We start from the raw sequence: 288358 nt of genomic DNA on the forward strand, positions 1-288358 counted from the left end.
CCTGTGGCGGTAAGGTCATGATCGGTGAGCACTAATTGGAAGATCCCTATGAGTGGGCGTCACCCAACACGGATGGGAGCGCTCGGGAGAGGTGGCCATTGGCCCCTCAACGGGGAGGCGGTCCCTTCTAAGGATGGGTCGCCGAAAGTAAAGGAAAGGCGGTCAAGGCCCCTTCCTGTGTAGGAGGGGTTACAGCCCCCTCCTGGGGAATTTCCCGGGGCCAGTGACGTCTGCGACGGCAGATGTGGTAAGTTGTGCGGGATTTGGGGGGGGGTCTACGCTACCTTCTAGATACTTCACACGAGTCCTCGAACGACCTTTAAGTGGCGTCGAGTTTTATTGGTGCCCCCGTCAAGTCAAAGGGAAATTGGTAGTTGCACTTGAGGTACGCCTCAGTGCTGTCGCCCCTCACAAGTGGGGGGGGGTATTTGTGGTTAGGGATCTTGACACCGGTTACGACCTTGCCGTTGGCCCTTAAACGTTAGGATGTACAATTTCATAATTTCAAGTAAATGTTTGTAGGATGTTAGTTCGGCTAGGAGAACCTCTGTATTAGAGAATCTGTTAAGGTTAGCCAACATCGCAATGTGGTAATGAAATTGTACATAATATAAAAATGTTGATTTAATGTTTTAATTTTGTTTTAATAAATACGGCCGGGAGGGTCACTCCCTCCCTCTTCCAAAAACTTCAAGAACTGTTTCCGGTTTCCCTCCTTTGGGGATTGTGTTGAGAGGGGGTGGCGGGTATCTCAGCCATATGGAAAGGGGCGACCACTCGGTCCCCCCGCACGTATGGCAGAGTACCACGATCCCCCCGGGAAGCCATCTTGGGCGGGAGGCGTGTCTCGGCTGGTATGCCCGAAGCGGCGTAGCCGGGGCGCGCCTTTTCCCGCCCTAGAGTGGGCTGGCCTAGACACTGACGCAGCTGGCCACGCCCTCGGGGCAGGTAGGGGCGGGTTCACGCCCGCCCTGAAGACGGATAAAAGGAGAAGCAAGATCCGAAGGCATCCTCTTGTTCCTGTGCTCTGAAGCTGCACCTCCTCGCTGCATGTGAGCTCGAGACGGAACGAAGAGCCAATTTTGACCCACCCACCAGCCCCTGAAGACAGCAAGTGGTTTTGAATAAAGTTGTTGGATAACTCTGATTTTCGTTTACAGGTTGCGGTATTATCGTGATAATTTGGAGTATGTAATAAAGAATGGTCGATTTGTGTTACGTTTCGCAAATAAAGTAATTCTGCTTTAGTATTTATTGGTAAGCATGCCTTTAATAAAAGTGTAGTTGCTACTGTCTTTTTTAGTTTGGTAATTTAGTTAGCATTGTCGTATTTATTTTGGTCGGGCGGTAAGGTCATGATCGGTGAGCACTAATTGGAAGATCCCTATGAGTGGGCGTCACCCAACACGGATGGGAGCGCTCGGGAGAGGTGGCCATTGGCCCCTCAACGGGGAGGCGGTCCCTTCTAAGGATGGGTCGCCGAAAGTAAAGGAAAGGCGGTCAAGGCCCCTTCCTGTGTAGGAGGGGTTACAGCCCCCTCCTGGGGAATTTCCCGGGGCCAGTGACGTCTGCGACGGCAGATGTGGTAAGTTGTGCGGGATTTGGGGGGGGGGGTCTACGCTACCTTCTAGATACCTCACACGAGTCCTCGAACGACCTTTAAGTGGCGTCGAGTTTTATTGGTGCCCCCGTCAAGTCAAAGGGAAATTGGTAGTTGCACTTGAGGTACGCCTCAGTGCTGTCGCCCCTCACAAGTGGGGGGGGGTATTTGTGGTTAGGGATCTTGACACCGGTTACGACCTTGCCGTTGGCCCTTAAACGTTAGGATGTACAATTTCATAATTTCAAGTAAATGTTTGTAGGATGTTAGTTCGGCTAGGAGAACCTCTGTATTAGAGAATCTGTTAAGGTTAGCCAACATCGCAATGTGGTAATGAAATTGTACATAATATAAAAATGTTGATTTAATGTTTTAATTTTGTTTTAATAAATACGGCCGGGAGGGTCACTCCCTCCCTCTTCCAAAAACTTCAAGAACTGTTTCCGGTTTCCCTCCTTTGGGGATTGTGTTGAGAGGGGGTGGCGGGTATCTCAGCCATATAGACATTCTTTCTTTCACAGAAAACAAGAAAAACATGAGTCTGTGGAGGAATATGTCTCAGCTTTAAAAAAGTTGGCTGCAAAGTGTAAGTTCGCACAATTACAGGAAGATTTAATCAGGGATCAGGTGGTCATGTATGCAAAAAACAGAAGTTTGCAAGATAAATTGTGGGTGGAGGGTGATAAGTGTTTGAAGGCCATTATTGCCATGGTAAAAAAAGCAGAGCTTTCTGAAAGGTGTGCAAAGGTCACTCTTTCTCAAGACAAAAAAAGTTCTGATGAGGTAGTTGGTAAAATTACTGAAAAGAAAGCTGGGTTTAAAAGCAACAAAAGTTAAAAATTTGAAAAGAAAAGAACAAATTTTCCTGACAAAAAAAATAATGAAGGTCAGAAAAAATTTAGTACTATGATTTGTTACAGATGTGGCAGTTATTCTCACTCTGCTACGTATGATAGATGCCCTGCTAAAGCTGCAAAATGTATTGAATGTGGATTGGTTGGCCATTTTTCTAGGGTTTGTAATCGTAAAAGCAAGAAACCTTCTAAAGGTAAAGTTGCTTATGTACAAGACTCTTCCTCCTAATCCTCAAGTGACACGGATTTGCAAGTGAATTTGGTTCAATTGAAGAAGGTTGTACTGAATATCACTGGCGATGTTTCTTCCAAACCGTTGTGTTACATTTCGTTGGGAGGGGTTATGATACAATTGGCCACTGATTCTGGGTCACCTTTTACAATTGTGTCTCAGCATGTTTGGAGGAATAAATTTGTCAACAGCATTGGAGAATGGTTAGAACCAAATGACATTGCAGCTGAAGGTTATACTGGTAAAAGCATACCAATGTTTGGTTTTAGAACTTTGATTTTCCGCTTCAAGGAAAGACAATGCACTGGTAAACTGTACATTTCTGAGGAAGGGCCATCAGTTTTGGGATGGAAGGAATAGAAGTTGTTAGATATAATTCTTAATCCCAATAGCAAGGAGCAAGTTCTGGTTTCTTGTGAAAGTGTAGATACTAAGAAGTGGGTCTTACAGGAGTTTCCGGAGGTATTTGAGAGTCGCATGGGTAAATTAAAAGGTTTCACGCATCAAATTCGCTTGAAGGAGGGGGCATGTCCTAAAGTTCATAAGGCTAGGAACATCCCTTTCATTGTCAGGGATGAAGTCAAAGAGGAGTTAGACAAAATGCTTGCCAACAAAGTTATTGAGCCTATAGAAGCTGCTGAATGTGTTTCTCCATTGGTCGTAGCCCGTAAGTCCTATGGTAAAGCCTGTTTATGTGTGTATCTTAGGTATCTGAACGATAACATTTTGGTTGACCAGTTTCCATTGCCCAGAATAGATGAAATGCTTGCCTTGACACGGGGTGCAAGATGGTTCTCAACGTTGGACCTTTCTGCGGCATATCATCAGGTGGTACTGGACAAAAATAGCAGGCAGTTTACTTCTTTTTGTACACCCTTCGGGTGTTCTAGATTTAGACAAATGCCTTTTGGATTGGCATCGGCTGCGGCCGTTTTTCAAAGGCTTATGTCTAATCTATTTGGCCATATCAAAGAGGTTGTTTTTTTTCAAGACGACATCTTGATAATGGGGAAGGACAAATCCCAGCATGATGCTTTATTAAGAGAGGTTTTGTCTATTCTAAAGAGCAATGGTTTGGTAGCTGAGGGTACCAAATGTAAGTTCTCAGAAAGATCGGTCACATACTTAGGCCATGAAATTGGAGGTGATGGTATTAAACCTAAAAGTTCCTTAGTGGAAGCTATTCTTAATGCCCCTGCTCCCAAATCAAAGGATGATTTGCGTTCATTCTTGGGTTTGGCTGAATTTTATGCGAAATTTGTTTGTAATTTCTCGCAGAAGACTTATGAGATGCGGTTGCCAATAAAAAATAAGGTTCCTTTTCTTTGGAATGAGGGCTGTCAGAAATCTTTTGATTGCATCAAGAATGCAATTGCGAATGCACCTGCACTGCAGGGTTTAAATCCTCGTGCAGAGAATATTGTCACAACTGATGCCAGCGAAACAGGTTTGGGTGGTGTTTTATCTCAGAAAATGGTGATGAAGTGGTCATTGCACTCGCATCCCGCTCGTTGTCTCCTGCTGAGGCAAAGTATTCAGTAATAGAGCAGGAGACTTTAGCGTGTGTATGGGCCATGGAACATTTTAGGAAGTTCGTATGGAGAAAGAAATTTTTACTGAGATCAGACCACAAACCATTAACAAAATTGCTTATCACGGAAGGTTTGTCTAAAGCATCTGCGAGGATTGCAAGAATGTCAATGAGAATTAAGGATTTTGTTTATAATGTGCAATATGTTCCTGGAGCTAAAAATGTAATTGCAGATTTCCTCAGCAGGCTGCCTTTGCCTCTCAAAGAGGTGGATCCTGATCCTAGGAATGATATGTGTGTAGCTGCTGTCTTTACTGATACCCCGGGTTTATCTAAGGATAAGTGGGATGAGGAGAACGTGAAGGATGAACTTCTACAAACGGTGAAAGACAGGGTCATTCATGGTTGGAGTAAAGGTTGTAAGTTGGATCCTAAATTGAGACCTTTTTGGGAGGTCCTTGACAAATTAAGTGTTGATGGTGCATTTTTGTGCAGAGCTGCGTAAATTGTGCCTCCTTTTGGCATTAAAGACAGTGTTATAGCTTTGGGTCATGAGGGTCATCAAGGTGTTTCTCGCACCAAGAGGAATATTAAAATTTTGTACTGGTGGCCCAGAGTGGACTTGGATATTGAAAGACATGTTCGTGATTGTATCCTGTGTGAGAGTGCAGACAAGTCACAGAAGACTCTTAATCCGCCTATGTCTTCGTTAGGTTGTCCAAATTTACCTTGGGAGCATGCTGCGTTGGATATAATGGGTCCTGTTGTTTGGCAAGATGGCGTTTCAAAGTACATCTTGGTTCTTGTCGATTTATTTTCAAGGTGGATTGAAGTGGAAGTAGTTACTAGTGTTAACACACAAGTGGTTATCGATTTTTTGGACAAGTGTTTTTTAAGGGAAGGTTTTCCTGTTTCAATTTTAACCGATAATGGTGTGCAGTTTCGGTCCGAACTTATGAAGAAGTTTTTGTGTTATACAGGGATTGAGCAAAGGTTTACTGCCCTGTATCATCCTAGAGGGAATTCTGTAGTGGAAAGAATGAACAGAGTTTTGAAAGGTCTTCTACAATTGGCCAAGAAGGGGAATAAGAATTGGGATGATGAGCTTAAATTGATTTGGTCGTATAGAGTCACTGTTCATGATACTGTTGGTGAGAGTCCTTTTGGATTGATGAGAGGTAGGTTTCCTCATTGTAGGTTGAATCCAGGGTGGATTGGCAAAAGTAAGAAGTATGAATGGGATCCTGATCATGTTAAACAAGCCATCATTAAATCTCAAGATAAGAATAAATTGTACTTTGACACGAAACATGGTACCAGAGAGGTGAGTGTCAAAGTTGAACAATGTGTTAGAGTTAAGTCGAGTAGGAAGTCTAGAGTCTACATTTTCCAGCCCAAGGGTTATCACCAAAGTTATGAGGAATACAGTTGAATTAGATGATGGTACTATACATCATTTAAGTCGAATTGCTTTGTCTGGTAAGTCTGGTGTTGTAAAGAAGGATACCCTTGCTAAGGAAAGAAACTACTGGTGGTTGGAAGTTTTGCCGAATTTGGAGAAAGGGGATCAGTCTGGAGCTTCTGTTGACAGTCAAAGGCAAGATCTGATTCCTGTGGAGGGTCCTGTAGAGCCCCATCCTGTAGATCCTCACTCTGTACTTGGTGAAAGGTTGGTGGATTCTTCCTCTAGTGTTTTGAGAGATGACAGCCATGCTAGTAGTGATTTTCACCATGTTGGTTCTCAAGTTCTTTTACCAACAGAGGGATCTACATTCGAGGAAGGTATGGTTGATTCAGAGTGTGAAGTGGTTAACAAATCCACTAGGGGTGGGAGACGTATTGTCACTCCTAAGAAGTTTCAGGATTACGTCTGTTTCTGATTTTTATTGTGTTAAGTTTCCTTTTTGGTTCTTTATATTTTCGGTAGTAAAAAATGATTAAGAAAGGGGGATGTGTAGTAATGGCTTATTCCTTTGTGGAATTCTGAGTAGGAATATTGTACATATAATCGTAGAATGCTTACTGTGGAATGTTGTATATGTAATTACTGTGCCTGTTACCTTATGGAATGTTGTTATTCAAATGCTTGAGGAGTCAGCTCTTGTATGAGCTGCTTGTTTCCTTTGTTCCTATTTCTTCCTTGTTAATTAAACCGGAACTTTAACTGAGCTCGCCTACTTCCATCCTTGGATAATACTACAAGCTGCTAACATGAATGTGTAGTAGCTCATTGAACCAAACGTAGACAAAAAAAAATGAAGAGGTTACGACTCAATATTGCCTTTTTACATACCCCAGGCCCTCAGGCCTCGTCTCATAGTGACATAATTTAGTATGAGGTAAGATTCTGCCTGGTACCCTCAAGGGCATCCAAATGCTGTCCAGCGGTAGGACATCAATCTGAAGTTAAGTAGAAAATGTACAGATGGCCCCAGGGGGGGTTGTAAAAAGACTGATAAAGTAACATTGAAATAAATGTACGAGAGTGATGAACCAAATATCAGAGTGGGAAATACACAGGCCTCCTCATTCCAACATCTTCAGTGCCTTGGCGTCCTCCGTGCCAATGGATTGGTGCAGCCGGTGTGTGTGGAGCTGGCGAGCAACGTGGAGCAGTGACTGAGGTCTTCGGGCAGGGCTGAACATCAGTGCCCAAATGAAATACCTGAAAAGGCTCTGCTTAAGCTCTAATGTTCACCAGAGCAGGGATTAAGTGATGTTTTGTCTTAAAAAGTCAGAACAAAACAGTTCCCAATATTTACTTTGCCAAACTGAATTTACAAGACATGGTCGTATAACAAAGCAGGTAGGGAGGAGACGAAGATGGCAGTCAAAAGTTCCCAGAAAAGATCCGGCTGCATGAGATGAGCTAATAAAAACTCTAAATGAATAGCTCCCACACAATTTTTTTCTGTCAAGCTTTTGTAAAAAAAAAAAAAGTAAGAGCTTTTTTATTAAGTGTTTGCATGAGTACAACACACATTTAAAGTACAGTATCATGTAATGAAACAGATAACCAATGTACAATGTCCCATTAGGTCAATGCATCTCATATAGTAGCGGAAACATCTGTAGGGGACATTGGTTCGTTCTTTAGCGTAACCGTGACAAATGATATGGTTAACAGCTTGAACACCAACTAGGGCACTAACAGTTCCGAGTCAAGATCTGTGTCTCCAATGCGGAGACACAGATCTCCGCTATGCACCTCCTTTAACACCCCCGCCCAAAAAAGCCAAGTAGATGTTACCCACTATTATGAGAGTTTCCATCAACTCGGTGGTAGAATATGGACAGACCAAGTTTACTGACGTCAGCTGTAGCAGGTCAGTGTTCTACGTTAAAGCCCAGGCCCTAGAGAGAAATGAATCACTTCACAATAGTTTTGGGCTCTGCTCTGGCACAGGCCTTCACCAACTCAGTGGTTTGCTGTCTTTGTGAAAAGTGAAAAAGGGCCAGGTCAGAGTTCCCTAACATTTCACATCAAGACTGCACCATCTATCCTCCAAATACAAGGGGATTTATTTTTTATAGAAGCAATTTTGTAGAGTTGAAAAACAAAACTTGCAGACAAAGAAGGGTAGACTAGATACACCAGGTTGCCTTTTTTAATCTCGAACATTTGATCTAGACAACATGCAAAGAAATAAATCACAGCACCAAATAAATATTACGGACCGATAAGGTTAACATATGTTTAATTTGTTCAACAAAATGCAATCAAAAACAATATATGTAAAAATAATGAATAGTGCAAGTAGGCATGTAGAGCAGAAAGACAACAGGGATTTAGCAGGTTTTAAAAAAAAAAATCAACACCAAGCTTTCCTAAACTCAGAAGCAAATATAGGTAGCCTAAAACAGTGCATGGCCGTCAGAGAGGCCAAAGGCCTGGTGGGATTGAAGCACCAGTGTGGCAGGAGTCTAATAGAAGGGTAATACTGCATTCTCATTTGGATTTGGTGAGATCAGTTGAGAAGGAATGTAACTGACCAAGGAACACTCTTCGTTCCAGATCTGCTGGGGACCAGGCGTCCAACTTGAAATTGCACATTCCAAATCAGGTGCAGACGGAAGTAGACTTTTCTTCAGTTGCATGCCTCCACCTGCTCTAAGAGTGGCTCTGAGTAGACAAAGACTTTACGGAGGGATTTGTAAATGCTGGGATTTCTGCCGTGAAGCGGCAACAGTAGCTGGGCTCTGGACCAAGTAAAAAAAGGAGTGAATGCTGAAGTGCCTCATGGTAAGACGCTCTGTTTGAGAGTGGTTACTGTTGTACATTCGTAGAGAGCAGAGATAACTTACACCTGTCTTTAGACCCATGATGTGCCGGCAAGAGAATCCTGGATTACCAATCACGCGATCTACAATGTTCATCTCTGCCATTAACGTCTCAAGTTACCCCAGAAAAAGGCAGTGCTGAGGTGAAGTGGTGGTACACATGAGGTAACGCAAAGGATACAGTACTGAGTCCAAAATTGAGGTGCGGAACCGCAAATACCTGGGGTTCCAGTTTTATTACAATGATGGAGCAGAAAAACCTTTGCGCATCATCAGGACAGTTCCGAGTGGCCATAGATCTAAACTTCTATATGGATGCTACAACTTTTACAATAAACTTTTCTGAATTTTTCTTAAGTAGAGAAAGCAAAGTTGCCTTTCAGTTCCTCCTCCTTCAACACGTCTTTGGTAATTATAGATAAAAAAGGCCACTGTTCCGCACTTTGACGTTTGCAGTGCTATTTCCACAATCGATAAAATCCCAGAGCTATGGCTAGACATGCAAAAACGGAACCTGCAGAAAATAAAAAATATATAGGTTAACAGATTTAGGTTTATTTAGAAACTTTCAGCATTTTACCTTTCACTCCAAAGATTATATTGCAGAATACAAAACTAATTTAAAATACATATCTGGACCCTTGATACCCCATTGACCTATAGCACCCACAGCCATTAACGTGTAACATTAGAAATAAAAACATCAAACTTTTAAAATCTCAATACAATAAAAAACGTTTTCTTGCAGCAATCAAATCTCTGGCCTGTCTCAAAAACTCGGAAAAGTAGAGCTCTTTTGCCCACCACCTTATCCTGCCTTTTTTGGGATGCCTGTTCTCAGCCTCTTATTTGTAATGCATTTAGCCTCATAGCTCTACCTAACTAACTCACTGGAGAGCCTAGGATTAAAAACGCTCTGAAAAACAAGAACGGATTTTGGGACCTTTAAAAAAACTGTGTCGAAAGTCATCAAATTGGTCTCCTCACTTGAGGATAGAGCCACCCTCTCCAAGAGAGCGCACGGATGGGTTGTGCTCGAAGGGTACAGAACCACAAAGCCACAAGAGTATGTATCAACGGGCCTCACACAAAAAACAAAAAATAAGTTCCTAAACATGCACTTAGGCAACATACATATAGCAGGTCATTTGGCACCATGGAAAAGGCCTAATCCATCAAACGCATGTCGGCTTTGTCAATCTGCGAAGGAGGATCTTATACACATCATTTGTATCTGCGAAGCTCTTGTGGAAACAAGGCGTTCCATGCTTCGGCCCATATGGAACCAGAAGGGCGTAAAAACCTGTAGGCAAGCAGTGATGCTGTTTCAACCCTGAAGAGACCCAGTTAAACTGTAGAACAATCAAATTCTTCGACATAATAGCCAACAAACTAAATGAAACAACACTTGGGTGGAATAACCCAATCGCATCAGGAGAAAAGCAGACTCCCCTAATGGCCTTAAAAACTAAAAGGTCTAAAAGTACCAAAGCCACGGCAATCACAACAAAATAAGAAATCACTCAAAAGATTAAATGAAAAGACAGTTGGGTGCAACAATTAAACATATCAGGAGAATAGCGACTTCTCCAACGGCCTTACAACCATAAGAACAATAAGCATTAAGGCCACGGTCAACAGGAAAAGACTCACTAATTTACTATAGACTCTGTGATTTTATCAATGTGCAACACTTTTTTAGAAGTTTTTTTTTTAAGTAGTCAACAACTTTTTATCTATTGCTTAATATTGTGAGTTTTTATTAACTATACTATACAATAAAATAAATTCTAAATTCTGTCTGGTCACATGGTACTCGTTGCTTTGAATCGGGCAAACGTCTCCCACTTTCAACCAGATATTGGTCTTCTACTCTAGTTGTTCTAACCAAACCAACCCCTTGATCCTGGCTCAATGCACCTTTTAACAATGACCCTGGAGATTACCGTCTCCCTGATCTCCAAGCAGAGTGCAGCTCATCATAAAACAGAGAAGACGACATGCATAACACACATGCATGTTCAGCACCTTCCTGTTTTGTGTTTATCATGAATGGGCCAATTGGCTCACGGAAACTACAAAATGTTTGTTTGCATTGCTGTGAGTTACCCGAGGACGTTCAATAAGATTGGGGGCATTTTGAGGTGTTGCACAGAGTTAAAAGTTCCGGGGAACAGTACTTTTCCAAAGCCTGCAGGGCCGAAGTCTAGCGCCAAGAGGCTGCAGCAGTAACTGACTTTCTTCTTGGGTTATAGTCAGTGATGACAGTGTCCAGGCCAATGCTTCTAGCTGCACTTTTCCATTTAACCATAATCTTAGACTGTGAACTCATTTCTGGGTAGTCTCTGCAGGTTTCAATCAATCATGTGGTTTAGGAGAGATGCTGGGGTTTGGCTGCGTGTTAAGGGGAACCGCTCTATTTTAGTTAACAATTATTTCCAGAGATCTGGTTGAAAGCCTCCCGGTATCTGGAGTAGTCTTCTCCAAAACCAACTTTTATTTGCCTTTGTCCATCCCCATATTTTCGTGCCATATGCCAACTTGTTGCCCAACAAGGCCTGTACTAGTTTATCAACACAAGGAGGGAATTTGTTCTATATTCCCAGGCTATGCAAAAAAATAGCTTTGATGATGTTTCGGGTTTCTCTAACGGAATTTCCACATGTATTTTACAGCCTAACTAACTCAATAGCGTGGGCCCAAGTAAGTAACAAAAGCACTAATTTTGCACCATCCAGGTAAAATTGCCTCGATTTTTTTCTCTTCCTCCCAAAAACGGTATCTTTGATTTGATGGCATTCATTTTAAGTTTTCAAGGCAACATTGATATATTACACTAACTTGTGCTTGATAGCCTGTGGGTGTGAGGGCAATCACGATAGAAGAATTACCCAACAAAAATACGGGGACTTTAGGGCTCTCTTTTGCAAGGTATTCATGTCTTGGTACAGAAGGTTAACAGGTCGGAATTCCATTGGTTGTGAAACAAACTATACTAGACATGTAGAAATTGTCCTTTTCTGAAGGCTTGACTAACTTACAAAACACTGGGGCATGTAGGTGGAACATACTTTAGAAACGTTACGCATGTGAGTGACCTTGAGTCACATACATACGTGGTTCAAGCTTGTTTTTCCTAACCTCGCTCCACTGAAGAAAGTCTGCATGCATGCATAGTAGGACTTCGGGAAAAAATATGTTTTCTTGAAGGAAAATCATTTCCTCATGAAATATCCAATCATTTTCACTACTTGCAACTGCATATTTCAGGTGTATGTTTAGAAGTGCAGTTATGTGCGGGAGAAGGTTTTAAAAATGGTTAAAAATACCCACAAACATCACGCCACTGTGTAAGAGGGCAGACGCAATGTAACCTGCCTGTTCTGCCACAGAGTACATAGTAGCGCTTGCAACACGTTTCTCACTCCGTAAATCGCCTCCAAGTCTTTGATGCCTGACATACTGTTCATCTAAGTTTAAGGCTCACTCAAATTCAATTACTAAAAATCTTTGGGAATCGGCCAAATAATTAATAACTGTAGAAACAGCAGTAACAATTATACAAGTTTTGTGAAAATGTTCTTCTCTCTTTTTCTAAGAAAAGCAAGCAAAACACTTCTCTGCCTATCTGTGCCTGACCTGAACAAGACTGTAGGAGACAACATTTCTGGAGGTAACATGGACAAACCTGGGGAGAGCAAGGCCAGAGCAAAGACAGAGGTCTGGAATGACATTAAGGGTCAATGTGCACCTGGAGGAGTACCCCCGCCAGAGATTTCTTGGGAATGCATACTGACAAGGCAACATCAAGGGACGCACATCACGACGCCCCGTCAGGCACACCCAGAGAGACAGATCACATTTAAAATGAGACGCAGGGTAACCATTACGCTAAGAGGAGTGTGTTAACCTTCCCGACAGATCTTTATTAGAAGGTGCAAAACACTGACGCTGCAGCAACATGTTGTACGTACACATGGACCAACCAATTCAAAAACGGTTAGATAACACAATGCTCATGATGGAAATATCTATCTGGTTCTACTTGTTATTGTATTTTTCACAGCATTGCACTAATGTACTGAACCATAACTGTCGTAATGAATGCTAAAACCCAATATATATATATATATTTTAAATAAAAATAAATTAAGAGTCAATGTGCAAGCTTATCCATCAAAAAGATGTAAACCAGGCATAATAAAATTAAAAAAATGGCAAAATACTATATAGACTCTGTAAAAGGCAAAAACAATGTATTTTTCTCTCTTTTTGAGAGTCTCAAGTATATACCATTATGGCATTGATTGAGAGACATTTATTAAGGGTAATATTTTTTAAAAAAATTATACATTTAAGAATACCCTTGTGCAATGACGACATGCCAACAGTTGCCTATGCCATACCAGTTTGACATATTTTCTCTTTATAAGGCCTATATTATTGGTTCCTAACCTATGGTCCAGGGACCCGTGGGGTGCTGTGAAGCCTACTTAGGAGGGCTGTGACTGTTTTAAAAATTAAATAATATTAACAGAGTAATAACGTGTATATAAAGAATCAAAATGTACAATTGAACATTTTAAAACGGTCTGTAAATGTGAAGGACTTTGAAATTGGTGGTTATATCCTCAGATTGCTTTGTGGGAACAGAGCCAGTGCATCAACCAGAATATAGTATGGATAATGAGTGGCTTCAATTGACTTTAGAAAAGCTCCAAACTTAACATTAAAGTTACAATTTTGATTTTTTTAAATTTTAGTTTGTCAATTAAATAAATTATTTCATAATTTGTGTAGGAATATGTGTTTGTATATTTTTGTCTATTGTTTTACAAATCATTGAAAATGCTTAGGCCTGGGTCTCTGGCTACTTGTAATGACTTAGTGGGGGTTCCCAGCTTCCAATAATTATTCAATGGGGTTGCCCATCTTCTAATAATGATTCAGTGGGGCCCTACATAAATCAGAAGTTTAAGAACTAATGGCCTATACAGTTATTAAATCTGAAGCAAGATTACTTAATATTAATCATATATGAGTGAGGTTTTTATAGTGTGTATCCTGAACTGAATTACTTCGAAGTACTCAAGTCTCAAACTGGGTAGAGAAGGAAAATAATACACAGTGAAGTAACCATGTGCCGTGGATCACACAATTTAATCAAGTAGGGAAGATGGGATTTGTGCCGAGATTTCAAGGTTGTAAATTGAAGTTGAGTCACAGTACGGTTACAGTTGTCTTTCTTCCTGTTTTGCCTTCCTCCTATTGTTTACTGAATTCGTTATTGTTGGCCTTAAGGACTCTAAGCACTTTACCAGTGCTGAGGTGCTTGTGCTCGCTGCTTAACCCCTTGGCTGCGGGGCACATTCCCCTGCTGTGCTGGGGGGAGCGCGCACAGCGCCCCGGTGCTCATGATGAGCTGAGCTTGTCAAGACCACGCCCGCTTAATGGAACGCTCAGCACAGCAGGGGAATTAGCACCACGTGTGAGCGATCCACAGCTCATGACGAGCTGAGCTCGTCATGAGCATGGGAGGTGTTAAACATGGTAACATTGGCTTATGCCCATTTGGCATATTTAATGTACTTGTAAGTAAAGTGGCATAACATGTGCCCGGGGCCTCTAAATTAAATGCTACTAGTGGGCCTACAGCACAGAGTGTGCCACCCACTTAAATAGCCCTTTAAACATGCCCCAGGACTGTCATTTCAGAGCCTGTATGCGCAGGTTTAAACTGCCATGTTGACCTGGCAAAATAAACCTTTTGCCATGCCCAGACTTTCCTTTTTAAAACATATGTTACCCCTAGGGTAGGCTCCGACAGTCCAAAGGGCAGGGTAAAATGTATTTAAAATGTTGGACATGTAGTTTGAAGTTTTACAAGTCCTGGTAGTGAAAAACTCTTACATTTGTTTATCACTACTGCAAGGTCTATCTCTCCCTTGAGATTACATTGGAGTTGCATTATTACATTTTATAAGTGTAATTTCCAAATGGGAAGAGATAACTGGTTCATCTTTGGTGTCTCTTGAATCCGGATTTAAAACTCTTAACTTACGGTGAAGTCAGATTTTAAATTACAATTCTGAAAATGCCACTTTTAGACAGTTGAACAAAGCAAACACAAGGATATGATAAAAAATGTTTTTTAAAAAAGATGGACGGAACGCTGAAACTTTTCAGGCCCTCACCCCCAGTCACAGATCTGGGTTAAATCCATCATCATTCTTTAGCTCACTTCATCACCCCAGTTCAGACCAAGCTATATGCAAATCAGTCTTGACCCTGTGCCTCATGGGAACAGTCCAGCCTGAACGGCCAAGCAAGGTTTTCCCTGGACCAGAAACAAGCATCCTGGGACCGGTTTCGGGGTATCACCCCTCATTAGCCAGGCTATCCTGAATCCAGTGGCAAAGTGAACCCAGTAAACTTAGGGTGAACAAAGCAAACACAAGGGGATAATGGATGGAGTTCTGAAACTTTTCAGGCACTCACCCCCAGTCACAGATCTGGGTTGAATCTTTCATCACTCTTTAGCTGACTTCACCACCACAGAAACCAGTCCCAGGATGCTTGTTTCCGGACCAGAGAGGATCTGGCTTGGCAGTTCGGGCTGGACTCTTCCCAATGCATATGGCTGTCTAAACTGGTGTGGCATGGTGAGCAAAAGAACGCTGGATTTAACCCAGATCTATTGACGGGGGCTGAATGTTTGTTTTGCTCTGCATTCCGTGCATCATCTGTGTCTCTTTTACTTTTTAAAAGTAGGTATTCTCTTGCATTGGCTATTTGGTGCCTGCAGCCTGTCTCTGGTCACAAGACTGGCTTTGTGTATTCTTCCTAGACAGCCACACACAATGGGAGCTTAGGTGTTACTAGTTGGGCTGTCAGAGAAGGAAAGGCCGGTTATCTGTGCACTTCAAAGGCATGCCTCTAGTAGCTTTTCCCCACTTCAAAGGCACAACTGTGTATAAAGGAAGGACCGCAGTCACCATCACTTTTGGACCTGTGGATACTCTGCCAGGAAAGTCTGCTGTGCTGCTACAGGGTCTGCCACTCTGCTGTTCTACAAATAACTGCTTCCCTGCTGTGTTGACCTGCTCCCTGGGGAAGAACTGGACCTGCAACTTCATCAGGGACCCAGGACCCCAAGTGACTCAAAGGTCTGCTGGCCTGGCCTGTTGATCTGAGCCTCAGGGACATGACTGACTTCCCAACAGCTCCTGCACCCGTCTTCAACAAGTTCCTGACCCCTAACTGATGTCCCAGTACCCAACCCTTGTGGGCTCTATGTGACCATGCCCATTCGCATCGGAACCATGCTGCTCGCAGAGAAATTGAGCGCGAGCCACCACCAGCCCGTCTCCTCACACAGCAAGCATCGATCACTGCAGGGTAATGGGAAGCTCCAACTAGCCCGGTGCGCTCTTCGCTCCATGTCGACCACCACCAGCGACACTCTTTTTGCCCCCTGTGACCCTCTTCAACACAAACAAGATTCTTGGCCAAAACTTGGCAAGGTAAAACTTTAGCTGGCATAATCTGGGACGGTTGTATGACAGAGGCAAACATGGCCGAACCACACGTGCCTCTACAACACCGTCCTAACCACGAATAGATCCACTCATTACTTTACAATTCATTTTTGTGGTAAAGGCATGATTGGTAAGGGGATTTGTGCTGTAAAGATTGCTACTACCCATGACCCACCTCCCTGCCCTAAGCCCAAAAATCCTATCCCCCTACCTCGCACCCCCCGTCCAGAGGCATAAAACCCTGCTCCTACCTAAAACTACCACACCCCCCTCCCCGCCCTGAGCCCAAAAACGTACCCCAGCACTGTCCTTAAAACTACACCTACCACTGCCCTAAGGCCTAAAACCCTGCCCAACCATTAAATAAATGTAATGTAATGTAATGTATGTATACTTGTAAAGCGCACTATCACCCGACAGGCATCTTGGCGTTGTATACCGCTGTGGAACCCGTCCTGACTTTCCCTGTGAGATGCTCCCTACTGGGCACCCCCAAAGTAAAACCAGGCATCCCAGCGCTTTAGGGCCCTTGTGGAGATTAGGCAAGCTATTGCCCAGAGTTGCAGAGTGGGGACCCATGATTAGAGTAGGCACCGAGGCGAGAATTATCGAGTCCGTGGACATTGAACCCAAGACCGTGCCGCGTCGGGAATTGAACCCTGGTCCCGGCCAGACCTCTGCATCAGGGTCTGCCGCTCTAACCATTGAGCCACATTTCTCCACATGACCCTGACCTCTCCTGCCTAGAGCCCCAAAACCGACCCCACCCCTAAACACTCCCCCAAAACCTAGTCCTCAAAATTACCCCAACATCCTACCCCCGTCCTGAGCCCTAAAACCCAGCTCCCTTCAAAAAACGACCTCCCCTGGGCCCTAAAATCAACCCCACCCCTAAAAACTACCCCTTCCCAAACCCAGCCCCACTGAGCTGTCCCAAAGCTTCCTGTTCCGATGCTTCCTCTTCTCCACGCCCATAGGAACACTAGTCCGCTATCTGCCTTAACCACACAAATGCGTGGTTAAGGCAGATGAGTGGTTCAGGCAAGCATGGTTACAATGTGGGAAAATGGCAACCGTGGCTCAGTCCACATTGCAAAGGACGTTTCCCATCTGGAACTGTATCGGACCCCGACATCATCCTGAACTTTTGACTTTGACCCAGTCCAGCAAGGCAAGATAGCAACAGATGGCGCTTTATGCTTTCAGACTCTATATTAGTTTATTTTTAAAAAAATCATAACATTGTTTCTACTGATTAGCTGTTTGTTGTTTTCATATTGTTTTATTTATTAAATTAAGTTCTATTTTTCTAACCTGGTGTGAGATATTTTTGTGTGGTGTTTTCACTGTTTGAAGTGATGCACAAATACTTCAACATTGTATCTAAGTTAAGCCTGACCGCTCTGTGTCAAGCAACCAGGGGTGATGAACACAGGTTAATTTGGAGAGTGCTTGTGCCTTACCCTGACTGGGATTGTGGTTGCTGCTTGACCAGGGATCACACCCTAGTCAACCTGTAACTAGAGTGACCAGAATTTTAAAGCCAAAAGCCGGGACATTTCCCAAAAATAGAAGAAGGACTACAATTTTACTTCAACTGAGAGCACAGAATGATCGTGCTCCTTAGCAGAGAACTACAGAAGAGGCAGTACGAACATACATAAAATGCCACTTTAAAGCCAGTAGCATGCCTATTAATTAAATTGTTTTCTTATAAAAGCTTCTAACTATCCCTGCTTTGCAAAACATAAAAAGATACCTGCCACCGTTTTTAGCCGACCCTTTCTAAAAACTGGGACATGAGCTTAATTTCCTGAAATCTGCCGGGACAGCTGGCGAAAAAACGGGACTGTCCGGGAAAATCCGGGATGCCTGGTCACCCTGCCTGTAACCCAATTTCTAACACTTTACGGCGGCCATCTTGGGTGAGTCACCGGTATAAAATCAAACGGTCATGGCTCCGCGCAGCGGACGCGTTCAGCGAACGCGCCGCATTCGCGCCGGAGTCTCTATTCAATATACTAAACAGGAGTTACTTTTACTACGCCCCAGGGGGTCAATTGGCTGCGCTCACAGCCTCCAAGCTGATTGTTTACCTGTAGCTTGTGATTTATGTGATCATACCTTCCAATCCCTCGACAAGAACACTCAGGCTACATCTAAACCTAATATGTTACTAGTAAACTGTCGGTCGTTGAAAAAACACAAACTTGAAATACACGACCTGCTAACCACAAATAATCCTGATGTGGCCTTCTTAACCGAGACATGGTTGGATGAGGAATCATCTCCGGAAGTGCTTGAGGCTATTCGACCGGGTTATTGTCTTCTTTGTCTAGACCGGCACAAACAAAGAGGAGGAGGGATTGCCCTTATTCACAGGTCTGAGTTAAAATGTACCTTAGCGAAAGCCAATGTACCCCATAGTGAAAGCGGCCTATTCACCATTAAATTAGGACCTAGAAATGCTGTCAATGGTCTATTGACATATCGTCCGCCGGGAGCAGCTGGACGTTTTGTTAGTCAGTTTGTTGACTTTATTACCTAGATCTCCTAGATCCCATCTTTGCCAACTGGGACGGTGTTATAGCCTTCCCTCCGGTTGCCATCATTTGGTCTGATCACTTTGTCGTCCCGTTCTTGGTTGATAACACACTTATAGAAAATACATTATTTAAACCTCCTTCCCTGAAACGAAGGAATTGGAAAAAATTCAACCAAGAAGCCTTCAAACTTGCTCTTCAAAAAATCCCCCTCCCCATAGCAACTCCCTCCTGGAGGCTTGGCAAAACTATGAAAGATGGTTGTCCACTGCTCTGGACGAAATTGCCCCCTGGACATCCAAGCCTCTGGCTAGGCAATCCAAGACCGCTCCTTGGTTTTCGGAAAAATTAAAACTTGCCAGAGCAAGATGCAAAACGTTAGAACGGAGCTGGAGGAAATTCTATAGACCTGAGGACAAACTATTATATAAGTGTGAATTAAATAAATACTACAAACTAGTGAGATCGGAAAAAAGCTGCCACCTCAAAAGCAGAATTGACTTAGCGGACAATCCCACAAAAGAACTCTTTTCCATCTATAAGGAACTTACGATCCCTACGAGGTTGGATGCTCAGGATACTTACTCAAAACAACTATGTGACTCCATCGCTGACTTCTTCGTAAACAAGATAGATAAAATCCATGCCACCTTTACGGAGGATGAGGCCAGTTCGAGTAAACCTGTAATAGCCAAGACCAGCAACACGGGGACTCCTGGTCTCACGTGTTTGTTTACTCCAGAGAAACAAGAGTTACTGAGCATCGCAAATAGTATACAATCTGGCTCCCCGAGCGATGTGTGTCCGCCGACCCGATGCAAAGGAGTCATGAAGACCACAATAATTGATTACATCAGCCTTATTGTATCACTCTCCTTTCAAGAATGCCAGGTACTAGATGCTTGGAAAACTGCTCAAGTAATCCCCCTTAAAGAGAAGGCCAACATCCATATCTCCCAATTTCAAAACCTTCGCCCTATCTCACTCCTCCCTTTCTGCGCAAAGCTTGTAGAAAAAGTAGTTAATAGACAGCTCATGAGCTATCTAAAAGAACATTCTCTCCTGCACCCCACTCAATCTGGGTTCAGAGCAGGGTACTCTACGGAGTCTGCCCTACTTTTTTCCACCGAAAGGCTAAGGCATATAGTGGATGATGGAGACAGCAGCGTTGATACTTTTAGATCTCAGTGCAGCCTTCGACACCGTGCTGCAATCAACGCTGCTGTCTCGGCTATTTGACATGGGAGTAAAGGGTCATGCCCTTGCATTGCTGGAGTCCTTCCTGGCCAACAGGAACTTTCAGATGCACTGTCCCCCCTTTAAGTCTTCTCTCAGGAAGGCGAGCCACGGGGTTCCTCAGGGCTCTAGTTTGAGCCCTACTCTATTTAATATCTACATGGAACCCCTGGCTCGCATAGTGGAGACTTACGGGGTGGGCATTGTCAGCTTCGCTGATGATACCCAATTGATGTTCAAGCTCACTCCTGACCACAGAGAGGATGCCACTAATTTTTCCAGCTGTCTCTCTTCTGTGGTAGCTTGGATGAACAAGAACTGCCTTCGCCTTAATGGCGATAAAACCGAGCTGCTGGTGGTAGGAAAATCTTCTTCCGCATGGTCTCACATGTGGTGGCCTGCGGAATTAGGCAGCCTGCCCTGTCCTGCGGTCTCGGTACGTAACTTGGGCATAACACTTGATTCTAATCTCTCGTACATGCCTCATGTCAGCAAAGTCACGGCCAGATGCTTTAGTGTATTGAAGGTCCTCCGGAAGGTATTAGACCTCCTCCCCATAGACTCCAGGAAGACCATTGTTCATGCCCTAGTAACTCCCCATCTGGACTATGGGAATGCCCTGCTACTAGGGTTGAGCAAAAAAGGACTTCACCAACTCCAGTGTGTTCAGAATGCCGCTGCACGTTTGGTGCTCAAACTTCCTCGCAGAGCCTCAGGGAAATCTGCCCTGTCCAAACTCCACTGGCTCCCGATTGAGGAACGAATTAAATTTAAGTCCTTATGCTTTGCCCATCGCATTGCCCAAGGCACGGGGCCAGAATATTTAAAAAGCCTTCTTACAACTCACCGCCCCATCAGAAATTTAAGATCTTCTGGAGCAATGTTGTTCAAAATCCCTAAAGTCACCAGAGCCAAGATGGGCGGCCGCTCGTTTAGATATCTGGCTTCCAAGTGCTGGAATGAGCTCCCACTTGAGATCCGTATGGAACCCTCCGAAACCAGGTTTCGGGGAAAACTTAAAACTTTCCTATTCCCACGCACTTAACCCCTTCCCTTCCTTCCCCCTTGAGCTGGCACTCCTGAGCTTTTTCCTCTAGTTTCACTGCAGTTTTCAGCGCAGGGACACTCTGTTTTGAGTAACCAGGCGCTTTACAAATGGCTTTAAATTAAATTAAATTAACACTTATCACACCTTACATCAAACTGGCAATATACAAATATATGTATGTGCGTAGTCATAAGATTTAAAGGTATGCTTTTCAGTTTGGAAGTTTCCACAGGAAATGAAGGACATGATATCGGTTTTAGGTGTCAGTTCATGCCTTACAATGTTACACAGTTTTGCAGTACTTGAAACATTTCTCTGCTCTCATAGGTTGTAGAATAAATTAATGGCAACTATGACTTATACTAATGCCATTTATAGGTCTAGTTTTGACAGAGAAGCAGTCAAACAGACCTGTTGCTTACAATATAGTACATATATAGAAGAATGCAACATAAAGTGGACTTTGAGTCTGCACCTCTCAACCATTGGTTTTGCCCGATCTGCCAGTTCAGTCACTGCCTTGAAACTTTGTCAATCATGTGCTGGTTTAGCCCAGAGGCGAATCCATCCCATACCTGATACTATTGGCTGTTTGGGTGCATCCTTCCCCATCCACTCCAGTGCTTGCAGTGAACTTCATGAGGGACTACTTTACAACTATAGCCCTATATGCCCGAGCTGGCCACTTCTCATGCATTTCACGCAAATAGTAATGGCCGGCTTTAGGGCAGAGTGGCGGGGAAGGGGTGGGACCTGGGGTAGTGGCGGCCTGAGAAAGAAAGAAAGACTAAAAAGAACTTACCTGCCCCTGCACATCTTGTAGCATCGCCGGTCTTCTGCTCCTCTCGTGGCTCCCGTACAGACAGAAGCTCCCAGCTTCCCCTGCGGCCAATCCTGAAGCTGCTCTCATGCACGAGAGCAGTTTCAGGATTGGCCTGAGCATGGATGATTTGCGCTCCCAGGGAGACTGGGAGCCTCTGCCTACTGTCTCCAACCTGGCAATGCAGCTCGGGTTGGAGACCACTCACTGTGCATGTGGGTTTGGCTGGGCTGAGACCCACTACCTCTCCTGACTGCCCCCGCCCCACAATGATCCCGCCTCCAGGCCGCAGCACGTAGGAGTTGAAAAAGAAAACAATAATAAACTTGCTTTATTTTCATTTTACTTTAGAAATGTTGAAACTGCTGACGGGGGGGGGGCGAATTCTCCGCTACAGCGGAGGAGCCGCCGCGTGCTAAGAGATTGAACTGAAACATGTGGGCATTGCCAGTGTGTGTTTGAATCAGGTTTTCATGTCTTTCTCTGTGATGGTTGATTTGTATCACATTAGTGTACTCTTGTGTGTGTTGCTTAGTTCACAATTTACCGGGATGTTATGTTTTAGGTTGGCTAAATATTCAAGTTCATCTTTCAACAGCTAGCAACTCTACTAGGGGGAAGTTTTCCGTTGCAAAGAACTAATCTGATCCAGATACAATATCACTATTACCCTGTCGCAGCAACTGGACAAAATACCAAATATCCAGGTTGATTGTTTTGATCACTCTGGATTCTTTAGATGTTTTTGAATGCCCATGTCTGGCTATTACGGATTCTCCTCTTTCTGTAGTTTCTCTGTTAGCTGTAAGACCATTAAGAACTCTTTTCTCTGTTAAACCAGGCGTTCCACATTCACACAAATTAAATTATAACCATAATAAGTAATATGCGTTTCCCACTTGGCAAAAATTCCCAGAATTTCCACTGGCTGTGCCTGGATTACTAAATGCCTTGCACCTGACAAAGTAAAAGCAGTGAATCATTATTACACGTTTTATGAAATAATTAAGAGACATCGACTTTAAGAAAATTGTCACTGTGGAAACAAATCAAATTCCTCTTTCTCGAGAGAACTATTGTTTAATTTTACCTGCAAGATACCGAATTGTGTCCAGCTTGTGGGACTCCATGAGCGTTTTTAAAGAGGCAATATCAATATCGATTTTTTTATTGATTTCCGTGATAACTGCATCTGTGCCTACATTCTGAAATACATAAAGCAAGGTCGTTGTTTAGTAATGTTTTACATAAAAAAATGCATTTTCCTTGCAATGAGATAAAACATGTTAGTAACGTGATAAGTCAGGTATGCGGTGTGTTTATGCATCAGAATTTACCTAACACTTCTGAACTAAAAAAGGTGATGTATAGTGATAGCTGCTTATATTAAAGGGCTACGGTCTTCCAAGGCAGCTTTCACTTTTTTTCCACGGTCCCCTTTTGGCGTATTATAACCTCTTTGGAAAACGTGATATTTCAACTAAAACCTTTTTAGGTCGAGCCTAGAGCAGCACATGCGCTGCTGCTTGACTTTTAGTAAGGGGGTTTTCAAAGTGCTACTCCACAAGCTTTTACTGGCCTAAAGCTTGCGTGCATGTGCTGCCATCTGCCTTTCTTATCTCATTAATTTACATTTATGAGCCGTCATGCCTCATTAAGTGCGTCGCACACAACTCCCTCCGCTGCTCTCTCCCGCTGCAGCCCCCATCTATGCATTCGCAGATAATATAAATATAGCTTTCTTTTTGCGCAGAAGTTTAGCAAGCCTGCATTCTTTGAAAGAACTGCTTGGGGCCAGTTTAGGGATCAGTTGCTTTCTCCCAGATACAACAGGCGGGTTTGCTCGAGATGACACCACTGGGAAGGAATCAATGTCAGATTTAGTAATGTTTATGTGAACACCATAGAGAAGGCTTGTAAGAAACACATGTTTTCCGTTTGCATGAGGGACGAAGCACCAAAACTGCTTGCAGGCTCAGATGGTGGCTTGAGCACGCACTCATGAAGCACAAGTCTTCGGGCGGGTTCAATGCCACCTTCTGGTTTAGCCTGGACTCCCAATCACTGGGCACATGGTGCTCGAAAAAAACTGAAAAGGATAATTAACCAATTTAATTTCTGCCCAATTGTTTTATACTTGATTTTAATAATGCATACTTTTCTGTCTTTTTGTTAAATGGTTATGATATTAGATTATGAATCGTTTGAAGGGTTTTCCTCGAGTTAGGTTCAGTGCTGCTCTTCCAGTCCGTTACATTCTTAAGCGTTCTAGTTCTGCGTTTATCCAATAATGTAAATACTATTATTTTCAAATCAAATGGTATGCAGCTTCCTCGTGCCCAAGATCGAAGGTTTTATCGAATAATTTCTACTTTTAGGTGCACTTTTTGCACACGCTGTGTGCTGCCAAAGTATCTTCACTGTATTCCAAGGTGCATTCACTTACAAAGACATGTGAGGGATTAGGTGAGGTTTGCTGTGCAGCCAATTATAATATTCTGATGATTATCCCCGTCATCATTACTATAGATGGACTGCAAAGTAAAGCTTGTAAAGTCTGGATAGTGCACGGGGAGAGCGTGTTGTAGTATATTGTGCTTTGCTCCACCCTTCTGCTGGCTTCCTGTGTTTTAGACCTTGATATACTTGCTATGAGGTGACACTGGATTTCAGCGAAGATGCTGCCCACAAGTTGACTTATTTCTCACGTTGTGTAACGTGGAAACAAGTGATATCATTTTGTGGCCAAAACATTCATAAAGTTGTGAACATATTTGACAAATTATATTGTGGCAAGGAAATACAGTGTTTTTCCTGAAGATTACTGTATGCTGTAATTACAATGGTGGCATGGTTATTGCCAGATGTAAAAGAGAATGTGTTATATGTCCCCGATGTTGATTTGTTTTCTTTTTAACTAGGTGCACCCAAAAAACTCCATAACTCAAACATTTACAAGAGGCATTGGCATAGCCAATAGGTCTCGCCACTTTTGGAGTGTTCCCTCATACATCACATACCCTCCCTAGGGCAGGCCGAGAAGAAGTGCCTTTTCTTGGTTTAGTATAAATCTGATCAGTAGTTTTTGATATATTTGTGTGTTACATAATGGTGTTGGGGTGGCTTCAAAGTAAAAATATATAATTTTAATAGTTCGGCAAATCAAGAATGTTAGGACAGGATTGTTTTTTCGCATGGTAAATGAACCAGAACCCCTTCCCAGAGAACCTGACTGCGTGTGAACATGCTATCAGGATTTTTGTTGAGTGTATGGGGAGGCCTGGGTCTTTCCGTGGAAATCAGTGATCAATGACACTGATGGAATTATTTATTACAAATAAATGATATATTGGCCAATACTGCTTAGATGTCCGCACTAAAAAGAAAAGAAGAATATTTAAATATGTTGCGAACTATGTAGGATTTTAGGAAAAAACACCCTTTGCGTTGATAAAATGATGGACAATGGTCAGATCGAGTAGAATCTGCTAATTCTGTGGCTGCGACATTTACTGTTTAATTCCAGTTGCCATGGCAATGGTAAAGGCTCTGCAGAAAGGTTTATAAACTTATTATGATGACGAAAGCCATACTTTGAAGTGAGGAGTGTCCCCCGGGCTCCTTTCTAGTCCTTATATAAAGGTTTCATCAAAATCCACGATGAGAATCAAATGTTTTTACAATGCTTGTTTATTGTTTCTTCAAGTCTTGTTATGTTCACAAGGACATGGTAAATTCAAGAGAAGTTTTTCCAACAATCAAAATTGCACTCATATAAATCCCAATGCATTTCGGTATTACAAATATCTGTTTAGATAAAGAACGCTCCTCTCGTTGTGTTGACAACACAACGAGAGGAGCGTTCTTTATCTAAACAGATATTTATCCCCTGGAAGAAGGCATCCTTGTAATGCCGAAATGCATTGGGATTTATATGAGTGCAATTTTGATTGTTGGAAAAACTTCTCTTGAATTTACCATGTCCTTGTGAACATAACAAGACTTGAAGAAACAATAAACAAGCATTGTAAAAACATTTGCTTCTCATCGTGGATTTTGATGAAACCTTTATATAAGGACTAGAAAGGAGCCCAGGGGACACTCCTCACTTCTGAGCAGTGCTACCTTCAGCATTTAACACACCCCCTGTCGGAGGGTGATACTCCGGAGCACCTTACAGATTTAGAAACTACCCACAAAACGCTGTGCGTCCAACCACACCCCAAGAAAGCCATACTTTACCAGTGGCGGCTCCTCTGCTAAGGCAGAGGAGTGTCGCCCCCCTGCTCACAGAGCAGTGTAAAAGGAAAAATAAAATGATAATAACAGAAGTTATTATCATTTTACTTGTAGTACCAGCCAGGTTAGGGCAGGGTGGGGCTGGGCTGGGCTCCCATGGCGTCAGGGGGAGAAGTGGTTGCTGCACTCTAAAGTACGCATGACAGTTTGGCCGCCCGTCCTGTCCCGGCCATACAGTCATGCGCACTTTGCATGTTACTCACCATGCTGCAAGGCAGAACCTAAAAGGGAACATGCACAGGCTCACTGTGCCCGTCTGAGCGCCAAACTACGGCGCTCAGACGAATTACAACACTGCATTAAATAAATCATTGTGATTGGCTAAGGAGAGTCTGGGTGCTTCTTGCTTGCACAGAAGCCTTGAAGAGGACAGAGAGGATGAAGGCGAGATGGCATGCTGAGGTACGTGAATTTACATTTGTCTTTATCTTTTGTCTTTATCTTTTTTCCCGTTCCATACCGACAACCCCTGTACTTCACAAGGACTTGTTAAATGTTTCCTTATTTCATGGGTCCTCTTTGAATGTGGTTTTTTATACGATTGCATTTCATTTTCATACTACTTTGTCGATATATTTTATGACACTGGATTGAACCTCAGTTCATGATTAAAATGCATTCACAGCTTCTTCAGTGAAACATGTTGCATCCTTTGTTGGCCTATCTACAATTCTAACCATTGCTCGGGAGATGTGGCCTTAAGGCCTCCATGCAGGCTTCTGAACCTAGGGGTCTGAGTTTGAATCCAAACTTCCCCATGTCACAGAACTCCTTGTTCCTCTGGGCACTTATGTGGCTATATTTCATGGCGGCGTTTCAGGGTACATAATACAAGAACGCACGTTCACATTTTTCCATACACTCACCAATTTGGAAATCGGTTAAAATCTATTTTTTTTTCTTTTTAATTCACAAATAGATGTCAAAAGCTGTACATGTCGGTTTCGTCTACATGGAAATTGAAGTACGTGTATCGATTAGAAAATTCCAGGTTCTGTTTCCTGCTTTATCATTATAGAAAAAACTGTAGTCTTAAATACTGGTTTGATGTCACCTTATTTCAAGATGAAGCAGTAGTGTTCAGGACAGTCAGTGTACATTATTAATTACCCAGCTACTGGCTCGTTAGTTTCTTTTTCTTCACCCTGACTGATTGCCTAAAAGAATCTTCATTTGCCCTGTTAGCGCCATTTCATTAATAGCATGAGTTTGTGAGCTTTGCAGAATCAATTCTTTACAGGGTAACAATTTGTGTGCATTATTGTATAAGGATTCTCGCTTTTCAGTCTCGATTCAGCCACACACGGAGCAGTTTACTCAAATCCATTTCAAAATTACTCATCGATTTGTTTTCACTTTGGAATGTTGTAGATCAATTACATCCCATCTTAAAAGCAATAATTGCAGCAGCGCTGCACCCTTGGTAAATAATCACCCCTTTTACTCTCACAAGAAGGCACATTTACAATAAATGCACTTTAATTATCGAGTACTTTACAAATTAATTACCACTATTTTTAGGAAGTGGATCATACATGATTAGGCAATGCATGTGTGTGTAGTATCTACAGTAAATGTTTAATAAACTGTAATACACTTTAAATAACAAGATAGCTCGTGTGATTGTGTAACACACACGAGCTTGACAACCATTTACACAAATGCACATGCAGTAAGTGCTTACCTTTTTATGGAACTCTGTACTTGTTTCTATTAACTTCTTTTCGTGATCTGTGAACTGGCAATCCAAAAAGTAATTACTCTTATTTATCGTGTAGTACAAGTAAGATGACGCAGCAAAAAGAATAGCTAACCATGGGCTTATTTCCCTGAGAAAAAACATAGGAGCCAATTCACAAAGGCATTTAAGACTATTTCATGTACTCATAAGTGCCTTTGTGAATGCCCCCTTCATTTTTTTCTTAATATGGATGTCAAAGGTACCGAATCTCTTGCTTGACTGTCCAATCAAAGCATCACACAGGTACTGTGAAGGGAAACGAAAAGGAGCACAGGGGACTAGGGGAATTGAAGAGGTAGAAATATAGAGATGGGGAGCGAGAGATCGGAGAGAGACAGAGCAGAAAGAGGAGAGAGAGCAGAAAGGAAGGCACAGGCATGTTTTTTGGGTTGTTAGTGAATTACAGTTTCTGTTATCCTACCAGAGCCTACTTGGAGAGTGATTTCGGTCCAGCTGGGACGTGTACCCCTGACTTGAGTGCACAAGTGTTATAAATGGGGTTTCTGGCTGTCCGATTATGCACCCTGTACTAGCACGAACCACCCCTCTGGTCAGGATAAGCTAGATAAACACTAGAAGATAACCTGTGTTCACCCTCTGGTAGCTTGGCACAGAGTAGTCAGGCTTATCTAAAGAGGCAATGTGTAAAGTATTTGTGCAACACACAGGTAACAATGAAAACACCACAACCATTCTCCACACAGTGTTAGAAAATAGATTATATTTTTATGAGTAAAACAAGATCAAAATTACAAAAACCCAATGAGTAGAACCGGAGTTAAGAATTTTTAAATAGTAAATAAAAAAAGTAGCTTAGAAACATATTGTGCTTCGGGTTACTTGACGTCGCGGGGTAAATCCGAAGTCCAGGCCCACGCTGATGGAGGGTAGGCCAGCTATAGGACTCTTGCAGGTCCCGCTGAAAAAGTACTTTGGATGGAGCAACTGTTGAAGACTCGATACGTTGATTACGATCTCCACAGGCGATTAAGGCTTTGCTGACAAACCCGTTTACGATGCAGGTGCTGAGTTGTTGTCGAGCCGCGCGGTCTGTCGTCATCAAGCCTCACATTCTGTTGAAGTGATGATATCGATGGGCTACTGCGTCGACACTGAAGGGCAATGAATCTGTTCCCATCGCGCAAAGTCATCACTGCATCAATTGTAATGGTTCTGTTCAGTAGAAGTCATCTTTCAAGGGCCCAGGACTGGATAGGCACCACTTGGCAGGGCAGGATTCACAGATGGCAGAGTCTAGTCGCTGTTGCAAGAAGTCTTTGATGGCCCTGAAACTTCAGAACAGGGAGCAATCCAGCGAGCCCTTGGGAGTCACTCTGGGTTCAAGTGAGATGGGTCCAGTCTTCGTCCTCAGCAGAGCAGAGATCAACAGGCAGCAGGGTAGCACAGCACAGCAGAAAAACTGTTCTTCTAGAGCAGCACTCAAGCAGCGTGCCAATCCTTGGAGCACAGCAGGCTTTACTCCTGGCGGAGTTGTTCACCGGTCCAGATGTGAACTGTTTTGCAAGGGTCAGAGTCCCAGTACTTATACCCAGTCGTGCCTTTGAAGTGGGGTTGACTTCACAGCAGGCACTTGAGGTGCACAGGTCCCCTTTTCTTCCCAAGCCTCACTCCAAACTACCAGTAGGTGTAATCAGTCCTTGGTGTTGGAAACAAGACACTACCTATTCAGGTGTAAGTGCCAGCGCCCCCTCTCTCTTCCTACCCAGGAAGAGCTATCAGAATGCAGATGAAAGCAGATGAGTTCTCTGTCACACCCACCCTTCCTGTGCTTCTGGCTGTATAGAGGGAATGCCCAAAGTGTGGCGGTCAGCAACCCCAGATGTGTATTGGAGATAGGCTGCAAGGCAAACAGAGAAGTAAGAGCAGAGAAATGTCCACTTCATAAAAGTGGCATTTCTAAAATAGTAATGTTAAATCCAACTTTACATGTAAAGAGGATTCATCATTACTGTTCCAAAGATATGAAACATGATGCAGCTACTCCTTTCTAATCTGGAATTACAGCTTGAAAGTATATTTGGGAATTCTCAATGTTAACCAGTGAGAAGAGTAGGCCTCACAGAAGTGAATAACGAATGTGGTTGTTTGTAACTACCAGGATGTGCAAATCTTCAAAGTACATGTCCTACATTTCACTTACATAGCAACCTGCCCTTGTGGGCTACGTAGGGCCACACATAGGGGTGACATGTAATAAAAGTAAGTTTAAGGCTTGGCAAAGGGTTTTATATGACAAGTCGAGGTGGCTGTAAACTGCACACACAGGCCCTGTAATGGTAGGCCTGGGACAGGTTTGAAAAATTACTTGTGTGGGTGGCACAATCAGTGCTGCAGGCCCATTACGTGGATTTAATTTACAGTCCCTGGATCTTTGGTATACCCTTTACAGGATGCCAACCCTTACACACGAGACGCGCTGTATCACAAGCCCTCATCACCAGCTAACTGGACCACGGCAATGGACTCTACGTAGGAATTGACGCACACCTTCTACAGAGACTTAGGACCATACAGAACACCGCAGCTAGTCTCATCCTCGGCCTTCCCCGATGTACCCATGTCACACCCCACCTCAGGAAACTCTACTGGCTCCCGGTACAGAAGATATGCCAATTCAAGCTGCTGGCTCATGCACACAAGGCTCTACATGAGGACCCACCTACATTAACCACCGCCTAAACATACACCAACCAACGAGAAGACTATGCACTGCCTCGCTTTCATCTGCCCATAATCCCCGCATCTACTGAAGCAGAAGTGGAGAACGCTGCTTCTCCCACATCGCAGCAATCACCTGGAACAGCCTACCCACACACTTCCGGACCGGACCAAGTTCGTTAAATTCAATGTTTCCAAAGATGAAACAAAAGCCCTTACCACTTTAAGAAACGACAACACAGTAACAATCAAACAAGCCGACAAAGGCGGTTCGATCGTGATTTGGGACACCAACGATTACACAGCCGAAGTCATGAGGCAATTAAACGACCAGACCTGTTATCGCAAAATTGGCAAAGACCCTACTTCGGAATTCCAAAATCTCTTATTTCCCATCTTAAAAGAAGGTTTTGAGGCAGGATTCCTAGGCCCAAAAGAACTGGAATACTTACAGAATAGACATCCTAAAACACCCATGTTTTACGTCCTTCCCAAGGTCCATAAACATCTGACCAAGCCACCGGGTAGACCTATTGTGGCTGGGTGCGATTCTCTGCTGGAGCCATTGGCAAAGTATGTCGACTGTTTCTTAAAACAATTCATGGACTGTGTTGTGTCATATCTAAAAGGATACAACGGACTTTATTAACAAGTTGGAAGGAGCTAAATTTGAGAGAGACAATGACCTGTTAGTGACGTTGGATGTCACACAGCTTTACACACAAATACCACAGGATGAAGCTGTGGCAGTATTGGAATATTTCTTAGACTCAAGACCCAGACCGGTCCGGGTACCAACCAAATTCATAGTGGATCTGGCTACTTTTGCTCTAAAGAAGAACTACTTCAGCTTCGGAAATGAATTCTACCTCCAAATAAAGGGAGTCGCCATGGAGTGTCCCTTTGCCCCGGAGCTGGCAGTGTTATTTATGTCGCTCTATGAGGACACTTACATTCACAACAACAATCCTTTTAAGGAATACATTGCCACATGGTGGCGCTTTATAGACGATGTCTTCATGATTTGGACTGGAGAAGAAGAAAATCTTACATCTTTTTACAATTGGCTCAACACGAGAACGCTAGATATACAATTCAGTAGATCGCATTCAGCAACTAAGATCTCTTTCCTGGATGTAGAAGTTTTCCCTCTAGACGGCAAATTAGCAACATCTTTGTTCACCAAGCCCACTGATCGCAACAAGGCATTGCTTTTCTCCAGCAACCATCCGCGGAGTTTAAAGGAAAATTTGCCTTTTGGGCAATTTCTACGAATTCGTAGAAATTGTTCTTCCAATGAGGACTACAAATTTCACGCTGAAAATCTAGTTTCTAAGCTATGTGACAGGGGTTACCCTAAAAAATTGGTCCGTAATTCAATGAAAAGGGCAAGATGGGTTCCCAGGGACAGTCTTCTTGAACGAAAAACCAAACCTAATTTCAATAGGCAAGTTTGTGTAACTACCTACTGTCCCAATGCCAATAACCTTAAAAAAATCATAGGTCAAAATTGGCACCTTATAAAAAATTCGGACGAAAGCCTGCAAGCTCCCCCGTTATTTGCCTTTAAAAAGGAGAACAGTGTGGCCAACCACATAATAAGAGCAGGAATAAAAAAAGAAGAACAACCGTCCCTGAGACGAATGATGGGATTGTCCCCCATTGTCGGTCACCACAAATGTGGGACGTGCTTATGCTGTGACCTGACAATAGAAGGATCATTGTTTCAACATCGTGGCATCTCATGGAAACATGAAACTTTCAGCAATTGTAAATCGAAGTATGTAGTCTATGGTATTGTTTGCCCTTGTGGACTCCTATATATAGGAAAGACTAATCAAGAAATCCGCAACCGAATCACCCAACACAAATCCAGGATAAAAAATGGAGTAGAAACTGCCCCGTTGGTTAACCATTGGAAACATTGCAAACATCTCATAAGTGACATTAAATGGACTGTCATTTCACGCATTGAAAAAGATCCACGTGGTGGGGATATGGACCAAAAAGTGTCAAAGAGAGAAACTTATTTAATTGTAAAGTTTGACACAGCAGTTAGGGGACTTAATGAACTATCAGAGATATACCAACTCTAGAAAAATATTGTCCCTGTTCAGAATTTGAATGACATTTATCTCTGGATATTCTTCATAGTGGTAAGAATAGGTAACTTTGGGTGCTACAGTGCTCATTAGATTCTCCCTTTTTTAAACAGATGTACACAAAGTTTTTCCCTTTCTTTTTTCAGAGCTACCCGGCCCTGATGAGAATCACTCCCAACCCTTAGGGATTCGAAACGCGTAGGCCCTTTCATGCTCAGTGTCTGCTCCTCTTGTTTCTCCCTTAGTGTTAATATACTGTTACACTATTGGTTTAGAATTGCTTTATTTATATTGTTTGATTGCTCGATTTGATTTTCATGACTTATCTGATTCAGACCTACAAATATGAGTTCACAGTATAATTCTATGTAAATAATTGTATATATTGCAGCAGACCCAATACTCAACCCGCTTGTCTATTTATATTCAATAGGGCTGAGTATTTGTAGGTTGTTTGTGTATGAATGAATGGTATGATTGAGATATGATTGAGTATGGAATGCATGTTTGATTTTAATGCTTCACTGTTTGTGTCCAAAACTGTTTTTGTTATTGATAAAATGTTCTGTTTCTATTGACAGTATATGATTAAAACAAATGTACTCTCTTTATGACTTGGTTGTAATAAAAAGCTATTAATTAGTATATCCCAGCTTTGATAAACTGTCTTTGTTCTGGTTGTTAGAATAATACCATGAATATATGATCAGTATTGGCACTTGTTTCTTGTTGATCACTTCATAAAAGTGGCATTTCTAAAATAGTAATGTTAAATCCAACTTTACATGTAAAAGAGCATTCATCATTACTGTTCCAAAGATATGAAACATGATGCAGCTACTCCTTTCTAATCTGGAATTACAGCTTGAAAGTATATTTGGGAATTCTCAATGTTGACCAGTGAGAAGAGTAGGCCTCACAGAAGTGAATAACGAATGTGGTTGTTTGTAACTACCAGGATGTGCAAATCTTCAAAGTACATGTCCTACATTTCACTTACACAGCAACCTGCCCTTGTGGGCTACGTAGGGCCACACATAGGGGTGACATGTAATAAAAGTAAGTTTAAGGTTTGGCACAGGGTTTTATATGACAAGTCGAGGTGGCTGTAAACTGCACACACAGGCCCTGCAATGGCAGGCCTGGGACAGGTTTGAAAAATTACTTGTGTGGGTGGCACAATCAGTGCTGCAGGCCCATTACGTGGATTTAATTTACAGTCCCTGGACCTTTGGTATACCCTTTACAGGATGCCAATCCCCTACACACGAGACGCGCTGTATCACAAGCCCTCATCACCAGCTACCTGGACCACGGCAATGGCCTCTACGTAGGAATCGACGCACACCTTCTACAGAGACTTAGGACCATACAGAACACCGCAGCCAGTCTCATCTTCGGCTTTCCCTGATGTACCCATGTCACACCCCACCTCAGGAAACTCTACTGGCTCCCGGTACAGAAGATATGCCAATTCAAGCTGCTGGCTCATGCACACAAGGCTCTACATGAGGACCCACCTACATTAACCACTGCCTAAACATACACCAACCATCGAGAAGACTATGCACTGCCTCGCTTTCATCTGCCCATAATCCCCACATCTACTGAAGCAGAAGTGGAGAACGCTGCTTCTCCCACATCGCAGCAATCACCTGGAACAGCCTACCCACACACTTCCGGACCATCACCTCACTTTTGAAATTCTTATGGCCCTCAAGACCTGGCTGTTCGAATAAGCCTCCAGGGCCTACAAGCGCCTTAATACCCCATCGGGTGATTAGCCGCGCTTTATAAATCCTGATTGATAGATTGACAAGGGACTTCCAAGTAAATTGAATATGCCAAACAGATGTAAACTAATTATTCCATGTTTAGATGAGAGAGCACATGCATTTTAGCACTGGTCAGCAGTGGCAAAGTGCAAAGCGTCCCAAAGCCAACAAAAAGGTCAGAAAGAGGAGGAGGTACTTTTGGGGTGACCATTCAGAGAGGGCCATTTTCCAACACCAACTATACTGATGTTTGGATCCCTGAATTTTGTTGTCCTAGGCAATCAGGGATCATACATGTGTGCCATGACATATGCTTGTCTCATGAATTGTGGTCTTGTTGGACCGGGAGGGAGGGGTACCCAAAGCGCTACCCTCATAGTGGTGGAAGGCTACCGCCTTCACCAGGGGCTAAGCAGCATGACCACAGTGGTGACAGCATACTGTGTAGTGATCAAGAGGAGTGAACAACTCCTTTTGAGCCTGTGTCACTGGAGTGCGGTCTACAGGCTTGATCACTTTTTAAAGTGCTGCTGCTGTTTGCTTAATTCACTGTTGGCCTACATCAGTTAGATGTGAAGTGCTGTGCAGTGCAGGAGTGGTAACATTGCACTGAGTGTATAAGACCCTGGGAAGGGTACAGTACAGGGATAGTACTGTGCGGCGTGTGCATGGTGAGGTCAGATACTGTTGTATGTGTACATGCGAGAGTAAAATACATGAGAGATGTAGGTTTATTTATTGTGTGCATGGTGAGTGCATGTACTGGGTTATTTCTACCTGCGAGGAGTACAGTACATAAAGGGCATTGTGTTGTACAGTGCGCGCATGGGAAATGTGTGTGCTGGCTGTATGTGTGCCTGCAAGTGGCAACACAGAAAGAGCTACAGTACTGAGCTGTGCACACAGAGTAAATGTGTGTGCTGAATATATGTGATTCTGTGGTGGCACAATACATGGGAATTAACAGTGCTGTATAGTTGGGTCCTGTGTACACACACAGATTGCAAGTGTGCCTGCAAAGGTACATTACATGGAGGACCAAGGTTTTTATTTTGGGAGGCCCAGGACTGCTTGTTGAAGACATGTGGAGGTAGTGGAATCTCCCCAGACAGATTTGTGTATTGCTACATTTCTGTGAGCTGGGTGGGACACACTGGAGGAGGGAGTGTGAGGCTCACCCTGTACACTTCAAAGGAAGGGCCTGGACACATCTCTGGAAGGAGATGGGTCTGAGAAAGGAATCGTAAAGCCCAAGATTAACCTTTTTGCACAAGTTGACCCTGCACACCTGAACAATTAGTAAACACAATATTAATGCTTAGTATGCATATATTCACAAAGAAGTCCAATTGTTCTCCCAAGAAAGTCCAAAGTCAAGTTTCTTCTTTATGCAATCCTTTTATTCATAATTGTAGATAAAAACCAATAGCCAACGCGTTTCGTCCGAAAACCGGACTTCTTCAGGGCTGGATTAAAATGTATCTTTATGGCACAGCTTCAGGTTGGTCTTAAAACTTGTATTTTTCAGAAATGATTTTCAAAGGAGGAAAAAGATCATATATTCAAGATGTGCCATACACACACAAACATTGGGAACTTGATCACCAGTGCGGGCATAATAGCATCAATCCCCGTCATTTGTCTGAACCAAGATTAACCTTTTGATGAACATATCACTGTGGCTGACATCCAGGTGTGAACTCTAGTCACTCTCATGGCCAATGTTGTGGGACTATCAGCTTTGGAGTCTTTCCTGCTGTGATAGATGGTTTTTCAAGATGAAGAGGGAGAGAACAAGTATGCACTTCAAAAGTAGCAGAACCCAAACATAACATTTCAAAGACCCAGACCCTAAATCGTATTTGGTGTCTGGAAATGAAGGGGAGGTTGTGACCCCCAAAAACTGAAGAGCAGTGTGGAGAGGGGAAGCTCTGCAAAACATCTGCCTGTGACGAGGACAGGGGTAAAAGGCATCACCCAGGGAAACCAAGACAACCTGCTCTGGGGCCTAGAGCACTTGGGCCTGCCTGCTTACCAAGATCAGTGTGCCCAGTGAGTAAGAGGAGTTTTGGAGGGAGCAAGGGCAAGTGGGGAGCCCTGTCGAGTGGACTCCCGCTGTGAGGTGTTGGGCTGCTGCACCGGTTGGGTTACCCTTGTGCAGACTTGAGTATGCAGGGAGAAGGCCACCATGAAAGATTGCTATGCGGTAAATGCGGAAGCCTGTGTGACATTGCTGGGGCGACCCTGTCTGCCAGGAGGAGCTGCTGTGGAAAATACTGCCTTGTGGAGAAGGGCCGAAGTCTGTGCGAAGCTGTAGTGCAGAGCTCATATGTCAGGAGGCGCTGCCATAGTATTGACTGCTGGACGGTTATGGCCACAGCCAAGAGGGGCTGCCGGAAGTATCTAAGCCACGTGGACCAGGCAGGAGCCAGCGAATTGTGAGCAGTAGGTCACCATGAGCAATGAGGACTGCATCCAACCTGACCTGGGTAAGACTTGTGATGGGCCTACTGCATCCCGGGGCACTCACTGCTGAGAGCGCTGTGGAGCTAAGACACTCTTGACTGTAATCAGAGTTAAAGAGGAATCTTGAGTTAAAGTCCTTCTAGTGAGCATTCCCTGGATGAGGCCAACAGTAAATGAGGAATAACCCAAATCACATGGTGAGGAATCAGTGGCACATGGACTTGCCAGTAAACTACTAGAGCCCCAACCTCAAGGGAGACATGTGGTGTGGCCTGTGGATGCCAGAACCTTCCTTTGAATGAGTACGGATAGAAATAAAATACTTCTTTTTGTTATAAAAATAGCAATTTGTCGGAACATGGACTTACTGATGCAGCTGTGCGCAGAGTTATGAGCCATATTCACTAACCTGTATCCACACTTCCCCCCTCAAGGACCCTTAGATTGCTCGATCACGTTTACCACTGAGAGTCAAGTGCAGGAGGGGTACTTTGTTCCAGATCCATAGTAGGCCGGGCCCGGGACATCAGCAGCAAAAGGCCTCAACCCCCATGGTTGTGCACAGTAGTCCCTGCGTGCCCCGTGACCCTCTGAAAACGGTTCTGATCATTTCTTTTTTAGAATTTACTTTATGGAGTTTGCACAATCTAAATAAACTAAATGTATACAATATAAAAGAACTAGGGACTTTGGTATAGAGGGTTGATTAGTGACTAATTAAAAGAGTTATTCCCACATCATAGCTCAGCAATAGATTTTTTACATCTCACATGCTGATTCTTTATTTGTTTTTATTCACTGTTGGCCACTGGCGCTGGTGGATATCAAGTGAGTTTTCACATAGATCACTTTGAAACAGGCATTTCCTGTGACTCATGTGAATGTGTGGTTGGCCAATTATTTGTTCTGCACGTATGTAAATTGTAGCCAGTCTGTCCGCATTGTCTCCTTTCTCGTAGTACATCTGCGTCATCAGCGTGCTTGTTGTTAGTGGAGGGGGCAGCAAGGACCACACGCCCCAGCAGTCTCTGCAGCCGTTGGCAGCAATACTCTGTGCCCGGAGGCGCATAAAAGTTGCGGTCTGGCCCCGCAGAGCGGAAGCCCATGTTTGCTGTTGGTGGAGAGGGCAGCCAGGACCACACGCCCCAGCAGTCCTTGCGGCCGTTGCCGCCTTCACTCGGTGCCCGGAGGCGCATAAAAGTTGCGGTCGGGCCCCACAGCGCGTGAGCCTGTGTTAGTTGTTGGGAGAGGGGGCAGCCATAACGACATGCCCCAGCAGTCCCTGCGGCCATTGCTGCCTTCACTCTGTGCCAGGAGGTGCATAAAAGTTGCTGTCCGGCCCCGCTGGGATGCGCACGGGAGAGTGTCTGGGCCAAGAGCGAGACCGTCTGCACCAGTCCGCGGCTGAACTGGGTTGGGCCTACTATCTTGGCTGGTCACTTTTGTATTAGATGCAGCACACAGGACACAGCAGACTAAATTTTCCTACACTGGAGAAGGATCCCTCACGAGGTAAGCCAGAGGAAAGACAGCAATGTGGTAAGCACGTGTTAACTGTATTATTGATTTAATTGTGGACACCCTAGGGTCTGACTAGCAACTGTGGCGGTTAGCATTTATCGATCATGGGGAAGAGAAAAGCCACTAATTCCAACCATTTGTCTAACAACAAAAGGGCTACCATTGTCTCTTATCTAGACAAGGCGGTGGCAGTCATTCCACAGGAGATTGATCAGGCAGAGAGGAGATTATCTATGGGCTTTCCCGGTCCCCCAATGCCTGAACTCTTGTGGGCTGATTTAGTGGAAGAAACTATCACAAGCCCTTCGGTTGGCATGTCGGATAATGAACAGGCTGCCATCATAGGGGCGGTGGCGTCAGAGAAAGGTAAGCTATGTACAAGTGTTTCATCTTCAGGCACCACGGGGAGGGTCACCCTCAGGTATTAACAAGAAGGGCACGGAGAAGGACGTGTCACCAGCACCTAGGAGATTGTGCAAAGCAAAGACGAAAAATTAGCCCACAAGGAGAGAGGAGGCCCCAAAACCTCTTTCCAGTCCGATAGACATGGGGGACTTTTGGAACACCTTGAGTGGATTAATCACAAACTTAATGACCAACATTTTTTTCTAAGCAATGGGACAAATTGGACAAAGAATTATCAGATTCCAGAGAGACATTAGAGAAAGTGGAGAACATGTTGAAAACTATTTCTGATGTTACTAATGTTTCGCCCCTGAGTAGGGCCCATTCACAGGAAGTGTGCTCCAGTTTGCAAGGGCAATATGAGCCAGGAAACAGACTACCAAACTCTGACAGACCATTGTTGCCCCTATACTGTAGTTTTGGTGGGGGTGCAGTCTGGGAGTGTGTACTGAGGAAGCCACAGATAATCTTATCAATAAAGTGTCTCACTGGTTAGGGAAACACAGTAGATTTAACACAAGGGACCATATCCTGATGTCAAGAAGGGTCTCTTGGACTAGAAAATCCAGGAAATCCTTCAAAGGCAATGCTGCAATTGTCACCTTTAGATTCCCAGAAATAGCACGCATTTTGAGACACACGGCAGAGTTTCCGTTTTATGTTTCAGAAATAAAACCACTCCCACTAGGTTTTTCAATTGGCCGGGCACTATCACCCCAGTAACTAATAATGCCAGGGGAGTAGGAGGGGGGTGCGCACATGTGGGAGGGAATAGAGTTGGCATCGAATACCTATGCCCCTTTGTCGGATCGTAATGACCTCGATTGACAGGCAATGGGCACTGAGTACAACCGAGCATAGGCAACAGGATTGACCTCCAGAGGCAGGTCGCCATGCCTCGGGGGAACGGCGGAGCGAGAATGTAGACCACACCACAGATCACTCTAACCGGAACTACCGGTTAGGTCATCAAGGTGACAATACAATATCAGCCATTTTACCCAATAACCAGGGAGGAAGTGAGGTCAGCTTGATCTCTTGAAAAGTGGAAAGATTAGCCTCAAAATTTTAAGATGATAGATGGATTCAGTACATAATACCCTATAAGATCATCCGCCTGCAGGAGACCTGGGAGGTGGAAAATACATTCTTTTTGGAGGGCTATAAGTCGTGCTTCGTCGCAGCAGAATACTCGATATTTGGATGAGCTAAAGGTGGCTTAATTATATTTATTGCCCTCGAGCTGTGTGGTCAGTGAAACAACTGAATTGAAATTCTACAGTGGTACAACTTTTATAATGCCAAAAATAGAAATTTGGGCTCAACAAGTTTGCAGGATCTAGCCGGTCTCCTAGACCAGTTACAGGGGGAAGATTTATCACTGGGCAATCTTATTTTGTTAGGGGATTTTTTAATGTCATTTATGTTCAGACATTGTAAAAAGTACTAGGGCTACTTCCTCATGCATGACAGTAGAAGAATGGCACATGGAGCACTCTGTAGATGGTCACAAATTAAATGCTCTGTTAAACACCTATGACCTAACGTTCACCTTACAAAATGCAATAATGCCTCCCAATAGTCTCTATCATTCCACCTATAAAGGAAGGGGCTGTGCAACCACCGTTGATTTTGTTTGTGTGTCATCATCACAGGCATATAGTAGATCGTTCTTTAGGACTATAGAAAGCCCATTCAGCAATCATAACCCTTTGACTCTGGGGATGTGGGCTCAGGGGCTGAAGCTAGTGCAAAGCAGCAGGATGGGAGGGACATTAAGGCCAAATGACCACGGGAGGCGCCTCAGGTGGTTATGGGTGGATAGCAACGTTTTTTATTTATCCCTTTTCAAAGAGAGGCAACAGGAAGTTCTAAAGTGCCTGGAGACCTCACCTTCAAAGGAAGAGGTACTCAGATCCTTTGAAGTTATAGCAAAGTCAGTGAGAGCGCTTTTAATTGTACCAGTGGTCACTGCCCAACCGGATAACCCAAGGTGGGTCGACAATGAGTGTTCTCAAGCATTGAGGAAACTCCAAATGGTTCTGAAAGAGACTCTGCACAATAGATATAATGGCAGCAAGTTGCCACATTAATCATAAAGAAGCATTAAAGAACCGGAGGACTACATTACAAAAACTCATGAAAAGATAGTTCCTTATTCTGGAAAGCCATTAACAAATCTTGTTTCTCTGAACCTGACAAACCAACCATGTGCAATCACATTACACAGGACCAATAGAAGAATCACTTCCAGACAGTTTACAATTATGGGGAAGGAGTTCACTGTAACAATGTCTGGGAGGCCCTCCAATATGATTCTTATGTTAATTTTCAGTTAGACGAGGTAAGAATAGGGTTAGAGGGACTGACTAATAAAGACTCTCTGGGACCCCCCGACCTGTTTAAAAACAACATTGAGGTGTGGGCCCCAATTTTACCCAGGGTTCTGAATATGGCAGTGTTAATTGACATGGCCCAGTCTTGGTCTACCACCACTATCGTCCCTATATATAAGAAGGGGATAGGGATAAACCCAATTGCTACCGACCCATATGATTAATAGACTCGAACGTCAAGGTTATGGGACGAGTCATACTTAATAGGCTAGTGGAGTGGGTAGACAAAAATCTAATTATCTTGGAGGTCCAATATGGCTTTCGAACAGGTAAATCCACAGTGGGACAATGCTTGAACCTCAATTTACTGTTAGAAAAATACACAATCGCCAAAGCGTGATCCATTGATTTAGGATTAATGGATCTTACTGCAGAGTTTGATAGGGTGAACCGCAGAAAATTGTGGACCCTGAACTAGGAGTAGAGCGTTCAATAATAAATGCCCTGATGTCTATATATGCCAATACCTCAGTGGCCGTACGCTTTACACAAGAGGAGGATCTCAAAGGCAGTTTTAACTGCTCAAGAGGGGTGCGCCAAGGCTGTATTCTAGCCCCTTTTTTAATTACACTGTATATTAAGGGATTGGAATCTACCTTGATATATTTGCAGGTCGATACCTGAGAATAGGCAGCAGACCAGTCCCAGTACTGCTGTACGCAGACGATGAGGTGCTTATAGCACGCAACCCAAGAACATTGTAAGCCTTGATTGACGTTTCTTTTAACTTTAAGGGGTTGGACTTGTCCCCCAACTACGCCAAGTTGTTTGCAATGGAAGTGGGCTGTCGAGCAAATAGTACAAAAACCTATAAGGCAGGTTCTTTTTAGTATAGCCAAAGTTCCAGCTTTCAAATAGCTTGTTTTTTTTCGATGCTAAACTAAACTGGAACACTCTAATAGAAGAGAAGGTGATTGACACTAAGAAAGCAATTGGAGCCATCGTTAATTTTGCACACAGAATAGGTACATGGTCGCCTGTGGTGATTTTAAATTATATCAATCTATTTGTATATTCAAGGCAGAGTACAAGAGTGAGATCTGGGGGTACAGGCAGTGGTGGAACTACAGACGATGCTTAATAAATATCTGAGACAGTTGTTAAAAGTCCCTCAGGGCACCTCCACTCACTCAGTTCACGAAGAACTTGTGGTGAGGCATTAATTAATTATCTTTTCACTAAGAAAGTAAGTGCGGAGAGAGAAGAAAAGGAATTGGCTAAGCCGACAGTTAGAGTACATGTCCTAGTTAAATCAGTACTGGGAATAGAGCATTACCTCGCTATTTTAACTAGCGCCTACAATCGCTTTTTAGTTACCTGTTTTAGATTTAACATGATTCATCATTTAGTGGACTCTTCTCTCGGTTTCGTAGCGCGAACCGAGGATAGAGGGCCCTGTGGCTGCGAATATATATTTCCACAGGATATTTTACATTTTGTCTTTGTATGCAAATATTTTACGTTTCCCAGGAGTCTCTATCTTAAACCCTATTTCAAAGATATGGGTTTTAGACCGGCTCTAATTGCACTTTTGCACATGCAACCTCTGCAGAAGGAACGCACTTTATGTGTGGTTGCACACTATTTAAGAGCAATGGCGAGATCTAGTTAAACCAGACATGACTAAGACAGAGGTGTATTTATGAATAGCGATATGTTGACAGAGGTTCTCTGGGAAACCAGCTAGTATTTACAGTCATGTATAAGTTAGTGGTCTTGCAAGAGGAGAGTATGTGTTGTAATTTTAGACTTGTGTTGAGATGAATTACGTTTTTTAATGAATAGGACATTGTTTTAATGTATTGTATTTTTTAAGGCTGTGTGGGCAGAGGGAGAGGGAGAGAGAGAGACTTGGAAAACCCCACTTGCCCTGTGCGGCAGTTATGATCTGTGGTTTTAACGGCTAGAGGCTGTCCACTGTGGGCTGTATGCAAACAGCAGCGTATCTGCGCTGCATTATGTGGTGTTTGCCCTTCGATTAAGTCAAAAGCTTTAATTTCACAGCACACTGTCACTCAGGCAGGTTTTTATCTGAGGTAATGAGCAGGAATGCCTCGGTTAGGAGTCACGTGGTGCGGTGCGTACATTAACTGTTTCCATACTGAGCAAACGTTCAGGATGGCTCACCGTATTACCTAGCACTATTTTCTGAGAAACAACTTGAGTTGCTTTCAAATAATGGATATTTTTCCAAAACGTGAAGTTATTCACCAGTTAGAACTCATCCGCAGGTTGCCTGGAACCAGTGGTGGTGGTGGGTTGGAGGGGGTTGTCCAATTAACACAGCGATAACCCCTATTGCATGGACAGCAGTTGTAACGACAACTCAATTACTATTTGTAGTTCACCCCTACAAACCATGCAAGCACTTTCAGACATGGCAACATTCGAGCACAATTTAAAAAAAAGTTCAATATATGATAACAACAGGAATTCTATTAGATAGGAAAGCATCCTCAACGGTTTGAGTTTCTCAATGTAAGGTTGGTACATAATATTGACGTGTACAACTCTTCGGAATGTAATGTTCATGCGGTTATAAACGAACGTTTTATTGCACGACAGTAAGATGTAGCAATGTAATCAATTGACATATGTTATTACATAAGCATACATCTGATTAACAAAATTGCATAATGAAAATAAAAGAAATATAAAGAGATCGCTGTATAAAGTATAAACCGCAAAAACAACTTGAAACCCCTTAGCTCGCAACTCCCTCACCCTTCCTTGTGTCTTTAACTCATTGATCAAATGACCAAAGATTTAAGCACTGTACAAAAATTACAAATATTGTGAGCCTCTGTTTCTACCTCATTCACTTGTTACTGTCACTACGTACATACTCTTACTCACTCCATCTGTCTAGGATCAGATACATACCGCATACTTTCCCCGCTACAAAATGGTAGAAGCACATCATATGAGTTCACGTATCTGCATGTATAGCGCTGAAGAATATTCTTGAAGTGTTCACAGTGAACAGCGCTTCGTTCAAGACCTCTTCAGCTCAAAGTTACTTATGTGGCAGTAGGGAACAGAGGGCTAGAGTTCTGCAAGCTCCTGTCGAAAAGCGCGCACAAGACACAAACTACTTCAAGACAACAAATAAAATAATTGTGCGGTATTGTCATAGCTCATAAGCCCAGAGACTGCAGCTCCTAAGCACGGTACAGGAAGGGGTGATGAAAATACATGGCAAGGAGAGGGGTGAGAAAACAGTGGTTCAGGGGTCCGCGAGAGCAGCACAAGACACACACAGGGTGAGATCAGCACAGGACACAAGGCGAAAGCAGCACAGGACATACATGGGGTGAGGACAGCACAAGACACACACAGGGTGAGAGCAGCACAAGACACACACAGGGTGAGAGCAGCACAAGACACACACAGGGTGAGAGCAGCACAAGACACACACAGGGTGAGAGCAGCACAAGACACACACAGGGTGAGAGCAGCAGAAGACACACACAGAGTGAGAGCAGCACAAGACACACAGGGTGAGAGCAGCAAAAGATACAGTGGGTAAGGGCAGCCGAAGACAAAGAGGTTATGGGCAGCAGAAGCCACACAGGGCAAGTGCAGCAGAAGACACATAGGCCAAGGGCAGGATAAGACACCAAGGGCAGCAGTAGACACAAGGCGAAAGGGTAGCAGAAGACACCAAGAGCAGCAGAAGACACACAGGGTAAGTGCAGTAGAAGACACAGAAGGAAACATCGACAGAAAGACATATAGAGGAAGGGCAGCTGAAAGCCCAGGAGGTAAGGACAGCTTTAGAGACAGAAGAGGATAGGCGAATGCGGAAAGGGTTAGGTCAGCAGAATATAGATTTGATAACAAAGGAAGATAATTAAGGTATGAAATTCAACGGAGGCAAGTTGGAGGCCCACAATATAGTGAAAGGAGAAAGCACAGTGTGAGGGAAGCTTATCCAGATAGGGCATAACGAAGGGACGTAATAGGCTGTCAGGTATTCACTTCAAAGAACACACAACCAATGCTGTGCGTGCCGACCAAGTTTACGGAACATGTTATACTCCAGTAGTTAACAAGTAATGCAAAGTTTACACCTTTGAACAAATCTAGTCAACAAAACTCGATACCAGCACTTCGTTTGCTCAGTTTTTGTTCAATTTGGTGCACTGAAATGAGGTCCTATCTAAGCTCTGAGCCTGCAGTGATTTCTGTGGTTCCTGCCCACGGTGGTGCCAGGCTGAACCAGCCCTGCTCTGCCCCGGGAGGCCCAAGCAGAAGTGGATGGGGGTGTCCGAGGGCCGGGGTGTACGCTGCGGCCGGCACCAGACAAAGGGAGGGGAGTCAGGGCAGCTCAGAGGGAGCTTAACCGGCCAGAGGGGTTAACTGTCGGATCTCTATCCCCGGACCTCTGGAGGGTCTGGGCCTCGATAAATCACCTAACACCACGGGACAGTCCCGTCTCCCTGGTGGCGGGGGCAGAGCTGCAAGTGAATAACAGCCAGGCAGTGCCAGGAACCCCGGGCAGGAGGCACACAAAGTCCCGTCCTAATGCCGCCGCACAGATTTCAGCATCTGTAGCTCCTTGCAGACCCAGATCGGCGCAATCCAGCTCCTCAGCGCCTCACACAGACGGAGGTCGGCTCTCTCCAGCAGGCCCCACACTCCCGGGTGGCCAGTCACAGTCCCGGGGCCACTGCGCCTCCTCCTCCTCCAGCCGACACCTCGGTGCAGTCAAGCACCGCCCGCTCTCCTCCCCTCCCCATTCTAGCCTGCTGTCTGAAGCAGGAGGAGTGTCCAGCGCTTGCACTCAACTCCAGCTCCTCGACAAAGCTATTCTTCTTCGCCGAAAATTGCAGAGAGTGGATGGAGCCCGCAGCTGCCATCCTAGGGCCTGGCGGAGATCAGCAGTGCACATGAGGGAGAGGGCACTGTGTGCTGCAGACCCGCTTTAGATCTGATCAGAGCGAAACCCCTTTTTGCGCAGCATTACAACTTGTACCACTCACTGACAGTATAAACCACAACAACTAATCTTCATCGCCGCAGCGAGCCTCAGGCACCCGAGTATGTGTCCACCACCACCAAGCAGCCAGCCCTGTGTTTATATTTGCATCGTGCTTTCACTTTCACTGAAAGCGCGATGCAAAAATAAACATGCAGCTGAGTGAAAACAGATGTCTGGCCCCCATAAATATAAGAAAGTACTTCACGACAGCCGTGAAGCAGGCTATTCAGTACGGATTGCAGGCCAAAGGCCGGCAACCAAAAACCCTCATTTCCAATGCAGGCCACCGTTTAGCATAAACAGTGATGCCAGCCAATGGAAATGAGGGGCGGGGCTTCAAGCCCTCTTCTGAAAGTCCTTGTTAGCAATAAATCTCGCCGAGCGCGCTGCACATGTGCGCAGCAACGCTAGGCGAGACCAAAATAGGACCTCTTAATAGTCCCGCCAGTGGATAAGAATGTTGAAAAAATGCTGTGTTAAGGTGTGAAATAGAGAAGCCGTTTAGACAACATGGTGGAGGGTAGTGGTTGGAGATATTAATTGCCTGCTGCAAGAAGCCAGATGCATCTAATTAAACACATGCCACAGATGAACAGCACAGCAAAGCACGTTGGAAGAAAAGAAAGGATGTAGGAAAAAGGATGAGCAAATTGTGCAGCTGGCTGAAGATCAGCTGTTATTTATTTTATAACAGACACACTCCTTAAGCTAAAAATACAAATAACGTGCACAATAAAAGGATATAACAACAAATTAACTCGTAATCCTCAATAGCAAACTCTGCTAAACACAGCAAAAAAGGACACATCAAATAATTACCATGTCTGTCAATCTGCTTCTTTCAAGGTTAATGTCCAGTTTGGTATCCGCTCTGATTTTGTTCGATTCATTCTTCAAAACAGAGAAATGTTTTTACTATTCACATCTTTCAAGAAAGGAAGTGTTTTTATTTGTAGGAAAGCATACAGTGTCAGTTTACCGTAAGCTGCAGCTTGACCTGGTCCAATTCTATTTTCATTTTCTAGAACAAAACAATAGTTTCTTTACAATATGTTAGTTTATCTGCAATTGAATTAAAGACTATCACAAAAACAATGCCTTTGGTTCGCCATTAGATTTTACAAATATTTCGCTTCATAACAGGTACATGAATAATTGGAACACATGTTTGAAACAGGGCTGTGTACATAACTATAGAATTGGTGTCATTCACATGGATCTGAAGATTTGTCTGGCCTTCCTGACTGAGGACAGGGAGGGAGGTGGAGTGATGAGTACTGGGGTACAGAGCTGGGCAAACACTAGCGCGAAGTCTAAAGGACATTTTGGTAGCTTGCCTCATTAGTATTTATTACGTCTGTTACTATAGCTCATGCTTCAGTGACATTCACAAATTACTGGCTGTATTTATTGGACTACGTTTTTAAATAAGATACATTCCTAGCATATTTTACCTCCAAACATTAAACAATTCATAAATCATGTTAAAATTTTCAGATATTGATCATTTTTGTGTCTTTTGATTATTAAAACTGTCTTGACTTTTTAAAATTGATTTTTATTGTATTGTGTTCTTTTTTTGATAAACAAATGTTATTGTTTTTGACACAATATCAGCCTATCATCACGATACAATGAAAATACAGGAGCATATTCAAGTGCTCGACTTTTCCACTTTGCGGAGCTGGTAGGATACAAGGTATATTTCAATTGGAGATTCCCTGTAAGTCTATACCGATCCCCCCAACCACATCCCCCACACCCTACGGTACTTTTTGGGACAACCGCGTACCTCATACATGGTTTTTTCTTGTGTGGCGCACCAGTCAACCCCGCTCCGCCAGCTCCCAACACTCGGGGGGGATCAGGGCATTTCCAAGAAGCAGCTATGTCCCTCTTGGATACAACCATTGCCGTAGTAAGAAACAGTTTTTCATTTCTGGACCCACCCATCCCATCTGTAATACCCAGGAGTGCATGCTATGGATCGTGTGGGACTTCCAATCCCAATATTTCCGTGAGCTTTTCCTCAATGTCACCCCAGAACCATGTCAGACGGGGCATGCCCATACCATGTGGAAGAAATCAGATGGTTCATGGGTGCATCTGGTGCAGGCGGAGGTCGGGCAAAAGCCTGCCCAGTGAAGGCGTGACGGGGTCAGGTAGGCTGCATGCAAGTAGTATATCTGCACCATTCGGAGCCTGGCGGAAGCGGTGACCATCCTGGGGGCCATAAGAGCGTTGCACCAGTCTTCCTCTTCCAGAGTGTCCACCCACTGCTCCTATTGATGTTGGAATTCGGTAGATCCAGGAGATGCCCCCCTTACCAAGGTTCCCCAGCATAATCTGCGAGCCAGGCGGGCTGTGTTCAGGGATCCGCGTGCCTTCCGTGAGGTGTACATGGAGGGCATGGTGCAGCTGTGGATATTTTTTAATTGTGACTGGTGCAGGGAGTACCGGGTTTGGAGGTCCTTGAAGGAGCGCATATGACCGCCTGCCGCCTGCCCACACATCACCCATCTGTCTGATCCCTATAAGGTTCCAGGATCTAAAGCCCTGTAGCCTACTAACCTCTCTGAGCCAGGTGCCTTGCCAGAGGGGCGTGCACTGGGTCAACTTTTGTGTCCACTTAGTATGTCGCAGCGCAGCCCGCCAGGCCAACAGCGCAGAGCGCGTCACCTCCGGCAGTCGGGATGAAATAGGTTCCCCGTATAGCATAGATTGGACTTTGGTCAGGCCTAGTACGCCCAGCTCGAGCCTGTAGACCTGGTCGGACCAGCCCCCGTTAAATCAGTCATGTATGGATAGCAAGCTCGTGGCCAGGTAATACAGGTATAAATGAGTCATGCCCAGACCCCCACCAAATGACGGTACCCTACAGACGCTTCGGGCCAAGCGAACCCTTCCCTTCCCCCAGAGAAACTAAGAGGCCATGCTGTCCAGCTCCCGAAACCAGGCCCTCTGGACGCAGAAGGGGGTGGAACCTGGGGAGAATCATCATTTTAAACAGGGCGACTCTCCCGATGGGGGTCAGAGGTAATGTATGCCATTTCTGGAGATCCGCCTTCGCTTTCTTCACCAGAGGAGTAACGTTGAGGGCCCAGCCGAGCTCGGGGAGCAGAGTCACCCATATCCCCACGTATTTAAACGTTTGGCGTCAGAGCAGTATGTTAGACTGCCATTCGTAGCATTCTCTAGATAGGTGGAGAGGGACCAGGACCGACTTGTTGGGATTCAGCCGGAGACCCGCTCAAAGGAACGTATAATCCAGAGGCAGTGAGGGCTGGACCGGGCGGGATCCGCTAGGTAAATAAGGACGTTATCTGCGTAAAGAGCGATCTTGTCAGCCTCCGCATTGGGCCAATCCCCATGTATTGTGTTCTTAAAGTTAATGTTGCTTGGTACTGCTTGAACTAGCACAGATTTGTCAGAGGAAATACCAGCTACTTGTGTCATAGCTACTTGGGGCTGAGGAGGGATTCACGTAGAACTGAATTGTGATCTAACGCAGTGTGTTTATTCAGTTGTTTGGGACAAATGAATAATCAAGTTTCAGTCACCTCCACTGAGCAAGGTCCATTTCCCGCAAGGGATTGGGTGGTCTTAAAGTGGCAATGTCCACCCACTCTTCAAAAAAGATAATGCAGGCCCTGATACTTTTGGAAACTACAGATGCGTAACAGCCTAACTTTTCTTGACCCAATAATGGATAAATGTGGTGACATTCATATCAGGGAATTCTACATTCTCCATATCATCTATGAAGCTTATGGATATCCGACGTTAAAAAATCTCCATAATCTTTCTGCATCCTTGGATACCATCAACCATAGCATCTTTCTCCGTACACTCAGTGACAGGATGGGCATTGAAGACACTGCACTGGAATGATTTGAAACTTATCCGATTAGCAAATCCCAATGCATTGAAATGTGTAATTTAATATTAACACTCAGCTGTCCCTTTTCGGTTCATTCAGGGCCCCTCTATTCTTTAATCAGTAGAATCATGCAAATGCTACTTACCAGTATGCATCTGTTCTTGGCATGTAGGGCTGCTGACATTCATATCTGTGCATAGATCGCCACCTAGTGTTGGGTCCGGATGATTGCACATTGTTGTCCTGGAAGAGTCTTCGAAGTATCACGAGATAGGTGGCTCCTCCCCTGGACTACAGTGCGCATGGGCATCGCCTCCATCCCCAGATTGTTTTTAGCCATTGGCAGAGATGGAGTGAAGAATGTTAGTGATGACCATGCTATGAGCATATGTATGTATATGAATGAATTCTGCAGCTGCTACAGGCGCCGGGGAGGAGGGTGGGCGATATGAATGTCAGCAGCCCTACATGCCAAGAACAGATGCATACTGGTAAGTAGCATTTGCAGTTCGAGGCATGTGGGCTGCTGAATTCATATCTGTGCATAGAATACATAGCAGTCCCTCCATTATCTGCGGCCGCCCGTGCCAGCTGCAGCAGTCTGAAAAAGCGTTTTTAGAACAGCCTGACCAACAGCTGCCTGCTGTTTGGAGTGGGCCCTCGGTGGGATAGTGAGAGTGCGCTTAGCTTTAGCGTAACAGATCTGAATGCACTTTACTATCCACCTAGCAATCCCTGCTTTAGAGATAGCATTTCCCTTGTGGTGAGTGGCAAAAGCAACAAAAAGCTGCTTGGTTTTGCGAAAATCTTTTGTCCTGTCTACATAATACATCAAGGCCCTCTTAACATCAAGGGTGTGGAGCATGCGCTCCGCCAGTGTCTCCGGGTTTTGGAAAAACACCGGCAATTCAATTGTCTGGTTTAAGTGGAATTGGGATACCACTTTGGGTAGGAATTTAGGGTTAGTGCGGAGCACCACCCTGTTAGCATGTACCTGGAAGTAAGGTTCTTGGATGGTGAGCGCCTGCAGCTCGCTAACCCTCCGTAGCGATGTAATTGCTACTAAGAACGCAACCTTCCAAGTCAGAAACTGAAGCTCACAAGAGTGCAGTGGCTCAAAGGGAGGACCCATCAGTCTCGTAAGAACCACATTGAGGTTCCATTCTGGAGCTGGTGGGGTCCTTGGTGGAATGACCCTTTTGAGTCCTTCCAGAAAGGCTTTGATAGCAGGGACCTTGAAGAGTGACAGGTGTTGCCTATTCTGGAGGTATGCTGCCATAGCAGACAGGTGAATGCGGATGGAAGAGTATGCCAGATTGCATTGATACAGGTGGAAAAGATAGCAAATGATCTTTTGAATGGAAGCATCTAGAGGGTCAATATCGTGGTTAGCACAGTAGATGACAAACCTCTTCCATTTAGCCGCATAACAAGCTCTGGTAGTGGGCTTCCTTGCCTCCCGAATGATGTTCATGCAATCGGGAGGAAGATTGAGGTAGCCAAACTCTAGGACTTCAGGAGCCAGATCGCCAGGTTGAGCTGTTGCGGATCTGGGTGCTGAATGTCGCCATGGCTCTGCGTCAGAAGGCTGGGAGTGAGATGAAGCCTTTGATGCGGTACCACGGACAGTTCTAGAAACGTGGTGTACCATGGTTGGCGAGCCCACGTTGGAGCAACCAGGATGAGAGTCATCGAGTGCTGCCTGAGCTTGCGTGCCACCAGCGGTAGCAGAGGTGCTGGGGGAAAAGCGTACGCAAATTTGCCTGACCAGTTCATCCACATCGCATTGCCCTGTGATTGGGGGTGTGGGAATCTGGCGGCGAAGCTTTGGCATTTTGCGTTCTCCTTTGTGGCGAACAGGTCTATCTCTGGATGACCCCACCTTTGGAAGTACGGCTGGAGTACTGATGGATGTATCTCCCACTCGTGCATCTGATGGCTGTGCCTGCTGAGCAGATCCGCCATCTGATTGTCCTTGCCCGGGAGATGCTCTGCCATGAGGAAGATGTTCCTCTGAATGGCCCACTTCCACATGCTCTGAGCCAGATGAGACAGCTGTGGAGAGTGTGTGCCTCCCTGCTTCTGGATGTAGTACATGGCCGTCATGTTGTCCGTCCGGATCAACACGACTTTGTTGCACAGATGTACTTTGAACGCCTTCAAGGCCATGAAGATTGCCATCAGTTCCAACACATTGATGTGCATCTTCCTTTGCTGTAGTGTCCATAGTCCCTGCACAGTGTAATGGAGTACATGCGCTCCCCATCCCTGGAGAGAGGCGTCCGTCGTCAGGATAATCTGTGGGACAGGCTCTTGGAATGGTCGGCCCTTGCAAAGGTTGTGTGGGTTCCACCAATGCAGAGAGTTGTATGCCCGACCGCTCACCAACACTAGGTCTGTCAGTTGCCCATGAGCCTGAGTCCACTGACGTGCAAGGCACTCCTGAAGCGGACGCATATGTAGTCTTGCGTGCGGGACAATGGAGAAGCAGGAGGCCATCATGCCTATCAACTGCATGAACACCTTCGCTGGAAGCGAGTGTTGGGGTCTGAATCGTTGGATCAGCGCCTGGATACTGGCGATTCTCACTGAATTTGGCTGCGCGGTGGCTGCCAGAGTGTTGATTGTCGCGCCCAGGTACTGTCGCACGTGGGCGGGCTGGAGATGGGACTTTGGGTAGTTCAGAGAGAATCCCAGATCGTGCAGGAGATGAATGGTGCGTGACACGTGGTCGACGCACTGCTGTTCTGTCCTTGCTTGAATGAGCCAGTCGTCCAGGTAGGGAAAGACGTGGACGTGCTGGCGACGGAGATGCGCTGCCACAGTCGCTAGGCACTTGGTAAACACTCTCGGTGCCGTGGTGACCCCGAACGGCAGAACCTTGAACTGGTAATGCTGGTCTAAGATCGTGAATCTGAGGTACTTCCTGTGGGAAGGATGCAGGGGGATATGAAAATAGGCATCTTTCAGATCCAGCGTAGCCAGGAAGTCCCCCTGTTGAAGCAGGGGAAGCACCTGCTGCAACGTGAGCATATGGAAGTGCTCCGAGAGGATGTACCAGTTCAGGGGTCTGAGGTCCAGGATCGGCCTGAGGGATCCGTCCTTCTTGGGAATCAGAAAATACAGGGAGTAAACCCCTGTTCCCCGCTCTTGCAATGGAACGAGCTCTATCGCCCCTTTTTGCAGCATGACTAGAACTTCTTGCTGCAACAAGGTCAAGTGCTCGCCTGACATAGGACGGCTCCTTGGGGGTATGTCCGGTGGAATGGACGTAAGCTCTAGACAGTACCCGTACTGGATAATAGACCTCACCCACCTGTCCGTGGTGATGGTCTTCCACGCCGGCAGGAACTGCTGGAGTCTCCCCCCGACCGGTGTTGCATGGTTGGGGGGCAGTGACAAGACGTCACTGTTTGTTGGTGGTGGTGGACCTGGAACTATTGTTTCCACGTCCCCTGCCCTTGACATTATTGTCTCTGTAACCACCTCGACCCTTGTTGTTATACGAGGCTTGGGTGTTACTCTTGTAATATTGGGTTGATTGGGACGCCTGTCCCCTTGAGGTGCCTCTGGAGTTTGAGCGGCGAAAGGAACCACTCCGAAACTGCTGACTTTGTAGAGCCCCCATAGACTTGGCAGTTTCCGTATCTTTTTTCATTTTCTCCAGTGTGGCATCCACCTCAGGGCCAAACAGGTGGTCAGGATTCACTGTTTGATTGAGGATCGTAGTTTGGATGTCGGGTTTGAACCCCGAAATTCTAAGCCAGGCATGGCGTCGAAGCAGCACACTGGTATTGATAGCCCTGGAGGCTGTGTCTGCCACATCCAGTGCACATTTGATGGATGCATTCGTAATGAGTTTACCCTCCTGAATGAGCATCTCTCCCGCCTCCTTGTATTGGTCAGGCAAGTGTTGCAGTATGGCCTCTAATGTGTCATAATGAGCTCTATCATAACGTGCAAGTAATGCTTGGGTGTTAGATATTCTCCAGATATTAGCTGCCTGTGCAGCAATTCGTTTGCCTGAGGCCTCAAAGATCTTGGACTCTTTGTCTGGGGGAGGAGCGTCACCAGTAGTTTGAGAGTTCGCCCTCTTCCGAGCGTTGGAAACCACCAAGGAGTCCAATGGCAAGTGTCCCTTAATATATGTGGGATCCGTGGGCGCTGCCTTATATTTCTTGTCGATGCGAGGGTTGACCACACGCGCTCGGGTGGGCTCCTTGAAAACCTCCGTTGCATGTTTCAGCACCCCCTTAAGCATCGGTAGTGTTTTGACCGACTTTTCGGCTACCGAGAAGGTGTCGAACAAGAAGTCCACATCCACGGGGTCCGAGTGCAGCTCGACGTCGTGGTTAGCAGCAGCTCTCTCTATCAGAGCATTGAAGGCCGCCGAGTCCTCAGACGGGGACGTCTTGGCCGCGAAAAGTTGAGTGTCCTGAGCCGACTGCTGGTCCTCCGTGTCGCCTCCGGCGGACCACGGTACGTGCTCCTCCTCCGGATCCGAGTACGCCGGATAGTTGTACTCGTCCCCTTCCTCGTCCGCATCGGCTGCTGCGGAATGCGTCGGCGAGTGTCCTAGGGTTTGCGGGGACACAGGTTCCACCAAAGCCGGAGAGTCCTCGGAGTCCCTTTTGTTTTTGAGAGGAATCTTAAAGGGTTCCAACGTCGGCTCCGTCGTGATCTTCCGTTTGAGGAGCGACAGTTTTCCGGTGTTGGCGTCGATTATTACAGCACGACGTTCCTCCTCCGCAAGCGGCTGGAGACGCAGCTTCGACACCGCCAAGGCAGCCTTCGGCGTTAACACCTCCCTCGAGGGTCCGCCCTGTTTCGGTGCGAAGGCCTTCGGCGCCGACTTGGGCGGCAGGGTGAAACGGATAGGCGTTTGCTCCCTCGCAGGCTTAGGCGTCAGCTTAGGCGCACTTGCGTCCTGTGCGGGAACCACACTGGCCTTGCGAATCCGCTGCAAGGATTCCGCTACCTTCTTTGTCCAGGCCGGAGAGGGCTGGGCCGGTTCGAGCGACCCCTCATCTTCGAGAGCCTGATCGCCGGCAGGCACCGTCTTCGGGGCCGACGCCCCATGCCTATGCGCGTCGTCGCCCTGACGCTTCTTCGAAGCAGTCTTCGGGTCCGCGACCCCTTTCGGCGCCGACGCAGCCGCGTCGGAAGACTTCGCCTTCGGCGCCGACCCCGAGGGCTTCGGGTCGGCCATTTTGGCGTGGCTCTTCAAGTCGGCCATTTTGGTTTTCTTGGAAGTTGACACCTCCAGAACCTTCTTCACCTGCGCCACTTTCAGTTTCGGTTTCGCATCCGAGGATGTGTGACCAATGTGTTTCACTTTCGTTTTCTTCGACGTAAGTGATTGTTCATAAGTGTCCGTGACCGGGCCCGGAGGCGGGGACGTAGGACTCATAGTTAGATCTTGGGTAAGGCCCGAAGGCGATCCCTCGACCTGGGCCGTATGAAGGGGAACAACCCCTGAGTCAGTTTGGGGATGCTCTTCCTCTGAGCTATCTCCCATCGTGGTAAAAGTCTGATCGTCGTCCCCTACCTCGTCGGTGACTTCGTCAAAGTTCTCCTCACCCGCGTCGTAGGCCTCACCCTCGGATGCGGGATTAGAGTCCGAACCTTGCACGTCGTCTACTCCCTCGACATATTCCTGGAAAATGTCGTCAGGCGGGGGCGCCGTGGCCGATAACCTAGCCTGGAGCCTATTGGCCCGACGAATCTTTAAAGTCTTCTTGCTCCTGAATTTCGAACACGCCATGCAGGTGTCCTCGCGATGATCCGGCGACAAGCAGGTATTGCACACCGGGTGCACGTCGAGGTGCGAGTATTTAGAGTGACACAACAGGCACTTCTTAAACGGAGTTCGCTCCATAGCAAGAGTGTAGTACAGGCCCGACCGCGCCGAAAGCACGTGGAAGGGCAGCAAGAGATCGGAGCTGAGAGTCAGATAGAAACCCGTACGCAACTATACCGACGCCCAGCCTAAAGACCTTTTGGTCTCGAGTAGAAGTTGAACAACTATCGGTTCCGACGGAGGGAACCGAAACACATCCGAACCCAATGGCGGAAAAAAACAATCTGGGGATGGAGGCGATGCTCATGCGCACTGTAGTCCAGGGGAGGAGCCACCTATCTCGTGATACTTCGAAGACTCTTCCAGGACAACAATGTGCAATCATCCGGACCCAACACTAGGTGGCGATCTATGCACAGATATGAATTCAGCAGCCGACATGCCTCGAACACTAGATTTTCTCAAAATTATGTACCACCTGCCACAAATAAATTGATGAGATCCAGCTGATTCAATCGCCTCCTACCTCTCCCATATTGGCTCCTGGACATCCAACATGACACTCAAGCTTAATCCTCAATAAACAGATTTTCACCTCTTTTCTCCCCATCCCAATCGCTCACAGAGTCTACTATATGAAATGATTAAAAAGCTACAAGCAGACATCATCATCCTCCATGCAACTTCAGCTAAATCACTCATTATTATACTAGAGAAATCCCTAAATCTCCACCTTCATGTCAATGAAATTTCGAAGATTGCTAGATATCAAATAGGATGGCTGCACAACATCAAACCCGTATCCCCAAAACAACTTCAAATATGCTGCCCAAATCTAGTCATACTACACTGGATTCCCCACATCTACCCCATCTAAAAACAAGACTTCACTCATGTTGTCAGACTTTACATGCAAATTTGGCAGATTAGCAACTTTTCTCAATTCTCTCAACTGGCTTCCAAGTGAATCTACTTTTACGTACACCACATCTGGCCTCACCTATATGTCCACTGGCCATGCCACTCTCAAGCAGCTCCCACAGAAACCCAAGTTCTTGGGCAAATCCATAGTACTAGTAATCCAATCTCTATTACTTCTTATGACACTTTACTTCAGGAAAAGACCACTTCTAAATTATTCTTTTTTGCAATGCCTTGAAAGTTTAGAATGCTCACCATGCTCACATACAACTGGTCCATTCCATCAGATTTTCAAATCCAATGTGAAAGTACATGCAGGTAAAGAGACCTAACAGTGGTACCTTCTAAAGAACAGCACATAACAACAAGTATCTCCAGGTAATACTAGGTACCCCAACTAGTTTCATGGGGGTTTGTGTGCACACTGAATTAGCACCCACTGTAACAATGCCTGTTCCCTAAAGAACTGGGTCAATTAATCATAACAGCACAGGCGCACCACAACATTTTGGCATTAGGTAAGTCAGTATTTAATATACAATTCCAATAAGTCACTGAGATACCAAGTCCTCAATTTGATTCATTTATTTCAAACAAGAAGGTGTGAGACACCATACAGACTGTATGGTATCTCACACCCTCTTGTTTAAAATAAAGGACTCAAATTGAGGACTTGCTATCTCTGTGACTTATTGGAATTGTATATTAAATACTGACTTACCTAATGCCAAAATGTTGTGGTGCACCTGTGCTGTTATGATCCAATGTGAAAGTACACTTAAAACATGCTGCTCAGCTTATTTTCCTCTTTGGAATATGGTCAGTCTTCCATCCCATCCAAGGCTTGCCCCTTTGTCCAGTTCTAGATAAAAGCATCAGGGACAGCCTCTCTCCTCTGATCCAGTGTCTTTTTCTCACCAATCTTTCCTTCCTAACTTATGACTATATGTAATCACCTTTATGAGCCCAATTCATCACAACCTGAATCTACAAAAGCAATTTCCCCTGTCTGCTTTGTAATGATCCTAAAGCAAAAAAACAGATGATGGGACATAATGCTGAACAAATCAAACATTCACCCCCAGTGACAGATTTGGGTTAAATCCATTGTTTTTTGCTCACCACGCCACCCCAGTTTGAAACCCAGCCATATGGCAATCAGTCTTGACCCTGCTTCTCATGGGAACAGTCCAGCCGAAACGGCCAGGCCACGTCTTTCCTGGACCGGAAACAAGCATCCTGGGACCGGTTTCGGGGTGTCACCCTTCACCAGACCGGCCAGCCTGAATCCAGTGACGCAGTGAGCACGGGGCCCACGTCTGGGCATACCCTTCCCACTTAGGGCGACAAAAGTAAAAAGAACAGATGATGGGCGGAATGCTGAACAAATTAAACAAATCAAAGGAAGGGCACCGGGGTCATCATCACTAAAGCTACCGGGCTGGTATTCAAAAGAATGTATACTTGCTAAAACAGTGCTTTCAGAAGCAGTAAAAAAGATGATCGTAAGAAGATCAGAGAAACAAGGAGAGGACATAGGGCATCTCTGATTCAGGTCAAAAGATGCTGGGAGAGAGCGTAGTGGGAATGATTTACTGAATCTCACCAGAATAGGAAAATTAAGGCCTTCTGGAACTGAATAGCAAATGGGACTCACCCGTTAGAAAACCACCTTGAAGCGGTTGTACTATCTGTGCAAGGTGTCTCTAAAAAGGGATTTATTGCTCTGTTATGTTGGCAGTATACTTCGCAATGGTTTTATAACCAGGTAAACGTCAAAGGGGGTCTGGCTAACACCAAGGACGGTATTGCCATGTTAGGCATGTTGGTTCTATTAGTTATTCACATATTTTAATAAAAAAAAGGTTGGGTGAAGTGATGTACAGATGAAATGTAGTGGATATAGGGCACCTCTAATTAAGGTCAAATGATGCTGGGAGATAGCGTAGTGGGAAGAACATACTGAATCTCGCCAGAATGAGAAAATTAAAGCCTTCTGGAAATTAATAGCGATTGGGACTCACCCCTTAGAAAACAACCTTGAACCGGCTGTACTATCTAATGCATGGGTCACTCATTTTTCAGATTTATGCAGTAAATGGCCTAATGATCAATTGCAGATGATTGATGACTCCATGACAGCCCATACAGAAAAAGAGGCTGCAAATGAAGATGGTATCCCCCTAGCCTTTGGATTAGAAGAAACATCACAGGCATCGCATCTAATGAAGAGAAAGCACCTGGCCTTGATGGCATTCCTGGTGATTTATATATGTAACAGCCTAAAATCTGGGTTCCATGTCTGAACACTCTGTGAAATGCCATTTTAAAAGAGGGGGTGGGGTTTTCATTCCGCCATCCTGGAGAGGTGCCATTATTGTACCCATCTACATGAAGGGGAGGCGGAATGCCCCTTCCAGCAACAGGTTTGATCAACAATAGTCAAAAGATCTTCTGTAGACAGGTGTGGTAGTGTGTATTTATTCGTTCTTGTTTTACCTTGACTGTATTGAGTCCCTCTATTGGACAAATCAGTTTCCATGGCGAACTCTTTCTCCAGAGCGTTCTAAAGAGAATGTTCACAGTGGTGGTTGGGACTGTGAAGTAAGAGTTAATTACCTTCGGTAACGATGTATCTGGTAGAGACTATTCTAGCAGCAGATTCCTTAACGTAGTATTATCCCCAGATGTGAGACTGGATCCGTAAAACTTTTTGCCACAGCATCCCTGCGGGGGGAACCATATCACGCGACTCCGCCCAGGAGTTGTTCGCGTACATGGCGTCAGCGAGGTCACATAAGTTCCACCCAGGCACGCCTACATCAGTAGGCGCGCCGGGGTGGAACTTAAGGGGCACGAGGGAAAAGAGCAACCTAGAGAATCCAAGGAAAAGAGGAAGACCAAAGAAAAGCCCCCACCCCTCCCCCACTGGTAACACACCCAGTGAAGAGGGCACCCAAGCCTATCACAGCCAAAAGGCAATAGACCAGACAGAACGGCGCCGCCAGCAATAAGCAGGGGGAAGCAGACAGGGAAGCCCGAGGTCACCCAGGAAGAAGGAGTAGTTTCTGTCCTGTAACTCCAGTTCTGTAGTAGGGGTATCTCTGTTATAGTCATAATCTAGTGAATAGTCCCGCCCATGTGCATGGACCCCGGAGCAATCAAAAATAATCTCTTAAGTCGTCAAAAAATGCAGACCTGCACAGACACTTAAGAGAGAATTTAAAGACAGATAATGCGGCCTATATCCACAGGCTACACTGTCCAGTACTTCAACTAGAAATTCCACCAAAAACCCACAAACAGCACAGCCTGTCCAGTGTTCTCCACAGAGAAAAACCTTCCCCTACCAGCAAAAGCCTATGGAATGATAGAGAGAAAGGAGTGGACAGACCAGCCCCGTAGGCTGCCATTATGTGGCTCAGAACAGGAAACTGTGCCTTTAAGAGAACTTTCCAAAACTCTCTCAGTATCCCAGAATGCACAGCAGGTCCCTTTTACTTTCAGTTCTTTTTGAAGGCGTAACATGCCAGACCTGTAGCATTCCTTACATTAATATCCTTCTTCACTGGGGAGGAGAGCGGGTGCTTATGACTATAACAGAGATACCCCTACTACAGAACTGGAGTTACAGGACAGAAACTACTCCTTCTGTAGTAGGGGATCTCTGTGTATAGTCATAATCTAGTGAATAGAATGGCAAGCCTATCCCCACACCAAAGTGGCGGTGGAGAGAAGAGAAATAACACCACTACTGTGCGAACAGATTTCGCAGCGAAGCCTGCCCAACCTGAGCGTCTGTCCTGGCATCAGTGTCCAGACAGTAATGCTTAGCAAAGGTATGGACCGACTTCCAAGTGGCCGCCTTGCAGATTTCTGCAATTGGAACATTACGCAGCAAAGCAGTCGTGGCAGCTTTGCCCCTGATGGAATGAGCCTTACGTTTACCCCCTAAGGTCTTATTAGCCTTTTGGTAACACAATTGCAAGATGGGTCCTGACTGATCCATAATTGATAAACAATTGGTCTGACCTACGAATATCTTTGGTCTTATCCAGATAAAATTTCAACACCCTCCTAACATCTAGGGAATGCAGGGACCTTTCCGCTGGAGATGAAGGATTCTGAAAAAACGTAGGTAAAGTTATGGTCTGGTTAACATGGAAATCAGAGATAACCTTTGGAAGAAATTTAGGGTGAGTACGCATAACAACCTTAGCAGCATGGAATACCGTATAAGGTTCTTGGCAATATAACGTCTGAATTTCACTCACCCTGCGGGCCGATGTGATGGCCACGAGGAACGCCGCCTTCCAGGACAGGTGCTGCAACGAATACTTATGAATAGGTTCAAAATGCTCCTTCATCAATCTGGACAGCACCACATTCAATTCCCATGAAGGCGAAGGAAGCCGGACAGGAGGGAACACTTTCTTCAAGCCTTCCAAAAAGTCCTTGATTACAGGGATCTGGAAGATGGAAGTCTGTGAAGGGCATTTCCTGTAGGCAGTCAGCGCAGCGAGATGAACATTAATGGAATGGAAATTGAGGCCAGACTTGCCCAAATGTAGAAGATACGGAAGGATGACATCTTCCTTACATGTTGTTGGATCATAGTTCTTGGACTTGCACCAGATGCAGAATCTCTTCCACTTGTAAGCATAGGAAGTCCTAGTGGAAGGTCGCTTAGCCTCCTTCAGTATGTCCATACAATCTTATGGTAGATTCAAATGGCCATATTGCACTATCTCAGGAGCCATGCCACCAAACTCAGAGGAGAGATTGGGTGCACCATCTGCCCCCCAAACTTCGTGAGAAGGTCCGGCCGGCAGGGCAGCCGTATGTGAGGAAGGAGATACCGGTGAAGCAGGTCCGTGAACCACCACTGCCCGGGCCATTCCGGGGCGATCAGGATCATCCACGCCCTGGAGTGGGACAGCTTGATGAGCACCGCCGGAATCAGGGGAATGGGTGGAAAAGCGTACAGAAAGCTGTTCGACCAGTTGATCCATAGCGCATTCCCCAGCGTCCCCTGCTGGTAGTACCTGGAGGCGAAGTCTCAGCATTTGCTGTTTTCGGCGGTGGCGAGCAGATCTACATCTGGAGTACCTCACTGTGCGAAGACTTCTCCTAGTACTTCGTCGTTTATGACCCATTCGTGGTTTACCTGAATCAGTCTGCTCAGTGCGTCCTCCAGAACATTCTGCACACCTGGTAGATGGGTAGCCGTTATCGTCAGTCCTCTGGCCAGAAGCCAGCGCCAGATCGCCTGCACCTCCTGAGACAGAGTGCGTGATCTCGAGCCCCCCTGCTTGTTGAGGTAATACATCGTGGTCGTATTGTCCGTCTGTGCAAGCAGAGAGTTGGTCTGGAAGGACGGATGAAAGGCCTTCAACGCCAAGTGAACAGCTCTGAGTTCCAGGAAATTGATGTGATACGTGGACTCCGTCGGGGACCACGTTCCTTGTATCTGTAAGTCTCCGGAGTGTGCCCCCAGCCGTGGAGGGACGCATCCATCACGATAGTCTGCGTGGGAATGTCCTTGTGGAAGGGAACCCCTCTGAGGAGATTCTCAGCTGAACACCACCACTTCAGAGACTGAAGAGCATGCAGAGACAGTCGTATCTTGTCGTCCCAAGACATTTCCTCTGATCCCACTGATCCTCCAAGCACTCCTGCAATGGTCTCATATGCAGCCGTGCGTGTGGCGTGAGGAAGATACAAGAGGCCATCGACCCCAGTAGAGAAGACACGCTCCTCACTGTTGTAGATGGAGCGGTCATAAGAGCCTGAGCCTTCCGAAGGAGTGATAATCGTCTTACCTCCGAAGGAGACACGCTTGCTGACAGCGTATTGATGGAGGCTCCCAAGTACTGTATGCACTGGACCGGAGTCGTGAAAGACTTGGACATGTTGATGTGGAACCCTAGCTTGTTCAAGAGAACGCACGCCTTCTGGAAGTGAGCTTGAGCTTCCGAGAATGAGGAGGCCTTGATCAACCAATCGTCCAGGTACGGGTAGACTAACACCTTGTTCTTCCTCAGGTGTGCAGCTACCACTGCCATGCCCCACAGGCCTCACAGGAGCAGGCGACTGCGGCCTGACCGGGCGCCTCGGCTGAGGAGTTCCCTTAGGCGGCGTCGGGTACTGTGGAACCCCTTGACGCCGACCTCCTCCTCTTCGCCGACGGCGAACGTCGGTGTCGCCTCGACGGCGAGAGCCGACGTCGATATCTCGACGACGACGCCGACGAAGATACCGTCAACTGCGATCGACGGCAGTCTAGTCAGTTCCCTCGACGCCGAACGTTGACGTCGCCTCGACCCAGAGCCCTGGGGAGACGGGGAACAGACTGCTGTCATCCCTCTCGACGCCGTCGTCAGTGCTATCGACACCGGCGGAGAACAGGAACGTTTCCTGGTCTTCCTGCCACTGGGGGGCCCCCCAGAGGCCTCAGCATGGGCAGACCCACCTTGTGCCTTCAGTCTTCTATCTTCCAGGCCTTGGAGCCGGATCTTCATCCTCTCTCTCAGGGTCCTGCTGGAGAGGTTCTGGCAAATGGCACACTCCTCCGGGACATGAGTAGAGGGAAGGCAGATGATGCACACCTCGTGTGGGTCCGTCTTGGCCTTATTCCTCGAACACTCTGGACATTTGTCAAACAAAGCAGGCATTGTGACAAATAAAAGAGTGTGGAACAAAAGAGCGCCATGGAAAGGAAGGTCCACTAGCCGTTCCCGAACGTTCTCTGGGAACACACTGTCCCGAAGCCAGGCATGGTGACTAAGTGCAACTGAAGAAGCCATGGCACGACCAAGCACCTCCGAGATGTCCAGAGCGGAGCGAAGAACAAACGCCGCCAGCTCCCGGTCATCCAACACATGGAAGCGGCAGACATAAGGGACTCCGCCGAGTCCCACAAGCAAGAAGTGGCCCTAGCCAAAACACACAGTGTGTTAAGGGCCCACAGAGCCGCACTGGTTGAGGCGAGTATATTGCGTCCCAGGAGTCCAGCCAGCGGGCCTCCAGTGACGGGGAGACAACAGCGGCGCCAGAGAGGGAAAGGCATTCTGCAAAAGAGGACCTCTGGTAGAGGGGTGGAGGGAAAGACACACCGGATTACGCGGCGCCGGATGGTGGCGGTGCAGAAGGGGCACCGCGTCCCCCGTGGCGAGACGTCCCCAAAAGAGAAGAATGGAGCGAACCATCGAAGGGAAGCAGCAGCTCCCTACCACCAGAGTCCTGATGGAGAACTTCCAGAAGATGATCCGCAGGGAAATGGGCAGCTGGATCACCCATGCGCAAAATTCCCACAGCGATGGAAACAGCGCAAGCGAAGGCCGAACAGGCCTCCATGGGGCCCCGTGGTGGGGAAAGCAGCTCCTCAGTAGGCAACGGCTGCAAGCTACGGCGGCCGTCCCCCAAGCCCACCGGATGAAGAAAGGGCCAGGTCCGGAAAGGAGGAAGATGGACCGAGGAGTGGGGGGCCTGTGGTGCCTCCAGCGAAGACCGCGGCGATGGAGAAGAGCCGTCCTAGGACTGCTAAATCTGGTTCACCTCTAGATCTCTGCCCGCCAAAGACAATGGCCCTCCTAGCCACGAGTTGTTCCCCTGCTATCCGAGACATCTACAACTACTCAGTACAATCTGGCACCATTCCTAGGACATGGAAGGATGCATTTGTTCGCCCAAAATAAAAAAAAAACAACAGCTGACCCTTTAATCCTCAACAACTACCACCCTATTTCTTTACTACCGCTTCTGGGCAAACAGCTGGAAAGCATTATAAACAGACAGCTATATTCATATCTGGAATCCAATCGAATTTTGGATCCATCACAGTCTGGCTTCCGGCCGGGTTTCAGCACGGAGACCTCCATTTTGGTGGTGACTGACTCCCTTTGGCAGACAATAGACGCTGGAGGATCAGTAGTACTGATACTCTTAGATCTCTCTGCAGCGTTTGATACCATCTCGCACTCAAAGCTTGCGGAGATACTACTCTCCTGCGCTATCCAAGGGACAGCCTTGAAATGGCTGCAACATTTCATGTCAGAAAGAACACAAACCGTCATGTTAGGACCCTATCCATCAGCAAAAATGCGTCTTGATAGGAGTGTTCCTCAGGGCTCTTGCCTGAGCCCGACTTTATTTAACATATACATGGCTCCCCTAGCAAAAATAGTTGAACAGCTAGGATTTGAGATCATCTCATATGCTGATGATATGCAGCTTATGTATACTATCGGCTCAAATCCAGATAGAGTAAACTTGTTCCGCCATTGGCATGCTTGCAATCTCCAGCTGGCTGACAGAAAACTGTCTTCAACTGAACCTGGGTAAAACTGATGTCATGCTAATGGGGAAAGCCTCAGATATCTGGTCGGACGACTGGTGGCCCTCTCAATTGGGAACAGCCCCTGTTCCAAAACAATCTGTTAAAAACCTAGGTCTAAAGCTGGACCAGGCAATGACTATGAAAGACCATATTGCTGCCACTACCATCTCCTGTTACTACAGTCTACGTTTGCTTCGAAGAATTCTTCCCTACACGCCTACCACCCATCGTAGAACTTTAGTTCAGGCAATGGTAATCAGTTGTTTGGACTATTGAAATGCTCTGCAGGCCGGAGTGGGAGAGACTTTGCTTGATAAATTACTAAGTAATACAGAACACTGCAGCTAGAATGATTCTAAATCGTCCTGCAGGCTCCCCCTTGACTCCTTTCCTCAGGGAACTGCACTGGCTACCAGTAAAAAAATATATAATTTTTTTAAAAATCTGCTGTGTAACCTATAATGCTGTGAAAGGTAGAGGTCACCTCTATTTGCAAACGAAACTCATAAAATACTCTACCTGCAGAAATCTCAGATCTATCACACTAGACCTTCTTCAGATTCCCCGAATACACCTAACTCGCACAGGGGGCAGAGCATTCTCATATCTTGTTCCAAGATACTGGAATAAGCTCCCTATGGCCCTGCACAAAATTTCCAGTTATTGTATCTTTAGGAAACAATTAAAAGCCTTTTTGTTTTAATTATTGCCTTTGATTCGCTTTGGTCCTTCCAAACCTCAGGTTACTATTTATAGGCAGCGCCAAGATGCCCAGGGTGAGTCGAGCGTTATAGAAATAAAGAGAACATTGGAGGACGTCGGGGAAAAAGCCATGATGCGTCGGCCCGTCTCCGGCAAGGATGACACCAGCAAGTGTCGAACCTCTGGAGAAGAGGCGTCAGAGGATGAGTCAACGGCCTGACGTCGGCCTGGCGCCATAGAGTCCGCAATCAGAGGCAGGACATCATCGCCCGACGCCAGGAGAAGACGCCGGAACAACCTCTGCCACAGGGCTTGGCGCAGGAGACCGGGGCTAGGCAGGAGCCGGGGCAGCTAGGGAACGGCGCCGGAAAGGCGTCGACCCGACCTCCGATGAGGCAGCCGCCTTCGTGGAGGGGCGGGAGGAACCTGGGGAAAGACGAGGGGTCCCCCGCCAACCTCGGCCCGTGACTGGATGAGAAGGGCCCTCCGCCAGCCCCTGTGGCGCCCCCAGGGCAGCAGCAGCTGGCACCGAGGCGGCGTCGCCTCGGACGAGGCCACCGCCTGTCCCGAGGACCGAGTGGGACTCGGGGGTGCGACCCGAGTCCTGGCGACCTCCCGCGACACCACAGGGACTCCTGCAGGAGTTTGCGGCGAAGCAGAGGCATCGTGGGCAGAAGAACCTGGGTCCGAACCAGACGGCGCCTGGGCCGGAGCCGCCGGCAAAGCCACGGAGGGCCCCGCACACTGCAAGGGATCTGCTTACGTCCCAGGAGGGGGGGGGTAGAAGGAGGAGGAAAAGCCAGCGAGACCTGCACAGCCGCCGCATATGTCTCCATCTGGGCTCTAGTCACCCCCCCACGGGAAACAGCAGATAGGGGGACAACACGCGGGGCAGCACCACCCGTGGAGAGCCCGCGCACCCAACAGGCTAAGAACCAGCCCTCGGGGACAAACTGCAACACTTACCGACAGGTGAGCGACGCTCTTGCGGCCTGGGAGAGGGACTATGTCGAAGACGGAGGCGACTGTTCCGAAAACCCTCTGCAGGGGCCAGGCGTGGTGACGCCACCGACCTGGACATGGGAGCTGAGAGAAGTTTCATCCAGTGCTCCCACCAGGACTTCGGTTTCATCTGCTGGCACGCCTCACAATCAGTGGATTCAGAAAAGGGTGAGGATCCATCGCCGACATCTGGCGCACCCAAGACGAGCACATCTTAAAGCCCGAAGGCATTCGAACACTGTTCCCACACACAACGGAATAAGCAAAGGGAAAGGCCTGAACCGGCCCGGAGCATGATCCGGATTCGCGTTGCAGGCGTAAAAGTAAAAAACGGACGTAGGCTCACCGGGGTGGGACTTATGTGACCTCGCTGACGTCACATATGCGGACAACGCCTCGGCAGAGTCGCATGATGCCGTCCCCCTGGCGTGCAGGGATGCGGTGGCAAAAAGTTTTCCGGATCCAGTCTCACGCCTGGGGATAGTTCTATGTTAAGAAATCTGCGGCTAGTAGTCTCTATCAGATTGTCAGTTATCTGCAAGGTTTCTCAGACTGTGGTCGGAGTTTCCTCTGTGATGACAGACCATCACATCCTTTCAGATGGCCAGGTAGGCTTTAGATGCAAGGTCTGCACCTTGAACCAGGTGTTCTGCTTCAGGACGATATGCTGGAAATATGTCGGCCTGAGGAGGGACCATCAATATGTGGCCTTTATGGACCTTAGGGCTGCGTTCGACCTGGTGCTTAGGGATAACCCATGGCGGGTGAAAAAAGGTATGGCATGAGAAGTTGGCCTGGTATAGGATGTCCACTAATTAAAGTGGGCACCTTGCACCAGTCCAAACAATTCTTATGGTGATTTAAGATGTCAAAGATAACCTTAGAAAGCTATCCAAGTGGTAGCTGTGGAGAGCAGCCTTCAGGCTTAGACTTTAAGGAATGTTAAACAGCTTGTTTTACCAGAATGCAACCTTATAGTATTGGTTAAATGAAAGGAGAACCAGACATTGGTTATAAAAATAAATATTTATTAATATAACACTCTCTAGTACGATAAAGTATCTTCTACACAAAGATAATCACAAAGCACACAATACTGTAGCACAGAAACAATAGAAAGCAGCACAAATACACAGTGGGCTCCAGGGGGAGACCAAACTATATACTAAAATAGTGGTATAAGAACCACGATCGAGTCAAGACTATGTCTAGAGGACGTAGAATCGCTGGGACCCCAAGGAACCATCCACGGTAAGTAAGTAGGTACCCCACAGAGGACAGGTGCAGTGTGGGAACACAACTGCGTGCTCCAGACAATTCCATAGGGAAGTCGCGGTTGAAGTTTTAAAGTTAAAGAACTCTTTCCAGTGGACTCCGAAGAAACCCCGTGGAACTTAGGAGGCTGGAGAGCAACCCCACCCGTGGATACCGTAGTACCAGATTTACCTATCCCAAGGAAACCGGGTGCATAGGTCTGAAGTGGCATCGGAAACCGCATTCAAACCCAATGGAGGACTTCGAAGAAGAGCCGCTGCTGGAAGGCAGAATAGTGTCCGTTGGAATCTAAAGGTGGATTCTTGTTGAAGGGTACCGGAAAGCAGAGGGGACAGAGTCTGGGTCACTCAGAAGTGACCAGGGGCTCGGTAGATGAATGCCCACCGATGTCGGGTGCTTCAGATGCGTTGAGGGGGCAATGGCAACCCACACGGAAGGTCAAGGAAGGTTACGGTTCGAATCAGCAAGGTCCAGGAGACTCACCAAACACATGGGAGTCGGAGGAAGCCTGGAGCAACCAGGGGAGCCCAGGAAAAAGCACTGTTGACCCTCAAGTGGACCCACAGGCCAGAGGCACAGGAGTCGCAAGGGGACCTCAAGCAGTTTCACAAAGCAACAGTCCACAGAGCACTCGGTGAGAGGAGGCCGGAGTTCTCTACAGGAATTGGTGCCAGAGGTTGGGGCTACTTGGAATCCAGTTAACTTTTTCTGAAAACGCCAAGAAGCATATGAACTTGCAAATGATTGAGGTGCAGCCCCCACAAGGGATTCTAGCCTCAAACGTGGTGAGAGGGCAGCTCGGACCTCGAGGGACTTGGAAACTGCTGCCTCCGTTGCTGGAGCCTTAAGAGCCCGCAGGAGCTCAGGAGCAGCAGAACGGTCAGTCGAGATGTGGTGCCTGCGTTGCACTCAAAGGGAGATATCTTCAGTTGTCCTTGATGCTCCACAGATCCTGCATGGAGCCTGTCTGGTGCATGGGCACAGACGAAGCTTCAGATTGAGTGGGAGACAAAGTCGGGTCCAAACGAAGTCCTGAGTGTCCAAACGGTCAAAGTTCAGTGGTTTCTGGTTCAGAATCTTGTCCACATTAAATCTAGAGTCCTACAGCCAGGTAAGCCCTTTTGTACCCACTGGAGAGGGTAGGACAGATTCAGGGGACCTTCCCAGGGGAGGGTGTGGACAATGGGAAGTCGGGTCCAAACGAAGTCCTGAGTGTCCAAACGGTCAAAGTTCAGTGGTTTCTGGTTCAGAATCTTGTCCACATTAAATCTAGAGTCCTACAGCCAGGTAAGCCCTTTTGTACCCACTGGAGAGGGTAGGACAGATTCAGGGGACCTTCCCAGGGGAGGGTCTGGACAATGGGGAGGTTACTCTCATGTCCTTTGTACAGTTTCATACCAGAGCAGATGCCAACGGCTCCCAGGACTGGTTTGAACAGGGCAATGCACAGGGACACCAAATGTGACGTTCTATCACTGGCAAGCGCACCCACCCACCCAGGCCATATACACTAAATCCTTCCTGTCTGGGAAGTGGTCACACCTCCCTGTGACAGGATGCCTTTTGTTCTGCCTTCCCCTGCTCGAACTTGGCTCAGCAGCAGTAGGGCAGAAATGTGTCACTGGGCAGCAGCCACAATTTTGGGGTGCCAGGAACTAGAAGGCTGGTACCAGGAACACTAGGGACCTCACAAAGCTCGTTTCTGAGGGGTGGAATCATACCTCCCACACCAGTTACCTGTGTGGGGGTATGTTTGTCACCAAACTTAATAGGGTTACTTTCAGCCGTTTTAGAGCTGGTCATCACACTGTTGCATAATACCACTCTACATGTCGTAAATGGCGGATGCACCGACAACCAGGGAGAATGGACTCCGTAGGCTGCAGGGGTGTCCTGCTCATGCAGTGGCACCCTCTCACTTAGAACCAAGCTCCCTGCCTTCAGGATTGTTAAGGCCTGCTATATGGGTGACTTAAACGTTTTAAGTGCAGTGACCCTTAGATATAGTAAACCTATATCTTAAAAAAGTGGTGCATGCTCCAACTTACACAGGCTGCAATTGCAGATTAAACTCCCCTGGGTGGCATAAAGCATGCTTCAGCCCAAGGGAGGCCTCAGGGGTATCTATGCCCTGGGTACATGTGCACTATGTACTAGGGACTGACCAGGGTACCCCAGTATCCAATCTGTAGTGTACCAAGGTACATGTCGTAACAGTTTAGGGAGAAAGCAGATAGACTGGATAACCATTAATCGTGGATTAGGATAATGTTGCCTGCTTACCTCCACATTGTTCAGCTTATATGTCAACGGACCAGTAAAGTGGTTGGCACACTGCAATCATGATGCATCAAAATCTGCGGGCATTAGCACCCCAATTCTCATGCTTGCAGATGATACTCTCCTACTTTCTAGAACTCCACAAGGCCTTTAATGCCTCCTGAATGATTTCATGCCATTTTGCACTGTAAGGGGATTAGCGATAAACCCAACAAAATCAAAATTTATGGCATTGAATACCCATTGATTCTTCAGAAGCAGGATGTTGGTAGAACGGGTGCCTAGAACAAGTAAAAGGCTTTGAATATAATGGTGTAAGATTGGCAAGATAGGAAAAAGCAGAGTTATCCTATTACATTGGGCGTCACCTATAGCAAGGATTTCTCCACCAGATTGTAGTTTTTCCAGACTGAACGAGAAAGGAACCAAGTAGATTTATGTTGAGTATCAGCTGTGCTAGCCGGAAATGAAGGAGCCAGGGGTGAGGAGCCATGTCCCTCAACTCAAACGGCCCGAAGAGCCGCGGGGGATGGGGGACCAGCAAAGGCCGATAAAGTACAAGTGCAAACAGTAAAGCAGGTAACTAGATAAAACATTTTAAATAAGCAATCAGTGATCACTTCAAGAGATGCTGTATCGTCAGCCCTCGAGCCTTAAAGGGTCACTGAGTTGACAGGGGCCAAATATGGGGCAGAAGACTGGGGTTGTGCAAACGTGTCCTCACTAAATCAAACCGAAAATAACTATTAGGTAATTGTTTAGCCTGCCCCAAAAGCTTCCCTCTTATTCCACTAAGCACTGTTTTTTTGGGCACTAAATATGATAGACCTTGTGGTGCTCCTAAAACCTCTACTTTACTGGCTACAATTATGGATGACGCCTGAACTGGTGCCCCAAAGAGAGGCCCTAGCAGATCTAATAAGTACTGACAAAGCATACGTAACCCATGGCTCACGAAGGTAAAATATCTTTTGTGAAATCATCAAAATGGAGGTGGATGGAGTGTGGCTTTCCTCAAACAAAATGAACAAAGCTACAGCTACTAAGCTGAAGCAAGCGTTCTGGGAAGCCATGCTGCTGCAAACGTGGAATTACCAAAAATTGGGGTGCACTACTGAAAAATTCTTCCAACACGAATGCACCCCTAGTTTTAAGCCATACCTGGATAGCAATAGGTCACCACAAGCCAAAAGCCTGTATATAAAATTCAGGGTTGGTGGTCTACCGTTAAGACCTTTTATTTGCAAATGGGATGAAACGAGATCTTCATTATCTCTGTATGCTTTTTGTCTGCTCCTTCAAGAAACAGAGGAACACTTCCACTTCTGCCCTGGTTATGGCTTGCCCTGAAGAAGGTGAATTGTTGCAGTATATGAACTCCTGGGTAAAGCTCACATTTGGGAAGCTCATAGACTCCTCAGATAGGACACAAAAGAACAAATTGTGTTTGCTGTTTCTAGGTTCCTCCTTTGGGCATGGAGAATTAGATAAAGTGGCTAATGAGATGTAATGGATGAGATCGACGTTGTGATGCTATTAATTTGTGTGCTTAACCCCTTCCATGCTGGTGACGAACCCCAGCCGTCATGCACTACGGTGCTCGTGTGCTGATGACGGCTGGGGTTCGTCACGGCCCGCCCCTGTTCGTCCGGCGGCCGCACACGGGGGAAATCGCGGCCGCACAGAAGGGGTTAAAGTCACAATAGTATTGTAATCTTTCTACTGCTTCTCAAAACATGCACTTTTATGCTTTCTTTTAAAGAGGTTTTAACAATTTGAATGATTTGCATGACCAAATGTTTCTATGTATGTACTACTTTTATGGTTTTTTACAAGCTGAAATAAGAATGACATAAGCAGAGAACTCGGCTGATAAGCCACATCTATGTCAATATTTCAAACATGCCCCATTAATCCATCCATCCATGTATCAAGAAAAAGAACGTTCACTTATTTTAAAAAAAAAGTAAGACCTGTTAGGTTTGTCAATGCTTGAGTTATACAGATATTAGTAATCTGCTACGGGTTGGAAAAGGAAAAACCATTATCCAGTTTTTGACGACCTTGAAATTACTTGCTGAGAAGACACACCTACTTGGGGCAGGAGAAGATGAGATAGCAAACCAGATATTTAAAAGCTGGATATAAAAGAGGAGGGTTCACCTTGCAGGATCCTTTGGCAAGCACAATGTTTATGAAAGATCATTGGCCACGTTTAGCACAAACTACATATTTCATACATAACAGAACCCTTACACAATTTTCTATCCACCTCCATGACAATAAACGGTTGTTTTATTAAGTAGGTATCGTTCTCACCTCGTTTTCTGCTCGGAGTGTTGAAAATTCACTTTTTTCAAGGATAACCATATCTTTTCGAATGGAGTCCAGATGAGCCATTATCTGCTGAAGGGTTATTTCCTGGGACAAAAAAAAATCTACGTTTACAATAATTCAACACTTTCACGCGATCTATATACCAAAATAATATGAGCATGTTCAGTACAACATTTTGTATTATGTTACAGCTGTATGAATGGATTTTTCTATTGTTTAAGAAAAACGGACCATACAAAAATGATTCCAGGGGGAAGTTTACAGTCTGTAACTCCCACCTGAACTGAGGAACCTGCATCTTGAAGGTCGCATTACTGTCCAGCGTGCAAACCAGTTCTAGTTCTAGCACCACCGACCTATGCATACAGTTAGCTTGAGAACACAGGTTAGTCATTGTGATTTGATGGTGACCCAAAACATACATAAGCACGACTGAACAGCATGGCTAAAGATTAATGGAGTGGCATAGGGAAGAGTGGAGTGGTATACAATAAAGTGGAGTACAGTAGAGTGGCGAACAGTAGAGTGGAATAGTCTGGATTGGCTTAGAGTAGAGTGACGTATAGTGGAATGGAGTGGTGCGGAGTAGAGTGGCATAAAGTGGAGTGGTGTAGAGTGTTATAGACTGGCACTGTGTGGAGTGACCTCAGTTGAGTGGTGTAGACTGGCATAGGGTGACTGAGTTGATTCTATAGAATGGAATGGCAGAGTAGAGATACATACAATGTAAAGTACAGTATCATAGCGGGATGGAGTGGAGTAGAGTGGCAAGTGTGGCATAGAGTGGAGTGGCACAGAGTATTGTAGAGATGTTGGAGGTGGCGGAGTCCGTACAAATGACTGTGGACACGGGAGCATTAGCTTCTTCCAATTTCTTTTTGGCATATTGCGGATTTCTCCATCAGATTGTAGAGTTTCCAGACTGAACGAGAAAGCGACCAAGTAGATTTATGTGGAGTTTTAGCTGTGCTAGCCAGAAATGAAGGAGCCAGGGGTTAGGAGCCATGTCCCTCCGCTCAAACGGCCCGAAGAGCCACGGTGGACCGGGGACCAGCAAAGGCCGATAAAGTGCAAGTGCAAACACTAAAGCAGGTAACTAGATAAAAATTTAAAAATAAGCAATCAGTAGTCATTAGGCAGTGATTAAAAATCCTGCAGCGTATCCCCTTGGCGCGCTGCTTACCTACAGCAGGGAAGGTGATGCGTCGGTTCCTTACACTCACAGAAGGTGATGTGTCGGTTCCTTGCTCCGGGGGAGGTGATGAGTCGGTTCCTTACTGCTGCGCAGGGGAGGCGATGCCTCGGTTCCTTAACGGAGAGGAGGTAATGCGTCCGTTTCTTACTGTGTGGGGGTGTGATGCGTCCGTTTCTTACTGCTAGTCCGAACAATGTGACAGACTTGGCACCCGATGCTATGCATCAATCCGGGACAATGCATGGGTTCTTGGAGCCGCCTAGCAGGACTTGCGTCGGAATCGGCGTGGTGATATCGGATTTTGCGAGCATGCGTTGCGATGATTTCTTCGGCAATGTGTCGGAAACAGGTGCGATGCGTCACGCTTATCGAATCTCCGTTACTTTTCCAGCTCCAGCGACAAACAGCCTCCAGAGGTCCAAAACAACAGCAGGCATCTCTTAGCAGGTCAGAACTCCCAGCAATTAAGTTCAGGGGAACTGGTGGTGAAGTCTTTGTGTCCCTGAGACTTCAGAACAGGAGGCATGCTCAGTTTTAAGCCCTTGGAGATCTTCCTCAAGCAGGGGACACAGCAAACAGCAAAGTCCTTTTCCCTTTCCTTGGCAGAAAGTAGCCACTGCAGCCCAACCCCGGACAGCAAACAGCAGAGGGGCAGTATTCTTCCTCAGTTTCTCTAGCTCTTCTCCTTGGCAAAGGTTCCTCTTGATTCCCAGAAGAGAAGTAAAGTTCTGGGGTCTGGGCCCCAATATTTATTGTGCTCTGGTGGTAGAGAAGCTCTGTGCTCAGTCAAAACCAGTTCTGTCCTCTCTGGTGCAGCTTCCTGGCAGGAGGTGGAGACAGAATTGTGGAAGGCAGACCAGGCCCATTCAGGTGAAAGGAAATCTCCTCCCCCTACTCTAAATGCAGCACATGTCTATTCAGCCCAGTTTGACTCATCCAGACTCTCTGGACCTACTACACATCCCCAGCCACTCATAAGCCAGACAATCAATACACATCCTAGTATAGGCACACTGGATGGCTAAGCAAGAAAATGCCTACTTTCTAAAAGTGGTATTTTCAAACACAAAGTAAAAATCACCCTCACTGAAAGATGCATTTTAACATTCTGAGTTCAGGCATACTAAACTTTATTTTCCTACCGTGTTCCCAGGGGTAGTTATGCTTATAAGATGTTATAAGCAAACTCCCCATTCTATCCTATGGGGACAGACAGCCTTACAATAGTGAAAAACGAAATTGGCACCATTTCACTTTCAGGACACGCCACACACATCAGGGCATGTCCTACCTTTCGCATATACTGCACCCTGCGAACAGGGGCACCTTGGGTCTACATTAGGGGTAACTTACATGTAAGAAAAGGGAAAGTTAGGACCTGGCAAGTTGATGCACTTGAAAAAGAAGCATTACAGTGCACACCATTGTTTCATCATCTTTTAGTCATAATCTATTCTTCTCTTCGGTTTGCTTTCTTTAGTTGTTTAGGCGTGCAGTCTGGACACCGAGAACCACCCTGGTATCCCGCAAACTTGTGAAAACAACAAAAATGAGGAGAGGAGGGTCACTCCAGTCCTGTGCACAGCCTCTCAGTGATTCGCCTTCTTAATTTACCAACAATCCCAATTTATGACAGCAATTAATCCAAAGTACTCCAAGTGAATTCCACGAGTTTACTTTATCCTCCATGTTACTAGCGGATGCACTTGCCAGGTCGACATGGCAGTACTAGACTGCACACAAGCACCACAATGGCAGGCCTGAGACCTTGTTGCAAGGCTGCTTGGGTAGGTGGCACAATCAGTGCTGCAAGACTACTAGCAGCATTTGGTTTACAGGCCCTGGGCACACACTGTGCACTGTACTAGGGACTCAACAATAAACCAAATAGACTAATCATGGAAACACCAATCCATATCAACAATTGACAAATGGAGCACTTGCACTTTGGCACTGAACAGCAGTGGCAAAGTGCCCAAAGCATCTAGACCAGCAAAACGAAGTCCAACACACAGCAAAAACACAGGAGGTAAAGGCAAAAATACAGGGTAAACCCACGCCAAGGATATCAGATCTAACTGATATAATCTGGGTGTCGTGTCCCAGGGGAATGCCCAAATCTGCGCCCCTTGCACGAATAATGGCTGCTAGTGGTCCAATTGCTAGGGAAAAAAGCAGAGGGGATAGTGGTCATCCCTAATGGGTGCCATGGCACACCAGGATTGGGTCCGATATGTAGGAACCCATCCCGACCCTGGCTGTCGGCTCAGTATAGAGCACTTGCACCAGACGAATAAACCGGGACCCAATACCGTATCGAGGCAGGGTGACGAAAAGGAAATCACATTCCAAAGCATCAAAGACCTTTTATATGTTGTGCACAAGACAGCCCGAGAAAGGCCAGAGAAGTGTGGAATAAGTGGAAACGCAGAAGAAGCCTAGCAGGTTAAGGGAGGTGTTACGAACTGGGACAAACCCATTCTGATCCGAATGCTCTAGTGATGGAACTAGGGGCGCCAATTGATCGGCGAGTATTTTGTCCAATATTTTGTTTTGTTAAGTAAGGCTAAAAGGCAATAAGAGCCCAGTGCAGTGGGGTCCTAATCTGGTCCCTTCCATCTTCATTTATATTGTCAAACATTCCTCTCTTGTTTCTTGTTCAGACCTCCCTTCTTTGAACCCTTTTCTTGAAATTGCTCTTCTATTAAGTTTTCCTTGTTTCGTCTGGCTGGCTGTCTTATTTCCCTATTCTCGGTTTCACCCCAAGTCAAACGTGTATAGAAGGAGATGTGTTTGCACCGTAGTAAGATTGGATTTTAGTTGATAAAGGGTTAATAGTGTACATTTAATAAACTTTCCTGCTGCTTGGCTATTGAGACAAATGGCGAAGATCGACTGAATGAAGATTTCCTATTTAGAAAAAGTGATAGCGGTTGTGCTGTGATTGGTAGTCTGTTACTGCAAGCCAGCATCACACTGCCCTGTTCTTTCTCTTTGAGACACTGAGAAAAAACAATCTGATCTGGACCTATTCCTGCTTTGCCTGGTGAGAAGGGAGATTTCATATGCCTACTGTTAGCTGTGAAAACGTTGGTGACCATAAACTGCCCTGCTATACGAAGAAGCAGTTGAGGTAGGAAAAATCTTTAGGGTAATTTGGGTAATTTGCTGGTGCAGTTCACATCGAAAATGAAGTTTATTTTCATTTGTGAGCTATCTCATTGGGATTTTATATTCATCTGAAGCAGCGTGGACTGCGTTCCTGACAGGCATATGCAAGAAGTGAACATCATGCGTTGCCTTTGGGTTCTGAGCAGAGTGCACTGTTTAAGTGCAATTTCCATCTTGGGAGAAAGATAAAGCAAAGTTCAATGTTTCCATAAAATGCGGTCACTGGGTTTTGTTCAACGGATTTTTCTACCTGCCAAGTCTTGCTTCAGCACCTTAAGTTTCAAGCTTCATGGAAGCAGCGAAAATGAAAATTGAACTTGGAACAGAGCTTAGCGGTAGGGGCTACTCTAATACGGTTTAAAAAACAGAGGGTCTCAAAGCAATAAAAGTACAGTACTGATGTTTTCCAGTCTCTACTGAAAAGCAAATATTCTCTTTGGTGGTGCTTTATCATTTATAATCATCTCTATACTGAAAACCCCAAAATTCTAGAAATAACACAGAGTAAACAAGAACAATGACCCAAGGGACCGACGGCAGACACAGGTTCCTGTACCTTCAACCCCATATCAACAGACAAGTTTATGCCATGGCAAATAAAAAGGGGACATTTAGGCTCCTCATTAGATGTTTGCAGTTGAAGAACGCTAATGGACGGGCACTCCTGCTAGCCCCACTCTGTGAAATATTATTAAATCAGCCCTTTGAGAAAGAGGTAGTTCTCACACACAGTTAATTCTATGGTCATGGACTGAGATTTTTAACCGCCACGTTCTGTTTTTAATATAAGGCCACTGAAAGAGGGAGTGGGCTTATTACACGTGAACATGGGAGCACAGATGTACGAATTGCACATGTGAGAATACCGTTTTGCCGATCCCAGTATCTATAGATAGATAGCATGTTACAGAAAGGACCATTCAAGGATTGGTGCTGACCTAGGGGAGGCCTTATCTTATAACGTAAGTGGGCATTTGTAGTGTAGGTCTGTGGTACTTAACTGAATTACTGTGAAAGATGCCCTTCCCCGAGAAGGGTTGGAATCTGAAGCACTCCTAAGGCGATACAGATCGCTTTTCATGAAATTCAAAGAAACTGGTATTATTTTTCAAGAAATCCGAGGTTTATTCCTGAATTTATTTCTTCATGGAAAAAATTTGGATTTACAAGTATTTTTGATGGAGCTTATGCAATTTACTTTACACCACAGCTATTTCACCTGTAAAGATAAATTATACACCCAACTTTCTGGAGTGGCTATGGGCAACCACGCCGCTCCAGCTTATGCGAATCTGTTCATGCATAAATTCAAACTAGACCATATCTTATCAAATCCCCAGTGGCAAGACAACTTTATTTATTTATTTATTTTGGAGATTTATAGAGCGCATGGCTGCCCGAGAGCGTCCCAGCGCTAACAGAAATACACTGTGATCTCCAGAGGAGGGGACCGGAGGGGAAGGAAGAGATCAAGGGAACAGACATGTCTTCAGGGATTTGCGGAATGCTAGGAGATTAGGTTGGGACCGAAGGTCCGGTGGAAGAGTATTCCACATCTTGGAAGCCTGAAATGAGAATTGTCGACCTCCAGAACGTGATTTTTTAATCATGGGTATTTTGGTCAGGTGGGCATTAGTAGAGCGTAGGGTTCTGGTTGTCGTGTGGGGAGTCACGAGGTCTTTCAGGACCGGAGGGGCTTTTCCATGCAGGATTTTGTGGGTTAGGCACATGACCTTGAAGTGCATCCTTTGTTCCACAGGGAGCCAATGGAGTTCTTTGAGTGCAGGTTTGGCAGAGCAGCGTTTTTTGGTGCCAGTAAGGATTCTGGCAGCCGCATTTTGCACCACCTGAAGCCTGGAGATGACTTTCTTTGGGGATCCAAGATATAAGGCATTGCCATAGTCCAGTCTGGACAGTATGAGGCCCTGCATGACCAGTTTTCTTGACTGGAATGGTAAGAGTGGAAGAATTTTGCGGATGGAGCGGAGCAGGCCAAAGCATATTCCTGCGGTTTTCTTGGCCTGAGTGTTGAGAGTGAGTTTGTCATCCAACCAAATCCCCAGGCTTTTAATATCAGTTTTGGGGATTGGTGGTGGGCCCATACTGGGAGGCCATAGGGACTCCGGGCGGAAGAGGGACTGGTTGCCTAGTACCATTAGCTCGGTTTTTTCCCCATTGAGCTTTAAATGGGAGTCGATTACATATCACAGATACATCGACAATATTTTCCTGATTTGGAAAGGTTCCGAAAACTCAATTACTCTCAGCCATAAGGGAACTAAACCAGGTAAATGAGAGAATTCAATTCACCCATAACACGAGTAGGACTCAAATAGCATTTCTGGACGTCAACATACAAATCATCAACAACGTTCTAGAGACTTCGGTTTACACCAAACCTACAGATCGCAATAACTACCTGCACTTCCACACTTTCCATCAAATGAGTAAAAAAAACATTTACCATATTCACAGCTTCTCAGAGTTAAAGGCATTGAATCTTCTGATACGTTGTTTGAAGAAGACAGCTTGAAAACCAAATTCATTAAAATAAGTTATCCTAATTTCATCATACAAACAGCAGAAAATAGAGTGAAATCTAAGGAGAGATTGCAATTACTTCACCTAAAGTTATAGAGGAACGAGCCGTGTTTGTGTCCAAATATTCCAGCCAAAGCACCAAAATCAAACAACCATCTGCAAACATTGGCAACTCCTCCAAACAGAACATGATTTCAATAAAAATGTTCAAGCTCATCCCTTATTTGTGTATCAACGCACCAAGAACTTGAAACAATTACTCAACCAGAAAACGCAAATATCTGACACCACCTATAAGGGTACAGTCCCATGTTACAACTGTGGAAATTGCAATAGTATTATCAAAGGTAATACGGTAACTCATCCTACTCAAAGCACCCCCATCAAACTGAAAGTTAACGCCACATGCGATTCTGCTAACATTGTCTACTTACTCAAATGCCAGTGTGGATTACCGTACGTGGGCAAAACGGAACAAAAGATTAAAACCAGACTAACTGAACATAGAAGCAATATACGTACTAAAAACATGAAATCTTGTGTAGCCGCTCACTTTTCTAACATGAAACACAATGTCAGCCAAATACGATTTATGGTGTTGGAAATCATCACGAATATTGAAGAAATTCTTATTACAACGCAAACTTTATTGGCATAAATAGATTGAATACCCTCCATCCCAAAGGGCTCAATGAAAGACTGGAATTCAGTTGTTACTTGTAATGTCACTCTCCCTCCTGCTCGTAGCCCTGGTTTTCCCTCTTTCTTACTGTGATTCGTTATGCTTTCACTGATTTTTTAGAGGTACCCCTTTCTTGCCCTTCCTGTTCATTTTTTTTACACTCCTTGACTCCATTTATCACTTTCACTTCTCATCCTATTTTCATCCACTATTATTCATTATTTTTCCTTGCCCATCCTTGGGTCAGTTTTCCATACCCTCTAATTGTGCATATTCAATAATGTTGTAATTGTTGATAATGACTTCATGTGTTTGTGCTTGCTTTTTTTTTTATATCTTTACATTATCCTCATTGAGGTTATTCATTCGTAGCATTTTTTTTTCACCCAGGACCGCGCAGCCCGCATAGTCGGTTTTCTAGCTTTGTTGATTAAGGCTTTGCACATCCGGGTTCACAGGGTATTATTTTCTGCAGTCACCACAGGTGACTGCAGGAAATAATAACCATGCCGGTATTTGATAATGCGAAATAGTGATTTCAGAAAACCATGCCAGTATTTGAAAACGCCGTCTGGAGTACGGTCAGCGGACCATAATCCAGACGGCGTTTTCAAAGACAAGCATGGTTTTCTGAAATCACTGGTCTAAAAGCTCACAGGTACGTAGAGAGCCTTTAGATGCTCAAGTATCCACTCTTGTAACCGCACAGAGAAGAGTATTGCATGTTTATTGAGCATTACTCTTACCCGCTTTTCAATCGGTCTTAAGCTATCTCATTGACCGGCACTGCTTGCCCTCCATGTACATTGCTTGTACAGCAGGCAGCGTTTAACTTGAGTTTAGAATTAGCATTTTTTCGGATTTCCACGTTCGTACGTCTCGGCATTCACTTCGTTCACTGGTGTATTTTTTCCATCTTGAAGTCAGATTTTCACGCTCTTATTTCACGACATGCTACTCATTTTTCCTTCTGAGTCACGAGTGCATGGGTTCTCTTCATTTTTTCCACAGTTATGGATTATTTTCTTTCTGCACTTTCAATCCACTATCTGCCATATTGTGCATTCTGCTGTTGCTTGGATTTAAATACATATTCCCCCTTCTTCTCACTTCACAGAAAATTGCCCCTGAGGAATAGCATTGGCTCGAAATGCATCGGGACATATTTTCAATGCGATGACCTGTTAAAAAGCTTTAACATGTGTCAAGATCATCTAGCATCTTTGGATTATATTAATGCTGATGGAATGATCACGTTGTGCAAATAATATGAAGAAATAAATTCAGGAATAAACCTCGGATTTCTTGAAAAATAATACCAGTTTCTTTTAATTTCATGAAAAGTGATCTGTTTTGCCTTAGGAGTGCTTTAGATTCCAACCCTTACCGGGGAAGGGCATCTTTCACAGTTGTTACCCTTGCACCTCTAAGAACAGGAGGTGATCATCTCTAGCACCCTACCTTTTTTTTACCTTTTGGAAGAAGATTTACCTGATTCATCCACCCAGGAGTGCGACGGTTCCTCTCCTTAGTACTTAACTGAATTACACATTAGAGGCGAAATTGGCACCAAAATACAGTTTTGCCCCATTTAGGCCTGAAAGTTCCAGTGAGCTATTCGTGTAAACAGAGTGCGGATCCATTATCACATTTGTGATAAATGTGCTCCTTATGACACTTTAAAATGTTCTTATTTCCCTGGCTCAGCCATAATCAGATTCCAGGCATTTGTCCACCCTCCCTACCCTCTCTACCCTCCCTTCTCCAATAGGCCAAGTTAATTACTCATCTGGCCAGAATGAGGATCAAAGGCCACCCCACACAATAGAGAACTTAACAGTGCCTTATCCAGTCTTGATCCAGTTCTTGGGAAAGGAAGGAGCAGGGAGACTATCTGTATCTGCTGATAGACGTTTTAAGACAGGGGAGCAAAGATGGCATAAAATGCCCAGCTGGAAACAGAAGCCTCTTGGTGCCCCTGCGGGTATGGACTGAAAGACTTTAACTCTAACTTGACACCAGGATTTGGACAGTAGTGTTCCTTAGGAACAGTTGGGAGAATGGAGGGTTCCCATAAGCCTTCTGAGAAGTGGCCCTTGACTCCACTGATAAACAAATCCCCTTCAAGACGCCAGGAGGCTGCGAGACCCGGGTGGTGCAGCAAGGAGGGTATTCGCTTGCTAGCTTTGGAGGGCTTATGGAAGACATCACCGAAGCAGGAAAAAGCACCATGAGTCCAGGTAGAGGATAGATCATATAGAGGATAGCTTGTAAATCAAGCTCCCCACAGGATGTACTCTTTAGATCCCAGAAGGTCTGATGAAAACGCCCCTGGTGGCTATTGCTGGCAACCAGGAAAAAAGTCAGCCCTGCGAGTCTAGATAAATCAGTGTTGCAAACCTGGTCCCCGAGGGACCAAGGTGGGGAGCAAAGCACACAATGCTCCGTCCAGATTCTTTACGTTTCGCCCAGGGAAAGGACAAGCCACCAGGGGTCTGCGCTTCAAAAAATCCTTTAAATTTATTAGAGGAAGAGATAGTGAGTAGGCCCCCCTCCCCAAGCAGGATAGGTTTCCCCCTGGAAACCTCAGCCTCAGGGCCCGGCTCAAGAAGGAACTGTCCTGGGGGACCCTATCTCCCTGGAAAAGGAGGGAAAAGCTGAACGCCACTGCTCTCCAACATTTCAGCTGCACCGCCTTCCACTCCTTGAGCCCGTGAAGGAGGGCAGCGGTGGATGCACAGCCCTGCTACAATTCACTGGCAAGGTTCTGGGTGGAAAATGGAGCATTACGGCGCCTGCCTAGGAACTTAGTGGTGTTGGCTGGACTGGGGAGCCAGCAAGGGATGCAAGGACTTTGGCACCGCCACTATGACCTATTGCAACTGGGTGCCCGAATGGGTACAGGAACCAAAAAGTGTGTGAACAAGGCCACAAAGGAAATAATGTGTCACAAAGAAGCATTAGAAAGAAAAACGCGGTGAAGCCAAACCTTTAAAAAAAAAAAAGAAGAAGAAAGGCAAGTGGATGTCCAGGGTAGGATGCATTCAACATGGAGACACTGTGCACAATCCCATTCCAACATGGACACTCTTTAAGCATTGCACCAGACAGCAATCCTGAAATGATATTGTTCATACTGTATCACTGTTGTGCCGGCCCAAGGTGGTTGACATAATGCTTCTAAAAGTGGCAGACATCTTGGATTGGTAAAGCATTGATTCACTATGGACAATGTAATTCGTAGTTGGCTGCCTGGTTTAGAAGCAGTGGCTGCGCAGAATGTGCCTTACTACAGAGAAAATGACCGGCAAGCTGCCTGGATAGCACTGTTTCGGAAGCTGCAGGATGCTCTAAAGAGAAAAATTAATAAACTAAAAAAAGTAGAAAGAATGAAATAAAAAGTTATCTACAAAAAGAAAAACATGGAAATCCAAAAGGCTGTCTAACTAACTCTGGCACTGCAGCACACTCTTTCAGGTGGCTGAGCACATGTAATCATGCCAATGGTTTCACTCAGAGGGCAATAGTGTCAGTGGCTGAAGTGGTCTCAAAACCTGCACCATACTGCTTCCTGTCACGGGAAGAAGCTAAATGTGAACAACACTCTAACAAACTAATGGCAGAAAAGGGCTGATCTGAAGGCCCTGCATGTATGTATGTGCATAAATGTGTTTATATGTATTTTCAAGACCCTATCAGCCAACAGAACACATCAGTCCCACTTATTAGAGTATGTTGCAAGGATTATCAAAGTGCAAATTTTATATACCTTAGAGTTTGTCAAATGTAGTAACTAAAACCAAAACACTTGACTACAGACGCATTCTGTGAGAATCTGTGCAACAATAAATCTGTCTACATGCTATAACATGATAATAAAAATAATATTAGGCACATTTATAAAGTGCATGGTTACAATCGGCCTGTGTGTCTCCGTGCTGCGGTGCAACTGCAAAGATTTCCACACCCGGAAACCTCCCCTCTCCTAACTAAATTATTATTATTATTTATTATTAATAAATATATTGGACCTGATTCACAAAGGTAAACCTACACTTTGGTGTAAGTTTACTATTTTTTGCTATTCACACACTACATGTTAATAGTAAGTTTATGACTGTGGAAACTCTGCAGTCGGGGCAGATCTGCCCATAAAGTGATAGAACATGCTTATCTTTTTATGCATGGAGTTCTCTGCCCCAGTTGTAAACTTACCATTAATCTGTAGTTTGTGGATAGCAAAATAATAGTAAACTTACATAAAAGTGTAAGTTTAGCTATGTCGATAAGACCCAATATATGTTGGTTGTACGTTTTCAGAATAAACAGATCACACTTATGACATATGACAACTTTTACCACTTAACCAGTTAGGACTATGGGTCAGAGGTACGACAGCCAAAAGAGCGCCTCGCAAATTGCGAGTCTTTTGTGACTCGCAATTTGTGAGGCACTATTTCGGATGTACAACAGTGCATAACACACTGTTAGCGATTCCCAATGGGGTCGCAAATAGAGAGGCTCATGAATATTAATGAGCCTCTCGCAATTTGCGACCCCATTGGGAATGGCATGCCCTCCCAGGTATGGTGGCCTGCCGGGCTCAGCAGACCACTATGTCTGGGACTACTTTTAAATAAAGCAGCTTTTTTTTCCCAAATGCAGCCTGTTTTCCTTAAAGGAAAACGGGATGCATTATAAATTTTTTTTTTTTTTTTAATGAAACGTTTTAGTTTCATTAGGTCGAGCATTCGAGACCTCTTGTATATACTTAAGTACATACGTCTATACTTTAGTGTATACTTATATGTACTTTGTGGGCTCTGGAGATCAGCCCTAGGACTTGTCTGCCTGCAGAGGTCAGTAAAATACCAGAATTGCTTTCTGCTGAGCGACCTTCCTTTTTTTGATATTTCTGGCAACTGTCTCTATATAACTTTCTTGATAGAAAACGACCGCAAGGAGGTCAGTAAAATACCAGAATCGGTTTAGCATTCTCCAGATTCCAGTCCATAGAAACTGTCATCAACGAGCACCGGTAGACAATAATATTTTTGGCAAATCATGTAATTTCAGTGAAATTACCACTGAAGGCCCTGATGTGATATTAAAAACAGGGCTTTGGACTAAAGCATTTCCTGCTAAAAGGCAATATGTCTCTCCATATGTACCACCCAGGTCCGGCGGCGAGGGGTAGGTACTAAACCAGACGGCGCATATTCAACCAAATACATGAAGGGTACAAATGCGTGAGGAGCCTCCGGACAACTGTTGGGGTCTGTATACTGAGCCCATTAGGTAGATACAGTCCTACAGAGATAACTCGCAGGAAACACAAATTTTTCTGTGAGCTATATACACCATATTGTTTGTCAGAATACAAGACACACAACACACTGACGTAGACAGTTTATAACAGACACACGTTCTACTGATAGGTCCTGAAGAATCGCAAGCCATTAGCTTTCAAGCGAGAAACATGTCGACCACATACAGCACTTACTAGCCCGTGACTTGTGAATAGGAAGCATAATCTTCCAACAAGTACCCGATAGTTTACCTTTTAATTAGAGCAGGGGACCGCCAGAATAAAGTCATATTTGGTACTCCTAGCTTTATTTTATTTCACACCATTACATCTACGCACTTCTGGCCCCACACCCGCACTTCATCTAAACGGCAGTTGGATAAAAGATCTCCGCCAAAGAGCCCCTCTTTGAGGTGTTGCCCGTTGGGTATTGGACCAACCGACCCAACGAGGAGCAAGCCCAGATGATGAAGCATGACACCTGAAAGGGTGTGTGAGGGCATTACATCCAACATAATGGATGCCCAACTGTAGGATCCCTCGGGACCCACAACATCCTTCACACCACAGGGACACGTACATTCCACAAACACAAGGAACAGCCCAGCAATCTTTGATAAAAATTCCCATACTAGACGTGTCACACAGTTTGGTGCTTATTTTCCATCCATGTTAAAGAACAGTTGATGTTTCAGCACCCAGGCTTATGTGCTGCATAGCTAAATACATATAAGGTACCAAAGGCGAGACCAATTGCATTGTAAATGCTTGTTTAAGGGCAGGCAGTAGTCCCTGGGACCTCTGCCTGCCCTTAAAACATGTTTTCCTCTGCCTTTGCAACAGGGAAAGGGTCTTTTGCGACCCATTACAACCCTCTTGAAGAGGGTGGTAATTTGCGAGAGTTCTGCGCCAGCAAATGCGACCGCAAAACCTCTGTACATGTGGTTGCGCTCACTATTAGGAAGGGAATGTCCCCTTCCTAATAGCGACTCGCAATACCAAAACAGCGAGTTGCAGATAAATTGCGACTCGCTATTTTGGTACTGTACATACCCCTAATGTTTTTTGCATGCGCAAACGGGGTCGCAAACTCGTTTGCGCATGCAAAAACCGTTGTACATTTGGCTCTATATCCTTTAAAATTAGCTTAAAATTATAACCTACTCAGGCCTAGTACATCGAGCGTGCCCTTTCCCACAATGCACCCACCAGGCACATAATACATTTACAAATATGCACATTAGAGTTAGCAAAATGATAAAGAATCCCTCTTACAGGAGCCTAACAAGAATGTTCACAGTGCAACTCTACTCTATTCTATCCCCCACATGAAAAACCCTGCCAACTGTGGTGAATGGTGAGCCACACATAACAAAGTCTTTTTACACGAGTTAACACGCTGTAAAAACCAACCTTAAAGGCTTACTGGCTTTAGCATGTTTTTTTCACATTACGTCAAGCCTACTGCCTGTGGCATAACGTTTCATATTAAACAGATAAGAACTATGGCATCTGACAAAACATGATTCAATGAACCAATTGTGCTTCTATCCATTATCATCGGCTTGCCACAATAACCATCTCAGGCCTACTGTATTAACTCCTTCCGTGCTCATGACAGCTCCCGGCCGTCATGAGTCACAGTAGACGTGTCCTCATGACGGCCGGAAGACGTTCGAACATTGCCGCTCCGCCCACACGGTGTTAATTCCCCGCCTGTGCGAGACAATTAATCAGTGGGCGGAGTTCGGATGCCTCCCGTCCGTGATTTATGATGGCCGGGAGCCATCCTCAGTACGGGAGTCCCACGCCTAACCCCCCCCCCACTCGCACCGCGGCGGAATTTGCCCCGCGGCGAAGGGGTAAAACATATCCAGTCTACAAGCAACCATGAGGCATACAAATAAGGAAAAATATAAGTTGACTACACTATATAAAAAACTTTCTAAGAACAATAATGAAAAGAAAAACGATTCTTCATGAAGAGGTATGTACTTTAATTTGTGAGCTCCAAGTACATGCAACAAGCACATCACACCCACAAATCCCTCGACCAACCAAATGCCGGTCCTCGGAATTCCCCCCCACCCAACACTCCACATCATAACATTCCCACTTTACATTCTACCCCCCGACCCAACAAATAATTATTAACAATAATTACAATTAGCAAAACAATCTACCCTCCCTCCTCAGAGGGCCGAACTAGGCTTCTCAGGGAAAATCGTCTACCCACCCCCAGAAGCTGTCAGATGATGTATCCAACACCAAATTCCTGCCTTCTGTGGTAATCTTTGACAAAATGCCAGTCTATAGGCATCCACAGTGTAATACAAATCTACCATTAAATGCCTATTGACTTTAATATACACATTTCACAATCAATAAATCAGGCATACTGCCTTTGTCATACCTTTTCACAATAAACAGCTGACATAACATTTCACAATGAACCAAGCAAGCCTAAAGCCTTGGTCATTGGCTTGTCGCCATCGACAGCTGGGGTCTACTGTATTGAGCATAGTTTTTCCAACACCAGGCATACAGTCATAAAATTGCAAGTGTGCTCAAAGTTACAGTTGGCAATACAATATGCAACCCTCCATAGGGGTGCATAAAAAGGGTCACCATAGGAGAAGTCTTCTACCCCATGGTTTGTCAGATGAGATAACCAATAACCCTTGCCAACTAAAGTGATCAATGAGATTCATTAAACCAAATATCTGTCTTTAAACCAGTGCAATAATAGTACACCCTTAGACGTCTATTGGCTTTAATGTTTGCTTTCACAATACAGCCAAAACCCACAGTTGATGGACAGAATGCAGAACAATGTCTTACATTCACCCCAGTACAAAGATCTGGGCCTAAATCCATCGTTTTTTTGCACTCCACACCACCCTAGGTCAGACAATGGCTATATGCAAATCAGCCTTGACCCTGTGCCTCATGGGAACAGTCCAGCCCGAACTACCAAGCCATGTCTTTCCTAGACCGGAATCAAGCATCCAAGGACCGGTTTCTGGCTATCAGCCTTCTTCAGCCTGGATAGCTTGACTCCAGTGGTGTGGAGAGTATTCACAATACAGCCATCACACCTACTTCCTTTACAAGAATTTTTCATAATAAACAGTTCAAACCTAGGAGTCTGTCATCCTAACCAACTTAGCCCTGCTGCATTCATGCATGCTTTTCAACTAGGCAAAAAATGCAGCACAAGCACTCTTTAGCAAAAGAAATGCACAACCCCTCCTGAATCACGTGTTCGCCTTGGCGTCAAAGCTGCATCCTCCAAAGCACTTTTTAAAGCGTTTTTTCTGTTGATAACATATGGTCTGACTACAGTTGCCCTGTCAATCCAGAGCTAACAAGGACACACCAAGAGTGAACACCTTTCAGTGAACAGTTAAGCTGCAACAGGGGTGGCTCTAGGTTCATGGTGGCCCTGGGCAGGGAGCGTAGGTAGGGGGCCCCGGAAGAGGGGGTCCGGGTGCGGCGGAGCACGGAGGCCAGTGAAGAGGGGGGGTCATGGTGTTTGGAAGTTGTATAGAGCCAGAGGCCACCAAATCCCTGCCAGGGGCCCCCACATAAATATGTATCCATCCTCAGAGGATTATTATATTAAGGATATATATTGATGTGGTGGCCCCTGGGATTTGGTGGCCCTGTGCAGGTGCACAGCTTGCACATGCCTAAGGCCGGCCCTGGCTGCAAACTGTTTGCTTGTGGAGTTTTTTTTTATCCCTCATACTGCCTGCCCTCATGAGTAAAGGTGCACCGGTGGGGGTTCTCTGTGATCACATGCATGGCTCTGAAAATGTCAGTTTGGTAAAGAATTAAGGAGGTCGCCTGCACAGTGGTTTAGTCCTTATTTTTGTCACCGAGGTCCAGTAGGATGTTGATAATGTCTGTACTTGTAACTGAGGCAATACCAGAAGAAAATGACCTGCTCCTTCATTATAGGCACGCACCTGCAGCCCAGGCATGCAACTGCAGGAGTGAATAATCAGCAGCAGTTATTGTCCCAGGTGCAGACAATAACGTTTAATCAGGCACTATTTCAGTTTTGGATTTTGTCAGAAGACTGTGTACTAAAATCATTTAAATGTATGGTTTTACTCGTTTATAAATTAAGCATTTCAATCAAAAATACTGGAAAAGAGATTAAAAAGGTGTGCTCCTTCATAGGATATGGCATGTAATTAAACTATGTTGACCACTTAATTGCCTTTCCCAAAATTATAGCAATGATATAGAAGGGCAATTAACAACTGTTAACCCCTGACAGTAAGTGGGCAATGAGGGTAATAGCATTTCACTCTCAATCTCATACAACAGTTATACAAGCAGGCCAACTAGCCCTTCCTGCTTTAACAGGTAGATTCATGAAAGAAAAATCGGCTCGCAAATGGCCAGATTCGCAGAATCTGGCCCTTTGCGAGCGCAATTTTTGCATTTGGGATTCATCATCCCAAATGCAAAAATCGGTAATTGCGAAATCGCATATTTGCGAGGAATTGCATTTAAGGAATCTCTATTTGAGATTCCTTAAATGCAATTCATTGATCATTTTTTATTTGCGAATTCGCTATTTCTGGCCGCTTTTTTACCGCGAGGTCAAATCCCGTGGTAAATAGCGAAAACTTAGAAAAATGCATTTAAATGCATTTTTCTAAGTTGCATGTTACACACACACATGTCCTTTGGACATGTGTGTGCGCAACACCAATGTAATTACATTTCAGGGGTCCTTTGGACACCCCTGGCACCCTTGAAATCGCATCCTTATTTGCTATTAGCAATTTGCTAATCGCAAATAAAGAATGTGTAGGAATCGCAATTTATTTAGCGATTCCTACATGAATCCAGTTTTGCAAGTCCTTAATAACGATTCCTTAAAAATCGCTATTAAGGACTCGCAAAACGGTACTATGATGAATCCAGCTATAAGTCCCTTCTTCACACTCTCACTGAACCTAGAATGCAGGCATATAGGAGTTAGTGTCAAAATCGAAACGTGCAAAACCATTTCAGAATTCCATATGTGGTGCTTATATTACTATACATATGATATATAGCCAAGATTATAAACAGCAAGGTAGACTGGGCGGGGGAAAAATGGCATGTGGGAGTGCCAGACAACAAAGGGACAAAGCACACAGGAGGGGCAAGGACCTGGCATTCACGGATTGGTCCCAGCATGGGTCTAAAGCTGTTGTTATTGCCTGCAAAGAAACATTCTGATTGGCTACACCCAAAGTTCATTTTGGGTTGCTAATGACATATTTTCTTGAGGAGATGGTTTTAAAATATGCCATGGATACATTTACCTGTTGTGCTTTGGTCACCATATCCCTGTAGACTGTGTCCATACTGGAATTCGTCAGATTAGCCAGCACGGATACGATGGTCTCTGCTTGCACTTTATCAAAGCCTAAGGGTAAGGGAAAATCATGGCTATCAATTCCAAAAGCATAAAGGACAACCTCCACAGACACAATGCCCATTTTATGTTCAAAAACGTACTCTCTTTTTATAGCTTGAGAATTAATTATTTGTATAGAAAATTTTCATGCGAGAGGCATTCTGGGCAAATATATGCTCATAGTCCTCACTGTGGACGCACAATAGGTCTGTAGGTGGAAATCTTTGGAGTGTTTTCAAAACCCTTCAGTAAACTTAACAACGTGCTTTAGTGAACCATAGAAGCTATTCAAATTAAAGTGTTTATTGATTGATTGATCAGTGGCTTAATGTAAATATCCATTAGCAAACATGAGCAATTTACACAGAGCATTCCAAAACACAGTACTCACGCAAGCAGTAATCTAAGGCATGAGAAAGAACAAGGTATTCTTTAGATGAAAGTTAGAAAATTATCACCTTCACTCCTGCAATATTCAAACTTTATGCAACTGCTCCAAACTTATAAACAGAGCCGCACGCTCTGTCATCTATCCTGCATCTGAGCTGGTCTCTCTGCTCACAATCAAGCTTGCTTCAGTTGGCGAGGTGCCCGCAGCCTTCTGACACTGCAGGCGGCTGCTGTGGTGGTGAGGGTCAGACGCCGAGTTACGGCACCGGCGAGGTTGTGTATACTGTACTCCCGTGGTCCGGGAGCGCGGGATTTGGCCTGACCCCGCGGCGATCGCAGAGGCGCTGTTCTGGCCGCTCCAGTGTACTTGGGGTCCCGCCCTGCTCCTGGCCCTGTGTCCGGACGGTTGGCAGCCCGGGTCTATGTGCGCCATACCTCGGTCCTGTGCCTCGGTCCAGGGAAGACATGGCTTTGGCAGTTCGGGCTGGACTGTTCCCATGAGGCACAGGGTCAGACTGATTTGCATATGGCCATGTCTGAACTGGGTGGCGGAGTGAGCTAAGGAATGGTGATGGATTAAACCCAGATCAGTTGACTGGGGGTGAGTGTTTTATTTGCTCAAACGCTCCGTCCATCATCCCCTTTTGTATCGCTTTGTTCCCCCTAAGTTGGCAGGGCATGCTCAGACGCGAGTCCCTTGCTCACTTTGCCACTGGATTCAGGCTAGCCTGGCTAATGACGGCTGAAATGCCAGAAACCGGTCCCAGGATGCTGGTTTTCAGTCCAGGGAAGACATGGCTTTGGCAGTTCCGGCTGGACTGTTCCCATGAGGCACAGGGTCAGACTGATTTGCATATGGCCATGTCTGAACTGGGGTGGCGGAGTGAGCTAAAGAATGGTAATGGATTAAACCCAGATCAGTTGACTGGGGATGAGTGTTTGATTTGCTCAAACGCTCCGTCCATCATCCCCTTTTGTATCGCCATACCTCGGGAGCCTGGGGGTGCGGCTCTTTCTAATCTCCGGCTGCTGAACGGAAGGCGGGATCTCTGCGGCGAAGAATGATGCTTACCTGAGTCGTGGTGGAAGACACGGACCTTGCCTGGCTTAGTGAGTGTTTTGTAATGCCTCTTGCACTGTGACTCTCCCCTCCGGCCTCTGTGGGCGCCCTGGAGCTGGGGACTGCTGCCTGCTATGTACCTGCTTTGTGAGGCCGGTCGTGGGGAGGACATCTTGGATAGAGACGGCGTGGTGCCCTGCTGGCTGACCTCTCTGAGGGCAGAGGGATTTGTGCTGTCCACCTCTGTTCCCCGCAGCTGTGTTGTTGCCCAGTATTACAGCTGCTGCTGCTTGAGCACTGGTTTGTTACCTGGATTGTCACACTCACTATTCTTGTGACTCTGTGGGACCTGTGCCTTTCAGGCGGCCTGGGTATTTTTAGTGCTGTGGCATTGTGTTTAGCAGTGCAGGCAGTGTGGCTGACCTCTTCGCGAAGCAATAGAAATTGTGTCATAAATACCAGCGGTGGAGTGGTGGGGGTGACCGGCGGCAGAAGGAGGCCCAGAGGCGCTGTGAATCTGCATCCACTGAGGAGTGAGGCTCCCGAACTAGATCTTTCAAAAGGTGGGGAACTTCTGCGCCGTCAGGGACTATCTCACCATGATTGAGAAATCTTTCGCCAGACTCATCTGACGTTGAGGTGCTGCCGGGAAAGGTCGGAGGGGACCGCAACACTCTTCTTTGCCTTCACGCTGCCCGTACCCTGCTCCGGCCCCCGGACTTCATTCCCCGGCGTTCCTTGAGTGGCGCGTTCCTCCTGTATCACAGGGGAGCACCAGGAGGCGCCTCATAACTGCGAAGTCCGGGCCAAGCCAAGTCCGGGCCAAGCTCGCGACCGGAAGAGGCCGGGTTGGGTTACCCCCCCCAACATTGACTTTGGGACACTACGCAAGCCTGTGCTAATGGTTTTGTATTGAAAGGAGGTGTATTATTTTGCTCAAAGATCTGCATTTTCTGTAAATAAGTAGATCCTACTTATTTAATTGATTGCAGCTAATTAGTCTGGGCACGAGTAAGACCACGCGAAAAGGGGGGGCCGGAGTGGTAGGGACCTTGGATGCCTTCCTCAGTCGGACGGAATCCGTGTTAATACACGAAATCCAGTTAACTGAAAGGAGGCTCTCACTGGACCCTTTATGTTTACCTACAGAACAAACTACCTCACATGATCCAATTGTCGGTCCAAATTTATGTCCTCAACCGCTGTTAATGACAACAGGTAGCCCCCAGTAAGGGTCCTCAAATTTTGGTACTGGGGACAGCATATCTTCCTCCCCCACAGTCACTCCCACTCATGTCCTCAACAGGCAGCAAAAGCTAGCAGCTGCCCCCGAAGTAATGCCCAAACTAAGAAAAGGAAGAAAGGAAAACTCGTAGCACCCCCAAAACCAGCCTACAGGTTTCAAAGCAGGCCGAGAATAAGAGTGCGGCACCAGAGAGGGGAGGGACCTTAGTTTCACCCGTTCAGCATGAACGCATGGGGGTGGGCGTAGCAAGTACAGATCCTACTCTACTGGGGCCACACTACTCAGATCCTATAGAGGCTCAAGATGTTTTCTTAAATGAGAAGGAAGCCAAACTGTTAGCTTTAATTGATCCTGTTATGCTTAGATTAGTTGCAATAGACCAGTGATTAGCTAAAATAGAGGACCATATAACTAAAGTTCCATCTATCCAACTAGGGAGTATCTACTTAGAGGCTATGGGGCCTAGTCAGGCGGAAAATATCTCTGGGACACAACGACAAGCAGCGGCTCGCCCACACCCTCCCACTCCCCCCTCAGTGTGCCCTTCGAAGATGCCTGTCCCACCTACATCAGTACCAAATGGCCCACATATACGCAAGGAAGGGCCAATTGGCCCTGTGGGGAAATCACAGGGTGAGGGAGGGGATAACATGATGAATGTTTTCCTTGATCTTCCGCCAGAGGCTACCCCCCTCACCATAGTGTTGGCCAATGTCCCGAGATTGAAATCTCCTGAGGAGGAACATTATTCTTCACTAAAGAACAAGGCCCTTCATTTTCTGAATTTAAAAACTGGGCTTGGAAGTCATCTGTTTGCTGAATTTATGATGGTTAGAAGGGTTGCCTGGGTAAGCAAATCCGAAAAGGGTTTGGCTGAGGACAGTGTAGTTCTAAGTTTTAGGTCACAGAATATGGTTCGGTGCATCCTGGAACAGGCAGCTTCTTTTGCAATACGCAAAGACGCTATCAACGTCTTTCCGCTGGTTTTTTTTTATCAATCAAGTATAAACTTTAGAGGGGCTATTCACAGGACATCAGCATGCTCTCTAGGCCCCTCTAATCATGTAATCCCGACCTACAAAAGATACGAGGCACTGAGCTCACTGGAGAAAAATGACTGACTGGGTACTACATCCAAATACCTCGCCTCTGTATATCCAGTCATAAGGGAAGAGGGAGAGCCTGGTCGAAATCAAAACTGCAAGAATGTAGGCGGTCCCCCTTTTGTGACAAATATCCCATCGGAAGGACTTAATATTAGAATAAATACGTTTGATTTAGATGAAAGTACTATTAAGCTACTGATGAAACTAATACATTTGCAGCAATAGGGGATAATCCAGTTAGCATCACCACTAACTTATCATCAGAGAGTATTTATCCGCCAACTGATGTCATGATGCAGGGTGCCTTGGAACCAGTCGTGGCATCCACTGACATTGTGTCCCTGGACAGCCATGCCTCATTTCTGTCACCCACACCGGAGGGGATCACTTGTCATGTGGCAGTTTACATTTTGGAATATTGCAGGTCTGTCGCATAAACTGGAAACTAGAGAGTGGGCTGATTTTTTTCGAAATTATAGTATAATATGTTTACAGGAAACATGGATGCGAGATATTGTACATGTAATCTTTTTTTTCTCAATCTATACACCAGCAAAAGCTTCCTTAGGTGGCCATGCCAAGGGAGGATTACTGACCTTGGTTTCTACAACATTGTACGGTAGGTTAAGAAAGATCAGGACTGACTCACTGCATTTCCAGATTTTTTACATTTCTCTCAGAAAAAAACTTAACATTGGTTGTTGTAAATTTCTATCACAACAACTTTAATGGGACAAATGTTAGCATCGCCCAAGAGCTGGACAATGTCCTGTCAAGCCATATTGAAGATCTGAGAACAGATTTTGCAGTCCTTTTGGGAGGCGACTTGAACTGTAAACTTTGCCCTTTATCTAAACAGGCGCATGTCACTTGGTGGATGGGGCGACTGATGGCAGTTGCCATTTTAATCATAATTCCTGTGGGAATATTTTTAACTCACTTTTGTCTAAATTTTCCTTATTCCTTACTGTGGATCTCATAATCACTGCTAGTACGGATCTTGTTACATATATAGGGCGAAGACAAGGCACTTTAATTGATTTTATTGCTTTCTCAGGGTATTTTAAACCTCATTCCCTGACTTTTAAAATGCATAAAATTTGTTACAGTGATCACTACCCTATGTCGTTAGAACGGACTACACAATCCTATGAACAAATTGATATAGTCAGATCGGGTCCATTATCCAATGTTAAAAATAAGGGGCTATTTCGGAAGTGGTCTTCTATAAATCCCGATTCGGTTCTATCCAAAATTATAACAACTAATCTGACCCAATTTTTAGTCTGCCTAGAAGACACCATAAACCCTCCAGTTATGGCAACATCATTTGACTCAATAAAAGAGATAATAAATGTTATACTGACTAAAAAAAAAAAAAAGTCAAGTACTCAAAGTAATAAGAGGGGGTTTGACAGCGATTGCACTTTTTTTCATAACAAACTAATTAAGGCATTGAAATCAACACCTCGAAATATACTTGATGTGAAGCAGTCAAGCAATGAATATAAGCAGGCGATACAAAAACGCAAGCTAAGGATCAGACATGAGGCTTGGGAGCAACTCCACGTAGCCTGCCAAAGCAGGGATTCCAAACTGTTCTGCAAACATTCAACCAGGACTATTTCAATTGGAATAGCAACAGAAAGATTGACAAGACAATTATGCCCAAGACATGGGTCAACCACTTTTCAAATCTGTATAAAACTGGTAGTGAACTAGATCTTTCTAGCAATTTTAACTATGTCGCCTCAACCTTGGCATTTCCAACATTAGATGAAGTGAACAGGGCTTTAAGAAAGACTGAGGAATAAGGCCTCAGGCCCTGATGGTGTCCCGCAGATTTGTTTTTAGCTAATACTTCCCTGTGGCTCCCACTGCTTACAAACATATTAAGCTGCTACACGGTGCTAGGTCTCCCCGACTCCTGGAGAACCGTGATAATAGTCCCCATCTTTAAAAACGGTGATAGGGCGGATCCCAAATGTTATCGCCCGATAGCCCTAAATGACTGTACCTGTAAAATAATGGGTAGAGTCATTCTAGAAAGGCTGGAGGACTGGGTATTGAAAACTAGAACATTTTTTTACATCCAATACGGTTTCAGGAGAGGCTTGGGCACCGTCGAACAGTGCCTCAACCTACACCTAATCATAGGTAAATACACCTTAGCCAAGCCTGGATCCCTTTATCTAGAGTTCATGGACCTGATATCCGCCTTTGATTGGGTGCAGAGAGGGGGGCTCTGGGAGAAGATGTTGCAAATGGGCATTGAACCGCCCATTGTACACTTCCTAGCAGCAATGCATCGGGATGTCACAAGGAGGGTACACTATGGAGCAGATGGGGAACTTTCAGCCCAATTAAGATGAACAGCAGGGTACGCCAGGGTTGCGTGCCCGCTCCTTTTTTATTCTGTCTGTATATAAAAGACCTAGAGAGCCATATTAAAACTGGGATCGTGGATGTCCCCCAAATAGGTGGCAGGTTGTTACCAGCGCTACTATATGCAGATAACTGTGTCTTAATGTCTAGAACGGGAGTGGGGTTGCAGAGGCTTTTAACCAGTTTTAACAATTTCATGGATGACCTTGACCTGAAGACAAACGTAGCTAAATCCAGTATCATGGTGGTGGGTAAACCCCCTGCAACGTTAAAGACATGTTTTATAAATAAATAGAAATTGCGTTATGTGCCCACTTTTTCCTACCTGGGAATTCTTTTTGAATCAAATAACACCTGGTCCCACCCATTAGAGGCTAGGATTAGGGGTTTTAATCAAAGCTTGGAGGCTATTTTGAGGTTAACAACAAAACTAGGCTCTCGACCTATTAAGCTAATGACTGAAATTTATAAAGCACGTACGTGTGCTGTCACCCTGTATGGTGCTGGAGTTTGGGGCTCTTTTAAAGTTGAATGCCTGCAGGGAGTCGAGAATAGGTTTATGAAACGATTACTGAGTGTCCCTAAATCCACTGCTGCTACCATCTGTCATAGCGAGCTTGGGGTCATTCCTCCCTCTATCCTTTCGTATACTTTTGGCTCCTTTGTTGTTTTGGCATAACATCTGGGCAAAGGAAGCGGCAGACTTAAATCGTGCCATCATCACAGACTGCTTAAAATTGGATTGGGCGAGTAAAATCCCATGGTTCTCTTATGTTAGGGCGCAACTGGAGACTCTGGGATTGTTGGTTTATTTTGAGAATCCCAGGAATATTGCCAAAATATCAAGGGCAAAGTTGAAAAGGGATTTTTTAACTCATTCATATTCTTTGAGAGACAGACAGAAAACAACGAAGAAAAGGGTTGTAGACCATTCACTTCTAGTCTGCTCTCCAGGTATGGAGTTTTATTTATCCTTTCACCTTAGTCACGCCAAATTGTATTATCTCATTTGGTTCAGGTTTGGAATCTCCCATCTGTTGGTTTCATATCCCCGAGATGTATATTCTGATGCCAATTTGGACTTATGCCCCTGTGACTCAGAATCAGCACAGAGCACATTGCACTTTTTTTTATTGTAATCTGTATATTAATGAAAGACGTGCCTTTCTAAAACCAGTTAAAATTTCTAGATATTAGAAAATGTCGAGCTGCCCAGAGTCATCTTCAGCTTTTAAATGAGGAGTACACCTGTTTAATAGTTTATAAATATATTTCTTCCGCAGTTCGGACACGAAATATCATTGGAAAATGACTTTTTATCCTATTTATTTTTCCCACAGTGATTATTTTTGAAACGTACTCATTAATTGTGCTACTGATGCTTATTACGTTCAAAGTCGTCTCCTTGCACATATTGTATTCTTGTACTGTATTTTATTATTATGTAATGATGTGTTCTTTTATGGCTGGCCACAGCCGAATAAAGATTTTATGATGATGATGAAACACAATTACAGCTAACTTACCAAAGCGTCAAATAACAAAACTTTAGGCAAAAAAACTTTTCATTCTTTAAGGCCGAACACATGAGCATGTCCCAGCTACCCCACACTTTAAATACCAGCAGTCCAGAGTATTCAAATCAAAACTAAAATGGGAGTAAGACAAGGAAAGGACACACTTCACAAATATACTAAGGCTTCTAATTATTGATCTAATATCCAGATCAAATATAGAAATTTCTAAGTACCTTTTCATGCATCTTTTTGGCAACACACCCTCTGTCTATCTTGACAATTCCCTTCACAGGAAGCATCCTGGTTGGTGTTTTTGAATAACAGTGCTGCATATTGGAGCAGTCAGAGGTAAACTTTTCATTTCTCAGAGTAATTTTTCATATGGTCTGACATTTTGGCCTAGAAAGTAAAGGAGGAGCACGGGATTCTCTTTGCAAGGTTTTCTGTTGAATTACTGACAGTGATGTCACCAACAGGAAAAAAACACAGTTGCAAATACATTTTCTCATTAACTACATCACTAATAGTAAGCTAAATGTAACCAAACCATTTTGCTGGTACGATAAGAATAGATGTAATAGTTTATTGTGTATTATGTAAACTACTCATTATACTACTATGTATTTAGAGTGACAGACTTTTAATGGGGACCATCATATCTTATAGCTGGCAGATCCCTGCTATAATTTTAGTTCGCAGAAGCAAACAATTTGTAAGTGCAGCTCTGCTGCTGAAATAAGCTAATATATGTTATAGCATATTTCTCAACCCCTTTTGCCTTTCTAACTTACTTTCAATGAATTTGAACATGATGTGTCTTTAGGTATGAAGTAGGAGCGGGTCTGGAAATAAACAATCTTCTAAAAGTTAGGTTACACGTATATATTTGGGCGGATTACCCTACCCATCACCACTACTTACCATTAGATTCCAGGTCCTGAACCAAGGCGTGAGTATCAAACGTTACCTTCCTCTGTTCCAAAGGAGTTATTTCCACTCTTCTCATTTCATAAGTTGCAACAACTGCTGAGGTCAAAACTCCTGGGAAATTGTAAATTCGCAGGGGTCAACGAGATCAGTACAGGCTTTTACACAAGTTTCAAGTTTTCTGAAATTTCGATAAAAACATCACAAGCAGGTCCATGAAATGAACAAACATACAATTAACAAAAGACATACAATTAAAAGGAGAGCTTTACATATCTAAAACTGATTTAACAACTAAGAACGCTGGAAGAACCTATTACTGTTAAAATAAAATGAAAAGCTTAATTAACCGTTCTTACATTGCTTCTTTACACAATACACCTGAGAAACCAATAATAAACACATAATCAAGACATGTACCATATCTTGTACTTCATTTTATACACATATTTTTACGATTATTTTTACCAATTTGTCGTCTTTCCTTGGACGTCAACCTACATACAAACCATTTGTCTGTGTTGCAGTTTAAAAGTAAAATAATTATTTGTGGTGTATTTACAGCATCTGATACTGCACGAAGTTATTTCTTACTGTCTACAGAGAAAATGACTGCTCTGTGTGGGTACTAAGAGCGACAAGTTACACAACCGTGAAAGCAAGCCATTTTAAAGAAAAGTTTTGCAAAACAGATTCAAGGACACTGTTCCACCACTAACTTAGAAATCATAACACGCATTGACAAGACATCGATTGGAATATATCTTATGCCAGGTGCAGCCTAAGATGCCACCATAGGGAGCGTGGCCAAGATGCCGGACGTGCCTTCTCGTTCCGCCTTCGCCGCCGCCGACTAGGGCCCGCCAAGCACCCTCCGTAGCACAAAGCACAAGCCCTACGTTGCCGCACCACACCCTGGAAGTGGCCTGGCACCTAGGAACATTGGCAGATGGAGCGGGTCCCACTTTTTGGTAAATTAAAAAAAAAAATTTTTTATAGAGTTTTATATAGCGTAAACCTAGACCCGAAGATATCAGGTATCAGAGCGCTTTACATGAGCACCAGTTTCGTTACAGAAAGACACATTCATTTTTGTTAGGCATGGGGATATTAAGTGGTGTGCCCAGAATCACAGGATGTTGAGCGTCGTTGCCGAGACTCGAACCCGGTTCCCCAGCTTCAAGGTCGACTGCTCTAGCCATAATGCTACATTCTCTCCCATTATCATTGGAAGACCAACAGCTCCCACATCTAGTCATAAACAAACTGCACCGAAAGACAATATGCTGCAACCAGGCACAAACAAACTCTGTGCACTAAAGGAAATAATATACAAACAATAACAAACCACTAGGACTACAAACTCTCACCTATGTTTCCTACCCCCAATGCCATAAAGGCAGCTACATTGTAAATTGGTTGCATGACACATTTCACACATGCCACAAAAGTGAATGAATCATTTAATACAAAATAAAAAAAAATCACAATGAACAATTATCAATAAATAAACAAAAAAAGATGGCACTTTAACCCAGTGTGCATCCAACAGAGCTACAGAACACAAGACATGAACAAACAACATGGACGTGAAACGCATGCAAATTAGAGTTGAAGCACAAACTGGCAAACAGGAGACAACACATACCAAGAGTGGCATGGACAAGGATCAAAAGTTAGATAGCATTCGCGCCAAGAATTTTCAATTCTATTAAGGACACGGAGGCGAGGATTATGCTTCTCTCTCATTTACTGTAAAACTCACAGCAGCCAATAAACATACAGTTTAGTAAAGTTAAACTACATTAACCATGATGCTTGGCCCAAGCCACGCCTCCTTAGCCCTACAAGAGCCCTGGTAACAGTCCCAGCTTCCTCTTTCTTTGAACGAACATGCAGCATAAGTTCAATATAAAAAAGTCTTATAGAAAACTCCAACATGGAATAACACGGAATCACTTCCAACTTCAGAAAATCTCCAACGTAAGATAGTGGGGAACAGCGTTCCAACTGCAATCATCAGTAGAAGAAACGTCACTCCTTTTTCTTGTCAGAACCTAAAAGAAAGATAAAGAACCCGTAATGTCTGTATAAACACAATCAATCATAACAACAGGTGGGTAAGCATGATCATAGCATGACATAGTCGGGTGGGATAATCCTCGCCTCCGTGTCCTTAATAGAATTGAAAATTCTTGGCGCGAATGCTAGCTAATTTTTGATTCTACTACAGGACCGGAGGCTTCAGATTATGCTAGTTTAACGCTGAATCAAAAACAACAGAAGTAATATCTCCCACCGGCTTATAGTAGAATTGTTTGAATGTCGACTCAGACGACCAATCAGCACAATGCATAATATCCTGAATATTCGCTCCTAACAAATATGACTTGGAAGCCATAGCACCCCTCACAGAGTGCGCCCCAAAGAGTTGAACATCAACACCAGACTCTCTCATGATAAACTTAAGCCATCTGGCAATAGATGCAGAGGACACAGGTTTAAATGGTTTCTGTACTGCAATCAAAATTTGCGTAACCCTAGTCGGTCTCAAGGAACGAGTACACTCCTCGTATGCTTTCAAGCATTGGACAACACAAAGTTTAGCATTACTATGAAAGGCATTATATTCAATCATTCTAGACATAGTTTTTGTGCGGCCTGTAATAGTAAAGGAAACTCCCTCCGGAGTGAATACTCTACCTGTAATATCCAGTGCCCGCACATCCGAAGATCTCCTGCATGCCGACAAACATAAAAGCATAGTGAGCTTGGCTGACAACTGCTTCCTAGAAAGCAAGTCATTGGAAGGCCAACTATCAAGAAGTTTGATGACCAGAGAAACTTCCCACAGCCCCGAATACTTGGGCTTGGGAGGGTTCGCCACACGAATCCCTCTGAGGAGTTTGCACAACCAAGGGGTGAACTCCCACTGGCTTCCCATCAATGTGGGAATGGCCCGCGGAAATAGCAGACAGGAAGTTGTTCACCGATCTGTAGGCTAAACCGATGGCTGCCTTTTCAGACAAAAAATTCACGACATGTGAAAGGCCTGCCCCCACGGGATCCAAGTCTCGTTCCACGCACCAACATAACCATCCCTTCCAGGCTGAAGAATACCGATTTCTCGTGGAAGGGGCCCAAGCCTGTTTGATGAAATCATTAGCTGTTCCTGAAACTCCAGGCAAATTCCACTGTTGCCTGAAAGCCTCCATGCCATCAACATTAGGCGCTGTGACAGGATCAATGGATGTTGTTCCCGTAGAGGTCCCAGGAGAAGGGACTCTGATCAGGGCAAAATCCTGGGAAGGTCGCAGCACATCCCCAACAAGGTCGGGAACCAAGGTTGCGACTTCCACAGAGGTGTCACCAGGATCACCTCCGCTTTCTGCTTGAGAATGTAGGACGCCACTCGTGGGATGAGAAGAAAGGGGGGAAACGCATAGTTCACTGCCCCCGTCCAGTCCTGCGGAAAAGCATCCGTCGCTGCCGCCGCTGGGTCCGGCCTCCAGCTGAAGAATCTGGGCAGCTGGCTGTTCAGCCTGGATGCAAACAAGTCTATCTGGCAAGGACCCCAGAGGTCCTGCAGCCAGTGAAACATCTCGGGAAGCAGCTGCCAATCGCTGTAATCCCTCAGGTGTCTCGAGTTCCAGTCCGCTACCACATTGGACTGTCCCGGTATGTACTCTGCTATAACCGTGATCGGACGGGTGAGGCAGTATTGCCAAAATTCCTCAGCATGGACGATCTCGTCCCTCCCAACTTGTTTACATATATAGAACCACCGAGACGTTGTCCATTCTGAGAAGAATGCAGCACGACGTCTGATGCAGTGAGAGGGTTTTGATAGCGAAGGATCCTGCTAGAAGTTCCAAGCAATTTATGTGCAACTCTAGCTCTTGGGGAGACCATCGTCCTCCTGTTGAAACAGCGCCACAGCGCGCCCCCCAGCCCCAACAGCTGGCGTCGGATTCTATGACCACCTCGGGAAGGAAACCGAAAATGGCTCTGCCGTTCCAAGCTTCTACATGGTGCAACCACCATTGCATCTCGTCCCTTACCTATTGTGACAACGGCACTAGGTCTGAATAAGCTAGCCCTCTTTGGAGGTGCTGGATCTTCAATCTCTGCAAGGCCCTGTAATGAAGGGGCCCCGGAAATATCGCCTGAACGGACGCCGCCAATAGGCCCACTATTCTGGCGACCGCCCTGAGAGAGACCATCTGATTGTTGAGAAGAGATCTGATCTCCTTCCTTATATCCTTTAGTTTCGATTTCGGAAGACTCAACTGAGCTGTCTGCGAACTGATCACAAACCCCAGAAAGTCCGTCATTTGTGACGGTATCAGAGCAGATTTTGTCTTGTTTATTACAAACCCTAGATTCTGGAGCAACTAAATGGTTGTCTGCAGATGTTGCGACACTAGATCTGGGCTTTGAGCCATGATCAGGATGTCGTCCAGGTAGATTATCAACCGTATGCCCCGTTCTCGGAGTTGAGAGACCACCGGCTTCATCACCTTGGTGAAGCACCAAGGAGCCGAGGAAAGCCCGAAATGAAGGGCCGAGTATTCGAACCATTGTCCGTTCCACTGAAATTGTAGGAAGCGGCGATGAGGTGGATAGATGGGAATAGATAGGTAGGCGTCCTTGAGATCCAAACGGACCATCCAGTCGCCCTGCCGAAGCAGATCCGCCAACAGATGGATGCCCTCTATCTTGAAATGGTTGTACACTAGAAAGTAATTGAACTCCCTCAAATTTAACACAAGTCTGTGACCTCCTCCCTTCTTCTGAACTAGGAAGATATTGCTGCAAAACCCATGTGGATCGTGATCGCACACTGCTATAGCGTGTTTGTGAAGCAATTCCTCTATCTCGCTGTCTATAAAGACTCTCTCTTGTTGGGAAAAATGGAGAGTTCTCGGACCTCTCGTCTGTATGAGAGTCTGGTAGAACTCTAGTTGAAAACCTCGTACAGTTTGTAAGACCCACGCATCCTGGGTCAGAAGAGCCCAATTGTTAATGAAATGTCTCGTGCGACCCCCCAGTGGAATGGGAAAATAATCGATTGCGCTCACCTGCGGAATTCTGGGCGTGGAAGCCTGCTCTGTTGCCACCTCCTTGGAATCTGCCCCTGTTGAATTGGCCTCGTGTGGGGTAGAAAGTACCACCTCTGGTCGAGCCCCAGTCACCTTGACCTCTACCGAAATCGCCTCTGGGGGGACCTTGGTTGGCGAAGCGGCCTGGCGAGCGTCCCCGACCTCGTCCGGCCCTGTTGAAAACCTGCTGGTGGAACACCCGCTTGATTCCTGTTTGAGCTTTGTCTAGTGAGGTGAAGGTCCCCACGTATTTGGAGACGTCCTTAACAAAGCGATCTCCAAACAAGTTACCCTCAGCTAAGGGACCTGGTTCCGCCGATGCCAATTCAGTTAGGTTAGAGTCCATTCTCATAAGCAGTGATTTGCGTCATTCCGTGGATAGCGCGCAATTGGCATTCCCTAATAAACAGATGGCCCGTTGGGTCCATCCAGCCAGGATATTCGGGTCCACGGGTACGCTTGATTCCTTGGCCTGAAGGGCCATTTCGAGGATCTTCGCCAAAGGACCTACCACGTCCAGCATTTTATCCTGACAGCCGCGCCAGGCGCGGTCGATGCCCTTCTTAGGGTCCTTTGCGAACGTTTTCAGAAAGGTTAGAAGGCTAACGTCAATTTCCGGAGTCTCCGCCACCTTGTGGGCAAGGTCGGGATGAGGGCACTCCCAGCGTAGGCGATTACGCACCTCCTTGTCAAACCCTTTCCTAAGGTTTTCCTGCAGGTATTCTGCCATGGCTGTGGCTGGGACCCAATCTGACGATCTAGGGTGAACTATTTCCGTAGGATTGAACGTAAATGGGTTATTAGGAGCGGGGGCTGATGCCGAAGGGGCAACTTTCTTTGCCTTCTTCTTCGGTGGAGGCTCCTCGTCCGTATCCGTGGTGTCTGTACCAGTTGTGGTAGTAGCGCCAGTGTCCACATAGTTTTGTTTGCTCTTGGCCTTGCCACCTGTAGAATAGCCATGATCCTGCCCTGATGCTGGTAAGGAATGTAAAGCATCTGAATGTGGCCATTGGTCACTGCTGCCTGCCTGCGTAGCTGGTGGAGCTTTCTTTGCGGACTTATCTTTAGTAAAGCCATGACGCTTTGCAAAGTTCTCGAATTGTTTTGTAATAGGCTTAAGAGCCGCTGCCAATGCTTGTTGCACAGTAGTAGGCACTGTGCTCTCAACAGCCTTGTTGACCGAGGCCTGAACCGAAGCGTCCAAGGCCTCAACAATCTTATCCTCCACTGCAGCAGCAGGCTGCTCTTCATAGGTTTCTTCCCCTGCCTCCTCGTCAAAATACACCCAGTCATCCATCTTACAACACACAGTGGGGTAGAGAAGTAAAAGAATTGAGGTAGGCACAAGGGGAGTAAGGGGGGTGGGGGGGTCAGCCCCACTGCACACAAAATAAACACAAGTTTTCTGTACCAGACCCCCTCAGCAAAGCTGTATAGTTATTATTGCAGCCTCAGGGGCGTCAGAGCCGAGAAATATCGATATATGGAGCGTGTGCACACTCCCTAGCAAGGCAACTGTTGATTTAAGCCAGTTAGGCGTCCTCTCCACCAGCTCTAACACAAACGCAGTGAAAATATCGGTGGAAACAGCCTAAAAAACGTGTGCAGCCCAATCGAGTCCAAATCCTACTAGGAATAGCCCAATGGACGTGACTTGGGCTGCACGCGTTCGCCGAGTGGTTTGCGTCTCTGCTAAGGCGTCCGGGTGATTAGGGAGAGCCCTGCGCCCTCCTGCGACCTCGGAGGAGCCGGTCGAGGAGTTGGAAAACCTGCAGAGCGGCCCGGTACAGTTCGCGCTAAGCGCGGAGGTAAAAGGAGCGATGCTCCGAGCACGAGCGCTGCAGCGCTCCTCACACGGCTGCCGCCGCCGACCCGCTGATGGGTCTCAGAGCGCGAAGCACGCGCAAAACGAACAAATCAGTGATCTGGCAAACTTACAACAACGTTGTGCAGAGAGCACCATACAAAGGTAAAAATCGTTATAAACAATCATGAACGATATATAACTAGGCGTTCTGCTAATCAAGTCAAGCAATAATAAGTAATAGGGTAAGGTGCATAGCACTTATCTTTTGCTGTGAGCAGCAAAGAAAGAGGAAGCTGGGACTGTTACCAGGGCTCTTGTAGGGCTAAGGAGGCGTGGCTTGGGCCAAGCATCATGGTTAATGTAGTTTTACTTTACTAAACTGTATGTTTATTGGCTGCTGTGAGTTTTACAGTAAATGAAAGAGAAGCATAATCTGAAGCCTCCGGTCCTGTAATAGAATCAATGGTACTGAAAAGAAAATATGTGACAGCAATTCCAACATTACCAACAAGACACATTGACACACCCCTGTGCAATCCATGTTCACACTCAACAGCTAGCCACAAAAAAGGGCTCATTTAATTGTCACGCCACATACCTGCCATCAACCCACACCATCTCACCCCCTCCCACCCTAGTGTCTCTGTGGCTGCACATGCCAGTCTGAGCCAAAACATATCTTACCAGCAACCTGGCAACATCAAGTGGGGAAACAACACTTACAACGCACTATCTTTACAACAAAACTTTTACAACGCAACATCCATTACAATGCATGCCATTACAACGCAACCATTACAACGCATGTCACTACAACGCATGTCATTACAACGCATACCATTACAACGCATACCTACACTATCCAACACTTACCATACTGTTGCACCCCCCTGGAGTTAGAATAGTAATTTTTACCCCTACACTATCCAATACTTGCCATACATGCAATGTAATGGTATGCGTTGTAAATGTAGTATGCGTTGTAGTGGAATGCGTTGTAAAGGTAGTTTCAAAGAATTCGTTGTAATGGCATGCGGTGTAATGGAATGCGTTGTAATGGATGTTGCGGTGTACAAAATGTGTTGTAAAGGTATGCATTGTAAAAGTATGCATTGTAACAACATACATCCCATCAAGTCGTGCAGAACACCTGCTACTTCATCCATTAAAAAGGACGGTTAGCCTGAAGAAAAGGTTGACTGCAGCTAAACTAACCATTGCCCTGGAAAAGCAAATTAAACATTCTGAGCCGGATCTGCTCCGCGGTCGCAGCTGCCCAATGAAACAAGACATGGCTCCGGATTCTGCACAGTAAGACCTGTGCCGGCCACGACTTGCCTGCATCGACTCGGACGACCTCTTCCAGGGACCAGCGTGAACTTCCCTGAGACCAGGCCTCACTCCTGACTATAGAGAGCCACCCGGGCTCTCCTCAACAAGCATGCACTCCTCGAGGCGGGCTTGACCCGAGGAGATATAATAAACAGCGAGAGCCTGTTCGGGGTCTTCCCCCCAACGTATAACCGAATGTGTGGTGTGCCCCTTTATTTCAGTGCTGCGCCGGCCCCATCACCTCCAGGTCTCGCCGCACAACATTGGCGACAAGGCCGGTCGTACTCCAGGTCATACTCCAGCAGAGGCAACCTCTGGCCCTGCGACGCCACCTTCCAGCCGCTGCTCTGGGCTCTGCCCTGAGCGGCATCTTCACAACATCCAGCTCCCTGCCGGCGCGCTTTCCAGAGGCGCAGGAACTGCCGTAGTGAGGCACTGCAGTGCGGCAGGCCTCAGGCACCCATTGCCTTAAAGGAGATCACCCAATGTGACCGGCGCCTCCCGATTTGCACAGCAGTGGCAAGATTAAAGCCACAGAGAGCCAGTCAGGCCCAGCAGGCCTTAATCACTGAAGAGCACTCAAGATAACCTTCAGCTCACTCCAAGGGGGAGCCCTCCAGGCCCAACAGGCTGCATACTGCCACAGCCCATGGGAAGATCACGCAAAGAGGCACCCTTTTTCTGCCACACAGCTCACCGGTATAAAGTGCCATTTCAGCAAGGAAAAGCAGGCACGGTGCATCGCACTTCCACAGACCCGACAGTCACGTGGCTACCAGCCACCTTACACCTCGCATTCAGGACCCCTAGTGCAGAGGCCACGCCACACCACACCACCTCGACTGTGCCCAAGCACACCAACGACATGAGCACGCCGTCCGCAACAGGTGCCGATGGCCAGCAGGACCGAGCGAGCGGACCACACAGAAAGGGATGACGGCCACCACCAGGTTACAGCCATGTGGTCGTTTCACCACTGCAGCCTTTCAGCGAGACCGCTGACCCGGCCACGGCGGCCCCACAATGGAAAACCTGGATCGGATGATTGTTATGGCAGAGTTTTTGGCTCTATTTAGCAGTGATATAGATCTTAGTCTTGCTCACATCTATTCTTAGCTTGTGTTGGCCCTTTTAAGCCCTTTCTTCCAGACCTAGAAGAGGATAGCTGCTTAATATGATGATAGATCCCTTATTCTTGACTCTAACCTGTCTATTGCCTATTGGCTTTGACATACTTGACACATTGGTATGGTTTATGTAGGTATTCTGGCAGAGCTAAGGGGCATTTCATCCCTTTCAGGCCTACAGGCCTAGAGCTAGAGGGACTCCATCTTGATGGAGCTGAGAGGCTTTTCAGGGTAAAGGTAATGTTTATAGTTAAGGCTGTTGTGTGCTAGAGGAAAATCCAGTTAGGACCGCTTCTTATCCGAGGAATGTGTTTTTCTCTTGGGCCCAGACGTAACATGCAGATGCGCACTGTGGTTGCGTGGAAGCCTGGGAGCTGGCACAGGAATTCGGTAGGAGACAGCCCTCCGTTGGAAATTTCCATGAGGGGAGGGGAATCCATATTAGTGAGCTACAGGAGAGGAGGAGTGTTCAGTTCAGCTTGGAGGTCAGTTCAGCGTGGTGTTCATTCCAGCTTGTGTGCAGAACAGCCTGGAGCTCAGAACAGCTTGGAGCTCAGAACAGCTTGGAGCTCAGTTTAGCTTGGAGCTCAGTTCAGCTTGGAGAGAGAGAGAGAATGTCTGCTGGAGCTGCAGAATAGAGTGCAGTTCTTGAATGGAGAAAGAAGGCAGACGATTGCTGAAGATGAGGAGAGAGAGAGCAGTGCAGAGGGCATCAAAGAAGGCTGTCAGCTGGAGCAACTGAACCAGAGGCGTGGTGATGTGGTGAAGGAGGGAGAGACAGAGAGAGCCCTAATCCCACCAGAGGCAGAGAGAGAAATCTTCCTTCTAATAGGTGAGGTAGTCTGAATTAGTTACACTTACACTTTAATCTTGTTCTTATTCCCTAGGCTATTGTATGTCTAATCTTTTCCCTTTCAGCGGTGTGTTCCTGTTACCCCGCAAATAAATTGTATGTTTAATCCTTTTCTTTCAGCGGTGTGTTAAAGTTACTGCTAGTTATAGAGACCCCATAGTTTTGTATATATATACTTTATTATTGTTACAATAAATGACCCCATTTTAATTAGTGAATTAGTGTGCATGAGTTTTTTTATGATAAAGCTAACCTGGCTTCTAGCCAGTTGCCGTTGAGCCACTGATGGATCAGAAGGGAGTAGGAGCGCTTAAATCAAGAAATAACTCAATCACATAGTGTGTATATCTTTGTCCCCATACAGTGAGGGTAATCTTCTTTCCTGGTAGGTATTGCTGTTTGAACAGATGCTACCCCTGATCAGGTAAGTAATAGTGAGGGAGAGAGGAGACCTGCAACTAAGGGACCACGATAGTACACTCTCCCATAATCCTGTAAACAGCGTCTTCTGTTCCAAAGCATAGGTAACCTTTTTCTCCTAGTCAGATGTTACAGCCAGAACAGATGCTGCCCCTGATCCGGTAAGTCTGAATAGATAGAGAGAACAGGGAGCCCTTGAGCTAGGGAATTGTTGACACTAAGTAATTCGGCCATCCCATAATATTATTGTAGTAGCAGACCCTTAGTGAAGAGACATATATCTGAAGGTGTTCATAGGAATGTGGTCGTCGTTGATATACGGCGTTAGTGAGAGCGCTGGGGTGGATGACCAGCGTGGATACCCACAGGATTGTGGCTTGTGTAAGTGAGAGCGTCAGGGGGGATACTGGCGTGGAGATCTGCCGGATTGTAGATCGTTTGGAAAAGAGAGCATTGGGTTCTGCAGGCCCATGTGTAGACGCACCGGATTGTGTGTCATGTCTGCCCTGAGGTAGATCAGTCTGGGTCTGAGTGGCCGCGAGACTAACTGATTTATGAGTGTGGTGTAGGGTATGGATATCCTTAGTAATCAGTGAGTATTCTTAGTATCCCTATAGATTTAGTGGTGTTTTTAATAATATGAGCTTGTATATTGCGAGTTCCCCATCCTCAGGTAGGTACCCAGGTGCCTGGAAAGATGGTCCTGAGGAGGGATGTGATTACGTTCTGGCTGGGTTGGAGGGGCCCCTAGGGGCTGATCCCATCTAATCAGAAAATCCAGCCATGACATCTGGCGTCACGAACTGCTTACCTATCCTGTGTGTCCTGGCCATGTGCTTAGAGAGTTTCCCATGTGTTGTGAGGGAGTGCCCTGAACGCCGGTTCCATCTGGCGTAATGTTGCAGTTTATGTAGCCTGTGTGACCTATGGGCTTGAACAGTTGCAGCGTGAGGAGATTGCATTACATCATGGCATTTGGCTTATTCAGGGTGGAAGGAATGGTTTTCATCTTGGTGTTTAAACTGTCAGGGTTGAAGGATGGCATTACATGAGGGAGCCAGTTACATCTTTGTAATGGTCCAATTGTATAAATGTGTGTAAAAAATGCTTTTAAATTGCCCATTAAATTGCTTGCTGCATCTGCTTATGCTGTGCAATGTGAAATGTGTTCATTGTAATATGATTTGTGGAGTTCTTTGAATATAGCTCCTTGTAAATATGGCTTGTGAATAGCGCCATGTTATTGTGGCTTGTGAGGTGCATGTTCTCATGTTGATTTGCTGTGTTCCTTGTGCATTGCGCCTTGGATATATTGTATGTGAAAAGCTTGTCTTGTAAATATGGCTTGTGAATAGCGCCATGTTAATGTGGCTTGTGGGGTGCATGTTCTCATGTTGATTTGCTGCGTTCCTTGTGCATTGCGCCTTGGATATATTGTATGTGAAAAGCTTGTCTTGTAAATATGGCTTGTGAATAGCGCCATGTGGTCATGGCTTGGACAGGGCATGTTATCATTACGTTAGGCAGGAGAGAGCTGGATCTCTCTCGGGTGCTTGGGGATAACGTTTTGAAAATGTGTGTACGTGTTATTTGTAAACGTGAAGAGATGTGCTCAGGACTTTCCCATGTATCCATGGACATTGGGGAATGATTGTGCTTGAGCTGCCAAAGGGTTAATATCTTGTATTGAGATGGCAGTCTTTATTTTTAACATGCTGTTAACACGCATGGTTATCTGACCTGACTATAAAAGTCAGTGGATTATTTGTGGTTTGATTTTGACTTCTACTGGTTCCTGGGTCTGCCTACGTGCTTTGTCAGCTTCTTGACGGAAAGGTAACATCTTGTGCTTTGCAAAGAGTTCTGTTCATTTCACATTCTTTTTGAAATGCGTCTACAAATTTGTGTGGGTTTGTCTTGGAACTGATGACTTCATGTGTCTGACTTTTAGGGGTCGCTAAATTATAAATCAACCAGTCGGATTGAGATAAGGGTTTGCACGGAGAGAGCTGTGTTCTTTTAAATGTGCTTTCTTAATATGCATCCACTGACGTGTGGAGAATTATTTTTGAATGCATGATTTAAAATCTGTGAAATGTTAAAAAGATGGCCCAGTTAGAGTGCACGCTACAGGGCTGTTTTCATTAATTATTTCTTTGAGGGTTTTCCATCTAGAAAGGAATGTGCTGGTTGCAGTGATCACAGGTTGAGAATAATCAATCTTGCCCGACAGTGCATGGTAACATGTGCTTTTAATTAGTGAAAGGCAACCGTGTGCTTTTAAAATAAAAGTATTCTTATTGTTATTTTCCCAAATGCAAACTGAACTTTTTTTTTAAATATGACTGTATGCAGCAAAACCGGCATTGGTAAGTTAACCAACTCAGTTAGAAAATAAATGGCTGTTTATTAATATATGAATGTGGCCCTTTTATTAGGTTCAATTTAAAAGTTTGCGCTATAAATTACATTGTAATGCAAAATTACATGATGCCCCTGGTTGAACAAAATACAATGGTGAAATGTGTCTGCATTTTATGTTGTTTTAAAATTATTTCTCTTTCAACAGCTGATAATATATTTTTAATACCTTGCACGATAAACGTGCTGCCTGATAGCAGAGAAATGTTAAACCCAATAGTCCATGTTAATTCGTTTTTTTTTAAATGCAGACGGTATAATCTTGTGTGCAGAACTAAGTTGCCCCTTACTAAATCAATGCCCATATTTTAATGTCTTGCCTTTAGCTGAATTAGTTAGACAAAAGTCTTTTTAGAAAGTGGAGCTTTTAAGTAGCAGTACATTGTAACAGAATAGTTTTTTTTAAAATGCTAGCTTTCGTTAGTTAGAGCAATCAGGCCTGGGAACAAGTTTCCATAGGAATTTGTTTGTGGACCTTGGCAGACCAGCTGGTTTGTGAAGACGAGTTTTTTCCTCTGCAGGCTTCGACTGCAGCCTGTCCTGTTATGATTGGCTATAATCCAATTTTGTTCCGCGGACGGCATGTTTATGTAAGGGTGGGGTGAACTCGCTCTTCCTGGCTGTCAGCGCGGGCAGCTTCATTGCCTGCTGATAAGGGATTCTTGCAGACTCTTGGCCCTTGGAGTTAGTTAGATACAGTAGGCTTAGGCGGGCTTCTCTGATCAGGGAATGGGAGGCTTGCAGCCCCTGCTCCTGCTGTGAGATCATCATTTGGCAGTGATTCAAATTACTTCATACTGTAGCCTGGCTCCTGCTCTGAAGGGAGGGGCTGTCTCATAGAGGACTAGGGTATGATTAGACCACTGAATGTCCTTAAAAATTAGATTTTGAATGTTTTTAATTAATTAGGATATTTTCTTTTCAATAATGAAAAGCACCCGGGGTGCTTTTTAAATGGAAAATTTTATTTTGCAAGATTAATGATACTTGTTTTCTCGTCCTAGGATTGCTGGGTTGTGGTGTTGGTGCGTGGGTCGGCCCCCCCCCCACTTCCTTTCTTATTTTAGTTTTTTACTTTCATGTTTTTATGTTAGTTTGTTATTTTTGGAAGATGGAACCAGACCAGACCAGACCGGAAGGGTGGTGGATGGCCGCATCGGAGGAAGTGTCCGGATACCAAAGATGCTGGGTGGTGACCTACACTGATGTCCCAAAATTGACATTGGACTCTTTTTTTTTTTTTTTTGATGAAAAACAATTACACTTTTTTTTAAAATTTGTGACAGACTCCATCATTATAAATTTCCCGCTAATGTAATTCCTTGGCCTGCATTATTCCCATGTTTTCAATCACTACAAGCAGGCCCCACTTTTAAAGCAAAAACATGTCATCATGGTTTCCAATGAAGGACAATTTGTTTTTGAATGGTGGTGCACACATGTGTTCCACAGTGTGAAGAAACTAGGTGTTATATATATACACCAGCTATCTTGTAGAAATGGGGTTGTCTTTTACTGTTATTACATTTTCACCTTGATTGATCAAAGGGTGGTTACCCTAGACTTTAGGTTGTCCTGGGAGGTGTGTCTTTTAGTATGATTATGTATTAATGTTTGCCCAGACCTTGAGAATACTTTGTCATGTCTATTTCTCAGATTTCACCAAAATGTTTCCTTAAATTGACCATAGTAGGTAGGCCTCATTTAGGCCCATTGTTATTTTCATCCCACGAACAAGCCCCTACATCAATAGATTTTATGAGTCATCATTACCTTAAGTTGACCATAGTAGGTAGGCCTCATTTAGGCCCATTGTTGTTTTTATTACACATTTAAGTCCCTACACCAATAGATTTCATGTGTCATCATTAGCTTAAGTTGACCATAGTAGGTAGGCCTCATTTAGGCCCTTTGTTGTTTTCCCATTAGAAGTTGAAACACATCTAGTTCTTAAGTTGTCCGAAGTAGGTAGGCCCCATTTAGGCCCCTTGCTGTTTTCATTCAACACATAAGTCCCTACATCACTAGACTTCACCAGTTGTCACTAGAAGTTGAGGCACATTTAGTTTGAGGATTCTTTGGTTAGTTTCTGTTGTTATCAGATCCAATCTTAGATATGTTTCAGCATTCAAGTCAAGGGTGCTTTGATTTGTTTTCAGTTGGTTGTTAGGTTTGTATTCCCTACAATTGAGTTTCAGGTGGAATTTCCTTAAGTTGTCATTCTTTTTAGAGAGTTTTTTAGTTTTTGATTTGTTTATAGATTGTGTTGATGTTTGTTTTTATGGATGTTGTTGTTTATAGATGTTCGCAAGATAAGGATCTAAGGGTGGAATGTTATGGCAGAGCTTTTGGCTCTATTTAGCAGTGATATAGATCTTAGTCTTGCTCACATCTATTCTTAGCTTGTGTTGGCCCTTTTAAGCCCTTTCTTCCAGACCTAGAAGAGGATAGCTGCTTAATATGATGATAGATCCCTTATTCTTGACTCTAACCTGTCTATTGCCTATTGGCTTTGACATACTTGACACATTGGTATGGTTTATGTAGGTATTCTGGCAGAGCTAAGGGGCATTTCATCCCTTTCAGGCCTACAGGCCTAGAGCTAGAGGGACTCCATCTTGATGGAGCTGAGAGGCTTTTCAGGGTAAAGGTAATGTTTATAGTTAAGGCTGTTGTGTGCTAGAGGAAAATCCAGTTAGGACCGCTTCTTATCCGAGGAATGTGTTTTTCTCTTGGGCCCAGACGTAACATGCAGATGCGCACTGTGGTTGCGTGGAAGCCTGGGAGCTGGCACAGGAATTCGGTAGGAGACAGCCCTCTGTTGGAAATTTCCATGAGGGGAGGGGAATCCATATTAGTGAGCTACGGGAGAGGAGGAGTGTTCAGTTCAGCTTGGAGGTCAGTTCAGCGTGGTGTTCATTCCAGCTTGTGTGCAGAACAGCCTGGAGCTCAGAACAGCTTGGAGCTCAGTTTAGCTTGGAGCTCAGTTCAGCTTGGAGAGAGAGAGAGAATGTCTACTGGAGCTGCAGAATAGAGTGCAGTTCTTGAATGGAGAAAGAAAGCAGACGATTGCTGAAGATGAGGAGAGAGAGAGCAGTGCAGTGCAGAGGGCATCAAAGAAGGCTGTCAGCTGGAGCAACTGAACCAGAGGCGTGGTGATGTGGTGAAGGAGGGAGAGACAGAGAGAGCCCTAATCCCACCAGAGGCAGAGAGAGAAATCTTCCTTCTAATAGGTGAGGTAGTCTGAATTAGTTACACTTACACTTTAATCTTGTTCTTATTCCCTAGGCTATTGTATGTCTAATCCTTTCCCTTTCAGCGGTGTGTTCCTGTTACCCCGCAAATAAATTGTATGTTTAATCCTTTTCTTTCAGCGGTGTGTTAAAGTTACTGCTAGTTATAGAGACCCCATAGTTTTGTATATGTATACTTTATTATTGTTACAATAAATGACCCCATTTTAATTAGTGAATTAGTGTGCATGAGTTTTTTTATGATAAAGCTAACCTGGCTTCTAGCCAGTTGCCGTTGAGCCACTGATGGATCAGAAGGGAGTAGGAGCGCTTAAATCAAGAAATAACTCAATCACATAGTGTGTATATCTTTGTCCCCATACAGTGAGGGTAATCTTCTTTCCTGGTAGGTATTGCTGTTTGAACAGATGCTACCCCTGATCAGGTAAGTAATAGTGAGGGAGAGAGGAGACCTGCAACTAAGGGACCACGATAGTACACTCTCCCATAATCCTGTAAACAGCGTCTTCTGTTCCAAAGCATAGGTAACCTTTTTCTCCTAGTCAGATGTTACAGCCAGAACAGATGCTGCCCCTGATCCGGTAAGTCTGAATAGATAGAGAGAACAGGGAGCCCTTGAGCTAGGGAATTGTTGACACTAAGTAATTCGGCCATCCCATAATATTATTGTAGTAGCAGACCCTTAGTGAAGAGACATATATCTGAAGGTGTTCATAGGAATGTGGTCGTCGTTGATATACGGCGTTAGTGAGAGCGCTGGGGTGGATGACCAGCGTGGATACCCACAGGATTGTGGCTTGTGTAAGTGAGAGCGTCAGGGGGGATACTGGCGTGGAGATCTGCCGGATTGTAGATCGTTTGGAAAAGAGAGCATTGGGTTCTGCAGGCCCATGTGTAGACGCACCGGATTGTGTGTCATGTCTGCCCTGAGGTAGATCAGTCTGGGTCTGAGTGGCCGCGAGACTAACTGATGTATGAGTGTGGTGTAGGGTATGGATATCCTTAGTAATCAGTGAGTATTCTTAGTATCCCTATAGATTTAGTGGTGTTTTTAATAATATGAGCTTGTATATTGCGAGTTCCCCATCCTCAGGTAGGTACCCAGGTGCCTGGATAGATGGTCCTGAGGAGGGATGTGATTACGTTCTGGCTGGGTTGGAGGGGCCCCTAGGGGCTGATCCCATCTAATCAGAAAATCCAGCCATGACAATGATTGAACCACTATTTTAGGGGTACCAGGAGACAGACGGCGCTGTAAAAAGGTCGCTGCTCATATACTATGATCTGTTTGAGACATTGTCCAACACAGGAAATGACGAGGACTATGAATCTGCGGTTGCAGCGCATGACATTTTGATCAACAGCTCAACCCTGACTTCGAGCGTTTTCAATCAATCAATCATTTTTAAAGCGCACTACATACCCGCGAGGGTCTCCAGGCGCTGGGGGGGGGGGGGGTCTAACTAATGATCGAACAGCCAGGTCTTGAGTATCCTCCTGAAGGTCAACAGGTCTTGGGTCTGTCGTAGGCTCAGAGGGAGGGAGTCCCATGTCTTGGCGGCGAGGTGGGAGAAGGATCTCCCACCGGTGGTTGTTCTTCGGATGCGTGGGACGGTGGCGAGTGAGAGGTCGGGGTAGCGTAGCTGGCGGTTGGGGATGTAGAAAGAGAGCAGTCTGTTGAGGTAGGCTTGGCCAGTCTTGTGGAGTGCCTTGTGTGCGTGGCTGAGGAGCTTGAAGGATATCCTCTTGTTGACGGGAAGCCAGTGCAGGTTTCTCAGGTGGGTGGTGATGTGGCCGTGGCGTGGTACGTCGAGGATCAGTCGTGCCGAGGCGTTTTGGGTGCGTTGTAGTCATTTGATAAGCTTGGTCGGGCTCCCACGTAGAGGGTGTTTCCGTAGTTGAGTCTGCTGCTGACGAGAGCCTGGGTGACTGTCTTGTATCTGTCGAGATCCATCTGTAGATCTTGCGGAGCATGCAGGGGGTGTTGAAGCAGGAGGAGGAGATGGCGTTGACTTGCTTGGTCATTGAGAGCGTTGAGTCGAGGAGGATTCCCAGGTTGCGTGCGTGGTCGGTGGGTGTCGGGACTGCCCACAGTGCCGTCGGCCAACAGGAGTCGTCCCGGGCTGAAAGGTTGGAGCAGAGGATGAGGACCTCAGTCTTGTCAGAGTTCAGCTTCAGACGGCTGGTCTTCATCCAGTCAGCGACGGCCTTCATTCCTTCGTGGAGGTTGGCTTTGGCTGTGATGGGGTCCTTGGTGAGGGGGAGGATCAGCTGAGTGTCGTTGGCGTAGGAGATTATGTTGAGGTCGTGCTGTCGGGCTACGTGTGCGAGCGGGGCCCTGTAAATGTTGAACAGCGTCGGGCTGAGGGAGGATCCCTGGGGTACGCGGCAGATGATCTCGGAGGCTTTGGAACGGAATGGGGGAGGCGGACGCTCTGGGTTCTGCCGGAGAGGAAGGAGGTGGTCCGATCCAGAGCCTTGTCTCGGATCCCTGCGGAGTGGCGGCGTGCACGTAGTGTGCGGTGGCAGACGGTGTCGAAGGCGGCAGAGAGGTCTAGGAGGATGAGAGCTGCGGTCTCGCCGTTGTCCAGCAGGGTCCTGATGTCATCGGTGGCGGTGATGAGGGTAGTCTCTGTGCTGTGGTTGCTGTGGAACCATGTCTGGGAAGGGTCCAGAATTCTGTTTTCTTCAAGGTATCGGGTTAGCTGTCTGTTGACGGTTTTCTCGATGACCTTGGCCGGGAAAGGGAGCAGAGAGATGGGCTGGAAGTTCTTGAGGTCTCTTGGGTATGCCTTAGGTTTTTTGAGTAGGGCGTTGATCTCAGCGGGTTTCTAGATCTCTGGGAAGATTGCGGTCTCGAGGGAGAAACTGATGACGTTGCGCAGGTGGGGTGCGATGGTGCTGCTTGCTCTGTTGAAGACGTGGTGCAGGAATGGGTCCGACGGAGAGCCGGAGTGGATTGAGCGCATGGTCTTGATGGTGTCATCGATGCTCACGCTGGCCCAGGCTAGCAGGGGGTCGGGGTCGTGGTCGATGGTGTCTGTTGGCACTGTCTGGGTGTTGAAGAGGAAGCGATCGTGGATGTCTGCTATCTTGTGGTGGAAAAAGGTGGTGAGGGAGTCACACAGGGCTTGCGACGGAGGGATGTCGTTGGGGTTGGAGAGTTCCTTCACGATGTTGAAGAGCTCCTTGCAATTGTGTGGATTGTTGTCGAGGCGGTCTTTGAAGGCGGTCCTTTTGGCCGCCCGGATGAGGTGGTGGTGGTTGCGGATGGCGTCCTTGTGTGCTGCGTGACTGTCCGGAGTTTGTTCACTGTGCCATTTCTTCTCTAGTTTCCGGCAGGCTATCGCGTTCTAATCTAGGACCCCGATCAATACTGTGACCTTATGCCCCTATACGGCTATAATCCCTTTATACTCCTATAATGGCATAAACGATCAAGAGTGATATTTCAGAAACTCGTCTCTGGCCTAACACGATCAGAGCCACATTTCAGAATCTCTTCCTCTGCAGCTCATTAGAGCAAATGACACAGCAGAAGCCACTATCTAAGATTCCTAGATTACACTCAGAGTTCTTCAACGAGATAAAAACTCAGCAACCCGGGAAAGCCCTGCTTGCTATGTTTTGATTAGTAATAGAACTCTAATGAGCACTGAGAGACGATCACTTCTTAGTGACATCTTTATTGACGTCTTATGTCCAAAAACTTACGTCAAACCAGGCACCTTTCAGGTATAAATATTACCAACGTTGCCTTAAGCAAACGCTGCCTCAACGACATCGATGATAGCGATGGTGTGGTGAACATAGGAGCAGAACAGCTGTCCCCTGCAGAGCCCAGCAGATACAAGCTGCCCACGGACGCTGCCCCTCCTCCTCCTCGACGCGCTGAGAGAGACGCTGTCTTTTCTCCTGCCGAGAAAATCCAGCTCCGGCGTTTCCAGCCTACTCTTGCGAGTCACTGGGATACCGAGTCCTGGATGGAGTTTCAAGACCACCAACATTCTATTCCAGAGGTATGGTGTTGACTAAACCCTTAGAGAGAATTCTTGAAGCAAACCTTGGCAAAACCAACTTAACTAAAACTGCTACTTACTTACTCCCTCCCAAGTATTAGGCTTAGGTCAGGTACACTGGGGTAGGCGTAGTTAGAAGCACCAGTTGAGTACGTTAGCTGAATGTATATATGAATGTATATATTTTATTATTTTTAAACCATTGTATGGCTAAGAAACCATATCAATGCTTTTACAGTATTATTTCGCAATCCTCATTTTACTGTACGCACTTTTTATAATAACTAGTCTTGCAATTGTGGCAATTCATTTCTCTTGCATGAGAAGAAAGACTGTTCAATAAATAATACCTTTTTATTGAAAACGCCCGTCTCTCTATTCTCTGCACTTTGGTGAAAGTAATCTGCACAAAACTGACTGAGTAAAATAACTGTCTATTGTTTCACACGACTCTAGAGATTGACTCTTATTCTAAGGAGCAAAGTTGTCATGTTTATGCGGTTGTTGGAAAACTGAATCCCTTCTTGTCTGTACCAGGGAAGCTGATCACTTCCTATTCAGTCAAGAAAGTTTCCAGTGCCCTCTGAGCTAGTTGGTAACAAACCCAATTAAGTTTAGCATAGTCAGTGGAGACCTGGAAGATCCGCACTTCTACGTCCATACTAATGTTTAGTTATTCCAATGCGCAGGGCCTATTGGGAAAATAGGAACTACACTACATGGCGCCCAACGTTTGGTAAGGCGATAAAACTAACGCAAGACGTTAGAGTAACTCAGTCGTGCATTTTTCACACAGACCCCTTTCTCCCGTAAATACTCCAATAGACGCCTGGAGTGGGTGAAAGGTTAAAATTTGCCCAAACTTAGTAGGAAGAGATTCCTATGTAAAGCTCTGGTTTATTCAACGTTGAAGGATACAGTGTTCCAAAATATTGTGCACCTAATCTTTGTCTCCTTGGAGACCTGCTCTGCAAAACCTTTCTGACAATAGAATGTCAGACACTGAAAACGGAACCGTTGATGCCGCAGTAAATGCGACTCAGCAGGGTCCCGATGGTACAGGGACTACTGAACCGGGTGCAATAATCATTCCGGCACATTTAAGAAAATCTATAACGTCAAAACTTATAGAAAATGGACTGACCACACAAGGTGGCACAGTCGTCTTTGTGATAGAGGCACACGAATATCGGCAGACAGAGGTATTCTATTCTTGGATACAATTTCCAGCGGCAAACACCGCAACACACGAATTCCACTACTACGTAGTAGGGGATCCACCGGAAGAGTACGCTCCTTTCGAGGAGATTGAAATCCCACTAAAATTCCAAGAGCATTTGCTCTGGTTTAAAGGCGCCCTAAAACATAATGATCATATAACCAGGCTCGGTCCACTAGGTAGACCAGGAGCAACGTGGCCCGTTCTAGCCAGCTACACACCACATCGACCCGAACTATCAGCAGTGGGAGCCATCACAGTTTCCACCTCTTCTTTTATGATAAAGAGATTAGTCTGTTTTCTCTTAATGTCATTTTATATTTGATGTTAATAATGTAACATTTTTTATCAAATTGTATCTATGGTATTAAATTTTATATGTGATTATAATTAATGGTTATCTTGCTTTCTTTTACTTGTGTTTATATATTATTGTACTACATTGTTTTTTGCCAGATTATTCTTATCCCTTATTGCCTGGATATTGTTGTTCTCTATTATCTAGCCAGCTACACACCACATCCAGACATTGATAAAATGTCAAGTGAAGAACTCTTAGTTAAAATAAGAGAATTAACAAAGGCATATAGAGAGTTAGTAAAATGATTTATTAAAAATAATTCAAACACTCCTAAAAAGAGCTGGGATGGAAATAAACAATCCACTCCCAAAGAAAAAGTTTTCCAGTCCAGAGGAAGGTCTCCTCGACGGAGGGAAAGAACTCTGACTCGAGAACACCAGTCTCCCCAGAGGGAGCCCTCTGAGAAGAGATATAACCTTAGAAATGGGGATAATTTGAAGAAGCCTGATAGATATCAAAGTATTGATACACGTCCCTCTCGATCTTTTTCGCAGAAATCGGAAAGAAGAGGACGGTCAGACCCAGGAGAGCACACCAAGTCCAAAGACAAGGAACCTGCTCAAAGTAAAAAATCTCAATTTCCAATAAAGAAGGTAGCCAGTATTAGAGCAATCGAACATGCCGAGAATACGGAGGACACAGTTGAAAAACGGGGAGTGGGCACAGACAATGCTAGACAGTGCAGCAGAAATCACTATAGCTCGCAAGATCCTGATGAGTCATCTGGAGACAGTGGACACAAATGAATACATTCAGGTTGAAACTGCCGACACCAGAGTTAGCGAGCCCCATAAAATATACGAAATAACACAATAGAGGGTGATAAGACTAGGAAAATAAGAGGTCTATTTTGGGATAAACTCTCAAAAGGCTCTGACATTCTGTTAGCTGAAAAAGATTGGCCCCCAGAGTTTGTCAGGGAGTGCCCTCGTGGCGAATAAATGATTATGCCTGCCTTCTCGAATCACATTCCGATTCACAAAAAATATACATATGCAAGGAAATGGGCAGTAGCCCAGGCACCAGCATTACATAAACATCATGTAGGATGGGATGAGGACTCTCCTCCTCACAAAATCCAGTTAAAAAAAAAATCAACTAACTGCACAAAGGCAGTATCCCATTAAGCAAGAAGCTAAAAAACAAGTCAGGGAGATTTTAGATCAACTTGAATACCAGGGGGTGATTGAAACATGCACCTCTCAAATGAACAATCCTTTGTTTCCTGTCTCCAAGCCAGACAATTCATATCATCTAGTTTTGGATTACAGACACCTTAACGCATGTTGCAAAACATTTGCAGTACAAAATTCGCATAGTGCTGCACTAATGAATAACATAGTTAGGAAAAAATATAAAACGACATTAGACATATCTAATGGTTTCTTTTGTCAAAATATTGCACCAGAAAGCAGATACTTGACCGCTTTCTCAGTAATGGGGTCACATAAAAATTTCTGTAGGCTCCCACAGGGATTCAAGAACAGCCCAGGACTATTCTCAGCCAGAGTAACAGAGTTACTACAAATATATGACGATGAGGCATTATCTTACGTAGATGATATCGATCTCACAGACGACGACTTGGAGACTCACTTGAAAAGAGTGAACACCATTATACTTGGGTTAGGAGCAGAGGGTTACAAATTCAACTTTAAAAAGTCTCGAATTGCCCATCTGACAGTATTATATACGAATTATCAAGTGAAGGAAAAAGCCTAGCGGACAACTTCTTAGAGAAGTGCGCTGTACTCCAAGCCGGGAAAACGCTGAAGAACTTACAATCGATTCTAGGCTTCCTGAATTTCGGTAGAACTTACATTCTAAATTACGCAGAGAGGGTTAAACCTCTCTACGAACTAATTAAACCTGATTTTAAACCAATCACCTGGACTCAAAAACACACAGAAATTTTGAGATCACTGCAAACAGACATGTTAGCAAAAACAAAATTAGACACACGTGACAACACACGCGATCTTGTAATCCGAGTCATCCCAGGAAGATACGGATTCATGTACCTGATCACTAATGAGGGAGAAAAGGTACCAATTTCAATCAAATCTCACTTGTACACACAAGCAGAAAAAACATTCAGTCCAACAGAGAATACTGTGAAAGCAGTAGAAACTGCATTAGCGAATGAACGAGAACTAGCACATGGCAAAAGGATCAATATCCTCACAGCGAAATCCGCCTTCGAGGCGCTATTCAGCCCAGTAAACCTGCCTACAGTGTCACTGGATCCGAAATGGATACAGTGTGTAAATTCTCTTGGAGCGGAAGATGTGAAATACTATTTCGCCCCGCAATTCGAAAAACTGAATGATTTGACTTATGAAGAAGAATATCCTCTGCCAATCGAACTTCTGCCTCTCCCACAGTACGCCTGTATAATCTATACAGATAGATTTGTACAGCATTTCAACGTAGAGAGCAAATCCTACGATGCAGCCTGCGCGATTGTTAAAGGTTGCTGGCTGTGCGGTAAATTCAGACCGAAAATAACAAAAACTGAATCCGTTAGAAACTGTTCGGCTCAGAGAGCTGAAATCAGATCTTTAAAGATGGCGCTTGAAAATCCAGAACGTGAATTCCCGACACTAATCGTGTGCGATTCGCATTTTTGCGTCAACTCTTACAATAACAAGTTACAGAGCTGGATTGAAAATGATTACAAAGATGACACAGGTGCCACAATAAAGCATAAAATGCTTTGGAAACAGGTAGCTCTTTTACAGAAAGAACTACAAAAGACTCACGTGATACACACTCTGAGTCATCAACGTGATGGCGTTCACGTTGCAGGGAATTCATTGGCTAATACAGCCATAGCGGAAGCAACTAAACCGGCTTCCGTAGCCACAAAAAAGCGTTCAGAAAAATACATAGACGGGGAAACCATGCTGGCAGTCAAAATGTTCTTAAAAGGCGACTGTGCAGCGCTACCCGTGAACTATCCACTCAATTATGCATACGTAATCGATGCAAACTCCGTTCCTTTTGCTCGAATCCCTGGAGTGGGGGATAGGGTAATTCCAAACATGAACAGGAGAATATTTTTAATAGCAGACGCACACATGGGATTGGGTCCTAGGCACAAAAAGATCAAGGAATCTCTGACTGAATTACAATCAGTATACTGGTGGCCGGGAATGAGCGTGCAACATCAAATATATGTAAAGAACTGTCCAAATTGTGACAGGGATTGCAGGAGTGAACTGGTCCAGTCTGTTGCCCGGCTACCAATTAGAAACAGCGTAATGCTGTCTACATGCCATCCAGCGTCCTATTAGTCATTAAGGCTAAACACACTTAAAAAATGTGGCCCCAGCGCTCGGCTGACGCCAGAACGGTTATAAAAGATCTGCGAGTCTTTATCGGCACATACGCAATTGCCATGTTCCATTCTGACCAGGGTCCTGCTTTCAGCTCTCGAGCTTATAAGGAGGCCATGGCCAGCATGGGCGTAGGCTTGCGGTATTCTTGTCCGTCACACCCCGAAGGGAACAGTGTGGTAGAAAGAAAAAACCGGGACATAAGCAATCTATAACTGCGAAGGTATTAGGTTCGGGTGATGGGTGGGTCAAACATTTAATAAGTGTCCAGTTAAGTCTTAACAATTTGCCAAGAAATTCTCTAAAAGGTTTCAGCCCATACGAACTATTGTTCGGAACTAGAATGCGAATTCAGGACTTAGATAGTCAGGTATCAGTGGTAAAAGATAAGAATACAGACTTTGACATCAAAGACCGTTTGGCTGTTTTACAGGACTTGAATGAAACAAGAAAATCCTTAAGCAACATAAAGTTAAAGCAACAGCCAGCTACCACTGACGAGGCACCACCAGCTCCAGCAAGGCCTGTCTGGATTCCAAAGATTGGGGATCTAGTCAGAGAAAAAATAGAGGTGAAGAAGGAATTTGGGCCTTCTTACAGAAAAGCAGTACCGGTTAGCAATCAACGGAACAAGGTCAGTAGTACTACCGCCCCTTGCTGGTAAAAAGGAGAACAGAGTTGTATCAATCGACCTGGTAAAACCACAAGCATGTGGCCTATAATCAACAGTAGGCCCAGTGGACTCCCAAGAAACAACAGAATACCCAAACTTGCAACAATCCAATAGGTTCAAACTGAAAGACTAATCACATTCGATAAGCCTGCAGTACACAGAGAGGGACTATGCAATAATGCCATGGAACTCGTGCCTCTTGAGACACAGATTGAAACAGTTCGTCAAGAAATACCAGTCTACAATGACAATTTGAAAGAACAATCCCAGCAATTGACAGAACTGTCTCTGGCTACTTCATCGACTTCGATAACTTTTCTGAGGATCAAAACGACCCCGAAGTGATGCCAGAAATAAAAAAGACTTTTAAAGAAAAAGCAACAGAACTCCTTCATCAACTCAAGGAAATTTACCTTATTTCTCCATGGTTAGAGATCTGGTTTGGACTAGGTGTATTTTTCCTCCTGCTTTGGCTCATCATGGTACTTTGTTTGGGAAAATTCATTGAGGGAAAATATAGTACAATGGACACAGCAAGTCAGAACATCAACTTAGTCCTCAAACCACATAGATCAACCCACGTGAAGAAAAGAGAACTGTCAACAGTAAATGTCACAGCCATTCCAATACCCGGCGGGGTAGTATGGGACAAAACTGACTATGAAATATATGGTTCGGTCGAAATCCTGAAATATCCTCATCAATTTAAAATTTCCTTAAGTGACTTTGTAAAACCTAGTACATTCTCTGATGATTGGGACTTTGAAAGTATTAATAATATGATGTCTGACTTAGTAATGTCAGCAAGATTCACAGAACATGATTATTTACAAGGTTCGTCTAGTTATGAACAGTTGTTCTGCTACACACATTATGGTGATCATTACTTGCATAAATCTGCACAACCTAGAAATGTTTTAAAGTATAACCAATGGGAACATTGTGCTACTCCACCTAAAAGCAGTTCTAAAACATTCTATGAGAAATTTCAGTACTTCTCAGGGTTTAACACCAGTGATGCAGAAACGTTTTATTATAAACTGTTAGATAAAACAGGGTTGAAAACTATGCGGACAAATACTAAATTGATATATTCAGAAGCATTTTATGAAAAAATGATGACATTTGGTTTTGATTATTGGAAAAATAACATTGAAACAAAAACAATCTGGGGTACAAAAGATTGGCAGGTACAAGGCCTAGAAGCATTATTTCGAGCCTGCATGATCCCAGAACAAATAATGTTTTTAAATGAAACAATTCAACAAACAACCTGTCTTGGCCTAGCTAAGATCAAAGACCTTAACAAACCGTCTATTCCGAAGCCAATACCTGATAATGCAACAACAGATATTGAAATAGACGTATCTAAAATTTTACTTTTAAACAGAACACATCCTGATTGGAAAAAGTGGTTAATCTGGCCTACTGACACAAACAACTGTCAAGATAGATTCCTGAATAAAACACAGGGGTTAACAATGACCAGACCAGACCCTAGATACTCCCAGAGACAACATCCAGGGATAGTAACAACATACAGTGTAGGGAAGCTGTGCCTTGAATGGCTAGAATCATCCACACTGGCTGAAATTAAGCAACACTTATCTTTACTTAAAGATGGTGCTGATTTGCGCGATTTTATTATGGGACCACGCAAACAGCGTCAAAAACGCTTCATAGCGGCCAGCATCTATGCGGCATACAACGAGGCTTGGAAAGTAACACAAATTGAAACAGCTGAAAAAATACGAGAAATTGATTGTATTCATTTGGAAAAATCACTTTCTGTTGTGGACAATGGGTTAATGACTCTGTCCTCCAGAATATATTCACTGGACAGTATTGTATCTTCTGCCATAGATATAATAGACAAAGACTTGCTAATGTTACAGCATGGCCAGTCGCAATTGCGTTCTATTGTACAGTTAGGCTGGACGCTGCAAAATCTTCGTTCAGGCTATGTGCCTTGGCGTTTAATCAACACAACGCCATTGTTTTCCATCTTTAACCTTACTGATCAACAAATCAGCTTGGCACAGAAAGGAGCAGACTATACAATCCTGAGCATGGAAAAACTTGAGAGATTACCTTTGACCATGTCAGAAAGTCCTGTCATTGAATGGATAATACAAAAACAGAAACGGGGGTTGGAGGGTCTAAGGGAATTTAAAGACCGGCCCAGGTAATTTCCCCTATTACAAAATCAAAATACAAGAAACCTGGGGGTCTATCATCAAGACAAAGGTGTGTCTAAAGCCATACATAGTATTAAACAACAGAATATCTGTGCGGTAATTAAATGGTCTAATTATTTACAGGCACATGCATCAAGCGATTTGGGAATCGCAAACGGTGCGAATCGCAAAATTCGGCCGTTTGCGATTCCCAAATCACTATTTGGGATGCATCAACTTAAAAGTGAATAAATCGCTATTTTAGCGATTTATTCAAGTGCGATTGCTTTTAAGGAATCGCAAATATGCGATTCCTCAAAAGCAATGCATGAAACTAAAAAAAATAGCGAATTCGCAATTAGAGAGAAAAAATTACCATGAGGTTGGACCTCATGGTAATTTTGCGAAATGTTAGAAAAATGCAATTTTATGCATTTTTTTAACTTTCATGTTGTGCACACACATGCCCTTAGGGCATGTGTGTACACAACATATGTGCATTGTTTGATTTCAGGGGTGCAACAGGGTGTCCTTTGGACACCCCTGCACCCTTGAAATCGCAATCTCAATTTGCGATTAGCTAATTGCGAATCGCAAATTGAGATTGTCTTCCCATTCATTCCTATGGGCCTCTAGGCCCATAGGAATGAATGGGAAGGGATTCCTTAATTGCGATTCGCAAAATGCTAATCGCAATTAAGGAATTCTAAGAAATCGCAATTTATTTAGCGATTTCTTGATGCATAGGCATTTGCAATTCCTTAATTGCGATTCCTTAAAAATCGCAATTAAGGAATCGCAAATGCCGAGTTTGATGCATGTACCTGATAGAGTATAGTAAACCAACGCATGGAACCACCAGCAACTTTAGGTGAAATCCAATATCCAGAGATGGATTACCATCAAAATCTTGTTGGTGATATAGTTTTCTCATGTGGTCATCCACAGGGCTAGTCTGGTGTGTCTCTAGATCAATAGAGACTACAACCAAGACAGCCTGTCAGGACTGGGGTCACGCCCGCAGTCACTAGCCGACCATGCGTGGGATCACCAATTGGAAAAAGGTGCAGTGCAAAGGGTGAAGGTGTAAAGAGAAAGTGACATTAAAAAGGAATAGAGGACTCACAGTAAACTTTAATAAGTGAAGAACCTCTTTCAATTTAAAAACCAGAACAGCGCAAAAACAGCAGTATAAACAAATGACTGCTTTAGGGCCGACATGTTTCTACCAGTAGGGGATAGACTCCCTTGGCTTTCCTCAGGGCCTCTGTTCTTAAAAACTTTTGCTACTGCAAGTGTTCAAACCAAATCAAACCAATACATAAATCATATACAGTGACATATTTTAAAGGATATATTCCTATTCCTCCATGTCAGCTGGTGTATGAATCACCTATAACACAAAATGCAAAGTGGTATGAATGCGCTGGTTATATACACTATAATACCGTTAATAGAAAGGAACATCAAGTTCCTTACTCACCCTTCTTGACAGGGGAAATAACCTCACCTGGACCAAGCTCAAGGTGTAAAGGAGAAGTGAAATTAAAAAAGAATAGAGGACTCACAGTGAAGGGCCGGTAAGCAGTCATTTGTTTATACTGCTGTTTTTGCGCTGTTCTGGTTTTTAAATTGAAAGAGGCTCTACAGTCATTAAAGTTCTTCACTGTGAGTCCTCTATTCTTTTTTAATTTCACTTCTCCTTTACACCTTCACTCTTTGCACTGCACCTTTTTCCAATTGGTGATCCCACGCATGGTCAGCTAGCGACTGCGGGAGTGACCCCAGTCCTGACAGGCGGTCCTGGTTGTAGTCTCAATTGATCTAGAGACACACCAGCCTAGCCCTGTGGATGACCACATGAGAAAACTAGATCACCAACAAGATTTTGATGGTAATCCATCTCTGGATATTGGATCTCACCTAGAGTTGCTGGTGGTTTCATGCGTTGGCTTACTATACTCTATAAACTAGACCATTCAGTCACCGCACAGATATTCTGTTGATTTAACACTATGTATGGTTTCAGACACACCTTTGTCTTGATGATAGACCCCCAGGTTTCTTGTATTTAGACCTGATTTTGTAGACCAATTTTTTGAGAGCCTGTCTGATATGATGTTCTCCCCTGAACAGAAACAATAACTTTTGAAAAGCATTCCGACACACAGCGTTCCCATGAACTCTGAATTCGGCCTTCAGTTTTGATCAACAAAAACTGCTGAAAAGCGTTGGAACTCTATTCCCCCGTTCAATAAGAATTTTTTGGAATTGAACACTTTTTAAAAATATTTACCTTTTTCTGACACAAAAATTCTTTGCTTAAAGTAGACCTATTCATAAAGAACAGAAGCTTCTATTTTTAGGTAAATCTAGAGACATAATAACTTTACATCAGCCTCTAGCACATGTTACAGCAAATGCACTTATATGTGATGAAATTATCTCGCCTTTCTTTTCTGTATTAAGAGATATTTCACGTGTAATTTTTTCGCAAAATCGTTCACTGATTGCATATGCTATACTTTTGAATGATTTCTATGCTTAAAGACGTACAGTACAAATAATTCCATGTATTGCAAATACGCCATTTCAAAAGCAAATATGTATTTTGGGGTGGGTAATGTTACACATGCATCTTATTGCTATAGTTTTTAGTAATTTGATGGACATAAATTCGTGGAGTGGGTGTCGCGTTCTAATCTAGGACCCCGATCAATACTGTGACCTTATGCCCCTATACGGCTATAATCCCTTTATACCCCTATAATGGCATAAACGATCAAGAGTGATATTTCAGAAACTCGTCTCTGGCCTAACACGATCAGAGCCACATTTCAGAATCTCTTCCTCTACAGCTTCCTCTGCCGGTCATTAGAGCAAATGACACAGCAGAAGCCACTATCTAAGATTCCTAGATTACACTCCGAGTTCTTCAACAAGATAAAAACTCAGCAACCTGGGAAAGCCCCGCTTGCTATGTTTTGATTAGTAATAGAACTCTAATGAGCACTGAGAGACGATCACTTCCTAGTGACATCTTTATTGACGTCTTATGTCCAAAAACGTACGTCAAACCAGGCACCTTTCAGGTATAAATATTACCAACGTTGCCTTAAGCAAACGCTGCCTCAACGACATCGATGATAGCGATGGTGTGGTGAACATAGGAGCAGAACAGCTGTCCCCTGCAGAGCCCAGCAGATACAAGCTGCCCACGGACGCTGCCCCTCCTCCTCCTCGACGCGCTGAGAGAGACGCTGTCTTTTCTCCTGCCGAGAAAATCCAGCTCCGGCGTTTCCAGCCTACTCTTGCGAGTGACTGGGATATCGAGTCCTGGAAGGAGATACAAGACCTCCAACATTCTATTCCAGAGGTATGGTGTTGACTAAACCCTTAGAGAGAATTCTTGAAGCAAACCTTGGCAAAACCAACTTAACTAAAACTGCTACTTACTTACTCCCTACCAAGTATTAGGCTTAGGTCAGGTACACTGGGGTAGGCGTAGTTAGAAGCACCAGTTGAGTACGTTAGCTGAATATATATATGAATGTATATATTTTATTCATTTTAAACCATTGTATGGCTAAGAAACCATATAAATGCTTTTACAGTATTATTTCGCAATCCTCATTTTACTGTACGCACTTTTTATAATAACTAGTCTTGCAATTGTGGCAATTCATTTCTCTTGCATGAGAAGAAAGACTGTTCAATAAATAATACCTTTTTATTGAAAACGCCAGTCTCTCTATTCTCTGCACTTTGGTGAAAGTAATCAGCACAAAACTGACTGAGTAAAATAACTGTCTATTGTTTCACACAACTCTAGAGATTGACTCTTATTCTAAGGAGCAAAGTTGTCATGTTTATGCGGTTGTTGGAAAACTGAATCCCTTCTTGTCTGTACCAGGGAAGCTGATCACTTCCTATTCAGTCAAGAAAGTTTCCAGTGACCTCTGAGCTAGTTGGTAACAAACCCAATTAAGTTTAGCATAGTCAGTGGAGACCTGGAAGATCCGCACTTCTACGTCCATACTACTGTTTATGTTATTCCAATGCGCAGGGCCTATTGGGAAAATAGGAACTACACTACAGGCTTGCTTGGAGGCTAGGAGTTCTGGGGTGAACCAGATGGCCCTCTTGCTGGTGTCTCTGTGGGGGGGTTTCTTCAGCGGGGCGAGGGTGCTGGCGCAGTCCTCAATCCAGCGTCTGAGGCTGTGGGCAGCGTCGGTGTTGGAGGGTTCGGTGGTTGGGCGGAGAGCGAGGTTTGCGTGTAGTTGGTCTTCGTGATTTTGCTCCAGCAGCGGCGGGGGATCTGTTGGGTGTGGTGGTGTGTGGTGGGTTTCTGGAAGGCGAAGTGGATGCAGCTGTGGTCGGTACAGAGGAGTTCGGTGGTGTGGCTGATGGAGACGTACGGGTTTGAGGAGAAGATTGGGTCGAGCATGTGGCCGGTGGAGTGGTTGGGCGTTGTGACGAGTTGCTTCAGTCCAAAGTTATCGATCAGGGTTGTGGAGTTGTTGTCGTTGTTGTTGTTCTCAAGGTGAAAATTCAGGTCTCAGAGGAGGATGTAATCGGTGTAGGTCAGGGCGTGCGTGCTGATCAATTCAGCGATGGAATCGCTGAACTGGGGGCGGGGTCCAGGGGGATCGGTAGACGAGGGTGCCTCTGAGGGTGGAATTAGGGTCTGTGTGGGTCTGGAAATGCATGTGTTCGGCGGTGCTGAGCGCGTTATCGGTGCTAGTCGAGACCCTGATGCTGTTCTTGTGGGCGATGGCGATTCCTCCTCCGACTCCGTTGGTGCGGTCTCTGCGGGTGATCTTGTAGCCGTCTGGGATGACTATGGCGATGTTGGGTGCGGAGGGGTCGTTAAACCAGGCCTCTGTCAGGAAGGTGACATCTGGGGATGTTGTGTCGAGCAGGTCCCAGAGCTCGACGGCATGCTTGCGTGCAGAGCAGGTGTTCAGTAGTATGCATTGGAGGTGGTTGGGGTCTTTCTTGGCGGGTGGTTCGTCGGCTCTGAGGCTGGTGTAGCTGCAGTTCCGGCAGGTGAAGGGGTCGTGTGTGCATTTCGGGGAGGCCTTGAAGCAGTTGTGGCTCCATCCGGAGTTGAGAGCGTGCAGAGTGCTGGCGTCGTAGTGGCGGCGGTCGTGGCGGGTGCGGGGGCCATAGGTTCTGGCGCTGGGTGCAGTCCAGGCGCGGACGGGCGCAGACGGGCTCGACTTAGGCGCGCCTTCTGCGCACCAGGGGCTGGCATATATGGGGAGGTGGGAGGGAGGAGCAGCTGGGAGGCGGGGCAGCGAATGGGCAGTAGGCAGTCAGGGGGGCGGGGACGCAGCGGCGGGGGACAACAAAGGTAACAGGAGGAAAAAGGGGCACAAAAATCGAGGGTAAAACGAGTGGCACAGAAGGCAAAAGGGAACAAAAAACGAGTGGAACAGAAGGCAAAAGGGACACAGAAACGAGGGAAAAACGAGTGGCACAGAGGACAGAAGGGAACAAAAAACCTAGTGGAACGGAGGACAGAGGGCACAAAAAACGAAGGAAAAACGAATGGAACAGAGGGCAGAAAGGCACAAAAAACGAGGGAAAAACGAGTGGAACAGAGGGAAGAAAGGCACAAAAAACTAGGGAAAAACGAGTGGAACAGAGGGCAGAAAGGCACAAAAAACGAGGGAAAACGAGTGGAACAGATGGCAGAAAGGCACAAAAAACAACGGGAAAACGAGTGACAGAGGGCAGAAGGGCACAACAAAACGAGTGGAATAGATGGCACATGGGTACAAAAAAACGGGGGAAAAACGAGTGGACAGAGGGCAGAAAGGCGGGAAAAACGAGAGGAACAGAGGGCAGAAAGGCACAAAAAACGAGAGAAAAAAGTGGAACAGAGGGAAAAACGAGTGGCACAGAGGGCAGAAGGGCACAAAAAATGAGGGGAAAACGAGTGGAACAGAGGGCAGAGGCACAAAAAACGAGGAAAAAACGAGTGGAACAGAGGGCAGAGAGGCACAAAAAACGAGGGAAAAACGAGTGGAACAGAGGGCAGAACGGGCAGAGAGAGCAAGGGGACAGCGAGGAGAACAGAGGGAAGACAAAGGGGCACGGACCACGTACAGGCAGCGGGGGAAGACACAACAATGAAAATACAATAAAAGCAACAAAGCGGAGGATGAACAAACCTACCTATGGCCTACCACTGGCCACCAGGGAAGAGGCGCAGGTGGCAGCCTGCGGTTGGTGGAGGGCCTCGAACGTCCTCAGCAGCGGCAGCTGAGGCAGGGAGGCACAGGCGGTGCTGTGCGGAGGGGAGCGACCTACCTGGTGGGGTCTAGGCACCGCCAGACAAGAGTCACAGTCAGACACAGAGTCTGTGGTCATGTTTTATGCGCGGCTGCGCAGGCTGGCAGGCATGTGCGCCTTCACAGACCAAAGGGAAGAAATACACGGACAAGTCATCAAGGGATGCTGCTCATCGCTGCTACGGAAAGTGATCCTTCAACAGCCGGGGATCTCCCTTGACGAGTTCCTCATCCTGGCCAGGTCCCACAAACTATCCGAGTACGGTCCGTGCTGTATTGCGGCAGTCTACGAATGGAGCGTGCAGCAACTGTGGGGTGGAACACCCATTAACAGCAGTGTGCGTAGCAAGGGGGAAGACGTGCTCCCGCTGTGGGAAGGTGAATCATTTCGCCGAGGTGTGTAGAAGCGGCCGGTCTCGACAGACCTCCAACAGGCCTCAGGGAATGACGCAACGTCAACGCCAGGTATTGCTCGCCGATGCACAATCACAAGATGACAAAGCGACGCAGGGCGCTGCCCCGCGCTTGAAGATGACGATGAGGTGTTGGTCATATCCTTCGTCAGCAGGTTGGACATACACCAAAGGCTGCCGCCGATGTGCTCTGTCCTGGTAGGAGGGTCTGCAGTCCAGGCGTTCATCGATATGGGCGCATCAGTCAATTTGAGCAGTACAACCGGCTGTCACCACAACCCCCTCTTGCTCCTACCAAGGCCCGGATCTACACTTATGGAGGTATTCACCCTCTGCCCCTCAGAGGAGTCATCGTAGCTGAAGTCGCCAGCGATGAACACGTCACGAGAGCCCGATTCCACATCACAGAAGGGAGAAAAGGCACCCTTCTAAGTTGCCACACCGTAGAAGACCTCGGTCTGGTCTTCTTTGCTCGTCAAGTCCACGAATCCCATGCTGAAGCTATCTTGCACGAATTCCCAGCACTCTTCACAGGGCTTGGCAAGCTGAAAGGGAAGCAGTTCAAGCTTCACATTGACTCTACCATGAGGCCTACAGCCCTGGAACACGGGAGGGTGCTGTTCAACCTCCGCTCGCAAGTAGAGGCGGAACTGAAGAAACTGGAGGACCTCAACATCATTGAGAAGGGGTCAGGCTCCACTTCGTGGGTGTCCCCGTTGGTCCTGGCCCCGAGGCCGAAACAGCCGGGTGCCATACGGCTGTGAGTGGACATGAGGCTCCCAGATGTGGCAATTCCAAGGGAACGTCATCTCACCACCACAATGGATGACATCGTGGCGGACATGAACCGAGCCAAGTGGTTCTCCAAGCTGGACCTGAACGCGGGGTACCACCAAAGCAAATTACAAAAAAAATATGATGGTGATGAAAATAAAGTCTTAGACAAAAGAGAAGTGCCTGAGAGCAGTTACATCACCACGTTCTCTACCCACGTCCGCCTTCAGAGGTACAAGAGACTGAGTTTCGGGGTGTCGTCTGCAGCCAAGGTCTTCCAGAATGCCATCCAGGAAGCACTGTCTGGCCTGCAGGGTGTCATCAATTTGAGCGATGACTTCCTGGTATTCTCGAACACCTTGGAAGAGCCCCACACCCACCTCCGAATCACCCTTCAGCGGCTAGAAGACTGCGGACTGACCCTCCACAGGGCCAAGTGATCCTTTTACTAGGAGTCAGTCGACTTCTTCTGCTACATCTTCACCAGAGAAGGGTTGAGAGTGGACCCCAAGAAAGCTATGGCCATCCAGGCGGCGAGCACCCCAAAGTCCCCCACGAGGTCTGCAGTTTCCTCGGCATGGCCACCTACTGTGGAAGGTTCATTCCGAACCTGGCCTCTCTGTCGGAGCCACTCCGCACCCTCACCTGCAGTGACTGTCAATGGGAATGGACCGTAGCTGCCAACACAGCGTTTAACACCATCAAAATAGCCTAAGATGGCCTACTTTCACCCGGGGCGACAGGAGTTCCAGGTAGTGACAGACCACACGCCTCTGCTTCCACTCTTCGCAAGGTGTAAATGTATAGGCATTTATATAGCGCACTACTTACCCATAGGGTCCCAAGGCGCTTCGGCCGCTGCGAAACCCTTACTGGCTTCCCTGAGAGATGGTCCCTTAATGGGTATCTCCAGGGTGAGACCAGGCATCCCCGGCGGTCTGGTGGGGCCGTTAGTGAAGATGAGGCAAGCTAATGCCCAGAGTTGCCGAGTGTGATCGCTGATCAGAGTGGGCACCGAGGCGAGAGAATTATCGAGTCCGCTGACCCTGGTCCAGAAACCTGCCGCGCCGGGAATCGAACCCTGGTCCCGGGCCGTCCTCTGCTCTCGGGTCTGCCGCCTCTAACCAGTGAGCCAAACTACTTCACATCTACACTAGCACCTTCCAGGATCGAAAGGTGGGCCGTTCACTTGCAGGGGTACAACTTCAAGGTTGTATTCCGTCCAGGGGCTCATAACCCGGCAGACTACCTCTCACGGCACCCGAGCCGTCGGTCACTCGAGCCCCACCTATAGACGTAGCATACTCTGAGGCATTCGTGAAGATGGTCTCGTACGAGGCATGCCCAAAAGCCATAACATTAGAGGAGATTTGCCAAGCCACGGCTGCAGATGGTGGACTCACTTCCTGGGTGGGGCCCAATCGCCCGGGCGGAAGATAGCCATGCTCGGCAACAGCTATGGCAGATCTGACACGAGCTGAGCGAATGGGAACAGAGAGACGTCCTGAGAGGGCATGTCATTGTGATCCCCAAGACACTGCAGGATTGCATCATCCAGCTGGCGCATGTGAGGCATCAAGGAATGACGAAAACCAAAGCTCAGCTACAAAACAAAGTCTGGTTCCCGACGATGGATACCTGAATGGAAGACATGGTGCGACAATGTCAATCATGCACCATCACGGGCGGCACCAGCCCCAGCCCCAGTCACCACCGAAGAGCCATGCGAGCTCCCATGGTCCACGGTCAGCATCGACTTTGGAAGCTTCCACGATGGCTGCCACACGCTGGTGATCGTCGACTCATTCTCCAAGTTTCCAGTGGTGAAGGTGGTAGCATCAACGGCGTTCCCGCACAACAGGAAAATCCTGGTCAAATCTTCGCCCTTCTAGGCCTGCCGGATAACATTTGTTCAGACAATGAACCCCCATTCCAAGGCCACAAGTTTCAAGAGTACCTGGAGACCAAAGCGATCCTCCACAAGAAGATCACCCACCTCAAGCCAACTGGGACGTGGAAGGCTTCATGCAGACTTTTAACCGCGTTTTGCAAATAGGAAGGGGGGGATGATGTCGAGTCGGCACTCAAGCAATTTCTAAATGCATACCGGCAAACGCCCCACAGCACCACCAAGTGTGCTCCCGCTCACCTGCTTTTCAAAAGAGCCCCGCGGGACAGCATCATGACATTCAGCATGGAAACCACTGGAGAGAGACAACGTAGCCACACAGGCTAGGAGGACCGTGACCAACCAGAAGGCCAGTGCTGTCAGAGGAGCAAAAGAACCACAGCTGAAAGTAGGAGACAGCGTCGTGGTCAAAGACAGACACCAGGGCTGGAAATTTAGAACGCCGAACAAACCGAAAGAATGGACTGTCGTCAAGGTACAAGGGATCATGGGCACCGCGCAGAGAGGACAGCAGGTGGTCACCCGGAATGTATCCTGCTTCAAGAGGGCCTGTGGGCCGGACACAAGCTCAGGGGAGCCGGAAGACCATGGTGAGGCACTGTGTCACGTGCCCGTCAACTCACCAGGGCCTGTGATCTCCACACCAAGACACCTGCAGGTAGGAAGCAGAGACTAGGTGTCTGCCACTCATAGGCCCAGCCAAGACATCGTGACTCAAACACCCCCAAACACCCAGGCAGATGTAGTGGCCAGGTCCAACTCCCAGAGCCAGAGGTAAGGGCTCCAGCCATCTAGAAGCTGAAGGACTTCATGCACACATCCCCCTAAGCATGCAGACTATGGTGGATAATCACTAAAGAAAAGGGGGGATGTAGAGAGCCACCCGGGATCGCCCCAACAATGCAACAAGCATGCAATCCTCGGGGCGGGCTCGACCCGAGGAGATATAATATACGGCGAGAGACCGCTCTGGGTCTTCCTGCCAAGGTATAACCAACTGTGTGGTGTGCCCCTTTATTTCAGCGCCGTGCAGGCTCTATCACCCCCGGGCCTTGCTGCGCTACACCGACCAGAAGCCCCACAGATACTCTCCATCTGTGACGGCCACCACATGACCCAGTACACCAACGCGATGGGCTGCATTGCAGCGGAGCCTGGCCTTCAAGTTGGCAGCAGCCTTGTAGATCAGGAGTGGACTGTGGCCACACAGGGACAAAACCACACTGGCCACGGCTGTGGCACAGGAAGACCCCCATGGCTAAAGGCCCTTGAATACTGGGCAACGTAGGGAAAGCGGATCCAGGCCGCTAGGTGCTGCAATGACGTTGCAGGTATGATGCTTATTATGGCTGCAGTGATAATCGCAGTGCTAATCGCAGCACTGCTGAGGCTTGCCCAGATGCCCTCACCATAGCAGATGCCCCCACGGAGAAGCGGTGGAGCTCTGGCTTAACAAGTGCTTTGCAGCAGCCCCTTGAGATCACCACAGCTGGCCGGGCATCAACACCCACCGGAGCCTTTGCAGGTCCACCACAGGAAGCCCTGCAAATACACTGGGCTCCTGCATATTTGATAGACTTTCACTTTGAGGTGCTAGATTAGAGTTCTTCCCCCTCCTCACAGCCAGTCTTTCTGGTGACTCTGAGGTTGAGAAAACCAGAGAATGCCTTTCCGGCCAATATCCTGGCATGCGTCCATGACTTTGAACTCAAAGAAACCAAACTCTGCAAAGCCAGGGACCTTCATCCTTTGCAATTCTGGGGGCATACGCTGGTACTCTACCAAGATCTATTGGCTCTCACCCCGCAGAAAAAAGCGACCTTCGCCAGGTGGACACCTTCCTTTGGGATAAGGCCACCCATTCCACATAGTTTTTTGCTGGGAGGGGAAGCTCCATCAACTTCGATCCCTATCTGAGACCTGTTGGGTGCTGAACATTAAGTGGTCTACTGAGTAAAGACTTAGCAGGCCAGTCCCCAAGATAAGAGAGGCAGGAAATGCCTTTGGTGGCAGGGGGGTTCAGCCTCTTCTAAGGGACTGCACCTAGATCATGAAACCAAAGCCATGGAGCGGCAATCAGTGCTGAACACACCGACTGGAGAATCCACGAGGCTTGAGATGACCTGAACACCACAGACGCTTCCCGATCATATTCAACAGTAATGGGGGCTGCCAAAGTGCGAGTGCCAGGACCTCTCTAAGAGGTGTTCGAGATACTCTAAGGGGCCCCTACACCTGGGATCCCTAAGGGACACTCCTGACCATGGTCAGTGCCTTAAGTGCTGATAGGACTGTGTTTTTGTACCTGTTATACATTGTGCTCTTGTTAAGGGGGCGAGTACTTGCATTACACAGGAGTGCACTCTAGGATGTCACAAGCATGGGGACTGGGAGTTTCCGAGCTGGCCACACTGGAGGGGAGAGTTGTTATTACTCTGGGTAGCCATTGCTGTGCTTTCCTGACGTGATAAACTAAAGATTGTCACCCTCAATGTGAAGGGGCTCAACAATCAGACTAAAAGTAGAGCAATTCTTTCCCATTCATTTTTTTCAATTTTTTTTTATTGGGTTTTCTAGGACAAAGCAAAAACATAACGGAAACAAAGTGTGGCAAGGCATTATAACTGAATACATAATGTTCAGACAACATGAACAGAATCCGATGGCCATCTGCAATTTCATACATAAGAAAGAAGCAAAATGTGAGACCAATATACATAGCATTGCAAAAGTAAGAGAAGACTTACAAAATAGACACACAAAAGAGGAAGGAAATTATGGAGTGGTTCATTGAAGGACCTCCTGCCGATGGTTGCGTATGGTTCTAACGGTCGAGTATAGGGAGATTAGGGTCAGAAAATAGTAAATTTACAAATTAATAATAATTTCCCATTTATAACAGACTGGGGCGGACCTATGTCTCCTACAGGAGATCCATCTGGTCTCTGGAGACTGGCACAGACTTAGGTCCCATGCTTTCCTGAAACAGTTCTTCTCTTTTGCCACTTCCAAGACAGCCGGGGTGGCCATTTGGTCGCCCCCTCTTTCCGTGGGCGGATGGGCTTTAAATTCACGGACGTCCAAGAGAGGCTGCTGACATATTCTGTGAGACACTGCACCTTGACATTGGCTTCCCTGCATGCCTCTCATGACGGCCTTGGTGATGTTCTTCCAAGTTAGGATGGTGCTGTTACAGGGAGATCTTAATCTAGTGTTCAACAACGACTTGAACCGACTGGCGCACCGCTATGGTCCCTCTGGGGCCCTTTTCCGTGAGGAAGCAAACTGTTTATGGTAGATAGGACTGAGGAACCTTTGGCAAGACCAGCATCCCCAAGCACAGGACTACGCATTCTACTAACATGCCCATAAAACATACAAGCTCTTTGACTACTTTTTGGGGATAAGAGAAATTCAGACCTTGGTCATAGCGTTAGAGATAGAGCCGCAAACTGTATCCAATCACGCTGCGGTGACTCTTACCCTGGCCGGTGGCATGCTTCCCAGTCATGGAGAATGCATGAGACCGTAATTGATTGGCCTGAAGTGGTGAAGACGGTTACCCAAGCGATAACAAACTTCCTCACCATAAATGATACCGCTGCCATATATATCACTACCCTCTGGGTAACCCTTAAGGTTGTCATTGGGGGGGGCGCACGGCAAGATGGCCTCGCACTAGTGAGGCTATGCCTGGCTGAGCCCAGATCCGTCTATCATCCGCCTGAAATCCTTACCATCCGGAGGCACAGAGGGGTTCATCCTGCATGGGAAGTGCTTCTGCTTCTTCTGGTGCCTTGTGGGCTGCCCACGACCGCCGCATCTGCAGGAAATCAAACATAAGGAGCTGAGGCCGAGTGACCACAACATGGCGGCACTCGTGGAGCCCTGAGGCCTACCTCAGGCCGAACTGCAGTGATTGGCCGCCTTCAGCGCTTGGACCAGTGGATGACAGCGGCTCCCCCGAGATTGTCGTTCCTGCTGGGGGGCTGCCCCAGGCGCTGTGGCGCTTCTGAGGCGGTGATTGAGCGGCAAACGGTGGTTCCTGAGGCGAGTGAGGCGTAGTAGTGGTCCTGCGTCGCCGGAGGTGGTGAGTGCAGCGCAGCCTAGTGCGGGTCTGCAACTGTGGAGGCGGGTGCGGGCCTAGTGCGGGTCGCGGCCTATGAGCCGCTGTATGGTGCTGCAGCGCGCGAGTGACACTGGGCTGCCCTGCTTGAAATTGGTTGCACACGGAGGCTGAATCTCGCATGGCTGGGGAGAGCGTGCTACACCTGCTGTGAACGTGTGCACTCGGCGCTGCCTGCCTGCCGCTCGAGGCTCTATCTGTGCATTGGTGGGCATCACAGCGATCTGCCGGCTCCCCTCCCTCCTCCCGTCTTCCAGGGTGAGTGAGCTGACTCTGCTTGAGCTACTGAACACTTCTGGCGTGTGGCCTGCTGTCTCGTTGTGGGGCCTGCTGAGAGTTTGCCCGCTTTTGCGCACTCACCAACCACCTACCTTTCAAAACTGAGCTGTGTTATTGTTGGGAGCGCTTCAACCTCCTGGAGTTTTTCTTGTTGTCGCCCTCTGAGTTGCCACGTCTGTTGGGGTTGCGGAGGTCCGGATCGGGCCCATCGAGTGCTCTGTTGGTGGGCAGTCCTGATGCTGGCTGCTTATCTACACCTTCCTGACGCAGCTGACACACTTGAACTCTGCGGCGCCAGACTGATCCAAGGTTTTTTCTATTTGGCCATTTGGGAATGAGTGGACTAGTGAGATCTCATCCCACATTAGCTCTTATTACGCACAGGGGACACTAATGTACATACCTGGGACCTGTCTTGTGTGAGGGCCTAATCTCCTCCTGGCCTGTAGGTGACGATTGGGGCGACCTGCGAACTAGTAATTGAAAAATGGGGAGAACGGACAAATCGCAGCCACGCCTCACTTTTGAGGCACGAAAATCTGCTAAGACACCACAAAAGGCATCTTCTGACTCTGAAGTGGATGCCCTAGGCGAAGCGCCCCCCAAGCTCGAAGCCACATTATTAGCCATGCAGCGCAGTCTACAGTCAATTGAGGGCACAATGGCGGCTGTGAACCACCGCCAGGACCACATGTCGGCTCAACTGGAGAAACAGAATACACGTGTGGGTGAGGTGGAGCAAAGGGTGTCGACAGATGAGGACGGCCTGAGTGATGTGGTAGACAAAGCACTGAACATGGATAAGGTCCTGGCCCTCATTCATGCCCAGAATGAGGACTTGGAAGCGCGGTCCCAGCGCAATAATATACGGCTTACGGGGCTACCGGAATCCACCAATGTTGGTAGAATGGAGACCTTTATAGAGACCCTCATAAAAGATATATTTGGCACAGAGCAGCTGTCCACTATGTTCATTGTGGAGCGTGCGCATCGCTCCCTTGCGGCCCTCCCTCCGCCCCCCTCCCGCCATCCAATTATAGCCAGGGTGTTGAATTATAGGGATCGTGATGCAATATTAAGAATGGCCAGAGAGAAAGGTTCTATTGTCCACCAAGGTAATGCGCTGGCCTTCTTTCCCCGACTTTACGGTTGCTGTGCAAGAGAATTTGGCAACGTGAAGAAATTTCTGCAATCGGAGGGAGTACCGAACGCAATGCTTTACCCTGCCCGGCTACGGATTGGCCCTGACGGTGACTCCAAATTTTTTTTCAATCCCAAGGCGGCACTCGTACATGCCAAACAACTGAAGCGGAACCGGAGGGAGTCAAGCGTGGCGCACAGCGATGAAGAAATAGTAGTAGAAACCAGTCGTCCTCGGCTGGGACTATAATTATATGTGACATCTTGCACTGTGGTACTTAATGCATTACAGGTGATGTCCTCTAAATGGGCCCTACGCCAAAGTTATGCTGTGTACTGCCTGGTACGCTGGGGGTACCTCCTATTGATATTGTGGCACAGTCCCTTGATTGCTCAGCCGCCTCCTGCTAGACGGGAGGTTAGTAGTGCTCTGGCGACCCACGCTATAATTGGTGTACCCCACAACTACGTTCTGATTTGTTTCCTTTGTTTGGGACTTGTTGTATCACATTGGGATGGCTCTGGCATGTTGGGTAAGCCGAAGTGGGTGGTGGGTGGGGAACAGGGGGGTTTAGGATTGGCATTAAGTATCTATATGACACTGGCTCTTGAGATGTATTATAAACAAGCCAAAGCTAGATTACAGGGCGGCTTAGTTGGTTTCTGTGTCAGGACGGGTATTCTGGTATGAGTGCTATGGGCAGGAGAGTGAAGTGCTTGACCTGGAATGTGCGGGGGTTGAATACCCCAAAAAACTACGTTCAGTGTTGGCATGTCTGGATCGGATGGACGTGCAGTTTACACTCCTTCTGGAAACACATCTCACTCCATCCTCCGAATGTAAAATTGTGGCTAGGTGGGCTGGGGTGAAAACTTCTTACTCTACCTACTCACGAGGCGTACGGATTCTGGTTAAGAAAGGAGTTCCATTCAAGGAGCTGCGCACTGAAACGGATGAGCAGGGACGGGTGGCGATCCTCTATGGCCAAATGGGTAACGTGAATTTGTTATTGGTGAATGTCTATGGCCTGAATGAAGACGATCCCTGTTTTTTCTCGGATGTATGGCGCCGGATATCTGGGTTCCCTACAGCTGAGATTATTGGGGGGGGGGGGTTGACTTTAATGTGGGCTTGGATGGAGAGCTTAATCGGTTGGGCAGCGGTACTGCCAGGCCTGAGTTGGCATCGGAGACGTTGCTAGGGGTTATGGAAGCGGGGGATTTACAATTTACCCGATGTTTGGTGTGTTCAGCATCCGAGCATGCTGGAAAGCACTTTCATATCCTCGGTCCACAGGACGTGGTCACGCCTAGACTATTGGATAGTGTCTGCCACAGTGGGTACCTGGACACGAAAGGTAGGTCATATAGCAAGAACGCTCTCTGATCATTCCCCTGTTCTACTTGACTTGCGGATTCCAACTTGTGAGCGACCGCCCTTCACGTGGCGCCTACGGCCATCTTCCCTAACTGACCCTGTGTTCAAACAAACTATTCAGGAGGCGATCCAAAACTTCTTTAGGGAAAACAGTGACACAGTAGAGAGTCCGGGAGTCCTTTGGGAAACATTTAAAGTAACGATAAGGGGCACATGCATAGGAGCACAGGCTGGAGTGCTACAAGATATCAGGCGTAGTATACGTAAACTTGCTGAGGAAATATCTCAGTTGGAGCGTGAGTATGATCACTCACCGTTCTCCACCACGCTGGCAGCGATACGGGATCTTGTTACGGAGCATAACAGCACAGTGGATCAAGAACTGAAGCACAGATCGAGACGTTGCATAGCGCGGTATTATGGGGAGGGGGGTTGCCCTGGCAGATCGCTAGCCCAGAAACTTTCTGCGCTGCGCAGTCAGGCCTCTGTTACTGAGATGCTGGATAAGGATGATGTAGCTCATTATATGACACCTGAAATTAGTGATATTATTGTTCAATATTATGCAACTTTGTATGAGAAGGGAACAACTGTCCCCCTGACGGAGATGCACGATTATCTTGACGATGTCGCGCTGGGGTGGTTGTCCCAAGGGCAAATGGAATATATCAACCAGCCCTTTGACGTTAAAGACGTAAAATTAGCTATAATGTCCCTCCCCACATGTAAGGCAGCTGGGCTTGACGGACTCCCCAGTGAGTTTTATAAAACTTACATGGATGAGGTGACCCCATGGCTGCTGGAGCTGTATGCAGAAGCTTACGATAATGGACATCTCCCGCCCACCCTCAAAGAGGCTCTACTGGTGACCCTCATGAAGCCTGATAAACCTGCCAATCAATGTGAATCATACCGTCCTCTCTATAATTAATATAGACGCCAAGATGCTGGCAAAGATGATTGCTACTAGAATGTAGCCGCTTATTCCTCTTCTAGTGCTGCCGGATCAATCGGGTTTTGTTTCAGCTAGATCCACAGCCCACAATTTGCGTACGGTATTTTCCACTCTACATTACTTTGACCCCGATTTCCAAGCTGGTGCTGTGTTATTAGACGCAGCAAAGGCATTTAATTCCCTTCAGTAGGACTATATGTTCACTGTGTTCACAGGGATGGGATTCCCCCCATTCTTTCTAAAATGGATGCAGGAGCTGTACACGGAGCCACCTGCATTGGTGCGAGTTAATGGGTAGGTTTCCCCCCTTCCCCATAGAGCGGGGTACAGGTCAGGGCTGCCCCCTGTCACCAATGTTATTTGCACTTGCACTAGAGCCATTAGCCTGCAAGCTCTGACAAGGCCATTCAGCGGCAGCCCTGCGATTTAGGCGGAGGCCGTTGGTGGTTTCCCTTCACGCAGACGACATGCTGTTGTATGTTAGGGAGCCTGCAACCTACCTCCCTGCGTTGCTTGGGGAATACGTTAAATTTGAAAGATGTTCGGGTTTGAGGATAAATTGGACGAAATCTACAGTATTTCCGCTCACTGCCGGAACCCTAGAAGTGGACACCGAGTTCCCGCTGGCGTGGACTCAGGACCCGGTAAAGTTCTTAGGGATATGGTTGCACAGGGATCCAGATAGGGTGATCACTGAGAATTATGGTCAGGCACTAACGCGGATTACTGAGCAGTTGGGAGGGCTGGACGCGTCTGCCTCTCTCATTGGCGGATCGCATCGCAGTTATTAAAATGACTAAATTACCCAAGCTGCTCTAATTATTTGTTAATATTCCTATCAGGCTAAATATTGCATTTTTTGTGCTTTCCAGTCTGCGTTACTAACGTTTGCATGGGATGGTAAGAAACCCAGATGCAGCTGGGATGTTCTGGTGCAACCCTTTGATAGGGGTGGCTTTGAGGCTCCGGATTTACGGCTTTATTATCTTTGCGCACAAGTGCAATTTGCGCATTATTAGCACTTCCCAGAGCAGTTTCAGCCTCATACTGCAATAGTGGCGGACGCTGTGCTCCCTTTGCCTCTCCCAGCCGTCAACTTATCAGGGGGCAAGGGTGGCCCCAGGACAGAAATAAATCCTGCTCTCTGTATGGCTTTGGCATGGGAGGCACTAGCCAAAAGGTTTCAGCTTCCATATCTCTATGCCCCGTTGCTACCTACTGCAGCGCACCCAGACATTTCGGCAGCCCGGGAGAAGCTCGCGTTGCGGGAGCTGACTGCTGCAGGCATCACTACTATGGGAGAGTTAAATACAAAGGGGCAGTTTAGCACTCTGCAAAATGTACAGTGAGGTCAACATGGTAGCTTTTTACTTGTTTTCATATTTGTCCGTGTGCGGCAGGCGATTAGGGCTATATACCCGGATTTCCCAGCTGAGCCCAGGACAGTGCGAGCACTGCAGTCGGTACTGGCTGTATCTGTGAAAAGGGCCTAATTACTAGACTATATAGGGCCTCTCAGAGGGAAAATGAGCCAGGGGATCACCCTTCCTATCTGAAATGGAACACTGTACTGGGCAATACACTCACGATTGAGCAATGGCAGGCCTACTGCGCTCTAACCGGGCGCCTTACATCCAACTGCAATCTCTGTATGATACATTTAAGTTTCTGCACCAGCTGTACTATACCCCTTTGCAGTTGTGAAAGTTTGGATTGCGTGAAAGTGCCACATGTGTTAGATGTGGGTGGGCAGACGCTGACTTCCTCCATTTGGCTTGGACATGTGCTGGTGTGTATGCGTTCTGGACTAAGGTGTTAACGGATGTGGTTATGGAACCTGTGCGTTGCGCTCCAGAGGTGTGCCTCCTGGGCAGTGTTGGGAGTCTTAAGCCCTGCAACCGGCGCTTGGTCGCAGTCTCCACTCCAAAAAGAGCTGTGGCACTGAATTGGGGAGCTAAATCTGTCCCCACTGTGGGAAAATGCATTACAATGTATTGTATTTTGTAATTCAAAATTAATAAACAAATAAAAAAAAAATAAAAAAAAAAAAAAGAGGAAGAAGGTCGGGGGGAGGGGGGGAACACTTATTGCTGTATCGGCGGCAGATAACAAAATCCACTGCATCAAGAGGGAGCACCTACACAAGAAAGTACAGGAACTCGAAAGTATTGTAACACGCACGGGAGCTCTGCGCGTCTGGTGGCAGCGACCGTCCAGTTATCGGGACTGGACCTGTATAAGGCCAACTATGCACTGCTTAGACTCTGACAGTCTTCTTATGTGGGGGCATAGGTGCAGGGGGAGGATAAGTGAGCGGCTACTAGCCAACAGACTTATATCACAATAACAAACCGTGTGAGTGGTCTCCCTTCTAGCGCAGGACAGTACCAATATTGTAGGGGACGACCCCATTGCGTTAGCCCTCTAGGGTATTTATGAGAAGCTCTACTCGGAAGACGCCATGCCCCGGATGATCCAGGCCTCTACTTCAAAGATGTGAGTACTCATCGACTGACACCAGCCCAGGCAGACACTCTTGAACACCCGATCCGGATAGAGGAGGTTATCTCTGCCAATGCTCACCATAAACCCCTCAAATCACTAGAACCGGACAGCTTTCCGCCGCTCTTTTATAAAAGCATCTGCACTGTACTCGCCCCAGTCCCAACCCGGCTCTTTAACTGGATCGCTGGCCCGGGCCCGGATGGTGCAGCCTTCAATGCTAAATGCCTCCATCATTGAAATTCCCAAGTGAGGAAAAGACAAACGCAATGTGGCTCCTACTGCCCGATATCCCTCCTCAATGTGGATATTAAATTGCTCACTAGCATCCCAGCGGCACAGTTGGGTCCACTTATGCTGGGCATGCTTAATCTGGTTCAGGCAGGATTTGGTCCACAACGGCTGTGTAGTGCTAACACCAAGCAGATCACTCACTTGGTCGACAAGGCCAAACGCTCTAGGAGGAAAATATTGCTCCTGGCCATAGATGCTGAAAAGGTATTTGACCAGGTACATTGGCCTTATTTCGAGGCAACGCTCAACCACTTTGGCCTCGGGACGAATTCTACACATGGGTCCACAGTAACTATGGGCAACTGCAAGAGACGGTTCAAGTTAATGACTCAGTGCATACGATACAATCCGAACATCAATGGGGTCTGTTTTGGCAGGGAGGAACACACCCTTAGCCTTTATGCCGATGACTGATTAGTGGCCCTTGGACAATCCCGTCCAGGTCCTCCTGGTCTTTCAGGTAAACATTGAGGTCTTTGGAAAAGCTGCCTGATTCCGTATTAATATCCAGAAGTCATAGACTCTCGACCTTTGGGTCGCTCCAGCGACAGAGGCATTAGAAGCTCCCCAATACCAAATACAGTGGTCGATTACCTCCACCCCCTATTTGGGGGGGCAGTAGGCCCCGACAGTGAAGGTGACTGTGGCTCTCAACTATCAAATTCTATTCCAGCAACTCAGGAGGGACCTGGCCCAATTGAAACACTATTGTCTATCCTGGCTCGGACGAGTGGCGGCATTGAAGACGACTGCTCTCCCGAAGATCTTGTTCTTGTTCCAGGCCCTCCCGATAGAGGCTCCCGCAGGTATGCTTCAGTCCCTGCATGGAGAGATGTGCAACTTCATTTGGGAAGAGGGATACCTTGCATGAGCTGGCAACAGAGTTACAGGTCCACAAAATAGGCGGATTAGGGGTTTCCAACCTCCTACACTATTACCAGGTGGCAAAACTCCGCTATGGGGAGGAATCCGAGAAATACTGGTTGTTTATGGACAGGGCAGTAGCTGAGTCACATCTGAGGAAAGCCCCGTTTGTGCGACAAGCATAGAGAGCATGGGCATTTACTCCTCTACGGACACTAAAGCCACTCTTATGGTGTGGGATCAGGTGGTGATGTGCAAAAACCTATCATTGTTTCCCTCTCCGCTTACTCCCATTGAGGTTCCTCAGATTTTACACCGGGTCTTGACAAAGCTGCGTTCAAGCCATGGCAATTAGGTGTGTTCTATTGGCCACTTCTTTGATGAGGAGGGCCCTCTCCCCTTTGAGCAGCTGCGTAAAGATTATGTGCTGCCAGATCGTAGGGAATATACTACATTCAAGTCTGTCATTGGCTCACTCGCCCATTTCTACTAGCCAAGGCATAGCGCCCACTCACTCCCTTTGAGAAGTGGTTGGTGATGAAGACCTCTGATAGCCGCCTTATCACCGAACTATATGGTATTCTTCAACACTCTGCCCTGATCGGACCTTAAATTGGGTGTGGATGCTGACACACAAAGTATGAGATGAGGCTCAGTATAAAGCGCGACACACAGCGCGTAACAGGGGCAGCATTGAGACTGCTACTAAAATAGTTACTTACTGGTATCTTACCCCAGTGCGCCTCCATAGGGGTACCCTGCACGTAGTATGGACTGCTGAAGAAGTTATGGGTCTCCTAGGATGCTGCGCCACCTGTATGAGACTGCACCAACCTTACGCACTATTGGGACACGATTTTGACTGACTTAGATACCCACTTTGACACACAGTTACTCCGAATACACCATCTTAGGGCTCCCAAATGCGCTCACCTTTCTTCTTAAATCCCACAAGGGAAGATACATTGGTCTCACACTGGGGGCAACCCTCCAAAACATTTTCTCACATTGTGGCACCAAGAAGCTTCTGATACACCTCGAATGGTTGCACCACTTATGGAGCATATTAGGGATGAAGAAACTAACCCTTGCATTAACCAATCAGAGTGATTCCTACAGAGAGCTGTGGCCATCGTATATTGCTCTCCTGTCCACGGTGTTTCGGGAGTTTACTTGCCCTAGATACCTGCGTTTACTGCGCCAGGCAGACACTGACACCCTAGCACGAATTGGGGAGCTAGACCGGGGGGGGACCAACAGACTGTGAATAGTGAGTTACTAATCAGATGACACTGGATGTGAGTACTCTGGAGGGAAGGTAGGGGTACGGGCCGAGGATTTGTTGGATTTTGTTTTGAAATTTGATTTGATTGCTTTTACTTGCAAAGTGATGGTTTGCTCACTGTTCGCTGGTTTGTCTATCAGAATGCAATAAAAAGATTTGAACCATAAGATGCCATCATAAAATGTTTAGGTATGCAAAACGTGGGCATGTGCAAACTCTCACACCTAGGTGCATTACTTATTGTTTAACCATAACAACATATTCAGGATCAGCCATTACATGCCAGGAGAACAATCATATTCCATATTATATCCACATCCCTGCAGGTAGAACAATCATATTCCATATTATATTGTACACCGTCAGGCAGTCTTATGTCAGGGATAGTGGTAATTAAGGTGTGGATTGTAGAGCTATCCTGGAAGTAATGGAGAAGTAGCTCAAGCCTGTAGCAGGTATCCCCTGTGATAATCTGGAAGTACAGCTGTCATGCCTGAAAGAGTGATAGCGGTGAGGATGTTCCCGACAACAGGAGACGGAGCAAAAATCTATAATGAATGAATGAATGAAAGGCGTCTTATCCTGCGCGAACTTAGCCCAATGGGCGTCAAGGCGCCTACTTCAAAATACCAGCTCATATCCATGGCGTAGCAGTCCATCATTAATAGGCTCTTGAGAAGCACCACGTTTTTAAGGCCTTTTTGAACAGGTCCATTGAGGGTAGGGTTTTAATCTCAATTGGAACGGCGTTCCAGAGCTTAGGGGCAACAACGGAAAAAGCCCTAGCTCCCCATCTGGTCAGCCTGAATCAAGGAACAAGTTGGAATAATCCCGCAGAACGGAGACACCTTGTTGGATAATAGCGGGTGAGTATAGAGCTAATGGCACCCTTAGAGCCATCCTCGAGTGCTCTATACGTCAAGCACAAAATTTTAAAGTAAATTCTGTGCTGGATGGGAAGCCAGTGGAGATCCCTCCTCGCGGTGGTGGCAGATGATGTCTTAGGAAGAGCTAAGACAAAACGCGCTGCAGCATTCTGCACGATTTGCAGTCGATGTATGAGGCCCTTGTTGGACTCCATGTATAAGGAATTACAGTAATCTAACCTGGAGCCCCTATTATTTGTATTTTAGAAATATATTTCTATTTGTTCAGCAGAGCAGCATAATAGAGAAACATACACATTTTAACCCCACAACACACCCATGATAAGTAAGCCCAGCGAAAAACCTGCACCCACCTGACAATCAGTGTCGAGAGACACTTTGAGACCAGGTGCTTCGCCCAACACCTAGTTTCCCAATGGGGAGTATGCAGAGAGGTCCAAACCAGGATGTGGTCTCCTTTGAGAGCTTGTGTAGGTTGCACATATTTAAACCATGAGGTCTCAGCGAGAACATACTAAATACTGTCGGTCCTTAAAAGACTTAACCTCACCGCCATCCACTATATCACGCAGGGTCTCGATCCCAATGTAATCCCATTGACAAAAAATGGCTAACCTCCAAGTCTGAATAGGACCCGTCTCCTCATTCTCTCAGGGTTTTAAAGTCATCAGTGGGCCACCACAGCCAGGAACTCCCCTGGCGCCTAGGTTGCTCCCCCGGACGGCCGTCTCGAACCGGGCCTTGCTCCCTCCCACTGGAGCTTTCTGACCACCATTTTAGGCACCGCAGGCCCCCAGGGACGCGACCACCACGGTCACCAGGAGCTACACCACAGGCCTCCAGTGCCCTCAAGGCTGCCTCGGTCTTTTGGGACAGTTGTGCAGCCCTGCAAGCCATACCACTGCCCACATCAGTCAGGATGGTCGGTGCAGCACAGGAGCACTACGAGATGGTGGCCGCCCACTTGCGCTGCCAGACCATGCCTCTCGAAGCTCCCTTTCTTGGGCTCAGCACAGAGTTTATAAAGTAGAATGGAATTTGAAAAAGCGCCTTTGTCTGAAGTGTAGTAGACAGCTGCCTCCGAGACCATGGAACCACTGCTGGGAATCCTGTATTCTAATGATTTAAATAGAAAGAAATACTCAGATGATTTATAAACCACTAGTTGCTGTCCCAAGCAGAGTCCCCATTAAGTATGCACTCAAATGCAATTAATCAGCTACAAACTTATCTTAGAAAAATCTGTAGGAATTTACTGGTGACATGGTTCATTCAAAGGATTTGTCATTTCTGACCAAGGGCTATCCAGTTAAGAAAACAGCTTTGGTTTCATCTGGTTCCAGACACAAGGGGAGACAGTATCATGTATTGGTACAGTACCATGGGTAAAGATGCATCTCAAACTCCTAGTTTGTCATGTTATGGTCTTTTGGTGCTTTTACTCCAAGGATGATAATCAAGATTCTCATTTCTAACTCTGAACAAGTGGTGACTGGGAGAGGGGAATTGATGTTCAATCTCGAATGTCACTTGTTTTAACTACAAAAGCCACTATGAAACGTTGTGTGACACAATGGGATCATTCCACAGACAAAGTCTCTTTCACCTCAGGAAAGCACAAGAACTTTACCCTGCAGGGACATTTCAACAGTCTAGAAAATAGGTCTTCAAACTGTGGGGCGCGCCCCCCAGGGGGCGCGCAGCACGCCTTCAGGGTGGCCGCGCATTTCACCCCACAACTTCACCTTCTTTTATTGATTCCACCAGGCGCAAGTCCTGTGTCTCAGCCTGGGCTGCTGCAGCTCCAGCTGCTGCTCGTCTGACAGTGTCAAGATGTGACCTGTCTTGAACGTCCAGGGGCGCAACAGTTGGGGGGGGGGGGGCTTATTCTTCCAGCAATAGGAAGAGTGGACATGCAGGGGCTCTAAGAAGGGGTGAAATAAACAACAAAGCCTCGTTAATGCGTAAATGGTCTTTTAAAGACCAGTGAAGTACTCTGTTGTGGCTGGCAGCTCCAAAACTGTCTGTGTGTGTGCCTGGGGAGCTGTCTCGGCCCGGGCTGACACACATGACAAAGCCCTTTGAACCCTATGGCTATTTGCTCATTGTTGTTCTTTTTTCATTTTAAAGCTTTATTTATCAAATTCAATAAATTGTGCACATCACGTAAGTTGACAATTTTCACATGTCGCAATGGAAGTAAAAATTAAACAGTAGCATTGATACAACATGATGTAAAATCTTAAAATGCAACCCTGGTCCAGGTCCTGATCTGCGGATGGATGCCTGTGGGTTGGGTCTAGTTGTGGCATGAAGGAGGCATCTGGGGGTTGCGTCGGCCCCTGTGAGCCCAGAGGGAGGGGGTATTATGACGTTCAGCGTGCAATAGTGGCATTATCGACTGCCACACCATGCGGATAGCTATGCCCCTTAATTGTCAGTCGTTGTCAGTCTTGCTGAAATGGAGCGGATTTGTACATAAGCCTGCCAAATGTCCTGAGGGTGGGATGTTGGCGGTTGCATTTGGGCATACAGTTCGCTGGTCGTATCACAAAAGACAAGACCTTGAGCCAGTTTGTTATGGTAGGGTGATGCATACCTCTCCACTGTATGGTGACCTTGTGCTTCGTGAGTAGGAGTGCAATTGCAACAAATATTCAGGTTTCCTTTGGGATATCGTGCACGTATCCCAGCAATGCTACCAGGGGGTCGTGGGTCAGGGGTCAGTGTCGCATCTACCATCTGGGAGATGTGGGCAAAAAGGTCAGTCCAGTAACTGCCTACATGGGGGCACAGTCATGCCAGGTGCAGAAAATCTGCATCAGCAGCATAACATTTGGAGCAGTTCGATGAGCAGGCGGAATCAATTGGTAATTGCTGTTCTTAATGTATTCATGTTTTGTTTTTAAATGAGCAATTCCTAGTAGATCGCAAATTGACCTACCTTCAAGAATATCATTGAGGTAGGTTGCAATTTGCTGCCCATTACGAATGACAGCTATCCTAGGGATAGTGACCTGCTGAGGTCAGCAGACCACCATGTCAGGTGGTGGTGGCGGCGGTGGGGGGGGGGGAAATCGACGTGTAAAAAGGTTAAGATGGGGGGGGGGGCTTGGCCGACAAAAGTTTGAAGACCTCTAGTCTAGAAGGTAGTTGAATCTCCTGGACTTGCTTACTGGAATAGCCAGACGGGCAGCAAGATCCCTAGCAGATGTACCTTGGACTCTTCATGGGGACTAAAGAGAATATTTTGTTACAAGCACCTTGCATCATAAGGACAGGACAGGAAATGTGCACTAAGATCCCCGAGTGTGTAGTTCCCACCCAAAATATAGTTGAACCCAGGTCTAACCATCTTTCAATAGATTTGGGATGCTGGGATTTGATCAGTTTGCTTCCACTAGAAACAATGTTCTTTCAATAAATGTACTGCTCCAAAGAAAGTGGTTCTTAGTTCTCGGACTAGGACAGCCTCCCTTTACAGTAGGGAACAGCATCTTATATCACATTTAACACATTCCCCTTGATTACCAGAGTTTTCCATAAAACTGGACTGCAGGTTGTCCCGATGGTTCCTATCTGGTAAAGGAGATTCTGTTTTTCTCTGCTTTGCTGTTAAAGTATTCAAAAACTGTTACCGTCTGTCTCCCGGGTTGAAGAAGAAATTTAGACTCTCAAAATGTAAGGTTAGGTTGATCGCATTGTCTTTGGATCTTCTGGGAGTTATTTAGGAGCTTATTACTCCCACTTTTGATTCCTTGAAAGAAGAAACTCTGACACTATAACTGACAAAGTTAATTTCCTTGGTTGTCATCGCCTCTTCTAAATGCTTGCGGAAATGGAGAGCACGGGTGTGTAAAGCGGCTAAACTTAGGTTCATTCAAGAGCAAACTTTTCTTCATCATTCTCCTGATTTTAAACCAGATTTTCAACTAAGGTAGAATATGTTTCTCTTTATCATCTTACCTTGACAGAAGCACTGCTTTTAAATTATCATAAGCACTCTTTGTTGCCTTTAGAGAACTCTCCAGGGCTGGTCATGAGAATGGTCTTCATTATAGCCTATCGTTATCTTTCATGCTTAGTTTAAGGTAGGACTACTTGGGGGTGATGATTTCTTGGCGGAAACCAAAAGGTATATATATGCATATGATATTTGCTGGGAAGGCACATGGCCCTTTCAGCACGGTCACACCAATTATTTTTGCTGAATTAGGTTTTGTTGGCCTTAGGACTCTGTACATTTTACCACTGCTAACTAGTACTTAAGTGCTTGTGCTCTCTCCTTAAAACATGGTAACATTGGCTCATACCGGGTTGACAAATTGAATTTACTTGCAATTCTCTTGTAAAATAGAATTACATGTGCCCATGGCCTCTAAATTAAATGCTACCAAGGGGCATGCAACACTTATTGTGCCACCAAATTAATTAGCCCTTTAAACATGTCTCAGGTCTACCATTGTAAAGCCTGTGTGTGCAGTTTGAAGTGGCATATCGTCCTGCAAAGATAAATCTGTGGCAGGACCAACCCTTCCTTTTTAATACATATGTCACCACTAGTGCAGGCTCTAAACAGTCCAGAGGGCATGGTGCAATGAATTCACAAAGCAGGACATGTACTTTTAAGTTTTACATGCCCTGCTAGTAAGAAACACCAGAGTGGACCTATTATTTTTTTACGTGTAGTTTTCGAATGAGAAGAGATGACCAGTTCATGTTTTGAGTCTCTGGAATCACAATTTAAAATGCAAACGTATAGTGGAGTTGGATTTTAAATTACAATTCTTGAAAATGCCACTTTTAGAAACTTACCATGCTCTTGCCTTAACCATTTGGTGAATGAAGCTTGTCTCTGGGGCAATGACTGGATGTAGCGGATTTGTGTATTCCTCCAATACATAATTTATTCTTGAATAATTTATAACTTGGGTTCTACTAATTGGATTTTTGTTCTGGTCTTTTTATTATGTATTAAATTAAGCTCTATTTTTCTAATGTGGTATGGGATCTTTTTGTGGGTTGTTTTCACTGTTTTACTGTTTGAAGTGTTGCACAAATACTTTACACATTGACTCCGAGTTAAGCCTGACTGCCAAGTACCAAGCTACCAGGGGGTTGAGCATCTGTTAATTTGGGGTTGGCTTTTGCCTTACCCTGAAAAGGACTGTGGTTGCTGCTTGACCAGGGCTCACATCTCATTCTACCAGTGCTTTAAATGGAAAAAAATAAGTGCAGGTACTCACAAAAAAAAGTAGTGGATTGGGGGCAGAGTTTGGGGCGGGGCTATGTTTTCCAATAAATAGCACACTGACGAATCAGTACTAGTGCTGCAGTTTTTTTTAAAGCATGAATGCATTGATGTAATCTAGAGGGCCGGGATTTCGTTTCATGCAAATCCCTCTCATGTAAATTGTTGATGGGCAAGATTTGTGCGCGATTAAAACAATGGGCATACTAACAAGCTGTGTCCCTGAACAATGTGGCCCACGCTCCCGCCAATCAGGATTTTTGTCACCTTCAGACCCCCTCTGAATAGGACCCTGCAGCGAAACTCGACCTTTCACTCCAGAGATACACACGTAGCTCTGTGTTCTACTGAAGGCAAGCGGCTCTGCTGGTGCTTTTGAACCAGCGCACACCAGGCTTCAGCTTGGTTTGAAATGAGCTTTAACCCATTGTAGGCCGTGCAGAAAGACCTGCAAAGGATGGAGCGCAGCACCAACCGCATCAAGACTGGGCAGTTATGAGTACCGGTACTCTCCTTTCCAGCGGAATAGGTCCCGGTACTCAAGGGGAGAAAATATGAAAGTGCCGATACTCCGTACCGGTGAGTACCGGCCCATTTAAAGCACTGCATTCTACTAACACAATTTCTTACAGTATCTGAACAGCTTCACGCAGGTTTGCCTTGTACTGTATACTTTAAATGGCCTCTAATATAACTGTGTGAGATTCTGTAAGTAATTTTTATAGAACTTCTTTACTTTTTGGCCATTAACATCAAGGTGTCAGCAATTTTCCAAACGGACTACTGATTGCGGTTATTTGCTCTGCAAAAGAAGTTTCTACCTACGAATGTATAAATCCACATATATTAAGTACACCATTAGAAGCATATGGCGTACCTTTTATAATGGTTCCGTAATAACTCCTCTGTCACTCTTTCAATTCTACCACCTTTTTAGGGCTCGACCTCTGCCAATGCGCAAGCATTGCAGATGTCGACACATATTGGAGCTTATCCAGAGCTTAACTAAACGGGCGATTTGATGCTGTGCCCGTGAAAAAGCGCGTGCACAGCATCAAAGCCACCAGCCTCCCTCTACAAGCTTACCCCAGCGTGTGCTCTGGCATTTCTCCTCCCCTAATTAGTCACTGCCCACGGCCGGCCGGCACATCAAAGGCTGCTGCTCCCCGTGCGTTCTCGTCATCCTTACTCTCCCCTATTCTTCCCTTCTGCCCCTTCTTCCCTAAATCCTATGTAACTTTACCCTTGCAATGCTCCCTTTTGCAGCATAAACTGAAAAGCTAGAAACCCACCCAGAATGTGTCTCTCAGTGCCTTTTAAGGGCACTTTCAGTGTGCTCAGTGTTTAAAGTCGGGTGAAGGGTTGCCGGAAAGATCCCGTGACAGCAGGCAGTGTTAACAAGGCGTCAGGATGAAGCATTAACATGCCCCTTTACAATCCCACTTTGACACCGCAAGACACATGGACACGCGAAGTCTTTCCTCACTTACTTTAATCCTTCTCTTACCAACTCTGCCTGACTGACAAATACTCTGAAACTCTCCCCACGCCCCCTCCCCTCCCCCCTCCCCACCACAGCAATGCCGAAGGCTTGTTTAATGTGGACTTTTGCTACTGTAGGGTCTCCCAGTGGTACGTTCAGCCGATCCTGTACATTGTTAGGCTTTGGTAATTTAGTTGAATTCTGTTTAAAATCACCTTTTTAAACCTTTTTCTATATAGTAGAGAACCGGCAGGGACTCGAACCCTGTTCCCCATTTCCTAAGTTGGCAGCTCTGTATATTATGCCACATCCTTTCTCTAATAAGGACTCAATGACACAGTGCATTTTGTTACTGCGCTAAATTCCAGGGTGACAAGCCCTTGTTTTTTGATGTCCTTTAAGCGAGGCAGTTAATCTTGGCTGGGGGGGGGGGGGTGACTACCTCTTCTGATCCTGCTTCCGAGCCCCAGCTCAGCCGCACTCAGGACTCAACTTCTTACCCCTCCTTTCTCAGCTCTGACTCCAGTCCGTGTCTCACACTCCGCTTTCAATTGTTTTTTATTGTCCCAAATCATATGCAGCCAATTCTTGTTCTTTGTTTGCAAAGCAATTTACACAATCTCACTTTCCCAGGCTGGCCACCCCCTCCACCACCTTCCGCACGTCATGCTTTTACGACTCTGGTTTGCTGCAAATACTGGCTGCCACTAAAACAGCAAGGTTGTTAACCTTGATTAAAATGGGGTGCAAACATCACTTTGGAAAGCCACCCTTAAAGAGACAACGCAGCACTAACACTCCACTCTCACCACTTATCTCGGCATGAACCAGTGTGTTCACTATTATGAAATATAAATGACACGATCTGTCCCACTAGGAAGCACGACGATATTTATCTGCCATCAGTGACTTCACCGTGGGCGTGCCCTGCTCATTTCCAGGTCGTTGCACATCGGATACTCTTCAAGATAGGGAAAGCACTTCCAGGGTAGGGGCTGGCTCACTGGCAAGCTCGAAAATGGAGCCCATGCGTCTCGAAAATGGAACCCGTGCGGCTCTCCACATGACCTTGCTCCAGGATTGTACTTCAGAGCTGGGTGATGGTTTGACCGTGCTGCGGAGCTCAGGGTGGTACTGGTCCTTGTTTCTACCTCCCAAAGCAAAGGGACGAGGTTTGGCGATTTGAAACCTGCCTTAAATGTAAACGGGGAGATTTTCTGACATTCCTTCTTTCTGAATACTCGTAGGGCTCGGAACAGGTCGTTCGCTGCTCCACCAATGCACCCACTAAGCTCCACCGATGCACCCACCACACAGCTTCACCGATGTACCCACCACACAGCTTCACCGATGCACCCACCACACAGCTCCACTGATGCACCCACCACACAGCTCCACCTACACAGCTCCACCGAGGCACCCACCACCCAGCTCCACCGAGGCACCCACCACACAGCTCCACAGATACACCCACCACACAGCTCCACAGATACACCCACCACACAGCTCCACAGAAGCACCCACCACACAGCTCCACAGAAGCACCCACCACACAGCTCCACAGAAGCACCCACCACACAGCTCCACAGAAGCACCCACCACACAGCTCCACAGAAGCACCCACCACACAGCTCCACAGAAGCACCCACCACACAGCTCCACAGAAGCACCCACCACACAGCTCTACCGATGCACCCACCACACAGCTCCACCGATGCACCCACCACACAGCTCCGCCGAGGCACCCACCACACAGCTCCGCCTAGGCACCCACCACACAGCTCCGCCGAGGCACCCACTACACAGCTCCGCCGAGGCACCCACCACACAGCTCCACCGATGCACCAACTAAGCTCCACCGATGCACCCACCACACAGCTCCACCAATGCACCCACTAAGCTCCACCGATGCACCCACCACACAGCTCCACCGATGCACCCACCACCCAGCTCCACCGATGCACCCACCACACAGCTCCACCTACACAGCTCCACCGAGGCACCCACCACCCAGCTCCACAGAGGCACCCACCACACAGCTCCACCGATGCACCCACCACACAGCTCCACCGATGCAGCCAACACACAGCTCCACCGACACAGCTCCACCGATGCACCCACCGCCCAGCTCCACCGATGCACCCACCACACAGCTCCACCGACACAGCTCCACCAATGCACCCACCACACAGATCCACCGATGCACCCACCACACAGCTCCACCGAGGCACCCACCACACAGCTTCACCAAGGCACCCACCACACAGCTCCACTGATGCACCCACCACACAGCTCCACAGATGCACCCACCACACAGCTCCACAGATGCACCCACCACACAGCTGCACAGATACACCCACCACACAGCTCCGCCGATGCACCCGCCACACAGCTCCATCGATGCACCCACCACACAGCTCCACCGAGGCACCCACCATACAGCTTCACCAAGGCACCCACCACACAGCTCCACAGATGCACCCACCACACAGCTCCACAGATGCACCCACCACACAGCTCCACAGATGCACCCACCACACAGCTCCACAGATGCACCCACCACACAGATGCACCCACCACACAGCTCCGCCGATGCACCCACCACACAGCTCCGCCGATGCACCCACCACACAGCTCCGCCGAGGCACCCACCACACAGCTCCGCCGAGGCACCCACCACACAGCTCCGCCGAGGCACCCACCACACAGCTCCACCGATGCACCCACCACACAGCTCCACCAATGCACCAACTAAGCTCCACCGATGCACACACCACACAGCTTCACCAATGCACCCACTAAGCTCCACCGATGCACCCACCACACAGCTCCACCGATGCACCCACCACACAGCTCCACCGATGCACACACCACACAGCTCCACCGATGCACACACCACACAGCTCCACCGATGCACACACCACACAGCTCCACCGATGCACACACCACACAGCTCCACCGAGGCACCCACCACCCAGCTCCACCGAGGCACCCACCACACAGCTCCACCGAGGCACCCACCACACAGCTCCACTGAGGCACCCACCACACAGCTCCACAGATGCAGCCAACACACAGCTCCACCGATGCACCCACCACCCAGCTCCACCGATGCACCCACCACACAGCTCCACCGACGCACCCACAACACAGCTCCACCGATGCACCCACCACACAGCTCCACCGATGCTCCAACTAAGCTCCACCAATGCACCCACCAAACAGCTCCACCAATGCACCCACTAAGCTCAACCGATGCACACACCACTCAGCGCAACCAGAGCATCACTCAGCGCAACCAGAGCATCACTCAGCGCAACCAGAGCATCACTCAGCGCAACCAGAGCATCACTCAGCGCAACCAGAGCATCACTCAGCGCAACCAGAGCATCACTCAGCGCAACCAGAGCATCACTCAGCGCAACCAGAGCATCACTCAGCGCAACCAGAGCATCACTCAGCGCAACCAGAGCATCACTCAGCGCAAGCACAGCATCACTCAGCGCAAGCACAGCATCACTCAGCACAAGCACAGCATCACTCAGCGCAAGCACAGCATCACTCAGCGCAAGCACAGCATCACTCAGCGCAAGCACAGCATCACTCAGCGCAAGCACAGCATCACTCAGCGCAAGCACAGCATCACTCAGCGCAAGCACAGCATCACTCAGCGCAAGCACAGCATCACTGGTTCAAATATGTTCTTTTAATGTTTCAAGTTGTTTTCAAGCTTTCACGCTTTATTACAAATCACAAAAAGATGTTAATATTTCACTTCTGTTCTTGGATTTTCGTCACAATAAAAAACACTGAACATAATCTTCACAAAAGTTATTTACAAAAGTTTAAGCTATTGCCATTACAAATTAAATACATTATTTAAGTATTAATTATTTAAAAAAGATTAAAAGCCATTGTTATTTGTAATATTAATATATCTAAGTCACGTAAATACAAAACATGTTGTATTACAAATGCTATAGGTGTCACATTTGCGAAAGTTATAACTATTGGCATTGTAAATGACAAAGCTATTAATTTAGCTATTTAAAAAAAACCACATAAATAAAAAAAATCATTTATAAGACCAATAGCTCAAACTTTCCTAATGCGAGCCCTATTGCATTTCCAATGCTTGTTTTCATACCACTTAAACAACTACATAGCACTGTATGAAATACTAGCAGACATTCAGCCTGAGCAAATTCCTATCCTTCAATAAATAACCTGATGTCTGCTCCCGCTGGTGGCCTTCTTACCTCTGTGCAGAGAAGGGGCGGCCGGGATACAGCAGGGTACCAACTTCATGGAGTTTTGTAAAAGACGTCTGCAAATAGGAGAAAGTGTTGTCATGGCTGCGATCTAGAGAGTTGCGCCCTGTATCAAGGTCAAACTCACAAACCCTGGCGCTAGCTCGCTTCCACCTCCACTCTCTATAGGTCTCCCTCAAACAGCCCGGTTCCCGGAAACCATGGCAAGGAATATAACTGACAGCAAAGTGAGTGTATCTCTGGCTCTCACATCGCAAGGAACATTATAGCAGGAAGTAGTCTGCCGCGCTCAAATGCTGCAGCCATCTTTGAATGGAAGGAACTCTTTTCACAATATGTAGGCGTGCCAAGTCTACTACATAAAATAATCACAATTTTGAACAGTTAAATATATTTTTTATAAACTATCACAATAAACCATTGCCACTATGTTGTTTTTAAAAAATATATTTATATTTATGTAAATATTCTCCATTTACTAAAATGTGTATTTTCAAAGTGCAATTCTTACGATCTCTCCATAAATCGGCACCATAAATCGAGTCTAGTGCCAAAACAACGGTGTCATCTGTAAAACTGCTGCATCGTTTGTCGCTAAAAGAATGAACGAAGTGAACTGCGCATCTTCTTTCTTTTCTAAACTTTCGTGAAATTATTGCATTTTTTTGATTGGGCCACTGTGGGCGTTGAGTGTCTTGCTTCCGCGTGTGCGCAGTGCTCTGCTTTTGTTGTAATGGAAAGCGTGGGAATGTGTATTGTGTGTCTAAATATTGCAGTAAGAAAAGAACCTTGGAGTTGCAGGGAGAAGAGAAAATGGAAAGAAACACAGAATAAAAAGTGAGGATAGAGAAAGAGTCAGAAAAAGGGGCACACTATGAAAGGGAGAAAAGGTAGAAAATGTTCGAGAGTCTAAACAAGGTTGACCCCCAACTTGATAAAGATATTTGGATGCTGAGGTACATTTTATTACTTTCGTCCGTGTAGTATAGGTTTTCACAGTGAATAAGATCTATGTGTGTGTGAGAGACAGGCACCTTTACTGGGATGAAAAGTGGTGGGAGCTCAAAAAGGGGCGTGTTCTGAGTAAATTAAGAGCACGGTACACTAATACTATGTGCTTCCTGTAGCGCCGGAGCGCAGGGGCCGGGACAACCTAGGCCGCAGAGTGGGGCCTGACTAACTATGCCAAATGATCACACGTACACACTAGCTGCAGGTTAGGGCCGAAGACCCCGAGCGGTCTCGCGCCCATTTATTTATACTCGGAGGCTGCCCCGCCCCCGAGGTGTATGCGTACATGCGTGCGTGTGAGGACAGGCCGGGTGGCACCGTTACTACATCCCTCCAAACTCACAGATCAATAGTCCCGGTCATGGGAGTTTCTTGAGGGGACCCAGACCCCACGCATAGTCCTTGAGTCTTTTGCTCGGAGTTGGGTTGGGCGTGAGATGGTACCTTTGGCTCAGTTGACTCTCTGTTGCCCTCTCCTCTCTGGACTGCATTCCAAGGTCTGGGGTTTCCCCCGGGGTGCCTTCCAGGGCATCGTTGGTCTCTGGTTCAGGTCTCGGTGGGGATGTTTCCTCTCTGGCTTGTCGGCACTCGTGCTCCGCTACCTCAGATGTTTGGCCGGCTTCGTCACACTCTCGAGGGACGCGTTTGAACCACAACACATTTCGTGTGACTGCTCTCGTGCCTCGGGTTGCGGATATCATGGTGCCTTGAATGTTCACAAACTCCCACGTTTCAGGCTCATAGGCGGTGTCGTACTTCCAGTTAGGCTCTTGAGGACAACTTTGTCGCCGACCACCAGGGACCTCGGTTGGGCTCTCCTGGCCCGACTAGCTCTTTCGTTGGTGCGTCTCCTCCTATTTTGGGTGGCGTTCTGGTCTAGCTCCGGCGGACACCAGGAGGGCCCGTTCGGAACGCAGTCTCTTGGTATTTTCTTGAACAGCAGATGTGCCGGGGCGCATCGGGTGGTGGAGTGGGGGGTTTGCCGATACGCACACAAAAACTGGGACAGACATTCCTCGGCATCTTCACCTCTCTCTACGCCAATCTGGAGCGCTCGGTTTAATGTTCGCATGAACCTCTCGACTTCCCCGTTGGCTTGGGGCCACTGCGGGGTGATCTTCCGATGATGGATCCCTCTGGCCGCCAGGTAGGTCTGGAACTCTCTTCCTTGAAAGGGTGGGCCATTGTCTGACCATGATTGAAAACCCATCATGGCAAATATTCGTTCTATTGCTTTCTTCACGTGCGTGAATGCGGTGGATGGTACTACCTCCAACACTGTGAAGCAGGAGTGTGAGTCTATAACCACTAGCGTGTGATGCCCATCCGGGAACGACCCAAAGTCTACGCTGAGCTTAGACCACGGCTCATGGCATGGGTCTTCAGTAATCACCAGGTGCGGAGCTGGGTCCTGGACAGTGATTGTACACGAGTGACAGTTGCGTACCTCCTCTTCTACCGCAGCGTCCAGTCCGGGGAACCATACTTTGCTACGCATCCGCGCCTTGGTCTTTGACGCTCCCTGATGACCTTGGTGGGCTAGGTGGACCACTTCTTTCTGTAAACTGGATGAGATCACAATTGCTGTGCCGCGTAGGACTATCCCGTGGGGTCCCACACTGAGTTCGCTCTGTGCTCTCCAAATTTGTTGTCTGAATTGCTGTTCCGTGGCTTTGAGGGCACTGACCCCGTCTAGGATGTATTTCCAGCCTCGGTTGGTGAGTGTGTTTTTCACCCGGTTGAGGCATTCGTCTTAATCCGTAGCTTTGCCAAGGGCTTCCAGGGTGAGGGCCGCGGGGCACGCCTCCTGCGACAGCATTCTCACAATTTCCTCGACCTCCTCTATGTCTTCCATCACCTGGTTAAGTACAAAAGTGGATCTGTTGGGTAAGGCAAATCACTTTGAAAAGCCACTAAGTGCAACTCAAACGTTTAGAAAAAACTTTTTGAAAAATAACTATCATTTGCAGGTAGATTGTCTTTTAATTTGTCTAGCATATATGTGCTTCACATGCACAATACTCGATTATGTTTGAACACTATGGGTTCACTTCATATTATCAACTCACAATGTAAGAATCCTAATGATCTTATTGTCTACCATGAATTTTGATTTACCCTTACACCCTAAGTAATGTGTATGTTCTTTTGATCCTTGTTTTTGAATGTATGTAGCTTAAACATGTACTAAGCATCATTGTGTTTTAAACTCGATGGGTTCAACTTGCATTATCTCCTCATTATGTAATAACTTCAATGGTATCACTGTGTTCCATGGGTTGTCAGATACCTCAAGCAATGTGGATGTTATTATTAGTATTCTCTCCTATTATGGCAAGTACTGTGAATCACATACTCCATTCCGACCCTAAAACCATGTTAAGTGACATGCTAAGTTCCTTGACATCGCTCCCATCATTAAGGCGAACACCGCCTTATTATTGAGCCTATTCGTTAAGCCTTCAACACCAACAAGCCACACTTAACACTGCCTCAATCACGTCACCACGCCTCCTACGTGTTACAGTCAGGCAATGCTAGCCGTTGCCAAGCAACTGACCCTCACAACGCATTTCTGCTTTTTACACTGTTCCACGTCACCACGCCTCTGGCGTGTTACAGTAAGGCAGTTCGCCCCCGACATGCACAAGACTCCTCGGCTTATATACAACAGTGATCCACCAGAGTAAACAGTGCGTTTACCACTGCCCAGAGACAGCACGCCGTATCCCGTCTTTCTAGTGACCGCCCTTCCAGTAACCGCAACCGGGTAAGATTCCTCTCGCTCACACGCGTTGGTTATTGAAGTGATGCTTGGCTGACGGCTTGTCCATGATACTTAAATGCGCTTCATTTGTAATTCCTTTGAGTTAATTTGTCAGTTATTCATTCCTGTAGTGTCCACTTAATCCAATTCTAGGTGTGTAGAAGTCCCCCACCATGTCCCGACTTGACATGCGCTATCCTATGCGTGTTGCCGCTCAGCAATAATTATTTGAATGCGCCTTCACTTTGGTTAGTATTTCAGGCTTTTGTGGTGGTTCCTATTTATTTACTTACACCGCCACAAGACTCTGTCCAGACCTTACACTCATCCCAACGCGTTGTCTGGCTCCGCTCAAGCACTCCATTAGTCCAGCAAGCGATGTGATTTCTTTTCGCGTACCTGCAGACTTTTAGCCTCCCTGCTCAGCCCTCATTTAATTTTCGGAAATTCAATCCTGCCTCTATGTGGGCCGGATGTTCTAGCACTCTGTCATAACTAACTGTCCTTACGAGTGCATGGCTGCGCCACATCCCGCGCCTACCCTGCACATGTACTTACATGATTCACCCTCTGGCTGTGATCCAATTATTTGATCTCGCCTTCTTTTCCTGCAGAATTGACCTTGCGGCACCCCTTCAGGCTGAGTTAATTCTTCCTGAATGACATGTGAGTATCTCCTGCTCACTTCCATCATTAGTGCTACTATCTGGGAATTTTTGATATCTCTCTCTGAAACACACACCTTTATACTTTGCAGACTGTCCTATCCCTACCTTCCTGTCTTGATAAAGACCCACCGCGACCACCAACTGGGGCGTAATAGGGTCAAAACGTCGACGCTCACCTGTGGTTCAGACACTCCAGGAGCCACTTCATGAACACTATGACTTCTTGGTTGTGAAACAGATTCTGGACAATTTAACCCCTGTATATAATTGTGTATATATATATATTACTTGTTTTCACTGTACATTGCTTCATGCACCGAGCACTTGTCACCAACTGTCACTATTGTTTGACGGTCTTTCCTTTTGAATCCAATGTTATTATTCAATTAATCAATTCGGATGTAACATGAATGAATTCGGATATATAAAACAATCGCATGAAATCAATGCCTTGTCTATATGAAGTTTTTTGGTAGATTGCTTGAGTATTTATTTTCTCAGCGCATGTGTGTTTCAGATAGTTTTTTTTTCAAAATGTTTTTTCTAAACGTTTGAGTTGCACTTAGTGGCTTTTCAAAGTGATCTGCCTTACCCAACAGAACCACTTTTGTACTTAACCATAATTACCCAGGTTCTGAGGGACACAGGGTCTCCCCTTTTTCTTTAACCATACCTCTTCCATCACCTGGTCATGGGTAACTGTGCCCGGGTGCCGCGACAGGAAATCTGTCGGATTGTCTGCTCTGGGACGGTAGGTAAACTCGAAGCGGTATGTCTGCAGCTGGAACGGCCCACCTCTCAATGCAGGGAGGGGCAAGCCTGGCCGTCCCCGCGAATAGCGGCACCAGAGGCTTGTGGTCGGTGATGACCTTGAACTCGTGTCCATATAGGTATAAGTGGAAATGCTGGCACGTCCACTTGATAGCCAACGCTTCGCGCTCGATCTGCGCATATCTCATTTCCGTGGCGGTCAATGCCCGACTGGCATAGGCGGTGGGGACCCACTCGTGGGCTTCCGTCTCTTGCATCAGGACAGCCCCAAGACCGACCGGGCTCACGTCTACAACCACTTTCGTGCGCCGGTGCGGCCTGAAATATGCCATGACTTTGTCATCAATCAATGCGTTCTTGACCGCTGTAAATGCTTCATCCTCTTTTGCAGACCGCCTCCATGGCTGTCCTGCTGTGGTCAGCACTCTTATGGGTTCCGAGAGGGATGCCAGGCCAGGGATGAAGCGGCCACAGTAGGGGGCCATCCCTAAGAAACTCCTGACCTCCGTTGCATATGTTGGTTTCAGTGCTGACCTTATTGCTTCTGCCTTTTTCGGGTCCACCTGAAGTCCATCTCTCGAGAAAATGTACCCGAAGAATTCCACCGATTCTTTGTAGAAGGAGCACTTGGCTCGATGTGAGGTGAGGCCATGATCAGCCAGGCGTTGTAGGGTGGCCCTAAGGTGTATGTGGTTTTCTTCAAGTGTTTTTGAAAAGACTAAGATGTCGTCACTTAGATTTATGACCCCCAGCAGTCCATTAGCTCTCCCTTATGGCGTTTTGAAAAACTTGGGCGGTGGATGAAACACCAAAGCTTAGCCGTTTGTACCTCCGAAGGCCGACGTGTGTAGAGAAGGTGGTTATGTTGCGGCTGTCTGGGTGTAACTCGAGTTGGTGGTATCCGGCGTTCAGATCTAGTTTCGAAAACCAACGGGCTCCATTTAGATCCGCCACGATGTCGTCCATCGTGGGCGTCAAGTGCCTTTCTCTCTTCACTGCTTTGTTGGGTAGGTGCATGTCCACGCATAAGCGTATGGCACCAGGTTGGTTGGGTTTTGGGGCAACCACGAGAGGAGAGACCCAAGGCATCGGGCTCGACACCTTTTCTATAACTCCCAACTCCTCGAGCTTCCGCAGCTCCTCCTCTACTTGTGGTCGCAGGTGAAATGGCACCCGTCTGTGTCTCAACGACATTGGCCTCACTGTATGGTCTGTGTGTAGCTTGAAAGTCTTTCCTTTCAGGCGACCGAGTCCTTGGAACAGTTTAGGGAAGTCTTTCAGCATCGCATCTGCGTGTACCTCATGCACTTGGCATGCAAAGAACACCAGCTGGAGATCTTCAGCAGTATGGCAGCTGAGCAGTGTGCCGCGCTTTTCTTCCGTCACATGAAACCTCGTCTTCACCTCCTGGTCATTGCATGCCGCCACCAGTTCTATTACCCCTCTCAGGGGGAGCGGGTCATCGCTGTCGTAGTTGTAGATTTTCGCTTTCGATGGCGCTAGTGGTGGGCTTGGAGACAGTTTTTCGTACTGGATGCTGTCCATCACATTTACAGAGGCCCCGGTGTCCATCAGAGCCTGTACTGGCGAGCGGTTATGGTGATCTCACACATGGGGGGGTGGCCGTCTCCTCGACCCTTCTCTTCCAACGAACGACACAAAGAAGACGGCGTCGTTGTCATCCTCCAGGTGGAACGCCGATCGTGAGGCGTCGCTGCAGGGTCCAGGGTCTTCTAGCGACAGTTGTCGCACCGCTTGGGCAGGGCCCCTCGTGCTCGTTCCAGGGCGGCGACCGCCGCTGGTGCGGCATACCTTCGCGAAATGATTAGGCTTTCCGCAGTTCGAGCATATTTTTCCTTTCGCGGGCGGTCCATGACGCAGTTTCCGCATGCAGTGCATGGCGTTGTTGGCGTGAACCCTTTTGCCATGGGTGGTCGCCGGCGGATCACGTCCACTTGTTCCTCCTTGATGGTTGTGTCTTTGCCGCTACTCCGGGACGGTTCAGGGCAGCCTGCATCTCATCTGCCCAGGCATTGGAGAGCTTGTACGACCTTGCTAGAACGAGGATTTCGTCCAGGGATATTCGCGGTTGTCTGAGAATGAGATGCCTGAGTTGCACGGACCTGCAACCTTGGATGAGTTGCACACGTATCTTTAGTCTTTGGTCTGGTAATTCGCAGGCTGTCGCAAGTTTTCTCAACCTCGTGTAGGATGTGTCAATGGATTCCGATTCACCTTGTCGCGCCTGGCGTAGCTTGAACCATTCGTAGTCTGGGTTCACCCGTGGGTCAAAGTATCGATTCAGCGCAGTGACCGCCGCGTCATAGTCATGGGCTTCACCTTTGTCTGGCAGCGTCTCAAATAGTTCGTAGAGTTCGTCCCCACCATAGCACATCAGCAGCGAGCGCTTCACTCTTCCGTCCGTTTCTCTTACTCCCACAAAATAATGGTCAAGGCGGCCTATCCACAAGCGCCACCGCGCCGCTGCCGTGAACGGGTCCGAGAGTTCGCTGAATGGTGGGAGAGGAGCTGCCAACCCATGGCCGGGGGGAGGGGGGGGGGCAGGCGTGGTGGCTGCTACAGGGCCTGGGGGATTTGCACCACCTGGGAGTGGCGCACCCTGCTGTGGTCCAGTTGGTTGCAGGGCTTGCTGCGCTGCTGGGGCCGGCTGCGTCACTGGGGCTGTAGTTGCGCCTCCGTCTCCCCCTGGTTGCACGTTCATGCTGCCGGGTGAGTGGGCACGTGGCTGACGTCCGTTGATGTTGACCGCGCCCTACTCTGAGAGGCGCGTGGGCGGGGCTCCTCCGTGTCCTATCCGCACTGTGGATTGCGCCTAGTTTGGCCACAGGGTACTTGCAGTCTAATAGGGCGCCCCTGGCTGGGCTTGGCGGTGGTTGAGTGCAGGGGGCTGTGGTCTTGCAGCTCCACCCTCAATGTCAGCCCCTCTAGGAAATGGATATAATGCTGCTGCTTTCCTGAAACCACCACCGCCATTCAATACCACCAAAAAGCAAAATATTGGCGATAGATGGATGATTTTGTTGATGCACTTGAAGAGTCTGTTAACAAAAAAAGGATCAAGTATCTCAAAAATCTTGCTTGTGATGGTGTAAAAGAAGTCATAAAGAGAACGCCATGAACTGAAAAAGAAGAATTCAGATTAATTCTAGCGACGAATGCTGGGAGAAACTCTTAGTCTGGAGCGAGTGTTAAAGGCTGCCAGAGCTGAAGAGTGTACCAATAGACAAGCTACCGACATGGAGGTCGGAGGTGCCCAGCTAGAATCAGTCATAAACCAAAGCAAACGTTTGAAGGACACAAAGGGATGTCTTTCTATAAAAAGAAGTTGTGCTTTAGGTGTGGATTTTTATTTCCACACAAAGATAAATGTCCCGCCATTGGACAGATATGCAAAGGCTGCAAGAAGGAGAACCATTTTGTGACAGTTTGCAAAGCTGTGAGAAGTTGGCCTAGTATATGCTGTCCACTAATTAAAGTGGGCACCTTGCATCAGTCCAAACAACGCTCATGGTGATTTGTTGACCCAGCTCCATAACTCCATTTATCTGCTATTTTTTTAGATTGTTTTAGTCAGTTAGCATCATATGATCTGATGTACATGCAATACAACACTATAAAATCTTAGTAAAAGATTTGGTTGCGATGTGATCACACACACACACACACACACACACACACACACACACACTTGCTTCATGGCTTTACAATTATTCTGCATGTGTGAAGGATGATTATATAGCTCTCTTTGAGACAGTGTCTTTAGCGACGAGTGACAAGCCATGTTTCTAATTTCTTTAATATTAGAGAAGCCTCATCTGCGATGTTATGGTTAATGAACTGGTAGCAAATGAATGAGTCCCGGTGCTACTGTACATGGTGTACTAATGGAAGATACACCTCTGAGTGGGGGTGGGGCTTAGGGGATTGCATTGGAAACAGAATCAGCTTCACAGTTGTAATTAAGAACTTGGACCTGAGAAATGTGCAGCTGAAAAGACAAAAGTGCAGGAGTTCGGGGCAATGGACTTTAAATAAACCTCAGCGTGTGTAAGATAGCGCGGTGGGCTAAGCCCCCACTGCTGTGATCTTGTACATTCTGGTTTGGGAGAAGTAACAAAGAGATGGGTGGAGGGTCCCAGGGAATCTTTAGTGACCACACAGTTATAGCCCCCAGAGCAAAGTACAATTAAACAACAAAAATAACTATGGGTCAAAAAGGGGAGAGGATGTGTCTTTTAAGAGGTGTGTCTGGGTGAATGAATGTGTGTTGAACAAATCGTTTGAACAGCACACAACAATGTATCGCACTAGATGGGAACAATATCCATCAGTTTATCGTCCTTTGCTGCCCTATCATCATTTGAAACCTTTCCCAAAATGTGGAAGCAAAGTTGTTGCCACTTCAACAAGGAAAAGGTAGTGCGTGGTAACTGGGATATTATTAGATAAACTGAGGAGCAGTGCAAGAAAAGAGTTGGTGAAAATCAAAAGGTAAGGAGAAAACGGTGCTCTATGTTTAAAATTGGATAATGAACGCTAGGGAACTTTATTCTGGTGCCGTGCACTTCCAAGGTTAAAAAATTCAGTGCAAAACAATCAGTGAGTAACCCTACTAATCACTGATTCATATCATTGTGGTCGACATGTTTCTGCGGTCTATAGATCAATCAGTATCATCCGCTTCATCAGGACCTAAAGTATATGCTACTGCTCAAAGTGCGTTAAAAGGAATTTGATACAGATATCCCCATATCAAACCTGGTGATCCTCCTAAATGTGTGGGGGGAAGTCCAGGAAAGACGTCATCAAGACACAGACAACACAAATAAAAAGACACATACAAAGATAAAAACGACAATCACATGGTTAGTGTAAGTCATTTTACATTATACATTTTTGTGATATGGCTTAACTGTAAAACTAGTTACCAAACTCATGATATGGCATTCCTATTAGGCTAGTTACCAATCATATATATTCCTCTTGCTCACCTTTAGGGTTAGAGGAACATGCCACTCCTCACCTGGCTACAGCTCAGGAAGATAGTGCACCGCTCTAAAATATAGAGGAGATGAGACCTGTAAAGTTACGAAACCACTGCGAGAGCCAGACAAGCCGGCACCACATCGAGTCTACTGTAGATGTCCGTCATAGTTACACTTAAAGAAAAAAGTAAACCCCTCCTAGATTGTTGGGGTTTGATCTTATATTGTAGATGTGAAGTCTACCATTCTATGTAGTAAATATCAGATATATCTGTCTTGATTTGTTATGGAAATCAGCATACCAAACTGTAGTATTAAGGGGCTGTATTCTTGTGCTAAGATCTAGCGTATTCAAGTTCCAGTATCATCATCAGAGACCACACATCCTGCCACACCTGCTGAGTTAACTAGTAGCATGGGATTAAACATACCAATCTGTACTTTATAGGGTTTTTTTTGTATTATGATCTAGCGTTCTTAAGTTGTATCCAAGTATCATCACAAGAGACCACACAACCTGCCACACCGGCTGTGTTCAATAGTAGCATCACGGTTTTCTAGCCCAGAGCTCATATTAACAAACAAGCACGAACAAATCTGCTCGGGTCTACTATGCTTACTCCTAAACGCTCATGTGTCAGCACTGTTTAGGCAGCTCGCAGTGCAAACATGCTTGTAACCGGTATTGGGCGACAACCAAATGAACGCCTCCGATGTTGATTCCCGGTACTTTTAAACCCCACGCGTTACCTCATCACCCGCGAGCGGCGCCCGTCCCAACGGGCTCGTTCAACAACTATGCGCGGCGCTTCTGCTTACACGGGCGTCCATCGCGCAGAACACGCTGGCAATCTCAGCCACACATGCATCCAAGGGCTTACCTGCCCGTCGGTACACTCGGCAGCCGTCTGTGCTGCTGGGGAGGTATCGAGACGGGTGAGGCGCCGTTACTTGTTTCCTCAAGGTCGCGACTCATACGTCATCATCATGCGACTAAGCATGCCGGGAACTGTAGTTCCGCTTGGTCGTTGTTGATGCCTGGCGATGACAAAGTGTGTGTGGACTCGAAAACGGGTAAAAAACGCCAATGGATCTTATGGGATGAACTAAAAGGATTACCACGCTATGTGGGTTATAAATATATTTAAGAATGGAATACCCTACATGATTTGAATCTGTGGTATGTGGTTTGAGAGTAAACCAACATAAGGAAACCAAAAACAGATCACCACATGACTGAGTGAGTATTGATGATCCCAATCAGGAAACCCTGATAAATCACTTTCATCAGAGATTGCTAAATGCGGGTGCTTGGCAAAGACATGTGCTGAAAATAATTCACGAAACCCAATGAATGTAAAACAGATCACCACATGACTGAGTGAGTATTGATGATCCCAATCAGGAAACCCTGATTAAGCACTTTCATCAGAGATTGCTAAATGCGGGTGCTTGGCAAAGACATGTGCTGAAAATAATTCACGAAACCCAATGAATGTAATTAGAGAGACATCCAAGGGATGTCCTCATTCAGGCCAGCCTTGTCCGAGTTTAGTTTATACACCCATTTCTGCTCAATCCTGAAGAGGTGTTTGGAGACATCTGCGATATGAGAAGGAATGTAAGGTTGTTCCAATACTGTCCAATGAAAATCTGTAGGTTTGTGGTTGACTTCCAGAAAGTGATTTGTAAGCCGAGTAACCTGCTTTTTACACCGGATGGTACTCTTATGCTCGGAGATCCTTGTTCGCACTTTTCTCGTTGTCATTCCTACGTATCTTAGGGAACAGGGGCAGGTAATTAAGTATATTAGGTTACTGCTATTACAGTCCGTGAAAGGCCTTTGTTCCCATGCTCTGCTTGTTCCAATATCAATGCTGGTGGATTTACTAGTTTGCGGACATGCAGCACAGTTACCGCATGGGTGGTGTCCTGTCACTGCGGGCATATCCCAGAGTGTCCCAATTTGGCGAATACTATCTGTCCTGGGCCTCGTGTGTATCAGCTGATCTCTAATGCTGGTTCCTCTCTTGAAGGCAAACAAGGGTTGTTCCAAGTTGTCGCGGCCTGTGTTCAGGATCTTCCAATGCTTGCGGATGATTTGTTGTATGGCATTGGATCTTGTGCTGAATGTATTCACGCATGTTATCCTGCCGCTCTGTGCTTTCGGGGGGCCGGTTCTAATAAGGCCTCACGGTTATTATTGGCAGCCCTCTTTTTTGAGGTTCGAACCAGTTTTTTAGGGTATTTCCTTTCCAGCAACTTCTCTTCAAGATCCTTGGCATGCTTATCACAAGTCTCCTTAGTTGAACAGTTACGTTGGACACGTAAAAATTGTCCAAATGGGAGATTGTCCCGAAGAGATTTAGGATGACAACTCCCATATTCTAAAAGAGAGTTGCGAGCCATGGGTTTCTTATATAGCTCAGACCTTAATCCTTCTGGGCATGCAGTTATAAGCAAGTCCAGGAAGGCCAGCGATTGATGGTCATACTCTATGGTGAACTTCAAGTAGTTGTTGCAATTGTTTAACCACCTGTGGAAATCCATCAAATCCTGCACATTGCCACGCCATATCACTAGGATGTCGTCTATGTATCTTTTCCAAACCCGTACTGATGGTAGATACGGGTTTGTGTTGTTGAGTGCGTGGTCCTGTTCGAAATTGTGCATGTAGAGGTTCGCCAGGCTTGGCGCAAAAACGCTGCCCATGCTGGTGCCAGACGTTTGCAGATAGTAGTTGTCCTCATATTGAAAGAAATTTTCTTTCATCGCTATACTCGCCAGGTCCATGATAAAGGAGATTGGCGTGATGGAATCATGGTCGCTCGCATTCAAAAGCTGTTCAACTACCTCCAGGGTCTCGTCCTGTGGAATCGAGGTGTAAAGCGATTCCACATCAAAGGACATCAGAATATCTGATCCAGAATTGAATTCGATCTCTGGTAGGAGCCTAAGCACGTCTTTAGTATCTTGCAAATAAGACGGCATAGACCGTACTAGCGGCCTCAAGAAAACAGCCACAAAGGATGAAAGGGGTTCCATGAGAGAACCGATGCCTGATATTATCGGCCGGCCTGGTGGGGACCTCAGCTTCTTGTGTATCTTGGGTAAGATGTAAAAGTAAGGCATCATAGGATGTGCTTTGCGTAGGTAGTTTCCTTCATTAGCGGTTATCCATCCTTCCGAGAGGGCTTCTTCTACCAGATGACCAATCATAGTAGTCAATCTGGGAGTGGGATCCTTCTCTTAACGACGGTAAGATCTGTTATCACTCAAGTGTTTGGAACACTCAGCTTTGTAGGTTGTAGTGTCAAGGATGACTGTCGCTCCCCCTTTGTCAGCTGGTTTTACGGTGATAAGGGGATCTTTTGACAAATCTTGCAGTGCCTGCTGTTCAACTTTGGTGATGTTGACAAACGGTTTCTGTCTTTCCTTGAACAACTTCTGTACATCATGTGTGACAGCTTCTTCAAAGGTAATGACATTAGCTGGAACCGTGGAGCTTAGAGGTGTGAATGTTGATGCATTCCTCAAGCCTGTATTCTGCCCCTCAGCGGTGGTCACTATATTGTCTTCCTTCGTGTTCTTTTCAAAAAAGAAGTGAAGCCGTATCTTCCGGAAGAATTTGGAAATCTCTACCTGGGTTTGAAAAGCATCTCCAGGGGTAGTTTCTACAAAGCCAAGACCGCGGTTAAGCAGTTTCTCTTCTATGGGGGTCAGTGCTCGTGAGCTAAGATTAACTACGAGCCCTTCTCCATGTTCGTACTTGTGCTCGCCTGGTCCTGTGGAACTTTCTTTCCACTCCGCAGATCCATTGACTGTGGGGGCAGATTCCACTGTACTTGGTTCTGTGCGGCTCGTCTCCTGTCACGGGGTCTCCCTTGGCCAAACCCTAAAAAAGGATTCATATTCTGACCCTGTGGAAATTGGGCTGGGCCATACGGCCCTACTTGATGCATAAATAGGAATTGGCCTGGCGCCCATGGATTTGGGGTCCACCACGGATTGAATTGTCCTTGGTTGAAATTATTCCCCCTTCTCTGTCTTCTATTTCCCCTTCCCCGGTTCGTGTTCATATTAGGGCTCTGGTTAGAAGAGTCAGAGTCACTGGAAAGGTCTTCCGATGTGGAAGTTCCATAGGTGGAGCCGCCTCTCCTGCCATTCTTATTATTTTTTATTATACTTTGGTTGAAAGTGTTGCTTTTATCTGGCCTTCTAAGATCTGGATCTCAATCATTATCTTGTCAGCAGCTTTTTTGGCAGTCTTAATAATTAAAACTAGCCAGTCTCGCGTACACTTCCAAGCAGTAAGATACCAATCTCTGATGAAATCTTTGTCATCTAGAAATAATCTTGGGGCATTGTTGACTATTAGGCCCGTTGGAGCACCATTACCTCTCAGGTATTCGGCCATCGTGATACCATGAATACAGGTGCAAGAGTGACTCTTTTTTAAGATGAGAATCTTGGACCAACCTTCATCCCCAGTGTCTAGTGGTTTGGGCATGAGGTCCAACATGCTTGGATTGTCATCCAAGATTGACTGAATTTCTGCCTCATCATAGGCTAAGCCTAGATTAGTTGCCATTTGTAGAACTATTCAAAGTTAAGACTGCCAAAAAAGCTGCTGACAAGATAATGATTGAGATCCAGATCTCCAAAGTATTTACAAAGCAACAGGATGAAAACAATAAGGCGAACAAAGAATTTAAAGACTCTGTTCTTTTCTCCAAACTAGAGAAATGTAAAAAAGATCTAGCTAAATTCTCCAAAGAAAAAATCTATCCTTACACAAGTGCAACATACACACCAGCACCATATAATAAGAATGGCAGGAGAGGCGGCTCCACCTATGGAACTTCCACATCGGAAGACCTTTCCAGTGACTCTGACTCTTCTAACCAGAGCCCTAATATGAACACGAACCGGGGAAGGGGAAATAGAATTCAATCCGTGGTGGACCCCGAATCCATGGGCACCAGGCCAATTCCCATTTATGCATCAAGTAGGGCCGTATGGCCCAGCCCAATTTCCACAGGGTCAGAATATGAATCCTTTTTTAGGGTTTGGCCAAGGGAGACCCCGTGGCAGGAGATGAGCTGCACAGAACCAAGTACAGTGGAATCTGCCCCCACAGTCAATGGATCTGCGGAGTGAAAAGAAAGTTCCACAGGACCAGGCGAGCACAAGTACGAACATGGAGAAGGGCTCGTAGTTAATCTTAGCTCACGAGCACTGACCCCCATAGAGAAACTGCTTAACCGCGGTCTTGGCTTTGTAGCAACTACCCCTGGAGATACTTTTCAAATCCAGGTAGAGATTTCCAAATTCTTCCGGAAGATACGGCTTCACTTCTTTTTTGAAAAGAACACGAAGGAAGGCAATATAGTGACCACCGCTGAGGGGCAGAATACAGGCTTGAGGAATGCATCAACATTCATACCTCTAAGCTCCACGGTTCCAGCTAAAGTCATTACCTTTGAAGAAGCAGTCACACATGATGTACAGAAGTTGTTCAAGGAAAGACAGAAACCGTTTGTCAACATCACCAAAGTTGAACAGCAGGCACTGCAAGATTAGTCAAAAGATCCCCTTATCACCGTAAAACCAGCTGACAAAGGGGGAGCAACAGTCATCCTTGACACTACAACCTACAAAGCCGAGTGTTCCAAACACTTGAGTGATAACAGATCTTACCGTCGTTTAGAGGAGGATCCCACTCCCAGATTGACTACTATGATTGGTCATCTGGTAGAAGAAGCCCTCTCGGAAGGATGGATAACCGCTAATGAAGGAAACTACCTACGCAAAGCACATCCTATGATGCCCTACTTTTACATCTTACCCAAGATACAGAAGAAGCTGAGGTCCCCACCAGGCCGGCCGATAATATCAGGCATCGGTTCTCTCATGGAACCCCTTTCATCCTTTGTGGCTGTTTTCTTGAGGCCGCTAGTACGGTCTATGCTGTCTTATTTGCAAGATACTAAAGACGTGCTTAGGCTCCTACCAGAGATCAAATTCAGTTCTGGATCAGATATTCTGATGTCCTTTGATGTGGAATCGCTTTACACCTCGATTCCACAGGACGAGACCCTGGAGGTAGTTGAACAGCTTTTGAATGCGAGCGACCAGGATTCCATCACGCCAATCTCCTTTATCATGGACCTGGCGAGTATAGCGATGAAAGAACATTTCTTTCAATATGAGGACAACTACTATCTGCAAACGTCTGGCACCAGCATGGGCAGCGTTTTTGCGCCAAGCCTGGCAAACCTCTACATGCACAATTTCGAACAGGACCACGCACTCAACAACACAAACCTGTATCTACCATCAGTACGGGTTTGGAAAAGATACATAGACGACATCCTAGTGATATGGCGTGGCAATGTGCAGGATTTGATGGATTTCCACAGGTGGTTAAACAATTGCAACAACTACTTGAAGTTCACCATAGAGTACAACCATCAATCGCTGGCCTTCCTGGACTTGCTTATAACTGCATGCCCAGAAGGATTAAGGTCTGAGCTATATAAGAAACCCATGGCAATTTTTACGTGTCCAACGTAACTGTTCAACTAAGGAGACTTTTGATAAGCATGCCAAGGATCTTGAAGAGAAGTTGCTGGAAAGGAAATACCCTAAAAAACTGGTTCGAACCTCAAAAAAGAGGGCTGCCAATAATAACCGTGAGGCCTTATTAGAACCGGCCCCCCCCCGAAAGCACAGAGCGACAGGATAACATGCGTGAATACATTCAGCACAAGTTCCAATGCCATACAACAAATCATCCGCAAGCATTGGAAGATCCTGAACACAGGCCGCGACAACTTGGAACAACCCTTTTTTGCCTTCAAGAGAGGAACCAGCATTAGAGATCTGCTGATACACACGAGGCCCAGGACAGATAGTATTCGCCAAATTGGGACACTCTGGGATATGCCCGCAGTGACAGGACACCACCCATGCGGTAACTGTGCTGCATGTCCGCAAACTAGTAAATCCACCAGCATTGATATTGGAACAAGCAGAGCATGGGAACAAAGGCGTTTCACGAACTGTAATAGCAGTAACCTAATATACTTAATTACCTGCCCCTGTTCCCTAAGATACGTAGGAATGACAACGAGAAAAGTGCGAACAAGGATCTCCGAGCATAAGAGTACCATCCGGTGTAAAAAGCAGGCTACTCGGCTTACAAATCACTTTCTGGAAGTCAACCACAAACCTACAGATTTTCATTGGACAGTATTGGAACAACCTTACATTCCTTCTCATATCGCAGATGTCTCCAAACACCTCTTCAGGATTGAGCAGAAATGGGTGTATAAACTAAACTCGGACAAGGCTGGCCTGAATGAGGACATCCCTTGGATGTCTCTCTAATTACATTCATTGGGTTTCGTGAATTATTTTCAGCACATGTCTTTGCCAAGCACCCGCATTTAGCAATCTCTGATGAAAGTGCTTAATCAGGGTTTCCTGATTGGGATCATCAATACTCACTCAGTCATGTGGTGATCTGTTTTTGGTTTCCTTATGTTGGTTTACTCTCAAACCATATACCACAGATTCAAATCATGTAGGGTATTTCATTCTTAAATATATTTATAACCCACATAGCGTGGTAATCCTTTTAGTTCATCCCATAAGATCCATTGGCGTTTTTTACCCGTTTTTGAGTCCACACACACTTTGTCATCGCCAGGCATCAACAACGACCAAGCGGAACTACAGTTCCCGGCATGCTTAGTCGCATGATGATGACGTATGAGTCGCGACCTTGAGGAAACAAGTAACGGCGCCTCACCCGTCTCGATACCTCCCCAGCAGCACAGACGGCTGCCGAGTGTATCGACGGGCAGGTAAGCCCTTGGATGCATGTGTGGCTGAGATTGCCAGCGTGTTCTGCGAGATGGACGCCCGTGTAAGCAGAAACGCCGCGCATAGTTGTTGAACGAGCCCGTTGGGACGGGCGCCGGTCGCGGATGATGAGGTAACGCGTGGGGTTTAAAAGTACTGGGAATCAACATCGGAGGCGTTCATTTGGTTGTCGCCCAATACCGGTTACAAGCATGTTTGCACTGCGAGCTGCCTAAACATTGCTGACACATGAGCGTTTAGGAGTAAGCATAGTAGACCCGAGCAGATTTGTTCGTGCTTGTTTGTTAATATGAGCTCTGGGCTAGAAAACCGTGATGCTACTATTGAACACAGCCGGTGTGGCAGGTTGTGTGGTCTCTTCTGTCTGTTAGAAATGAAACGGTTCCTGGCATCGGAACCGACTTTCGGCTACCAAGAATGTTTACGGAGGTATTATTATCCAATTTTAAACATAGAGCACCGTTTTCTCCTTACCTTTTTATTTTCACAAACTCTTTTCTTGCACTGCTCCTCAGTTTATCTAATAATATCCCAGTTACCACGCACTACCTTTTCCTTGTTGAAGTGGCAACAACTTTGCTTCCACATTTTTTGAAAGGTTTCAAATGATGATAGGGCGGCAAGGGACGATAAACTGATGGATATTTTTCCCATCTAGTGCGATACATTGTTGTGTGCTGTTCAAACGATTTGTTTAACACACATTCATTCACCCAGACACACCTCTTAAAAGACACATCCTCTCCCCATTTTGACCCATAGTTATTTTTGTTGTTTAATTGTACATTCTGGTTTGGCTCACAGCAGACCCGTGAAGAGCAGCCTTCCGATTCTAAGATAGTTTTTGTGATTGGGTTGGAGTAATGGTAATCAAGAACAACCAGTATTTATAGCACCTTTAACTTACAAGCACATGTGACATGTCTACAGTAATGGTTTGTTTCACAGCACTCACTCTGAAACTGAGCCTGTCTGTTAGAAATGAAACTGTTCCTGGCATCGAAACCGACTTTCGGCTACCAAGAATGTTTACGGAGGTATTATTTTGTGTATGGGGAGGTGGGGGTGATGGTGGGGAATTCACAACGAGCCGTATTCCAGTGCCGAAATACTTGTTCTCATTTGCTCTAGGTTTGCCCATGGAACACAGCGCACTGAAAATACCAAACATTGTGCCGGTAGGCGCTATGAGCTCTCAGGCCCCTTAGGCATCCAGTAAGAAGTTTTAAGAACTATATACCTTAAGGGCAGTGCGCGCGCCTATGGTTGTCATTTGTAACCTCAATGGTTCGAAGCAGACTCTGCCTTTCATCCTTCTCAGGTCAATGAAATGAGAACGCTTGAGGTTGGTAATTGTTACTTCTGTTCTGATGACGCTGATATCCGGGACATTATTACTGTTGGGAAATGCAATTTATTTCTGTTTAAAGGCAGGAGTTGGGATGCATCTCGCAATCACCCCCCACCCTCCCCCCACACACACCACAATGCAGGAGGTGGGCAGAGAGAGGGTTATCTTCTGATGTCGCACGTCAGTAACAAGGACGGAGGGCGCTGTGATACCATGCAGGGCCTGCCCCTCTCTCCACTGCTCCCCCCTGCTCCCTCACCCCCGCTCCACCACCACCACCCTCCTTTCCCCTGGCACCTTCTTATCCTTACAAACACTCCTGCTCTGCCCCATTCGAAATGGGAGGGAACGGGGCTGCAACGTCTTCTAGCTGACTAGACAGCTCCGCTGGTTTGCGCTCCTGCTGTGGAGATCTGTGCACAGTGGAATTAGCTTTGTATCTCCCTTGACTAGATTATTCTGTCATCCTTCTGAAGTGGATACAATGAGACCTTTTACGACTGCGTGTGGTTTTATGAATCTGCAAGACTTCCGTGCAGGCGATATAAAGGACACTGGCATATTGTGGACCAACTTCACAACCCCAGAGGCAAAGGCTGCCGGCTCCGAGGTGCAGGTCTCCGCTTGACACACTAAACGAAGAAACTCTCTTTTCTTTCGCTCTGCTGAACAGCCTCGGGCACAGCGCGTACTGTTCTGTAACCGAACCACGAAAAAGAAATTGGTGGTTTGAGAGGCGGAGGAATCACTTTTTCCAGGTTTCTCTGTCTTAGCACTTCATGCTTCAATTTGTGCCCTCCAGTGCCATCTCTGAGCTGCCACTGGTGATTTAATTCCCTCGAATAACCATCCAGGTGAGGTTTTGGACAACCACGGATTTCCGTCTGTGCTTTCCAAACAGACCTTTTCTCTCGCAGGCAGACATACCAGAATGGCAATTCCTAACATGCAAGAGTTCAAGTAACTTAAACCCTGTCACTGTCGCGACTTAAAGCGAGCACTTTTACTTTAACTCAGTGTTACCTCATCCGGCCAAGTCATGAGTGCAGTCCCCTTTCACTTCAAAATGTCGTCATACTCTGACTTATTGATCTGTCGATTTCTTTTTAAATAATTACATTTAGAAACATTCCTCTGTGGCGTTTTCAATAATGCATCAACATTTTTTGAGACAGCCAGCCTAATCCAAATCCACAGAACAAAACACCCCGACTGTGAAAGTCGCTAACCAGTGTGTAAGTGAATCTACTTAATGGTAGCTCACTATTCGACAGCCAGCATGACAACTCAATTAGATGAAAGACGACAAAGGCTGTATGGTTCTGGGATTTGGCAGCAGGGAGAGCGGGTGCGGCCCTCCCCTCTTTAGAAAAGCCTCTTTAGAGTGGAGAAGTGAGTGCAGTGGGGCAGGGAACACCGCGTTTTCCGGGCACTCGCCAGATTGAACCCATTTCCGAGCAACAAGGAGACCCTATCCGATGCCCAGACAAACTCCCTACCAAAAGCCCCAGCTAATGGGGCATTATTTCTGCGGAAAAAAAGGCAGAAGATTGAGCTATGTTTCTGTTGCACGAACTTCCCACTGTTTCCTGCCATTTGTCTTCCAGCTACGCATGCTTCTCCAAGGACTGGTCTTTCAGACGTGTAAAAGATGCTGGCGCGCCATATTCCATTAACTGAAAGCGAGAAGGCATTGCTAGCGTATAGCAACACACTTCAAACTAATCTGCACTTATTTAAATGCAGAAAAGAAACTCACAGCTCCTTCAATAGGACTCCAGATCAGATATTTTCTGCCGTTTAATACCAGGCTCTAAAATTTTCCTCATTCATGGTTCTTAATGCAGTTCCATTAGTCAACCGCAAACTGCGATGTTTCAGACAGATGCTAAGTTCAGAAAAAAACAGCCCCACCCCTATGAGTAGAATGTGCCTTCTTTCCACCTCGTCCTACAATTCAATAGACTTTATCGCACTTCACAGTTGCCTACTTGTTCTGATCGTCAAGCGGAGATTAGATATGAGAATTACAGGGCCTATCTAGCCGCAGTACTATTAATTTAAGATGCACCCAGTATCCAGTCTACACGCAGGCAGTCAACGCAAGAGATACACTCTCGCTTCCCACAGCCCAAAGGAGAAACAAGCAAAACAGCAATTTTAAGCTAGGATGTCTGCAAATGAAAGAAATTCTTACATTTTACAAATTAAGATATGACTGACCAGACTAAAATAAGGAAATCGTGTAAGGAATAATTACAAAAGGAAGAGCCATTTAAACAAAAATAAACTGTGTCCGACATTTTAATCTGAACAAGCGAGCTCTGCCATGACACCACCACGTTTCTCTGAGGCGATGCAGAAATGCCTCAGAGAAACGCAGCCTCATTTTGGGATTCGGGGCGTGTTTTTCTTTCTCTCCTCTTCCCATTGGCTGGAAGGTAAAATTCCAGCCAATGGAAAGAGGAGAGAAAGAAAAGAGAAAGAAAGTTAAAAACACACCCCCGAATCCCAAAAAGACGGGGCTTGAACGGAGTGACACCCCTCTCCTCCAATGCTGGTCTCCATTTAGGAAGCCAGCCAATGGAGAAGAGGGGCGGGTTCAAGCCCCCACACTGTAAACATAAGATCTCTCCCTGCGACTGCGCAAGCGCAGCCTACGCAGGTCTCGACCTAAAAAGGAAGAGAAACTTTCACAACAAAAGCCCCAAGTCAGAAATAAATAAAAGTGGCAGGTATTTCCGCTAAACATGCCACACATATTGAGAATTCTCCTTCAGAACATGACGTCGGCATTGACACTGCTAGAGAGCGCAGCAGAGGCCACAATAGTTTGCCAGAATCTTCAAGAGTTTCTGGTTTCTAGAGCAACTAATAAATGTATTCAAGTTGAAACACCAGATCAGCAGGTTAGCCCCCTCGACAGACTTTATGATGCTAACATCCAAATTGAGGGTGACATACCACTCTTTCTATACAAGAATACAATTGTTTCATTAGATGTTTGAAAAGCCAATTTGTATCTCTCTTGTGTTTACCTTGGGCATGCAAAAGTAAACAATGAAAGGGTAGATCTGTTTCCATGATTTTCTTGGGGATTTTGGCCCAAATGTACGAAATTTGGTATTTGCGATTTCCAAATTGCGAATCTGTTGAAATCGCTATTTGTGAATAGTAAAACGTTACATATGTAACCCGCGATTCCACAAATATCGATTCCTATGGATTTGCATTCAAAATTAGGAAACCGCTAAATAGGCAATCGTAAAATTGTGATTTCCTAGTAAGAAATCACAAAATAGGGAACAGAGCTCTCTGGATGGAGAATGATGAAGTGAGACCAAGAAGTTTACAAATGTAGAGTGTGGCCACAACGTAGAGGCCTAGACTCGAAGTAAGGAGTGCTCCTGCATCACCACTGTTACTGAATAACCCCATCTTAGGAGAAGACCATGGCCAAAGAAGATGCTTCTGACAGGGGAATGTGTGGCCCATATAGACCAACTGTTTGGAAAGGCGTCTTTCTCTGTGCCAGAGAGCAAAAAGACCCTGATCTAGTCCAGCATCCTGGAGAGGGTGAACTCCCTAGGAGTCACCCAAAAGACCATTCCTGAGATCAGCAAAAGGTGGTACTGCCTGAGGTCTCTTTGGTGGCCGACAGGATGGCAGAGGGACATGGAACCAGTGGAGGACCCTCAAAACACCCCCTCCAGCTCCCTTGGAGACACTCATAGAGGGTATTCTGGAACCAGAGAGGGTGATGGGAGTAGCTGACATCGATACCTCCAATCCATCAGGCACATCCAGGAAAAGTCATCTACCCTTTACTTACCTAAAAAAAATAATGGTAGCAAATGCATACATCATACATCACAACAAGAATAACTCCATTAAGATGTTTAACCCACCCAGGCAATGCAGCATGGAAGTTGTAGTACACATCATTTACTTGCTGTACTGTGTACTGATGACCACACCAAACCTACCTGTACAACAAAAACATTTCACAAACACATGAAGCAGAGTCACAAAAATATTGTGGCCAAACATGTTTGTTTTGCTTGTTTTTATTTAGAATTGCACAAGTATCACAGTTAATTTTGTCTTACATAGTCATTAAGCAATGAGAAGAATTATATAGATTATCATGCATATCAGACAACTATCTACGCCAATCGTAACAGCCCCAGGACTTACCTATACTTCCGGCACTGGGATAGCATTATAAATCACATCTTCATGCTTAACACTCAGTGCAATTCTTATGAAATTAGTTGTGTAGGTAAATTTACTACAGTAAGCAAAACAAACAAAAAACATGGCAGCGACAGACCGTCAGGTGTTAGTCCAATAGAATCCTTGATCAGAGAGCTGGACTTGTGTCTATCTGCCCTGACTTCTGGGGCAGACCGCCATCTCACCCGTGTATAAGGTCAAAAGGAATGCAGGCGTGGGGTGTTCGTCTGGAACGGTTCTATCTGCCGACACAGGTATATGATCTATCTAATCCTCAACAATATCTTGCAGGTACACATAGCCCTGTCCTATGCAGGTCCCCTCGACTCGTGCCTTGGGGCACCAAGTCTACCACATTCAGTGGTGCCAGCGAGCCCTGTCCCCCGGGTGCACACCCAAGTTCATAAACCATAACACAGTGTCAATCAGACAGTCAAGGGACCAGCCTCTGGTGTCAACATGGGCAAGGTAGAGTTGGCTGCTCGGGACGAAACCATTGCTGCGTCTTCTGGCCTCTCATCTGACAGCAGATTCTCCAACATTTCGTCCAAGCTTCTAAATTGCGTTCTGCATTCTCATCAGTGCGAACTGAGCACAGGTAATGCGCCTCAGCCTCTCCGCATTCACACAAGTCAGTCCTCCATTTATCCAAACGAGGGGGGGGGTGTAGGGTGTGTCCAGTTTATGGCAAAGCAGTGTTTTGTTGTCAATGCGAGTAGAATCATTATTATGTATGGTTATATTTCATCCCTGTGGGTTTTTGTAAGATACATGGGGTCAGAACACACACACTTAGCATGTGGTACACACACATTGCATTGGACTTTTGGGTTATCGCATTCGATTTCGGTTGAGCACCTAGTTGTAGTAAAGAGGATGGCAAGTTATGAGAAATGCAACATTCACAAAGTTGAGTTCTTGTTAAAAATGTGATGCACAAACGAATTCTGATGCAATATGAAATGTTCGTAATGTTTTTCATGCTGAGTGGATTTTTGTCTGCATTCAGATGTTATGTGGCATGTTGAGATGAAACGAGGAAGACTGGAGAGTATTTCAAGACGTTTATTGTAGAGAGAAGAAGCTGGCATCCAAGACCCTCGACGATCCAACAGGAACTGCCAGAGGTCGAGTCTTGTAAGGGGCATTCTACAATGAGGTAAGAGGGAAGGGCACGAGGACATACAGGTAAGTGAAGAAAAGAACAACATAACATGGCACTTATGTGATTCTCCTCAAGTTGTAGTTTTCCCTGAAGACGGGCACACCTACCCGAAATGCATTGGTAGTACCATCCAAATGTTGAACTATATGGAGTCATGAACCTTCTGTGACTTAGAGTAAAGTCTACGAGCATTCATTGAACTGTGGAAAAACTGAGAGACAGTGATGTTTGGTCATAAAACTAGATTACCTGTGAAAAAAGTGTATTAAAAAAAGGATTCATTGTTTGGAACTTTGTCAGATGATTCGTATTCATTCAGCTGTGCATCCTGAGCTGGGAGCCTGACGAGGCTCCAGTCGTTTTTTCAATGCTGCGTTCAGCCAGCATGAGTCCCAATGGGGCAAATTTGTATCGCATATGGGTCCCAGGCATGGGGAGAACACCAAGAAGACAATGCTTAATCGACACTAAAACAAGTACCCCCATGACCTCCCGCAGCACATGCAAGACTGCTGTCCAGTATATCTGGAGTCGGGCACAATCTCAAGTCATATGTAGGAACATCGCGGGCCCCATACCACATCGGGGGCATGTCGAGGAGTGTGCTGCATTAAATCTCGACAATCGTTTAGGTGTCAGATATGTGCCATGTAGATCATAAAATAGTGTAAGCCAAACACGTGGGTTTCTGGCTTCTTTCCGGGCCATTGCAAATGCTCGTCACCACTCCCCCTCGTAAGTGGCACTGGCAGATCTGATAGAGCGCGCAGGTCACCCGGCTCTGAGTTTACCAGATTTTTCACGCACTTGGGCCCATGACGTGATTAAACGACACTAATTTGAGAGTCGGGCGAGTTTACACACCACTATCAGTACTTTGTATGTGTCCTCTTTAACACTATTACCATGGCACCTGACTTACCACAGGTACATCTTCTCCTAATGAATCAGGAGCTAGTTGTAGACAAGAGACAAGATAATCCTAAACAATTACTCTATTCATTCAATAGCAATTTGTATTCTTTAATGACCACAGACACCTGAAGGGTTTTAAGGATTTTTATATAGAAAGTAAAATTCAAAGTGACATGAGAATAAGACTGATGCAAATCAGAACATCAATGATCAAGATTACAACAATAATATAACTATGGATGAGGGCAAGCACCCTTTGGGTGTGAGAGGAAAATCTACTGGGTAAGGGCAACAGGGAACATACTATTCAATTTCGGGCTTATACTAGGGAAGGTAAGTTTAAACACATTAGTCAGTGAATTCCTAAAACCTAATAAGTGATTCAAATCCTAATCTTAGTCTATCTATTAACCTAAACTTAGATCCGCACACTATTCAAGCAAAAAAACGTTTCAATATTCCCAGTCAGGAAAGGGAAAAATTGAAACATACTAATAAACAGTTTGCATATACGACATTGGAGAGAACAGAGAGAATATCATGGGCATAGAGGCTTTATTGGAAAAGTAGGAGGAAGGTGGATAGAAAGACGAACACCCATAGAATATACTTACCTAGGACAGGAATGAGGACTAACCCTGGCCACGGGTCAGCTCGGAATAGACGAGGACAAGGACCCTCAAGGATTTAGGATACCAGTAGGTGAGCAGGTACAGCTCACGGACAATCAGGACAGGATACCCCTCAGGACTTGGGTCAGGACTGGGCTCACCAAAGGCACGACCAACACCTGCAGCTTCGGATGCAACGCCTGCGCTACCCCCTTACTGCACGGAATCCGCCAGTAACCCCGATTGGGTTCTCGAATCTCCCAGCAAAGTGCTCCGCCAGCACTTAAGACTATTTCCACCCCTTGGAGTTTGTGGAAAATTCGGACAGAGGGCTCCGCAGCTCTCTGTATCAATCACCTATAGAGTCGTGGGGTCGGTGACAGGTCAGCTATTCGGACAAGTCGGACAATTTCTTTAACTAAAACTAGGCTAGTTATACCCTTTTCGGGTCCCTAGACCACCCACAAATGTTGCAAGTGACAGGGTCCCTAACTTACGATTGGTCAGGAGAGGTGGTTAGGTCATTGTCACCACCTAAAATTCTGGGTTCCCATGTTTAATATTTATATTTCAGTACCCACCCCTTACATTCCTGTTCCCAGGCATACGTGTAGAAGAGGACAATAGAGCACACAGTAAAGTATCAATATGTTTCAAGTTCAGGTACAGCTCGGCTCCCCTTGCCGGGTCACAGTTCAGGTTCTCATGAGCATCCCAGCCTCAGCAGCCAGCTGGCGGGGTTTTGCTTCTGCGCAGTTTGACTTCTCCCTCATCACATGACGGGGTCGTAATGGGTTTCAAAGATGGAGCGACTCCCCACTCCCAGGCCCCCAGATACGCGGTACATGAAAAGTAAGCGAAAACAAATTAGAAACACAGAAAAAATGAATACACTGTACACCATGATAATCTACACTGCACCCCTTACTTCATAATAACTATAGCGGTTAAGAGTTAAGCAGAAATAGATAGAATTGCAAAGCGGCATGGGCAAACAGAAAGCGTGTTTAGAGACAAGCGGCCATATTAGCTTCAATGCGCATGAGCGAAGTATCCCTCCAAAACTGCGAGTGCGTCACATCACATGGGTATGACCGACGCATGCGCAGACTGGATTTCTGCGAAGCAGCCATTCTGTAGTATGCAAGCGCGGTTAGGATTAATAGACACATAGGCAAGCGTCTCTGGGACACCCGCGTGTACTGTAAAAGTGAAATATTAATGACAAACAGGATTGATTAATACTATTACAAATTAACGAGGTTCATGAATGAGAGCCAGTCGCTTCACGTGCGAATCCTTGCTCCATCAATCCCCTCTTTGATGATATTTACTATCATCACTATTAATGGAAACAGATGCCAACTTAGTTTTCTCACATCTCACTCATTTCTATTTCAATAAATTTATTGTTGAGTCTCTTCTCAGCATCCTTATTAGGATGGAAACCCTTAGCCTTTTTATAGATTTGATTTCTCAACTCTTCTAATTCAAGTTCGTCAATATTCCTTTTTATTCCTCTCTTGTTTACTGTGTACTTCTTTCTGCACTTTTGACATTTGCAGCAAATAATTATAATAAACACAATCAGACTTATTCCAGCTATTGGCATCAGTATTTTCCCAACGAGACTGCGACCTATGTTAGAAAACCAACTACCTACAGAGGAGAGACCATCAGTCAGTCTCTTCCAGGCACTATCAACCTCCAGTAGTTTGAGTTCTTTTTCCAAATTAGTTATGTTTCGTACATATTTCTTAATTTCTACACTCTTATCAGGAATGTAAGTGCAACAATGTTGCGCCTTCAGCATCCTGCAGACTCCGCCCTCTTTTGCCAATAAGGCATCAAGAGCAAGGCGATTCTGTAAAACCATTGATCTGATCGCAACCATTTCAGTATTGACCAGAAGGAATCCAGCAGCAGTGTCAGTAGATAACCGATCCACTACTGTAGATAATTTGCAAATACGGTGAGTATTCAGAACCACTCCCACTCCAGATATCAGTGCACTAAATATATCACCTATAATTTCTCCTACACTTTCACGTCTACCACGTACTAAACCATTAGTATTTTCATTGCTTCCAGCGGCGTTGTTCACATGGTATATTTTCGGGAAGACAATGCCAAAATAGCAGCTTCCATACCAGTGATCCAGCAATTTGAAATAAGCCTTGTTTCCACATATATAATAAATTCCGGGAAACACAAGTTCTGACCCATTTTTGAAACCCCAACCTCCAATTACCTTGTAATTATGTTCGCATTCACTGGAACCGATGAATACATTGTTATAATAACTAGTCTTTTCCCTATGAAGACAGAGTTTCCCTTTCCGTTCAAAATCCAGCAACAGTGCAGGATTTGCTTCGCCATTTGAGGTGCTTTCCATGTTTTCAGCCCATTTAGGAGTTTTCTGTCTCTTATCATTTGCCTTTCTTTGGAAACTCTCCCTTCTCTTTTCTGCCATTTTCAAAAACATTTTCTCTTGTTCATGTAATAAACAAGTCAAATTATCTCTGCGAGCTTCATTTAAATCTATGTCACCTATAGTCAGAAAGTATTCTCCCATGTAACGGGTCACTTTGCTTCTAACATGTACAATGTTCAGGTTTTTCCCTAATAGGCAGTTCAGAAAAAATCACGTCAGTGTTTGAATAGTAGTATTGTAATGTACTTCTATAAAACAAGCTTGCTAATATACTACAGGAAATTCCATAGGTCAGGGGTAAATGGTGATAGGTCACACCTTCAGCTACTGAAGTAGGTAGCTTCATGCAGACATAACAATCTTCTATTTCCATAGCTTCTACGTAATGCACTAAAAGATTTGCAAAGACATTTAAATGTGATCTGTTTCTCATCTTGTGAAAATGTAGTCCTTCCTCATCTGGTGCTTCTAAGTCAGGTCGTGTTTGTCTCAGGCTGACTGAATTGTCACGTCTTTCTACACTTCGTGGTGTTTCTTCGGTATGTACAACTTCTGTGTCTGGGTTCATCGTTTTAGTAGGGTACAGGTTAGTATCTTTACTTATCATAAAAGGTATAAAGACTGTTAGTCCTATCAATACTACTATAACTATTGCTACGCTGCATAAGCATATTTTACAGCAAGTTTTACAACAATTCCCTCTAGGTCTTCCATTCACATTTGAATCAGACATTTTAGCTTACAGGTGGCTTTACCAACCCCTCTTTGTTTCACAACACGAGAGGCTTACGCAGTTTTTTTCTTTCAGGTTGGATCCTCTTCCTCAGGGCTAAGATCCTCGATCGAATCTTGATCGCTTCTGTCACTTACTTCAGGATCATCAATCTCTTCCAACACCAAATAGGTCCATTCAGGACTCCGGTAGTTTTTGTTTAGTCTTTTTACTCTGGTACTGCGTCTGTTTTGCGGAGTTCTAGCTCTCTGTCTTTCACTAGCAGCTCTTTTCCGATCTTCTATTTTCTCTTCCACTGTTTTTAGTCTTAATTTCAGTCTTTTTATGTATCTGGGTTCACTTTTCTTCTTGAGCCTTTTAGCTATTACTGTAGTTTGGCCCTCTTCACGAGCTCTTTTATTTTCGTTTTGTTGTGGCACTATTGTTTTGGCAGTGTCTTTTTCCCTGCCTGTCTGACTAGTTCCAGGTCTTTCTTCAGTTTCTTCTGCCTGGTTTCTAAGCTGGCCTTGTTCAGGTTTATATTGGATTTGTCTTTGGTTTTCAACTGTTTCTGGCTCTGTCTCCTGAACATGTTCGTCTATGTCTATCTGTTCCTGTTCAAGCACTTCGAACCCTTGATTTTCTTCCGCATGAACTTCAGCTTTAATTACTATCTGTCCCTTTTCAGTCTCTAGAGTCTTTGGAGGGGTGTTGATGACTTGGTCTGTCCCTACTTGACCTATTCCCTGATCAGGTCTGACGTGAATCTCGATAACCTGACCTTCTTCTTCTAGTCCTGTCTCATCCTCACTATCCCACTCTCTATCTAGGTAGGAATATTTCCAGGTTCTTATTGGATCAAGAATCAGGTCATCTGCTGGGAACCATTTGTCTTGACTGGTGCTCGGTAGTATCACATCAGCTAGATCCGGACCGTCGTCTGGAGTCTCCTCAGCTGCACCACCTTCAGCCTCAGCCGCCTCTTCTTCGGTCACCTTCTTGGTATGGCTGGCATGAATCCACTTTGGCACGCCAGCGTACTTTACAGCAGTGGTAGTGACAAGGATCACTTGCCTCGGTTTTCCCCACTTTGGTCCCAGGCAACTCTTCCGGGTATGTTTCTTCAACACAACCCAATCCCCAGGTTTCAGTTTATGGGCTGGAGTTAAAGACCACTCGACAGCAGCTTCCCCAATCTGGTGAGAGATAGAACGCACTTGGTCACCCAGCTGCCTGCAGTATTCTAGCACCAAATCATCAGAAATACTCAGCAGTTTGTGTCCAGGTACCCATGCCTGTCGCATCACTCTTCCCATTAGTACTTCATGGGGGCTTAGGCCTGTCTTTTGATTTGGAATGCTTCTCAATCCCATCAAGACAAGGGGTAAAGCTTCTATCCAGTTCAATTTGGTAGAATTACACATCTTGGCCAATCTTGATTTTATAGTGCCATTCACTTGTTCGACTATTCCAGAAGCCTCTGGACGATATGCACAGTGTAGCTTAGGCTCAATCTTGAAAGCTGTATAGAGCTCTTTTAAAACATCGTTGGTAAAGTGCCCACCTCTGTCTGTTTCAATTGTCTCTGAAAATCCATACCTAGGTATTAGTTCCCTGAGTAACAACTTGGCTACAGTAAGGGCATCATTTTTCTTTGCTGGGTAGGCTTCCACCCACCTTGAGAATAGGCAAACTATTACCAGGACATATCTATATCCTTTACACATGGGCAACTGAATAAAGTCTGCCTGCAGTCTGACAAAGGGACCTTCTGCCCTTCCAATTGTACTTTGCTCTACTACAGTCCTTTTCCCTGCGTTGAACTGCTGGCACACTAAGCACCTCTGGCAAAGCATTTCCGCGATGTTCCTGAATTTTGAGTTATAGAACACTTGGTGGAACATACGGCACATTGCATCCCTCCCAATATGTGGATCTCCATGTATCATCAGGGCCATTGGGGTAGCCATGCTATCTGGTAACACAGGCACACCCGTCTTATCAACCATAACACCATCTCTTTCCCTGAGCTGACATTCCTCAGTCTCCCATCTTTGCTTTTCCTCCTCCTCTGCTGCTTGCTGCAACTCTTTCAGTTCCCTCCAAGTAGATACATTCTCAAACACCATAAGTTGGCAGCTGTTTCCGCCTCCCCATAATTAGATTTTTAGGGACATTTTGTATCAGGCGCAATATTGGGCAATTTGGTCAGCATATCTATTTCCGGCTGTCACATCGCCGTTACCAGACTTGTGAGCAGCACATTTGACTACCGCCAATTCTTTGGGTAACTGGATTGCTTCCAGTAGGTTTTGTACCACTTTTCCATTTCTGATAGGGGTACCTGAGGAAGTCAAGAATTCTCTTTGCAACCATAGCTGGCCGAAGTCATGAACAACCCCGTAACCGTAACCGTCAGTGTATACGGTCACTCTCTTGTTTTTCCCTTGTTTGCAAGCTCTTGCCAGTGCAATTAATTCGGCTACTTGGGCAGATTTTATTTCGCTTAAATAGGATGCCTCTAGGGTCATTTCCAGTGTGACTACAGCATAGGCAACACTCAACCCGCCACCCTCATGTCTCAAACAGGAGCCATCCACAAACATCACAAGGTCCTCTATGGGAAGGGCCGTTTCTTTTATATCAGGTCGTGGTTTGGTGCAAAACTCAGTTAAGTCAATGCAGTTATGCTCAATTTCGCCCTCCACTTCTGCATTTTGGGTGAGGGGCAACAAAGTTGCAGGGTTCAAAATATTGCATCGGGAAATTATCACATTCTCTGCACCAATAAAATTTCTCTCATACTTAGTCAGCCGACAAGGTGTGAGATACTGGGTCTTGGTTCGGGTCAACAGGATCACAACTGAATGTGGAACATAAACCGTTACAGGATGTCCCATGACAATCTTTTCACTCTGTTCCAGACTCGTGCAAGTAGCAGCCACTGCTTTCAGACACCCGGGTAACCCAGCAGCCACTGGGTCCAGAGTGGCTGAAAAGTAGGCCACTGGACGTCTAGTCAGACCATGTTCTTGTGTTAGGACTGAGAGCGCACAATTGTCTCGTGTATCACAGAATAATTCAAAGTTCTTGGAGTAATCAGGCATTCCTAACGCAGGAGCTGAACACAGACAATTTCATAATTTTTTCCAGGCTGTCATGCTTTCGTCATCCCAGCTAACTGGATCATCTACTCCTTTCTTGGTCATTTTTATCAAAGGTTTGGCTAAAACAGCAAATCCCACAATCCACTGTCTGCAGTATCCCACAACCCCTAGGAACATTCTGACTTCCTTCTGGTTTCTGGGTAATTCCATATCTCAAATTATTCTAATTCTTTCTGAAGTAACCCTTCTGATACCTTTTTCTATCTGGTGCCCCAGATATTTCACCGAATTTTTACAAAACTGCAATTTGTCAGACGATACTTTATGTCCTCCCTTGCCCAAATGATTCAGTAGGGCAATGGTATCAGTAACACAGTCGCTTTGACTTTTAGACGCCACTAAAAGGTCGTCTATGTACTGAACCAAAACAGACTCCTTTGGTAGGACTAAGGATTCAAGGCATCTCTTTAGAATCTGATTAAATATTGAGGGGCTTTCTGTGTACCCCTGAGGGACACGATTCCAGACGTAGACATGACTGTCAAACTCAAACGAGAAAAGAAATTTGCTGTCTGGGTGCAATGGGATAGAAAAGAACGCATGGCACAAATCAATGACAGTGAACCATTCCGCATTCCATGGGATCTGATACAGGATCACTGCAGGGTTTGGCACAATGGGACAGCAAGGCACAACAATCTGGTTTACCTTTCGCAGGTCTTGCACTACCCGGTATTTTCCGCTAGGCTTTTCAATTCCAATTATGGGTGAATTACAAGGACTACTCATTACTTCCTGTATGATATTTGCCTCCAGGAATCTGTTTATTTCCAATGCGACTCCAGCCTTTACTTCTGCACTCATTTTATACTGTCTAGTTTTCGGGTAGGTAGCATTGGGTTTAATGGCTATTTTAACTGGGTCCACATTTGCCATCAATCCTACATCTCTCCCGGTGAAATCCCACACCTCTGGTATCACCTTTTGTTGGAGTTCTTCAGGTAAGTCGTGAATGGTCAGAGCTTTAACTGCTGCATCGGGCCTTAGCAACATTAATTTTTACAGGCCATCTTCATCTGGGGTCTGAATTTCGACGCCTTTTGGTGTGCAAAAGATGGTACAGTTCATTTTACACAACAAATCACGTCCTAGTAGATTCACTGGACTAGAAACACAGACAACAAATCTGTGCATTTCTTTGAAATTCTCTATAGAAATCTCCATTGGTTCAGTTACAGGTGTACTAATTATCTGATTTGATACGCCCACTTCTTGGATAGCTTCTCCCGAGAGGGGTAGGTTTGGAACGTCCGCTGTTCTCACAGTCGAATGGGTAGCACCAGTGTCCAACAGAAAGGTGACATCATGTCCCTGCCAACAGATTTTATTATCTCTAATCCACTGGGATATTTCCGGTCTCAAACCCAACACGAATCGATAAATGAAATGGGTCATATCTTTCATTTCAATATTATCGATGCCACTGTAGGTTTTGAATACCTGCAATAGTCTTTCGTAATAGGAATGCACAGTTTCATTAAGGTCCTGGGTAGTTCTATCTATTCGGGTCCAATCAGTTTCTTTTGCTGGCACCTTTCCTTTTAGGTATTGTATGACCTGGTCATACTTTCTCATTACATCTGGGGAAGGAGCTCCGGTTCGGGAGTCTCTCGCATATTCATCACTGGGCCAATCAATTGCTACCTTGCACTCAGTCCATAAGTCTACAGGGACTACGATGTCAAAGAACCCATCCAGGTCCTTCAGGAGACACCTTTGGACTTTCACAAATCGCTCCACCTGCCTATACCACTCCACTGGCTTCTCTCTTAACTTTGGAAAATCATTGGTAAAAGACACAATGTCTTGTCGGGACCATGGGACATGTACATATTTCCCCCCTGGCACTTCTCTCATGGGATACAGTTTTTCTGCTTGGCCAACTCCTTTTAACACGTATTCAGAAGTCTTTGGTTTGACCTTACTATCTTCCTTTTTCTTTGCCCACCTGGCTTTCCATTTATCTAGATCTCCCCATTTCTGCAGTATGTTCAGCAATTCTTTTATCTGTATTTTCTTCCCTGACACATTCATATTCTCCAAATCCTTATTGGAGAATTCTGCTCTATATCGTTTCTGCAAAACTTTAGATCGACTTACATCAATTCCCATATCAGCAGCAGTGTCCATTAATTTTTCGTGGAGCACTCTGGTATTCCGAGTGAGGCTCTTGCTGATAAACAGTAATTCTTCTTCACTAAGAGTATTCAATCTGTCTAATCCCACATTTCCGGCCATTAACTCTTCTATTTCTATCCTTAGTTGGTAGATATCTAAGGGCTTAGGCTGGGGAGTTTCCCTGTCTATCTCTTTAGTCCATCTATCCAGTTCTTCTGGAGTCACCACTGTGGCACTCCTGATCCCAGAAGTTGTTTCGTATAGGACTTCCTTTGCCTTAGCCTGATTCCCTGCCCGTGATTCACTGGTTCCTGGCTCCCTTATGGGCAGATCCATTAGGGAGATCACGGATTCACATTCATTTGCCTGATCATCTACTATGAGCGGCTCTTTCCGTGGGGGCGCTGAGATTGGAGTAATAACTGGGGTTCTTGGACTAGCCTGCCTATCCCCGTAAAGAGGTATGGCAGGACCAATAGTTACTGGGATTGTCAGGGCATCAGGACTGGGATGTATCTGAGCTATAGTCTGAATTAGGTCATTTCGCTGCTTAATCAGGGCATCTCTTTCTCGTTCATGAAGAACCCTTTCAGTTGAATTGTCATGCATTATTTGGGGCACCAAAGAAGGGTATATACTCGGGGCAGTGGGGATGGCTAACCCTGGTCTGTCTTCACCAAAAGGTCGGTAATTTGGAACTGCTGTACTAGGTCTGCAAAATTCATCACTATTACTGGGTTTGCTACCAGCACCAGTTACATCTGTCTCGCTGGCCCTTCTACTTCTTGGATGTCGGAAAAAAGGATTTTTCGAACTTAGGGTCCCAGACGCTTCAGCATAAGGAGGTGGATTTTTCATTAACAAATCCTCCAGATATTCATCCTCTGAATCCCCCATGGCCATTAGATGTCGAGTTTTCTCTGTCTTTTTTCCTTCTCCCTGTTCGGTTACCCCAAACATCGGAAATAGTCCCTCAACCATCATATTCTGTCTCCACTGCTTCATCTTTTGCTCCTTTGTTTCTCGCTGCAATTTTGGATACCACTTGCTCACTCCCTTATCCATCCGGGGTCTGTCTCGTTCTAGAGCCTCAATCTCCCATTCCTCTAAAGCTTCATATTGGGTTAATCTGGGTCGGGGTGTAATTCATTCATTCGAGTCCTTAAGTTAAATAAGATTCTACCATTGAAGGTACCATCGAGGGGAAATGCTAGAACTCCATCGTCTTCAGTGTACTTTACCCAATTTTCCAACCACACACAGGTATGATACCCTTTGTCAAACATCATAAAGGATGCGGGAGTATTAGGAGGCTGAATGATCACACCCTCCCTAGTTCTAATGGGTTTGTCTTTCTTGAAATAATTCTTGATCTTTTCGGCAAGAGTCAATTTTCTCTTTCCTCCGTACATATTGTAAGGTCTACCTCTTAGCATCTGTTCCTTATGAAAACCTAGGTTTTGCGGATTAGGTAAGAATTCAGGATACCACATACACCTCTCCAAAGTATCCTCAAGCTCGGATTGATTAATTTTGTTTACTTATGGGCTTCCAATGCTAGTGCGTCTTTTAACTTACAGCAACCAATCAGCACGGAGTTTGCAAAATCTGTTGACCAATGGGTGCGCGGCCCTTCGTGAGACGCGGTCTCACTCTTCGGCGCTCACCCCTCCCTTACAGTTCTGGCTTCGCTACACACCCCCTGGTTCAACCAATACCAGCGCGGCACGGAGTGACGTCAGTGCAGCCTTGCGACCGACTCCCTCCTTCACAAGGTAACGGAAACTTTGAATTTTCCTTAAAGTGCAAATGCAAATTTTAGTTAACAACGTATAACGTTCGCCACTGTGCTTGAGGGTTTTAAAAAGAAAGAGGGTTTTTCTTTTACTGCAAGTAAACCACTTTTGTCTACTTTTCATTCACTACGGATAGATCTCTTCTGCCTATCCTTTTCACACAAGCAATAGAGAACCTGCTACTCTTTTGACTAATCCACTTCTTTCCGGGATATATATAGGAAGTCAAATTTTCACCAGCGTCCTTTTTTTTTGCTGTCATTCAAGCCCCAAAGAACCTATTACTCCTGCCGTCTGTGACCCTTACTAGGTGATATCACAACGGGAGTTTCATCAAGGTATTGGTAGCTAACATTTACGCATCAATAAATTTATGAAAATCCTAATTAGTGCTTCCAGTCCTGCCTAACCATGCACTAATCTCCCTCCTAGCCAGTGACCTCACAGCCATATGGATTCTACTCACCACCTGCTATTTTATTTCCCCGGGGATCCCCACAACACGAAAACAATCACTCACAATTGGTTAGTAATATACTTAGTATCTCATGAGATATAATAAACTTATTCTATGACATTTAAATGCAATAACAATCCTTATTTTAGCAGCAAAATATTTAGCAGAACATTTTAATTTTCACGGTTCAACAGAAACAATCTTATCTACCTATCTTAACTAGTCCTAACCATCATCTTGCTACCAGAAAAATACTGATAGAGCGCGCAGGTCACCCGGCTCTGAGTTTACCAGATTTTTCACGCACTTGGGCCCATGACGTGATTAAACGACACTAATTTGAGAGTCGGGCGAGTTTACACACCACTATCAGTACTTTGTATGTGTCCTCTTTAACACTATTACCATGGCACCTGACTTACCACAGGTACATCTTCTCCTAATGAATCAGGAGCTAGTTGTAGACAAGAGACGAGATAATCCTAAACAATTACTCTATTCATTCAATAGCAATTTGTATTCTTTAATGACCACAGACACCTTGCTTGCAACAATGTTGTAGCCACCCGAATAGAAGGTGGTCACTCAGTTATGCACCAAGCATTGCCCTCACCTGTGATGTCCCATTTTTAGGATGTTTGAAAATCTCTTACCTCAGAAATAGTTGTTGGTTATATCTGGGATTGTGCACATTCGTCTCCTGCATGTGTTTCCTTATGCTGCACCTGTAGTCGTGGTAATTCATCAACAGACTCAGACTCTATGGGGATGTCATGCAGACCCTTCCACATTGTGATATTGGGCAGTATGGTCCATGTGGCGATGATCTTACAGCATGTATCAGGTCTGTACAGTAGTGCCCCGCGGTCTTGTGGAGGCAGCGAAACCAGGACTTCAGGATCCCAAACGTCTTCTCTATGATGGAGCGTGTTGCCCTGTGTGCCCTGTTGTACTGGCTTTCACTTCCTGTCCTTGGAGTCAAATACGGTGTGAGTATTCAGGGATATAAAGCATATGCACTGTCACCTTAGGAGCCTAACAAGGTAAACTATTAGGCCACATTACACACACTGTCCTGGCCACTGTACGCATTGAGTCTTCGATTTGCGTACTTAGTAGAAAAACATCACAAAATTCATCCTGTGCCAGTCAGTGATATATTCCACTGTGGGGGAACATGAATGAGTCGTGGGTGCTGGCTGAGGAAACTGGCCACAAGTTCTGTTATGATGCAGGAGGCATCACACAGTACCTGCCCATTGAGTGAGTGATCTTTTTATGTTCCTGTATATGTATTCATTTACAGAGGGGGGACATATGGCAATATGTGTGCCATGAACACATCTAATGACATTGAGAGACTGTGTTATCCTGTAGAACATCAGTTTAGGTTAATGTAATGATTGAGGGGTATTGGGGAATGATATATATTGGTTGACTTTGCTCACCCTGATGTCCAGAAACTTGTGGAGGAACCTGGAGAGGGCACGTTGTGACACCACCTGGCAATGCTATGACCCCCTGGTAACTGCCAGAGGCTAAGAGGTGTAGGCAAGACTATACCTGCACATGTGGTGGGATTGCGTTTTTTTCTGAGAGTTGGGGCCTGCAGCTGAGGTTGTAACTCAACAATTAAATAAAGTATCACCTGACTACTGAGTCTGTACCTATCATGAATCTGTCTGTCCAAACAGGGTGAGCCTCACCCTAAATATCTTCTAAAGTCTCCTCTTTCTCTGCCTCACAGCCAAAATCTTCATCCTCCTTGCTAGAACCTACATAACTGCCATTGTAAAAGAGCCTGATGTATTTTGGGTGCCTTTCTATATTTGCACCTGGCTACCGCCTGATCTGATTAATTGGTAGTTGCATTTCATAAATGGCCATTTTGTGACTTTTCACAATTCGGAAATCCGCTGTACATGTGCTTTGCAATTCCCATTTTGGAAATCGCTATTTGCGGGTTTCTATGTTACGATTACCAAAATGCGTTTTTTTGCTAGGTAGGAATCGCATTTTACACCACCGCAAATGCCTTTCATACATTCTGACAAGACATTTTGCATGTCTTAACTGCCCGAAATGGTGATTCCCACTATTAGGAAATTCAAAATGCCTTTGCACTTATGTACCAAAGAGTGGTCATGTTCCAGTATGCTGATACCTTCTGGTACCCTGGAAAGATTAGGGATTCAGATGAGTCACTGTGATCTAGCTAGGAACCAAGCCATTTTTTTTTCTGATGGTATGTGTGAACTACGTTCCCATATTCTGATACCTATGTTGTCCAGATTCACGGTCCTACTTAATTCGTAGGAACTGCATAACTGTATCCCTTTACTAGGGACTTACAAGCAAATTAAATGTGCCAGTTTGGTGCAAGCTAATTTCACTATGTTTTATGGGTGACACTGTAGAGAGAGCCAAGTCCAACACTAAATAAGAACTGTGGATACTGTTCAAAGTACATATATTTATTATGTATGCGAATACTGGGGCTGCCCCCATCTCTTAGCTGGAAGGCCCGACTACTACGGCACTGCCATCCTTCTGCCTTCCAGGATATATAAAAAACATGCTTAATTAGTAAAAGTGTAAGTGCCAGGGCCCTTCCCAGGAGGCCACTGCAGCCTGCACCACCCATTGCCCATGTCAGATCTGCTAAGGGCAGTGCCAACACAACACATCTACTAACATCACACTCCTACAAGTGCGACAATTTGAACAATGCCAAGCCTTTCGGAAGTATAACATTGGCATGGACAAATGGTATTATGAATTTTTTATGTCTTTAGAACTATTAAATACTCTTTTGCAGCGCCACCATGTGGTGGAATGCCAGACGTACTGGTGTTGCAAATTAAATATCAGTGTTGAGCATTGGAAAAATTGGCTCAAATTAAGCACTGTGAGAAATAGCACTACATTATTTTTACGTGGCTTTATATTGCAGCCATCTGTTTGGCACACCATCGCCTTCCCCGCCTGTATGCCAGGTGGATAATGGGTGATGGAACCAGGCGCAGCCGGCTGTGGGTCTTGTGTGGGGGCGCAGGGAGGCATGGGGGGAGTCATGGGGGTCACGGTAGGAGTCGCACAGGCATTCTGCAGGATGGGTTCAGAATTACATTTTTTAAAAGTTCTCACCTCGAGCCGGGTTCCACATCTTCTCTGCTCCTGCTCTCCTGTCTCGGACAGGAAGCAGGTAGCCAATCTCCCTCCTCCCCTGACCAATTACAACTCAGCCATGCAGCATTGTAATTGGTCTGAGCGCCTTGACATAGCGCTCAGCCAGGGGCTGGAGGGGTGTGCATAGTGCGCATGAGTGGTTTGGGCAGCCCGAGTGGGCCGACCAAACAGTCATTGCACAGTCAGGAGTGGGCAAACCACTCTTCCCCTGTCCTGCTCGGAGAGCAGAGCATAACCGCCCCACCGCAAAGCAGCAGGACATGAAACATGAAATGACAATAACTCCAAGTTATTGTCATTTTATGTTTCTCACTGCTTAAAAGCAGGAGGGCGATGCTCCTCCGCCATAGCGGAGTAGCCGCCCCTGGATGGAACCTTGGCAGAAGCTGTTAACATTCCACTCCATGAGGGTTAACAGTGATGCCTTCATGTTACTGTCATTACTTGCTAGCAGAAGTGTGTCAATGGTCAACAGCCCCCAAACACCCCATATTTAAGGCACTTGTAGGGATACGGATTTAATCACGCAGGATTTTTGTGAATTCCTAAACATTTCGAAAACTGCGAATATTGTAGGAAGGGACCCTTGATGCGTAGACTTCCTTCTTTTAGCCTGATTCTTTCAGACGGAAGCATAGGGAGCGTAAAGATATGAGGAACACGCCTTTCTTGCAATGCAGGATTAAAACTCTGAAAAAGTTTGCTTGTTGCGCCTACATTATAGGTAAATAATGTAAAAGAATCTATTATTTTGTTGCGGTTTAACCACCGAGTCGTATGAGCGCTTGCTGAAAAATGGAAATAATTATAGCAACCCCTTGTTCTTGTGCATAATGATGAAAATAAGAAGAGTTAAGTACAAAACACCCATTTAAATTCATTATTCATGCATGCAGACTTGAAGCTAATAGCTAGAAACAAATCACATTTCCGTGAGAGCTTGTTCCAGTCTCACATTCATTATTAATGCATCTGGTTATGAAAATAACAACAGTGAGAGCTGCCTGAAGTACCCGGGTGAGTGGCCGAAGCATCGTTGAAAGTGGCCATGTCACACGTGCAAACGAATGTATGCAACTTAAAGGTTACAATGATGCCCAAGTGTGGCATAGGAAATTACTAAATATATTTCTCAGAAATTTCCTTTTGATATGGTAAATGAACATTTATGTATTAATTAAAGGCATTTAAACAGAGCAGTCAGGTTTAGCTTAGAGGCAATGTGCAAAGTATTTATGCAGAATTTCAAACAGTAATAAAGTGAGAAAACAAGATGAGAAAAATCCCACACCAATTTAGGAAATCGATTACATTTGAATTAATAAATCAAGAACAAAATTAGAAAAATTCAATCAGTAGAACTGGAAGTATGCGATTTTAAAGATTTAACTGACAATAGCACAAAAAAGCACAAAGTGACAAATGTGGCTATCTGACCTGGCTAGAACAGTGGAGTCCTTGCGTAGGGAATGTTCGTGCAGCAGAGGCAATGCATCGGTTCTGCTGGGGTTGTGCCGTGCAGCAGAAGAAATGCTTCTGTTTTACTGGGTCCACAGATGGGCTACAGGGTTACCTTCAAGCAAACTTTCAAGGCGTCAAGCCTGGGGTGGCACCAGTTTCCTTACAAAAACTAGGATAAAAAAGAGCACTGTTCTGGAAAGTTTTGTGGAGATTCATCAAACTGCGCCATAGTTATTAGCAACACAAAAAAATTGCATTTCCAATGGAAGCACAATGCTATTTACAACTATCCAGTGTAGCGCACCGCTGAGTTTTATATATATATATATATATATATATATATATATATATATATATATATATATCCATGTAACTGCAGGGCATTACATGGAAACATATATATATATATATTATTTTTTATTTTGTTTGCACAAAGGACGCCGCACACAGCAACTTCTTTTTACCGGTTTATTTCAGTGCCCAGTCTAACACCAACGCGTTTCAGCCTGACGGCCTTGCTCAGGGTAAGTGCAATTACTTTCTTGCAACTGTTTATACTTTCTTTGATTTCTACTATTCCCATAGACTTCTGGGATATGTAGTCCTTGTTTACATACAAGAATACACTTCCTGTTAGACATTGTTCTCAAAATTATTTCATGGGATATGTTTTGTCGCAATGCATTTCAAAACAAGTGTGCACTTGATCAGACATGTTGCATGTCAAAATTCGATATTTAAATGCTATTAATGACATTTATAATACACGTAGCAGTGTCGCTTTTACACATTTTCAAACATTTTTGTGTGTATGAGGCCAGCTCATTGCAACTTGCATCTATGTATATGTCCTGCATTATGGTATAGTACCCATATCAGATTGTTTTCACATGATAGTTCCATGCTACATGTCCTTATCTCTTATGAGGGCAGATATTTTTAGGGCCTCCTGTCTCTGCTTGTTACTCCAAATGCACATAAAGCTCCTCGTCGAAGTTCATGCCTCTCAGAATTTTGGTTCTTAGTCTTATAATGTACCTTGATTCCAGCTGTCGGAGTTTCTTTTTTCGATCTCCCATCCTCTTGTGTTCCTCCACAGAGTCAATTGCAAAGTAAGACATTTTTCTCCAGTCTCCCCCTTGGCAAGTTGAAAGATGTTTCGCTGTGGCGTATGCCATATCTTTATTTTTGACTGCCCTGATGTGCTCCAGGATTCGTTTTTTCAAATTACAGATTGTACTGCCTATGAAGAGCATTCCGCAGTTACACTGGATGGCATATACCACAAATTGCGTCGAGCATGTGATCTTTTTCTGGATTTCGATTAATCTTCCTTCTGGGTCTCTGATGTTTTTCTTATTGATGCCAATTTTACAGGCTTTACAGACTTGACATTTGGTAAAGCCATTTTGTTGTTTCTCCAGCCAGTTTGGATTCTTGCTCTTTTGTTGTTTTCTTTGGTTGAAGTGGCTCTGAACTATTGTGTCTTTTATAGATGGTACTTTTCTGAACGTAATCAGAGGATTCGGACCCATTAGCTTAGCCATGTCTGTATCCTATTTGAGGATGGGCCAATGTTTTTGTACTGCTTGACGTATTTTGTGAGACTCCTTGCTGTATGTTAGTATTAGTCTTGGAATTTGTTGAGTTTTTTCCTCTTCTTTTTGCTTCCTAGTTTTGTTTATTAGGATTTCTGTTCGTGATATTCTCTCGATCTTGTTTGCACATTTTTTTAGAACACGTTCTCGATATCCTCTTCCTCTTAGTCTTTTTGTGCTTTCTGCAATTTCTTTTTTCACGTTCTTGTCATCTGAACAGTTTCGTTTCATCCTCACGAACTCCCCATATGGAATGTTCTGAATTACTGATTGGGGGTGAAAGCTCTTAGCATGTAAAATGCTGTTCGTTGCAGTCTTTTTCCTATATAGGGTTGTTTGAATCTGATCTTGTTCTATGTATACACAGATGTCTAGGAAGTCAATTTTTTGGCGACTCATTTTATAGGTAAAGGACAACCCAATGTCATTGTTGTTTAGCTGATCAAAATATTTGACAAAGTCTTCCTTGGTTCCATTCCAGATTAGGAACAGATCGTCTATGTATCTGGTCCATAGTACGATTTTTTCTAAAGCGTCGCTGTGCTCTGTATTCCAGGCTATCTCCTTCTCCCACCAACCCATGGTTAAATTGGCGTAGTTGGGGGAGAAAGCCATACCCATGGCACATCCACATATTTGATGTTAAATTTCTTAGTTAAATAAAAAGATGTTATTATTTAAGCACATTTTTATCATGGTTAACAGCATCGCAGAATGTTCCAATTCAGTAATGCTCCTCTGTTTCAAAAAATACGCACATGCATTTACGCCGATTGAATGTTCAATAGACGTATATAGAGAAACAACGTCAATTGTGACCATTAGATACGATGGGTTCCATGATGCATTTGAAAGAGTTCGTAGGAAGTCCCCCGTGTCTTGGATATATGAGCTAAGTGTCGCTACCATGGGAGCTAGGTAGTGATCCACATAGGATGCAATATTTTCATATGCAGAATCGCATGAGGACAGGATTGGTCTTCCCGGTGGGTTTATCATAGTCTTATGCACTTTGGGCAAAAAATAGATTGTTGGAATAGTAGGATTCTCTTTATGTAAAAATTTATATTCATCTGGGCACTGAAATAAACCGGTAAAAAGAAGTTGCTGTGTGCGGCGTCCTTTGTGCAAAAAATTGTCTTTTTGGCCATTGGTCTGGCCCAACGCCAGCACCCGCTGTGGAGCGATCCTGTGAGCAGACCACATTGTTTGCACGCAAGATCAAGAAACAGCTGACTTGTAAAAGTGAATTTGTGGTTTATGTGCTGGAGTGTCCGTGTGCCCTGCGGTATGTGGGTAGTACCAAGCTGCAGGTGCACAAGAGGATACTCCAGCACATAAGGGCCATCAATACCAGTGATCCGGCATATCCGGTGGCCCGCCATTTCAAGGAGCACCACAACAATGATAGCACCCTTTTACGCTACTATGCCATAGATAGCGTGGGCCCTCTGAGAAGAGGAGGAGATAGGGAGGGAGCCCTTAGGAGGTTGGAAACCAGATATATACTGGAAATGGATAGCAGAGCCCCGGGGGGGTTGAACTCAACGGAGGACTTTTACACCTGTCTCTGATCTATCAATAAGATCGAATTTCTTGTTCTGGATCCCCCATCCCTCGACCTAACAATCAGAGAAAATTGTATAAGACCTGTCTTTATCTCAGTTGGCTGACCCATTTACTGTGCTTGGCTGTTCTGAAGTATAATAGGACATACTAGTATGATACTACCAACTTATCTTTTGTCCTGTACATGTCTAGTGTTGCTAATGGCTCTTGTGCAAAATGTAGCCTAGGCTTAGGCTACATGACTGTTTATTAAACACCAAGCAGTATTAGAATGAGAAACAGATTCTAAGATAGTAACATAAAAAAGCTAAAAATGACAAAAAAGTTGATTCACACTTTTCACTCTCACATTTAATGCCAATTCATGATTGTCAACAATGGGTGCATATCTCAACATAGTTGAATGAGAAGTGAGGCTGCGATATTCTTGGACGTCACTGAAAGAGGATATCTCCTCTCTTCTCTATTTACTTAGTACACAGATTTACTGCAGGCATGTGCAATATTTATATTTGAGTCAGGATGCTGCGATCTCAGGAACCAATTAATGCATTTATGCATCCAAATATATGGATTACCTGATTTATCATCCTGTGTATATAGTGTATAATGAGTGTAAATATATCAACTATTAATGTGTATATATATATGGATTTTATATTTTTGTATTTTGATTTTAACATCGTGATGTTGATGATGAATATAATTGTTATTTATTGCAAATCCCATATTGTTTACATGACACTATTTGCACTTTATCTGACTCTTTGCACATTGTTGAGTCTGCACTTTTTCTAAATCGTTAAAGAGATTATCCCGTGATGAGAGCTTATGGAATGTACAAGGTTGATAGCACTTTGCATTTGCACTTTATAGATACCTTGCACGTTTTTGGAAAGTTTCATTTTAAATCACATAAGGGATTATCCCGTGATGTATGAAACAGCAAACGCTAAAATGTTTTCTGTGTCTATTGTTGAAAGCACCTTACACGTGACCATATTCAACCAATGGTTTCACATCTTGATTGGCATTTGCACTTTAAATATTACCTCCTCCCTTGCATGCGTCATGTGACCAAGGCCTCTGTGAAGGCCGAAACGTTATGCTGAGGTGTGCCGTTTTCCTTATTGAATAAACACACTGCTCACCTGCATTTGGGTCTCCTCTCTTCTTCTGCGCCGATGGTATCCGGGACCGGGCTCCAGGCGAGAGAAAGCAGGGATTGTTGCATATATATATATATATATATATATATATATATATAAAGTCGACTTTTGACTCTCCTTTTTTTCCCCAGTCAAAAACACACGAACAACTTCTTGTTTGAGGAAACGCTTTAATGCAGGTTTCTGGCAATAAACTCTACGCGTTTCAGGAGCTCACCTCCCTTGTTCACGAGTAACAGTATTGTGCTCACGATAGGTTTTTAAACAGACATGTGACATTCAAGTGCATAAACATGAAAAGCAGACTAGCGCTGCAAAAATAACCAGTGTAAAGATACTAATGGTAATGATTAACCGAGTAAGGACATGACAGCATCCTCAAGTTGCTTTATCTATTTGAGGCTTTCTGACCTATTATAGCATATGCATATACATATTTTAATGTTCCATACTCCCCTAGGAAGAAATGTCAACACAAATCACATTCTATGTAATTGCTACTCTGCTCGTCCTTGTGGCAGATTTTTATCTAAGTGCCCTAGAGTTATTCTGCCCTAGTGGGCTTATATTTATAACTTCTTCTATTGTATAGTTCATACATCATTTAGCAGTTGCCTTACTGCCCTCTTACAACGAAAGGGGTATTTACAATAGTATCACAGTATTTTTTATGACGTGAAAATCCTTTTGCCCTAGTGGGCATACACTTTGTTCTCCTGGGCAACGATTTAAATCTCTCATTTCCACGTGGTCAGTTTTAAGTCCACATTTCTCTCATATATATATATATATATATATATATATATATATATATATATATATATATATGGGTTCTTACTTTGCATTGCTGGAGTATTGATAATGAAATAAAAAGGATTGGGAAAGGAACTTTTGTGAGTGCTGACTTATTCCCTTCGTGGAAGAAGGGAGTTGTGAATTATATTGAAGCGGGGCTCTGCTTGGAAGTCAAAGCACCGGTGAAAAGAGCGCCATTGGACCGCAGAATCGAGCCAAGGCTGTGTATATATATATATATATATATATATATACACATATATTTAAAGATATATCAATATTTATACATACATAGCAAAGGTCGCAGCTAGCACCCCAATGCGTCACAGTGCTTGAGCAACACAAAAAATAAATAAAAACATGTATCAATGGTGGTCTGTTTTTGATTTGGCATCGTCAATACACCCGGTTAAAGTTAAAATTCTTAGTATCTATCTATCTATCTATCTATCTATCTATCTATCTATCTATCTATCTATCTATCTATCTATCTATCTATCTATATCTCTCTCTCTCTATATATATGTATACTAGCAGCCCGTCCCGACCTTGTCCGGGAGCAATCAGGCTTCAGGGCCCCCGCTCGCCCCTGCATTGTCCGTGGGTCCCCCGGAGTAGCAGCCCATCCCGACCTTGGCTTCAGGGACCCCGCCTCCACGGACATTGTCCGTGGGTCCCCCGGAGCCTTACCTCATCCACCGCACCTCCCTGCGCTCCTGAGTTCACCGGTCCGCCGCTCCTCGCCTCTCCTCCCAGCCTGTCCGCCACTCCTCACAGCTCCTCCCCGCCTGTCCGCCTGCTCCTCCCCGCACTCATGTCCGCCGCTCCTCCTCGCGCTCCTGGACGCCGCTCCTCCCCGTGCTCCTGATGTCAGCACGCACGTCGCGGACGGCGCTACTTCCATGGGACTACTTTTTTTTTCTTGTACATTTTTTAAATAACTTATATTTTTTTAATTTATGTAGCCTATGTCCATTTGCACACCCTGACAATTACAACGATGTATCAGGTGTGTGGATTGGCGCTGTGGTTCCCGAGTTTACCCGCCTCAAAGGTTCAAAGTTTTTCCTTTATAATAGTAGTATAGATATAGAGAGAGAAAGAGAAAGAGAGCTCTCTATGATTTTCTTGTATTTTATCTTATTTTCGTGTTTTTCTTTTCCCAATGTATATCCACTCACTTTCTTACAGCTCTTATTACGATTCCCCATGATAAAGGGATACGTAGTGAATTTCTCACACGTCCGTTGGTTCGTCCAGTCAGGAGCATCCTGAAAATCACAGAGGCTTCCATTGGTAATATAACCAGATGAGAAGAATAGATCTTCAAGAGCACTATTGGAAACTACTAAATAACTACTATCCAATACAATGTGCTGTCAAAATTGGAGGATGTAATTTACACAGAGTCTAGTTACTTCAAATATGAAAGAAACAGAAACTTTAAGCCCTGAAGAAGCATGTTTGTGCATGAAGCATTTGCTGGCTGTTGGTAGTATTGCTGTGTAATCAAGATACATAGAGAAAACAAAAACATTACAGAGGGATAGTATATAACTATCAGAAAATGTTTTCCTAATTAGCTTACAGTACAGAACATACTTCAGTTTTTAAAATAACATCTTACCTTTCAAATAGAACTTCAAGTTATCGGTTGAAATGTACTTGATATGTACTTCAAGAAGTAGTAGTCAAAATGGCTGTGTTTCTCTCTCTTTCTTTATATATATTCAGGTACATAACCAATCAAATGTCATGAAATAATAGAAGATATTGAAAGTAGCATTTTGATTGGTTTTCAATTCTAACACTTCATAAGTGTTTTGGTTAGGTAATTTACCTCAGGATATTTAATCAGGCTTACAGCATAATTTTCACAATGAAATTCCATCAAATTTGGGGAAATGGTAGGGACTGCTATGCAGTAGGGGCTATTCTATATTTGATGAAAGTGTCTGTAGTGGTTTTTCTGTAAATTACTTTCCCACCTTTTTTTATCGAGCGCTTACCGGTGCGCTCCCCGGTACGCGAACCGGTAGCGTTACGGGAGTCCTCCATTTTGTGTATTGGTAGAATTGAGACATAAGATGGAGGACAAACAATGTACGGAATGGGTAGAAAGGGGCACGGTAGATCCTTTGTGACCCTCTAGGTTTTCGGAGGGAGGATTAGGATGCTGATACATGCAAAAATTAAGAATTTTTTTTTTTTAAATTTCGCGGGGTGAGTGCTCGGTACGCGCACCGGTAAGCTAACCGGGGAGCGTACTTTGGTGAAGAAAAAAAAAAGAATACATTTTACATCTTTTGATTTGCTATTAAAAAACCATTGAAATTCACTAAAAAAACCATAGGTTATAGACCATATATAGTTAGGAATTAGCATTTACAAAACCTTGAAAATTCACTGAAAAAACCATAGGTTATAGACCATATATAGTTAGGGATTAGCATTTACAAAACCTTATTTTACTCGCACAAAACCATTGAAATTCGCATATATAGTTAGTTGCACTAACTATATATCGCGCACCCGCAATCCACTGCTGATGATGTCACATATTACATCATTCATGACATGGTCAGTGACATCACTGATGACATCACTGATGACATCTCAAATGACATCACTGATGACATCACTGATGACATCATCCAGTGAGTGTATGTTTCTGTAAAGTTAAAATATGTCTTACATATTGAACAATGAGTGGATGTATAAGTGTCTGGATGAAGGATTTAGTAGGTGCATGACTGACTGTATGAGTGAGTGATTAAATGTGTCTCACTGAGTGCATGGGTTAGTGACTAAACTGTCTTAATTTGTGCATCATTATGTCTGTTGTTCTGTAAACTGCTGCATGTGTTGATCAGTAGCTATACGAGTAACTATATGGATTATTGATTGGTTGCCCATGTATTTGTATGGGAGACTGAGTGTGTGGGTGGGTGGCTTGGAGGTGTATGACTCTGTGCATAGATGTGTGAGCAGTTGTTACACTAGATGTATGGGTTCAAAAGTGCATGTGGAAACAGCTGTATGGGCGGTTGACTTTGTGCATGAGTGTATTGGTGAGTGAATGGATATCTCAGTGCTACATGTCAAAGTAAGTACATATGTAAAACACAGTACATGTGAGAGTTGACATATATAAATAACTGTGCATAAGAGCCAGTGAATGAGTGAGTGGCTGTATGGATCATTGTGAACTTGTATCAGGGATTGTATAAGAGAGTAAATATGTGTTAGTATATGTTTGAATAAGTAAGGTGTGTATAACTGTATAGTTGAGGAAATGGAGGTGTGATTGATTCTTTGCATGACTGACTAGGTGTGTGAGTAACTCCATGGATGAGTGACAGTCTGTGAGTGTCTATTTACACTGATTGTATCTAAGGTTATATTAGAGTCTGAAGAGGTTCATTGTATTATCTCATAAATGATATCATCAGTGATGTGATCAGTAATGTCAAATGAGATGTCATCAGTAATGTCATCAGTGATGTCATTTTAGATGTCATCAGTGATGTCATCAGTTATGTCATTTGAGATGTCATCAGTGATGTCATCAGTGATGTCACTGACCATGTCATGAATGATGTAATATGTGACATCATCAGCAGTGGATTGCGGGTGCGCGATATATAGTTAGTGCAACTAACTATATATGCGAATTTCAATGGTTTTGTGGGAGTAAAATAAGGTTTTGTAAATGCTAATCCCTAACTATATATGGTCTATAACCTATGGTTTTTTCAGTGAATATATATATATATATTCCTCTCCACGACCGCTCGACTCGAGCAGCCCAGCTGCACTCGCTGCGCAAGATGGTTAAGGAAAATCTGGTAAGCACATTCTTCTTCAATCATGCATTTTATTATTTTTGTGCTTAATCCATATGCCGCAACACTCCACACAGGACGCCTACGCGTTTCGGCTTCCGCCTCAACTGGGCTAAAGATATATATATATATACTTTCCAACAGCGCACACCCACCTAGCTTCAGATGGGGCATCCCATACAGCGAGTTCCTTAGAGCCAAGCGCAACTGCAGCTCAGAGGAGTCCTACCAATAAACAAACAATGAAATGAAATTGTAATTCAGGCAGAGAGGGTACTCCAGGAAAGCATTGCAACAGGCAGAAACCAGGGATGAAGCCAAAAAAAGAGACGAGGTACTTAGAGAAAACATGTCCCATAACAAAGATACACCCACAGGAAAACCACAGCAGATCAGGTTCATAACCAAATTCTGTGGTCACTCCAACCAGCTACGCAACATTTTAAAGTCAACATGGGACATTCTGAGACAAGACCCCATTCTGAGAAACGAAATAGGAGTTAGACCATCGATAACATATGAGAGAAACGAGTCCATCAGAGATATGTTAGTACAAAGCCACTACCAGAACAAGAAAACTATTTGGCAACAACAGACAAAGGGATTTCGCAAATGCGGAAATTGTAAAGCTTGCAAGCATAGCTCCAATGTTACCGAGGTCACCCTAGAAAGAATGAAAACCAAATGGAGAATACCGCTCCATATTAACTGCAACACAGAATTTGTTGTATATGTGCTTGTTTGTTCCTGCGGCCTATGGTATATCGGCTCCACCACCTTCGCCGTAAAAAAGCGTATACTTGAACACTGGCGAGCCATCATGAATAGGGACAACAGCTACAGCACAGCAAGACACTTTGCCAAGGAACATGAGTCTGATTGGACCAATGCAAGTTTCTTTGCCCTAGACAGTGTCAGTGTCAATCCAAGAGGAGGGAATCACGTTGCCGCACTTCGGAAACGCGAATCCAGGTTCATACTACAAGCAGGCACCAAGTTCCCCAATGGCTTGAACAAGGATGAGGAAATGTACAGTCACCTATAGTATCCCACTATGCCCACTGCAACCACTTGAATATAAATCGCTACAAAACACCGTTCCTCCCTTTATCCTTTTTAACTCACTCACCCCACACCTCTCCCCACCTGCACGAATCCAAATTTTAACCTAGGACACGTTCTAACTATAATTCACATAAAACTAGAATTTCAGGCAAAGCGTACTATTGATATTTTGTGTTCGGAGCACTAACGGTCTACTCTTTAATCCTGCAGGAGAGCACCACACAACTGGCTGCGCTATGTCACTGACACAACTATTGATAAGAGCACGAGAGTCTGGGACACCAGTCTAGACTCCAAACCACATAGAAGAACTAAGCGCACCCTAGTACTATACCGGCAGTAGGAGGATTAACCTCATTGATGTGATGGCACTCATCCTACAAACGGATATTCTGTGATCCACCATGACCGACAGCCAAGCAGTCGTTACACGTGTACTTTTACATGCAACCAACCCGAACCTTTCGCTCATAATGTACAGCTGCCTAACATACTTGTACTTAACATCTTACAACAATGTAAACTTATGTAAATATCACAAACGATGTCCGCCATTTTTTACCCACACATTGTTTTCATGTGATTTGTAAAATATGTGATGTAACATATTTTTCCTAAACATGTCCAAAATGTTTGTTAATATATGTACTAAACAATTATTAGTAACCTTTCACAATTTCATTTTGTGACCAACAAAGAAAAGACAACAACATGTGAATGTTTTCTATGTCCATGACTATGACTTTGTGTTATTTCATCTATAAAAACTTTCACTTTGGAGACGTGGGTCATGTGACCAAGACCACAAACGTGGTCGAAACGCGCTGTTCTTTCTGCACCGAATAAACCTTTTCCTGCAACTGCTGTGGGCTCGCTTGAATTCCTTGTCCGTGGAATTATCAGATTGCAATATATATATATATATATATATATATATATATATATATATATATATATATATATATATATATATATATATATATATATATATATGTATATATATTCACTGAAAAAAATACAGGTTACAGGAACGTTATAGTTAGGCTGACATTTCACTTGTATTTGTATTTGTATTTTTGATTTGTAGAGCGCCTTATCACCCAGGGGTCTCTAAGTGCTTAGCAGGTGAGTGGACACGGGTATAGAAGGAAACAGGCTAGATATTACCCCATGCCTCTTGGAAGAGCACGGTTTTTAGCTTTTTCCTAAAAGGCAGGAGCTTTGTTTCTTTGCGCAGATTCTCAGGCAGTTGATTCCAAGCTTTGGGAATTGTGTGGGAGAACGTCCGTCCTCCAAGGGAAGACAGTTTAATCCTAGGACAGATCAATAGTGCAGCCTCTGCTGAGCGTAAGTTCCTGCTGGGGGCATATGGGACAAGGCGTTTTTTAATATATTTCGGGGCTTGCCCATATAAGGCTTTCTGCGTGATACATAAGCCTTTGAACTTGGCTCGTTGATTCACTGGCAGCCAGTGCAGCTCACGGAGAAGGGGGGTGGCAGGGGTCCTTCTTGGTTTATTATAGATGAGTCGAGCCGCGTCATTCATGACAATCTGAAGTCTTTTGGTAAGTTTTTTCGGAATGCCGAAATACATGGCGTTGCCGTAGTCCAGTCGTGCCAGGATTAATGCTGACACTGCTCTCCTGAGAGTGGCCGCCTTTAGGGTGGGAGAGAGTTTGCGCAGTTGTCTCAGGAGGCCTACACAAGTGCCCACCTCCGCCGAGACCTGGGCTGACATAGTGAGATTGGTGTCGATAACTATGCCAAGGCTTTTTACTGCTGCTGCCGGTACTGGGGGGTTACCTAATTCTGTGGGCCACAGGAGGTCACTCCAAGGGCTAGATGCTGTCGTGATTGCAAGCACCTCCGTCTTATCAGGGTTGATCTTTAAAAAGTTTGCCGTCATCCAGTTGACGGTAAATTTTAAAATGTTCTTCAATTTTTGATCTGCCGTTGGGGAGTTGCCTATCTGAATGATGATCTGGGTGTCGTCAGCGTAATTGTATATACTGCAGTCCATCTGATTCAAAGATGAGATGAGGGGCCGCAGATATGCATTGAACATCAAGGGAGATAGGGCTGAGCCCTGTGGAACTCCGCATGTAATCCTTGCTTCCTCTGATACTAGGTCATCCAGTTGTACTTTCTGAACCCGTCCACCAAGGAACCAGGTCAGCCAGGCGTGGGCCGTGCCCTGGATACCAAACTCCCCCAACCGCGATAGAAGAAGGTCATGATTGACCGTATCAAATGCCGCGGAGAGGTCGAGTAGCACCAGGGCACAAGGATCTTTTTTATCTGCTTTAAGTCACAGATCGTCTAGCACGGAGAGCATGACTAGTTCCGTGCTATTGTGGGCTCTAAAACCGGCCTGGTTGGGTTCCAGCAGTGAGTTGCTCTCTAGGTGGTGAGAGAGGCTGGACAACACATGCTGTTCGAGTATTTTTGCTAAAAAAGGAAGTTGAGAGATAGGCCTGTAATTTTTTAGAATCTTGGTGTCAGCTCCAGCCTTTTTTAAAAGAGGAATTAATTGCGCCTCCTTAAGAATAGAGGGAACTTGTCCGGAGGTAAGGGAACTATTCAGAAGCAATAATATGTCGTCCTCCAGTCCTGGCCACGCTTGTTCCAATATCCGCGGGGGGCATGGGTCCGCCGGAGAGCCAGATTTAACTTGGTTCATCACTCTTTCCAGGGTTTCCTTGGTAAGTAAGGGTAGTGAAGTTAAAGGCTCAATGACTGTGGGTGGGAGAGTTTGAGAAATTACCGGGCAGTCAAGTATAGGAGTGCTTTCGATTTCTATCAAGAGGTCCGATATCTTTGTAGTAAAGAAAGATTGGAATTTATGGCAGTCTTCTTGCGTAAAAGAGGGGGGTTGTTCCTTCTTTTTCCTCAGTTCAGTAAGAACTTTGAAGATTTCCTTCTGGGGGTTAGGTGCTGTAGCAATTCTGCTTTCGTAGAACTCCCTTTTCCTGGTCCTGATGGCTTGTTTATACGTGGCAAGTTTTTCCCTATATAAGATTTGGGAATTAGGAACAAAACCAGAGAAATTCAGCTGTTATAGTTAGCTGCAATGCACTGCTGATGACGTCACATATACATACTATATGAGTCCTTGCTCACTTTGCCACTGGATTCAAGCAAGCCGGGCTGAAGACGGCTGGAATGCCAGAAACCAGTCCTCAGAAGCTTGTTTCGGGTCCAGGGAAGACATAGCTTGGCAGTTCGGGCTGGACTGTTCCCATGAGGCACAGGGTCAGACTGATTTGCATATAGCCATGTCTGAAATGGGGTGGCAGAGTGGGCTAAAGAACGGTGATGGATTAAACCCAGATCTTTTGACTGGGTGTGAGTGTTTGATTGATTCAGATGCTCCGTCCATCACCACCCCCTTTTGTACCGCTTTTGGCCGCCATAAGTGTGGCAGGGTATGCTCAGACGTGAGTCCCTTGCTCACTTTAAATAAAATAATAATAATAAAGGGGTTTATAAAGCGCCTGGTGACGCCTCCCAGCGTATCCCCGCGCTGAGGAAAAGGTCAGAGATCAAAGGAGGGGAGGAGCCTAAAGGGCAAATAGGTACGTTTTTAGTAGCTTTCTGAAAGTGGCTTCGTTATTTGCTAGCCTAATATTGATGGGAAGGGTGTTCCATTTGGTTGCTGCCAGGGAACGGAAAGATCGACCTCCCATTCTGGATTTTTTTATACGGGGGATCATGAGGAGGCCCTTTCCCATCGAGCGAAGTGCTCTGTTAGGCTCGTACGGAACAGCTAGGTCAGACAAGTAGGACGGTGCTTTGTGAAAGATAATTCTGTAGCATAAAAGAAGTGCTTTAAAAAGAATACTCTTCCTAATGGGCAGCCAGTGAAGGGTTGCTAAAGTGGGTTTAGAAGCAACTCTTCTGGGTAGTCTCAATACTAGCCGTGCTGCTGAGTTTTGTAGCACCTACAGTCTACTGACGTTCTTTTCCGAAGTACCCAGAAGAAGTACATTGCCATAATCAATGCGAGAGGTTACTAGGGCCTGAATCATGGTACGCCTGGCCTCCAAAGGGAGGAGGTCCAGGGTACGGTTGAGAGTTTTCATGACCCCAAAGCACTTCCCTACAATTTTAGTTACATGGCTGTCAAAGGAGAGTTTGGTATCCACCCAGACACCTAGATTCTTAGCTTCTCTGCCCGGAGTGGGTAGAGACCCCAGAAAGGATGGCCACCACTCCTTGGTCCAGCTAGTATCCTTGCCTCCAATTATTAACACCTCAGTTTTCGAGCCGTTAAGTTTGAGGCAATGTTGAGTCATCCAATCTGCAAGATCGCTCATACAGGTTTTAAAATTTGCAGCAGCCAAGGAGGGGGCTTGGGACAGGGAGATCAGCAGTTGGGTATCGTCGGCGTAAGAGACTAGCTCTACGCCGTACGTTTGGACCACCCCTGCCAGCGGGGCCATATAAAGGTTGAACAGGGTGGGACTCAGGGCAGAGCCCTGAGGTACCCCCTGTTCTAAAGCTATGCTATCCGAGAGAAAATTGCCTCTCTGAACCTGAAAGCTCCGGTTGGTTAGGAAAACTTTCAGCCAACCCAACTCTTTCCCGGTGACCCCAGCTTTGTTTAGACACTGTAGCAAGATGGAGTGTGCTACAGTGTCAAACGCAGCACTGAGGTCCAGTATAATGAGTGCCATGGTCTTACCCTCATCTGCTCCTTCCCGTAGAGTTTCGGTCGCTCTCAGGAGCGCTGTCTCTGTTGAGTAGCCTGATCTAAAACCAGACTGAGAGCTATGTAAAGCATTTTGGGATTCGAGGTAGGCCATGAGTTGAGTATTGGCTATTTTCTCTGCGACTTTGGCTAGGTAAGGTAGCAGAGATATAGGTCTTAAATTCTCTAGGGTATCCTGACTCACATTGGGCTTTTTCTTTATAGGGAGTACGATTGCTTTTTTCCCGTCTTCGGGCAGACAGGCTGTAGAAAAGGAAATTTGTAGCACGTATCTAAGGTGGGGCTCCAGAACAGCCAGACTAGCAGCTATTATTTTGGGAGGAGCCGGATCCCGAGGGGAGCCAGATTTAATGCTTTGGCAGGTTTTTACAAAAGTTTCCAGGGAAGGGACCGTGAAATTACGCAGGCATAAATCTGTGGGAGCGGCATCTTCACTCTCAACAAAGTCGTGTCCTGGTTTTATGTTGCCCGAAAAGTTGGCATAAATATCAGTGATCTTGCCAGCAAAGTACTTAGCGATCTTATTGCAAGTGTCCACAGAATCATTATGGGAAATATTGTTAGAGGTGATTACAGAGATTTCTTTAAAGATCTTAAAAAGCTCCTTCGAGGAATTCTCTGCTTCCATAATGCGAATGTTATAGTGGGATGCTTTGGAGGCTCGGATCATTTTATAATAGTCTTTTTGAGCTTTTTTGTAAAGGGTTTTAGTTTTTGGGCAAAAATTGATACGCCATGTCCGCTCAAGTTTTTTACATGCGGATTTGGCTAGCCGTAGTTCTTGAGTGAACCACGGATTAGCTTTGTTGGCCCTTTAGGTTTTTGTCAGCGTACGAATCGGGGCAGTGCTATCTAAAGCTGTTGTGATGCATTTTTGTAGCTGATTATAGGCTGTCTCACAATCAGACCCTCCTGGAGGTCCAGCGTTATCAAGTTTCTTGATGAAGGAGTCAAGGGAGAAATTTTTCCATTTTCTACATTGATAGCGATAAGCAGTTTCAGAGCTGAGTTCGGTAGCAGCGATCTGTATTTGCATCGGAATCACGAGATGGTCAGACCAGGGTATCGGTAGAGGGGCCAGAGGGAGTACTCCAGTCCAGTTCCCAAAAATGGGGTCCAGCAAATGTCCTAGTTGATGAGTAGGGTCCTAGTTTTTAAGCTCTAGCTGTAAGGAGAGCAAATTAGACTTTATGTCAGAGGCCTCATTATCAAGGGGGTTGTCAAAGTGGACATTCATGTCTCCCAGCACTAGCAATCTGGTTTTTCTCAGTGCTAGGTGAGTTGTAGCCTCCATAAGGGTAGATGAAAAGTCATAAAGCCTTCCTGGGGGTCGATATACAAGGATACCCGAGAGGGAGTATTTCGGCCCTAATGAGATAGTGAAGGAGCCTGCTTCACTATGATCTATCGAGAGAGGAGATAGGGAGCATTCTAAAGGTGCCTTGGTTGCCTACTTTGCCACTGGATTCAAGCAAGCCGGGCTGAAGACGGCTTGAATGCCAGAACCGGTCCTCGGAAGCTTGTTTCCGGTCAAGGGAAGACATGGCTTGGCAGTTCGGGCTGGACTGTTCCCATGAGGCACAGGGTCAGACTGATTTGCATATAGCCATGTCGGCCTCCCTCAAGACAGCCACCCGCAAACATCACCAAATGATTCGATCCGCCAAGAAATCAGCACTCAAGGGGCGTCTCGACAACAAAACTCACAACAGCAAGAAACTCTTCAATATCGTCAAAGAAATCACCAACCCCACCGCAGCTTCCAACGACATCACTCCCTCCCAAGAACTCTGCGATGCACTATCCTCCTTCTTCTACAACAAAATTGCCGACATCCACAACAGCTTCGAGAACTCTCCCAGCGATCAACCCGCCCCACCCCTTTCAGATCCTACTCCTCCAACTAACAACCTCAGCGCCTGGAACCCAATCTCCACTGAAGACACCATTCGCCTCATGAACTCAATCCACTCTGGCTCGCCTTCTGACCCCTGTCCCCACCACATCTTCAACAAAGCTGACTCCATCATCGCACCCCAACTCCGTGATGTCATCAACTGCTCGTTCAACTCTGCCACCTTTCCAGAAAGCTGGAAACACGCCGAACTCAGCGCTCTCCTGAAAAAACCCACAGCAGACCCCTTAGAACTGAAAAACTACCGACCCATATCCCTCCTCCCTTTCCCTGCCAAAGTCATCGAGAAAGCCGTCAACAGCCAGCTCGCCACCTTCCTTGAATCCAACAACTCCCTTGATCCATCTCAATCTGGATTTCGAGCCAAACACAGCACCGAAACCGCAGCGACCGACGACATCCGAACACCCCTGGACAACGGAGAAACAGTGGCCCTCATTCTACTCGACCTCTCGCCGCCTTCGACACAGTCTGCCATAGCACCCTTATACAACGCCTCAGCAACATCGGCATACAAGGAAAAGCATTGGACTGGATCATCTCATTCCTCGCCGGGAGAACTCAAAGAGTCCGACTTCCCCCATTCTACTCAGAGGCCACCCAAGTCATCTGCGGCGTACCTCAAGGATCCTCACTCAGTCCCACCCTCTTCAACGTATACATGAGTCCTCTTGCCTCCATCGCGCGTCAACACAACCTCAACATCATCTCTTACGCCGACGACACCCAGCTAATCCTCTCCCTCACCAAAGACCCCAACACCGCCAAAACCAATCTTCATGAAGGCATGAAAGAAGTTGCCGAATGGATGAAACAGAGCCGCCTAAAACTCAACTCAGACAAAACGGAAGTGCTCATCCTAGGATCTTCCCCCTCAGCCTGGGATGACTCTTGGTGGCCTTCAACTCTGGGCACAGCACCCACACCCACAGACCATGCATGTAACCTTGGCTTCATCCTAGACTCCTCTCTTTCGATGTCCAGACAAGTCAACGCCGTCTCGTCCTCCTGCTTCAACGTACTTCGCATTCTCAAAAAGATCTTCCGCTGGATCCCCCTCGATACAAGAAAAACTATCACCCACGCACTGGTCACAAGTCGGCTGGATTATGGTAACACACTTTACGCCGGAATCACAACAAAATTACAGAATAAACTCCAGCGCATCCAAAACGCATCAGCGAGACTCATATTAGACATCCCGCGCCAAGATCACATCACCGGACATCTATAAGACCTACACTGGCTTCCCGTCAGCAAAAGAATTACTTTCCGCCTTCTCACCCACGCACACAAGTTCCTCTACAATCTAGGACCCAAATGCCTCAACACTCGACTGTCCTTCTAAAAACCCACCCGCCAATTAAGATCGTCCAATCAAGCCCTCGCCGCAGTCCCGCACATCCGGAAATCCACCATGGGTGGCAGATCCTTCTCCTTCCTGGCTGCCAAGACCTGGAACTCACTCCCCACCCACCTTCGCCTTACTCAGAACCACATCTCATTCAGAAAAGAACTGAAAACCTGGCTATTCGACAAATAATATACCCCTTCCCCCAGCGCCTTGAGACCCTCTGGGTGAGTAGTGCGCTATACAAATACACAAACTTGAACTTGAACTTGAACTTGGGTGGCAGAGTGGGCGAAAGAACGGTGATGGATTAAACCCAGATCTTTTGACTGGGTGTGAGTGTTTGATTGATTCAGATGCTCCGTCCATCACCACCCCCTTTTGTACCGCTTTTGGCCGCCATAAGTGTGGTAGGGTATGCTCAGACGTGAGTCCCTTGCTCACTTTGCCACTGGATTCAAGCAAGCCGGGCTGAAGACAGCTGGAATGCCAAAAACCGGTCCTCGGAAGCTTGTCTCCGGTCCAGGGAAGACCTGGCTTGGCAGTTCGGGCTGGACTGTTCCCATGAGGCACAGGGTCAGACTGATTTGCATATAGCCATGTCTGAACTAGCGCACTACTCACCTCTGGGTGAGTAGTGCGCTATACAAATACACAAACTTGAACTTGAACTTGAACTTGGGTGGCAGAGTGGGCTAAAGAACGGTGATGGATTAAACCCAGATCTTTTGACTGGGTGTGAGTGTTTGATTGATTCAGATGCTCCGTCCATCACCACCCCCTTTTACAGCATCTCAAATGACATCACTGATGACATTATCCATGTGATACATTGATGCATCTTCTCACACCCTAATATAACCTTTGACACCCACTCTGAATTACAGACTGCCATTTTCAAAACCATAGAAACTACACCAGCAATAACTACATACAAACTCACTGATTCTTAGGTTTACACACACACATCCACTCACTCACCCATACAGTCACTCATACTTATGGTCACTCAGTACAGGACTATCATATGCACACCTATATAAACACTCACACACCAGACTCATCCATAGAGCTACTCACCCACCTAGTCAACCATGCAAATAATTATTGACACTGCCATTTACTCACCTATACAGTTATACACACACCAGCTCAATCACTCATACACATAGGAGCACATTCTTACGCTCTTATACAATTACTGATATAAGCACCCACTCATCCATACAGCCACTCTCACAATATCACACTCACACTTACAGCCATTTATATACTCCAACACACATATATACTGCCTTTCACATATGTAGTTACTCAAACATGTACCAATGAGATATACATTCACTCACTAACACACCCATACACATACTCACCCACCCATACAGTCCATCACAGATGCACTCTTGAAACCATGCACCCAGTGAATCACCCACTCACACATCTATGCACAGAGTCACACCCACACCACCCACATAAACACTCAGGCACTCATACAGATACTCAGACAACCAATCAATAACCCATATAGACACTCATGTAGCTATTCACAAACCCATGTAGCTGCGTACACAACAACAGACAGATGGATACAGACATTCACACATTCACACAGTTTAGTCACTAACCCATGCATTCAGTAAGATACGTTTAATCACTCACTTATAGAGTCAGTCACACACCTACTAAATCATCCATTCAGACACTTATACACCCACTCATTCTTCAATATGCCTTCTCCTATATATATTAAACATATTTAAACTTTACAGAAACACACAGTCACCGGATCATGTCATCAGTGATGTCATTTGAGATGTCATCAGTGATGTCACTGACCATGTCATGAGTGATGTAATATGTGATGTCATCAGCAGTGCATTGCTGGGGCGCGAGTCACAGTTAGCTGAACTAACTATAACGGGGAATGTATATATATATATATATATATATATATATATATATATATATATATATATATATATATATATGTTCACTGAAAAAAGCATAGGTTTCAGGCCTGTTATAGTTAGGAATTAGCATTTAAAAAACCTCAGAAATTCACTGAAAAAACCATAGGTTTTAGGAGTTTTATAGTTAGCTGGACATTTCACTCATACAAAACCATGGAAATTCCTCTGTTATAGTTAGTTGTACTAGCTATAACTCGCTCGTCCGCAATCCACTGTTGATGATGTCACATACTACATCATTCATGACGTGGTCAGTGACAACACTGATGACATCTCAAATGACATCACTGATGACATCATCCACGTGACAATCAGATACATCTCATCATACACTAGTATAATCTATAAAGAAAAGGACTTTGTTCGCGGCTCGCGCCCTTGCGTTGGCATTTATTCCTACCTGTAAGTGCATTCCCACCTAGGGGCAACTCTTTCTTCCATTTGTTAGCGGCCGGCCCGGTTGCGGGTTTGCACTACCGCGGACAAACTGCGGGTCCACAGCTACCTCATTTGGGCAGCTTACTGTGGTACGGGAGGTGCCTTTTACTTGCGGGGACATTAGCAATCCTTTTAATACTTTTTGCATGTGAATGGCGGCGCGACCCACTTGGGTTCTACTAAACCACCAGTCCCAGAAAGCTTTGCTTCATGTGTTACACCTGTATATAATTACTGTAGGTATTTACTGGTGCTTGCAGCTTGCTGTCATGTCACATGGTCTGCCACTGAAGAGGGCGTTGGCCCGAAACGCGTCTGGCAGGAAAAGAACTTTGTTTGCGGCTTGCGCCTGTTCCGATGCCGACCGGCCCAACACCGCAGGAGTGAAGAACGTCCCAATCCTCTGCCCTCACCGTGACCCCCAACACCCGCAATCAAAACGGATGGTGGAGAACACGACGCCGGGAGAAGGTGGGTAACAAAACAAGGGAACCCAAGGTCTTGGGGAACACAACTCGTCTCCTCTGGCTTCTTGGCAGCTGACAGCTTGACACAGACGAGACCGCTAAAATGAGAGAAGGGGACAAAGTTAAACACACCCCTATTACTATTACCAGTGCCAAGTACACACGCAAACCACCGACCTCCCTGCTTACCCCGGATAACAAACGGGTGTAACTTGATACGAAACAGGAATTCTTCCACTGCAATCGTGTTGGTTGTTTCTTTGCGTAACCCCAGACCAACCACGCCCCCTCGGGAAACACTGAGAATGACTAAGGGGGTGGAATTCACAATTCTTTGGACAAAAAAGGGACAGGGGAAAAATGGTATCAAGGGAATATGAATGACACCCAAAAAACCCTGCAATCTAAAAAAGAACACGAAGGTAGCGCAAAAACGGCCGTTATTCAGCTCCTTCGTGAAACCACCCAAACATTGCGCACCCGCGAATCCTAGAACGTCACCAAAGATCAAAAACAGGTCCCCAATAAAGGGTTCAGTAATGCCCAAGGGAATAGGTAAACAGGGGAGCAGGGAAAACGGGGTCAAAACTCAGCACTAGAAAAGACCGCTGGAATGGAGCTCGAAGGAAGGGAAACAAGGTAGAACCACAGGAACAGGAATCACACGGCAAGGGACCAATAAAGAAACATGACATGAGTCCCTTTCTCACTGCTCCATCAGGATTCAAGCAAGCCGGGCCGAAGAAGGCAGAAATGCCAGAAACCGGTCCCCGGTAGCTTGTCTCCTTTCTGGTGAAGAATTGGCTTGGTAGTTTAGTCTGCCCTGTTCCCATGATGCACTGGGCCAGGGACAGACTGATTTGCATATAGCCAGGTTCTGAGCTGGGATGGGGCAGTGAGATAAATAACGGTGATGGATCAAGCCCTGATCTTTGGACTGGGTAAGAGTGGTCTGTTTAACTCAGACACTCTGTTCATCACTACCCCCTTTTCTAAATCGTTTTTGGCCACTATAGGTGTGGCAGGGTATACTTAGACATGAGTCCCTTTCTCACTGCTCCATCAGGATTCAAGCAAGCCGGGCCGAAGAAGGCTGAAATGCCAGAAACCGGTCCCCGGTAGCTTGTCTCCTTTCTGGTGAAGAATTGGCTTGGTAGTTTAGTCTGCCCTGTTCCCATGATGCACTGGGCCAGGGACAGACTGATTTGCATATAGCCAGGTTCTGAGCTGGGATGGGGCAGTGAGATAAATAACGGTGATGGATCAAGCCCTGATCTTTGGACTGGGTAAGAGTGGTCTGTTTAACTCAGACACTCTGTTCATCACCACCCCCTTTTCTAAATCGTTTTTGGCCACTATAGGTGTGGCAGGGTATACTCAGACATGAGTCCCTTTCTCACTGCTCCATCAGGATTCAAGCAAGCCGGGCCGAAGAAGGCTGAAATGCCAGAAACCGGTCCCCGGTAGCTTGTCTCCTTTCTGGTGAAGAATTGGCTTGGTAGTTTAGTCTGCCCTGTTCCCATGATGCACTGGGCCAGGGACAGACTGATTTGCATATAGCCAGGTTCTGAGCTGGGATGGGGCAGTGAGATAAATAACGGTGATGGATCAAGCCCTGATCTTTGGACTGGGTAAGAGTGGTCTGTTTAACTCAGACACTCTGTTCATCACCACCCCCTTTTCTAAATCAATAAAGAAACCAAGCACCTGTTTCCTGTTGGCAGCCCCCTTTTAAAGCGAGCCCTAGGGAGCGTCCATAAATTCACATATGCACTTGGCACTTTTAAGGATAAATTACTAATGGGGAACTAGACAGAAGGACCCAGGCCCCCTTGAACCCCAACAGTACCCCCTCCCGAAAGCCTCCCTACAGGCCTTGGCTTCCCAGGGTGCAGGCGATGAAATAGACGAACCAACCGGGCAGCATGAACCCTACTTGCAGGAACCCAAGAACGATCCTCTGGGGGATAACCCTTCCAGTCAATTAGGTAATACAGCCGTCCCTTCATCCGCTTAGAATTCAAAACAGTTTTAACCTCATACTCCACGTTATCATCTATTAAAACGGGAGGAGGAGGTGGCAACTCTTGAGAAGTGGTGACGTTTGGCTTCAACAGAGACGTGTGAAATACAGGATGAATACCATACTCAACCGGAAAAGCCAACCTGATCGCAACTGGATTCACCACCTTCTGGACAGGAAAGGGACCTACAAACCGAGGTTTTAATTTTCTTGGTCCTGGCAACTTCAGATTCTTCGTTGATAACCAAACCCTATCCCCAACTGCATACAGTGGAGCTGGCCGTCTATGCCTATCTGCCTGTACTTTCATGGCTTTTTTGGACTCTAATAATTGCTGTTGGGCTTTCTTCCAGATGTCAATCAAACCCCTACTCAGGGAATCCACTGCTGGTACCCTCTTAGATGGCTGAATAGGAATTGTCTTGGGATGGAACCCCATTGAACAATAAAACGGTGACATACCTAAAGTTGAGTGCATGCTGTTATTATATGCAAACTCAGCCACAGGAAGGGCTTGTACCCAACTGCCCGTCAGTGACGTTAGCAAACAGCGCAAATACTGCTCCATGGTTTGATTGGTACGTTCTGTTTGCCCGTCGCTTTGTGGATGGTAAGCTGTTGACAAACGTACTTCCATCTTTAATGTTCGACACAGGGCAGTCCAAAAATGTGAAACAAACTGTGCCCCTCTATCTGATACGATGGCTGTAGGAACCCCATGCAGTCGGATCACTTGGGCCATAAACACATCAGCCAACTCCCTAGATGTAGGTAACCCTGGCAAAGGAACAAAGTGAGCCATTTTTGTGAATAAATCCACAACAACTAAAATGGCCGTAAACCCTGAATCAAGCGGCAAATCGGTCACAAAGTCCATACTGACCGTATGCCAGGGGGAAGAAGGCACTGGCAATGGGTTCAACAACCCAGACGGAGACATGTGCGAGGACTTACTAACAGCACACACCGGGCATGAGGCCACAAATACCTGTACATCATGGGCCAGAGACTTCCACCAAAACCAACGCATACACAGCTCTTTGGTCTTATTGACCCCTGGATGCCCAACCAAGGATGATGAATGACAATATGTAAGAACCAGTTTTCGCAATTCGGGGGACACAAACAACTTCTTTGCCTGATACAATAACCCGTCCTTTAACGTAATTCCAGGTTCCGACAACCACGGAGCCAGATCCAACTGCTTCATTTCATCCTGCACTTTAACCATGAAATCATCCATGGAAGCACAACCAACTATCTTATCACCAGGAATCATAAAACAGGACTCCTCCATCTTGTTTCCTTGTGACGGATCCGCATAAATCCGAGATAATGCATCAGATTTCCCCTGTTGAGCAGCTGGCCTATACGTGATAGTAAAATCGTATTCATTAAAGAATAGCACCCATCTCATCTGTCTGGGAGTTAAAGCCCTAGCGGACCAGAAAAACTCCAAGTTCTTGTGATCCGTATAGATGGTAATTGGGTGACGAGCCCCCCAAAGATAATGGCGCCATTCCTCAAAAGACAGCTTTATGGCCAATAGTTCCCTTTCAGCTATTGTATAATTCTGCTCAGCAGGTAGTAGTTTCTTTGAAAAATCCGCGATTCATTGGATGCATCAACCCAGATTCATTGTCACGCTGAGACAACACGCCCCCAACGGCTAGCTGGGACGCATCCGCCTCTACATAAAACGGAAGAGCAGGATCAGGATGCATCAACACAGGAGCAGATGTAAAAAGCCCAATCAATCTTTCCAAAGCCAACTGAGCCCCAGGCGTCCACTCAAACACCACTCCCTTCTTCAACAATGAAGTCATAGGCGAAACAATGTCAGAGAAATGACTGATAAAACGGCTGTAGAAGTTGGCGAAACCAAGTAGCACCTGTATATCCTTAACACATGTGGGTATGGGCCAGTTAACTATAGCCTCGATCTTCCGGGGATCCATCTTTATACCATCCGCAGATAGCAGAAATCCCAACAACTCAACATGTGTCGCACTGAAAGTGCATTTATCGAGCTTGACAAATAGACGGTGTTCCAACAACTTAGACAAAACCTGCGAAACATGAGCATCATGTTCCTCAAAGGACGGGGAAAAAAACAAAATATCATCAATGTAAACAATCACACTGACATCCAAAAACTCACACAAAATCTCATTTATAAAAAACTGAAAAGCGGCAGGGGCGTTACACAAACCAAAAGGCATAACACAATATTCAAACAAACCAAACTTAGTACGGAACGCCGTTTTCCGTTCGTCGCCCTCGCGGACGCGAACGAGATGGTAAGCACCTCTTAAATCAAGCTTTGTGAACACCTTGGCATGTCGCAGCTGGTCTAACAACACCGGTATAAGAGGTAATGGGTACTTGTTCTTTATTGTGACCTTATTCAACGCTCTGTAGTCCACGCAAGCGCGAAGATCACCCTCCTTTTTCGGTATGAAAAATATGGAGGAAGACACAGGTGAAGAAGAAGGCCGAATAAACCCTTTCTTTAACATCTCATCCAAATACTGCCGTAGATGTTTCTCCTCTGGCTCCGACAACGCATAAACCCTACTACAGGGCAAAATGGCCCCCGGAACCAAATCAATACGGCAATCAAAATCCCTGTGTGGTGGTAATACACACGCCTGGTCCTTATCAAACACCTCCTTATATGCTACAAACGAAGGAGGCAAACCGTTCTGATCGCAACCACTCGCTGCACAAGACAACAGAGACACCCAATCAGTCGCCTCACAATCCAGTAATACCGACAAGGAAGCTCTACCACAAGATGAATAAGCAAAGCAAGCCGATACCGTGAAATGATGTGGGACTTTTTGAACCGCCCCTTGTACGTCATATGGGTTACAAAAACCTCTTTCATGGACTAAAGGATGCTCATAATCCCTTCCCACGAAAGCCACAGCCTTATTCTCCGGGATCCGGGACGGTTTCACTGGACACTCTCAAGCAAAGTGTCCACCCCTCCCACAATACAAACACAACTGCAACAAGCGCCTTCGCTCCTTTTCCTCCTTGGATAAGGGACCCCGCACCCCACCCAAAGGCATAGGTTCAGGATCTGTTTTCACGCCCCCATTCTCAGATGTTTCTCTCTTGGTTACAGTTGTTCTTGGGGATTGAAACCTAATCTTTTCCCCTTTTCTTTCACTCATTCGATGGTTGAGTTTGACAACCAAATCGATGAACTCAACACAATCTGCAGGGGGGTCTACAACCTGAGAGACTATATCTTTTAAGTCCTCGCACATGCCCTGATAAAACAAGGAGGTTCTTTTTGCCATGGGCCATTGTGTCTCTGCTACTAGGCGATTAAAAGTAGCCACATAACCCAAAAGATCCTGCTTACCCTGCCGTAGTTTTAACAATTCAACATCACTTGCCTGTATAAAAGCATGCTTTGCAAATTTATTATGCATCTGGTTCTTAAAGGCCGGGAAACTATTCAATACAGCATCATTGTTTTCCACTAAGGGGACCGCCCAACTAGCTGCAGTACCCGAAAGATATGAGATCACAAACGCAACTTTAGTAGTGTCGTCAGGAAAACCGGTTGGTCGACACATGAAGTGCAAATGGCACTGGTTCATAAATATAGCGTATCTGCTACTATCTCCGGAAAACCCCTCTGGAGCTGATAGAGGCACCGGCACGGGAGTGTTCACTATAACGGACAAAGGAGAAGAAGAACCGCCCTGCCCCCCACTCCTCTCATATTTAAATGTGGCTGGTTGAATCAATGGGGGCTTAGTCTTAACTTTACTCAGTGTCCCTCGTAATTCCTGATTCTCCTGACGCAGGGATTGGACTTCACCCTGTATATGCGCTAAAGCCTGCACAATATCCTGCATCGAAGAAGCCCCCCTACTGCCTCCTCATCCATTCTTCACTCGGGCGGTGTGTTAATTTGTGGGCTTGGTTTTCTGTTCCGATGCCGACCGGCCCAACACCGCAAGAGTGAAGAGCGTCCCAATCCTCTGCCCTCACCGTGACCCCCAACACCCGCAATCAAAACGGATGGTGGAGAACACGACGCCGGGAGAAGGTGGGTAACAAAACAAGGGAACCCAAGGTCTTGGGGAACACAACTCGTCTCCTCTGGCTTCTTGGCAGCTGACAGCTTGACACAGACGAGACCGCTAAAATGAAAGAAGGGGACAAGGTTAAACACACCCCTATTACTATTACCACTGCCAAGTAAACACGCAAACCACCGACCTCCCTGCTTACCCCGGATAACAAACGGGTGTAGCTTGATACGAAACAGGAATTCTTCCACTGCAATCGTATTGGTTGTTTCTTTGCGTAACCCCAGACCAACCACGCCCCCTCCGAAACACCGAGAATGACTAAGGGGGTGGAATTCACAAATCTTTGGACAAAAAAGGACAGGGGAAAAATGGTATCAAGGGAATATGAAAGACACCCAAAAAACCCCTGCAATCTAAAAAAGAACTTGAAGGTAGCGCAAAAACGGCCGTTATTCAGCTCCTTCGTGAAACCACCCAAACATTGCGTATAACAAGATGGTTTGGATACAAAAAGGGATAATTACGGGACGATACAGCTCAAGGAAACGCAGCCGCGAATCCTAGAACGTCACCAAAGATCAAAAACAGGTCCCCAATAAAGGGTTCAGTAATGCCCAAGGGAATAGGTAAACAGGGGAGCAGGGAAAAAAGGGGGTCAAAACCCAGCACTAGAAAAGACCGCTGGAATGGAGCTCAAAGGAAGGGAAACAAGGTAGAACCACAGGAACAGGAATCACACGGCAAGGGACCAATAGAGAAACCAAGCACCTGTTTCCTGTTTGCAGCCCCCTTTTAAAGCGAGCCCTAGGGAGCGGCCATAAATTCACATATGCACTTGGCACTTTTAAGGATAAATCACTAACGGGAAACTAGACAGAAGGACCCAGGCCCAATTGAACCCCAACAGCGCCCTTGCGTTGGCATTAATTCCTACCTGTAAGTGCATTCCCACCTAGGGGCAACTCTTTCTTCCATTTGTTAGCGGCCGGCCCGGTCGCGGGTTCGCACTACCGCGGACAAACTGCGGGTCGTGGTACGGGAGGTGCCTTTTACTTGCGGGGTGCTTGCGGGGACATTGGCAATCCTTTTAATACTTTTTGCATGTGAATGGCGGCGGCGACCCACTTGGGTTCTACTAAACCACCAGTCCCAGAAAGCTTTGCTTCAGGTGTTACACCTGTGTATAATTACTATGGGTATTTACTGGTGCTTGCAGCTTGCCATCATGTCACATGGTCTGCCACTGAAGAGGGCGTTGGCCCGAAATTGGTCTGGCAGAAAAAGGACTTTTGTTCGCGGCTCGCGCCCTTGAGTTGGCATTAATTCCTACCTGTAAGTGCATTCCCACCTAGGGGCAACTCTTTCTTCCATTTGTTAGCGGCCGGCCCGGTCGTGGGTTTGCACTACCGCGGACAAACTGCGGGTTCACAGCTACCTCATTTGGGCAGCTTACTGTGGTACGGGAGGTGCCTTTTACTTGCGGGGTGCTTGCGGGGACATTGGCAATCCTTTTTAATACTTTTTGCATGTGAATGGCGACGGCGACCCACTTGGGTTCTACTAAACCACCAGTCCCAGAAAGCTTTACTTCAGGTGTTACACCTGTGTATAATTACTGTAGGTATTTACTGGCGTTGGCCCGAAACGCGTCTGGCAGGAAAATGACTTTGTTCGTGGCTCGCGCCCTTGCGTTGGCATTAATTCCTACCTGTAAGTGCATTCCCACCTAGGGGCAACTCTTTCTTCCATTTGTTAGCGGCCAGCCCGGTCGCGGGTTTGCACTACTGCGGACAAACTGCGGGTCCACAGCTACCTCATTGGGGGCAGCTTACTGTGGTACAGGAGGTGCCTTTTACTTGCGGGGTGCTTGCGGGGACATTGGCAATCCTTTTAATACTTTTTGCATGTGAATGGCGGCGGCGACCCACTTGGCTTCTACTAAACCACTAGTCCCAGAAAGCTTTGCTTCAGGTGTTACACCTGTGTATAATTACTGTGGGTATTTACTGGTGCTTGCAGCTTGCCGTCATGTCACATGGTCTGCCACTGAAGAGGGCGTTGGCCTGAAACGGGTCTGGCAGGAAAAGGACTTTGTTTGTGGCTCGCGCCCTTGCGTTCGCATTAATTCCTACCTGTGCATTCCCACCTAGGGGCAACTCTTTCTTATATATATATATATATATATATATATATATATATATATAAAAGCAAAGCGCCCCAGCGCTTGTAGAAGAGCTTCACCACGGCATTCAGCCATTCGGCTTCAAAGTTAGCACCCAGCAGCCTCATCTCCTCCCTCCTCCCTCCAAACAGTTTCTGAAAGTCCGACGCGTTTCGGGGCTGGAAACGCCCCCTCCTCATGGACAAAGCACCAGCTCACACCTTATTCACCTTCAATGATTCAAATTCGGTTTATTTGAACCAGTTACCCCTAAGTGGGTGTGGTTTCTGAAGAGCAGGTCCCCAGGCAGGCTGGTTACTGTAGTTCTTTAAAGGTGACATGGATTCTTTCCTTAAGTAGGCGGCGTGATTTTGTGCAGTTTATTAAGTCTTTAAGTTACATCCTTTGGTAGTTAGCGGTGGGTGGGTTCCGAGGTTGCAAATTAAAACAGAATGTCGCGCTGGAAATGGAGATGTTGTCATCTCACCTCAGCCTTCACTGGCGCAGAGTTTCCTCACACCAAAATGAAGTGGAGCCTCTCCTCACGGTAGGAGCCGACCGCGCAGAAAATAGAAAAGCAAAGCGCCCCAGCTTGTAGAAGAGCTTCACCACGGCATTCAGCCATCCGGCTTCAAAGTTAGCACCCAGCAGCCTCATCTCCTCCCTCCTCCCTCAAATAAACCGAATTTGAATCATTGAAGGTGAATAAGGTGTGAGCTGGTGCTTTGTCCATGAGGAGGGGGCGTTTCCAGCCCCGAAACGCGTCGGACTTTCAGAAACTGTTTGGAGGGAGGAGGGAGGAGCCAACAGGAGGAAGAGGCGAAATAAATCCCGCAAAGAGAGGAGGAAACGCCAACAGCTACGGGAAAAAGAAAAGAGGAAGGGGGAATGCCCAAAAGAAATGATAAGTAATTTGTTGAAATTACCCACCATAACATCGTGTGATGGCTCAATGTTGTCCATAGATTTGGACAACAATTGTGATAAAAATACAAATAATGCAGCACATGAAAACGACACTAATGAAAAAGAAAAAGATAAAGAAAAAGAAAAAAACTCTCAAGAAAAAGATAAAAATTCTATGAGCACTATTTGCCATTCTGGCAACTCCGATGTAGAAAATACGGTGATCAACCTGACGGAACTTGATCTCAATGCAGCAGAAAAGCAGCTTCTTTCATTGGGTCTTTCCTACTGCCCTAATAATGGATTCAAATATGTGCAGGCCAGAATAGACACCTTTAAATTTATAAGGAAACTAAAGCTTCTGAAATTCCACACCACCAATAAGAAAAGTGAAAAAGCAAGAGCAATTATCAGTGAATCACAAATTCACAAGAATTTCACCATTGCTGATACTTTGGCTCTTAAGACTGCTCATTCTCTTGCCAATGATGACGATGCTCCAAACAACACCCAGGATGTATTAGGTGCTATGGGAATCAGTAGTGGCAGTGCTGGTAATAGTCCCTTTTGTCCAAAATCTACGTTTGTCCCGGTGATTCCTCAGGATGCCATCGACATCTTCAATGACAGGGTTGTGGAAGACTTAAAAGAATTGAACAAAACTGTGTCTAAGAATAAGAGAAGGAGAAGCTTTAGAGACAAACAATATTCTCTGCTTATGCAAAAAATCAAGTCAAGAGGTGACATCATTGTCAATAAAGCGGACAAAGGTGGAAATATTGTCTTGTGGCCACGTACTTTGTATCTAGAGGAAGCAGAAAGACAATTAAATGACCCAGCCTGTTACAGGAAGGCCTCTTTCAATGAATTGAATAAAGTAAAAACTCTTGTACATTCCAATCTAACTACTTGGAAGAGGGAAGGACTGATCAGTAAAAAAGAATTTGATTTCTTGAAGAAGGATTTTCCTATCACTCCAACGTTGTATCTTTTACCAAAGATTCATAAAGGTAGAACACCAATACCAGGGCGACCAATTATTTCCGCCCAAAATAGCTTGTTGGAACCCCTCTCCAAATATGTGGATTTTTATTTACATGAATATATGGAGGCCTTGCCTAGTTACCTGAAAGACACTGGTGACTTTTTGATGAAATTGAAGGAAGTTATGTGGAAACCTAATTATCTTTTTCTAGTCATGGACATTACATCATTGTACACATCGATTAATCATGTTGATGGTTTGAATGCGATTGAATACTTTTTATCTACTAGAGACATCAAGTATTATGAACATAGTAAAATGCTCATCAGCATGATTGATTTGTGCCTTAAAAATAACTTTTTTCTTTTTAATAATGAAATCTTCCAGCAGCTGCGTGGTGTTGCCATGGGTGCGTGCTTCTCCCCCAGCTACGCGTGTTTACACGTGGGCTGGTGGGAGAGGCACGTCCTGGGTAGGATCCGCAATTGTTTGGAGGAAGATGAAACTGGCATTGTAAAGATGTGGCGTTTCATTGATGATGTTTTTATAATCTGGCAGGGGTGTAGTTCATCAGCTGAAGAATTTGTTAGTAATATCAATAACAATTCCCTAAACCTAGAATTCTGTGCCAACATCAGCAATGTAAATGTCAACTTCTTGGATGTAGAGGTTTACATCAAAAATAATGAAATCATGACTAGGATGTACAGAAAGTCTACAGCTGGAAACTCAATTTTACATACTCAGAGTAACCATCCACATCATCTTATTAAAAGCATCCCTTATGGGGAGTTTTTAAGAATCAGACGCATATGTAATAATGAGATTGACCTCATGAATTGTTTGAATGGATCTTACCAGAGATTTTTACGAAGAGACTATGAAGTTACTAACCTCACTAACTCTCTTAAAAGGGCTTTATCAACTCAAACAGTGGCTATGGTAGAGCAGCCTACTCCAGTTATTCCAGAAGAGGGAGTTGCTACAACTGAGAAATCTTCCATTCGCCTAATCACCACTTTTAACAATCAACATAAAAAGATGAAGCAAATCATTAAATCTAATTGGCCCATCTTAAAAACAGACATTGTGGTGGGCCCTTTGTTGGAAGACATGCCCAACATTACTTTTCGACGAGCACCCTCTATGAGGGATGCTCTGGTTAAAACTAGCCCTGAAACCATTATTAAGTCTAACTGGTTCTCTAACAAAGCAGGTTTTCGGAAGTGTAGTTCATGCCGGGCATGTAAATTTGGTGTGAACACCAGCGAGTTTGTTGAGGGTCTAACTAATGCTGTGATTCCTATTAAGAATGTGTATACCTGCAAAACAGACCATGCGGTCTATGTTCTTAAATGTACGTGCGATTTACAATATGTTGGCAGCACTAAGTTGCAGGTATTTAATCGAATCTTACAGCATCTCCGTGCCATTGTTAATTCTGACCCCAACTATCCAGTGGCACGTCATTTTAAGCTGGTGCACAGTAACAACCTTAATGACCTGCAATACTTTGTTATTGACGCGGTCCCCCCGAATAAAAGGGGTGGTGATAGAGAGAAAAGACTTAGACAATTGGAAAGTCAATACATTTTGAGGTTAAATAGCAAGATCCCTAATGGCCTGAACATGGGAGAAGATCTTAACAACTTTTTGTAAATATTTTATTCCATCATATGCATGACTTTTTTATAATGGATTTTATACCTATTTATATGGTTTTAATCTATTTATTCATGTTGAGGATGGTCTATGAAGATTTACACTGTTTACTCTGACAATCAATTCATTGACAATATTGTGTCTATATAATTTTTATTTATAATCCAGCTGTACCATTATGAAATCAAGGTATTCCCGAGTTTTTGCTGCTACATATGTATATAATGAGATGTGATTACCTTTTTCTCTCTCCCCCTTATTCAGATATATGCACTGCCACACTTTTGCACTTTTTTGCTATTTTGCACTTTATCACTCAAATTCTATTCTGCTCCAGGTTTTTACCTGGGTAAATCGTGTTTGTTCCCAACTTTTGGGATTATGCACCCTGCACTTTTCTTCTTTGCACTACAAATTTATTAGTGGTTTTTGACATCGATTTACTGGTCATATAACATGTCCCATGGACATTGATTTTTGTATTGTTCAGTTATAACATGCACTGTAATATTGTGGTCATCCATTGGGCACTTGCCCTTTATGCGGTCAACAGTTTTTAATTGTTTACCATTGTATAGTGTTATTTTAATGTTGTTGCATTTATGCACTTAATTGCACTGTACAGCGTATTTGGATGGTCCACTTTATAGTCTGGAGGATATTTCTTTCATGTCTATTATTATGTGGGAGGAGTTCCGTTTTTTGTACCAGTATTTAACCACTTATGTCTCTGGGTCTTGTCATGTGATCAAGTCCGGGTTCCCCGGACGAAACGCGTCATGCTGCCATCCCCATTGATGGAATAAAGCACATTATTTTCTTCTGAAATCCTTGGTCTGTGCTCTGTACCTGGCTGTGTCCGTTTGGTGTCTTCGGCGCTTCAGGATCGTGGATTCTTATTTATATATATATATATATATATATATATATATATATATATATATATATATATATATATATATATATATATCACTAGGTTTCATACTATTATGTGTATGGACCAAGTTATTACACAGGCTCATGGCAATCACTATCCCTGTATTTGGTTTGCTAATTGTGTCACCATTATGACACAGGTCTTGCTTATTTACAACTAGATCACCCACCCCATACAGGTTGGTAATGCAGTTTACTCATTCAACTTCCATAATGTTAATACTGTAAGCCCTGTTGCCTCCCCTTTCAAGTTTGTTAATTATATCACAAAACATTTTTACATTATTTTGCGTAGAGGCATGAAGTATTCTGTGACAGAGCCCTAATTGGTATGATTTAGCTAACCACACTTTTCATCTATAAGATGGCAATATCAGCAGACCTGCATGAGGAGGAGGACCAGACCCTTTTGGAGGAAGAAGATGAGCCACCACGAAAGAGGAAGGAGAGTGTGGTGTGGGAATTGTTTTTCATTCCTGAGGGCCAGAAGAAAGTGAATGCGCAGAAGGTGAGCTGCAACATATGCAAGATGGTGCTGTCTCTGGGTTCGAGAATAAATATTCTTGTGGAATGTCTTCAATGTACAAGCACCGAAAGACGATGCACGAAAACCATCTTGCTAGAGCAGAACTTGCAAGAGTTTCTGATGTGAAGGTGGCTAAGATGCGCAGGCTTCAACAACAAGACCTGGCGACAGGCTGCAGACCATTCCTTCGACTCTGACTGATTTTGCCTAAGCTGGACTTTTCTCCCCGAAATGTAGCACTGTGTGGAGTGTGGGGCAACAAGTTGTTCAACCCACCATTACCAACCGCCGTTTAAAATGTGTTTTTTCCCCTGTTTTGTGCTTGTTTTTTTGTTTACATTTTCACGTTAAAAATCTAAAAAACACCCCAAAAAATACAAAATAGTTAGAAAATACAAAATGGTTTGAAAAAAAGAAAAAAAAATAGTTCATACGGAACCACCTATTCTGGTTTAAAAAGAAAAATGCTGTTTTGTGCTTGTTTTTTTGTTTACATTTTCACGTTAAAAATCTAAAAAAACACCCCAAAAAATACAAAATAGTTAGAAAATACAAAATGGTTTGAAAAAAAGAAAAAGAAATAGTTCATACGGAACCACCTATTATGGTTTAAAAAGAAAAAGTGTATGTTGTGTGATTGGATTAGTCAATGGGTAGTGTCTGCATGACTAGATGAGTGCATGCACAGTGTGTCACTGATTGGATGAGTGCATGGGTACAGCCTGAGTAAATGGATGAGTGCCTGGGTACTGATTGAGTAAATGGATGAGTGCAAGGCTAGTGCCTGGGTGATTAAATGTGTGCATTGGTTGTGTCTGCGAGAATGGATGAGTGCCAGGATAGTGCAAGGGTCACTGCATGAGTGCATAGGTAGTACCTGAGTGAATGGATGAGTGTAAGGGCAATGCCTTGGTCATTGAATGAGTACTGCCTGGGTGATTGGATGAATGCATGGATAGTGCCTGAGTTAATCGATGAGTGCAAGGCCAGGGTGATTGGATGAGTGCTTGGGTAGTGCCTGAGTGAATGGTTTATTGTAATAGTAGTGCCTGGGTGATTGGATGACTGCATGACTAGTGTATGTGTGATTGCATGAGTGCATGCTTAGTGCCTGTTTGATTGAATGAGTGCATGGGTAGTGCCTCCGTGAATGCATGAGTGCAAAGGTAGTCAATGAGTGATTGGATGAATGCATGGGTAGTGCCTTAGTAAATAGATGAGTGCAAGGATAGTACCTGAATGATTGGATGAGTGCATGGATAGTGTCTGCGTGATTGGATGAGTGCAAGCGTAGTCCCTGAGAGAATGCAAAAGTTCATCATTAGTGCCTGAGTGAATGCCTGAGTTGAAGAGCAGTGCTTCAGTGATTGGATGAGTACAAGGGTAGTGTCTGGGTGATTGGATAAAGGAATGCATAGTGCGTGGGTGATTGGATGAGTGCATACATAGTGCCTGAGAGAATGCATGAGTTCATGGGTAGTGCCTGAGTAATTAGATGAGTGCATGGGTAGTGGTTTAGTGATTGGATGAGTGCATAGGTAGTGCCTGGGTGACAAGAGGAGTGCATGGTTATTGCCTCAGTGATAGAATGAGACCAGACATAGTGCCTGAGTGAATGGTTGAGTGCAAGGATAGTGTTTGAATGATTGGATGAATGCATGGGTACTGCCTGGGGGACTGAATGACCGCAAGAGGAGTGTCTGCGTACCTGAGAGAATGCAGGAGTATATGCGTAGTGCCTGAGTGAATGGTTGAGTGCAAGGATAGTGCGTGAATGATTAGTTGAGTGCATGGGTAGTACCTAAGTGATTAATTGAGTACAGGAGTAGTGCCCAAGTGAATGGGTAGTACCTGAGTGAATGTATGAGTGCAAGTATACTAACTCAGTGATTGGATGAGTGCATGAGTAATGCCTGGGTGACTTGATGAGTGCAAGGGTAGTGCCTGGGTTATTGGAAGACTGCATGGGTAGTGCCTGAGAGAATGCAGCAGCATATGTGTAGTGCCTGAGTGATTGGATGAGTGCACATGTAGTGCCTGGGCAATTGGATGAGGGCATGGGTAGTGCCTGAGTGATTGGATGAGTGCATGGGTAGTGCCTGGGAGATTGTAAGAGTGCATGGATAGTGCATTGGTCATTGGATGAGTGCATGGGTACTGCGTAAGTGATTGGATGAGTGCAAGGGTAGTGCCTGAGTGAATGGATGCATGCACATTGGTATGAGATGAGTTAGTCACTATGTGATTCATAAGAGTTCTGTTAGTGTGTGTATGAATGAATGAGTGCATGGATTGTGCGATATACAGTACATTCTATCATTTTAAGCTTATGCCTATTAGCTCTATGATGTATGTTAAAAAACTACTTTAAATGAGAACATACATCAAACTTTATAACTGTCAAATGTTCAAATTTAATAAAAAACACTTTCAATACTCAGCTGTTCTGTTTAAGGAAGAAAATGTAATACATACACTTTCTTACATACACTTTCTTGTACACAAATTTAGAGAGCATGAGGAGCCCAGAGCAGGCCTAAGGTGTCAGGGTGTTTCTACCCTGCCCACTTTTCTTGTTTTTTTATCCTTTTTTTGTCCTTTTTCTTGTGACGCAGTTCAACCAACTGTTCCCATGAGGCACAGGGTCAAGGCTAATTTGCATATGGCCATGTCTGAACTGGGGTGGTGTGGAGTGCAAAAAAACGATGGATTTAAGCCCAGATCTCTGTACTGGGGTGAATGTATGACTTTGATCTGCATTCTGCCCATCAACTGTTGTTTTTGCACAACATAGCTGCCAAGATCACAGGCTTCAGATATATGGATATCTGAGAAATGTTTAAATTTCTCAGCAACTATTGAACATATTTACACCATTTAACAAAAAGAGTGCTTTCTGGACCAAGAGCTATCTTTTTGCCAAATTTGGTGTAATTCCGTTCCGCATGCGAGCTGTAGCCGTGTCTAAAGTTTCCTATGGAAATTAACATGGACCACCCCATTAGTTTTGAAAATTTTGCAAAGATTCGTCAAACTGCATCAAGGATATTGGGAAAAGAAAAAACGCTTTTTGAATAGAAACAAGATCCTAACTATAACTACCTACCGACGACTAGTAGGTAATATATAGATATATAGAAATATACACTATTTTGTAAGAGTTTGGGTTACTGTTTGAGGGGGTAAAACCCTTATCAGGCAGCCACCACAATTCTTCTCAGGGTCACAAGAAAATCCTAAACCCTAAATTAACCTGTATTCAACCCTTGGGTATCTTGGCACAGAGCATTCAGGCTTAACTCAGACGATGTGTAAAGTATTTGTGCAACACAGTGAAAACACACCACAAAAGGATTCTATGCCAGAAAAATATAGTGAAATGTAATAAATAAAACCTGATCAAAACGACAAACATCCAATCAGTAGAATCATACGTATGATTTTTAAATGCTTTTGTGTAAATTGCACCAAAAAGCACAGGGAGCCAACTCTGGATTTCTGGTCTTGCTGGACCGGGTCAAAGTCAGAAGTGCAGGCCGACTGCGATGGAACGCAGGGCAGATACATTAGCTGACCTGAAGTTAACCTTCTCAAGTTTGTGCCGAGGAGCAGGGAGAGAATTGCAGGAGGCTGTTGGCGAAGCATGAATTGCCGCCTGGCATCACAAGCGGGTGTTGCTGGAGCAACCTGTTGGCGATCCACGCTGAGCGCAAAGAGATAGGCTGACAGAGCTTCATACTGGCTCTGTGCAAGCAGGCCGTTCCTGGTCATGCAGAGCCCAAAAGTTTAATTTTAGCACGCTTGAGCCACACCAAGGGTCCAGGACATGAGAGACACCACTTGGGGGTCAGGAACTCACTGTAGCTGGGCAAGGGGCTGGCGCAGGATGTTGGGGAGCCTTTTATGTTGCTGAGGCTCGGATCTGGAGACCAGCAAGCTATCCCTTGGAGTCACCCTGGGTTCAAGATGAAGTTGCAGGTCCAGTTCTCTTTCCCCGGCCAAGAGGGAAGCAGGCAGCAGGTCAGCACAGCAGGCCAGCATTTCCTTTAGAGCAGCAGTCAAGGAGAGAGGCAGCTCTTTCCATTACTCTAGAAGTGAACTGAAGAGTTGGTGTCTGAGGTCTAGTATGTATATACAGTTGTGTCTTTGGAAGTGAAGGAGAAGCTTCTAGAGGTTTCCATTTGAAGTTCCCAGGCATCCTGCCTTCCCTGCCATGGCAAGACATAGCTATTCAAGCTTAAGTGGGGCGTGCCTAGCTCCTCCCTCCCTTCCTGCCAGTGATGGCCCATCTAGTTACACCTAAGCTCCCTACTGTGTGTGGCTGTCTAGGAGGACAGCAGCCTCCCTCCCCTTGCAGTAATTGTCTGGGCCTTGGGGAATGGGATACCTTGGGGCCATAGTTGGCCCGGGCGAGAGCTGCATACCCCCCTCCCTGGTTGCCTACTTTGGGGGGGGGGGGGTGGGCTACAGGCCCTCACCGACTCACTGCTGAGCATTTGTCATCAGTGATGTCACTGACCATATCATGAGCGATGTAATATGTGAGGTTATAAGCAGTGCATGGCAGGGGCATAAGTTATAGTTAGCTCAGGTAGCTATAGCTGCTGAATTTCACTGGTTTTATTCAAGTGAAATCTGAGCCTAACTATAATGTCCCTGTAACCTTTGCTTTTTTTAGTGAATTTTTAAGGTTTTTTTCGATTCTATTTCCTAATTATAACATCACTGTAACCTTTGGTTTTGCCAGTGAATTTCTATGGTTTATTTACTAACTATTACGTCCCTGGAACCTTAGGTTTTTTTAGTGACTTTTTGCGTTTTTTTAAATGTTTTTTCTCAACTATAACACCCCTGTAACCTTTGTTTTTTTTAGTGAATTTCTAAGTTTTTAAAGAATTTTATTTCCTAACTGTAACCTGTAACCTTTAGGAGTGAGTGCGTGAGTGAGCGCATGAGTGTCTCATTGGGTGTGTGAGTGAGTTTTTGAGTGTCTCAATGGTTGGGTGTGTGAGTGTCTGAGTGGGTCTGGGAGTGGTTGCATAACTGTCTCAATGGGTTTATGATTGGGTGCATGAGTGTCTGAGTGGGTCTGTTAGTGGATACTTGAGTGTCTGAGTGGGTCTGTGAGTGGGTGTGAGATTGTCTGAGTAATTTTGCAAGTGCCTCCATGAGTGTGTGAGTCAGTCTGTGAGTGAGAGCATTAGTGTTCCATTAGGTCTGTGAGTGGGTGCATGAGTCTCTAAGTGGGTCTGTGAGTCGAGGCTTGAGTTTGTTAGGTGGCCTGTACGTGGGTGTGAGAGAGTATGAGTGGTTCTGTAAGTGGGAGCATGGATGTCTGAGTGGGAGCATGTGCCTGAGTGGATCCACTAGTGGGTGCATGAGTGTCTGAATGGATCTGTAAGTGGCTCTGAGTGTTCTGTGAGTGGATGCATGAGTGCCTGGGAGAGTTTGTGAGTGGGTGTAAAAGTGTCTGAGTGCATCTGCAAGTCAGTGTATGAGTGTCTGAGTGTGTCTATGATTGCGTGGGAGAGTGTCTGATTAGGTCTATGAGTGGGTGTGTGAGTGGGTATATGAGTGTCTGAAGTGGTCTGTGAGTGGGTGTATCAGTGTCTGAGTGTATCTGTTAGCGGCTGTGCGAGTGCCTGAGTGTGTGAATGGGTGTCCAAGTGTGTGTGTAAACGTCCAGTGCATATTCTACACTACAGCTGCGTAATGGAGAACAAGGAAATGTCACCAATGACCTTATGTGCACTTTGGCAATGTGATTGTTTCTTGTGCATCTTTATCCAGAAATTTGAGATAATATGAATCTTCCTATAGATAAGACAACGAGAATACAAAGAGATAAAGCTCCACTAAACAAGGGTCTTTTCTCTAAAATATATGAAGTAAGTGCTTCTTTGTTTGAGGGAGAGGTCCTCATATTCCTCAGCATCAAGAGGTTGTTACTAAAATCGGCTTGAAAGAAGCTGGGGGCCCTTTGGCAAGCTGCCCGTCCTCCTGGCAAAAGGAGGCAAGACTATTGCATACTACTAAGGAGGACGGGCGGGGTGAAATGGGTGGAGCTTCAGGTGGTTTTGCAGCTTTGCATTTCATAGCCATTTAAAGGGAGAACGATGGACTCTGCTCTCACCAGGTAAGGACAAGAAAAAACCTACTTGTCATAGTCAGTACACATTGCACTCTAATGGATGAACGATGCATTCACCTCCACAAAGCATTTCATATTGTCTTTTAATGTGGAATTGCAGAGAAAGACACTTACTTTGCCTTTGTCAAGCCCAGGAATCTGGAGCATTTGTCCCTTACAGAAGTGAAGCTTCAATTGGGGCACTTGCTATGTTTATATAGGTTTCCAGTGAAGTTTAATTTCAGTAAAAATTAAACAGGTCTAGTCTTTCTTGCTGAGGAACATGGCGGCCGCCAGCTAAACGGTCGCTGTCCAGCTCCCCTGTGGGTCAATGACTTTCTGCTAGATTTTAGAATAAACAAAATGTGCAAAACAGTGCATCCCTTTTAGATTCTCCCCGCCCCCCCAATCTCGAAATACAGCTGGATCCTTGCTGGGTATGCCCCCGGAGTTGGACCGGGCTTCTCTTGGCTCCCCGTGGATCTTCAGAGCGGGCAGTGAGAGGAGCGAACAGGACGGCGCTTGCTGTGGTCGACACTGGCGCTGGGAGGAGGCTGCCCGAACGCAGAAGAGGCGCGACTCCGCTCTGCTTCTGTTCGGGGTCGCAGGAGGGAGAGCCAGCGGGAACATTAGGTCGCTCAAGCCAGTAAGGGGGAATTTAAAAAAGAGTGGACTGTAAAGCGGACGCCGACATTAAGGTAGGGAGTCAGCACTCTCTTTCTTTTGCGTCCAGAGAGGATTTCAGCCCTGGGAAACATAATAAGGGAGCACAATCCCATTGTGCTGTGCAGTATCTCGAGTATGGGGGTTTGAATCTACCACAAGGAAGAAAGGCAACGACTATTAGGGTACCAGCTAGATGTATGGATATAGAAGGAACACTTGGTGTTGGAGTAGGTAGTGTGGTTAGCCCCAGTAGTAAGGAAAAGAACCCTGACTTTAGAATAAATAGATATACATTACGCGCCAGGGCAGTTTTTCATCCAACTAAAGGAAAGCCTGTCTACCCCTCTCGCATTTCTCCCCCAGTCTCTGAAGTAAGGGCTCGTGTAAGATGGGGCAAAGCTAAAGGGAGTACCTCTGATGAGTGCATAAGCGTTAAAGGCAAGGGTAAAGGTATAAAGGGGGTTCCCCCTAAAATAAAAGTAACCCCTTCGCTTAAAACCTTCTATAAAGTGATAACTTCATCTTCACCCAACAACTAATGGACATGATATCCACCAACGCCGGTCGACAGCTTAATCAAATTTACCTGGGAGACTTCAACCTCCACTGGAATGACCAGAAAGACACTGTGGTGAAGTGCCTTAAGACGTTCCTCGACGCACTTGACCTCACCCAAATCTGCAACGGTCCGACACATGAAAAAGGCTCTATCATTGACCTTATCATCGCCAAAGAAGACTCTACCCAACTAGTCACAATCGAACCATGTGACTGGTCAGACCACCACATCATCACCTTCTTCATCAATGAAAAAGTCAAACTTAACCCGGCGCAACCTGCCAAAACCAAGATTTGGAAGAGGGACCTGAAGAACCTTAACCCAAAGTCCTTGCCTGCCCACACAGGCAGTCTCCTTCTTCCCCCGACGGACGTCACTGATGTGCACTCATTGACCAACCTCTACTTAGACTCCATGTCTACAATAATCAATGAAGCCGCACCCTTGCAATTGAAGAAAGTCTCCACCAAGAACTCGAACCCATGGTACGATGGCAGACTCAATGAAGACAGACGTGTGATGCGCTTAGCTGAGCGCGCGTGGAGATCGGACCCCTCAGCACTGAACCTTAGAACGCTTAAGAGTAAGAGAAACACCTACTTCAGAAAAATCAAACGCTCGAAATCAATATTCTTTAGCCAACAGCTGGATCAAGCTAAAAACCGACCAAAATAACTGTTCGAGTTAGTCAAAACCCAAACCAAAACGCAACCACCACAACCCAATAACTTAACAAAGGCTATCCCAAGTTGCGAAGACTTCTCCGCTTTCTTCAAGCAAAAGAACAACACTATAAGAAGCGATCTCAACAAGGACGTAAGTCGATTTGCCGGCTCCATATGCATAACTAACACTCATGCTAAAAACAACGCTTCATGGACGTCCTTCGACACCTATTCCGAAGAATCAATTCACAAGCTGCTGGTCACCTTGAAACCCGCCAATCATCACACAGATCCCCTACCTGCCAATAATGTTAAAGTCCTCACCCCCCTGTTTCTCCCACTCTGGACTAAAATCATCAACTGTTCCCTGCAACAAGGGCTCATCCCAGACTCCCTCAAGATTAGGCAAGTCACGCCTATACTCAAGAAACCCACAGCTGACCCGGCCGACCCAAACAACTATCGTCCTATCACCAATATCACCACTCTAGCAAAACTGTTAGAAAAATGCGTACAACTCCAACTGACAAAACACATTGAGCAGTTTGACCTCCTCAACTCTCACCAATCCGGATTCAGAGCAAAGCATATCACGGAAACGGCCATGACACACATAATTGATGATGCCCTCCAAATCCTTGATCACAATGAGTCTTGCCTCCTCATCCTCCTTGACCTCTCTTCAGCATTCGATACGGTCAAACACGAGAATCTTCTGGAGCTCCTAAATACCAGAATGGGCATATCCGGGACGGTTCTCAAATGGTTCACGTCCTTTCTACACAACCGTTCACAGAGGTTCAAGATCAACAACGCACTGTCCTCGCCTGTGCCAGTAACACTGGGCGTTCCGCAAGGTTCCTCTCTATCCCCCACTTTGTTCAACCTCGTCATGGAACCACTCACCTCCTTGCTTCAATCTTCTAAGGTACATTTCCAAATGTACGCCGATGACACCCAGCTCTACCTCAAGCTTCAATCCCATGAAGACATCAATCTGTTAAATGCCACACTAAGAAACACCCAAGCCTGGCTGGCCGTCAATCACCTCAAACTAAATGCTCTGAAAACTGAGTTCCTTCTGATCTCTCCTCCTGCGAAAAAGGCCATCACCCAAACCTGGCTCAATCATTTAACCGCACTCAATGTCCAACCCACCATCGTGGACTCAGCGAAATCCCTTGGCATCACACTGGACTGCAATCTCGACATGCAGCAGCATATTAGCATAGCAACTAAAGGAGCCAACTTCCAAATCAACACGCTGAGAAAACTCAAACCCTTCCTACCACCCAAGGACTTCCAAACTGTGGTACAAGCCTTAGTCATTCCTCGCATAGACTACGGAATTGTGGCTCTCAGCGGGCTCCCCCTGACAACAACGGCTCCCCTAAGAGCCTCCCTAAACGCGGCCGCGAGACTCATCACTGGCTCAAGAAAACACTCACATATATCCCCTGACTTGAAAGCCCTGAACTGGCTGCCTATTGAAGCCAGAATTCAGTTGAAAATTGCCTGTATGACACACTCGGCCATACACCACAAGGCACCCAACTACCTCTCTCATAAGCTGACCATATCAGGAGGCTCAAGATCCAACAGAAGCACACTCTCCTCCTGAAACCACGGAGATTCCGGAAGGAAAAAACATACAAACGCTCCTTCTCTGGAATGGCACCTAGGATCTTGAATGCACTCCCGCCAGAAATCAGGCTTATCCCGTCCACTATACTCTTCAAGAAAGAGGTGAAGGCCATCCTTATGGCTAAATACACCTGAACACTATTGATATTGGAACAATGACAGTATTTGACTCCCTTATTATCAGCGGTCTGAATACGTACCTTGGTACACTATGACTTGAGTGCCTCAACATCCTGCAACGCACCCACTACTGACTATTGCTTTACTGTCAACATTGTGCTTACTCACCCTCTGGGGTGCTATAATCTTATCCGTATAGACATTGTATTGCCTCCATATTATTGTTTCTTGATTGTTATTACTCTGTATACTCTTGTATGTTTGATACCCTATTCTTCCAACGCACTGTCTACGGAATCTCATATTGATGTAAGAGTCTCGCTTATCCGACCTACTGTTTCTGTAAAGCGCTCTGATATCTGCAAAGATCTTGTTCACGCTATATAAAACTTTAAAATAATAAAGTTATGTCTACCACTACCACTACTACTTGCTCTTCCCAGTCTATCCCTGTAGTTAACGTCACAGGAATATTGAAGCAGGGGGATTCCTTGGGGGCCCCTATTACGTCGAATCTTGCTAAAGAAGAAGGCTCAGATAGGCCATCAGATTCGGTGGAGGTCACGAAGCATCCAGTAGTTAGCCTGGCAAATAGATATTCAGCACTGGTGGCTGATGAAACAGAAAATATCACTATGAAACCAACAAAAGCCACCAATGCCCCCAACGCAGCGCAACCTGATATAGCACATAACTCTGTTATTACTAAGAATGTAGATGCGGAGGACATAACAGATAAATCTGGTACAACCTCACGCTCACTGGCGGATATACTTCTTGCTATGAAGGATGAAATCACCAGCAGATTTATGGTGTCTGAGGCCAACCAAGCGGAGATCGCTAACAGATTTTTAACTTCTGAAGCCAATCAGGCAGCAATTCAAGCATCATGCGAAGCTCTAGCTAAGAGACTGGATGAGGTCACCCTAAGAACTGAGGCAATCGAGATGGAAATCCCTAAAACTAAGGAATCTATGCGCGCTACTGAAGTGGAGGTAATCAAGCTGTCTACTCAGAATAAAGAACTAAAAGAAGATCTTGAGCGTCTGGAAAATCATTCGCGGCAGAACAATTTGAGACTCTTGAATGTTCCGGAAGCTTTGGCGGGGTTTGACTTCAAGGGGTTTGTAATATCTCTCTTGAAGGGTACATTGCTAAAGGGTTCACCAGAAGTAGATCTTGTACATGAAATCCAGAGGGTGCATCGCGATCCCTTTAGAAGAAACCCGCAAAACAGAAACCCAGAAAGATCTTAGTTCATTTTCTAACGTATTCTGTGAAGGAGCAGATCTTGTCTTCTGCTCTGAAAGAAGGCTCCATACTTTTCAATAGCTCTAATCCTTTCACTTTTCAAATTAGATCAGATATCTCACACACGACAGCAACTAGGCAGTGGGAGTTGGGGAAAAGGTTGGAAGAGCTGAACAGTATTGGGGCCAAGGCTCAGTTGAAGTTTCCAGCACTGCTTCGGGTGATGTGGAACAATCACATGTACCAGATTAAAACTGGCGAGGAGGCAGAAGCTCTCATAGTAAAGATCGGAGACGAGAAGCGAGGGAAGTACGATCAAGGGGATGTTTTTTTCATTTTGCACCATCTACTACGCTTCTAGCAGAAATTCAGTTAATCTAGAAACTTTTATAATATCCCACAGGGGAGAAAGGGCCAAATAGGCCTTTGCCTATTGGAAGGGAGGGTTCCTAATGGGAAGAGGGGATACGGGAGCACTTGGGTTTGGGGCGGAGGGAAGGGGGGCACGAGGGTGGGGAGCGTTGGGAAAAAAAGAAAAATAATTAACCTCATCTCAACCTTAGGTATGGAATATCACGCCATGCAGGGCAGTCAGTTTTTGCAGGTAGAGCAGGAGAATGGTAGGAAACCAAGGCCTAGGGGATAGAAAGACCATCTTTATCTCTTGCAATGTTAATGGGTTAAGGTGCCCCCGAAGACAGAGGTTAATCTTTAAGTATTTAGAGCTTTCAACCGCCCAAGTCTGTATACTACAAGAGACTCATTTGAGTTTTATAGAAAGCAGTGCAATTTTCTGCAAGGTTCCTTGGGTAAAATGCTTCAGTGTGTCACATCAGACGTCTCAAAGTAGAGGTGTGGCAATTTTGATTAAACAAAGTGCTCTTTGTTCTATAAAAAAACCACAATCAGGTTCTACTGGAAGGTGGTTGGTAGCCCAATTAGCATTTGAGAACGTAGACTTAACGTGTGCCTCATTCTATGGCCCAAACATGGACGATCCGACCTACATATATAAATTACAGTCAATATTGATATTGGAGTCACCGCCCTATGTCATCGGGGGCGACTTCAATGTTTTGTTGGATCCATCAAAAGAAAGATCCAATTTGAGTCACTATGTAGGAGCAGTAAAGATGCGTTGAGCCTTATTGAATAGGATGCATGATATGGATTTGATTGATCTATGGAGGGCTCAAAGAGGTGATCAACAGGGTTTTACGTTCTATAGTAAAAAACGGTAAACAGTCATAATATCGATTCCAAAATATAGAATGGACATAATATCGAAGTAAAAATATAGAATGGACAAAATATCGAATGGACACAATACAGTGGTTAAAAATATCGAATTTAAGGTAAGTAATATCGATTTTCAAAATATAGAAGTCAAAATATCGAAGTATACAATATAGGCATTAAATATATCGATTTTTTAATAATATCAATTTTTTTTAAGTGTTTTGTATGTTAGTATATGTGTGAAAAGTGTATATTAATTTTTGTAATGTATGTTTAATGTATTTTAAGTAATGAATTTTATGTTATTTAATTTTTGCGTAGTTTAATTCTGTAGCGGGTTGTGGGTTTATAGGGGAATAGGGTGGGAAGTAATTTAATTATATTAAATTAAATATTAATTTTTAGCAATTATTATTAATCTTTAAATAAATGTTGCTTTTTAGTTCTGTAGCGGGTTGTGGGTTTATAGGGGAATAGGGTGGGAAGTAATTTAATTGTAATTAATTAAATATTTTTATTTATTTATTGGTATTCATTTTGAATTAATTGTTATTTTTTAATTGGTAATTAATTTTTATTAATTGCCAATTAATTTGTATTAATTGATTAATTGTTAATTATGTTAATTTTCTAAATTTATTTTCTGTAGCGGGTTGTGGGTTTATAGGGGAATAGGGTGGGAAGTAATGTAATTGTAATTAAGTAAATACGTTTTTTCATTCATTGCTATTGATTTTTAATTTATTGTTAATTAATTTTTAATTGGTAATTAATTTCTATTAATTGGCAATTAATTTTTATTAATTGGTAATTATTTTGTATTAATTAAATATTTGATAATTATGATAATTGTATTAATGTATTTTCTGTAGTGGGATGTGGGTTTATAGCGGAATAGAGTGGGAAGTAATGTAATTGTAATTAATTACATGTTAAAAATACTTTTTGATAATTAATTTACTGGTAATTTTTAATTGGTATTAATTTGTATTATTAATTCGTTTTTGTTATTGAAAATGAATTAGTTGTTAAATAATTATGAATAGGTTATTAATTTTTAATAACTAATATGTAGTTGTATTTCTAATTAATTATTACATAATATTAAATTGGTTATTAATTTCAATTAATGTTTTATTGGGATTGATATTTAATTTATTTTTAATAATATATTAAATCATTACTTTCCCTACTGTTAAACTCACTGGAGTGGGAATAGTAATTTTCACCCTCCCGCTATCCAACACTTTCCCTACTGGTGCACTTTCGGGAGTGGGAATAGTATTTTTTACCCCTACGCTATCCAACGCTTTCCCTACTGCTGCACTCTCTGGAGTGGGAATAGTATTTTTTACCCCTACGCTATCCAACGCTTTCCCTACTGTTGCACTATCTGGAGTGGGAATAGTAATTTTTACCCCTACGCTATCCAAAGCTTTCCCTACTGTTGCACTATCTGGAGTGGGAATAGTAATTTTCACACTCCCGCTATCCAACGCTTTCCCTACTGCTGCACTCTCTGGAGTGGGAATAGTATTTTTTACCCCTACGCTATCCAATGCTTTCCCTACTGTTGCACTCTCTGGAGTGGGAATAGTAATTTTTACCCCTACGCTATCCAATGCTTTCCCTACTGTTGTACTCTCTGGAGTGGAAATAGTAATTTTTACCCTACGCTATCCAACGCTTTCCCTACTGTTGCACTCTCTGGAGTGGGAATAGTAATTTTTACCCTTATGATATCCAACGCTTTCCCTACTGTTGCACTCACTGGAGTGGGAATAGTATTTTTTTTACCCCTACGCTATCCAACGCTTTCCCTACTGTTGCACTCTCTGGAGTGGGAATAGTAATTTTTACCCTTACGCTATCCAACGCTTTCCCTACTGTTGCACTCACTGGAGTGGGAATAGTATTTTTTACCCCTAAGCTATCCAACGCTTTCCCTACTGTTGCACTCTCTTGAGTGGGAATAGTAATTTTTACCCCTACGCTATCCAACGCTTTCCCTACTGTTGCACTCTCTGGAGTGGGAATAGTATTTTGTACCCCTACGCTATCCAACGCTTTCCCTACTGTTGCACTCACTGGAGTGGGAATAGTATTTTTTACCCCTACGCTATCCAACGCTTTCCCTACTGTTGCACTCACTGGAGTGGTAATATTAAATGTTACCCTCCTGCTATCCTACGGTAAAATATTGTACATTTTTTATTAATAACTTAAATTAATTATATCTTAATTTTAAGGTTATTTGAGTATTTTTAAGTATGTTTTAGTTAATTATATTTATTATTTCATTAATTAAAAAAATTCGATATTTTGACTGACTATATTTTTTACAGACTATATTTTGGATTCGATATTTTTGTACTTACCTGTTTGTAGATAGGAATTCGATATTTTGGCATTCTATATTTTGGTGACTATATTTTGGTAAGTCTATATTTTGTCATTCTATATTATGTCAGTGATCCGTAAAAAACATAGTCATTCCTCAAGGATTTATTATATATTCTCAGATAGGCTGTCATTGGACAACCTAGAGGGGATATCAGTTTTGCCAAGCCACCTTTCCCATCACGCACCTCTACAATTTTCATACCAGAAAAAAGGGTTGCCGCAGCAGCCGCCAAGATGGACACTGAATAGGGCCAAGCTTCTTGACCCTGAGGTCATTGAGGCAGTGCAGGCTTCCTCTCTGGAATTTTTTTCATTAAATATGGGCTTTACGACAATGCATGTTACTTGGGATGCGTATATGGCTTGGTTAAGGGGGAAGCTTCATGGAATTATCTGTTTCAAGAATAGGGTTGAGGCGGAGGCATTAAAGAGTATTGAGGGGAAGATAAGCAAGCTGGATAAAGAAAGAAATGGACTAAGCAATGGGGACTCGGAACGTCTCTCACAAGTCTTGAAGGATTTAGATGAGGTAAGATCAGATAATAGAGGGAAGTTAGATGCAAAATGTGGAGCGCAATGGAACACCAGAAATATGCAGAATTTTGAATATGGGGAGAAAGCAGGAGCTCTACTGGCCTGGAAAGCGTGAACTTATCGCGCCAGGAATGATATTAAAGAACTGATTATTAACATCAATGGGGAGACTTCAAGCAGGATTGAGGATATGCAGTCCTGTCTTCTCTCTCTCTTTTCGGATCTTTATAGAGAGGATCTTGCACCCTCACCGAGCTCTATTCAGTCATTCCTGAGTGATAAACATCTGCCCATCTTGTCGGAAGAAAGCAGGAATGAACTAGATGCTCCCTTTACTCTAGAGGAGATAACAGAGCAAATCAAAAAATCTAAGAACAAAAAAGCTGCAGGCTTGGATTCACTCCCGAGTGAAGTCTATAAACTCCTCGCAGAGGAGCTGATTACTGCAATGGGCATTACTTTTAACTCGGTCTACTGCCTAACTGGAAGGGTGCCCAAGTCTTGGAAGGAGGCAACAATTGTTCTGATTTTAAAACCTAGAAAGGACCCTATAAAGGCGGATTCCTACCGTCCAATCTCCCTGCTGAATGCCGATTATAAGATCTTTATGGGCATACTGGCAGGGAGATTGGCAAAACTGGTTCCGAAGTTGGTACACTCGGATCAGAAAGTGTTTGTTGCAGAAATATACATTCAGGAGCAGACGCAGCTGTTAATAGGAAATATCGATCTGGCCATTCAGAGGACTGATCCCTTGGCCGTAGTCGCCTTTGGACGCGGCCAAGGCTTTTAACAGAGTATATTGGGTGTATCTTTGGGAGGTTCTGAAGGTAATGGGGTTCAGTTCCATCTTTATCCAAACCTTGCAGAACTGCTACCAGGGTGCCTCCGCCCGAATCCTTCTTAACAGGCTATTAACTTCGAGCTTTAATATCCAGAGAGGGACCAGGCAGGGTTGTCCGATCGCGCCCCTCTTATTTAATATTTATATAGAACCATTGGCACAGGCGATGAGATTGGACGATTTAATTTATCCCTTTAGATCTGAACAATATAGCTCTAAAATAGCCCTCTACGCAGATGATTTAATACTGTACACGAGCGATCATGAGGAGGTTATTCCGCGGGTAGAGGAGCTTATGGGGAAATTTGGGTCTTTATCTGGATATTTAGTTAATAATACAAAGACAGAGGTGATGTGCTGGAACTTGGAGTGGGCAGGAAGGGTCAGCATAGAGCTGAGATATCTGGGGATCTATATTGTTAAGGATTTGGAAAAAATTCCTCAGATCAATCTCAACAGAATCATTAAAGAAATAGAGAGCCTCTGTAGTAGATGGAGGAATCTTCCCTTAAACATTTATGGAAAAAACAATTTGGTAAAGATGGTCATTCTACCCAAGCTGTCTTACCTAATTTCCTCTATACCATTAACCTTCACGAAAAAAAGCTTAAGTAAGGTGCAGAGCAAGATCGGGAGCTTTGTGTGGGGAGACAAGGGGGTCCGATTGGCATGGAAAAAACTTAGATGCAGATTAAAGAAAGGCGGGCTAGCCCTTCCAGATGTTAGTCTATACGCAGCAGCATTCCAGTTTAAAAGCATCCGGATGCTACTTGTCAAACCAGAGGAGTCAGCTTGGGGTAGTCTGTTAGGAGAAATGGCGAGAGCGGAAGGAGGGGGAGGCGGTGAGGCATTTTTATATAAGTTTGGATCTCCAAATTTTTTTAAGCGGGTACGTTTGAAGGTTTTGAGAGCAGCCCTGGAGCTGTGGTATAGGATCAGATGTAGTTGGGCCATAGGTTAATATTCGGACAATGCCCCTGTTTGGGATGCACCTGGAACACCGGGCTGCCTTAGAGACAGTCTGGCGTTGCCTATAAGAAGGGCGGGCATCACTACCTGGGCCAAGCTGGTGGACTCTGGGGGGATTCACCCATGGGAATATCTGAGAGCAAAGATCGGGCCAGGGTTTTCTAGATTCAAATACCTACAGTTGGTGTCATGGTATGACGCAGAAAAAGGGGAAGTTAGTGGGAATGGGGAGATTGAAGGGCTGTTGCAAAACACCCTCCCAATAAAGAAGGAAATCTCAGTGTGGTATAACCACTTAATGGAAGGTGAAGATCGTGAGGTCCCTCCCTCAGCGGCGGTGTGGACTCAAACCCCCCTTGGGCCCTCAATAGAGTCCCTATACCAGCCCTCATTAAATGCTTTGTATAAATATGTCAAACCTGCCTGTTTGAAAAAGAACCATTTTTTTGTCATCAATAGATTTTATTATACTCCTGCCAAGATTGCCAAGTTTGCCCCAGAGCCATCTCCTAAATGTCCAAGATGTCTGTTACCCCTAGCTAACAACCTACATGTTTTTTAGAGTGTCCAGAATTGACAATTTTTTGGAAAGAGGTGGGTGACTCTATTCGAGATATTTTAATACCAATATTGATATCAACATGTCACTGGTCTTTTTTGGGGATGACGGCCGATTCTGTCAGACGACTTCACAGATAAACAGAGGTTTATTAATTTACTTGGTATTGTTAGCCCGGAGAGAAATCTGCAAGAAGTGGAAAGATCCCCTGCCACCAAAAAGGGAGGACTGACTCAAGGCCTCACTTGCCATGGCTCGTCTGGAATACGAGGGAGCGGAAGATAAGCCATTAAACATCTGGCCTCCTTTTGTGAGTTGGGGCCATAATTTAAGATTAGTATAATTGGTCCAATGATTACACCAAGTTCCCTCACAATAGGGATCGGTCGAGTGACCCAAGCGAGTGCGGTAAGCCGGAAGGACCACTGATCGTAAGAGCGGCTTCGTAAGACCCGCAGAGGCTTGGAAGGTGATATGAAGACTAAAGAAAAATAAATATATATATATTAAATAAATAAATAAATACATAAAATTAAATTAAACAGGTCTCCTTGTGCCAGCTCCCTCTGCAGCAGCTCTCCTGTCCAGCTTGTCCACAGTCCAATATCCTCTGCTGCTTGTCTAGCTACTGCCCTCTATTTGTGCCTCTTCTGCTTATTTCTTGCTTTGTTTTGACCTTTTTACTCTTTTTCTGCCCTCTGCTTTGCATTTTCTGCTTGTTTTTCTGACCTCTGTTTTGCCTTTCCTGCTTGTTTTTCTGCCCTCCTGTTTGCCTTCTCTGCTTGTTTTTCTGCCCTCTGTTTTGTCTCTTTTGCTCATTTTTCTGCCCTCCATTTTGCCTTCACTGCTCGCTTTTATGCCCTCTGTGTTGCCTTTCTGCTTGTTTTTTTGCCCTCTGTTTTTGCCTTTTCTGCTCCTTTTTGCGTTCTCTGTTTTGCCTTTTCTGCTTGTTTTTCTGCCCTCTTTTTGCCTTTTCTGCCCTCCGTTTTGCCTTTTCTGCTTGTTTCTCTGCCCTGTGTTTTTCCCACTTCTGCTCTGTTTTGCCTTTTCTGCTCATATTTCTGCCCTCTGTTTTGCCTTTTCTGTAATGGGGTATGAGCTCCACCTCCCCAGGCTGATTTCAACCCCGAGAACCCCATCCCCCGGACCCTGGCCACATCTATCTCGAGTGCCCTGGCACCACCCAGGGTACCCAGTGTGCTTTGATCAGGACTGTGAGGGAAGCCTTAATCCCCCCGCATTCCCAGCCAGCTCCCTGCCTGCTGTGGGAGATGGCATTGCTCCTGCACGCAGGGAGCGGCTAGATATGCAGCTCCCTGTGTGCGGGAGCAATCTTTTATCAGTTTCCTTGTCCACATGACGATGGGCAGGGAAACAGATGAAAACTCCGCTACCAGCAAGCAGGAGCAGTTTGATAGCTCCAGCTTGATGGGAGTGGAGTTAGGGCCTTATTATGAGTTTGGTGGTCTGTAGACCGCCGTGCCAGCAGTGGCAGTCTGACAGCAGTGAGCTGGGCGGTCTGACTGCCATGTTACAAGTTGGGTAGATTGGCTTTGCGAAGTTCGCTGAAGAACCACTGGCACTGTCAGCACACCTCCAACTGCTGAGACCGTGGTCGGTGGAATACAGCCTCCATTGGGCATTACAGAGGTGTCACACCGCCGTCGATATTATGAGATGGCTTTCTGACGAGCCAACAGTGGCGGTCGGACCGCCGCCTAAAGGTCAGTAGAGAGGAATGATTTTGGGTGCATACTCACTCTTTTCCTTTTCTTCCCAGCTGATTTCGACATGGATCTTTCTGGAGGTCCCCCTTACACAGGAGCATCTTCTGATGAATATGACCCCTGGCTGCAGCGAAATACAGGTACGTGCTTTTTTTCTACCATATACGCATTACTGGGACTGCCCACATATGGGTCGGATTCTGGGTAGGGGTAGATGGTATTTTTCTATGTGAATCATGCATAGGTGTGCATTTGACATATATGCATTCAAAATACTAACACAGGCATCAATATATATGGAAATATATTGAATGGAAAATAAAGTTCCCAGGTAATCATAAACGTGTGCAATGCAATGAGTTCAAAAAGTAACAAAAGTTAAAAAACAATATTAAGTTTTAATTTATATAAACAAATACATTTGAAATTTAAATAGGTCACCAAATGACTATTTTTCATACATATCATAAAATACTTGGTTAAAAAATACAAAATCAAAATGAACAGTTATAATTGGTAGAGATGTTTTCTTCGATGCGCGTTTCGGCACTAGAAAGTGCCTTCGTCAGGAAATTACCACCAAATGATTTGTACGTAGTACTGGGAGAATAAAGTTGAACGATCACATCAGAATATATGACACCATCAGGGGCGGCCTTAGGCATGTGCAAGCTGTGCACCTGCACAGGGCCACCAAACTCCAGGGGCCACCACACCTATATATATCTTTGATATAATAATCCTCTGAGGATGGATACATGTTTGCGTGGCGGCCCCTGGCAGGGATTTGGCGGCCTCCGGCTCTGTTCCACTTCCAAACACCCTGACCCCCCCTCTCTTCATTGGCCTCCGTGCTCTGCCCCGCCCAGACCCCCTCTTCCGGGGCCTCCTACCTACGCTCCCTGCCCAGGGCCGCCATGAGCCTAGAGCCGCCCCTGACACCATTGACTGATCAATTATGTTTTAATAATGTAATAGTTCAGCGGTGACACCAGGGCTGGAGAGACTATTTCTGCTTCGACTGAAGGGGCAGTGGGGATGCCTGTGGGACCGCTAGTAACTTCCTAACTTAGTAACTTCCTAAAGGTACTTCAGCCTGACTACAAAAGAGACTTGTAGGGATTCATTCCAGGAACCACAGTAACAGCCTGGGATACTGCAGCCTGTTGCACAATTAATTTCTGGCTGACTCCAGAGACCTCTAGTAACCACCTAAGGTACTGCAGCCTACTACAGGAAAGATTGTGCATGACCGTAGGGGCCTCTAGTAATGGCCTAAAGTGCTGCATCCTATGTCGGTGAAGTGCTTATTGCAGCTTTTCAAACCTTTGAGGGCATGCAAATGCCATATTTGCCTCAGGATATGTTTGTGTATTTTTGGTTTATATAAATCTCGTGTCTTTGAGACTCACAAGGTATTAAAACGCCAATTAGTGGAACCTTGTGATACAAAAAGCTAACAGATTTGGCCTCCTTTTCAGTTACAATCAAGATCTATTAGCTTTGCCAATGCTTTTTTCATGAGCTGTTTCTGGTCGTCCAGTTTTTAAATATGCTTGAAGGTAGGGGGCTTCAGGTCAGAATTCAAGAAGCGGAAAGATTTGGCTTCCCTTTCAGGTACAAAAAATACCTATTAACTTTGCCAGTGCTTTTTGCATATAATGTTAAGAAATGCTGTACTCGTGCAGTTTAAAAAATGTGCTTTAAGGTAGGGGCTTGAGGTCAGAATTCAAGAAGGTGATAGATTGACAGGCCGTGAAAGGAGAATGACAGGTGGTGGCCAATCCTCACACCTTTGTTTGTAATCCACAGGAATTTCGAATAAAAGTAAAGGTTGGAGGTCAACAAGATGAGCAATATATATGCGTCACAGGATGTAATGTTGCACAGGCGTCACGGCTATAGATGGAAAGGAAAGTTTGAGGAAGAAATAGGAAGCCAACACGCCTTTCAGGTGATAAATGTTCAGACCGGAGAAGAAGCCTTGCTCAGGAATATTTCACACCTGTTAGCTTGATGCTATTTCTGTCCCTGGATATTTTAGTAGAGGCCTTGTCTACCGTGCCCCTCCATGAATATAATATGTACAGTATTTTGTTTTCGGTTTTCATTACCAGGTCATGAGCAAAGCATTGTAGCCCTTTACCTTGGCTAATAGTTTCATGGTGACAAAACACAAGATTAACGAGCTGCTTACAGGCTGTTTTTAAACAACTGCCAAGTCATTTGTCTTTTTCTCTTATAACTGCGATTTCAATCACTCTCTGGCCACCAACACATTTTTCCTTATTAGTCCTCAAGACTTATTGATTTTTAAGAGAGCATTTCTTTCTTTGTTTAGTTAAAAAAAAAATGAAATACAAGTTGTATTCTTATCATGACGGGAGCTCAAAAAGACACTGTTTTTTATCAGGACTTAAAGGTTGAATATCAAACACCAAACTCTAAGACTATCTCATGCAACAGAGCAAAACTGCATAATGTAAACACAACAGTTGACAGTAATATTTAAAAAAGATTTTGGAAAGTCTAGAAATACTGTCTAAACACAATGGGCCAGATGTATCAAGATTCTGAATTGCGATTTCTAAATAGCGATTTTTTGCGAATCGCTATTTAGAAATCGCAAAATGGAATGTATGTACAAAATCGCTATTTTTTAGCGATTCCTTATTATTCTTTATTTGCGAATTCGCATTTTGCGAATTCGCAAATAAAGATTAATTCCCAATGCATTCCTATGGGCTAGGAGGCCATAGGAATGATAGTGCAATAATTCTCAAATTGTGAATTTGCAATTTGCTACTCCCAATTTGAGAATTATTTCAAGGGTGCAGGGGTGTCTCAAAGACACCCTGCTGCACCCCTGAAACTTACATGTGTGTGCATGTGGCACACATACATGCCCTATGGGCATGTATGTGTTTCACATGCCACCCTTACAAATGCCAAATAGGGCATTTTTAAAAGAAATCGCAAATTACCACCAACTACAAGTTGGTGGTAATTTGCGATTTCTTAACACAAATTCGCAAATTCAAAATGTTACATACATATCATTTAAGGAATCGCAAACATTGCGATTCCTTAAATGCTATGGCAAAATAAGGAATCGCAAATGTTTGCGATTCCTTAAATTGCGATTATTTAATACATACCAAAAAATGCTAAAAGGCCGTTTGCGAGTCGCAAAAGCCGTGATACATCTGGCCCAATATTATGTGCCTAAAACAATCCTTGACAAGGACATTGGCAAAGACACTAGGGCCCTGATTCCGAGTCTCACGGTTCACATAACCGCCAGTCTAATGGGATGCGGCAGTGGCGGTCTCCCGCACGCCCTATTAGGAGTCGGGCGGTCGGACCGCCACAGCCCACCGCAGCCACCAGGAAACCGCCATTCCCTGTCAATGTTGCAGCAGTGTAGAGGCACACATATGCTTGGAGGGAGCGCCGCGATCCCGCCAAGCATAATAGGAGTTTCCTCTCCGACAGGACTTTCATGGCGGTTCCTCGTCCATGAAAACATTGGTGGAGAGGAAACAATGGGGGTCGGCCCCCTAGTGCCTCTGCGACCTGCGGATGCCCATAGGGGCACCACATGTGCCCCCCTGTGTACATGCACATCAGTTCCTGTACGGCCTGGACTTTTCAGTCAATGCCATACAGGAACTGTTTTTGTCGTTCCCATTGCGGTGCTGTTTTTTAGAGGCACTTCTGTGGGAAGGCCAACAAAAGACTGCCAGACAGAAGGAAACTCCTAATCTGGTGGGCAGCCCGACCACGGCTTTGGCGGTGCGTGGTGGGGCGGATCCGGTGTCACACCACCAAAGTCGTAATCAGGCCCTAGGTCTGGTCTTGGCAAGGCGGTGCAATGGTTACTTTTTTGTTTTTTATTGCAAGCATATGTCCCAAAAGGAAAAAGAAAATATGCCCTAGAAAACATGCCACCTAGTTTTGGTCAGCTGCGTACAAAATTCGAAATTTAAAAAAGATAACAATGATGTCTTATTTAATAGAACTATATGGGTTTCCTAGCAGGAGCATGTACTTAGAACAGCAACAGAAACCCCTTTTAGTTTTAATGCACATAACAGGAAAACTAGATTCTTACTGGTGCAAAAAAGGTACCACTGGCTTTTTTCACTCTAAATGTAAGTTATAATTGAAGCATGCCTAAAACAATCATCGGCAAGGTAAAGTACTGACCCAACTGTTTCGGCACAGAACCACACTTATGTTTAGAGAGATGTGCACCTGCAATCAGGCAAAATTATGCCACTCACAGTGGAAGAGAGATAATTGAAGGGGCTTGCTCATAACCCGGTGGTGTAAGCTGTGGAATGTGCAAGCAAAATGTGAATGACAGTTCCCCAAGCAAATGGATGAACAGGGCAGACCCAAATGCCCTCCATGTACTCTAAGATGGATGTATTTTTTTATTTATGAAATTCTTTGATAACATGAGTCTGATAAGACAACTAAAATGATCTCTAGGCCTGAACTAAAAAACAAACTCCTGGTGCTGCTTGAACCAGCAGATGGTCCTGGCGACAAATGCACTCAGGGGCACATTCTCAATGACTTATCACCGAGTTATCAGCAGCCAAAGTGGCGATAAATATATCGCCCCATTCACAAGCTGGTGCTAACAGCCCATATCACCGGTTAAACCGCGATAGCAGCCGCAAAAAACATTGCCACAGACAACCCCGGCAACTATCGCTAATGAGATGCAGAGTAGGCGTTCCCATGCAAAAAGCTGTGACAACACCACTTCGCAACATTCTCAATGACCAGCCAGGTCGGCGATACGACCACAAAACATGCGATAAGGCGCTTTCGCAGCAGGAAACTAACACCTGCTCTGATCTGGTGCAAAGTCGGACCACAGCCTGCACCACAAAAGGGAGCCCAGCCCACAGCCACACCTGAAGGGCAACATCCCACCTCAGACATAGCTGCTGCCTGTGATGCACCTGTTGGCCTCTGGTTCCCTCCAACAAACAACCTGAGTCGGCGGAATTTCATAGCCTGGCCAATCCGAGTCCCTAACAACCGTCATGGATGAGACCATCAGCTTGGTACCCCAGGAACAGACGGAGAGCAAGCAAGGCATCTACGCCCCAGCTAGCTTCGCGCATGTGTCAGGGGGCAATTGACTGCACACATGTCCAACTTGTGCCCCCTGGCAAAACGGCACACAATAAGTACAACAGAAAGCGCACGTATCCCACCAATGTGCATGCACTAGTGGACCACCGGGGAATCTCCGCCAACGTCGCCGCCAACCACCCATTGGCATGATGCATACACCTCCGACAGTCCATCATCAACCAGCACTACCAGGATGGCACCCACAGTAATGCACTGCTCGTTGGCCAATACCAAATGCACACACCACACACCTCAATCCCACAATCATGCAACTCACAACACAGGAAATGCACATGTCACAAGGTCACATAAAACATGCACACCCACCAGACACAACTGCACAACTCACTGTGGGAACGTGGCCCAGCCATGTACATTAGCCATCAACGGCATGGCAACTCAGCCACACAATAGCAGAATGGCGGAAGAGGTGGGGACCAGGCATGTGCAAAAGAGGCAAGTTATCGATGAATGAGAATGTACACAATGCCAAGTGTGGCGTGGATGTGAGGGCCAGACTGCAGTTTGCAGACCACACATATATATTCATGTCAACACACACCAATGGTGTTTGGAGTGTTGTGGACAGTGGATGCCACCATGTCACCCCAGCCAGTGTGGAAGATTGTCGGAATGTAGTTTGTTACGTACCCCCCTGTAAGCGTGAGAGGAGTGGGCTTGCCCGGCGTACGTCAGGCCAGTGTAGGTGTGTAAATAAAAGGCACATAACTCTGGGTGTGGTCCTCTTCCGGAATACCCAATGTCTCTGCCAGGGCGGCACCTCTCACCCAGCCATGAGGCCGTCGCCATGAGCGGGGTTGCCTGCGATCCTGTGCACCTGTTGCACCCCGGGCCACTGGCACTCGAACCTGTCTTACCCGCCCCTGCGCACCCAGGCCACAATGCCCACCTGCAGACACCAGTGTGTGTGTCAAAGAAGGCCCACCATGTGCCGGTGCAAGCTCCAAGCCCGAGGGCCGCTACCCTGGCAGCCTCCTCAGACCATCACAGCCTCTGCAACACAGGCCCACAGTACTCCTTTCTCCTTTATGTACTTCACCGGCAGACACAGCGGACAAGTAGGTCACACCATTTGGAACTGAGTCTTGATTACACCATTGACATAGAACATTAATTGTGGCAAAGTCGATGTCACTATACTCCCATCGATTAGTGGTGCCACCAAGTCTGTGCATAGCATCACAACCACATGTGCATGTGGGCCCATGCGACTACTGGCCTTGGCCTACGCTGCTCACAAGTACGTTACACATTTGGAACTGAGTCTTGATTACACCATGGCAGAGAACATTATTTAAGGCAGGGGTTAAATGACTGTACTCCCTTTGATGTGGTGCCACCAAGTTTGTGTTTAGCATTGCAACCACACATGTCTGTGGGCCCATGCGAACTACTGCCCACAGCCTATGCTGCGCTCAAGTAGGTCACAGAATTAGAACTGGACATCGATTATTCAAAGGCAGAGTACATGGAGGTGATCGAACACTACGACAACTGCCCTGGTGTCACTAACTCTGTGCATCGCGAGCCCAAGACATGTGGCTGTGGGCCACTGCTGACTGCTGCCTCCGGCCTACACTGCGGTCCAGTAGGACCCAGAGTCTTGATTTAGCAATGGGGAAGTTCATATCAGTGTACCGGCATCATCACAGACTGCATCCCCTCAGCCCCGGTGCCACTAAGTCTGTTCCCCGACATTCATGGATACTCTCTGGTCGTACATTGGTGGCGTCTGAGTCTATGGACTCGGGGGTAGATTTCATCCTCAAATAGCTGATACCGAATTGGTGGTGGCAACGAGGCTGACGCTTTTCACTCCCCCAATTGCTGTTTCCGGATAAGATCAGACCTCTGCATCATGCCCTGGAGGACACCTTCCACTGTCCCCCGCAACCCTCCACCACATTTACCTTGGACCTCGACGAGGACCCGCTCGGTCCGTGTGGCCCTACCTCAGTGGACCGCAAGTCACTGTACCGTGGCGGGGTGCCTGAGCCAGCCGCTGGGCATCCGGGGTTACTAACTCTGTGCTGGTCAAATCCAGAACCCCTTCTTCTGAGATATTGGATGGCCTCCGAGGCCATGGTCTTGGGGTCATCAGTGCCATGTGTCTGTGGCCCTGTGCTGTCTGCTGCCTCCAGCCACAAATGCGGCCCATCAGGGCTCACACATCATATTGAGTCCAGACCTGCCCGGGCATGGCATCACCGCAGGAGGCACACACCACAATTACCAGGACCACCTCCAACCACCTTCTGCCAGAGTCAAAACAGTGGGTGTGGCAGACTGACGGAGTTGCTCACACCTGTCGTGGATGCCATCATCTGCCATTCGTCCATATCTGTGCTCAGTACTGCCTTCGATCTACAGTGCAGACAGCAGGGTTCACAACTTCAATTCAGCTTTGAATCTATACTATGGAAAGCATGAAATTTAGCCTTGATTTATTTAAGGTAGTGATATTTGTACTTTATGTCCTCAGATTTTGTTAAAGGATATGACAAAAAGAATTTCTTGATGTTTGTGATAACTACTGCTTTTGATCTACATTGTGAGGGCTAACGATTCAGGTGGAATGGCGATTTTACATGACGCATTCCAGTAGGCAAGAGACATTGTACCAGTGTGACCAGCCCGAACCACGAATCATCGCACGGTGCGCACACGGTGAGTTCTTCAGGTACCACTAACTCACTGCATCACAAGTCATCTCCCCTTGGCCTTATTAACACAGAATTCACTAGGCAAAAACATTGCTCCCAGTTCAGCTGGCCCACACCATGCACCATCGCTGGCTACGTAGACGCTGAGAGCCACACCTACCACTAACTCTATACAGCTCAAGTCAATGCCACATGGCTGTGGGCCCTTCCTGACGACTGCTTCCGGTCTATACTGCGAACAGTAGGGCTCACAATTCAAGATTAGTACAGATGCAAATTGTGTAAAAGACTATAATCGGTTAAGGAAACCAAATGCTCCCAATCTGCAACACCGCCACCAAACATACGTCCCCATTTTGAGAAAGTTAGAATGCACTGGTGAAGTGCAATCATTTAATTTGTTATGTGGAGCAATCTGTAGACCTAGTTTGCAGAACAATTGATAACGATTGATGGTAGTTTTTTTTCCCCTCAAAGTACATGCAGTCCAGTATGCAACTTTCAATGCTTTGAGTGCAACCCGTTCAGACCACGCATCATCACAGGGTGAGCACACGCTAAACACCAGACGTACCACTAACTCAGTACACCATAAATAATCGCCCGAGGCTTTCTTAAGCGAAAATTCAGTAGTCAAAAAACATTACCCCCAGTGCGGCGTGTCCGGGCCACGCATCACTGCAGGTTACGTACACGTTCAGTGCCAAAGGTACTACTAACTCAGTGCACCATAATTCATTGCCACATGGCCGTATTCAGGCAGAATTCTACTGACTCTTCATTCATTATTTGCAGAGTGCAGTACCAAACTAAATAAAACGTCTATCAAACACTATACTATATCCCTTTAGTAGCCTTCCTTCAAAAACTTTTTTTATATCAGTTCTCGGTTTAGTTTAAAAACAAAATTCATGGTGCAAGTGCAAAGGCACACTCAATGGCAGTCTACACTGCGGACAGGACAGGTCACAATGTGAACTATAATGTCCCTGAAACATACCCATTTCGACAATGTATTCCATACATGTTTCATCTTTTATTTCAATCGTGATTACAGATTATGCAGTCTAGTAGGCAACACGCTGACTACCAGACGTACCACTAATTCAGTGTACCATAAATAATCACCAAATTGCCTTATTAAGGCAGAATTCAGTAGCCAAAAGACATTCTTAGCAGTGCAGTCTGCCTGAACCACACATCATCGCACGTTTCACACAAACCGACCCTACCTTAGTGTACCACAAATCATGAACCCTTTACTATAGAATCTTCTATGTATTATTTCACATGTAGTGCTCCTACCTTTGTACAGCAGAAGTCATAAACCATTTATGAGAGAATATCTATGTATGATATCATGATTACTATTCTACTTGTTACCAACAGCAAAGTAATAAAATGGAGTTGAGCACACATGCCCGTAAACACTTCAACTATCTATTTGTGTCTGTGTATTTATTATGTTTATAAAATGCTGCTCCTATGCTCTACCACATTATATTGTGATATAAATAGCATATACAACCATCTTACCTCTCACAGTAAGTGTGGGCTCTTCCTCCTTTTTAAACATTTTTTTTAGCATATTTATATAGCGCAAAATCAACCCAAAACTATATCATCAATTTACATGAGCACCGTATTTACAGTACATTTTCAAGCACGGGTAGATTACGTCATTACTCTACAATAACAGGATGTGGACTCAACTCCCAGCCTCGAACACTGATTTCCAGCAACTAGTTCAACAGTATATCTGAATGACCACATCCGTTTATATATTATCTGCCTTTCATGTGCCAAAAACTGCAACTTAAACCTTTCACAGCCCTGTATTACTACAGCTACAACACTCCACTAAATGTACAACAAACATTCATAATCGCAGAAATGTGTCATGTCCACCATCTTTTATGTATGCAACTATGAATGAATATAGAGTCAGTGATTCCCCGTATCTTCCATGTTGGCCATGTTGTGGAAATTTATAGATATAATGATGCATTTGCGTTTAAGACCCGGGTGACATCAGCACTACAAGAAGGACATCGGAATCACTTGATTTCTCATATAGCTCACAACGGAACCACGCCCATAGCTCCAGAATCATGGTTCACAGCCTCGCGCAGCACTGGCATACGTCAGGCCAGTCCACTCTGCTTACGCTACCAGGAAAAAACAAAAATGCAACATTGCCCAGATTTCCATTGTATTGATTTCTTAGTTCAAGGTCTAGTTGTCAGAATGGCACACACACTCCCTCATGCCTGGTATACATCCACACCACACCCATCCGTCACTACACACGTGACCCTACCAATATAAAAAGACGGGGCACACGTGCTCTACGCCATTTTACAGTTGCTCCCATCGCAAACGCTGTGATGGCCCGTCCTAGTGGTTCGGACGCCTCATGTAGGCCCAAACCACTGACCAATCCCTTCCCTTGCGCAGATTTTCAAAAACATTTCATTGACTGTTGTGTGCTTAACTGTAGTTTCCTGAGCCTAATGTTGATTGGCTTGTTTTTTATATGTGACCTTATGATACCCTCACCATGTACAAAGCCACTTTGTAACGCACTTTATTTTACAATGCGTTCAAAAACAAGTTGTGTTAGGGTGTTTTTAACTTATACTGTCTACTCTGCTTACGAGTTTGTTGACTGTGAAGGTATTTAGAAATATTTTTCGAATTTCTATTCTATCATAATTGTGCCGTCTTTTCTCCTTTAGCGTGGAGCACTGTGCCCTTTCATTAAATGTATAATTCTTCAAATTGTATTGTATAATTATATAAGTGTTGCCCCGTCATCTTTATTTAAATGATAGGGCTTTTTTTACTTTCAGATAAAGTAGAATAGAAGTGCTATGACAAACACTCCCTCACTATTTCATCTTTCCTTTTTATGTACATTTCATTTTATTATTACATTTAACAATCATATGTAAAAAATAAAAGCATTATTAATTAACATTTGAAGGCACAATTATATCATTTTTTTCATAAAAAGTGCTTGCGAAGATAATCCTGTTCTTTACGAGTGGAAATTGGTAAAAGCACTACTCAATATAAATACTTTTAACCCATTTTCACTCTAGAAGATAAAGAGTATTCTCCTTTATTCTAAAGTATTTCCTTTTTGCGTCGATGTAAAAGTTTCGTTGTAATAGCATTGCGATGCGTGGTACGGACAGACCGCACTGGGGGTAATCTTTTTTGACTACTGAATTTTCCCTTAATAAACAAAATCCAGACCAGATTGCTTTTCCACATGCATGTTAGTAGCTCCCCATGTGGAAAAGCAATGCCGGCTCCCGAAGGACGGGGGAGCCGGCAGGACCATGGGGGCATTGGGGCTTACCCCACAGTCCCCAATGTTTTTTATAAGGCCAAGCAGATGGGGTCCCTGAGGATATTAGAAATTACTGATAGGGGCTATTTTTTTACAGGAAAATTAGAAGTCAAGCACCCAGCGTGGCGCTCAGTGCGGCCCCCTGATATGCACGCGTTGGATGCACAACTCATAATCTGTAGGGTGCGCGACTCCAGCAAGTTTGGTGCACAACTTCTACGCATTTGGGAGACGGCATTGCTTTTCCACATTGGGAGTTGTTAACAAGCAGCTCCCCATGTGGAAAAGCAATCTGGTTTGGATTTTGAAAGAGAGAACAGATTTCCCTTATCTCTCTTTCAAAATCCAAACCAAGTTTGCTATGGGAGGGCGGAAGCCATGAGACTCCCGCCCTCTCATAGCAAACAACAGTGTCCAGGGGGTAGGCACCCCGGGACACTGCAGAAGCCGGGCCTGGGGGGTGCCGGTCCCCAGGGCTGTCGAGGGCTCCAGGAGGGGGCACACGCAGCGCCCCTCCCACAATACAGAAAGCCCCGGGGGTGGTGGGCCCCAGGGCTTGGGGGGGCCATTCAGCCCCCCACAAATTAAGGTGGGAGGGGCTTTTGAGCCCCTCCCAACAATTTATTTTATAGCCCCGGGAGGTGGCGGTCCCCAGGGCTGTGGGGCTCTCTGGGCCCCCCTTAAATATAATAACTTTGCCCCCGGGATTAGGCCCTGCCGGGGGCTAATTATAAAAGAAGCACCGTTCTATTTTTCTTTTTTTACAGCAGGATCCGCGCACCCTGCGTGCACTTTAAAAAAAAAAATAATTTAGGGGGTCCTGGGAGTCCTTTTGGGACCCCCTAAGCAGGTCTAGAGGGTCAGGGTATTTCTACCCTGCCTCCTTTATACGTTTTCCACACATATTCCACAGACTTCTTCAGCCTCGCTTATACCACTATCCCTCTGTCTTCGTTCGCCGGTTTGCCCTGTTTAAACCAGATCCCGGTTTCTAAATTGCACTATTCACTTTTAGATCCATTTCCCGCTACCAGCGTCCGTTTCCTTACATTTCCGTGAGAAGGGTTCAAGTTTGAACGTCCAGGTGACAATCGATACCACCTTTGTTTTCATTGATGTGTTCTTGTTTTTTCATTGATGTGCTTTTATTAAGTAGGCAGCATTAATGTTTACACTTACGATGAGGTATTATATGATCGTAAATATAAGAAAATGACCAAACATGATGTTTCAAACTCTTTAGCGAATCCTTGCATATATAATAGGTATGTTTAATTGTGTACGGACTAGGGCTCCATACCCATGTTAATGAATGTCAAGATATTAATTAGATGGAATTATGATTTATCTCAGATATGTCTCTAACTGTCTTTTTTGATTGGCATCTTCAAGTAGTCACATGTTGATAATTATACATTGTATATGATTGATCTTGCCAAATTGCGATGTATTCTTCTGCAACAAGCAGTACCTAGGAAGGGGTACTATGGTGCATATTTCTATGATTATTATACCTTTGATACACGGAAGAATTTGTTTTATAATTGTAATATATTTTAATTTGTATATATAGTAATGGATGATTAACTGTTTTAATTTAGGGGGTCTTTTACCAGCAATGAATTGTTTGGTCCTGATGATGGTCTTCTTGACGACAGCATTATAGACCGAAACGTCGACATTCCCATCATCTCCATCATCGTTTCTTTGGAACACACCTACAACCATTGTTAATTAATTATTTTGGTTGTTTGTTACAATTATCCGGAGTTGATGTTAAGTTTTGAACTGATGTGTTTAAGTTGCTTATACCTCTGTTCATAACTTTTTTTGCTCAAATTCATTTCTTTCATATGTCTCCCCAGACATTTATGTGTGAATTATATTTCTAAAAACCTATAAAATTTTCTATGAATACAGTTTTATTTTTTCCGTGTATCTTTCATTCTCCTCCTTCCAGAGATTTACTCCACTTGTTTTAATTTTTCTTTGCATGTGATATCCTGTTGATACACTGGAGTGCGATATTTTGAATACGACTCCCAATCAAGCACATTCTGTTTTTCCAGAATCAAGTCCCTTGTAACAACTTTTTGACCTCAATGATAAACTGCCCAAGCCTACAAGGGTAAATTGGGTTTCCCCTGCTTGTATTTCGCTTCTACCAAGGCACAAAATGACTGCCAACAGTTCCTAGTTTCGAATGTTGACAACCACTTGACAGCCAATTAGGAGTCAGCCCATGATCGGAAGGGTACGCTCAGGCTGCGCTCAGGCTGCACTCACGGTGCGCGCAGGGTGCGCGGATCCTGCGCGGCCATAGATATATAAATGCTTTTAACTGTCATTTTCTCAGTAACTACTGAACAGATTGACATAATTTAAGCAAAGGGCACGAGTCTGAACTGAGGACTACCTCTTCGCAAAATTTGGCATAATTCCGTTCAGCAGTTCGGGCTGTAGCTTTGGCTAAAGGTCCTTTGGGAAATGCATGGGGAAAACGCGTTTTGGGACCCCCCTTTTTTCCCGGCCCTGCTTGACGAATCACCGTGAAACTTTCAGACCGGAGCTGACTGTAAGTTTTGACATTTTCGCGAAGATTTGTCAACTGGCACCTACGTTATTCCAAATAGATTGTTGCGGATTTCCTATGGAAAATAGGTCCTCACTATGACTACCTACTGGCGACTGCCAGTAGGTAATATATATATATATACATGATCTTGGAATTCGATAGCAAGTGGCCGAACGACCTCAACAACACTGAAGATTTACACACTTTTCTGTAGGCTGGTCCTTGTTTGTTACTGTCTGATATTTCTTGTGTTTCTCCTGTGAATCAATGTGATTTATGTCACCCTTGGTAGTCAGGTTCCCTGTTACCAAGGGATATGTAGAACCAGTTGTTAAGGTTATTTATTTGGATATATATTTGCTCTGTTTGCCCTGGCTAGTCAGGTTCCCTGTTAGCCAGGGGTTTCAATCTACATCAGTATCAACCCATTTGTACAAATATATTTATCTTAAATAATTTATGATATTTCCAATTTTTAGCACTATTTTATACACAGGGTGTTGGTAGTATCACTTTTTATCACTTTTTATGATGAACCCTGTTAATAAAATTAAATGTTTTTTATCAAGCTTTTATCATACAGAATGAGACTTTTGTCCATCTGTGTAGCTAGCATGGAATAACCATTTCTAAATGCAGGTATTTTTATCATGTATTATGCACTTTATCTCTTCTCTTGTAAATAAATGGTAATATCAATGTGATTTTTTGCACTTTAGGACATGTCATGTTTACACTTTTTTAGCACTTTACACTTTATTCACTGGTCTATGCCCACCCCTAAGTAAGTTAGTGACATACAATGAATAAGGGTCCGCCCCACCCATGAATTACATGGGTGTTTGTTTGTGACTAAATAGAAAAGAACTAGAGCAATTAACGGATTTATCCGGTAATAGTTTTTATTGCTTTTAAACAAACAATGATCACATATTTGATACTAGTATTTATACTATTTATTGAGCTTGTTTGCACATGTCGCGGCAAGAAGTATGTCTACCTTGTCTATGATCACATGATGTGGGGGAGGGGCTCATACCGGTGTTCACTTGGCATTATAAAAAGCCAAGATGTAACAGACAGTTTTATGCATGTGAACAAGGGCTTGTAGCCCGAAACGCGTTATGCATTTCCTGCAAAATAACTTCTAACCTGGATTAAAGATCTGTATTCAATCTGGTGGTCCGTCTCCTGTTAAGCACTTCGCCGATCTGTGGTGTTGGAAGTGGCGTGTTTGGAGTTCTTCGTGAATATATATATATATATATATATATATATATATATATATATATATATATATATATATATATATATATATATATATATATATATATATATATATATATATACGGTGAGGTCTGCTTGGCAATTTGGATTTAAAACATTGCTCTCCCTCGACCCCACATCAAGTTGCATTTTTCTGACTGCGAGTCTGTGCACTTAATGAAAGGTGTTTGACATTGGTAGGAGTGGCGGTGTCTCTACTCCCACACCTTTTAACTTTAGGAAATTCGATTGGGAGCCATAATTGTGTTCACGGTGGCACAGCTGAGGCAGCATTTGCTTATCCCAGTCTAGCACCGAACCATGCCAATTGCCTGATTGACAGGGAGGCGAGATTTCAAGGGTCCATTGTTGGTTTTCGACGCTCAAGACTGAATGGCTTTGCTTACTGGCTATAAATAACGGTGATGAGGCATTGTGGGACAGGAAGTCCTGTAAAGTGTTTGCAGAACGAACAAACAACTGCAGGGGCGCTTTTTATGCAACTATAGTGCTGATGTATATTGCCAATGTGATACATCTGCATGACCGATTATATCAGCGCGCGCATGTGTCATTTCATGCCCTCAAGTCACAGCCACTTGTAGCGCTTAAATTGGCTTCCCATACCGATTTATTGGATAGTCATTTATAAATGATGTCTATTCCCTTGTTGCATTACAATCGCATGTTATGTTGGACTGCTATTCAGGAATGTTTTAACTTTAATGTACGCGCTCATTGTTAAAATGCAGCTTATTCTTTTAACAGCTGCTTGAGAATTATGACCTAAGGCACACTGAAAACATATGAACGACGAGTGGGGACTGCAGGCTATCAGGGCGGGTCCACAGGCGCACTATGCAGGCTATAGGTGCAATTTTGCATCAGATACTGGGCATTCGACCTACCAGGATTATAAGTCAATGTTATTTATTATTTTTTGTGACCACCCTTTATGTCTATTACACATGTCCCACATTCCTAGTATTTACACTAGAGGGCTCGTGCTTTCCAAGAGTGTGTCTTTTAACTTTAAATTAGTACAATGTAAGCAGTATGTCTTTTGTGTTTATGTACTCTGGTAGATTATAAATGATTTTACAAAATGGCGCTTAACAGACTGACGAAGGCTGCTGTGACAGCCGAAAACGCGTTCTCTCTGTGCTGCTTGGTCGGAGGAGGCCTAATGCAATAAATGCCTATTGAAATCTAGCACTCTTCGTGTGTGTGCCCTTTTCTGTGAGGAGTAGGCTTGGTTTGGATATCTTCACGGAGTGGGATTTCTCCGGATATATATATATATATATATATATATATATATATATATATATATGTTCAGTTCCTGGCGTAATGTTCATATCTTGAAACACCAGAGTCGAAGCCCAAATTCAATTTTCAGTGCTCAGGGTTATTGGCGGAAAAAAAGCCCCTACGCGTTTCGAGGTAAGCCTACCTCTTGCTCACGGGTGGAGTACAGGTAAACGCGCCAAATTTTTAAAGTGAAACAGACACAATGTTACACATACCACGTGGTGATAGACATCAAAGACATACTACCAGAGCTACAATGTTTCGACTGAGTCGTGTTTTCCAACAAAATATTGTAAATAATAACGTTTGCATCAAGCATTATAGGGCCCATTACATTGTAACAGAAATGCAGATTTCTTGAAATTTCAGAACAACATAAATGTCAAATTAATCATGATAAATAGATGCCACGCATTCATATGAGATCATAGATATATCCACATATCTTCTCATACTGCACTTGTTGAAAAAGGCCTGACAGAGCTAAACGAGGTGGTGCCCAAGTGGGCATAAACCAATTGATGTGATAGCAATATTGTGAGTGGTGCCCTGTCATATAAACAAAAGTTATTTACTTTCAAAATGGAAAGGTTGTATAATCACATTGCCTAGCAGTGTTGCTCAGAATGGTAAAACAAAACAGCATCACAGTGTCCCTGTGACAAATTTTTCATTGGTTGCACCACCAAACAAGCAAAACTTAGAGTCCTAGAACACCTTAGGGCCATAAAAAATCTTAATCAGCAGTACCCTGTGGCTAGACATTTTGCCTTAGAACATAATCAAAACCCTAATTTGTTAAAATTTGTGGTACTGGACTGTGTGGACAACAAGGAGAGAGGTGGCAATCGGTGGCTTGATCTAAGAAAGCTGGAGTCCAGATATATAATCAAGTATAATACGATTCAACCTGTTGGTCACAACCTCGGGGAAGAATTAGCAGTCCACCTTCGAGATTAAATCTTATAACTTGCATGACTGGAACTGTTTGTAGTGCACACATTGACTGAATCTTAATAACTTGCTCTTTTGTGATCACTGCTAATATGTATGGGTGTTGAGGACATACGGGCTGAAAATATACTGTTGTTTCTTGTTGCATGTGTTAAACTCTTTGCCCACTTGGGCTGAATTGTGAAAACTGAGAAATCTATTCTACAATACACCAGATGGTGCATGCCCACTGGGGCGTTATCCCTATTTTTCAAAATATATCCAATATGCATAAATATTGCGGGACTTTTTTTGTTAATTTGATAATCTGTATGTGGTATTTATCAGGATCACTGCCACAAGATAGATGCACACCGATGCTGTTTTGTTTTACCATTCTGAGCAACACTGCTATGCAATGTGATTATACAACCTTTCCATTTTGAAAGTAAATAACTTTTGTTTATAAGACAGGGCACCACTCACAATATTGCTGTCACATCAATTGGTTTATGCTCACTTGGGCACCACCTCGTTTAGCTCTGTCAGGCCTTTTTCAACAAGTGCAGTATGAGAAGATATGTGGATATATCTATGATCTCATATGAATGCGTGGCATCTATTTATCATGATTAATTTGACATTTATGTTGTTCTGAAATGTCAAGAAATCTGCATTTCTGTTAAAATGTAATGGGCCCTATAATGCTTGATGCAAACGTTATTATTTACAATATTTTGTTGGAAAACACGACTCAGTCGAAACATTGTAGCTCTGGTAGTATGTCTTTGATGTCTATCACCACGTGGTATGTGTAACATTGTGTCTGTTTCACTTTAAAAATTTGGCGCGTTTACCTGTACTCCACCCGTGAGCAAGAGGTAGGCTTACCTCGAAACGCGTAGGGGCTTTTTTTCCGCCAATAAACCTGAGCACTGAAAATATATATATATATTGATTACCAATCCGATTCCCTCTGATGAAAGGAAGGCACTGACTCCGTGACTTTAACTCAAGAAAAGTTTTTAATCCGACATGCTGCACAGACGCGTTTCGGCGGAAGCCTCCGCCTTGCTCACTTAACTCTGCTCTGAATGGCATACGTATTTATAACACTTTACATGCTGACACATCACGAACAGACCTTACAACATGATAGGCTATTCGTAGTTATAGCAACCAGTGAGTCATGGTCGAACACACTAATACATAGACACAGAAGATTCTGTAGTTTTTAAGAGACAAAATGGCCATGATTCATATTATGACGCAAGCGGCACTTGACACATTGACACATTGCAAATGTAAATATTATTATCTCAATTATGTTAACACAATATAATATAATATAAAAACATGAGATTTTGTGTAATATATTGCTTCAGTATGATTGACGTTTCTACCAAAGTTAACATGACTGCGAGCTGATGCTGAACAATTAAGTTTCATTGTGCATTGCGTAAAATATTGCAATTCATGTTGGCTCACTATGGTGCACGTGCAAAATATTTAAATAATAAATTTTAAATTCTAGTGGTTTCTTCACTTTCCATTCTCTCCAAGTGGAGTAAGTCGCTACGCTGCATATACATACAAACGTTTTTGCTCATGTCTGCGCCTGGCATGTGTATAAGTCATCTGCTTCTGCTGTGTCTGACATACTACACAGTTACATTGTATTAGTGTGTGTCATACATGTTAAAACATAATATTAGCACAACTTGTGACTCAAAATTAAAAGTACAAAAATGTGTTTAAACCGTGCAGAGTTAAAAAATAGGACTGGGATCATATTGTCGGGAGGGGTCCCGCTCTGGATTATAAGTGGACAGTCAAGGCTTCGTCTGAATTCAATCCATTCGGGATTTTTGAATTTAACAAGATTATATATCTTGATTCAAGACGTCTTAAGGCTAGTCTACGGTTTCCACCCCTTGGGTTTTTAGGGACACTATCACATAATAGGATATATGTTTAATATTCCCATCATGTTGGGTATTTATGTGTCTGGCCACAGGATACGTTGGATCGTTGTTTGTAATGGCACGCAAATGTTGGAGAATTCTCACATGTGCTTGGTGAATAGTGCTCCCAACATAGCGTTTGCCACAACTGCAGACCAGAACATATACGGCATACTCCGTTTTGCATGAGTAGCCGCCCCTGATGGTATAGGGTTTATTCCTAAATGGTACAATGACCTCCTTCATGTTTAACCCTTGTTTACAGGCTTTGCACTTTGTGCATTTCTTAAAGCCTTTTTGTGGTGGGGGCCAAGTGACTGGTTTCTTTAGTGTAGGGGAATTACACACTAGTTGGTCACGCATAGATTTGGCCTTCCTAAATGTTAAACTCGGTCTGTTCCCATTCAGGTGTCCTATTACTGGGTCATTTCTAACCAGGGGCCAATGTTTTTGCAAAATTCTCCTGACCTGGTTGTGGTACATGTTGTAGCCAGTTATCATCCTAGGGGGGTTGCCAGCCACCTTTGTTGGTGTTGTTTTATTCTCCAAGTCGTTGGCGAATAATAGATCCTTCCTGCTTTTAGTTTTGCATTTGCTCTCAGCTTTTCTAAGGGTTTGTGGTTTATACCCTCTCTTACTTAATCTTTCAAATAAGTCTGTTTTGGCTTTGGTGACTCCTTCCTCTGTGTTGCAATTGCGTGACATACGCAAGCATTCCGCATATGGAATAGACTCTTTTAGTTTAGCATGAAGCACTGCATTGCCTGCTGTTGGTTTCCATATATATATATATATATACAAGCTCAATCTCTCCCGGTATGTTTAGAGCGCGACGCTCCGACGCGCTGGGACTGCACCCCTCGTAAAGAGTGCCACGTATTTTGGAGCAGCGAGCAAGGATATATATATATATATATATATATATTGCCAAGAATCCTGGAGTTACAAAGAAATAAGGGTCGCACTCACCAAAGGTACTCGTTTTCGTAACTTTGCCTTTTTATTTCATTTGTTGTTCCATTGAATACTCCAAAGTAAGGCAAACAAAAGCGGTCGCCAGTAGGTAGTTATAGTTAGGATTTTTTTTAATGCAAAATCTCAAAATTCTATTGTGAATAACTTTGGCGTCGGTTGACGAATCTGCCTGAAAATTTCCTCAAATTTGCCTCGCGGAGTTCCGGTCCTTCCCTGAAAGTTTGGGGGGATTCGTCAAGCGGGGGCCGAGATAAAAGGGGGGTCCCAAAACGTGTTTTCTCCATGTTAATTTCCATAGGGCGGTCGAACTCACTCTTAGCCCGAACGGCTGAATGGATTTGCACCAAACTTGGCAAAATTGTAGGGACTGGTAGCCCGATGTGCCTTTGCTATGCCTCAACATATGTGCTCCAGTGGTTTTTACAAAAATTAACTTTGAAAAAATATATATTGGGCTACATTGGGCTATATATATGTTAGAGCCCAAATGTAGCCCAATGTAGCCCAATGTAGCCCAAAGATGGCCACCAGAGAGAAAAAAAAACAAATGTAGCCCAAATATCAGCCAGATGTAGCCCAACAAAATGAGGGGGTTCATTTTGCCATAGAAATTATGATTAGTGCTGAAGAAAGAAAAATTAGGGCACATTTTGAGTGACTTCTCAAATCCTCTTATATTTCATTAAAAAAATTCTGATATGCAGTCTCCCAAGATGGCCACCAGAGACAAAAGAGCCCAAATGTAGCCCAAATATCAGCCAGATGTGGCCCAACTATAGCCCACTGACAGAATGTCCCAGAGTGTTCTAAAGAACAACTAGAACGCTAACAGTCTTACTTATGACAAATGTATGGCACACCTGAAGTCATCTTGATTGGAATAAAGTGGTAACACTTAATACATTTAATTTGAAAAGGAACAAAATGAGGGGATTCATTTTGCCATAGAAAATATATATATATATATATATATATATATATATATATATATATATATATATATATATATATATATATATATATATATATATATATAAAATTCACTGAAAAAACCATAGGTTTCACACCAGTTATAGTTAGGAATTAGCATTTAAAAAACCTATTAAATTCACTGAAAAAAACATAGGTTTCACACCAGTTATAGTTAGGTGGAAATTTTACTCGCATAAAACCATTGAAATTCCCACATTATAGTTAGTTGGACTCAGTATAACTTGCGCGTGCAATGCACTGCTGATGACGTCACATATTACATCACTCATGACATGGTCAGTGACATCACTCATGACATCACTGATGACAAATGGTGGAATTACTGAATTGGTTGTTGTAACTGGTATAGGTATCTCCACTTTTTTGAAAATGTTAGTTTCTATTTTTGAATATGTGTTTCAAGGGTTACTTTACAGTTAAAGGAGGTCAGTCTCTCTGTCACAAGGATGGTGTCATCAGTGATGTCATGAGTGATGTCACTGACCATGTCATGAGTGATGTAATATCCAACACCCCCTACCACACGTGCATAGAAAGCAAGAAAGAAAAGTAAGCAGGTGTAGCGCCACCGGGGCGACGCCGCTTCGGGCCAATAGTGTCACCGTGGTCAAATGTCCTCCTCTCGCTCCGCCGGGGGGTCCAGGGATAGACCACGGTAGTCGGCCCAACGCATCCAAATGTTGTAGTGCTTGCGAGGGCAGCCCCTCGCCTCAAAGATCGGCCTCTCCAGACCCATGAAATAATCCAGCCCAGCCTTCCATGCAGACAGGGGGGGGGCCCTCACTGCTTTCCATGCCCGGTCCAGGTCCCGCTTAGCCACGACCAGCCCCAAAAGCAACAGGTAGCGTTTATATATGTTACCCCCAACCCCTTCCATGATGTGCAGTAGGCCCAAACGGTGGGTACGAGGAAGGTCCCAGCCCAGTACCTCAGTCAGGCAACTCCACACACCCCTCCAGAACCCAGTCAGCCGGCCACACGTCCACACAGTGTGCATTAGGGACCCAGGCTCCGACCCACAGCGCAAGCATTCCGGGGATGCAATCAAACCAGCTTTCCACAGTCGTTCACGCGTATAGTAAGCGCGATGCAGGTATTTGAATTGGATGAGCCGGAGCCGGACAGCAATGGCGGTTCCACGAGGGGACTCCAGCGCCTCCCTCCAATCGTCTTCATCAAGAGGGCCCACGTCCACTTCCCATGCCTCCCGAAGAGAGTTCAGGGTGGAGGAGCAGTGAATAATAAGCGTCTGGTATATCCTAGAGACCTTTCTGTCTCCCAGGTCTCCCATAAACACTTTAGCCTCGACCGGGCTAAACTCTGGCAAGGAGTCGAGGCCTGCGATGCTCGGGGTGAGGGCATGTCGCAGCTGGAGGTAGCGGAAGAACTGGGACTGGGGCATTTGGAATTCCGTGCGGAGCTCCTCGAAGGATTTGAGGGTGGTGCCGGACATGACCTGACCCAGTTGTGTAACCCCTATGGCTTCCCAACCCTCAAAGCATAAATGTTATTTTTAAGTTATATTTTTTTATACTTTTAATTATATATACTTACGTATATAATTTTGATATTTATTACCACAATATTTTGCAGGCAATATTGTTTTAGTTTAGAATTTGTAAACTCGATATTTAGCACTCCAATATTTGTGCCACAAAGGTTGTGTGTCATGATCTTTTTTATGCCAACAGTATGTCATAGCAGTGCCAAGATACATTTAATTTGTTTGAAATCGGGAATGCAAAAAAGTGATTATCTCTTCTAGCTAGCTCGAGACATATATAATGGACATCCTTTGTTTGGTCGCAGCCTTTTATTGAAAAAAGCTATTGCATTTTTACAGTTTTACTCTTCATTTACTTCAATTTATTAGAGCCTTTGATACAATAATTAGTAATAGTGTGGCCCGGAACTGAATAAACAGTGTTTGGCATAGATGGAGTCATATGGCAAAAAACAAGTGTACCATGTATTAGTATTAAAGTAGTAAATTGCAGTGCTAAGTATGTATGAATATCGCAGGGTGTTAGACCTGTCTGGCTTTTTGCCGTAGTCCCTCCAATTTATTATTTATTTTGTCCCCTTTTTGCCCCTCATACACTTGATAATTTTTGTCCACTAACTTTTTATAGGTGTTGGTCAAGGGGATAGGTGTTCTTTTTCCCCTCATAGTTTTTCACCTCAGGCCCAGAGGCCTGTTCTGATAGGAAAAGTTGGAACCACAAAATGGTGGCTACCAACTGCCCTAACTGTCAAACCCAGAACTTGCCCATAGCCTAGTATAGGGCGTTCCAGAACCTTCTGGTCCTTTCTGGACCACTGAGGGTCAGCCTATATAAGGCGGAATGCGGGGCAGCCATTTTGTCTACCTGAGTGAGTCATCTGGAGGACAGGCTATCTTGGAAGGTGGGGGGAGGCTAGTGAAAGGGTTGATATCCTGGACTGGGAAGCAGCCTAATTAATTCACTTCTCTACTCCTCCTTTGGGATCCTTGTCTTGTCCCCACTGTGGATGTTTAAGGGAGGCCCTGGGCGCCTGACTGACCCCTAGCTTCAAAATAGTGGGGTGTAAACAGGAGAAGGAGACTGTGGCGCTGCGGAGCGCAGTCCTCTGCCCAGTGAAAGGACTTCTGCTGTGATTCCCTCTAACAGAGGAGGGTTAATTCTTGTGGCCCCCACCCTTTTTTTTAGCCCTCAATACCATCCTGCCCTGGTTTCAGCGACTGTCCCCTCGTTCAATCACCCCACAGAGAGTCATCTCTTACCTGCTGTGGAGTGAAGCCAGCGCCTGGTGAGCTGTCCTAGCTCAGTGGTTGAGCGCCATCTGAGAGGGGCAGGGGGCGCTGAGGGAGCAGTGGCCAGGAGAGATCGGGCTGTCCTGTCCCCGTGACAGTGTGGGGATCGGCGCCGGATTGTGGCTGAAGAGGCGCTTTGAAGGCGAAGGGTGCCGGTTTTCATGAGGCGGCGCGATCTCGCCGTCTGCAGGACCCCGGGGGCACCAGCCGCGTCGTGGTGAATATGCCCAAGGTTTGAAGTTCACTAAGCGCTACCGCGCATGCCCCAAGCGATCCCACTCCTTTGTGCAGGAGGGGCCTAGGACCGAGCAGGCCCGGAAGAAGCAGCGTCTCGCCAGCGGAGTCAGCGCGGTAGAAGGCGTGAGGCGGAGCTGGATCGAAGGAGGAGGCAGTGACGCTCATCTGCGCCAGCCCGTCCCTGCAGCGCTAACACCAGGTTAGCGGAAGCGGAGCTCGTCATCGCCGGGCCGCCTCAGCAGGGCCAGCCCGGATTTGTGTGGCCGACAACGGAAGAACGACTGTGGGGTCTATTGAGAGGAGAGCCCGACCCCGGTAATCCCCGCGCCAGCCTTGATAACAGGTGGCTGGTTGGGCGGGAAGCGCCTGACACAGCGGCTGCCAGCCGGAGCCTCTGGGAAGCTTCCTGTCAACACCAGGACGTGGGGACTCGAGACGCTTCGTCTCCACAGTGAAGTAAGGTGAACGGGGGGAAAAAGGAGGGAATACTGAGCCTCTGGGAATCAATCCCCTCTCTCCGAAGAGCGGAGGAGGGGAATTCTTTAAGGGTCTGCCGGTGTATGAGGAAAGTGGTGCTCAAGCCTGCAGGGAGACACATTGGTCATTAGTCGTGTTCATCCACAGAGTGAAATGGTGAGGGGAGTAGTTTGAGAGAGCAAATAGCAAAGAAAGTTTGCTGGTGTCAAGTTAGAACCCGGTAACTTTGAAACCTTCAGTAACTGTGTACGAGAAAGAGGGGGCTAGTAGTGCTGTGGGAGACAAATATTGTGTACTGCATAGTAACCTTATCTAACTAATTCTGGAGATTGATTAAAAATGTACTAGGGATGTTAATTGAAGATTTAAGTTAGCATTTCCACAGAGATGGTAACAATTTCATGACTAAAACTGTACTGAGTGGTAAACTTTAAAAAGGAAAACTGTTGGAGATGTTGATTTAGTAACTGTGAAAGACTGGGAACATTTACAGATTGAATGTATTATATTAGATGTGAATTCTGAATGTAAAAGAGCAAAGATATTATTTTTATAAACCAGTACTTATTTTTCCAACATTGGTGTAGCGTCCTTTTTATGTGTTATTGCGTGGATTTACTGCTGGGTGGTTTGCAACCTTCACACTGTGCCTCTAGAATTGCATGTCTTACCCTAGGCCAGGCTACCCTAGGTGACCTGACATCCCAGGTTCCAACACAGGGCATTTCAGAACAATCTGTCACTGAATCTAAATTAGGCAGGCCACTATTTGTAACTGGCTACAAACACTGGGATGGTGGCCTTGCAAGAAACAGAAAACTACCATCACTGTGTTTCCATTCTCAAACAGGAAACGTTTTTTAAGACAATTCATGGTTCTTTACCCCTTGCATGCTTATGATGAGCTGAGCTCATCATGAGGCACAGTGGAGCTGTGCTCATGACGAGCTGAGCTCGTCATAACTGCCGTGACGACCCACGCGGGGCTAATTCCCCGCCTGTTCGAGCATTCAAAGGAGTGGGCGGAGTCGTTACGAGCCCAGCTCGTCATGAGCACAGCTCCACTGTACAGCATGTCGAGCTGGGCTCGTCACGAGCACTACGGCTCCGGGCACGCCCCCCCCCCGCACCGCGGGTGAATTAGCCCCCCGTGGAAGGGGTTAAAGGAAGCAGTGCTACTGAAAATGAAAATATTTCCTAGTTGGGAACACATTGGGGGAAGCAGACAGTGGTCCTTTTGACCTATTCGAAATGGTACAGTTTGTGATTTTTCCTTGCTTAATGGCTTACTTGATTCCTCACATAGCCAAGGAATGTATGCACCTAAAATAAAACAAGCAGTTACAAAGCCAATATATTTAAGAGCATCGGGCGGAAAGTGGGAAGAGGGAGGTTAAGATGATGTAGGCAATAGTTTGCTCTCAAATTGGGAATATCACACCAAGTTAAGAACTGTCCGCATAATTACCTCTGCCATTAATCCCAATTACATTTAGGATTTACAGTGTACTGTGTAATCATTCGAAGAATGCCTAATGATCTTTTAAACTTCATTTTACTTAGGTATCATATTTTGCCAAACCCGTTTATATATCTAGGAACCAATTATCTTTATCATGTATAACTTCTTCCTATGTTGAATCTTAAGAACCAATAGAACGTGACCTTGAAACAAATCAAGTACAGGTGCATCATTCATTGGTCATACCCTATTAACTTTTCATGTCTTGACTTTTCAAGTGTTTCCAGTTTGGTGTTTCATTGTTAGTGTTTCATTGGTCATGCTTTCAGAGTAATTGGCAATTTGTCTCAATTACTGTAGCTTGTGCAATTATTATTTGATGCATTGTATCCATTCTCTATATCCAGATAGTTTTCAAGGACGAGTTAAGCTAGGTGGCTGCAAAAAGCATTCTAAGTGCAAGCGAACAGTACATTACATTACTTTACCAGAAACCAACACATGCTTCAAGATCTGTACTCCCTGGTTCTTTAAATCAAATTGTCTTTGGATAACACTTTTATCTTGAAACTAAAAAAACACTTGATTAACATGATGGGCTTAGTGGCGCATGAAAGGATTCCTTAGAAGTTCATAATATCGGGAAGTTCACAAGGAAATCCGAGGGGAAAATGTATGACATTTGTTGCGCAGGGCAGCAAAGCAAGTCATCTTGCTGCACTGCCCTGTGTCACAGTGAAAGGGCAGGGATGTGCCATATGCATCCAATATGGCGCATTCCTGTCCTTATCCCTTGCGATGGCGCTGTTTCGGCAGCCTAGCAGCAATGCATCCTTCCTTAGCCAATTACTTGTCTTCTGAGGGTCCCAACAACTCTCCAACAGAAGTACTGGGTTCAGTGAACGCGGGTGCAAATCTGTGCGTCCGGCCATGGTCCTTGGTGCTGCACGGCGGCGGTGGTAACAGGTTGATGACTTTGGGATATCAATTTGCCCAAGCTGGTTTCTACAGCTGTTGTGTCCTTGTGCTGTGAACAGCAGGCAAGCCAGCTGGCCCTTTTAAAAATCTTTGCGTGGCGGGACTCTGAAGACAACTTCTCCTTGAGCAGGACACGGCAGGCTCAGTCACTCTCTTCACTAGCCACCAGGTGCAGCAGGTGCAGTCCTCGTCGTGCAGCCTTTCATTGCTGGTCCCTCAGTGCACCACGGCAGTCCTTCTTTGGTCTGGTGCCAAAGTGCTAGGGTGCCCTCTCTATGCTCTGAAAGTGCCCTCAGGGCGGAATGCCAATGTGCTACCAGGTGTCGTCCCACTTGGAGACCAACTCCTGTGGAGTGTGGCATCTGGCTATCCCAGGATGCACTATTCTGCCACACTCCCAAGATGGTGAGACCCTCTCTCTGTGTTCAGACCTCCCTAGCCCACCCCGGGGTGTGCTAACCTCAGGGCTACACACCCCTGGAGAAAACGGTTTGGCCCCAGGTTTCCCCCTTCTGCTTCCTGTCCCAGCCTGTCTACCTCAACAATAGGTCAGCATTCCCTCCTAGTGCTACACATCTGCCCTTCAAAGGTGGCTTCACTTTTGAAGAATGCTTTTTGGGGCTAACACCCAAGTTGCTTCCTGCAGGAGGGAGACAACACCACCCTGAGAGCTGTTAGTACATCTCTGCAGGAGGGCAGAAGGCTGTCTCGGGGAGCAGGCTTCATGTGTGGCCCGGAAAGTACAGGAGTTTTAAAGACAACAAAGTGACATCTTTGCTAAAGCTGCACACTGCAACAAGTTACATTAATCCTGACTTGAGAGGCAAGTCAGGCTTAATATAACAAGTGTGTGTTACTTGCTTGCTCACTTTGGCCTCACCGTTCAGGAGTTAGCACAGCTGAGGGGTCTGCGTGTAACCCACATTAAAACAGTAGTTTTGCTGTTTTTATTGTCAAGACATGTACAGTAAATGTCCTGCCTGTGTGATATGTTGCACCCTGCCTTTGAGACCCGGTAGGCCTGCCAGAAGGTTGACTTAAACACATGTACAGGGAAAGTGTGGGACTGCTCTCCCAACTGCAGTGTCGGACTGGAGGACTTGTTTTACTAGGCAGACATTCCGAGCTGTACATATGGCTCAGGAAGCAACACTAAATAATGTGACCCTGGTCACTCACCTGACCGGCATTGGTCCAGGGTGTGTGACTAGTACTCTTGCCTTAATGTAACAGTAACTTAAACACTAAGGGCTCCATTATGATGTCGGGCGGATCGCCACCGCCATGGTGGCGGTGGCGATCCGCCCGACAGAAATGCCCGCCCGCCACCCTTTTCCCCCCCGCCACATTACAATGGCGGGGGGACCGCAGCGGTGGCAAACACCGCCCGCCACTTTTCCGCCCCGGTCGCCTTGCGGCCGGGGCGGAAAAGGTTTCATATGGTGGCGGTGTCTATCAGGCACCGCCAGCCATATTTGCATGTGTGGCCATAGGTGCCTTTCCGAGGCGGCGATCCCGCCATGGAAAGGCAGGCGGTCGTTGCCATTGGGGGCCCCTGTGGGCCCCCATGTTGAAGGCCGAGGTGGGGGTGCCCAGGGGGGGTACCTATGGTACCCCCCTTCATTTGCCTATACAAAGCGGCAGGCACCGCGTGGTGCCTGCCGCTTTGCATATGCAAATGTGAAAATGCATTTTTTGCATTGTGGCGGGCGGTGCAGAGTGCACTGTCCGCCACAATGCTACAACTACAGGATGTGCCCGCCACTGTGGCGGGCACATCCTAATAGCCCCCACGGGACCCCCGCCCTCATGGCGGGCGGTCCCAATCACCGGTAGGATGACGGGCGGACAAAGTCCGCCCGTCATCCTAATGGGCCCCTAGGTGGTTCTGTCGGGTAGAAAGTACGTTACTTAATGTTGCTCATAGTGCATTTATAAAAACGATAGCAACCTATGGAACACGCCTGTGGATAAAAAGCTATTCACTTTGAAGGAATTGAGACAGAAGGTAAATGCTTGTTACTGTTTCTTTTTTATCAGAATTGATTCATTCAATAGATAATCACAGTAAACAGAAGCTGTCAACATGAAATAATTACATGGATATGGAGTGATTTTGTGACATAAGTGCTCAGTGCTGTACAAGTGTGCAGTATATACAGGATGATTATAGTTTCTGTATACAGGTGGGGTATAGGCCAGGTAATGCTTTCACGCCAGCGACTCCTGTCTTGCGTTGTGTGGAGTCCTGGTTAGTCTGGACCTTGAGTAAGCGTTGACATTTCAGCCCTAAAAGTGCCCCAGTTGGTAGTCACGACGGGTCTTTATCAGGACAATGTGTTTGGGAGGGATGGTGACAGCCCTGGGCTGGCTGAACGTGTCCCAGCCAAGGACAGGGGACACTGGAAGAGAATTCAGTTTCAAAACGGACATCTACATACAAAGCGTAAGAAACTGATGTCCTTCCACTATTTCCACTATAACAGACCAGCCATCATCTACAGAAATTTGCTCTCATTCTAAAACGGAACGTAAAAAAAACAACATTTTACACACAACATAAAAAATATATATTCTGTAAGGTTCTGAATCACACCGAAAAATCGTTTTCAAAACATTTTTTCTTTTCAATGTTCTTTAACCCCTAACAAACTTATAAATTGAGTTGACCGCCATTTTGTGCTCAGTGGTACACTGACTTCCCTGGTAACCACACGCATCTGGAGTAGGAGCAGAAAAGTGACAGCTTGGACTTTAAACACTGCCATCTTTTGACTGAAGTAAGTGTAAGTTTCAAACTAAACACATTACATAGGAAACAATTAATTGACAAACCTAAACATTTTTTTAATTTTTTTTTAATAAATTCACAGATCTTAGCTAGATACAGCAATAGACTCCTCATCCTCTGCTAGAAGTAAGTGCATGTTTTACACAATTTACATTTAATTTTAAGCAAACAAATCAGCTAAACAAAAATTACTTTTTATTTTTCAAATACAATCACAGACTGTGAACATAGACATACAGTTATCAGATTTGTTTGGAACCCCTGAAGAAAATCATCCGTAAGTTTATGCTAAACTATTTCTATTACAAGGGAAAAAATAATAATTGATGTTGAAAATAAAAATAATAAATAATAATTATTAGAATTTGAAATAAATGATTTATCTTAGGAAAGATGCTGGTCATTGGTGGGGGTAAAATTACTATTCCAACCTTGGCGGGTGTTTAATTCAGGAAAGCTGCTGGTCAGTGGTAGGGGGCAAAATTACTATTCTAACTCCCCCAGGTCCTTGCAGGTCAGTGGTAGGGGGTAAAATTACTATTTTAACTCTGCACGGGGATTGACTCTGCCAGGTTCTTGCCTCAGGGAAGGTGCTGGTCAGTGGTGGGGGGCAAAAGTATTATATAAACTCCACTGGATGCTTGCCTCAGGGAAGTTGCTGGTCAGTGGCGGGGGACACAATTACTATTCAACCTCCGCTTAGTGCTTGCCATAGGGAAGATGCTGGTCAGTGATGGTGGCCAAAATACTATTCTAATTCCGTCAGGTGCTTGCCTCATGGAAGATGCTGGTCAGGGGTGGGGTGCAAAATTACTAATCTAACTCCACGACTTGCTAGACTTAGGGAAGGTGCTGGTCAGTGGTGGGGGTAAAATGGCTATTCTAACTCTGCTGGGTGCTTGGGTCAGGTCTAACTCCACAGGGTGCTTGGCTCGGGTAAGGTGCTGGCCAGTGGTGGGGGCAGATTTACTATTTCAACTCCGCCGGGTGATTGCCACAGGCAAGGTGCTAGTCAGTTGTTTGAGCCAAAATTGCTATTCTAACTCTGCCAGGTGCTTGGCTCGGGGAAGGTGTTATCAGGCGCGGAGTGCAAAATTACTATTCAAACTCCACGGGTGCTAGACTCAGGGAAAGTGCTGGTCAAGAAAATTACAATTCTAACTTTGCCGCGTGCCTGCCTCAGGGAAGGTGCTGGTCATTGGTGGGGAGCAAAATTACAATTCTAACTTAGCAGGGTGCATGCCTCAAGGAAGGTGCTGATCGGAGGTGATGGCTAAAATTACTTTTCTAATTCCTCCAGGTGCTTGGCTCATGGAAGGTGCAGGTCAGAAGTGGGGGGCACAATTACTGTTCAAACTCCGCTTGGTGCATGCTTCATGGAGGATGCCGGTCAGGGGTGGGATGCAAAATTACTATTACTATTCTAACTCCACAGGGTGCTAGACTCAGATAAGGTGCTGGTCCGT

General features: G+C 45.3%; 1 protein-coding gene across 1 annotated transcript; it reads right to left on the reverse strand.

The window, feature by feature from the left end:
- Positions 1–7898: 7898 nt before the first annotated feature.
- CCDC90B (coiled-coil domain containing 90B) lies at positions 7899–161993 on the reverse strand. The gene is made up of 9 exons (XM_086933916.1): positions 161741–161993; positions 99534–99653; positions 90814–90917; positions 72569–72670; positions 47031–47072; positions 46871–46942; positions 27667–27720; positions 22774–22888; positions 7899–9012 (listed from the first exon to the last, which is right to left on the reverse strand). The coding sequence occupies exons 1-9, from the start codon at positions 161832–161834 to the stop codon at positions 8957–8959; spliced, it is 759 nt and encodes a 252-aa protein (XP_086790042.1). The 5' UTR covers positions 161835–161993; the 3' UTR covers positions 7899–8956.
- Positions 161994–288358: the final 126365 nt, after the last annotated feature.

Source organism: Lissotriton vulgaris, chromosome 8, assembly GCF_964263255.1.
Source record: "Lissotriton vulgaris chromosome 8, aLisVul1.2, whole genome shotgun sequence".
Lineage (NCBI taxonomy): Eukaryota > Metazoa > Chordata > Amphibia > Caudata > Salamandridae > Lissotriton > Lissotriton vulgaris.

Coding starts and splice junctions, on each gene's coding strand:
- CCDC90B (XM_086933916.1), bottom strand. CDS start 161,834: ATGACAACACTTTCTCCTATTTGCAGACGTCTTTTACAAAACTCCATG. Junction 46,943..47,030: donor AGGTCAAGCTGCAGCTTACG/GTAAACTGACAC, acceptor TCTGTTTTGAAG/AATGAATCGAACAAAATCAG. Junction 9,013..22,773: donor CACAATTCGGTATCTTGCAG/GTAAAATTAAAC, acceptor TATTTTCTGCAG/GTTCCGTTTTTGCATGTCTA.